The 220558-nt window shown below is 39.0% G+C and overlaps 1 protein-coding gene and 2 long non-coding RNA genes across 9 annotated transcripts; 1 reads left to right on the top strand and 2 right to left on the bottom strand.

Moving 5' to 3' along the window:
- Positions 1 to 6696: 6696 nt before the first annotated feature.
- Positions 6697 to 204992, top strand: pde4ba (phosphodiesterase 4B, cAMP-specific a). Of its 5 annotated transcripts, XM_038715354.1 has the most exons (16): positions 6697 to 6991; positions 31377 to 31471; positions 62620 to 62858; positions 141558 to 141752; positions 143026 to 143062; positions 143345 to 143415; positions 145833 to 145885; positions 183012 to 183124; positions 196254 to 196347; positions 199511 to 199788; positions 199901 to 200065; positions 200700 to 200799; positions 200929 to 201083; positions 201190 to 201312; positions 201994 to 202176; positions 202298 to 204992. In XM_038715354.1, exons 2-16 carry the CDS (start codon positions 31430 to 31432, stop codon positions 202745 to 202747), a joined length of 2298 nt encoding a protein of 765 aa, XP_038571282.1. In that variant the 5' UTR covers positions 6697 to 6991; positions 31377 to 31429; the 3' UTR covers positions 202748 to 204992. The 5 variants fall into 5 exon arrangements, with proteins under 5 accessions (XP_038571282.1, XP_038571283.1, XP_038571284.1 ...); XM_038715355.1 differs by lacking the exons at positions 6697 to 6991; positions 31377 to 31471; positions 62620 to 62858 and adding an exon at positions 76550 to 77499; XM_038715356.1 differs by lacking the exons at positions 6697 to 6991; positions 31377 to 31471; positions 62620 to 62858 and adding an exon at positions 126054 to 126715.
- Positions 164793 to 175977, bottom strand: LOC119900423. Of its 2 annotated transcripts, none has more exons than XR_005444052.1 (3): positions 175821 to 175977; positions 170543 to 170747; positions 164793 to 167726 (listed from the first exon to the last, which is right to left on the bottom strand). It is a non-coding gene; the product is annotated as an uncharacterized LOC119900423 (long non-coding RNA). The 2 variants fall into 2 exon arrangements; XR_005444053.1 differs by having other exon boundaries at positions 164793 to 165608.
- On the bottom strand, positions 195151 to 219985 carry LOC119900424. Of its 2 annotated transcripts, none has more exons than XR_005444055.1 (3): positions 219651 to 219985; positions 217386 to 217485; positions 195151 to 195224 (listed from the first exon to the last, which is right to left on the bottom strand). It is a non-coding gene; the product is annotated as an uncharacterized LOC119900424 (long non-coding RNA). The 2 variants fall into 2 exon arrangements; XR_005444054.1 differs by lacking the exon at positions 195151 to 195224 and adding an exon at positions 198898 to 199126 and having other exon boundaries at positions 219651 to 219984.
- Positions 219986 to 220558: the final 573 nt, after the last annotated feature.

Below are 220558 nucleotides of genomic sequence, written 5' to 3'. Positions count from 1 at the left end.
TGCTTCTTAATCATGGTTATGTTACTTAAGTAGTAAATCTCTCTGTCGAAAAATACAACACACACACGCACACGGCCGTGTTCCCATTTTACATCACATCATCACCACACAAGTGCATGCACATACTAGCACCAAGACACACACACACACACACACAGCATAGTAATTTACTAACCTCACTGTAACATGCACACATATCACACATATCATTAATTAAACACAAAAAACACAGGCCTCTTAGGATTTGTGGGTTGCAGGAAACTGGTCGAGTGGGAATAAACAAGAAGCAGTGAGTCCCTGCGTCCAATTAGAAGTACAAAATGCACCATGTCATAGCTTAACCCTCTATTGCAGGTATTGCCATATGGCAACAATTACTTTATCTCCATTTTATTACTAGGAAATGCTTAAAAATCCATTGCATTACTTTTTAATGGTGACAATGGGTCTTTAATTTTGAAACTATTTGACTATTTGATTCACATCAGAAGGAATTCCTGTTTTCCCACCCCTTTTCCCCCGACCTATGACACTGCAGAGGTCGTGATCTGAGGTCAGTTAAAATTGACAAATTTTTCAATATTTAAGAAGAATTCCTTCAGAAAAAAATGGAAGCTATATCTGGGGTAAGTAAATGTTCAATTTTCCTAATTTAAACCAGTTAAGAAATGATGATTTTTTTGTAAAATGCTATAATAAAGTTGTTGCCATATGGCAACTATATGTGAATACTGAGGTGAACTGTGTGCATTCAACCTGCTGGACTGTAACTGAGTTACATATTACCAGGCTACTCTTAGATTATGTTTGCAATTATTTAAATGGGAAAATATTTATTTTATTAATATTTTGACATTTCAGACATTTGTAATTTTGTAATGTAATCTGGATTATTAGTTACAAGTTCATGAAAATTTGTTTTAACAGAGGGAATCACAGTCTGACCTAAATTATATTGGTCCAATATTGTTTAATTTTCTAGTCAATATGCCCTTACAGCTTTGACAATGTATTCTTGTTAGAATATAATATCTTATAGATGATTTACTGATGGTGAAACACATTGATATATTGTTCTTATTGTACAATAATTGTAATTGTAGTTAGTATTCTGTGCTCTTTACCCTGTAAAGTCTGCTTACATTGTTGATTTTATCCATAGAACTTGCAAGCCAACGTTTTTCATTGGGAGAGGGACAGTAAGCTGGTCAGAGTTATCTCCTGCAAAATGCCAAGATGCAAAGGCATTGTGGGGAACATGTGCTCCAAATGTGATATGTTCCCCTGCATTACCCAAGAGCGGAACTACTTAAAAAGAGTGTAATATGAATATGTTGTAAAAACAACAAATGATGATGGCAAAATAGAAAGGTTAACATTGAGTAAAAATTATTTAAGGTAACTAAACGTGGAATAAACTGTTTTTAAATCAAGACAATTATTATGTTACATTGTTATTATTTACATACGTTACAAACTACATGAAAAATGAAAGTAATTTCACAGTATAAACATTTAAGCTGGATTTGTTTAGTCTTGTTTATAATAAAAGTATGTCTTGAAAGAAAAACTTGATTTTATGGCATGTTCCACAATTGCGCATTGTTGCCATATGGCAACCATGTGTGTTTAACATTTTTCATTATTTAAGCCACAAAAACACATTGAAATTTTTCTCTCATCAATATTGAGTCCAGTTCTCTGTCTTGGTGCCCAGTCACAGCATTTCACACAGTGAGAAGAGGAATTATGCCAGTGAAAGAAGATCAGCATGGAAGGATAATAAAAAAATTCATTGTATTACAGTAGAGGTAGTATTTTCATCTCTGTAGCAGAGTCTACATAACCTTGAGATCTGCTTTGCATATTTTGATTTAGAGATATTTATCTTAACTCAAAACAGATATGTCTAAATGTGAGATTGAGTCAATCCACTGAGATGCAGGGGTAGGGACTGCATTGATTTGCATTCAGAAACATCACTGCTGTTTTGTTCCCCTTTCAATTCAACATAATCCTTTTCTTCCTCCTCTGGTTAGCATTGGAATAAATTTGTTTTCATCTAAATCTGTTTTCTCAAAGAGGTGATGTTTACATTCTGTAAACACATCTATTCAGCCTATGACTTTTTGTTCATAGCAGTATGACAGATGAGTATCTTTACAGTGGAGGTGGTGCTGCATATCCCATCAGCATGTACGTTTGTGTGTTTACAGTCCTTGCCTCCACAAAGGGAAGGATAATCATCTGTTCACACTCAGATAGGGGGACCTCTCCCCGTTCCTCTCCTCAATTACCGTGGACTGGGGGGGGACAGACTCAGATTGGCTGTACAATGTCTGTAAAGCCTGAGCCAGCAAGAAGCGAGAAGTCTAAATAGCTTTGTGTGTGCAGCTGTGTGTGGAGATGCAGAAAATGAATGTGTGTTTATGTGTTGTATCTTCTCAAAGACTGGCCAGAGGCTCAAACAGAAAAGAGGAAAGATTGCAATTCCTCTGGGTTTCTGCTTACTAGAATGAGATCCCAAACACACCGTAGGCTTATTGGTTTCGAAAAGACATTTTACATTGGCACACTTCTTTTTTACAATAAGTTGTTTTGCTGCTGTCAGTAGCCAGCTACGCCACTGCTGTCAGCACATCTTAATTTCATAATAAAAATGTCTTATTCTTATCTCTCAATTCTTATAAACATGGATTCTAAAATGGTTTTATGTTTAAAGGAATAGTTCAAAATTTTGGGAATATACTCTTATTCGCTCTGTTACTCTGTTGTTGAGTTAGATGAGAAAATTGATGCCAACTATGTCTGTACATTATATATGAAGCTAGAGCCAGCATGTGATTAGCTTAGCTTGGCATAAAGACTGGAAGTATGGAGAAATAGTTCTCCTGGTTCTGTCCAAAGTTAAAAAATCTGATGTCAAAATGACAAGATGTGTTTTTTCTGGGAATTACATGTCAACACTATTTATTTGCTGCTTAGTAATTACAGAGTACTGACTGAACTAAGAAGTCTACCATTTTTCTGTCTGGGTGGGGTCATTATTTAGACCTTTTACCAATTAGTAGCAAGTGGTGCATGTATCCATCCTGCACATAGGTTGCTAGGAGCAGCTATCTTAATGTCTTTCACGTCAATAGAAAGCGTTGTTTCTTCTATAAATCAACTTCAAACAAACCATATAGCTGTGTCGATCTCATGCTTATCATACCATGTTCATTTAAATTTCTCTCTCGCAATTTTTATGGGTCTTGCACAGGAAGATAACATTCCCATTCCTAATCTTGAGTACAAATCCCTTATTGGCTCAGTTGTTTTTCTCAGCTGGGCAAACAGTTGTCAATGTGCACAATCAGACACACTGAAATCACTGAAAATTCAAGATTTCAGCGGTTGGAAACCAGGCTAGGAAAATGTTCTGTTACTGATAGCAGATCCCTGAAGATGCCAAGACAGTACACAAAGATACTGTTCTTAGGATGTCAAATATTATTTTAATCCAAACAATCCACATTTAATTTACTTATCAGTATGAGGCAGAAGTGGTATACTCACAGCTGTGTGCCTCTTCCTACAAATATAACTCCTGACCGATCAGACCTTCTTGGCGTACTGAACAATACATTAAAGATGTGATGATGATGGTGATGACTCCATCCACCTTCACATCCCAATTTGTTAATGAGCCCTGGAAAGTAGCAACAGCAGTAATGATAGGCAACAGTGCACCATATGCACTGTTACACCTATACATGCGAACGCAGAAAATGGTCCTGTAATTGGCAGCACAATAGAGGAAGGATTTAAAAATGGGTCTCTCCTGCTTGTAACATCTTACCACCTCATCTCCAGCTTTGTGTTGCTGGAATCTGTCCATTCTGTTGGATTGTAATTGCACTCAACTTCAGTGCTTGGATTAAAGTAGAAATTCATTGCATGACTAAAACTCTTCAGTCAGAAATAGAATTTAAGAGTAATTGAGACTTTTCTCCCAAGAGAAGCCACAGCATCATTCATTTCAGCAAATCCCCCCAATATGACAAATGTTCACATTTCAAGTGATAAAGCCCTCTAGTGACCATATGAATCATGACTTGCTTGTCAGGAGCAAAGTAGGATGTGCCTCACGGCCGTACTTAAATACAGGAGGCTGCTGTTTGTTCCCCGTTTCCTACCGTCAAATGTTCTCTTTTAACAATGACCTTAAACAAGTGGTTATTATTGTAACCACAATAATTAAATACCTGTAACCTTAACAAAGCAGTAATTTTAACCCAAACCATGATCTTGTCACATCATTAAACTGAGTTTTTTTTCCAAAAGTGATTAGTAAAGGTTTTGGAGACACTGACAAGTGATGTTGTCCTGTTGATAGTAGCGTCAGATCAGAAAACACAGACTTGTGTCTTTCAGGAGGGCGTGGTCAAATAAATGTATTATATTGTACATACATATTGTTTCTTTTGGAGGACTTGTTGGAGAAATTTGTACTCACTGTCTCAATTATTTTTGCTTGTGGCAGAACAGAGCTTCCACAAAGATTCAGGTTTTCTTTAATAGGGTTTCAGGATACCACCATATCCAACATACATGCTTCAATCCTATTTAGATTATTTTAGTATTTTATTTTTATCCAGCTATTTTTTGACACTAGATTACAGTGCTAGCATGGAAGAGCTTCCCTGCAGCCTCTCTGGTTAATGTAGGTCAGTAAATGTGAGCTCCAGAGGATTATATGAGATAAATGTCACAAACTATATGTATTGGACAGCAAACATTATTTTTCAGCATTAAATTATGGTGCGTTTTTACTATTTCCGTCCCTGCAGAAGTCCCTGTCAGAAAGTCTACAGAGACTCTCAAAGAGCTTAATGAATGTGAAGAGGCTGGAAACAGCATGTATGTAATCACATACAACATGACCTGGTGACACACACGCACACGCGCACACGTGCGCACGCACGCATGCACGCACGCATAATGCAGACACACAATTCAGTCACAAATTTATTGCAGAGACCTTCTGGAACATCAGACTGTGACAGAGTGTAATTAATAAAATATGAACTCGCAAGAGAGTAATATTGCCTTTTTTCCACATTATTCTCCCTCTTGTTGACTGGAACATCACAGTCTTAAACCACAGATTATTTACTGCAACATGGGAATCTCTTCAGAAGCAATCTCTAAAAAAAGGAGGCAGATGTAAAATTTCCTTGCACTATATATATTATAATATTAGCCCAGTTTTCCACCACAACATTAACTAAATCTCCAGGGACAAAGTAGAGCAATGTCTGAGAGGATGTACTTCAGTAAATCTTTCACTTTCATCTCTTTGTGTTCACTGCGGAGAAGTGGACGTGTTTAGCCTTGCTTAGCACAAAGAATAAATTCAAATAGAAACGGCTGATCCATGTAAAGTGTAAATGGCATCTAAGAGTAAGCTGGGTTTTGTTTCCACAGTTTCCACTAAACAGGTAAAGCATTGCCAGAAACAAAGGCAAACCTTATAGCAGTCACTGGGCTCAACAGCTCACATTTCAGTGTTGTTTTTCTACCACTGGGGGCACCTAAATCAGAAATCCTACATATAATGGCTTTGTATGTAAAAGTGTATTTCTACACCACACACATAATCACAGCTGTGTGTAGTGCTTGTGACCACTTGTGACCACAAGTACAACTGACATGTAAACCTCAGTCTGTCCTCTTCCAGGTCTCTACGGTGGAGAGGAGGTTGTGTGGCTTCTGGCTCAGGTCAGGAGTTGCTCAGTAGTCTCCTGATTTTCCATGCTGTCATTTTATAATTCTTGCATGTCTGTCCGTCTGTCCTGGGATAGGGATCCCTCCCCTGTTGCTCTTCCTGTGGTTTCTTCCATTTTTTTTTAAATATCTGAAATGAGAATTGATTGGGTGTCATATACTACACAGATTTGGGCAAATTTAGTGATTTGTGACATTGATCTACGTAAATAAAACTGACTTGACATTTAGTCACCACTAACTGGCAGAACAAATCTATAACAAAGCTATGTTTTACTTGTCTCTTTTTCTAGGCTAAACATTCTTATAGACATGCTGGGCCATTGGCTGAGCTTATCGAATTTATATTCATCTGGTAAAAAGAAAATTAAATAAATATATAAAAATCCAAAAAACGTTGGGTCCTTCCTTTAAAATATGGCAAGGCTTTATTTTTACATTTATTTAGCTAAAACCCAGCTTTCTTGTCCCCTGTACAATTGTATAAATGTTAGTATCACATTTAAACAATATTGTTATTAACATTTTAATAATTAATTAAAGATTACTAAGGTTAATATAGGCCTACCTAATATTTGTAGTTCACAGTTTGTCCAAACCAATGTTGCTCTTAATTATAATGATTTGAAGAAGAAGATTAAATGTTTGTTCATGGTCTCATTGAGGCTTTATTCTGCTGATAGCTGTGACCAGTGCTTTGATCGTCTCTCTCTCTTTCTCTCTCTGCCTCTCAATTGGTCCACACACGGAGCAACCTGATCTCACAGAAATAGGGACGGAGGAGGAGGAGGGGGGAACGCCGAGTTTTAGATGCGTTTGTTACACGAAAGCCTTCGACCCCTCTAAACACAAGCACGTCGGTCTTGGAAGGAAGTGTGTGAATGATAAAACGGAATGCAACTGGAACAAACAAGAATCGGTTTAATTAACAAGCGAGTTTTGTTCAGTTCTTTTTTAATCTCGGGAAAAAGTGGACAAGCAGAAAGCCATTATCATGTGAATACAAAAACAACTGAAGATACTGGATCACCCGGATCGTTGGGGGCAGCTGTGGAGTAAACATATCCCAACAAAGGATGGCGAGAATACACGCTGTTACGGAATAAAATACATTTTTTTGGAGTGGATGACATTCTTTCTCTCCCGTCCGAAAACAAACGCGTGAAAGGCGTCGGGATTCCCTTTGTCCACACGTGTGGATGAGCTGTGGAGAAGACACAAGGTAATCGAAGCTTCTGATGTTAGATTGTCGAATTAGATCTACTTTTTAATTTTCTTATCTGCTATAGGAGCTTGAGTTTTGATCCTAAACGCTACTGAAAATAGGATTTTTGAGATTTTCTGTGGACAAAAAAGGCTGCTGTCATTGCATACACCGACAAGTTCAGCCTAACCCTAGCCTTTTAACCCCATGGTGTTTCCCCCTTTCTTTTAGTAACATTGGCAGACTGAGTCCACTGAACCCTTGAACCCTAAACCTCAGTAGACTATATCATGTTCATATTTCTCCTATTCATACAGGCAAATGTAGTGCATTTTAGTCTTCACCTAAAGATATTCTTCCTACACTTAAATATCACCTTTAAGGTATTGTAAATCTACATTTTATCATTTAGTGTCATTAGTTTACCTGCCATTTTTCACTGGGTATGTTATGTAGCATGTTACCTTTTAATTGGTGCTAGTATATGCTTATTTGCTAGGCTCTAAGAAATAACAGTACACCTGCCAGTCAACATAACATTTTCTTCAGTAGTATTATTAGTGTCATCCACAAGTGCCTCAATACCTTGCAGGAAAGTGCTCATTAGTCCCAATAGGAGAAACCCATTATGTGGATGCTGCCTGAACCGCTTTAAAAAAGTCCAGTATGTAGTGATTATATGAAAGAAGTGCATCTATCAGAACCCTAGCTTCAATTTCTTGCTGTCCAGTATTAACCAGTGAAACCTGGAATGATTGAACTGAATTCTCCATTTGTACAAGAGGATTCAATTCCTATTTGCTCAAATTTAGAGAGCTGTCAAGACGTCTGCCTGTCACTGAGCTTGTATTGTACATGTATTGCGATCATAAACTGAAATAGAGACTTGGGACAATGGGGAATTCCTCCCATGTCGGACAGGCAGTGTGGGGACTCCCAGTAGTGAGAGATCTGAAGCAGCAGGGTGTCCTGCTTTTTGAAGGAAACTGTGAATAAACAAATAAATCAGTCTGCTGATGGGCTACCTGGCAGGTGTATTTTCTTTATCCAGCAGCTCTCTCTGTTTTTGTCATTTCTCTCTCTTTCTCAAATCACCCTTTATATTTCTCACATACCTGATCTGATTCTGCACCTTAAAGATGCCCTGATACTCTCTCCATGCTTCTGTGCTCACCTTCATTCATGCCTTTGACTCCTCTACCTTTAAAATCCTACAGCTTTGCTCACATGCATTCCACATCTTCAGTATTTGCCTCTGTCTTTGTCTCGCTGTCATTCTCTCACTGGATGGACTATGTGGCATTATTCCTCCGTATCAGCTGATCCATATAAAAATCAGGGTCTATTGATCTGTTGCCTTACACTCCATGTGTAAATGTGGAAACCCATTGATCCGTGAGCAGAGCACTTAGTGGAGAGGCACCAGTATCTTGTCCTGCAACACGTGAGCAGTTACATCTAATTCTGGCTGTCAAGATTGACTTGTGTTATTTACAAACATTTAATTGGTGTCATTATGGACCTGAAATTGGTTACACCGACCCTCATTGAGATTATCATTGAGCACTCTATAATGTGGGCACTCTGATTGCATTAAAAAGTGTGTGTGGCATTGATGTGGGTTACATAGCGGGGCATGCACATTAATCCTTTATATATTCATCACAGTAATTGTACATTCAGTAATTTAACAATCTGCATGCATGCCAATCAATGAGCCTGATTATAATCATGTACTGCACCTCCACCCAGTAAGTGGGTACATTGTATGATCACAAAACATCATTGCTAAACTATTCTGTAAAAATCAGAAAAAATTAAAGCCTTTCAGACATTGATGTAAAACTGATGTGCCTCCCTTCAGCTGCCATTTTGAGATGTTTTATTTATTGATTGATTATTTTAAAATAAAAAGGGACCCGTCCCCTCACCTTTTTATATTTTTAATATGTGGATGGTGAGTGAGACAACGTGGTAGAGGTGCAACACAGGAGAAATAGCTCCAGCAGGATTTCGTACAGTAACTCCAGATGTAACTGATGAGGTCTGGGCACTGCAAGCCAATTCCTACAGGAACTAGCTGACCCATTCCTTGTGTCATGAATCACCTTTAATACAACGGATGGACAGCAACAGCACTCAGTAAATAGCCTCACAAAGTCAGACTACAGCTTTAGAGCTCACTTTTTCTTATTAGATTTAAGTCTGAAGAACATCCACTGAGAAGCACTTTGACTTGTCTGATCCATGTCAGAACAATTATTGAGTGTTCGTGTGACTCCAGGCATCTTGAAACTCAAACCTTGTGAATTGCTATTTCAAAAACTATAGGTGTTGTTTTTGCAACTGCAAAGAGCAAACAATAGATAGATGACAGGAAAGAAGGGGAGAGAGATTGAGGAAGGACATCCAGCAAATGTCCCTGGCTGGATGAGATTCGGGGGCTTTGCGGTTCATGGTCGACACCTCTTAAGTCAGCAGGGTGCCCTGCATGGCGTTTTTATAGCCACCAATGTGTTCATTATTAAAATTCAAGGGTTGTAAATCAAATTTGATGTTTCTAAACAACTGGTTTGTTTTTCAAGGTTGAAAACCATAACCAAAGAGCATTGATGGCTCAGTGAAAGTTCAGTTTATCCTGTCAGCCGTAGCAAGAATTTATCTTAATGATTTAGATCTTTAGAAAATGATGATCAGATAATGAAAGAAGTGAAAATGTGGGCTGCCTTTGCAAGGTTACAAATGATTAGTGACATAAGATTTTGCATGGCGACTTCTTATACAGGGAAGATTTGCCAGGTATATTGTGTGCTTTTTGGCATCACCGGACATCACACTCTTTCATCTATATACTTTCACACCTGGGAGCTGCACAGTGTTGTGACATTGTACCCAAGGAAGATTTGCTGACTGCCTCTGGTCTTTATCAACAACACCCTGCTTCACAGCTGCACATTTTCACACCTCCATGGTGTATATGTATGCTGTTGGCCAAACAGAAGCTGGAGTTTCCAGGAGCAATACTTATACCTCATTGGTTGTTGTTAAATTAAAGGAGGAAGATGTGTTTACATACATTTTAATTCAGTCACTTCCAACCACCACTCCTGTCATACATGATATATTCATCTCTGTACACAACACAGTTTTTGCAGCCCCTACCTCCAGTCCCTGCCTTTCACTCAGCCAATCCCGTCATCCAGTCATTTTAATTGCAACTGTAGGTAAAAAAGGATTAGTTGAAGCCAATGAATGCGTTATTTAAAAGCCATTTATGCTAGGGTTTTTTAAAGATATTTGTCCTGGCTTTTTGTGGAAGTTGGTTAAGTACTCTTGGCAGTTACCCCAGACATAAGATGCATCTGCTAAATATCCCTCATACACAGAGCTTGTTGAAAAATCTAATAAAAACAAGCAAACGTGGGGCATGCCAACAACCAGTTATCCCTCTTTTGGGGAATTTACAAGGTTAAGGTATTATACTTGTTTAAGTGTCCTCAGATCTGCGTGGGTTTGTGTTTGTAAACATAATATACTCGCTGCTGGGGTACATCTGTGTGTGTAGTGTCAAAGCTATGCAAAGTTATATACATGAGGCCCCAGAATAGAGTGTTTCCTCTTGTGTGTTCTGCATTAATAATCCTCTGCATACATTGTGTACTGCTTTATCCATTCTCATGATGTGTGTGCTGAATAGTCCTGACGTACTGTTAGTTCACCAGCAGCAGGTTAATGAATGAACCTTATTAAATATCCCATAGTATGCTTATTTTCAGGTTCATACTTTCTTTTTTGGTGTCTACTAGAAAATGTTTACATGCTTATATGTTCAAAAAACACTATTTTTCTCATACTGTCCATTGCTTCAACTCCTCTCTTTAGCCTCTGAACACGCCATTTTAGCTCCTGTCTCTTAACATCCTTCTTCTTAAAAGCCCACTTTCTTCTGATTGGCCAGCACTAAAATGAAGTGTGGAGATACGTCTGGCTTTGCTTGGAACAGCCACTATGGTGCTTCCTATGTGAATAAACCACTAGAGGCTACTGAGAACTACACATGGCCCCTTTTTAAGGGTTGTCACCACAAGTTCCTGCTTGCCTTACTTATCACATTGAACCTTTAGGAAAGGTCAATTCGCCATTAAACAGCCACATAGTTGAATGTTAAAGTTAAAGAAAACATTGGAAGCTAGCTAGTTAGCTAGTAGGTGGCCATTCGCTAGCTATGTTGGAGGACTCTCTGGGGTTTGACTTTGCTGGATAGTAGTAGGCAGGAAAGTACTTTCATTTGATCACGCTTTTGCTTAACTAAATATTTCTAGCACAATTTATGCTGACTGAAGTCAATACAACCCAGGAGAGTTAAAAGCAATGTGAATCTAGCTAAAAAATGGTCTAAAGGGAATCTTAGTAAAACTGGGTATAAGATTGAAATCATAATGAAATTGATAAAATGATAAGAAATTATATCAGCGGGAGTTCATTCTGGCAAAGCTCTGCCACGGATGTTATGTTTCACTCATTAGGTTGTCTATTTGTCAGTCAGAAGTATGTCTAAAACACATTAAATGGATTTCCCATAAAAATATTAAGGAAAATGTAAAAGAACAGCTTGTTATATTGAATAAAATTGACAAATACTCTAAGCTAGCCAACGAACGGGTGGTTCAAACTGGTTTGTCTGCGGCCTTATGCATATTTATTATTTTATTGTTGTTAACAGTTTTTTTGTACAAATAATGTGAACATGACTGAGGGATGCATTCCACTTTCACACTTTGGTCTAAGAAGATGCCATCCCCACATGTTCCCTGTCATTACACTACACCACAAATTGTAGTTTCAGTTCAATTTAAGTTTAGTTTAACAACAGACCTCCTCTTCTTGTAGCATCCATTTGTAACTCTCCAGATCCATCCAGCCATCATTGTGTCATCTTCACTAGGCATTTTTAAATGGGCTTTCACTTGTCTGGTCGATAGAGACATGGCAGGATAATGCCTATAGGCCAAATGGAATTGATATATAATGGTGGATAAGCAGGATGAGCAGAGACAGCTGTGTGTGCACATGCATTAGTCTGAGACAAAATTTGAGAAAAAAATAGAGTAAGATTTTGTAATGCATCTATCATTACAAAAGTGACAGTCAGAGCACATTTCAAAATAATTGGGTTTTTGTTTTCAAGTACAGAACGGATAGAAGTATTCCCTTTCATCATTAACCTGTCAATACCTTAACATCTGTACAACTTTATTCTTTGTGATCCAGCTGAAATTACATTCTGTAGACGAATTGTATCAAAACACATCTTAACATTGTGCATATGATTGGAGTCGGATGTAAGGGATGATATTCTTTTCATAATCCTTGATCCATTCTTAATCTTTATAGGTGTGCTGCCTGCGTGTGTAGGGTTATGAAATTGCAGTGCACATGTTCCAAGACGTTATGCTTCAGGGGCAACCAAGGTTTTATTGAGTCTATCAAGCTCTCAACTCTTTCAAAGGCTTGATTGTAGAGCCCGACCGATGTATCGTTTTGCAGATATTATCGGCTGATATAAGCTACTTGCAGATATATCTGCATTGGCGTTTATAACAGCAAATATATGACTATTAAAAAAGAAACAGAGTCGGATCTTCACCTTCACTCATGTCATGCGTGTTGCATAGTTTGCCCACCAGAGGGCGTGCTGCTGCTCCTCTGTTAACAACACTGCTGAACCACAGAACAAAACATCAGCTGACCGCAGTCCACTGGAGCAAGGGAGAGTAGCTCCTGGTAGTTCTCACACTCAGTGTTGCCAGTCAGTTAGTCATTTATCACGTCAATTACATGACTTAAATAATAGTAAAATAGCTATCATCACTTCACCTCTTAACATACCATCCCGTTTTTCACTTCCCTTTTGGCTCACAGCAGTGTGTTTAATGTTATGGTGGTTACACTGCTGACAAACTCCACAGATTCTCGATTGGATTCAGGTCTGGACTTTGACTTGGCCATTCCAACACCTGGATATGTTTATTTGTGAACCATTCCGGTGTAGATTTTGCTTTATGTTTTGGATCATTGTCTTGTTGGAAGACAAATCTCCGTCCCAGTCTCAGTGTCTTTTGCAGACTCCATCAGGTTTTCTTCCAGAATGGTCCTGTATTTGGCTCCATCCATCTTCCCATCAATTTTAACCATCTTCCCTGTCCCTGCTGAAGAAAAGCAGGCCCAAACCATGATGCTGCCACCACCATGTTTAAAAGTGGGGATGGTGTGTTCAGGGTGATGAGCTGTGTTGCTTTTACGCCAAACATAACGTTTTGCATTGTTGCCAAAAAGTTTGATTTTGGTTTCATCTGACCAGAGCACCTTCTTCCACATGTTTGGTGTGTCTCCCAGGTGGCTTGTGGCAAACTTTAAACAAGACTTTTTATGGATATCTTTAAGAAATGGCTTTCTTCTTGCCACTCTTCCATAAAGGCCAGATTTGTGCAGTATACGACTGATTGTTGTCCTATGGACAGAGTCTCCCACCTCAGCTGTAGATCTCTGCAGTTCATCCAGAGTGATCATGGGCCTCTTGGCTGCATCTCTGATCAGTCTTCTCCTTGTATGAGCTGAAAGTTTAGAGGGACGGCCGGGTCTTCGTAGATTTGCAGTGGTCTGATACTCCTTCCATTTCAATATTATCACTTGCACAGTGCTCCTTGGGATGTTTAAAGCTTGGGAAATCTTTTTGTATCCATATCCGGCTTTAAACTTCTCCACAACAGTATCTTGGACCTGCCTGGTGTGTTCCTTGTTCTTCATGATGCTCTCTGCGCTTTAAACGGACCTCTGAGACTATCACAGAGCAGGTTTCATTTATACGGAGACTTGATTTCACACAGGTGGATTCTATTTATCATCATTAGTCATTTAGGTCAACATTGGATCATTCAGAGATCCTCACTGAACTTCTGGAGAGAGTTTGCTGCACTGAAAGTAAAGGGGCTGAATAATTTTGCACGCCCAATTTTTCAGTTTTTTATTTGTTAAAAAGGTTTGAAATATACAATAAATTTCGTTCCACTTCATAGTTTTATATCTTTGTGTTTGAAGCCTGAAATGTGGCAAAAGGTCGAAAAGTTCAAGGGGGCCGAATACTTTCGCAAGGCACTGTATGTTTATCGTTTCATCAGCGTTCAGTGCTCCTCCACTGATAAACATGGCATTAGCTTTGTGGCTAATTTAGTAACGGGCAGCGTTAGCTGCTGTAACGTTACGTGATTTTAGAAAATATTTAGAAGTGATGAACTAGGGACAAAGGTGGACTGTTCGCTAGAACTGATACACTGTTTCAAAAATAAATGTACAACCACGTTAGTCAGCAGTGTAGCTTTAAACACTACCATAACATTAAACTGCTGCCAGCTGGGAGGAAGCTGGGAGAGTGCAGTGAAAAACAGGAGGGTTAGCAAGTCATGAATGTTTTCATTAGAGAAGAAGTGATTGTGGCTGTTTTTATTATAATTATTTAATCGTGTAATTAACATGACAACAGACTGACTCACCGCTAACACAGCCCTCTGCGTGTTTCTACATGCTACAGGCTGGCAACGGTAGACTGCAGTCAGATTTTTTTTCTGTGGTTTTTGTGGTGAGGCAGTGTAGTTACAGCTGCAACGCGCCCTGTGGTGGGCAAACTATGCAACTCCCATGACATGACTGAAGTATCTGAATCTATTCTGTTTCTTTTTTAATAGTCATATATCTGCTGTTATAAACGGCTGATGCAGATTAACTGCAATTAGCTCATATCGGCCGGCCGATAAATCAGTCGGGCTCTACTTTTTATACTGCATGATGTCATGGTATCAACATAACAAATATTAGGGATAATCTTTGTTTATGTTATGCATTTCATAAAATAAGGAGGAAAAAAAATATCGGCCAATATAAGGGCATATCGGATTTTAAAATATCAAAATCGGCATTGGACTTAAAAATCCTATATCGGTCGAACTCTACTTGATTTTAAGTGACCAATCAACGACAGGTGTTTAAATTCTGCATTTGAACTGGTCCTAGCCTTGCCTCAACACCAAAGTACTTGTTCACTTAAGAAAACATTCTGTAGCATATTTTGATGTTTCACACCACATAAATACACTATGTCACAATCACCCATTGATGGTGAACTACTCATCAATAACAGAAATCTGGACTGTGCTGGATCTCAATTCATGCTGTAAACTTTCTTTAACCAGTAGAGAATATGATGTGGCTACCTAAAGCACCAGTGTTGGACAGGTCACTTCCAAAATGTAATACATTATAGATTACTAGTTACTGTCATTTGAGAGTAATTAGTTATATTACAATATTAATGTCTCTGAATTGTGATGCTTTACTTTCAATGTTATTTAATGGGCACATTATTCAGATAGTAAGAAGTGCCTGCATAGGTCGTATGATAAGTCTAGTGATGTACAGATCGCAGTTATATCCGTGGATAGGGTGGGTCTTTGTAAAAAAAATAAACAGTCTGATTAATAGCGGGTGGGTTGCAGAAAGGAGAAACAAGATGAATCGTCTCCCCGTTAACAAAGACGCAGACGAAGGTACAGCAGCATAACTTCATTGATTATTTAGATCTCACGACACTCTGACAGGATTGGTCAGGATGCACTGACAGCAGCCTCTCTAATCATGAAAGTAAATCATTAAAGAAAACACATATAGAATTCTATTTATGAATGACTGATGATCCATATTGTCAATATTTCAGAGCCCCCCCCCCCCCCCCCCCAAATTTCAGGAAATTCCTTTTTTTTTTATGGTGTTGCAATGTTTCTCGGTGCTGGTGAATTATTAAAATAAACAAAACACCAATTAATGTATGCAAGTTAAAATGCGTTGGAACACAGGTTACAGAGATTTTAATGGGTATAATATTACCAAAATTTTATTAGTAATGCGTTTATATAACTGCATCACAGCAAAAAGCAATACATTACTGCAATTACACTACTTTTGTAACGCATTACTCCCAACACTGGAAGCAGGCCATGCTAACCTCCAAAACCCTGATTTCATGACCAAAACATGAAGAAAATACAGAGAGCTGTAAGTATTTTGGGAAATGTGTCTTATTTTGACCCATTTAAAAGGCTGCAGCTGTTAGGTGCCTGCTTTATTGTACTATTCAAATGCTGCTTACTAGTACTAATGTTAATTTATAGTAGGTCACAAACTGTGGATTTAATTTTCTCCCACTCACTTTCTCTGTCATTCTTATGAATATTATAAACCATGAATAATCTCAGTTATTAATTTAATCAGTGAATAAATAAAATGACGTCCTCTCCCTCCTCTCACTCCGACTCTGAAAGAGTGTTACCCTCACAAAGCTTTGAGCTGACAGAGATGAATAGAAAGAAGAGATGAGCTAGATAATTGAGAGTGATTAACACGACAAGCAGTCAGCTCATGTCTTCATGTTCAAGAGAAGTGAGAGCTAAAGCTGAAAAGCTAAAAGTATGAACCAACATAGTGAACTAATATGTTTCCAGGTGTGTTCGTCTGACTTTCACAGCACGAAACTCACAAAACGTTGTCATATTCTGCTTAAAATATATCAGTTGTGACCAATATTAAGTGACATTATTATGCTAACTTATTATTTAGGCTTTTCATATCATAGTAGTACCGACAATAAAAATAAAATCAACAATAGTATTAATGAATTAATAAACAACAATATAAATAATATAACCTAATAATTTTATTTAGCCTACATATAGTCTAACTAAATAACTTATATATATTATATATATTACTTAAATAAGAAAAAATTAAGAACTATTAGCGATTACAAGATATTTAGTAAAATAGGTTTAATCTGCAAGTATCTTCATGTCAACACTTAAACAATATTATGAATCCCTTGGCCGCAGCCAATGTTTAGGTCTTGAGAATAGCTCAGTGCTATAAGTGTCTGATCTTATGTATGTTCTCTATTGAGACACGGGTTTGACTCCCATGAGTTCTCTATTTATCTTTGTTATAAAGGCAACGAAAACTCTCAGGGATTTATTCATTACAGTACTTTCATGGGTTGTATGCTGTCCCTTCTTATATTTATCTTTGTAATGAAGACTAGAGAACCCCCATCTTCCTCAGAGGCCTGGAAATTTACACATTAAGGTAATATTAAAAGTCTTGACTTTACATCCGTTTTGTCCTTTAACCTTTGTACTGGCTGACTAATATTACATTACGTTATTGTGAACAGATGGGTAATCTGTGAGAAAAACACCTGTTGTTCATAGATGGTCTATAGGCTACTTAGTACTGAAATAATGCAACCCTACCCTGACCCAACAAATACATTTAAAAGTACTTTTACAACTACATTTAAAAATATCTTCACCTTTAAATATGTTATATGTTATCGGGTTCAATCCCCCACTGTGACCCATCCACCAATGTGTCCCTGAGCAAGACACTTAACCCCTAGTTGCTCCAGAGGCGTGCGACCTCTGACATGCATAGCAATTTTAAGTTGCTTTGGATAAAAGCGTCAGCTAAATGAATAAATGTAACATTCCCTGCTTGCACACATTACATTCACCTCCTAACACTGCATTTTCTATCTGTGACATAGTCACCGTGAACTAAGCTTCTAACCACAGGTCTGGAGCTGCATAGTTCGAACTATGCAACTTAACGACAGTTGGTGTGTATGTTCGTCGGAACTATGGTTTTGGGGAACACCTGCTTAACGATGGTTCGTACCATGTAAGTTACCAACTTAGCTCCATAGTTCGAACTAGGGTTTTGGGAAACAGTTGCGTTGCAACTGCATAGTTCCAACCAAGGAAGAAGCTATCGTTAGCAACCATGCTTTTGGGAAAAGCACCCCAGATCGTTCACATCAAATATAAGGACTGCTGTCTTATTAAAATGTAGTTTTACCATATTATAAAGTGTCTTAGCAATAAAGCACATAAATAAAAACTAAAGACAACAGAACAAACGGATTTCTTTCCCTATTTTATTTATAGTATGACCTCTATTTTTATCTACCCTCCTAACATCTCTGTAGGAGGTTTGGGTTGTTACATTTTCTATGTATACAAGGTGCACCGGCACTGTGTTTAATACAAATACAAATAAAGTATAATCTAATGTAGAATGAATACAATCTAAGGTACTAAATGTCTTTCTGGCTTGCCACCTTTTGCCCCTTTCTTGTTTACTGTTAACTTTTTATATATTAGCAGGGAGATCAATAATTGGTACTTTTTAATTATTGTATGCTGGATCCAAAAACAAATATTTCTAGTTGTATAAATGTGTGCTGCTATGCAGGCATTTTCTCATAAATGTTTTTGTAGAAGCAGTGGGGATTTCTGGTACAACTTCTCCTCCAAGGTGCATTAAGAGGTCATCTGATTTATAGTCAGACCCAAATAAAGTTGCTGTAGACACTACAAGTGTTAATGGAGTTTTGACTTCTTTGAAGTTTTTACCTGATATTTTGACCTGGTAATGGTGCTAGAGGAAAAGTCAGGGGCTCACTGGCATGGTTAGTTACCACACCTAAATGGAACGGATTCATACTTAAAGTTATTAATTATAGCTGTGGTTTTCCTGCTTTGAAATTTCAAATTGTTTATCATGTTTGTGCCAAAAAGGTCCTCACTGCATGTAGGCAGGAGGAGTTCAATTGACCCGATAGTCAATCAATATTCCCCTCTTACTTTATGTAAAACTATGGTAATAAATACTTGCAACTGATTCAATACCTGCAGTTTAGAACTCTTCCAGACTGATGCAGTGATCTGGGAAAAACTCATGTTTGTCATTGATTTGAATAGGTTAACATGTTGAAGGCCGGCCTGACTCTGCTTTCCTTTGGTATGAGAGGGTGAGGTCATCACTAACTATTAATAAAAGGATGACTGTTATTGTAGGGTTTAGGGCTGAAACGATTCATCGATAAAATCGATTCATAAAATGCTTCGAGACAAATTCTTTGCATCGATGCTTCGTTTAATCCATGTAACTTTACAGCAGAGTGTTTTGCAGGGACATTTATTACTGTCGCACAGCACATTTACGCTGTGAACACAACGTGATTATGATGGAGTTGTTTGCAAAGTGGGGGAAGAGAGAGAAAACAGCGAGAGAGAAAACAGCGAGAGACAAAAAAGAAAGTGTCCAAAGTATGGGATTATTTCAAGCTAAAGAAAACAACGACTCTGTAATGTTACCGTCCGTCCACTGTAAAACTATACTTTTGTCGCCTCAGTAACCGCACGACGGCAGCTGATCAGAAAGCCCCGGTGTTCTGCCAGCGGACCACAGACAAGGTATTAGCATTTAACTGAAATCATGACTGATTGATGAGTTGAAGCCTAGCCAAAGTAAGCCGCAGTTCTCAGCTGAAAATGTACACAGGTGTGTTTGTTGTTCTCCTTTTTGGGCCGTGGGTTGTAACCTCACAGTCAGGAGTTAACAGGGTATCGGGGAGCTGCACCTTTTAACTCCCCTCCAGCTCTCTCTGTAGCTCAGACAATCCCTGCTACCTGCGTGTACTAATCCATCCTTTCAACCATATTCTTTGTCTTTATAATTGCCATCTTTATAATAACAAACAACGGCTGTTTGGTGTGCAGGATCGCTCATTTCCCATTTCACGTGTGTTTTCTTGATAAAAGTGGTTTGGAAACCAGCATCGGGTGACGGAGCCGTTGTCAGCTCCCTGTCACCGATCAGTCAAGTAGTGTGAACACCACAACGACTTTTGCCGCCAAGCAAAAGTACTTCTTAAACGACGCATCGATGAATCGTTGAAATAATCTATAGAAGCTTCGAATACTAAAATCATCGTTAGCTACAGCCCTAGTAGGGTTAGGGTACATTTGAACAATGTCCATTTTACCATGAATGTATCTTGCAGGTTTTTGCATGTTTTATATGGACCTGTGTTATGGAATAATAATAATTGAATAGTTCTTCATAAAGATACCAAATTTAAAAAAAACTTCACTATGTTACATCCAGTGTAAACATAGCAACTTTCAGTTCCCCTACACTGAAAGATAACAATTCTCTCACAAATCTTTTGTAGTTTTGTGGGTGAACAGTGAAGTTGGTCTCATGTACATAATCCCATGTCAAATACAGTAGATTGTGTGTGAAAATGGTATACAGTATTACTTATCAGCTGGAATGATGCGTGTGGAAAGAAAAGTGGGGCAGTGGAAGTACAAACATTATGCATTGCTGTATCAAAAGTCGTTACTTGTGTGTATTTCATTGGGGTTTCTGTTACGTAATTCTAATCAAACAATCAAACTATATTTGTAGAGCACCTGTCATTTATGTTAGTGCAGGTCAAGGTGCTTTACAGATGACTGAGAAACTGGTAAAATATTAATGCTCACAAAAAGTAAAAAAAATGTGCCAAAAAATACAATTGTGAATATAATTAAAATTTAGTAAAAGCAATAACATACAGTGAAAACAATTAAAAGATGAAATGCAATAAAAGAAACATAATGGTAAAACATCTTAAGCAAAAACTTTGCCCAGTTAAAAGATACTTTTTAAATTTTATTTCCTGAATGCCTAATTCAAATCCATAAACACAAATGTGAAAAAATGGAATCTTGAAATGATGCGTTTAAGATTGTGTTGATGTGGTAATATTGCACTTTAATGATGAGAGCCACAGAGAGAGAATTTGTCAGGGATGTGTCTACCTTCTCCCAACACACACACATTACTATCTGTTTGCTTCTATGTTTGTGAGAATAAATACCCTTTCTCTCTCTCCCTTCACCTCCATTGTTCCTCTTATTTATTTATTTATTTTTTTTAAATGAACACAGTATAAAGTCCCTACTCAGAGTGTTCATGCTCTCCAGTGCATACTCAACAGGAGTGCAGCCCTCACTCTCCCCCTTCATTAAAATGACACCGCTTGAGGGAGTGAATAGAAGAGAGACACTAATCAAGTTTTTTTTATTGTCTCTACAAGAAAGAAGCACTTACTTTTTCATTAGCTGATTTCCCTAAGAAGTAGGGATTCATAGGCAGATGAGTGAAACGTGTGTGTGTGTGTGTGTGTGTGCGCGTGTGTGACAACATGCATAACATGCACATCAGGGTGTGAAAAGGGAGAAGAGAGCGACTGAAAGAGAAACACAGAGGGGAAAAAAGAGACTTTGCTCATTAGGAGCTCCCTGAGCACCAGTTTTCTGTCTCACACTGATGATCTCTGTGAGGAGGAAAAAGAACTCCCCAGGCAGAGTGGATTGGAGCCAGTGGATAAACTAGTGATCATTGGTGTAGATGGAAAGTTTCTCAACAGCTGGTTCAGGACCTAGAATTAACATGAAGGGAATTTTAAAAATGGGACTTGTGAAGTGAAGTCACCAGCTATGTTGCTGGAGCCTTCAGAGTTTTGTAGTATTACAGAAGAGGCTGGAATTAATAATGTGCACTTAATAATGTGAAGATTAGTCCTGTGTTACATGGGCTTGGGAAACCTGGGTTTGGGAAAAAAAAGGTGGAAAACCACAGTTGTAGAAAACATGGTAGAAATAAATCTATTTCCACTGCTCTGACCTCTCGCTCTGTGATTTTTCTCCTCTACACCATTCTTATGTGGGAGGCTTTCAGAGGCTGTAGGCTGCAGAATGATGTGATAGTTTCACCGCTCCACCATGAAGCATCTTCAGTTTGTCATGAACTCTTACAAGAGGAGAAAAAAAAATCTTTGCTTTTGTATGGGTGAAGAATTTGGAATAAAAAGTTTGAGGGACCTATATAATACTCTAGATAGACTATCAGAGCACCAAAACACCCACAAATCTTCCACATGAAACGACAAATGTAATTTGTGCCTTACAAAACTGTTGAAAAAGTTTCATGATGGGATAATGCAATGGTTACAGTTTGGTTAGTTAGGTTTATGCACAAAAACTATATTTAACACTCAACAACTGAACACTACTTTACTAAATTACTAAACAACACCATTTTAACTATATTGCTAATGTTGCTAGTAGAAGAATGCTACATTTCGGAGACTCAAACCGTTTTAGGAACAATGCTGATATTTCACACATTTACAATAACATCACCTGACTTTCTTGCTGCCGTCATAATTAATATTGCTGCTAGAGGGATTTGTCACTTGAACACTGACATATGTTGTTGTGGGGCACTTGCTGAAACAACTTTCTATCATTTGGGGGGACAGCTCCATAGGACAGACAATTAATGGGTGAAATTGAGGTTGGTGATTGGAAGCATTTTCCTTTTTTATGAATGAATCCAGTGTAAACACAAAGTCTCATGTAGTAACAGATGTGTTGTCTGTTATCATCAGCTTCAGCCCTCAAAACAGAAACCAATTAATGCTCAAAGTCACCTTAATATCATCTTAATAGGATATATTCAATTGTATTGCTACACTATGTGGGCAAGTTTGTGATTTTGAGATATTGTGCCACTTTTTTCCTTTCCTTTATTGTGTTATATGCTTATAATAGGTTTACAAAGTGAAAAAGCCCTAAGTGGAAGTCCACCCCAAGCAGAGTTACCGTCTCCCACAGAAAACACTGTTCCTGAACTGCTTGAAAACAGCTCGATTGTAGTCCAGCCTGTATTTCCATCAACTATCTGCGTGATAATGCTCGCTGAACGGCTAGTATGGCACTCCCTCAAAAACACTGGTGGAGAAACACAGTGAGCTGCAGCACACACAGGGACCAGACGTCAGTCCACTGCCTCCCCTTATCCTCACCCTCCCAGTCAATAGACATAAAGTTTTTACCGTGATGTAGAGACAGTGAACAGTTAAAACGTTAAGCATGAAAGTAAAAAATAAAAATAAAATTTGTTACAAATGAATAACTTACCAGCTCTTGCGCCAGTTTAGGTTGTGAAGCTGGTTTGGGAACATGTACAGCTGAATCGAAGCCCTGGGGTGAGTTCAGCGCAGACAAAATGTAGCAAAACGGCTTGTGTACACTTATTGTGTACACTTGCTGTGTACACAAGCGTACTGCATTTTCCTGACTTTGTAACACTGTTGTGTTTACAAACTTTGGATAACACCTGTGACGCGCACGTCAAACAGGAAAACATACCTCGAAGCCCGTTGCAGAACGTTGCGGAATGTTACACAATGTTGCAAGCAAACATGTTGTTCAATCCGAAAACATTGCAAACCGGTGCAAAACGTTTTGAGATTGAACCAGCTTGTCAAGACCTGCTCTACTCTGCTTCTGAGTAGCTAGTAGTCCTTAACTAGGTACTGCACATGCGCAACTCCAAACAAAGATCAAAGTGAAGTGAGATGCTTCACTTGGTAGCTTCAAGCGGAGCACACACAACACACAGGGTGAAAAGAGGTGCTGCAGCAATGTGCAGTATGACAAAAAAATTTGTTTTTTGAAAATTAAATCATGTAAACATATTCATGTACAACGCCCTAAATAAAATTATGAACATAATATGACCACTTTAATGCCACTAATTGCAAAGGATGCTTCTCCATCCCACTTTGTAATACCTAAGATGATTCTTGTGTACCCATTTGTATTCATCAAAGTTAGGCAGCCCATCATCTGTCATTTTTTAAAAACCCTTTAAGGCTCCCCTCAGGCAGTGCTGCGTTTACACCCTGGTGGACCAAAGTGGTTGCATGACTGTGTTTGCAGTGTCACAAAGCAGACAGTGTTCCTTGATTCCTTGTTCAGAAATAAAATGCAAAAGGTTAAAAGATACAAAATAGATCAAATTTGTCCCCTACACCAGAGAAAATACAAAATTCCTGTCAAATGTGTATGTGTATTATGTAAGTAGTCTACAGGAAGTGGATTTTAACACAGGGTTTACCACTTTCATGTTATCCCTGGAAGCTTTTTAAAGCCCCTTTGTTTGGGCATCCGTTTGCTTTAAACTGGATTAGTGGATCATCTGGGGGAACCAGTAGTGGCTAAATAGGATTCAAATCATAAAACAATTTTCAGACTACATTTATTTAAATGGTTTTTCCTTCAATTTTGGATAAAAGAAAAGAAAATTGCTTTTCTGCGTTCAGTAAATTGTCATAATCAATTCTATTCTCATACACCAAAAAGGATTATTTTGTTCTATTGTGGGACTGCAATTATATACAACTGTTTTACTGAACCCGTAGTTGAACTTTCTGAAAACTGTTGGTTCCAGCAATAGTGATGAACAGAGATCGTGTTGGGTCACTGATTCTGTGGACAGAGATATTCAAGCAAACCAGCAACCTCTCAAAAATAAATAACAGGAGTTTTAACATTCCTTTATACAGTATGTGAAATAGTTCTATGATACTAAGGTCTGAGAGAAAGTTAAGCATAAAAATGCAATCAAAATATTGTAATATATGAGAAGCCGCCTAGGCCAAAATTGAATACTTCATCTGCACATACACGCTTGCACATACATACATACTGTCATGCACATACATACATATTGTCATGCACATACATACTCGCTTGCACATACTGTACATACATACTGTCATTTATATATATGTATGTATACGCAAGGTGAGTATTTATGTATGGGCAAGGTTAGTATGTATGTATGTATGTGCAAGTTAAAGTATGAATATAAATTTGAAAGATGGGAAGTTGGGGTCTGTAGTACAGTGGCTAATGGTCTTGCCTTTTGCATGGGAGACTGGGGATCGATTCCCACTCACTGAATCTGTCATTGCAGCAGGTCTGGGGATTATGGGCATATAACATTTTTTTTTATTTTTTTGGGGGGGGGGTAAAACTGACAGCGAAATCACTAAATGTACACGGAAAAGGTTGGATGAGAAGTAGGTGATTATTCATTATCTATTATTTATCAGTGTTGATCAGTGTCTTTATATTTTCAGATGAATGTTACCTAAGCTGTACCCTTAAATGGAGACCTAACGAAATTAACAAGGATAATAGTAGATATTATCCCTGCAAAAAATGTAAAGTAATTGGTCATGCCTGGGATTTCAACTGGGAACCTAGCATGAAAATCTATTTTTCTGCCACTGCACCACTCAACCACAGAAGTATACATAGTTAATTCACCAATAGTAAACCTTCACTTGTTTCGCTTTCAACGCATTACATTGGCATTTACTGATTTAGCTGAAGCTTTTATTTGATCAGCTCCCTGTCTATGATTGGCAGATTCTCCTCCCTCACTGCAGTGGACTGTCACATGAGTTAATGTTGCTCTTTCTAGAACAGAAAATGCAGTATTTCCCACTTCTCAGGGTTAACAAACTCAGCAGCAGCTCCTGTGGAGCTGAGAGGCCGACAGACAGCGTGACCTGTTAATGTTGTTACACACAAAGTACAATGTTGTAGTTTTACTTTGCTTCATTTTCATCCAACAATTTGTTAGCTGGTTAAACACAGGAACACAGTAGCTTTAACTAAATCTGTACATCAGTATTATTAGCAAGTAACTCACATCACTTTTGTGAAAACATACCCTGAACCCTACCGAGATGATGAAATACTACCAAGCAGATCTGTATCAGTTTGAGATTGTCCTCCAGTTAGCAGTAGTAGGCTACTGCTGAAATACATGTGAGGCTTGATGAGGAAATACATGATAAGGCTTCATAACTATACTAACAGATGGAAATAGATTGTTATTCTTGCAGTAAATGTACCAATACTGCACATAAATAATGTGCAGAAAATATTCATATTCTTCATGCTAGACAAAATCATTCTTACTCTGAGAATCTAGACTGAGCCTAAAAAGATGTTAGGATTTCTACAACTGAACTGAATTATTAAACAAGTAGAGGGTGAAAAAATCAATTGTCTCTTACACATTTTGAATGACAAATTTTTCCAGCAGGTATTTAATAAATAAATATATATGTATGTGTTTTCACTGGTGGCTACACGGGTTTCTATTGTTTGCCATCTCCTCTTCCTTGTCTCTTTCAGTGGTGTAAAATAACATGTCCTCAATATAAAATGTATCCAATGCTGTAAATGATTTTTTTGCACTAAACTCTGAACTTTGTATTTGTATTAATGGTCAGGTATTATGAAAACTTATGAAGCTTGCATGTAAAGGGTTCATTTTTACACACATGCATCCACAAACAAAAGACCACAGTATGATGTTAAAAAACATGATGAGGTAAAATGTCAAGATGCAAAGCAGTCTGGATATTTTCAGCAGAACCAGTCCTGGCTTTGGATGACAGAAAGCAACTGTGTGCTGTGTATTATGTATGGAAACGATTGCAAAAAATCTAATAAAAATAAATATTGGATTGGACACCTTAATGGGGTGGGGCATAAAATGTGACCAAGAAATCCCTATTTTTCATCATATTACAATTTTATATTTTTACACACAACATTTTAGATTTGTTGTTGAATGCCTTTAACGTACTGGCATGATACAAGAGCTTGACAGATCATACCCAATGAATGAATGAATGCAGACGGTCGGAATGCTACTGCTGTGTTCCTGTTTGATTCATTTGATTTCCCTTCATTTGCACCTTAGATTTTCACTGGGACATTAATTATCTTTCAGCAGTGCCTCTGAGTCTTTCCCCCTGCGTCATCGCATTATACAGCCCCTTTCTCATGCTTTTAACCCCTGAAGTTAAACTAACAACAGTGCAAAAGATAGAACAGACCAAAACAACTGACAGGAAGACAGTTTCAGAGGCAGCCAGGTGTGCTGATCAGTTCAGTTTATCTTTCTCTGTCAGGTGTCCTACTTTGGCAGGACAGGTGGGCAGAGATCGCTTGTTATCTCTGAGGCTGATACACAACATGATGCGCTCTTAAAGCCACCCTCCAATGACGTTACATGTAAACCCCTCTGTGTGTGTGGGATGTACAAGATGAGATGTGACAGGACACCACGTCACATTTTGTCATGACGCCCACCTGAAATTGTCTCCCTGTGAAAAATTAAATACCCGTGAAAAACAGTCTGGGGAATTAGGTGAGTTTCTGTATGTGATCCATGTAAATGTCTGTACTTGCCTTTCTAGTCTTCCGATCACTCAATGTGCTTTACACATTCAACGCATTCGTACGCTGATGGCAGAGGCTGCCATGCAAGGTGCCAACTGCTCATAACAAAATAACTAACATTCAGCAATTTGGAGTTCACTATCTCGCCCAAGGACACTTGAAGCCAGGGATCGAACCTTCTGTTTAGTTAACGACCGGCTCTACCTCCTGAGCCACAGCCACACATTTGCCTTATAGTACAGCACCACTTAAGTAAAAATAAATAAACTGTTACTGTCCTCTAGTTTGCACAGTGAGATACTTCACTCAGTAGCTGCTATATTAAGTACACCAGCCAGTAAACAGCCTGCTCTTCCAAACAGGGTATGATGTTAGGCTGCACCACACATACAGACAGGGTCAAAAGGTTCAGTCAACTCTTGAATCTGCTATAAACAATAAACATAGAAAGTGACAGTTCTGTGGACAAAAACAGGTGACTCTCAGTAAAGGGAAAACAAAGTAAAACTTGTTCATCCAACTGCTTTTTCTGCTGTATCTGCATTTCCTTAATTGTTCACCTTTATTTAGTTTTGACAAAGCAGTACCATATTACTGTGCAATGCAATGAATGCAAAACATTTCAAAACTAAAACAATGATTTATCCATCCATCCATCATCAACCGCTTATTCTGTGTACAGGGTCACGAAGGGCTGGAGCCAATCCCAGCTGACATTGGGCGAAAGGTGGGCTACACCCTGGACAGGTCGCCAGTCCATCGCAGGGCACAATGATTCATATGAGAAAGAAATTCAATAAACACAGCAAGCCAGTGTAAAACATGACATTAAATAACACAGTGGTGTAAGTTACTTTGCAGTTTCTGCATTACAATTATCCTTCAAATTCTTTAAAGTGTGGGTTTGTCGCCAGGCGAAAGACAACAAAGATGTAACTTTTACAAAAGTGGCTGCTGAATTCACAGTGAAAGAAGTGTCCTACTGTTGAAATTTTCTTTGAAAAGTTTGTGATGTTGTGTTCAATGTTGCCACCTCTGCCACATCACTCATTTTAGAAAAGCAGAGGACACTTCTACTCAACTACAATTGTTCATTCTGAATACTGGTGCGCATGTGATGAACAAGTTACTGCCAAACCATAACAACAGATGCTTAAGAGAGATTTTTTTCAGTTGTTTTCATGCAGACAGCATGTATGTCTTTGCTTGCTTCATTGAAGGCTAAAGACTTTTCTGATGTTTATGTGTGATTGAATTCTGTCTTGACACCTGTCGGGCCCTAATGCTGTTAATTAGGCAGAAGTAACACTGATTAGGATACACCAAAACACAGCATACACGACAAACGCACCCACCTCCACACCATGATACCATTGTGCTTCATCCCCTGAGGTTACAGTGATAATCTGTGTTCATAAACTGTCTTCTATGTCTGTGCTGCCAAGCACAATTTTTGGATCTGCTCTGAAACGCAAATTTCCTCTGTACCCACTAATTATCTGCTAATGGTGATAACTGATCATCATCTCCTAATTTGTGCTATTCACCTTAATGAGCTCAAGAATTGTCTAACAAAATATTATAAAAAAATATTTTCCACCAGAAAATCTTTCTTTTTTCATTCAAGAGGCATACTGTATTTTCTAGTAGAGTTGTTTCTCTCTCGCTCTTGTGATGGTGATGTTTTTATGTAATAGTGGTGTCTCATCTTGTCTTCAAGGTTGTACTGTCTGTTCAAGCAGAAAGATGTCCATCTGCTTCCAGGGCATGAACTGTCCTTTACCATTTGATTTCTTATCATGTAACAGGATACGTACAGTATGTCATCTCGAAATGGCAACATTACTTTCACTAGCAAGGACCACGCCACAGCAAGTGTGATTTGGAGGTACATGCAAATATGGAATGCATGGATTGTGGAGGATGGATTGATGCATGTAGAGGGGAAGGGGGATGGTGGAAGAAGGATGTCGTATGGCTGGTCAGAGAGGGTGTACAGAAGACCGAGCAGAGAGACTCAGTGTATGGGGGTTCCGTCTCGGAAGTGTTTTCGCCCGAGACCCCCCAGACGGTACCTAGATGAGAGATGAGAGAGCTGTGCCCTGATTGAATAGGAGGGGATGAGGGGATGAAGGGAGCAGGGATGGGGGATGATAGGATGGAGGGATGAGGGATGAGGGATGAAGGGATGAGAGGAGCAGGGAAGAGGGGATGAAGGCATAAGGAAAGACAGGATGAGTGGATGTGTGTAGGGATGAATGGATGAAGGGAAGCGAAAGGGGGGGGTCGAGCGATCTGAAACAAGCGTGCTGTTAAGCGTGTGCTGTTGAGCGTAGATCATTGTCTGATTTGCGTCAAGCAATCTGAACAAGTGGGGCAGGCTGAGTGGAGCGATATACAGTCATGGCCAAAAGTGTTGGCACCCCTGAAATTTTTCCAGAAAATCAAGTATTTTTCACAGAAAAGTATTGCATTAACACATGTTTTGCTATACACTTGTTTATTCCCCTTGTGTGTATTGGAACCAAACAAAAAAAAGAAGGCAAAAAAGCACATTGGACATAATTGCACACAAAACTCCAAATATGTGCTGGCACCCTTAACTTAATATTTGGTTGCACACCCTTTGGAAAAAATAACTGAAATCAATCGCTTCCTATAACCATCAATAAGCTTCTTAGACCTCTCATCCAGAAAATCATAGCTACGCATTATGATCCGCATGGTGTCATTGTGCTCATTAGAAAGATGGCAAAACACAGCTGTAACCATGGCAATGGCTTCAGTGTGCTCTTAATACTGATGAACGCGGTAGCGAAGATTGCCTAGTAAGATACCCCTTACATCGAGGAATGGGGTTAGACCACAAACTAGCGGTTTGGTGGTTTGTGTGAACGGGGTGGTCTGGGATGGAGTGAATGCACGGCCTGAACATAGGCAGATTATGTTACCATTGGACAGCCAGACTAGCTGTTAAACCAACTGCTACTCCAGCTATGTATTTACCATACAGACATGAGTGATAGTGATATTTTCACTAAACTCTCAGCAACAAAGTGATAAAAAGTGACGCATATTTCCCCAAAATATTGAACTATTCTTTAAAAACACCTCACCCAGTCTTCCTAGCAGTTTCTTCTTTTCCCTTCATGCTCTCCCAATGTATTACTTTTTGCCACAGCTGATGCTGATCCCCCCCCATGTTGAAGAAAAAAACACACCATCCTGGGTCACAGGAGAAACATTTGAGTTCTTTAGGCCTTTTAATGACTGTCTGGATTGGCTCATTAGAGAGAGGCTCAATGGCTGTGGAGTCTATCTTGTCTTCTGGTTTTGAGTGACTAGTGTGGGGGAGATTTAAGTGTGCTGAACCATTAACGCTGATTCTGGTTTCATTAACTTGCTTTTCAAGAGAGAAAAACTCATAAAGATTAGCGAGATTGGAAAGAATATCGAAAGCATCAGATGAAGTGTCCATCCGTCCGTCTGTCTGTCCATTCATCTTAGAAAATACTTGGTACACACATGAAAAACTGTGGAAAAATGTAGTAAATATATTAATATTGATCAGGTCAAAGAAGCATTCAAATACACACACACACACACACACACACACACACACACACACACACACACACACACGTTTTCCATATGCTGCCATGCGTGAAGCACTTTGTGACCTGGGTTTCATATATACCTAGATTTTGTATCTGTTCTTAACCACTGCTTACACACTGTTAGTGCAGATGTAATTACTCTCAAACCACCAACGTAGCATCTCCAATCAAACTCTGATAATTGTGGTATTGGTATTCTTTCTACACAAACCATCTCTTGCTGATAGTGGGGAGCAAAGGGAAATTAAACAAAGAAATCTACAAGGGAACAATCAGGTTGCCCAGATAGCTAGCCAGTATCTTTGTGGGGCCTTTAAGACTATCTTGCACATTATTACATAGCGGTGTATCTTGGGGGATTTCTATGTGCCTAAGTGTTATCCCTATGATGTGTCACTTACAAAATGCTCCTCAATGGACCAATACTGAAGTCAAGGCTGTTTTGTTTTTGACTGCTTTGCTCTACTCACAAAATGAAAATGAAAAATGCTCTTTCATAAATTCAGTATTGATGCACAGGGAGCTAACTGTGTGTACATTAGTGAACACATGTTTTTGCATTACTTTGTATTGACCAAAAATGGTGGAAATGGTTGCAGAAATACCCCAAACGGGAATAAAACTTGGATGGGGAAATACTTTAGGTTTATTAGGATTAGGTTTAAGATTTTTTTCAAACACAAAACACGCACAAACCCCTCATAAAATATTTATTTGTATATTTGTGTTTTCCAGGTGTGCATGTAAAGCTGCCGTGGTTGGACAACAAGGGGGGTACTCAAGGAAAGATGAGGAAAAGCAGAAGCGTTCTCACAGTGTCTCCCAACAATGTAAGTCATCATGTCCTCAATATAGCTCAGCAGTTACATAACAGGCTGTAAATACACATTTTGACAACACGTGTCATCCCTGGAGATGGGTTTGATTGTACTCTGTTGAAAATACTGATCTTGTTGTACAGAAGGAGCCCTCATTAGTGCTCCGGGTAGAGCACTAACGAAACACATTTTCACAAAACAATCCTGAATTTATTAATGGAGACAAAAAGGAGACATAAACACAGATTAGCAGACTGACTGAGAGAGACAGGGATAGCTTTTATTTTGGAAGCTTTTGTAAAAATGTGGATCATGAACAATTAGGAGGAAGGCAGGCTATGTCATGTAGTTTCTGGTGTAAGCTGTGTGGCAGAACAGAAGAAAGTGGAGAGATGAGCAGTTCTTTACATGATATAGTATGGTATACTTTCTTCTTGATGCTCTCAGTCCTTCCTCGTTTTATGTGTCTCCTTGTGTTTTGACAGCTCTTGTCTGTGATTTGCTTGGCTCTCTCCGCCTTCGTCATATCTCCCTTGCACGTTTCTCTTTTGTTATCTTTATAGCTCCCATCTTGTGCTTTGTTCTCCTCTTGTTTCCATCTCTGATCTTTCTCTCTTCTCCTTTTATTCTGACTCACAGGTCTTTAAACATGTGATGTGATGTTTAAATCCCACAGGTACTGATGTTTGCACATGTTTGTAGCCTTTTGCACCTCATCACAACACATCCTGCACCTCTTAATTTTATTTTTACTGATACCAAATTACAGTAAGTGTCTGCATGTGGACAGCTTACCATTTCACCAAAATATGATATTCACCCCCCCTACTGACACTCCCCCCTTGCAAATAATATATATTTCTCTGCACATGTAAATTTTTCATTTCATATCATGCACAAACCTGGCATATTGCATACATTTGTTGTTAATTGTTAATCTTTGTTGTATATTTTTACATTGTCAATTTCTGCGCTACACAAACCCAGAATAATGCATATGTTCTGCAAATAGTTGTATATTCTGCAAATAGTTGTATTATTTTTCTCTATTCTCTTTAATAATCTTATATAACTTGCATTGTTTATTCCATATTTATATATGTATGTTTGTCTACATTTAGCACCTTATCACCAAAACAAATTCCTCGTATTGATTCTTATGATTCTGATGTGTCTAATCTGCATAGCTAAATATGTTTTAGTGAAAACAGAATTCTTTTTTAATCACAACAATGTTCTTAGTAAATGTAAAGTATATGAAAAGAAGTGATTGTGTCTGCACAATCTACGCATAAAGTGAACTTTTCATTTATTTTCCTAAGAATATTTTCCCTGATATTCCTTATAACAGTATTAGGGACCTGTTTATAGGTCTCGGAGTATTGCTGCATATGTGAAATTGTTTTAAAAAGCCTTTCGTGGCTGCAGAGGGAGCTTTGCAAAATCTGAAATTTTGCCTCAAGCGATGTCACTGGCCCACCAAAATTGGTCGTACACCATCCTTGCACATATAATATGTTTACTTACTGTAATATCCCCCCAAACCAGCTGAGGGGTATGTGCCGTGGATAAGTGTACCAGTGCAAGTGAATCAGTGTACTCATTAGCACTCATTTACTGACTCCATGGTGATCAGGGGTGGCTATGGAGGACACAACTCTGGACACAACATTGGAGTTATGAGAACAAGACAAGAATATATTTTAATACTATTTAGAAAAACATATTTATTCATGAAATATATGATAGTGGGATGTGGGGGTTTCTCCCCCAGAAGATTTTGAACATGAATGCTCTTTCATTTTCTGCAATTCCAATTTATGGAGGAAATGTCTTTATTTATATTGATGGAAACAAGTGAGAGGTGGCAAGTGAGAATTCAGAATATAAAAATATATTAGAATTTAATGCAGTAATCAGTAGCTTTGTATTTTTAGCTTTTAGCTACTCTTTTTGGACAACGCAGATGTTTCTTCTATATTTACATTGCATTGCAGGTTTTCCTATTGTGCAAATAAACCTTTCTCAAAGCATTTTCATTGGTTAATTAACATTTCTTGGTGCAAGTTTTTTTAGAACATTTTTAACAAATGCTAGGGCATTTGCCCGGTATCCACCCCTGGCTACAGCGACTAGGAATATGGCAGAGCCTTTGGTGGAAAAACCTAAAAAGTGTCTTTCTGATGCTTCAGATGAAAATGAAAGTGGGTATTCAGAGGAAGGATTACAAAGAAAGTGATTGGTGACAAGGACAAACATGACTGGTGTAGGTTTTCGTCATTGGAGAGCGCAAAGAAAAAGAAAGGACTAAGGGCAGACCCGGATGTCGCATCTTAGGCAGGTTGGTATTTTTTAAATATTTGGAGTAGACTACGTAGCTGTTACATTTACCTAAATAATGGATCATTTTCTTGGACGTGTGGACATTTCTCTGTAACACGAACCAAGGGCAAGCTCAGCTGCATCAGGAGCATGCATCGACAGTGTTTGTGTAATTACTGTTACTGCTTGACAAAAGTCTCGCACTGCACATTAAACACACCCGGAACAGCGTCTGAAATGTTGTCAATAATGTTGCGTTGTGGGTAATGTCTGCGCCTGGTTCCCTGGTTGTGCTCCATCAATTTTGATACTTTGCTTTTTCACAACTGTCCACTGTGAGTCTGACAATGTTATGCAATGTAATGCTAATTTGGTGCAGTACTTACTATATTAAGGTATTAAAGTTTACACAACCAAAAGCATTTTATTTAGGTTAGGAGAAAATGTGGGTCACTGCAGCTACAGTATTATGTTAAGGCTACTAAATTACTTTGTAAAGCTAAAGTAGAGATTGTGTTCATGGTTGAATACGGAAAAAGTAAATCATGATGTGATGTATAAGGTCACACAACGACTGAAGACTCCAGTGTTTTAGTCAATTGCTTTTAACAGCCATCTACCTCCCTGGACACCACTCCACACTCCATCTGTATCGAAACTTGCTTGCTTGCTTTTCCAAATTAATTTGCATTCATTTGTGGGGCATGGGGTTGTGACAGCTAATGTGTATGGCACCTGTACATTTACACAGTACATCTGTGTGGACAGGATAATGCAGGTGCACTTCACTGGCTGTGGGTGTTTAGTACCTTTTCTCAAATAATCCATAGTTGAAGGTGTGGGTGTGCATTAATCAGCCAGTCTCGCACTTTCTCTCTCCATGTAAGTTTGAACATTGTGTGCTTTTTCTTTCTCTCACTTAATTACCAGACCTCTGTCTCCACTCCATGTCTTTTTCACTTTTTTCTTCTGCTTTCTTTACCCTCTAACCTTGACTTTTATCTCTTATCTCTTTCCTTGAGGACATGCACATGTTAAACTTTCAGCATTATTCAGTGAAAATACATCCAGTAAAATTACTCAGTAATGTGTTTTTCAACGTGTGTGTGCATTTGGGTGGGTGTGGGGGTGTGTGTGGGTGGGTGGGTGGGTTGATGAGGATGATAATAATAATCATTATAATGATACAATATTAATGATAATGATGGTAATGCTAACAGTTATTGTAACAAATGGTGGAGGAATGTGAGAATAGAGGACACAGGAATCAGTAGTAATATGAATCAAGTATCTGCTCTCTGCTTTGGCAAGGGCAGAAGCAGAAAAGTAGTTTAGTGCAGGTGTGCTGTATACCTGTCAGACAGTTCATATGATGGCACACCTGGTATTGGCTTATTCTTACCAGCTCCAGGAGGCACTGCTCTTGGTTTCAGGCTATACTTGTACCTTCCTGTGGAGAGGGGTAAGAGGAAAGGGAAGTTCTATTTCAAGGACGTTTTTGAGCACATGCTTTTAGAGGCTTTTAAACTGTACATTTAATGGTACAGCGCGACACTGAGGCATGAATATTTCTGCTCTAGATTAAGACTTGTAGGGTGTCTTTAAAATATAGTATAATTAGGTTTTCCATGTATATATTTTGGGAAATATTCTTATTTGCCTTCTTTCTGAATGTTTGATGAGAAGATTAAACTCTTGCGTTAAATACAGTGTTGACTAACTTATCTTATTATATATTATTATAGCATTATGACTGATAGCAAGAGGAAACTGCTAGCATGGCACTGTTCAAACTTTAAAAGAATTGTATGCCAACACCTCAACAGCTGACTAACTAACATGTATCTTGTTTGTTTCATATATACATCAAATGTTGGCCAAAGCCAAAGACAAAACAGTCCATTTTCATAAACTACTAATGAAATGTAAAACTGTACTGAGGTGCTGGCTAATGGCTCTGAAGAGAGAGAGCCCTCCGATGGGCGCTCCAGGATTTGCAGTGAACATTTTCTGGAGGAGGATTACATTGAGGAGAAGATCTTTGAGTTTGGTAAACTAGTTGTTCGCCGGACCAACAGACTAAAGCCTGAAGTTGTTCCGTCTGTTTTCAATTTCACTGCCTATAATGTATGCTCTACTGACCGGCCAACATTCTCTGACAACAGCGGGACAGAGGCATCAGTCCGCCGTAGGGAAAGGGTGCTAAAACGCGCCAGCCAGGCAGGGAAGAGACAGGTAGGGCATTCAGCGACCCACAGAAGTCAGCATCAAAGATGCCCATACCAAATTTTAAAAAACAATATTCACCAACATCTATTATAAGAACATAGGTGAACATCACTATGAGCAGTCCAAACAGCTGCGCTCATAAACACCTCTCAACCCGACACACATTCCCTAGCCTAAATCTTTCCATAGCATCTCTGCAGCATAGGATTTATCTGTATCAATAACACAGCCAAAATCCCTCAGAAATTAAAAATGAACAACCATTAAAAACACCTGGGCCTGGGCATTTACCTAAAACTCACGTCATGATTTGATTCACTAGCCACTGGTCAACACAGTTGATACAAACCTTGAAGTAATATTTCTTATCGTGACTCCCAACTTTTCCATAGTAGTCAGGCTCACGCTTCACTCCAGACTCCAAACGTTAGGATAACTTTTTGAGGATTTTCTAAATTCAGTTGTCTTCCTCACCATCGCCATGTTTCTTCTTCTTGCAATAAAGTTTTTTTAGCATGTGGGATAGCTGGCTTTCGCTTCATGTGGCCCAACTACCAAAAAGACATTACACATGTCTAGTGGCAAGAAATATCGTAGCAATCACGAAATAACATTAAAACAATAATTTTACTTTTGGAACATTATCTTGGCTAATCTCCGCTGTTCCAGCTCATTCGTGTGTATGTGCATATATATATATATACCAGCGAACAACTAGGTGCATTCCCACCGAAAGCGAATCCAGCGTTTTGGGCGGCTTGATTACGTACAAAGTCAATGCAAAGACGCAAATTCGCTCTGGGTGGCACAAATGAGGCGTTTGTCGCGCAATTCGCTGGTTCATGCGAGTTGAAATTTTTCAACTTGGGTGAGAAATTTGCTTGACGCGATGTTGCGAAAGCCTATCAGCGGTTAGATTGTCCAAACATCACCGGAGGCTTCGGAGCATTGTTTGGAGAGTTGTTTGGAGAGGACCAGGCGAGCGGTGTAATGACAATCCACTGGCCGACGGGGAGCTGCTAAAGAATGGGGAAGTGGACAGGGAGTAGCGCTGCAGCTTTCGGACAAATAAACACCCGTAGTGGGTCTGGATTCTGCTCTGACAACTACGCCATTTACAAGCAGGAGGAGGTCAGAGTTAACTGGTTTTATTAAATTAGCTTTTTACTTTAGTTTTTGGAATTACAACTTGATTTATCTTTACTCGCGCTTCTCGGCAGCTAGCTTCCGGTCACATCCGGTTCCACTGTTGTTGTTAGCGTCGGATGGTACCAGAGTTCTGCTGGACTACTACTTCATTTTTATATAAAAACCAGAAAACGCTGGACATTACTTGGAGAAAAGAAAGCGAGGAAGTTTAACTACCTGGTGAGTTTAGAAAATGTGTGTCTAACTTTATTCCAGCTGTCGTTGTACTTTACTGTGAACAGGTTAGCATAGCATAGCCCTGATCCAAACTCCATTCAGAAAACACGTATTTTAAAAGTTGTCGTCCTGCTGACTTGCTGACAGACCTGACAAAGTATGAATTCATATGTCTAACGAAACGGCATAATAATGTAGTTATTTCAGCATCAGTTTGATCCGTTTATTGCAATTAAATCACAGCAAAGGGTTACTTTTGGTTCATATAGCTGTAGTATTCGCAGGCTGTGTGTATTCGCTTAAAATGCGCGTGAACACTCAAAATGTCCAGCGAGTAAAGCAAGGCGAATATTGAATTCGCTTTCGGTGTGAATGCAGCTTAACGTTAGGTACAGTCATTGTTAGCTAACAGCTGTAAGCATGAACTAGCTAATGCTAACTTAGTGTTTAGCTAGTGACGTTTATTAGTTCCGGCCGAAAACAGACATCTAAAATTCTATGTTAACAAACTGCACACGGAAACATTGTTTGTGATGTCTGCCATCATATTCCTGTCTCTCGTCAACACCATGTAGCATGTATTGTGTTGTACTGCATACGGTTAACCTTATCGGTCCATTCAGCGGCGGTTAAAGCTAGCTTGACTTACCAGCTGTTCATGGGACGCTCTAGTGTCTCCGCTCTGACATCCTTCAGGGAAAGCATTGCCACCTCCAACACGTCCACCTCCCGGCACAGCATGGTAAATGTGTGCGCCATGGTGATGCAGGATTGACCACGCATTACATGGTCAAGATCAGCCTCTTGACAATAGATGGACTGTGACACGGTGGGCATTGCAGTACAACAGCCACACTGACACCAGGTAGCGTTGCCAACCCGCTCTTCGCCCCAAACCACCACCGGCTGTTCGACCTGCCGACGTGCCACTACTCGGTTCCCATGTCGTATCGGCTCAAATGCATAAGCAATGGGACACATGGACTCAACAGGTCTTTCAAGTTCATCTTCCTCCATTTCAAATCAAGTGCACATTCAGTCCGGTCCAGGAAAGCTTCAGTCTCTTCACTCACCAACGGAACCAACCAACCCCGTTATGAGGCTGTGACGTCACTCCAAAATTGCGACTCGCTAGCTAGATAGCTAGGTAGAAATTCCGAAAATAATTTTGTCAGATCTGTGGTTTTAACAACTTTTTAAAAAAAGATTTTACGCAAGGTGATTTTTCTATATGTAGTAATATATGTAGCTACCACCAGCGCCAAAACATGGGCTGTAACCTTTTAATATTGATGTTTTCATGAATGCAAGACTAGTTTAACTATTGTTAAACTATTGCTTGTGTATTAGGAATAATTTGTTATAAAATTTATCAGACTAATACTACATATAATAAAATCACATTCTTCATTCATCATCAGTTTCCTATGTTAATTGTAAATAGTGTGATCTAAACTGAATATACACTGCAATTTCACGTTTGGGAGTATTTTCACTTTTCAGCTTATACTAGACTGATGTTCTTTAGCAAGAGTTCAACTTTAATGTTTCATGTTTTATCTGAGGTATACGATTAGCTTTTCAGTAAGTAGTAAAGACATAGAGTGCTAAAACATATATATATATATAGCACCTGACGTCTGCGTCAAGCTGATGACAAATGGGCTACTGGAACAAGACATTCATGGACTAGAGCAGAAAATATGTATGAGAGAGGCCAAGATCAAGGCAACACAAAGAGAGGTTAGTCAGCTCTCAGAGCTACAGAAAGGTACAAAGAAGGGGCTACCTAAGAAATACAACAAGCTGTCAATACGTGAGGCTCTGGAGACTGCCAAACAAAGACTTACCGCTCTGGCTACCCACCTTGAGAGATACAAATGAGAAGCAGAAGCCAGGAGAATAAACCGGATGTTCTCCACCGAACCATCCAAAGTGTACCCTCAGTGGCAGGGTAATAGCACAAGATCAGATCCACCCAGGGCTGAGACTGAACAGTACTGAAAGAACATATGGGAGAAAAAGGCATCCCACAACACCAATGCTCAGTGGCTAGTGGATCTAAGAACAGATCACAGCAATCTGGATTGACTACAAGAAAGCCTACAACTCAATGCCACATACATGGATACTGGAATGCTTGGAAATGTACAAGATCAACAGGACACTAATAGCCTTCATCAAGAACTCAATGGGGCTGTGGAAATCAAGTCTGGAAGCAAACTCAAAGATATTCAAGACAGCTACAATACCTTGGGGTGCCGCAAGCGAAGAGAAACCATGAGGAGGCAGCAAGGAAGTCTACAGCCGCTACAGCCCAGTACCTACAGAGAGTAAGGCAGGTCCCAAAAAGTCAGCTGAATGGGGAAAAACAAGATCCGAACCATCAATACATACGCCCTGCCAGTCAACAGATACCCCGCTGGTATAATAAACTGGCCAAAGGAGGAGATGGAGGCTACTGACATCAAGACAAGGACTACAGACAGACATTTTTATACTCTCTTTTTCAGAGCACCTAACTTTTTAATATGTATTGGTGTATAAAGACAGTTTAAAGAAATATGACTGTTTTAGAAGCAACTTCCCTACCCTGCCTTTAATGTGGTGGATCAATGAATGTGTGTGTGTGTGTGTGTGTGTGTGCGCACACGCAGTAGAAGCAGCAGTTCCTGGATGCTTATTTGACAATGGTTTTGGAAGAAAAGTGTGCTTGAGATGTTGTGGACCACTTTTTGTGTCCTCACTGTTCATAATATTCTGTAATGAATGAGTGTTGGTGACAGAACTGCACATGTGCCTATGTTCATTGTTATTACTGATATTAAACCTCAGCTTTCCATTATTGTTAATAATAGTTACAACTTACACTCTTAAATGTGCATTGAAAATTGACTCCTAACTGGAGCTGCACAATAAGAAAACATGCAATGCAATGTTAAAATAGAAAAACAGATCTGCATTATCCCAAAAAATTACATAAGCTAAAAAACAATTTGGCCCTGCAATGGACTGGCGACCTGGGCAGGGTGTACCCCGCCTTTTGCCCGATGTCAGCTGGGATTGGCTCCAGCCCCCCGCGATCCTGTACGCAGGATAAGCGGTTGACAATGGATGGATGGGATGGATGGAAAAAAACTATTTACTGATTACTGCATTATATTCAATTATATTTTTATATTCTGAATTGTCACTTGCCACCTGAATTTTGTGTTCCCCTTTAAATAAATAAAGACATTTCCACCATAAATTGGTGCAGAACATGTCTCCAGAATGCAGGAAATTAAGTGTTTAATGCTCAAAATCTTCAAATCCCAGACCCCCCAATTGCATATTTTCATCAATGAATATTTATTTAAAAGCTTTAGAAGCTTGAGAAATACCAAGGGCTGAAAGAGGAGCTAGAAAAGATGTGGAAAGTAAGAGCAACAGTGCTGCCAGTGGTTATCGGAGCACTGGGGGCTGGGACCCCCAAACTGGGAGAGTGGCTACAGCAGATTCCAGGTAAAACATCAGGGCCTATATTCATAAAAAATCTTAATGCAAAGAGTAGCTCCTAGTGACAAAATTCTAAGAAAATTCTTAGAAATGTGGGCGTTTACTCTTAAAATTAAAGAAAAAATCCTAGTAAAGAAAAAAGTAATTCAGAAAGCATCTTAACCCTTAAAAGAGGTCTTAAGGTCAAAATTGTTAGGAACACGTACGAGGACTTTTAAGAGGCTTTAGAGGAAGAAATGGCAGAAAGACGAAGATGGAGAAGAAATGTCTTGCAGACAATGGATGAGTTAATCAGACGCTATAGATTAGATCGTGCAGGGATAATGTTTGTGACTGATCTCATTAGAGACGCGCTAACATCTCAGCGCAGGAATGCCATAGCGCCAGAAATGAAAGTAATCACTACATTACGATGTTTTGCAGCTGGGAAAATGCAACAATGCAGCAGTGATGATTTAGGTCTGTCACAACCTTCTGTAAGCAGAGTGATCACACAAACAATTACAGCACTTTCAGAACCTCTAATTGTGTCGCAGTTAATTTCGTTTCCACTGGACATTCCCACCTTGCAGGCTCAAAAAGCTGCATTTATGAATATAGCAGGCTTCCCTGGCACGGGGAATGAACCGTTAATAGGTTGTGCTATACGCTCCCACGTCTGCTTCTTGCCCCGTGCTGTGACACCCGGCCCGAATTTTCCTTTTTGAATGGCCTTGTGTTCATCCACTAACTGGGCTAACAGTAAACACTGTTCCTCTATCCAGTTGGGCTTTCTCGCCCTTCTTGGTTTTGATTCCATGTTTGATACATTAAAACCAACATTCAAACCACCACTTAAATAGACATGCCAGCAATCAGTGTAATTGGAAAGAGTGGAATAATTTTTATCATTCTATGCCAATCAAATACCTTATAGGAAATTAACAGCATAGTAAATAAAAAACAGGATCTGTATACATGTAAATACTATTTGTATAGCGCCTCTCTAGTCTTTTCAACCACTCAAAGCGCTTTTACACTACATCTGCATTCACCCGTCAAACACATTCATACACTGAGCCTAAACAGAAACTAACATTCACACACATTCATACACTGGCAGAACAGGCGCCGGGGATTGAACTGCCGACCTTCCGATTAATGGCTAACCCGCTCTATCTCCTAAGCCACAGCCGCCCGGAATATATACACATATATAGTGTGTGTGTGTGTGTGTGTGTAATTTACAAAGTGAAGGCTTAGAATAGAACCTATACTTAAAATCACTCTTTTTCCTTCTTGGACAACCAACCATTCACAGTCATACATAGCAACGGGGTCAACCCCGCCTCCTCACTAAGATGAAAGCTTTTGTCTTTTCCTTGCTCAGAGTTGCTCTCAGATCAGTACCTGATCGCTTTTAAGCTAAGACTCCTATGTAAAAGTTTTTAAGCTAAATTAAGAGTTTTCTGAGAGGATTCTTAGAATCTTTATGAATACAGGCCCAGAGGTTTTTGTCCAGAAGATTGCAGTCCTAGGAACAGCTAGGATAATGTTCAGAACCCTCAAACTCCCAGGCCTCTGGTAGAGGACCTGAGCTTGAGGATGACACATACCACCGCAAGGGGTGAGAGGGGTATTTAAAAAAAAATTTTTTTAATAGAAATTATTACAATGTGAACCATAAACCATATATTTTTTGAAATGGCCCTATAACTGTAAACATGGACAATATTTAAAACTCAAAGTAAACAGAAGGAGAGATCTTTCCATGTCAGTCCATGCTAACAGCACAATGACAAGGCTTCCCAGGTCACTGCATCTGATCCACCATGTGACTTTGGGAGAAAATGTGTAATAAATTCTTCAGGTGATGAAAAATATAAAGTAAATAAAATAGATTATTGTGGAGAAGTAAATTTTCTAACGTAATATAATTCAAAAAGTGAATTTTTTATATATTCTAGATTCATCACACAAAGTGCAGCATTTCAAGCCCTTTTGTTGTTTTCATCTTGATTACGGTTTACAGCTCATGGAAATAAAAACTGAAGTATCTCAAAATGTATAAAAATTTTAGAATAGCCTAAATACATTTCTGTATTATAAATAATTCAGAAATGTCAACTGGAGAAGAGCTCTCTAATCAGCTAATTAACTCAAAACACCTGCCTCAATGTTTTAATGTTGACAGCACTATTATGTCACATACGTGGGAGAATATGGAACAAAGGAGCCAGTCTTTAAATCTAGTAAGGTTACGTACAGTTTAAGCTTTGACTAGCAGAAAATGGAGGCATCAGATCCTTAACAATAATCTCACACAGCCCTCCCGACAGCAGCAATGTTACTCAGAATAGCGGTGTGGGGAATTAATTAACGTGATAGCAGCCATGGCTAACGTTTTACAAGATTTATAGCGTCCATCATGTAACTAAGGACTAGCTTATTACGTTTATTAAAAGTAACGTCAGCTTATAATCAGGTGACATCCAAATAAACGACTCGTAACTACCGTTATGTAAAAGGGTTAATTGATTTGCTTCAAATTGTTTGTTTGAGATGTAAACGTTAACGTAATTAGTAACTGATTCATAGTTAACTGTCAACGTTGGTCTCAACAAAATCTAACGTTAGTGTTGCAAAATAACGTTACCACATTTATATATTAAAAAGCGTTCAAAACCTTGTAAAATATAATGTCAATACCAGATATGTGAGTTATTTGAATATTTTCCGGTGTCTTACCTTGACTGTGAGCTTGTAACGACCCTAAACTGGTAACAACACGGTGGCAGGTTCCAACCTCCACCTTACAGCACCGGGGATTTAAAAGCTACCTCTGCTAATGCAGAGTAGCTAGGTACAGGTACATCTACGGCTTTTCCACAATGGAAAACCAAAACAAGGCGAGTACACAATAACCGTGTTTCCATCAACGTTTTTTAATGCGCATTTTGAAGTATCGCATTAGAAAAGGTTGATGGAAACGGCAAAAATTTCGCAAAAACGTTTTTACGTTCGAGGTGGGAGATGGAAATACTTTTTCCTAATAAGTTCTGACGTAACGAACTTGTAACTCACGTTTGGTCAGCTGATTCTGCTGTCGGCGTCTTGCCCGGTTGGTAACACATTTGTGCTGAGAAAAGAGGTGGATGCAAATCTTGGCAGGTAACCTTCATCATCTGTTCTGCCGAATTATGCATTCACCTCTTAAAGGTCCTTTTCATATACTTTGCTCTGCACACTGATCAAACGGGGTTATCAATGCATCTTTTTGCTGAATCTCAATTAATGCAAGGCTACTTCTACTGAGTGTAATAAAATTTTAATGACTCTAAACGTTCATAGGATAGGCTATATACTTTAATCATTTATCCCCATTGATGAACCCCACAAAGGATATTATAGCGTTTAAAAGCATTATTTAGAGATGCATGCAATTCTCGGGAGGCATGCAAAACTCACATAACACCGGATATAACACCCATAACGTGCGGAGACATGGCTGGTAAGAGTTTGCCCGCTTGAAACACATTTCTGAGGACCTCTCTCCATTTTTCTAAGATCAATGGCCATCAGGTTGATGCCACTTGTTTTGTTTCTGGTTTGAAACCCATATGTCTTGTTTATTACAGCCATGTGTAACGTCAACTACTGACGTAACGACGCTTGCCGTAGCCTTGTTTATTCGCTCCAAACCAGCTGATGGAAACACACATATTTCGCAATTTCTTTTTTCCGACATTTCAAAAGATATCGCATGACAATTGGATGGAAACATGGCTTATGACACACAATGTTGGATTTGTGCATTTTATATCAAATAATTTGGAGACTCAAAATTCCTTCTCTCTCTCTCTGAGAGAAAGATATCAACTCTCAACAGACGGCTGAAGAGACCCCAAAGGAAGAGGTGAAAAGTTTACTTTCCCTAAGTGCTGTTTGTGGGTAGTTCAATCGTAAAACTTCTGCCACCTCTGATGCCGCAGCCAGATAACGCTTGGTGCCTGACTGTTAAAATGACAAAGAAATACTAACCAGAGATTACAAACAGCCTATCAAAACTCTTTTGGAAAGAGGGCAGGAAACCCTAAACTGACCCCCCCCACACACACACATAACCATGGCAACTGACCTCCCTCTATGTTTAATTACCTCACATCAAAGGATATTCTCCTCTTCACACCCAGTTGTAAATTCGTGAGGAACTCCAGGACACCCGAAAGACTGCCCTGAACTCTTTGTGTAAACAAAGAGTACTGTCTCCTCAAAACTCAAAGCTTTACCTTGTTTAATTAAATAATCTTTTAGTTACTTGACTAGGTCTCTCCACTCCATTTGAGTAGTTAGTAGTTACCATGTTGGTGTTATTTGTTGTTGAAAAGAATCTAAATAAGTTAATTTTGCAGTGTTTTAATTTTCAGCAAGGATACCTGACCTTTATTCATTTCATGTTGTAATCAATGCTTTGTTCCCAACACTTTCTGACACTTCATTTAGAAAGGATATGATAAAGAAGTGTCATCCTATACTCGATTAATTTTCCAGCTTGAATTTAAGGTTAAATGACTAAATTCCCCAGCTCCTGAGCAGAAGGTTGTTTTAGGATTAATCAAAGCTATCGTCACGTAACCCGAGCTCCCCCAAGTGGACAAAATAAGTATTACATGCCATCGTCTGAAATGCCGTTTAATGTATAAATGTCACTCTGTATTTATCTTGCCCATAATCTGATGCCATTTGTGTATCTTGCTTATATTCTCCAAGAACGTGTAAAAGCCAATATATCTAGAAAGCTAGTTAAGTTCCTCTCATCTGATGTGATTCTGAAATGCTAACCTTAAGGTTGAACTACTGACAATTGTTTTAGTTTTTATCAAATGCTTAAAAGTAAGAACGGTATACCCGTTTGGCAATTAAGGTTTGATTGTGGGAAGACATTTGATTACAATATGCGCAAATAGATTTTTGATTAGACATATTAAAAGTTAAAGAAAAGACGGTCTCTCAGGAAACTGGAAACAAGCCCTACCCTCAGGGAAACAAAGGACTGCCCTCTGGGAACCACGCCCCTACCCACAAACACAGCGACACACGCTCGCTCGCTCTCTTGTTCCTGTTCTCTCCAACTGCACTTTGGCACGCGCCCCGTCTCCCGGCAACGCCCTTTAGTTATACCCGGCGCAGCGAAGGCCCTTTGTTCGATTTTTCCCTCATTTCCAGCAACTTTACTTGCTTTTTATTTTATTTTCTTTTGTTTGTTAAAAGTTATCAGACCGTTACAAAATTTTAATTCAAGAACGACCAAGGTCTTTTTAAGCTTTATTCGTCGAGCCAACTTACACTGACCCCCGACGCCCGGGCCAACCCCGCGGGCCCGCCAGCAGTAACAGAGGACGACCAAAGCTCTGACCCGAGCAAGGATTTGAAAAGGCCCCCCACTGCAAGTTTCTTCAATAAGATGACAAAAGACGGACTTCCGGAGCAATTCCCTGGCAGAGAAAGTGACGGCTTTAAGCTGTTCTAACCGAGAACGCACGGAAGCGCGAGGCCGTCTACCAGCAACCCGGCTGGGAGAAGCGACAAGCAGTAAGACCAAAAACAGTGATGTCCAATAGTCTGTTAATCCATTATCTTTAGTCCTTAACTCATAGCTTGCGTTCATTAGCTGCCCGTGTGAGTCAAATTCTCCCACAATATTACTCCACATTCTCATTGTTTATATCTTTGATGTATATTTAACTGCATTTTTATATCACCTTAGTTAGTTAATAAATTTCACTGTAACCAAAGGAATTGTGTGTGTGTTGCCTAACTCCAAGTTCCTGTGATGAGAATTTACCCCTTCGATATGAGACTGACTGATTGATTTAAGATTATTGAGCGATTGTTAACTAACTGATCACTAGTGAATAATTGTATAATCATTAACCATACCCAGGGAATCCCGAGACCCTGGACGAACGGCATCTCGGGTGGTGCCCCGTGAGAGATTTATGAATTAATATTCTCTGAATATTAAAATTCATAATTTTTTATTAATTCTAATAAGTTTATTAAAACATAAGTAGACATGCTACAATGTTATGCTAATTATAGGAGCACCAGATAAGAAAATGCTTATTTTGAAAAGGCAATAACAAACTTGTCGTTGTTTGTTTGAGGGACTTTTTATTTTATCTGTTATCTCCTCACATTCATGTGTTTTTTCCTCCCTTCTGACTCTTAATCTCTCTTGCTGCTGCTCCCTGTCAGTTTCTCACAATCCTTTTTCGCTTCCATCTCTTGTCTGTCATTCTTTTGCTCTCTCTTACTCGCTCCCTCTGGCAGTTGAGCTTGTATTTATAGGGAGCGTGGATCAAACTGAACAGCTGTTCATTCTCCAATTAGAGAGTTTGGAAGCTGAGGGTTGAATCTTAGCCAGTGAAGGCAACAGTTCAATACTTTCTCTCTCCCTTCTTTCCATCCTCTCTGCTCTGTCCTGTTCTCTTTATTTTAATGACATCTATCTCACCTCCCTCCACTGTTTCTATATCGGCCTGACAAACACTGTAATTTTCGCCCTCTTTTGTGTGTGGTCTGGAGAAGTGATTCTGGATACCACAGTAGTGGTATACCAAGTCTTCTCTACTGTGGCATCATGGGAATATACAAACTGTGACCTCTTACACTTTGCCTGTCAGTCTATCGAGTGCCATTGTTTTAAGCTCACGCCTTGTCATTCTCTGAATATCCTCCTATTATGTAGTCAGTGTGATGCTTTATGTTCCCTGCTCTCGAAATAAAATAAATTATAACCCACAGTTTGTGTCAGTCTTTAACACAATAGGTTGTACATTACATTTGTGTCTCACAGTGGATTCAAACCTGGGTCTCTCACACCAAAGGTATGTGTCTTATCCACTGCTCCATCACCACCCCACTAGATGGGTTAGTAGGGTTGTTCTTCCCTTTTGTGTTATCAGCGATGAAAACATTTGATAGATGGAAATTGAGCTTTCAGAAATTCATACCCAAAAAGCAAGTTTCTCATAAACTTGGAAACAATTCGAAATAGAAACTTGTTTTTAATACCCAACACTATAACAGAACATATTATGTGTAATTTTGACGTTCAGTTACTATTTGTTAAACATTTGCCATTGTTGTATTGGTTTTAAATGGATTTTTTGCCTGTGATTTTTATTGTCTATTAATCACAGATTATTTTCTCAACAATTAATAATTTGTTTTTCTAGACTGCCTGTCTAAAAATAAAGACAATTGCATTAAGTATCATAGAGGATTAAAAAACACACAAAAAGCAAAGATTCACATTTGAGAAGCTGTAACTGGTCTTTCTTTGGCATATTTGCTCAAAAAATTACTTAACGTCATGATAATAATGAATCATCAAAATTGTTGCTTACTAAGATTGTGATGATTGACAAACCAATGAATCCACTGATTGTTTGAGCTCCACAGCAGCTTATATGTGTAACTGGATTTTAGTAGTTAAGATATGTTAGAGGGAGAAAAGTGGAAAATGTTGCCAGTCTGGATCTCAATCTGGTTCTCATCCTTTGTTAATCTCAACTGACGACACTGTCTCTCCAATAAACTGTACATGTATACTAAATAAATGAAGCAGAAATCTCTTGAAAGTGGCCTTCAGCGAATTTCTCAGCTAAATTTATTACACGTCACACTTTGTTATAGAGAGGGAAGGTTTTATTTTATCTCTTGTCTCAGACACGAGGATTGGGCTTTTTTGCAGCAATAAAGAAAAGATGATGATAAAAGAAAGGAAGGAGAGATAATTCAAACAGTTTTATTAATATCCTGTTCCTCTGTCAACCTCAGGAGAATATTTCATCACTTTTAGCAGCCTGTAAGTCGAAGTGATTGGAGTTATTAGTCCTAAAATGGCCTTTTATTTAAAGGCGTCAACCCTATCTCTGTTGTTGCATGAAAATTTTGTAAAGCATTTCTCGAATCCAAAGTTTTATTATATTGTTAGGTTGTTTTTTTTGTTTTTTTTGAAGCTTCTGAATAATTTAAAACACTTTGTTCAAGCCATTAACAAAAACTCTAATACATGAAGGGACAGTCACCCATCTGAACATTTGATTTAAATCAGACTCTTTCATGACAACAGTGCTTGTGCTCCCTCCCTCCAGCTTATCCATCTTCAACCTATCAGCAAGCATACACTGATATTGGGAGCCCAAATACATATCAACCACCTAACTATTCAAACAACCTTTTAGTTGCATCCTGTGTGTATTTACAAGCAAGCTCATATGTGCATGTGTCCTTGTGGCGCATGCATAGGTGGGTGTTTCGGTTTATGTGTGTGTAGAAAATGCGCAGTATGTACTGTATATGATGCATGTTTGCATGTGCATAGTGCTGGAAGCTATGCTCAGCTGCAGATGTCTTTTTTCATACAATACCAATCAGTCTATTTCACTTGCTCTACGATTGCTCCCCTCACTTCTCTCTTTTCTTGACGCTTTCCTCTCACTTACTTTCCTCTCACTTACTTTCCTCTCTGTCAGACCTTTTCCTCTCCCACTCTATACATCCCCCTCTATAACTGATGGAAAGCAGGTGTTGTTTTCTTGGCTCATCTCTTCATTTCCTCCCTGTTGTTTTGTTGCCTTGGTGTCTAAGTGGTGAGAGTGCAGAGGGATTTGGGTGTTGGTGGGGGTGGGTGAGAAATGGGAATAATGCATATCAGGATGCCATGCGATGCATTATGCTAACAGAGAAAATTCACAAATAATACAAATAGGTGGTTTAAGAAAGCAATTATTTGAAAAACAGATAGTTTAAATGGTATTTCAGCTCAGAGGGAGTGAGAAATGTAAAACTAAGTTTCTCTAAGCTTAACTTTTACTAATCCCAAATTAATCAAAATATTTAAGTTTTTTTTTTAAGGGGTTTTTGAAAAAGTCTTTGCTAACAAATCTCTATGTAGCCTAACTTAGTTATTTAACTTTGTCATTGACATACTATATCTGGACACCTGATTTTCATTAGTTTTTTCATTAGTCTACAAAACCTGTAAAATAGAATTTTATTCTGTCTGTGGTATAAATGCAGGAAGTCACAATATTGTCTGTACCAACTGACAGATATGGTGGTCATGCTCATTCATTTGACTAACAAACTGTTTTTAATTGGTGGTAGTTTTTTGCCTTGCCCAGGCAGTGCTTTTGATAAATGTTCTCAGTGGTGGGTAACTGGGTGCTGATGATCTGTTGAGCAGTTTTCACTACCAGCTGGAGTGCTTTGTGGTCTCATGCAGAGCAGTTACCATACACACTGAGATGGTGGAGGAGAAGAGGTTGTCTAACTTAACAGACTGGAGTATGTAAGTCAGAAAGTCTAGAGTCCAGTTGCATAGGGGTGCACATCACAATGTTAAAACCAAAGTCAGTGAAGAGCATCCTGACGTGTGAATTGACTGTCTAAATGGGTTAAGGCAGAGTGGAGTGTTGTAGAGATGGCATCCTCTGTTGTGGCTATGGGCAAACTGGTGTGGGTCCATGTAGCAGCATGATCTGAGGTTTGAAAGAACCAATATTCCTTATAACGTTTGGCACTGATGGAGGTGAGTGCGACAAGACGGAAATCATTAAGAGCTGAAGCAGTAGAGTGCTTCTGTACTGGCACAATGGTGGTGGTCTTGAACTAGTGGGGATACCTGCCTGGCCTAGACAGATTGAAAATTTCTGTAAAGGCCTTGGCCGGGTGCTTTGCACAGGCTCTAACCACCCTGCCAGGTATTCCAGCAGGGCCAGTTGCTTTCCAAGCATTTACCTTGCTCAAAGTAGAGTAAAAATCTGAGGTGGAGAGTGTGAGAGGCAACTCACCAGATCAACTTTGGTGACCACCTTGTATCCTCTGTCAAAGCAAGCATAGAAATGGTTGAGCTTATCAGGAAGGGAGGCACAGTGCTGGGTAGTTTGAAGTCTGTGACGGTCTGAATGCCTTGCCACATTCCGGGTGTCCAACGAGTTGAAGTGCTCTTGAATCCTGTTTGTTTATGTGTTGAACCTGGCAGATTCCCTTCCCCAGGTTGGCCCTGACTAAGCTGTAAGCATCACGGTCTCCAGTCCTGAAGGCTGCATCTCTGGCTTCGAGCCAGAGGCGAACCTCTCTGTTCATCCAGAGCTTCTGGTTGGGGAAGATTACTTTTTTTTCTTGTGGTCACTCCGTCCAAACACCTGTAGGCTATGTGTCTGCTCAACACATTCTCAGTCCAAAGTCATCCCATGTCACTTTTTATCTCACTGGATAAACCTTAGCATCATTTCTGGACTTGTAGGACTCCGCAGTCAAGTTAACAACAATGAATATGCTACTTCTTAAGTTGGCGAAAATACATTAATCCATTAGCCCTCCCCAATCACCTCCCTAGCGGACATTAGCGGTCTGTATGTAATGGTTCTCCCTGTTGTTGTACTCCTGACTCTGGCGACCTTGGGTACAGGAGGTGGGTGCCCTAACGAGGAGGCTAAATCACATGGGCACTAGCATCTGGAGCCAGTGCATCTCTTAAGGTGTCGGGGAGTGAGGTTTACATACTGCACAGCCATCTGGCTTCCGTTACAATTATACTACGTCACCTGACATTGACCTGACGTCGCATTGAATGCTAGCGGTGAAGAATAACGCTAAAGAAATACCCGGTGCGCTAAAAAGTGACACCAAGGGGTCTTGAACAAGCAACCATATGTGATGACTTGGGATTGAGAATTAGTTGGTCTTCTCTGGTGACTTTCTTTGTCAGCAGCATGTTTTATAAAAGTTGCCCAAAAAACACAACTAGATTATCAAAACCCCTGCTAATATGATTGCAACTGGTATAACCCAGGAAAGTTTCCACTTCCAAGAAGTTCTGATACTTTTTATGTTATGAGGATGTTCATCTATGCATTCTAAAGTGACCCACATTTTCTGATTTAGTATTTGTAGTACTTTTTCAAGTTTATGCATGCAGACTACTGGTTTATGGTTAGAGAAAAGCCATCTTAATGGTAAAAGGAAAACAGTACTGTTTATAGTAGACTGGACACAAATCCTAGTCTCCTGTGCTCCTTTCTGCTTTGTTTCTTCTAGTAATCATAGGCAACTGTAACGTGTATTGTTTGTTTTTCTGTAGGGGATAGTCATAAATCACATGACAATGCTGTCGTTTTTCTGGTGTATCTCTAAAGGCTGTGAAAGATGTGTATTGTATGGTCTGGGTATAAATGTAGCCTTGACAAGGCTGCAAAGGTAGTTTTGTCTCTATGTTAATCTCTTCCAGCAGCTGAGGCCTTGTGACCTGGCCGCTGTTTTGGTGTGTGTGCATGAAGTGGTTAGGGGGGTGAATAGACATTGTTCTCATTTGTATGATATGTATGTGTGTGAGACTAATGAATATGTCACAGTCTCAATGGTGCCAGGAAGACAAAAAGGCCATGGGGGTAGTGCTGCTAATAGGATAATGGACTTCTGCACCTGACCCATCCTGCTCCTGCCTCATAGATAAACAAACACACACACACACACACACACACACACACACACACACACACACAGACACACACACACACACACACATCACAGCTGTTGAAGGTCATCTAAGGATGGCAGGTAGAGTATGTGGGAGGAATGAGTGAAGTCCTTGCAGCAGTCCTACCTGTTTTTACTTTGCAAAATGGCTAAAAACTGTCAGATTCCTACTGTCTCCTGTGTATCATTTAGGTAAGATTTTAAGAAGAAGAATGGTGATAGTTTAGCCTGAAGTATTTGTCTACTGGTGGACAAAATATTGAAAACACATTATAATTTAATGTTATCCAGAACAGCTTAAAAATTATCATTGACCAGTTACATGAACACCCATCAGACGGTATCAACCAAAACTGAACAATAGAAGCTTATTTCAGTTTTTTTTTATTTAGATTCCAGTATTTTTATTTGGCTCAATACTGCCAAATTACTTTAAGTCTTGTCAAATCTGGAAACGGTTGCACCACATGTTTGGATTTCAAACTTAGCCTAGTGAGGGATTGTACCTAACGAGGTGTGACGTGGGGTCAGCTGCAGGGTCATCATGTTTTACTGCTTTACATCTCCGTTGCAGTAGTGACAAGGACATGTCCCTACTACACCCTGCAGCTGCCCTCCTTGTTTGATGGACCAAATTGCTGTCCTTCATTCTCAGCCAGAAACTGCTCTTCTGTGCTTTCCCGGCGAGGTCTTTGATAGCTCTAGGGAGTTTCCCCTGTTACACCAACATCCCAATGCTGTAATGAAAGTCTGTACTAAGTGGCAATTGAAGCATGAATACATTTAAATGGGTTAGGTGAAAATGAGTTGTTGGTAAATATTAACATCCACATTACTGCCAATTATAGTATGTCTAACTAAGCCAACTCACACTGCTAAGACATTAAAAGGCTGTTTAATAACAAGGATTTTAAATTAAATCTCACATAAGTAACACACAAAATATTTGTTTGTGTATACATAATACCAGTTGGCAATTTAAGTTACTGGTTACTTACAGCTAATGTCTGTACAGCTGGTACATTGGCTGTGAGTGAATCAACACAAATGGTCTGGCAAAAATTCGCTTTGGTTTCTATCTAAACCTACAGTGACTTGTTTTTTTTTTTTACAGAATTGACTGTTTTTGATTGGACAGCACTACAGATGTTTACTAGCAACCACATTTAGTAAATCACTTGTTTGAAGACAGCTAGTAGTTTATTTAATAGGAAATTTTGAATTGATTTATGAATAGCTGGTGCAACACAATCTAGTATAAGAGAAAAACTATAGGAGTAAAATAAATAAATAGGCAAACGACTCACGTTGTAGTCACATCTCTGGATTTACCAACTGTATGCATTACTCTCTATTAAGTGATTAAAAACCTGGCCCACAGCTTTATGACTGTTTGATGTGTCAGACAGTTAAATTAGTTCAACTCACACAGTTGTTTCTTCCCTCAAAATTTTGTGAAAGAAAGTGAGGAAAAGAGGATTACCTTATGTAAAGGAAAAGGGAAGTGACTCACATTTTAAAAAGTTGGCTAGTTTAGCTTTTTTGCACTCATGATTCATGTGTTATAGAGCTGGTAAGTGTGGTTACTTCTACAATGGTCATAGATTAACTATGCAGTGTTGGTACATGTATCCTGAGCAACTCACAGAGTTACCATGGCTCAGGTATTGGCAGGCATCCAGCATGATGCAGTCAGTCCCGTCTGTATTTCTCTTTAGTATGATTGCTACAATAAGGGCATTATCTGATCTGAGATTGCCACTATTAAGCTCCATCAGTGGTTTTATATGCTTGTCCTTCACTCTGCTCTGGTAGTTCTCTGCGTCAGATGTTATTTTTCTCTTTGCTAGCCTTCTCTCATCTAATATTGCTTCCTTCTTTTATCTTCTCTGTTCTGCACTGCAGTTCTTACCACTCCTATATCTCACTTTGTCCTTGCCTTTATACCACACTATCTCCTCTCTTAACTGTCATAGAAAAATGTTGTCTCTTCCTCCTTACTCATGACTCTCCATCTCTCAAGGCAAATAGCTCTTAACAGCATTGGAAAGCAATACTTTCTTTGTTTCCTCTGTCTTGTTCTTTTTTTATACCTACAGGGGGCACTGTAACAGAGCATTTTTTTAATTTTAGAAATCACTTTTTACTGCTCCCACGACCCTGTACGCAGGATAAGCGGTTGACGATGGATGGATGGATGGATGGACTTTTTACTGCTTTGCATTTCATTACATAATGCTTCTGCCTTTTGATAGTTGCCATGTATTTATTTTCTTCTAAGCAGCAGTTGCCAAGCTGATTTGTCTCTCAACTGTGTTTTCTCAACAAGGGCTTCCTCACCTTTTAAGACAAGGACTGAATCACAATGATGGATTGTTTTAATGAAAGTATTACATTTATTAAGAACTAGATTCTTCTTTAAATACAAAGCAAGGAATGACACTACTTCACAGGTCCACTATTTATTAAACATCAGAATATATTTCTAGATTTCCTAGATGTCATGTTTAAAGTTTATAGAAAAGTAAAGGTACAGTATAAAGTGCCAAGTATTAGTATAGTATTAGTTTTACTGTTTGTTGAGTAATCTAATTATGTGTTCTCCAGGTTTATGCTAATAGTTTGTGCAGGTACTGGATTGAGGTACTGAGGAAGTAGAGCAATTTAATTAAGGATTAGTATTAATTTCCCTTTATATGTAGTTATGCAGTATGTTGTTCTCTCTGAGCCACTGTACTTTGACATTAATCATAATACTTTTACGTTACATTTTTTATATCCTTTTATTGAACTTGAGTTTTTAACTTAAGTTTTATGTGGGTTAAGGATTTTAGTCATCCGACATGGATTTTAAGCTAGATGACCGCAAAAACACTATCAACACTACTGATCACAACAAAGCTCCGGCGACTAACGTTATACTAGCTGAGATAACTCTGCCCCATGAGGACTGCACACTCCTTAAGAAAGCGAACAATAAGATTGCTGACTTTATGGAAGACATCCGACGACTTTCAGAGGAACTCAAAGAGAAAGATTCCCTGCTGACTGGCTTTATGGATGTGGCTTCAGTACAAGCAAAACAGATTGTTTCTCTTAGCGCAACCGCTAACATCCAGGACACCGTGTTTTGGGACTCCTCTACCCTTCCAAGGCAGCAAGAGAGGCTCGGATGGGATTGCCTCTCCTCCGCACATCGGCCTCTCCAACCGCTATGCGGCCCTGTCTAACGACACTCCAGTCCATCCAGCAGATACACCTGCGGCTTCAAGTCTCCCTGATACGGATCACTTTCGGCGGATACCGCCTGCTGACACTGTTGCATCTCCTCCAACGGCTGCATCTCCTGCACTGGCGGCAAACGGTGATTGGCTGGGCTGCCGGTCTGCCGCTGGGCATGATCGGCGGCCATCATTCCGGTCAAAAACCTCCGTTTCCCAACCGTTTCCTAAAGGAGGCTGTGTCCGGAGGCCGTCTCTACCCTGAACCGTCGGGTAGCCCTTCTCTCAGGTCTGTTACTGCTACTCCAACACAACACTCGGCACCTCACACACTCGATCCTCAGTCCGCATGCAGTGTTGAAGAAGATTCTGCTCAGTCCTGTTCTAGAATCCCACAACCGGCATCTCCTCATCCCCTTTTCTCCCCAACCACACTAATAATTGGTGACTCCATAACCAGAAACATCCTTCTTTAACGCTACCACTCACTGCTTCCCCGGTGCCACCACGGCTGACATTTTTTAAAAACTCCAGGACCTAATGCCATCGCTCCCGTCCTCCATCACAAGAGTGATAGTCCATGTGGGAACAAATGACACAGCTCTTCAGCAGTCTGAGCTGACAAAATCAGATTTTAACCGTCTTTTTAACTTTTTAAAGCGGTGTGGAAAGTCCGTTCTCTTTTTAAGACAGGACTTCACCCAAACAAACGGGGCTCTGAAATGTTAGCTGCTCACATACAGCATGTGGTGCAGTCCTCCACACATGACTTACGTGAATGACTAATCATTCATGCAGCACACCTGGACCACCTGTCACTGAACAGATCTCTGTCTCACTGCCACTAAGAACTGTCTCCACCTGCTGGCATGTAAAGCCGTCTGCTCCCAGCGCTGTTCCAAAGACTTCTATTCCTGACATCAGAATCAGTTTTATTGCCAGGTATGTGTACACATACGAGGAATTTGACTCAGGATTGTACATTGCTCACGATGTGCTTACTCATACAAAAATACAATAACACATTAATAAAATAATAATAAAATAAAATCAGACACAAACTACAGAATAGAGAACACTAATATACACACTATGAACAAAACAATATAGACATATCATCACGCATAGACCAGTAAACTGAAATGTGCACATCCCACACAGAAATCATAGTAATCTTATAAGGATTAGGACAACTGCACCAACTCCAGCACAAATCCATTTAAAATGGCTCTTCAATGTGAGATCACTGTCAAGTAAGACTTTTATCTTAAATGATTTTATCTTGTCTGCAAATCTAGTTTTTACGTGAATAATGGTTGCAACGGAATGACTTTAGCCAGCTAGCTGAACTGTGTCCGCTTCAATATGATTGTTTTAGTCAACCGAGGGTCAGTGGTCGTGGTGGTGGGCTAGTGAGCGTGTATAGGAAAAATTTTAAATGTCGTCAAGTACGCTGTGATGAATTTAACTCCTTTGAAGTTCTCACTCTTAAACTTGGAGGGCTGCAACCTATCATATTTGTTATAATTTATGGCCCCCCAAAACCGCCTGGAGGATTTTTATCAGAACTTCCTGAATTTTTATCTACTCTGGTTTTAAATTATGACAGAATTGTTCTTTGTGGTGATTTTAATATTCATGTTGATGACCCCACCAATGTTAATGCAACTGACTTTTTAAATATGGCCACTTCTTCAAACAACATGTCAAAGGGCAAACACATAACCGTGGTCATACACTGGACTTGGTTTTTACCCTGGGTGTCAGCATTTCCTCTGTGGAATTAGTGGACATGACCATATCTGACCACAGATGTATTGTTTTTAGCTGCGATTCGCCTGTTACTCATGCCGCCTCACCAAGCTCCGTGTGTTGTCGCATCTTTAATGAACAAAGGGTTTCAAAGTTTTGCACATTCTTTCAGAGCCAAAGCCAACATCTGTCCGATTCCAACACCAATAATCTGGTTGATCAATTCAATCATCTCTGCTTGTCGTCACTAAATATTACTGCTCCTCTAAAGGTTAGGTCTACGTCTAAAGCTAGTAAGCAACCCTGGATAAATGACAGCATTCGCAGCCTAAAAAGGGAATGCAGGAAAGTGCAGATGGAAAAAATCCAGTCTCCAAGTCCATTACCTCAGTCTGAAGGATTTATTAATTAACTACAATAACATGGTTAAGGATGTGAGAACACACTATTTTTCTCATTACTACACATAAACACAATCCCAGGTTTCTGTTTAAGACTGTGGATCAGCTGGTAAACCCAACCCCTCCTTGTGCCTCAGCTGGAAGTAATGATGACTGTGAATTGTTTTTATCTTATTTTACCAATAAGGTGGTGTCAATCAGAGCCTCTATTACCCCCACTGCCTCTTACTCAGAGGTCCCTCACCAGCAACAAGAAAGTTTTGACCAGTTCTATCTCACACAGGCTACTGGACTCTATGTGTACTACCTCCTCCAAATACACGCATGCACTTGCCCACTGAAATTTTATCGTACACGTAGCCGAGCAATAGGAAGTCGCTACCGATAACCTTCGTTCTATCTCTCACAGGCTCCGCTCCCTACTGGACTCTATGGATATAGTGGGTGGAGCCCGATCACTGTCCGCCCTAGCCGCGACAAGCCAAAGTCTACCACACCAACCCGGTCGGCCACAGGCCGGCCAAACCCCCACCACCACATCACCTAGTGACAGAATGGTGGAACACTCCTGAGAAAGTTGCTGGACCGATAGGGGCTTGGCCTGACCATTAACACCTGCATAGAGTCCAGTACTGTGCTTATAGAACTAGGGTTACCATATCGTAACCTTCGTTTTATCCCATCCGCCTTTCTGAGCTTTTAAAACAGTAACACAAATGAGAGTGTCCTCCAGCCCACTTGATGTAATACATACAAAGTTTTTACTGAAAGTAATAGATTCTGTTGGGCCCCATTTGATCTCTGTTTTCAACAGCTCCCTATCTACTGGTTGTGTCCCTGATTATTTTAAAATGGCTTGCATGAACCCACTTTTAAAGAAACCTGGTTTAGATCCCTCCCTCCCCCAATATTTTATACCAATTTCAAAACTGCCTTTTATTGCAAAGATTTTAGAAAGAATTGTGTCCAAACAACTGCTCACTGTACTGGAAAATAACAAATTATTTGAAAAGTTTCAATCCGGTTTCAGAAAGTACCACAGCACAGAGACTGCCCTGCTTAAAGTCACCAATGACCTTTTAATGTCTGCTGATGATGGCATGTGCTCAGTCCTGGTACTCCTGACACCATTGATCACAACATCATGTTAGACAGACTGAGGCACTGGGTGGGGATCTCTGGTACTGCCCTAGAATGATTTTCATCCTACCTGTCAAATAGGAAGTTTTGCGTGACTGTAAACAACTATGTCTCTTCGTTCTGTCCAGTTAAATATGATGTGCCTCAGGGCTCGGTCTTAGGACCCATTTTGTTTTCCTTGTATCTGCTTCCCCTTGGACATATTATCCATAAACATGGTATTTCTTTTCATATTTATGCTGATGACACACAAATGTACTTGCCCGTCAGATCCACAGAGCCTGGAATGCTGAGTTCCTTTAACAACTGCCTTTGTGAAGTAAAAACATTTTTATTTTATTTTATATATTCCTTTTACAGCAATATGCACAACAGGCCAACTTATTAACACCAATTGTACATTAAAATGACCTGCGAAAGCTTGCATGTACAGTATTTACAGACTGCCATGATTGATTGATTATCAATGATAAGGATGACTTTATTATAGGATATTAAAACAGTAAACATACACAGTGAAAACAGTCAAAGACATAGTCCACACATTGCAGACACCCAATTCCAGTGTCATACCAGATTGGCAGAAAAAAGCTAATAATAGACAGTACACAGCACTGAACTACAGTGCTTATACAAGGGTTAGTGCAAAGACGTGATACAAGAAACTAAAGTGATAAGACACTTGACAAGCAATAAGTATAATGGTTTCAGGGTACCTGACTTAAGTGCTGAACAACAGCACTCACAGAAAAAACGCTAAATACAGAAACACAGAGGAGCTGTTGCACTGGGAAATACAATAAATGAAGTATTTTATCCAGAACAACTGAAAAACATCTGTATTAACATTCTTCAAGCATAAATCGTAATCTGAATGTCTGGAGGCTGGAAGCCAACATTGAGTATGCTGAGTTTTTCAATAACATAGATGGCTCTTCTGTATCTGATACCACCAATGGTGAATTAATGAATATGTTTGCTTCTGGGAAGCTCCAAGGGAAAAATAAGTCACCTCCCACTGCTACTAAAAGCAAGCTACACTTGACAATGGGATTGACATGACAGTAACCCATACTGTAAAAAGTCAGAATGAAATGAGGTTGTGATGCTTCCATCATGATAGCTGGCATGTTCCTCAGCACTGCTCTATTGAATATAGTTTATTTCTGTTTACCATTTTTATATTTGCTTTTATAATTATGTTGTCTGCTATTTAGCAGAAGGGAGTTAAAAACTCAATTTCGCTCTACAACCTGTTGTATTGTGACAAATAAATCTACCTTGTAAGTTGTATTTAGTTTGAATCAGAATCCGCTTTCTTGCCAAGTAGGTTTACACATATAAAGAATTCTCTTTGGTGTTTTAGTGCTTAACAATAAACATAGCAGGTAAAACAATAGAAAGACCGATAAAGAAAGTAGTACTCAGGCAAAGAAGGCTAAGTAACCATAAATATAAAATTGACAATAAGATATGAAAAGAATAATAATACAATATGGCGGTTGTATAAATTACAGTTAGTGCAGCAATGTGCAAAGTACTTGCATAGGTTTAATGTGCAAAAAATTAACAATTAACTAGGAGAGATTTGGGGGGTTAGGGGGTATAAGAGTCAATGTCAGTGCATTGATAATGCACAGAAGGCGGGTGAGGGCAAATTGCCAAGGGGAGCTGTTAAGAGTGGGAGGCTTTGTTTACTGGAAGGAGTACTTACTACTGGAGAAGGTATTGAGCTAAAAAAAAAAAAAAAAGAATCAGTGCAAATTATTTGGTTGTTTTTCTCAGCACTACTACCAACTCTGACTAGACTTGTACAATGCAGAACCAGGATTAAAAACACTCCTACCTACAGAGTCGGACGTGAGAGTTCTTTACTGTATGAAGCTTCTTCCCAAAGTTCTTCTTTGAGAGAGAATGGCTTCACTGTAACCGGGCTGCAGGGGTCTTTCTCTGTGGTGTTTGCATGTTCTCCCTGTACCTGTGTGGGTTTCTTCCAGGTGCTCCAGTTTCCTCCCACAGTTGAAAGACATGAAGATTAGGTGTGAATGTGGGCGTAATGGGTTGTCTGTCTTGATCTGTCAGCCCTGACTGACCTGTTTTGATTCTACCGCCCACTCCCCCCAACCCTCAAGGATAAGCAAATATAGATCAAATAATATGCAGATTATTTTATTGATAAATTTTTTTGTATATATAGTCAAATATATATATATATATATATATATATATATATATATATATATATATATATATATATATATATATATATATATATATATATATATATATATATATATATATATATATAGTCACTAATCACATCACAGTTAAAAAAGCCTTCTACATTTGTCCAACCAATAATCCAAAACCCAAAGATATTACTTACTTACTTTGACATAAAACAAAGAAAAGCAGCGTATCCTCACAAAAAAAGTAGTATTAGTAGTAAAACATTTGGCATTTTCACTTAAATTACTGTTAACCCATCTTAAAAATAGTTGCACATTTTCTGTCAGTTCATATTGGTTCATCAAGTAGTAATTTCTCCAAATTCCAAATACTGTAAAAAGATGAATGACCTATCTATGCTATTTAAAAATACTTTATATCAGTTTAAACACGAGAAACAAACACAATAACACAGTTTTTTTGTTTATGATACAGTATAATTTGGTGTTACCAATCTGCTGCATGTTACAGGTACAGGTGAATGCTGTGCATGCCTGTTTGTTGCAAAGCACACGATAAGGTGCTGCCAGGTGCCTATTTAGCTGCAGCTATTTTAGTTTCTGATTCCACCTGCATAAAACCTGAGCTTCCTGAAATAAATAACAAGCACAGCCTGTATTTGACGGGGCAGGTTATGAGTGGTTTATGGGTAGCCTTGAATAACCATGGAAAAAAGGGAAATGCATTGATTGTAAAAGAGTAATTTGTGGAGAGAATTTCTACTTTTGTTTGAAAGTGTATGGAGATGGTATTTTTAGTCCTCGTCACACTGAGAATGACTTCTAGAGGTGTCTCTGAGATGCTCAGTAAATATGGCCCAGGTGCACAGCTGAGGGATACACATGGTTATTTATGTGCTGCAATCAGTGTGCTACAGACAGCACACGCTAACAAGACAAATTAAGCCACTAAATGAGGCGGAAGGAAAGAGTGGAGGCTTCGGAGGAGGCATAAGTGAAGAGATGATGAAAGAAAAAAATCCTAGAATCATGTGGCATTCATGTTATACTGCACGGTAAACGGCTCAGGGGATTTAAGTAGATCTTGTTTTAATATTTATTTAAGTCATCATAATATTTAAGGTCTGGTGTCATTCATCCCTGTGGGTGTTCAAAGTTTTGTTAGTAATGTTCTCTTTTCATTTTTTAATTAACTCAACTTAAGGATGCAAATTTGGGTTTTATTGGATTTTATCCCCCTCCTGTATGAGGTAATCTGAGACAGTAGGATGGTAGTAGGTGTAATAGATCACCAAAGAATGGATGAAGTGCTTTACTAATGTAACTCCATCTTTAGTCAGAAACAAACCTGTGGCGCCCCTTAGTGGGCAAACAGTTAACACATATGTAGTTAAACACAGGGCTATGCTCAGGATTTTATCTTATTTTATCTTTCTCCATTTGAATCCAAATGAATATCAAAACAGTGTTCTTTAATTTCATGTACTTCCTCTTTCATTTCTTTCTCTTCTCAGGACAGCAAAGAGCCTCCAGATTGTTGCCTCAGTGAGTCTTTCACGTCCCCGTCCTGCACACTGGGGGTCGACCTGCGACGTGGCAGACGGCGTTTCTCGGGAACCCTGCAGCTACCCCCGTTGTCATGGCGTCAGGGGGACAGGTCACGGACACCCGATGATGAAATCATGGCCAGGCCAACGTCTTTGCCCTTTGGAGCCCCTCCCAGGATAGACATCACGCCAGTTGATCCTGAATGGTGAGTGAACAGTAAAATAGAAGGCAAAGAAATCAATAGAACACAAACTTGCTCAGTGGCAGTAGTTCAAGCCTATTGTTTATGACACCTTTAACAATCAAACTAAACATGATGCTGCTTTTCTTAGTTCCTGAGAAGTTGACACTGGTTGTTTTCATCCCACAACAGTACCCCAATACAGTACACACGCTCACTTTATTAGTAGAGGGGCCAGTAGAGTACGAGCAGGCATAACTGACTATGTGGTTAGTATTTGTGTAACTGGATAAGGATGTGCTTTAGCTTATAATGAACACACATGAATGACTGAAGGTAGGTTTTTGTCCCAGAGTGTCCCGCAGTGTTTTGTAGTGGGAGATTGGCCAACTTACCTAAAACAAAGACCACCTCAGCTTATGTTATCAAAAATTAATATAGTTTTATCACTTAAAACATTAAACTACAGAGAAAAAGAGCACAATTACTGTATTTAAAAATAGACTGCAAAACAAACATAGCTCAAGCAGGAGGCTATAGGACTTGGTTGTCCCCCTGAATAAGTGTCTTGAGGAGATATGCTGATGACTGGTAATTAACTGATGACTGGTGTAACAGACAGATAAAGAAATACAATATATATTTTACACTCACACACACAAGCACAAACACACGTGTGAGAGGAATTCTGGGAGCCCATGGAGGAATGTTTAACACTGGCCTCAAAGAGGTTCTGGCAACTATCAGACAGTTCAGAAATGGGAGGGAGGGCGACTGTGACTGTAAGCGTGCACGGGGCATGAGAGGGCTTTATAAACATGCTGATATTAATCATTTATCATACATTTAAAGGTAGTTGGATGGCACTCAGAGGTTAATAAGTGCAGTTTGAACAGCTAATTATTGGAGACAAAGTTATGCTATTGCAAACCACAGGTTCCTCGAGTCATACTGAGCAAAGACTTTGCTTCAGAAGTCTTGTTAGAATACCTCTCTGAATCTGTGACTGATCTGTCATGTTGCATTTAGCCTGTTGAAGATGATACTGCCTTGTTTCATTATTTATGCACCTTGCTTTCAGACACATTTGTAAATGCATACACACACACACACACTCCCCCACAGCAACAGGTCAATGTGCAGTTACACATACACAAAACAGCAAGTGGCTAGTTCTTGGCGGACAGCCAGTTGTCCAGTCGTGTCAAATTCAGATACGCTTTTCCTTAACTACCTAATCAGTCCTGATTGGTCTTGTGGTCGAGTATGGGGGGGGGGATCCAGTTAAGAAACACTTTAATAGGAGTTGCCAAGTGTTTCATTCCTTTTAGTTAGATGAATAAGGGTTGCTGTACCCAGGACAGAAACTTCTATATCTCTTCCCAGAAGGCAGCAGGGTGAACAGGCTATGGCTGGGTGGGTACTGTCCTTTAGTATCTTTTGGGCTCTCCGTAGGCACCTCACCTCACCGATATCACTGATGCTCGGGAGATGGGTACCAATAATCTTCTGAGACTGCAGAGCCATCTGGTCCTGGGCTGCGCATATCCCATGCCAGTTTGTGATTTTTCCAGTCAGGATGCTTTCTATTGCCCCTCAGTAAAAGCTGACAAGAACCAGGTGTGAGAATTTGGCCTTCTTAAGCTTCCACAAGAAATACAGTCCTTTCTGAGATTTCTTCACCAGCGTGGAGATGTGAGACAACCATGTCAGGTTCTCTGAGCAGTAGGTTGTTCTCTGAGCACCACTCTACAAGATTATGAATTTCCTCCTGATATGAAGTCTCGTCATTGTTTTAAATCCAGCCGATGATGGTGGTGTCATCCGCAAACTTCACAACAGAGTTCTCTCCATGTCAGGGGATTCAGTCGTGGTTGTACAGCGTGAACAAGAGGGGGTTGAGCACACAGCCCTGGGGGGCTCCGGTGTTGAGCGCTAGAGTGGAGGAGGTGTGTCCACCAATCCAAACTGACTGGGGTCTGTTTGTGAGGAAGACCAATATCCAGTTGAAGACTGTTGTATTTAAACCCAGAGAGCTGAGTTTGCTGATCAGTTTCAGGGGGAGATTGTGTTGAATGCAGAGCTGAAATTCACAAACAGCCTTCTGATGCAGGTGTTGTTTTTCTCAAGGTGTGTGAGGGCTGAGTGGAGGGCAGTGGAGATGGTATCCTCTGTGGGTCTGTTGGTTCTGAAAGCAAACTGGTGAGGGTCCAGGCTGGCTGGGATGTTGCTCTTTATGTGCTGAAAAGACAGTTTCTCAAAGCACTTCATCAGAATGGGGTTAAGTGCCACAGGGCGGTAGTCGTTCAGACTAGACACTGCAGACTTTTTAGGTACAGAAATGATGGTTGCTGTCTTGAAACAGGTGGGATCCCTCTCCTGGGACAGTGAGATGTTGAAAATGTCAGCAATAACATCAACTAGCTGATTGGCACAGGCTTTCAGTACACAGCCAGGAATGTTATCAGGCCTGGCTGATGTACTCATGTACTCACTCACACTCAGCATGACTCTCCTCACATCTGCTGTGGATACTGACAATGGCCAGTCATCTGGAGGTGGAGTAGACTTTGCAGCTGACTCCTTGTTGAGGAGATCAAAGCGAGCATAAAAGGTGTTAAGTTCATCTGGTAATGTGGCCTCACACATGATGAGGGAGCTCCTGCTTTTTTAGCCTGTGATGTTTTTGATGGCCTGCCACATATCTTTGGTGTTGTTGGTGTTGAGGTCTCTCTCCAGTCTCTGCTGATGTCTCCGCTTTGCCTCCTTGACGCCAGCTTTTAGTCTTGCTCTGGCAGTGCTATAAGCTTCTTTATCACCCAACCGAAAAGCAGCTTTTTTACCTCTGGATAGAACCCTCTGCTCTCCATTCATCCAGGCTTCTGGGTGGCATCCTCTCTGAACATACTCCAATCCATGCTCCCAAAACAGGTACACAAGTAATGCCTACTTTGTCTTGCCGTGACAAATTGCCTTGTGTAATTTAACCAAGAGTGATGTTCCCATCTCAGATATTTTTATTTGAATATTTTTAAAGTCTTATTTAAGTTGTAATTGTTTTGGCTTTCAAAAGTCAGAAAATTCCCATAGCTTAAGGTGGTGTATTCAAATAGCTTGTTTTATTGAACCAACAGTCCCAAACCCAAAGATATTTCTATACTATCATAAATGTCAACAAAATTTTTTAAATGATCAATCAATTAATTGTTGCAGCTCTAGGCAATATCACTTGGAAGTTGGCAAACTGGGAAAAATTAAATGTGATGTTCTTCTGCGAATCACATTAAAATCCTGATCTTAGTGCTTGTAAAGAAGTCATTGAATGAATTGTTGAAGAGCTGTAATTTCTATTTCTACCAGAGGAGTGCAGTGTGGAAATGGTTGACTGAATGGCTGAACACACACACACCCACACCCAGACACACCTACACACACACACTCACACATACACACTTGTGACAGATTAAAGGAGGAAGCTGAATAAATGAGAAAAGAAAAATTAATGCAGATGCTTCCACACAGAATGAATAGCATGCATAATATTTAATGCTGTCACCAGATCTCAACGCATTTAAAATGTGGGAGATTTGGAAGCTGTGTTAGACAGCACTGTCCACCACCATCATCAAAACTTGGAGGATCTATGCCAAGGATCACTAAAGCCTTTCTGGCGGCTTGTGGTGGCCCAAGACCTTAACAAGACACCTTTTCTTTAATTTGTAACAATCTGAACAGGATGTATTTTTTATTTTTATAAAATCTGAAATTCTATTTCTTCCATTTCTTTTTGTTAACAGTGAGTTTATTGGTGACTGTGCAGTCCGCTGTGGAAAGCGCAGACTTTATAACAGGTGAGGTATGTGTCAGCCGTCTGTAACCCTGGTGGTAGAGGCAGACATGTTTCCCCCGTGTGCTTTTCCCTGTTGGTCCTCATCTCTTTTACAAAGCTTTCACACTATGTCTCCTTCAGGCATCACTGCAGCTAAACGTCAGGGTCAGCAGAACCATCCTGAAGGTCCTCAAGTCTGATTACTCCCTACCCCAGTGAAGCATTCAGCTGGTGTGTGTGTGTGTGTGTGTGTGTGTGTGTGTGCGTGTGTGTCTGTGTGTGTGAATAATATATACAGTATTTCTATATCTGTCTGTTACATCAGTCATCAGATAAATACCAGTCATCAGCATATCTCCTCTTCCCCTCTCAGCCCCTACTACTTGTACTAATTTAAGTGCCTTCAACAATGTTTGGAAGTAGGAGGACAGAGCAAGAAGTTATTTTGGGATTCCATTATTTTTATGCTGATGTACACAATTGTTTCAGAGCTCAGAGTGACTCATAGATTGATTGTTGAAATTGTTTGTGTGGCTGGATGTGCTTGTGCCACTGCCCGAGAGAAGCCAGTGTTAGTGTGGTGGTGATTGTGGTGTACACTGTAAATGACCAAAAGTCGGCTCTTTATCAAAGTGTATTTTGTACTTGTATAGAACAGAGACATGCTAAATGAAAGCCAGTGGATGCATTTACAGTACAGGAACATTAGTAATAAGACCTTAACCTGATGTCTCTTCTGCAATTACCTTAAACACTTCTTCTAGATTGTCCTAATCAGGTGAATAGAGGCTATCACAACCAATAAAAACAAACATATCTGTTAGTTCCTTAAATCATATTCGGGTTGTGACATGCCACGCTGAGCATGCTTTTGACTGTACACTTGTTTGAACATTAGAAACTAGCTAGTAATCTAGTATTTGTTAGTTAAGACAAACAAAACAAACTACTCTTCTGTGTTCATGCCACTGTGAAACTTTTCAAAATAATATGCAGATGAAATTCTTCAACTGAAACTGTCAAGTTTTGTTGTGCTTTGTGCTAGTTTAAACATGGTCTACCGGCTGAGCAGCTGTAGATAAGAGCAGACTTCAGTAAAGCGATGGGCGATGATTAGCTGGATGGATGGCTGCATCAGGGAACAATTTAAAAACTTTGACAGCAGTGCAGTCCAGTCACTTCTATGTAGGACAGGACACATTCGCTACGAAGTTACAAACTTACCTGAATCTTTCGCTTCACACAGAGTTCAAATTTGACACAAGAAACGGCAATGTTCCCCAGCCTGTTTGAGTGAGGGGTTGGGATTGACCTGTCATTCAGGAAACAATGTTTGTTTATATTCTTAAAAACTGCAACGAGAAATAATACAAGCAGCAGAGAAGGATGCTTGTCTGTAGCGTAGGGTGACCAGACGTCCCCATTTTCTGGGGACAGTCCCCGGTTTTGGTGGCCTGTCCCCGTCTGGAGCTGTCCCCGGAAACGTCCTCGTTTTTAACTGTGTGTTATTCATAGACTGTATAAGGTGTTAACAGACCTGAAATCAGATTTTACGTGGCCAGAAAGACTGGACAGCAGAGCATACAGGTGTTATACCGTCCGAATCTGGATCAAACAATCATAACTTGTAAATAAAGATCACTTCATGTCTGTGGTCATTGCAAAGATATGTCTTTGTGATAGGCCTACTTTTAGCATTTCTTTTAACAGAATAATCACAACTGTGGCCAATAAGTGTTTGCAGTTTATTGTAACCAAGCATGACATTTACGTGATTATAGGCAATAACTGAAGCCTGTTGTTTCCGATAGATTGTGTTTGGCAGGCCTATGTCTAATATCCTTGTTCATATTTGGAAAACGAATGTAGCTTATAATTAACATGACTTACTGCTGAGTTATATATAAAATAAAGACAAGATCTCTTTTGCAATTATCCTTATGACTCTACATTATTTAACTTGCTGTGTACCAACCAACCCAGTCCTATTTACCTGTTAAAATACCTTTTAAATGGCCAATACAGTCTATGTACACCAATGTCAGTCAGATTGTTAAAAAAGCTCACCAGCGATTCTTCTTTTTAAGACAACTGAGGAAATTTAAAGTGTCCCAGGCGGGTATGCTCCACTTCTACAGAGCAATGATAGTATACTTATTTTCTTCATCACTGTATGGTGGGGTAACTGCTCATCATTGCTGATGATAAATCGGCACTGAATAGGGTAGTTAGGACAGCGTCAAGAATAATTGGGCTGGACCTCCCTAAGATCTGTGACATCTTCCGTTTACTTAAAACTGGACTGAAAATACTTAAAGATTCTTTGCACCCTGCTAATTCTCTTTTTACCCTTCTACCATCAGGCAGAAGGCTAAGAAGCATCAGAAGCACCCGTTTTTCAAATAGCACTTACCTGCAGGCTGTGAGGTCCCTCAATTCACACCAACAATCCTTATCTGCTCTGCCTATACAACTACGTCCTTCTCCTCAGTGTCACTAAATGTATTAGCACTATACTATAGTATTTGTCATATTTACTCATTAGTATTTGTTTTGTTTTTATGCTATATGTTATGTATGATGATGTGTTGTTATTTTTGTCCAATATTGTCTTGTACAGTCCAGAATGAGCCAAATCACTAAAATGAATTCCAGGCAACTTGCGTCGTTTTGGCAAATAAAGACTTGAACTTGAACTTGAATGTAATGCTTTTACTTGCCAGAAAGTAATTGCAGCCTCTACTTATTGACTGAAAGGTAGTTTCTGCCTCAGTATGACGTGATTTAATTCAGAAGAGTTATATTTGACAGATTATAAAACCAAAATTGTCCCCCTTTTTATTTCACAATAACATATTTTTTAATGACATACTGACCACCAAACCAAAAATGTCCCCGGTTTTCGTTTCATAAATCTGGTCACCTTACTGTAGTGAGTGCAGGAGTGCAAGTTTTTGATAAGAAGCTGCTAGCAATGCTAGCTCCCGCAGTTTGTGTTTACAACTCTACCCATGCTATTTCCTATCTCCCATGCTTTTGGCCACAATACATAAATAAATGTTGCCAGGCTAATATTGGTCTGACTACAGCTTTTGCCTTTTTTCTCTAGTATTCACAAATGCCAAAAAAAAACAAACAGTAGTTGAGCCAGTGGCAGTGTTTACACAAGAGAAAAGGGCATTACACAAATATTCTTTATTCTGCCTGTACCCAGCTCAAAGAATATTGTGTTCTGTAAGCCTAATAACACGTTCTATAATTTTGTAAAGTAACTTTGATATGATCTGCAAAAATCCCCAAGAGGGAGATGTACAATTCACTAAAAGATATTATATATAGGTGTTTTATTAAAACGGTTAGCTGTAGTTTCACTGTAGTTTTATTGTAGATCGGTGATATTTCAGACATGTATGACAAAGGCATGATTGTAATGTCTGGTAGTGATACTAATTTTTATGTCCAGTACATCGAATACTAAAAATGAGCACAGGTCTTCCCAGAATGCTTGAGCTTGTAAACATTCATATATATTAAGTCCAAACCAGAGCTCTCTGTGATGTATACTTATATAATATGTCATTCCTCTATGAATGACATTTACCATTTTAGATCCCTCTCCTAACATGATTTGAAACTGTATTTGAATGTGTTCTTCACCCTGGGTCAGGACGACACCGGTTAGATTATGGCTTGTCTGCACTCTGTGTACTTTCTTTGTGTGGCGTGTTGTTGAGCACTGGCCTCTCTGCTGGTGTTCCAGACGGCTTTTGTGCGGGTGTGAGTAATCCACACTGCCAGTGAGCAGAAATTGGATCTTACATTTTTCATTTTAGCACGCACAGAGACCAAGGCAAACAGATTACACACAATGATGTGAAATTCCAGCTACTCAGTTCCAACCATACAATAGGTTAAAAAGTTTTTCATACTTAGTTGTTTTGCAACTTTGAATATTGATTCATTAAATGTTTTGGACACAGGTCAACAGAGAAAAACTTTCATTTCAAAGCAAGCAAGGGATTATGTCAACAAGTATATGGAGCTGAACAAAGGCTTATAGTGGAGGTTTAATTTGTGTATGCTGCTCCAATTGAGTAAGGTTTTGTATAGTTTTTAGTAACTGTATCTGAGAACATTTTAAATTATCTAAATCTTTTTTGTTGAATAGGTGGAGCTCTTGGTGCAACACCACCTCTTAATCTACGGGAAGGGGAAGTGCTGCTCACCTAAACTCAACGAAAAAAGAATCGACATGGATTTAATATTTCAACATCATTTTGCATGATTATACAGCTTAGCTAGTGGGACATTGGATGGTCAAATATGATCCCGTTTTATGCTAAATCCTTTGAATGAGTACTCGTATCCTCCACAGTTTCATCAGCTTTGGGAGAGTTTTGGTTCAGTGTCCGAGGAAAAATAATCTATCACTTTTACCTCGACTACTCTCCTGGTTGTCAGTTTGTCTCGCATGGCAATCCTCTCATGTGTGAGTGTGAATTAAACCAGAGACTCAGAGTAGTTTAGAGTAGTCTATTAGGCTGTGTGTTTACAGGGGCATTCTTTTAATGAGATAACTGTCTTCATGCTACAGGATAGTCAAACATCCCAGGAAGAAATCTATAGTTGACATTACTCGTTGTCTGTTCTCTAGTATTGTACGCAGAAGAAATATTAACAAGGTCACCTTCAAATCATAATGCCCTTTGGCCTCTTCTCCAGCTGTTTCAGATTATTTCACAGGCTTCCTGTATCCCTTTTGCTCTTGTTCCCTGCTATCTTTTTACTCATATGTTTCACTGTTTATTTTTTCATTTGAGCTTTTATCCTTTGTTTTGTTTTATATTTGCATTAATTGCATGGATATAATTCATATGGATAAATAATTCACACCCTCTTTTATACCCTTTTCATCTGTTGGTGGTAATATAGCAGCTTGTGTTTGAGTCTCTCTTTTTCGGGATTTGAACCCTTGTGAACGAGTACAGCTCTGTTAATATGGGCCACAATGCAGTATTGTTTTTCACGTATCTGAGAGAGACGGAGTGTGAAAAAGGGAGATTGTTTTAATGTAACCAGAGATGCTACACTAAGGGCTCTCATCTCAAGACCTAAATCTCTCACACGCACTCCCCATCATCTCCATCTGAACCACACGCTTATGATAAACACACAGAGACATGCAAGATCCTCGTCACACACAAACACACACACACACACACTGGTCCTAAGGATGTTCTGTTCACCCTGCTCAGGGTTTCACTGTGGGAGACCAAAGGCTAAGTCAACATGGGGCTGGCTGAAGCGTCGTTCTTGCATGTTGTGACATTATTGAACGTGACAGGTGGGGCTTGGATGGGCAGGGATGCTTATACAAATCTTCCCAATATTTGTTCAGCAAGGTAGGGAAATAATATCCAGAAATTGTCAGCATATTGATTTATAAGCTCTGTCATCTGCTTCCTCTTACAACTACATTGGTTCAAATTAGAACATAGCATAAAAAGTATCCAAATGGGAATAATCGTATCGCAAAACCCAGTTAGTACCAGAACTATGCTTGTATCTGTATGAAGCTATAACCAGAGTCACCAAATATCTTAACAACTATTCGATGAATTGCCATGAAAATTTAAACATATATTTGTGGTTCCCAGAGGACTGATTCACCCATAAGGTTGATGTAGTAGTGTTGGTTTTAGTTGTCCCCCCTTAGGATGAATTGTGATCCCTTAACTTTTTATGTAGTGCCACCATTTGGACAAAATTTCATTTCGTCCAATACTTACGTGTATGACTAAATAAAATGTTAGCATGCCAACACACTAAACTAAGATGTAAACATGGTAAATATTATACCTGCTAAATGTTGACATAAATGTTAGCATTTAGCTCAAGTCTTAGTCTTGTTTATGATAAATGACAAACGATAAATCAATAATCCAATCCATTGTTGTCAATTACTTTTCTGCTATTTGAATAATTGATTTATTGACTACTAATTTCAGCACTTAAGGTGATGGCCGATGGCAGCTGTGTGAAATAATGCAGTATTTTTCAGTCAGTCTGCACTCCCAGAGGTACCAATATGTAGGTCCATGGTGCATTGCTTTCATTTGAGCCCTCAAGGATGTGAAAAAATGTAGAATAAAATGACCCACTCACTCTCTAATTCAATCTCTTGATCTTTCATCTCTTTTAAAATGACTTGCTGGCATTGTTTTTTTGGCCTTCTCATTTGTGCTTTGTCATTCAACTTTTGTCATCTCCCTTTTTAATGCAAAAATTGCACTGATGTGCAAGAACCAGGTATAAGATTTTGTGTACAGATGTTTGGTTAAATTTTTTCTATCTTTAATATTGAGTCTTCCGCAGCAGCCCTGGTTTGAAGAAGAAATGGCAAGCAGATGGAGAAGCTGTGAGACTTTTCCAATTCTATGAAGTGCTATAAAAATATCAACTATTGGGTGTATTGCCATACATTTTGTAAAGACATTCATTTTCCCCAGAGGATGAATCCTACGTACCTTCGATTTTTCCGGTAGTGGTACCAGCAGGTTGACATTTTTGTCTTTTAGTAAAATGTCTTAAACTTTGGGATAAATTTTTAATTTGGATGAATTTTTAATTTGTCCAATAGTATAAGCAAATCTTGCAAAACTATCATATATCATATATCTATCATACTGACCAGCAAATAACGAAGCTTAGCCATATAACCACTAAGCAAAAGCAAAAATAATTTAAATTGTATCACACACATTTAAACACAGAATTAAATTTTTTAACTAAAGTATATTAGACCATACTGGTCTGTTTACAGGTGTCTGTGAATGCCGGCCTGTTACCCACAATGAGAAAGAATGGTGGCCTACTTTAATCCATTCTTTAACAAAGGGCAGAGGGTCCCACTTGTCTGGAAGAGGTCTGTTGAGGTCCACAAAAAACAGAAAAAGCAGATAAAGTTCATTCCTGGCCTGTCTGTGTGTTGTTGCATACTAAAAGTCCTAAGTCACATTTAGCAGAGGTGGGGAGAATGGTGTTGCTCGCTATCAGAAGTCTCAATGTTTTTCCTCCTTGTAGCTTCCAATCTCTGTATCCACTGATTACTTCCATGGACGCGAATCCCTTTAGTTTTGCCAGATCTCCTGATTTCCTTCTTTCCGAAGAGAATGAAGCTGTCTCTCTGTTTTTGCCAGAGGTTTAATAAAAGCCAACAACTCAATGTCAGGAATCATTAAGTCAGATTATAAATGAGCGCCTGATAGAACTGCAACCTGTCTGTTTTTCCTGGGGTGACTGTATGATCAACACTTTAAACTGGCCCGTGGTAATACCTCGCTCAACCTTGTCTGCTTGACTCTTTCATTTCTCTCATAACATCAATCATCAGCTGGATGTGACAGCCTACATCAACAAGAGGTGTGTCACATTTCTGTAATTTCGGGGAAAGATCGCCAAGTTCTTGTAACACATGCTTCATACATGCTAAATCAGTGAAGAACAAGGAGCAAGATGTTTTAGGAGACCCATATATTTAGTCCTCTCCACTTTTGGGTCCAATGATGCATCATCACTTGCATTGTTGAAGTTGCTTGCTTCCAACTTACAGTGAAAACCTGTCTAATTTTCAGAATCTGTGTATTCAGTTCTGCAGCTGTGTCCCGTAACTCTCTTTTATTTACTTGTACCACCATTTACATAGGCTGGTGGTACAATGAATGCAATTTGGAGAGGAAAAATTATAAATGATTGCATCCTTTCACTTCTTTCAAAGAATTGTGCACTGGCAACTCCAGGGGACGAGCAAGGCAGTGAACTGACTAGACTTGAGGAAACTCCCATTCAGTCCATTCACTGTCCCCGTCTGGACAGTTGCTCCATCTGTGGTAATGCTGATAACATTTTTACCCCCAAAATTATCCTGCATCTCAGCGCCCTGAAGGCTCCCTTTCAGGCTCAGCATCTGTTCCCCTGTCCAGTTCAACTAAGTAAAAAAACACATTGTCTATATCTCCGGGGCTATAGACTGCACATCTTACATAAACAATCACTTTTGTCTTAAGTGGTGCGTAATGCGAGCATCAAGTAATTTAACATTGGACACAAATGCTGCGTTTTTATTTTTTTTGGCTATATTCTCTATTATCACAGCACAGGAATGGTCGTTTGGTGCACCATTCGATTTATTTTATGAGGAAGCTTGTTTTTGTGTGAGCCAACCGTTTAACCTGACAATAAATGAACTGATCGTTTCCTGCTTCAGGCTAGTTTTCATTCCTACTATCTTGTTTCTTTTCTTTTCGTTTCTGCGATTTCAGTTGCTCTCTTATGAGGGAAGCTACTGTGGTGCTTGTACACTGCTACTCACTATCCCATTTATCCATTCCTTTGCCAAATGCACACCTTTCACTGTGTCAACAAGCCACAATTTCTTCTAGTTTCACAAAAAACTGCTTGTATGCAACTTAACCTTGAAACAGCAACTCTGGTGCCCCAAGGGGAAAATGCAGGACAGAAAAAAGACTAGAGACCTGAGTTTCACTTTTATTTATTTGTATTTTCAATTCTTATGTAATTGGTTCATGTCTCTGTGCCCTGCGATGGACTGGTGAACTGTCCAGGGTGTACCCTGCCTCTCGCCTGATGCCAGCTGGGACTGGCTCCAGCCCCCCAGCAATCCTATAAACAGGATAAGCGGTTGATGATGGATGGATGTAATTTATTGTATGCTTAGAAGTTATATAATATAAAAGTTAATTATTTATAAAATTATATATTATATTACTTTAACCTTTTTGCTGGAGAAAAGTTTATTATTTGTACTGGTATATAAAATAGAGTGTCAGACTATTGTTGATTTTTAAACCACCAATAAATAATACACACTCTGACTTGCTGTGCTCCTTTGACATCTCGTTTTACTACAAGTGTTTTCTTATTATATATACAAGCTTGGGAAGACTATTTTAAAAGGGATTATTGGCAAGCATTTAGTATGAAAGCGCTGCATTCTTGCACTGGCTCAGAATCATCAGTGACTCACAACCAAAACAAATCAGTCCACAGAGCAGACGAGCAAGGGCTCACATTTCCAAAACTCGTCATGCTGCCCCCCCCCCCCCCCTCCCCCCCATCGTCTGTCTCTCTACCTTCAGGACATTGCCCCTCATTTTTCTCTCTTCTTTTCATCACTCAGAGTAGCCCTTTGTGTGTGTATCTGGAACGACTGTATCTATGAATTCTTTCTTTTTCTCTTCCTACTGTGACAATCTCATGATTGTAATGTGTCCATTCAGACAGAATTGTGGATGGGTAAAAGTGTGTGTGTGAGACAGAGAGAGATAAATTGTTAAATAGTTTGTGATGGAATATACTTTGTGTGGTAAGGTAATATGTGGTTGCCTTACTGCAGAATGACTTTTGTGTACAGACATAAATGAATGCTTTAGAGTGTTTATTTGAATCAGTTGACCTTTGAGCAGTGTGTATGTTTTTCTTCAATGACGCCTATTAAACTGTTTCCTTTCATCCCCATTCCAAATTTCCATTTCTTTCTTGGCCTCCACTCTCCATCTGCCTGCCTCACTAAAGGTCACAACATCATCAGCAACATTACCACAAATCCTGGCTAAACAAAAAATAAATAATAAATCTGACAACCTGTTACTGTGCCTGCCTGCTTGTCGTCACAACAACCACCAGCCAATCCTTAACAGGGGAGGAGTGGCTTACACTCTCTGCGTGCCTGCTCTCAGCTCCTTGTGTATATTCTGAATGAAACCGCAAGTGCAGCATTTGCCTGTGCTGTCCTTCGCTCACTGCTCTGACAGTGCGAGTGAAGGGAAATCTGACTTAAGGCTCGGCATAGTGGGAGTCACTCTGTGCCACACCGGGAGTGCCTTTTGGAGACGTGGGGGTTGTTTGCAGAGAGAGGAGGTCAGTCAAGCAGTGGTTGATGGAGGGAGAGCAAGACAAGAGGAGGCAGAGAGCAGTTTTCATCCCTTCTGAATCTTTTATAATAGAGAGCTTCCAACATCAAGCTGCCTGCAAGGACTGAGAGAAAGAGTTGGTACTGAGGTGTGCATTTAGCATGCACCAACAGTGACACAGGGACAGAGAGGAAAGAAGGGAGCGTGATTGAGCACTGGGGTGTGCACTGTACAGACAGCAAACCCAGGAGGGAGATGGCAGAGAACCAGTGTTGAGAAGAGGAATTCTTCTCTCCTGGAACGAGCTGTATGTGGCCCTGCTGTGTGTAAAGCTCCTCTAAAGCACGGTGCATGAGCCAAAGGAAAGAGAGAGGGAGTGGGCTCGACTGGCTGGCTAATCCCTAAACGCGTGAAAAACGTGGAAAGGGGGGAAAGGATCGAAAGCACAGAGGCAACACAAACAACAAAAAGGTATGTGTGAGCTGGCCTTTCCCTGGGTGAATGTTTGTGTCTGAGGTCCCTTTCAACACCTCAACCCAGTGTAAACTTCTGTGTCTGGATAAGACAAGAGGAGGGCAAAAGCAACTGTACATGACGAGCTGATGTGACTGAATTTGGACAGAAAGGGGCAGAATTTGTAATAGGAAGGAAAGTCTGCCACACAGGACTCTACCCAGCTTGCAAGGATGTCATCCAACGAGCTGAGCGTTGAGATGGACTCCTGCATCCGTACATTCAAGGAGCACATGCACCTGGAACTGGAGCCTCCCAAAATCCCAGGTGTAGGGAAGAGGGGCGCCACGTCCCCCAAACTGTCCCCCAGAAGCTCCCCGCGCCTCTTCCGCAAGCTGATGGTCAACAAGAGCATCCGGCAGAGGCGACGCTTCACTGTAGCCCATACCTGGTAAGACCTGTGGCCGGGTAGAGGGGTGTCATAAGGAGGGGAAGCAGGGGAAAAACAAGGTTGAGACATACAGAAAAGGGAGGTGGGAGTTAGTGGAAGAAAACATGCAGGGGTCCAAGAATGTGACTTCGAGTAAGGTGAGATAAGATGGAGAGAGGAAGGATGTGGATGGGAAGAGGAAACCAAAGAGACTTAAAGGGGGTTGAATTGGTGGGGTATTGGTAGAGAGGGGGAGATTAAGAGAGATGGCAAGTAAGAGTGGGTGGTTAAGAAAATGACAGCAAGGAGACGAAGGAATAGGGGTGAGAGCTGAGAGGAATCGTAAGAAGAGAAGTAGAGGGGTTAAACAGACAAGGGGGGAAAAGAGGAGATGCGGAGAAGAAAATATTTCAGAAGGTGAGAAAATGCAGGTAAACGAGAGCTGGTAAAAAAAAAAAGCTGTATCCCCCTTAAAAAAGAAATTTATTTGTGAAAAGAGTATTGACACAATGATTCAGGTAAAAATATATGATGGGGCTGTTTTCAGGTGATTTGTCACTGGGTTATAGGATTACATAATGGAATAAAATCACATTCAGCAGACTCCCCTGTCCTCCATTTTGATGTTGTTCATCTCTGCCCTGTACCTAGGTAGGTGTGTGTGTGTGCAGATCAGTCCTTGTTTTGGATGGCTGCAGTGATGTAGAGGGAGTGTTAGGTGCATTATGCAACCTGGTGATACTTAACCTTTTTGGTTCACAACCCCAATGAACAAATGAATGTCTACATAACCCAACACAAGCTCAACACAAAATGCCAAATACTTTGCAAGACAACACAATATGCAATCTGGCTCCGTTCGCATTTTGTTGTGTTATTCACGTTGATGTTATTTCTCTTGGTACATTTCCTAGGAGGCCAGAAGCTGCAAGTCTGACTTTCTCAATTTAAAAAGATCATAGGGTCAAGTAAATGATAAATTCACATATTTACTTTATATAATCCTCATCTTATTATTTGCATCATTCTGCACCCAATCCCCCACCCTCTTCATTTTGCAGCAGTTAGGAACTATAGTAGATGAGAAGGGAGGGCTTATGTTATGCAATGTATGGATTAGAGGCGAGGAAAAGAACTGCTGTGATTTAAATACAAAGTCTCAAGGTGACTAAAAGGTCCCTTTAAAAAACAGCAGTTGTAGTGAATTTGCTCAAATTAGGCAGGGGCAGACGGAGGTGCTTTGCTTAGATTATTTAATGAGGTTTATGAAGGTGAAAACCGCTTTCTCCAAAATAGGGAATTAGTGTTCACCCATAAACACATACTACACATCTCTGAAATATGTTACATGTATCAAATTTGTGGTAACATGACAAAGCGGGCTTGTCTCTGCTTGCATGGGGTGGGTCGAAAAAAATCAGTCTCTGTTGGGGGATAGGCAGGTAAAGGAAAGTCCAGATATGAATCTGCTCTGCTATGTTGTTTCTACATGCTGTGTTGGTACGATGGAAAATGGATAATATGTGCCTATGTGATGTGTTCTCTGTGTGTATGTGTGTCACGTTGGTGCAGTCATAATTGTGTTTGTTTTTTGACACTATATATATTTTTTGATGCACATATTACATTTGTAAATGTAAAGGATGTTTATTCTCTTTTTTTATCCTTGTCTGTCAGGGTCTCTCCTCCCATCACAGCAGTAGTCATGACGGGAACCCATGTCTGTTTATCTCTGGTCTCTCTCATTGTATAGCTTATTTCTGAGCAGAGAGAGAGAGATTTGTGGGGGTTGGGTGGGTACAGGGTAGAAATACATGGAGGGGGAAAATGAAAATGGCTTAATTTTAAAATCATTAAAGATGTCAGTAGCATCCCTTGCCTTGTTTGTTCTCATAAGTCCACACTATGGGCTCTAACAGCCATTAACCACCAGTCCAGCCATCTTTATGGTAAAGTGTCCTTGAGTGAGACACTGAGGTCTACTTGATCACTCATTGAAATGCTCTACTAGTGACAGGTACAAAGCTAAAAATGGAAATGGGTAAAAGAGCAGAATAGATGTAGCGAGAAAGAGGCCAAAGGGGAACATCAGCAGAAAGGGAGGCATGGCAATCAGGACAGCTGGTAGCAAGTTAAGGAGATAATGGCACTTGCCAACCAATACCAGGTGTTTTAACTTATTTTTCATGCTTGTGTTTTATCAGGCATACTGTTCTTGTTAAGTTATAGTTAAATAATATAAATCAGGATTACAAGATTAATCACTGCACTCTTTGCTTTATCCATGTCAATAAGTACACGGTGTACAGCGTGACCCCAAAATTTGCCTTAAATAAAATCACCTTTCCTGGAAAACCTTCAGGGTATTACTGTCCATGTACTTTTTCTGGCCTAAATGTCTCCCACCTGGGCCAGAACTTGGGAAAGTTGTAAAAGAAAGAAAAGATGACGGATTATTAATATTTGTTGACATTTCTACTGGTGGTCCTAAATGTAGCACTGCATTAATTATCACTGATTATCATTCGATTTTTTTCAAACAAATGGAGGCAAACAAAAACTGTTCTTAAACAACATAATTGTTATAAAAGATATATAAAATAAATGACAACTCCCACCCTTTACGCAGTGATTTTCAGCTTCTTCCCTCTGTACAGAGGTTTTTAGTTCCAAGGTGAGGAACAAAGCAGTACAAAAATGGCTTTGTTTCTGCTACTACTGAGTTGAATAATGGGTGGTGATGGAGCAGTGGATAAGACTATGCCTTTTGTGTGACAGACCCGGATTCAATCCCCTTCTGTGACCCATCCGCCAATGTGTACCTGAGCAAGATTTAACCCCTAGTTGCTCCAGAGGCGCGTAACCTCTGACATGTATAGCAGTTGTAAGTCGCTTTGGATAAAAGCGTCAGCTAAATGAATAAATGTAATGAATAAGCTGTAGCGAGATTTGCACATACATGGCATACTTTCGTTTTAAACCTGTGTTTATTTTTATTTTATTTGAGTGAAGTTTTCAATACATTTTTATTTTAACTTTTTTTTATATTTGTCTCTATCTCTTTTATGTCTTAATTGGTAGAACCTTGAGTACCACTATCAGTCTCTAGAATGCTTTTTGTGTCATTTGGTTTAATCACATACATACAGAGAAATGTCACAGATATATTATCTGATTCATTATCTGACCTCAAACCTTAAATATTTTCACTTCCCAAGTGCGTCTCACACAAACACTATTCAATATTATTAGGATAATCTAGCCAGAAAGACTTGCGCACCACCTCTTTCTACACATTCATTAGTCTCTCTCTCTCTCTCTTATTTTCTCTTTCTGTTCAAAACCTGGACATTGTTTTCATGTAGTACTCTCTGGAGTTTAAAATGAAACTCTGTTGCCAATATTGAATCTAAAAGATGCAACAAGTTTTCCAAACTCTTGTGTGATAAATTATAAATTCCATCCTTGCTAGCATTATTTGGCCCTGCTGTGGACTAGTGTCTAGTGAACTCCTGACCTACTGGCACTCATACAATGACTCTTCTGTTGAGCTGTTGCCTTGTCTCTTTCTGTCTCTGTCTTTTACACTCTCTTTGTCTGTGTGTGTGTGTGTGTTTTTACAAAGTTTTACTCTTTCTGTCTGCTTCTTTCTTTGTATGACTTTCTCACTGTCTGTCTTTTTTCCCTGTCTGTCTTTGTTTCTTTTGTAGGCATCCCTCTCCCTCTCTATCAGTGTCTCTCTCATTAGTCATTCATTAGTGAATAACAGCAGCAGCAGGGAGGAGGGCAGAGGACAGGAGGAAGGACTGATACTGACTGATTTCTGAGGTTTTTATTCTTTCTAAACGTCACTCAGTATTTTGATGTCAAGAATATGATTTATTTTGTCATTTTAGATTTGTTTCCAGTGAGATAATGAATTTATATAGCGACTTTGCTGTTTTAAACGTTACTGTTGCTGCTTATAATCCTGTTCTGAATATAAAGATAACCAGGCACCTAATATGCTACTTCACTATTTGTTTATATATGCAAGTCATATCATCATCTCGTTCATCTCTCATCATCTCGTTATCGCACATTGCAGATTTTCCTTATATCATGCAGGCCTATTTCTCATATGTCTTTCTCTTTTTTACACTCCAAAGCAACACATAAGTAAATGTTTGATGGCCAGCTGAGGTGGATGACCTATCGGTTTTCCATTCCCGCAAAAAACACATTAAGGAGAGGGAGACACTGGAGGGAAGTAAGAAACTGCCATGTGAATAGGGAGAAATACCCCCTCAGCAAACATTTTGATGTTGAATAAATCTAAATAATAATAATAAATGTATTGCATGTAACTGCTAAACATTACCTAACACCTAACTAAAGATCATCACACCTACATATCTGTGTAATGTCAAACACTTTAAGGTTAACTTAGGACTTAACCTGGATCCTTTCCCCCATGCTTTTGTGTCTATGTGACTAATGGTGACTTTGACTGGTGAGTTTTTTCAAATTGGTCCAGTATTGAGCAATCATGCTGCAGTCAGCAGCAGTGGGCTACAACTTAATCCTTGCAGGAAATTGTGTACCGTCAAAGTATGTCCACTAAAGTGCTTGTTTTTGCCACTGGCACATTCAGATTGTTATGTGTCTGACAACATAATGGAATGGATCCTAAAAGAGATACCCATTTTAAAAAAAGAGTTAAGAGCCTTTTTGTTTAACCAGCAATTGTTGCTATATTACTCTGTTTAAAGCCACCAGACTCTACTGACAAAAACATTTTACCTCTCTGATCTATATCTGCTCCACTGGTTAGTTTATTTGTGTTATTTTGTAACTTTGGTGTTTTTAATCCTTTAAAACACACAAAAACCTGGCAAAATATGGTCCAGGTTAAACAAAAGTTACCCTTTAAGGCTGTTTTTATCTACAGCAATAGAAAAGAGTGCTCAGTTAGATTACATTGAACTCCTCCCGTCTGTTGACGTCCGTCAGATGCTTTCTGCAGGACGAAGATACCGGGGAAGACTAGAGGGACTCGCCTATGTGACTCACCCAAAATCCTTTTTATATGGACGTCAGTGAACACTTGACGTGATTATTGTCACTGTTACAGCCACGATGCTTGTGCCAACTGCTTAGCTGAGTAAGAGACAGGGACACAGACAGAGAAACAAAGGAAAGATCATTTCATCACAGAGCAATTAGCTTAAACATCCATGAAATGTACACACACACACACACACACACTATAGAAATGTATTTTTTAGTTGTAGTGACATAGCTACTAGCTAAACCTTTCAGCACATATAGAGAACAGGCTGGCTAATGTTTGCAAGCTACCTAGATATGTTAACTAGCTGAAGTCATCTTTGTGAGTTGGAGCGACCGCAAAGTCTTCGCATCCAGAAGAGACAACCACAAAACAGCCATTTACAAGAGAAACATCAGTCCTTTTTGAGTCACTGATAAATTTGGTCATGTGGGTGGTGACTCAGAGGTCTGGAACCAGGCTACCTCCTCCTTTCTCTATCTCCTCCTCCTCCTCCTCTTCGTTCTCTTGCACTGCATGACCCGCTTCTGTTCCCTCCATCTCTCTGTCCTGTTTCCCTGTACTGAATCAGCCAAGCAGAAAGTTAACTATTACGGATGGGTGAAGGCGTAGGATTCCTTAGTGTCATGTATGTGTGTGCATGCTTCTGTACGCGTTAACATGTCTGTATGTGATTATCTTGGCTGGGATTGGGATTTGATGAATCAAAAGTTATAGGTGATATGTTTCACACCATTTTACAGGTTGATGGTGCATAACACACATGGCTTTTTGAATCTTTTATGTTGCTTATCTTGATTTCATAATTTCTCAGTAATTACATTACTTGTCCTGGCTGTAGGTTTATATCTACATCAACTCTTAACAAAGCAAGAGAGGGGATTTATGAATTCCACATTAATAGCCAGTGAGATATTAAAAGAAAACAGTCCATGATGTTGACACGATGTGTTAGCAACTCAACTACTTAATTTGCTTAAACAGCCTTTAAGTTTTCATGCATGCAGTGGTAAGGGTTGATGGGAAGGCAAGTGCTTGTTCCTCTGGGATGTCCTAGTTGTGCCTTTAAGCTACTGTAAAGAACACACTGTACCATGTACTTAGACTACTTTAATTTTAACTGATGAGGTTTGCTTTGATGCTTGTTACCCCACCATTGACCCTTTTGTGCTTTGCTGTGTATGGTCTACTAAAGCAGGAATGCAGTTCTACCCTAGTGTGTATTGGTCCCACAGGTATAAAATACTTGTATTTACCTTTGTTCACTAGTAAAGTCTAAAGCATGAATACAGTGTGGCTACTAGGTTAAAATCAATCTGTTTCTTTCATGAGATGCTTAAAGACTCAAGTCCAAATTGATACCTTTGACCTACTGTTGCTACAGCAATGCATTGCATGCATGTTTTTGTTGTTCAGCTGTGGGGAAACACATCAAAACCATAAGAGACTAAACTCAGGAATAGTAATTGCACTGCATGATGAAAAAGTTGTCAGGTTTCAGAATCAGAATCCAAAAACAGACCAGATAGACTATGAAAGAAGGTTATTTATTTGCAACAATGGATTAAATGAGGCAGAGTAATCGAGCTGAGGTTTGGTTTCGAGTCCTGGGTCCAAAGTATGCTGATGCAGTGTGGCAGACAGGAGAACAAGGCTGGTGTTTCAGGGATTGGTCTGGTGGGTTGCACGCAGGCAGAATGACCTAGGTGATCCAGTGTTTGGCACGAGAGGTATAGTAGTGAGTTCCTGAAGACAGGGAAAATCCTGTTAGTGATTTAGGCAGGTTAGCAGACAGAATACTAGAACAAGCAAGGTTTTTAACCACTGGCAAACTAGTAACCTGGTGTGCAGGCATACTATCAAAGACACAACAATCCAGCAGGGACTGGAAGGCCGGTCTGTTCTTAAGTAGGCAGGGGTAACTGGAGTGATGAGAAACAGGCGCGCGAGTGGTGATTGCTGGCAAGTGAGTGAAAGTGCCAACCCAGGGAAGACGGAAGACACTCCCACCATCTCCATGCTGACCAGGAGAGAGAACAATACAGACAGATAAAACCAACAACATACCAAGCACACAGCATTCATCCAAAAGGTCAAAATAAATCAAAACACACTTACTTTCATACCAGATGTCACTAGGCAGGTGTCACGGCGGGGGCTGTGACAAAAGTAATTCTCTGTAAGTTCTCTGAAAAGGTTACTTTTTGAAGGGTGGGTAACGATACAGCAGCAATTTGCATGAGCATAAGGTTTTCTTGTCCCTCCATAAAATATCTCAGGAGTTCTTAAGCGGAATTTAGAATAATCAGATTAAAACATTTTGTCAACAGAAACAGGATTATTATGGTGACAAGTACATTTGTACAAAGGCTTAAACAAACTATTGATTTTGTAACTGTATTGACTGACTTTGTCTGGAGATTACTGACTCATACCCACATATGATTAAATGAATGAAAATATTCAATTACTTCCTACAAAAACAATGAAAACATATGTTGTACTATGCAACCATTTTACATTACAGGGAGTCATTTTATTAATTGTTGATATTTAGTATTGATTATAGCATCTTTAAGGACACAGAGAATAAGCAACACACAAAACTAATGAAAACATACTATACTGCAGAGTTTAGAGTTGGATCAGCGGTACTATAATGAGCTTTTCACGTTACAGGATGTAATTTGATTCATTGCTAATCCAAATGTTGAATACCATGTGATGAACCATTAAGGTTCCTATACAGTAAGGTACACAGATATACAAATATTACATGTGTTTGATGTTTCAAAATCAGGCATTTAAGCTTGTTATGTTGTGAAATCATAGATTGCCTCTGATTTCACAACAAGTGACTAGTGTATTGCAATTTGACAGGGTTTTTTGTCAGCATTTGTTGCTGTTGTAGTGCTGCAGAAAACATGTGGCCTTTAGCACTAGCATTCAGGAAACATTGGAAAACCCATTTATCTTCATTATATTCCATGCTCATCCCCTTTCCTCCTACTCCTCCTCTTCTGTCTAAAACCCCCATCTCTCTTGCCATCTTGCCTCAATGATAATGTGACATTTGTAATGAAATTTGGGATGCTGCAAAAGACGTGTCTCTGTTTTTTGGCCTTATTTGAAAACAACTGACATTCTGTATATTATAATTGAGCTCAAAGCATTGCCGTTGCATTGGAAAATGTTAGAACCACAGTGCTGGCAATTGATTTTTGTCAGTCTTTTTTCTCTCCTTTGTTAGGGCACTAAAAAAAAATTAGGCTAGATAGGCAGGTTTCTGTTTCATAGACACACAACATTATCTGTTAGATTGAGGGGAGAGGAATAGAGAAGCTGCAGGAGAGCATGAGAGACGAAAAAAGAAGAAGAACAATCAGTCACCATTTCAGTTCAAAGGTAGAAAATGGGTTTATGTACTGTGTGAAAAGACCATGTATAGATTCATACTGTGCTTCCTTAGGCAGGTCCAATTTTATCATTAACATATTGCTCACTGTGTGATTGAGCAAGCATATGTGTGTTTGCAACATGCACATACTTCTTGGTCTGCATGCATAGGTCCGTTCTTGTTAGAGGGTATACAGCTGTGTCATTAATGTATTACTTATGATGGTATGTGACTGTGCCTTTGTGTATCTATCTGTGTGTGTGTGTGTGTGTGTGTGAAGTACCAGCTGTAAACTCTATTCAGCCTATTCAGAAGAGTTCAAGCATTCATTAATAACAAGAGCTTTAAGCACCATTTGTATGAGCTGAAGTAAGCAGAATGCAACAGTACATTTCCTCTCTGCCTTTTGCCCTCTGTCTGCTCTGGGAAGGAAGTAGCAATTATTCTCCACTTGATTGCTGTCTGTCACACTGACTGAGGAACTGTGGCAGCATCCTATCTTTTTTTTCAGCTGGAAACAATGTGCAGCAATGCAGAAGCGAGGCAGAGCTGCATTGTGCTTTATCTTATCGAATGGGCACAGACTAGAAGCATGGGAAAACTAAAGTTATTGTAGCTGAAGTTATTCAGAAGTTTTTTTCAGCTGAGCATGAATTAACAAAGAAAGAACATTTGTCATTGATAACCCATTAGGTTGTTCATTTTGTCAACAAAACAGATGCATGCAATTCAAAAACTTGTCACTTTCAACCTGGTGAAACAGTTTAAAATTATTTGACAGCAGCACAACTTAACTAAATACTGTATATGTTTAGCTAGTACATCAAATGTGTTTTTAAATTTTCATTTGTCTTTCATTTTGATTCTGGCACACATCTGTCTTCAAGCACTGAGAAGCTCTGAGAAGTGAAATGTGTCCTATTTAATAAGAATGTGAACAATTTGAATTTATTAATCAATTTGTATTACCAACGTGTGAATGGATAATATTTAAAAAATTAGACCTTTCCCGACTTTCTCAGTTGCCAATAACAGCCTGTGGACTGGTAAAGGGACGTTTTTCTCCAAAATCCAAAGGATGTGACGCTCCTGAATGAATTCTGTTCTACTCTCCTATAACGTTAACAGTGTGCATCACTAGCTAATGTTAGCTTACAAATTAAAGTGATAGTAAGCGATTCTGCAGAAAGATTGTAAATATTTGAAATTGCCCGCCAAACAAATACACCCCTCTCTTCAGAGCTTGACCCCCCAAATTCAATTCTATCTTCCAAGAGAGCACTGGATCTGTATGTATCTGTTGGGTTGTACTGTCCCCGCTCTCTATGACGGCCGGTGTTTCACTTCACCCTTACAACGTGGCCGTTGAGATCAGGTATAAACATTTTTGATTTCTCACGTATAGCTGGTCAACACATCGTACAAACTAGCTCTGTTGAAGCATAACCTGACCCTCAGGTGCACTTAGCTAAAACTGATGCAGTCTAATACAACAGTCCTGCAGTAAATCCTATTTACATGAAGCTTATAATGTTTGCTGAATGGGTTTGAGAGAGGTATTGATTCAACAGTATTATCATTTTGGAGGCTGTGGACTGTGGTGCTGTTAAATTATATTGTCTTATACTGAGAGGAGTTTGTATAATTAGTCTACCCTCATTGAGGCTGAAATCTTACATTCCAAATGGTTGATCCCTGAGTGGTTTTGTCTTCGTCTTCAAAAATCATCTTCTTCCTCACTTTCATTTGCGTTAACAAAAATCGGTTTGTACCTTTTACTCACCAAAACATTACCCCGTGTGTCTCTGGCAACCAGCTACTGCATGGCTAGTCTGTTTGTTCATAGAAAATTAAATGATGCCTCGGAACTCCAGCCATGTGAAAATGAGTCTGTGTTTACCTAACGGCTGAACAGCACATAAAGTAGCTTGATGAATGACCAGGAAAGAAAATTCCTCTTAGAAATGTCAATATTGTTTGAAAACCTAAAGATGAAAGATGTCACAGTAAAAGACATTTCTTGGTGAAATTACTCATAACACTGTTAGTAATGTGATTTCAACGTGAGATTAATTGTTAGGATTTCCACTAAGTTATTCATACCCACAGGGGAACTGTCTGACTGACTGACTGTCTCCAAGACACCCAGTCTGAATCACAGTCTTCTGGTACAATAAGATTTGCTGTGCTGCTATCTGATAAGCAAGATTCTGGCAACACATTCACACATTGTCACATTTCATTGTCATCATCGTTGTCGTCACCTTGCTATTTGTTGTCAATTGCTGTTCTTTGTGTACACCAGTGCAGAGTGAGTGCAGAAATGTGTGTATATGTTTTAGAGTCTGTGACTTGGTGCATGTACAGCATGTCCATCTGTGTCTTTGATTTCTGTGTGTGTGTGTGTGCGCGCGCACATGCATGTCCTGTCTCCTTGACTCATTATCACCACAGGCCTATGGGGAAACCACCACCCACGCGCTTTCTGATATGCAGTGTGAGATCCAGAGTGTATGTGTGTCTGTGTATGCATGCACTGATGTGAATAAAATTGGACTTGTAGAGAGGCTGAATGGTTTAGTGTTAGTTTTTACTCAGGGATAAAAGGATTTGTGTGCATTGTTTGTGTGTGTGTGACAGAGAGAGAGAGAGAGAGAGAGTGTAAACCAGGGATATTACATGGAGGAAAAAGAAGAAATAATTATATACTAGTTTGTTCAGTATTCTTTTTAAATGAAATGGTTAGATTGTTTTTACCAATTTCCAATCATTCTCACTCACTTACTTAATCACTTTATTAAGTCAGTCTGTAGAGACTTGGCTTGGGAACCAGAGGGTTACTGGTTTGAGTCCAGCATGTACCACTGCTAAAGGTGCCCCTGAGCAAGGCCCTGAACCCCTAACTGCTCCTCAGGCGCTGTACAGCGGCTGCCCACTACTCCTAATTAGGATTGGTTAAATGAAGAGAACTAATTTTGCATGTGTTGTACAGTGTAAAATTGTATGTTGACAATAAAAGATTATTATTATTATTGTTATCATTATTATTATCATCATCATCATCATCATTATTACTATTATTATTATTATTATTATAATGTTGCATGTTTCTACCACCAGCAGTTTCAGTTGAACATTTTGCTGCTTGTAGAAACCTTGACACAGTTCTATAGGAGTGTAACTGACATTTTTTCAGATCTTTCTACTACTATTTTTATTATTGCTGGCAAATCTTAGCAGAATTTTGTGATGTCAAGTTAAGTAAAATATAAGCTAACTTGTTTTCTAGAAAAGTGCAATACTCCGTGGAGTGTAGCAGTTTTTGCAGCACTGAGTGAATTTGTTGTTTGTGCTCATTTTATTGCCATTCTTAATACCCCTATGCCTTCAGCCTGTTTTTGTGCAGCCTATGCTATGAAGCGATTTTCATCTAAACTCCCCCAGTAGGGTTTTAAACTATTTTTAGGAAATAGTTTTAGAGCACACGTTATTACATTAAAAGTTTTTTTTTTCTTTGTCCTGCGCAATTTCTTTGCTGTTTGCAACAATTCAGTATTGTCAGATGACCATAAACAGTACATTTTGGAGTATTTGCTTAGCAGCTGTCTGCCCATCCAAATGGTTGCCCAGTGTGCCTGTGTGTGTGTGTGTGTGTGTGTGTGTGTGTGTGTGTGTGTTTATGTTTGTACAATAAGTAATGTTTCCATTGTTTGTTTATGAGCAATGTCTTAAACTTTGGAGTCAAACAATGCCAACAATCATTTTGTTCCTGACTGAATCCTTTTTCTGCATGTTTATGTTAAATAATAGAGACCTGAGGGTCACTGAGTGCCATGTGGCCAGTGTTTATCCATGCTGGGATGTTGGCGAAGGTGAAGTACTGGCACCATATTCACATCCAAAAGTCACCCTCCCTCCCTCTCTCTCTGTCTCTCTCCTGTCTCCATGTGCAGACAGTTCAGCCCAGTGACTGAGTGGATACCCGTGGTGTTCATTTTGTGAGATCACCCTTGGCTACTCAAATTTGCAAGTGTCCCACTTTCCATTCATGCTTTCTAGGATTTGTGTCCCTACAGGCAACTGTTTGTTTGTTTGTTCTGATAGTCCTGTTTCAGGCAGGGATAAAGGCTGTGAAATTGTACCCCCTCTGAATATGGATCTGATGAAGAGCTTTGTGTGTCTTCTCACAGCCTCCAAAGGCCAAATTCTTAGATATTAACAGGCTGTTATTGAGTTTGTGCGTTTACAAGAGTTTACCACGAGTCCAGATCATGTAATTTTAGTCAAATATTTTAATTACACAATGTTATTTTAAACTTAGGTGCTCAAAAAGGTTAAAAGGAACATGAACACACCTCTGTTCTATCTAAGCTCTGTAACTGCCTATATATTTTTTATTTCATGCCTTTTTCCACCTGTCTTCTCCCCTCTCTCCCTCTCTCCATCATGTCTGTCCCATGATTAAGACTCAGTTTGCCTTCAGTCCATTTCTGTTCATTATCCCTGCTCTCCAGCAGTGTTTGTTTAGTTAGTGTCACATTGATTTATATACACACAAACTGTGAGACCTTTTCATATACTCGTCAGACTTCCTTAATGAGCTTAGTGCACCAAACCCAGAATGTGAATGGCTAGAATAGGTATTTCTATTCAAACCAATGCCACTGGCACCCTTTAGATGGCCCCTTTCGGCCCTTACAGATGTTTTGCTGCATATAGTAAGATAATAGTCAAAGAACAACCATATATTGATATGCTGCACCACCATTACCCTCTATGGTAAAAGGATTGATTCTATTTTTGTATAATTGTTTTGTTACCCTTTTAAAGCCGTTTCTCTGAGGTTCTTTTCAATCACAATAAACGCTGCAATGGACTGCAGGATTTCAAATTAACAATAATTTTTACACTTTATATGATAAATCTAAATAATATACTTCCATGGCAATATTTACAGTTTGTCTTTGATGTAACTTAATCCATAATGATCCCATTCAGGTTTTGAAATGGGTCATTTATCATTCAGCTACCATGTTTCTAGACTACAAAAGGAAATTTGGCAGGCTCCCTGGACAGTATCTGAGTTACTAATAATGACAGTATGATGCAGGGCAGCAATTCACACATTTACAGATCTAGTTAATCAGAAATACAACCAAGGGGTGTTTTCTCTGGGTCCTTTTTTCATTCACCACTATTACTTAACTACAACTAATTGAATCATAGAAAAAGATTTTTAAAAAAACACAATTAATAAGGCACAGCAGGTGGCCAATGTAATGATTGAATTCAATGTATTGACAAAATCTACATTAATCAATGATTTAGTGACTACAGTTATAGTAACTGATTACAGTTCAAATACTTTGACACTCAAACTCTGTGATGGCTTTATCAACGCAGCCAATGCTGCTATCACAGCTATTATTTATAATTTACAACACAAAACTGGACCAGTGACCCACCTTATTCCCAGCCATCTATTAGGGAGTGAGGCGAGTTATCACTCACAGAGGTTCTGTGAACTAAGTGGACTTACCGAGGCCACCTCATAACAGCCTATAAGGGGCCCATCTGTCTACTGTAGTTCTCTACTTGATGGAAACATCATAACTCAGTGGCATGTGGGAGACACTTCATATAGGAAAACATTCCAGGGGGCGATGGAAACACACACAGAGATATGCAGTCATACATGCAGATAAACATGCTCACATAGAGGTATACTGTACACAAAGACAAACACATACACATAAATACACATCAAAAGCCTATAAGTTTACGTAAGGGTTGAAAATATATAGATTTGGAAAATATATTTGCAACTTCACCGAGAAGTTAATGAGGAACCACATTCCAGTGGAGTAGCTGGTGTTATAAAGATTTATTTAACATAAAGTTGCGTTGATGTGAAATGCCATAGCTTAAACTTCATCATAGTCATCACTGACATGGCACTCTGTTGGCCTGGTCTGGTCGTAAATTTGGAATGACTCTTTGAAGGTAATTAGGCTTGCCCAAATGTACCTAACATTAGTCTTGGTCTCTGGAAGGCTTTAGTAGATTTCATATGGAGAGGAGCCCATAAGTCTGCAGACCTTCAAAGGCAACACCTTTGTTAGCTCAGTATTTCGAAAGAGCCAACCTGAATTGGGCTAATGTCTAATTTCAGTCAGTTCGTCTCCTCCAGCAGCATGTTAGCTGTGGTGCGATGTCACGAAGTACATTTACTCTTTACACATTGATGCAATCTAATATTGTCATACATGGTAATATATCAGTTGCAGCTGACATTTCTCTGCAGCACAAACTTGTTTTTGACACTTTAGGTACATTCTGTTATACTACTTCTTTCATGATGCATGATTACCTCACAGTTGCAGTGGATGCAGCCATTGAGCCTCATGTAAGAACATTTTTGTATTCTTATGTTAACTTTCTCTTGTTTTTGTACGGTGGGCTCATACAAACGTGCCACATCAGATTCAGCAAACACTCCTGACTTCCAATCACTGTATAAATGACCTGTGTAAACAAGATGAATGCCTCCTGTGCATAATTGAGCACACAATCATGAGAATTGTGAATTAGCATAATTAACACGCCAGTAATACCAAATAAGAGTCCTCCTTTCAGAGATCCATTAAGGAAAGTCTTTTTTTTAATTGTTTTGCAGTTTGAGATGTTCATATTGATATTGTAGTGTTATACAGTAGCATCAATAGCCATTTAAATGAATGATGATATTGTAAGCCTATATGAATACATTTAGAATTATACATAAATTGGATTGGGGTCAATCATGAAATTGTACAATTTTATTATGGGCCTATAATAAGATATATAGCAGGGAAATTTGCCACTGCCTCATAAACACAAACTGTATTGTTCCTGAAATTTTATCAAATGTTGAATTATATATACAGATACTAAATAATCATTGATGTAACATGCTCTGTAGATCAGAAATTTACTTTTTCAAAAGTGACAATGAGGTCCTAGTTGTGTCATGGTGTATTTTCTGCTTTATTAGAGTCTCAAAACCCAGGGTTTGATACAAATATTAGAGCTCTCTTGTCTCTGTGCAACTGCTTATGTACTGTATTTCTCTCCTTGTTCAGGTCCCCATTAGCTCATCGACTGCGAATCTTCCAGGAGTACTCCTAATCTTTTTGTTTCCGCTCTCATATATGTAACCTTTTTATTATTCCAGGAGGCACCGAGCTCTGAGCCAATGAGCCTGGCATTTGAAGGTCAATCGTACAGAACCACAGACAAGCCATGAACCACTGTTCAGACTAAGGGGTGTATGTGTGTATCTCACATACACAGATAATAAACACATTAAAGTGTGTTTCAGTCAAGCATGGAATCAGACGCCAATATGAAAACAAAGGAAGCTTGCTGTCCATATTGTTCACTTTTAAACTTCTTTCTTAAGATCATTTTGTGTTGTGTTGTGATCTTCAGCCTCAGACATTATAGGACCCCATTGTAATTCACTCCCTTGTGCTCAGCAAGTTACAAGTTGTACTCTCATCAGTTGCAGCAAGCCACAGTTTAGAAATAAGAAATATTGTTTTGGAGAAAAACAACTTGTATTTGTATAGACTCACAGAACCTATGAAATGTCTAAGTGAACACTATGTAAAAGAGCATGTTTTTATCATTTTCAAATGAAACACACAGCCTGAGCTCCAGAAAAGTTCAATTTTAAAGGCAAAAATACATTGGTATGTATTTTACAATTTCAAAGACAACAAACAAAACAAACAGAATACAGTAACACCAGTATTTTAGTCTTTCATCTGTAACCTTGTGTGTGAATATTTTGTTACCATGTAAGGCAAAATACAGAAGCTTTGTGTTGTGTATACTGTGTATTCTGCTGCCAGACACCATGCAAAGCCCTCAAATTCCTAAATCTGTCGCTCAGTGTCGTCTCAAAGTTGGTGACAAAGTGGCAAAACAACAGATCAATAGATTAGGGGAGAAAGAGCATTGAAGCATGCCATGTTTTTGCTTCACAAAGTACAGCATTGTCACTTTCTCTCTTTCGCCATCTAACATCCCTTAATTTTTCATCAGTGCCTCAGACCGTTAAGAAGTTTCTCGACTGAACTCATTGGCAGTGAAAAACTGACAGCCATAACGAAGTTGTGGCATGTCCTGCTAGATGTGTGGGTGTGTGTACCCGTAAATCAAAGATGATAATGTCAAAAGCTGTCAGTTTCATTAATAATCTGCTTTCACTCAGCCACAAGCTGAGCTATGACTTTAGATTGTGCAGACTCCTGCTGCTAGAGTTCTGATGAATAAAGAAATGCACAGCACAGGATCACACAGCAACATTTTGACTCTCTAAATTGTCTGTTACCTCAAGACTTCATTTTGGTTTTGGTTTTGGTTTTTTGATTACTTTTTTGGTTCAGCTGGATCTAGCTGCTAGTGTAACCCATTGCAGCCTGTGTGGTCATCCTCACACTGAGTCCTTTGTTTTTTTAATGTCTCATTTAAAGACCAGAAGTGGTTGAGACTATATTGTTTGACTTTATTTTTTTACTCATTTTTATGAGAGGTTTAGCTTGGCGAAAACCTGACTGAAACCTGTGTTAAAACGGGGGCTTTTAAAGGCAGAGACTGTGGGCCTCCCCTCAGACAAAGCTTGGGAAAAGGTGCCCCACCCAATTTTCTGGCTTAGTTTTGCTCAATTTCTGCGATGCCTATGGGATCATGATTATGTTATCGGATCCCATAGACATTCAACATTTGGGCCAAGATAGCCTAATATTGCTGTTTGTTTGCATCTATTAGTTTCTGACTCTGATAAAGTGGGAAAAACAGTTTCCCAACTCTCTTTAACCAAATCACACACATTTAGGCTATTGTATGTGATCTCCTTTGATAACTAACATAATAACTAATGTAATATTGTTTCACTTCCATTCACTGAGTTTCCCCTGAAACAGTTTTGGAGCCCCCTGGGGAGGTCCACCACTCACAAACCTCTGTATTTAAGGAATAGTTCCACATTTTGGGTTCACTTTCTTGGATGGATGGATAGATGAATAGATAGATGGGTGGATAGATAGAACAGTGTTAGTGGTAATTGTTTTGATACAGTTGTATTTTTTCACAACTTGCTTTTAATGTGCCACTTTATGCATGTGTGTATCCTTATGTGATTATGCCTGTGTTTTTGTCTACTCAGACAGTTATCCAGACCATTTTGGTATGTGCCCATGTGTTTACTCTGCCTCAACTGACTGGGATAATTAAATCCTTGATTTCTTCTTTTCCTTTCCTTTCTTCATTTTCCACATGACACTCCTCCTCCGCTCCTGTCTGTTCTTGTTATGCACATTGCTCCCTTTTCTTCTCACCCCGGTATTTTCCCGCGGTCGACTCCACTCTTATTCCTCTGCTGTTCATGTGTCACATGCAGCAGAGTGGATTTTGCATTGTAGTCATCACTAATTCAAAGCAACCATGGGCTGTTACTTTCCTCTCTGATGCATGATGCATCCATTATTCACACGTCTTCAAAGATATTTGTAATTGCTGGCACAAACACACGACACGAATCACAAACCCATCCCGAAAACTTTATTTTTCTAAAAATGGCTTAGATTTTAGGTAGTCATGTTTTTTTTACTTTCTGGATCTATAAAGGTGCCTTGAATCCTTAATTTTATGCAAAAGCATAAACATCTCTAAAATTAGAGTTTTATATGATAGCAGTGAGGTGTAAAACAAACACATGCACAAATGCATAAAAGACAACTCTTTCCTTTTTTAAAGAAAAACAAGACAGATTAAATAAAGGGATTTGAGGGGAAAACTCTTCTCTCGTCTTCCACTTGGCTCTTCCACTTTGCTCAAACTACTAGAGAGTTTAGGAAACTGATTGCTACTCTCAAACACATTACCTGCAGCTACTTTGCGGTGGAGCTAAAAGGATATTTCATTTAGTCTCCCTCAATTCTTTTCCATTTATACCTCCGGCCCTCTCAGCAACAATGGGCTTGCTTCAGTATGCCGCACCACATGTGCTCAAGTGGTCCCATCAACTTCATGTCGTGCATGCTGCCTAATAAAAGTTGTCGTAATTCAAATGAATTGAGGGATATAAAATTTAGTATGGCCGGAGGGACTTGGTGTTGCCGACTTATGTATTTTCTGCTCCTCCACTTCCTGCTTGTCTGTAACACAGTTAGACAGGGATAAATTAATTTCAGAAAAAAATACCAATAATTGTATATTGATTGATATAACTTTTTTATTGTGATATAACTGCAAATCATGCTTAGCTTAAAGGGTTAGGGTTGGCACTTGCTTTTCTCTCTGTGTTTCTGCTGTCTTTGGTGGTTGACAGTAGAGACAGAAAGGAAAGATGGGAGGGAGGCGTAACATGTGACAAAGGTTGCATGCCAGATTGGCGGGTACACAGAATGTGCCTGAGTCATCTGAGCCGCCACAACACCATCAATCCCCATGGCTTATAGCACTTGCTCCAGCTCCAAGAGGAATTATTCAGATAATTCTGCAGAATAGATGCACAATTGTGCTGTCTCCTTTATTGTGTATAGTTTGACTTTCCCTCTCTTTTTCTTAAGGAAGTTACTGCTATAGTCACGATGAAAAATGCATTAAATTGCTTATTGTTTTCACTACAACTGCTTTGCTGCTGTTTATATGAGGAATTGAATTAATGGTTCACAGATAATTACAGGCTGCTATAGAGTATTTTCATATTTCATATTCTGTATGAATGACAGTGTATAGTCCCTCAATGTCATCACCTCTATATCTTTGTCCACAAAGCTGAAGTACATTTTCATCATCTGTAAACTTAGTCAGCAAGTTGATCCAGCAAAAGTAAAACAGTAATCAAGAGTGTATGTATTTGTAAACAAAAAAACTGTAAATATCACATACTCTTATGTGTTATTGAATATTTAAATAATTAATAATAAATTATAAATAATGAATATTTAAATAATAATTGTATTGGTACCAGAAATAAATATTCTGTGGTCAAGTTATATGTTTCTAAAGTGTTGCTCTTGTCCTGAATCATTGCACCACTTGAAGACCACCCTGATTGCCTTTTCTTTAGTTTTGCACATTTTCTAAAATTAAGACATGATTGCTCTCACTGAGGAACTGGGCCTGTAATTTGTTTTGCAAATTACCAAATGCTACTAGTGAGGAGTGTCTACTTGAACTCATATTCTCCATCATTCCATTCTCCAGAAAAGACTACTGGGCTACAAAAGACAAGGGTGTGTTTTTAATAGACTTTTTCTTTGATTATAGTAATTCTACTGTGGGGAATCTTGAATTATTAAAAAACGTCTTTATGTCTCTTAATAGTCAACTCTTCCAAAAGTGATATGTGACATTTTGTTGCACTATAACACTGCTTGTTGGTGATGGCGCATAGATAAGATGCTTGCCTTTGGTGGGGGAGACCTGGGTTCGATTCCCACTGTGAGACAGCCACCGTTGTAATTGTAAGTCGCTTTGGATAAAAGCATCAGCTAAATGTAATCAACAGTCCAGTTATTGGCCCAGTCCAGTTATTGGTACATTCTTTTCTACATGAGCAGTATCAGACAATGTCAGCTCGTGGGAAGTTTAGAAGATTAAGTACATGAATATATAGATCAGATGGATGTCAGGTCAAACTAATTTAACCTGTTTGTAGAAACTTGTAAAAAAACAACAAACATGTAAGTTAAACAAGGTTGTATGGAGGACACTGCAGACTTAGTGTCTATTGCTTTAAAGAAGGTGTTAATGAGTTTGCAGGATGGCACTGGAAAGCAAGGCAAACAGAGTGGTGGTAACTAGTTAGAAAGGCAAACTAAGCAAGCACAGAATGAAAAATGGAACCTATGCTCGCCATACATTCAAATACTAGGCCGTGTGTGTGTGTGGTGTAGTAGTAGTAGTAGTAGTAGTAGTAGAGCATTATTAATGTGGATCATTAAGAAAATATCCCAACTGACGTGCAAAATAAAGTATATAATAATCCCTCCTTGACAGGTTTGACGATGATGTTGATGGGATTTTCTTTTTTTTTTTTTTCTTTTGCATTTTCATCATGGTATTAGACACCTAGATCCAAGATGAAACAGCATTTAATAAACGGATTAAATAGAGAAGCTCACAAACATAATTTTCTTTCAAATTCAAAGTTCTAACATTGTGTCCATTGGTAATTATAGAATTGTACAGTTTCTCAGTCTCATAATTACTGGTATTACCCCTCAACCCTGCAACTTATCATTTGCATCTTTTATTGTTTTGCTTTTGATGTGGTGCTTAAATTAAGCCTTTACATCACCCACTGTATGGTTGTCAACATGACAGCAGTGGGCTTTTAAAAGTAATCTGAACTTTTGAACAATTTCAATATATGATTTTCCATTTTCCATCCATGAAAATACTTTCCTTCTTTTTCTACTTTTTGGAGGGAGGGACATTTGCATAGCAAAAGTTTCCTTTTACTTTTTGTACCTGGATCCTTGAGGGGCATTCATAGCAGAATTAAGCAGCAAAAGAAACTTGTTTCACCTCTTCAGTATTGACAAATCAAGATAAATGACAGGGGGTCCGTCCCGTCCCAATACCCACACTAGTGGTATTTGCGAGTAGTCAAGTTTAACTACTTGTCTGACATATTTCCAGTAATTGCCACAGTGCTCAAGTGCCCATTAAGACTGCAAGTGTGTAGAAGTTCATCATTATCAAGCATCAAGTGTGGGTTAAGTGGACTGTGTGTAGACTTGGGACACACTTGCCTATCACCTGCTACAAGGTGAGTGTGCTCAAGCCCACAAGTGTGGGTATTGAGACAGGCTAAGAGAATGAACTGGAAGTAAGCCAGCAGTGCTATGAAATTACTGGGATGGAGACTTGATTTCCAGATTGATGTCACTGCTTTCACTCACGCTAATAGATTTCTGCTACATTATAGATGGTTAAGCCTTAGAGTAATTCTGTTCTGACTTATGTAATGCTGTCAGTTGAACATAAGAATATAATCTGACCATAAATTGAGAGAAATTCATCAAATACTGTAAGTCACTGAAAATTGAATAGTAATTGCTGTATAAAATTTGTGTACAGTCTAATTAATTCATGAAACTCAATTTGTAACTCGGAGTAATGCTCAACAATGAATAATGAAATTACAGTGAGTTTTACACAATTTTTGGATGTCAGTTATGGGTGTTACTTCCCTGCTTTTGCTGTATAGGTGTGCAGATTTGGGACTATTGAGGATAACTTGGCTTTAAGGTTGAATGTTCAGTTTTTTAGCCATAAATATAGTGCTCACATCCTAATTAAACAACACTGACTCCAATAACAGAGAAAATGAATACCCATAAACTAGAAATACACATGTTTAAACTGTAGTTAATAATAAACTGTTAAAGGGCATTGAAACTAGGTTTAAAATTAAATGTACATCTTCCTTACAAATGTCTGGTTGTACCATATATATATATATATATATATATATATATATATATATATATATATATATATCCACCATGGAAAGAAATTGAGATAATGTGTGACAGGTGGTATTAGCCCGACATTGCGTTCAATAATACAATACAAACGCATTTTGTTTTCTTTTTCAGTTCACTGACTATCTTTTCCTTTGCTCATTCCTTCTTTCTCTCTGCAAATTTAAATATAAAATGTCTCCTATCCCCAAAATAAACTTCAAACTACAGTAATCATAAATGCATAATGTTGTGTGTCAACTTTCTGTAGGCTGACGCTTTGTCATGCACTGTGTAAAACTTTAAAATAGCCATATGCTTTCTATCCAGTTAAAGATGCAGTTAATGTTGTCATGCTTTTTTCAAATTCATTGACATTTGTCATCATTCAACTCAACTCAAGTACTGAAATGAGTTTAAAGTGCATGCATATTTTTATATAAACAACTTACTTGTGTGCTTGATTGTATAAGCCTAATACATGCAAATAGCACAGCTGGCAGCTGTTGCTAAAAGACTAGCGTCCTGTTTACATAATGAATGGAAATCATACAGTCCACTGTTTTACCAGAAACCTGGCTACAGCAAAGATTAGATGGATATGTATTGTGTGAAAGCTGCTTGCTATTGCTACCGTCATATTACCTGCATAAATCTGCGTTGGATGTACAGCGGCACCGATTAGATTAAAACCTGCACACAGACACATTCAAGTATAGCTATTCATCTATGACAACCAACTTCCTTCCCCTCCTCTCTTTGCCTGTCTGGCCCAGTTCTTTTGGGGTTATTTGGGCTAGTTTCAAGTAGGCTATACTGTGTAGAAAGGTCCACAAGAACACTCCCTGTCTCTCTCTCCCCATCTCTCTATTTGCGAGGGTAGGTTTTTTTTTGTAATGTTGAGTGAATTTCCATTCACTATCAGCAGTGACGCAGGATGTTAGTGGGATTTGGTTGATGCAAAGTTGTGGTGGTGTAGTGTGTACCTTCTGTTACAGTAAATAAACACATGTACATGCACACTTTGTCTTATTGTTTATCTTGGCTCTCTGAGGTATCTGCAAGTACAAATACAATCTGTGTCCATAATGTTCTATAATTGCTTGTCAGCACTGCTTAATTTGTAAATTATTATGTGCTGGAGCGTGTGAAATGTGATGCCCGCCGAAAATAATTAATTAATAATTTATGATCAAATAATGAATTATTTAAAACGCACGGCATACCTGCACTTTGCTTATGTGCATCGGTCTGAAAGCTGAATTGTTACCTACTCCAATACTCACAATATTAAACGGATTTGTTTTTGGCCAGACGGGACTGGTTTACCAGAAATAGTCTTTTTGATTAAATAATGATTTTAATACAGAATTCAATTTTATTGTTTATTGATTTTCAGCAGGAACATATCATAAAGACATGAGCTTATCAGGTTAAAGTTCTACAAATTATGTTAACCAAATTAATGAATCACAAAGCTGTAATTAAAACCAAATGCTTTCGTTCATGTATAAGCTGGCTGTGGCTCAGGATGTAGTCCAAGTGTCCTTGGCCAACACACTGAACCCCAAATTGCTCCAGATGGTAAGCACCCTGCTTGGTAGCTTGCTGCCATTGGTGTGTGACTGTGTACATGAATTGGCGAATAAATGGCAGAAACTCAAAAAAATCCATATAAATATTTTGATAATGACTTTTCCCAGCCCTAACAAATAATATTAACACAATTGCATAAACCTTAAAAAATGTTAGTGTACAAATGTCCACTTTTGGTTAAGAAATGACTTACAGGCTCATGTAACATTATAAAACAAAGAACCCCATCAGTTCAGTGAAGGAAAAAGATTTAAAATTAAGACAAAAAAGCACTATTCAGGTATTAGAATCAGTATCAGGAGATATGTGTACCCAGTATTTGCCAGCATATTAAAACACATACTGTCTACTGTGTGTGTGGGTGTGTTTGTGTGAAGGGCAAATGAGGCATAAGATTTAACATGGTGGGTCCTGTATGGTCTTATATGGAAACTTGGTTTTGACACATAGGGCCTGTAGGCTTTTCAAACACTTAACACTCTGTGTCCCCCGGGGATTGGGGTAGGTCATTTTCCGTAACAAAAATGTAAAATATTTTGTGAGAAACCATTTTGTCAAACACAAACACACGGACGGAATAATCACTGAACAGCATCATTGTGTATGTCGGCTCTGTGAGTGTTTTTGTGTTTGTCTAAGGGGCCAGATGTGGATGCATTTGCGCTTGTGTGTGTGGCCTGTACGATGGTGAAATAGCGAGGGTGGAACCATCTATTTTTTAAATTCTGTCCATGGAGACAGCTACTACTTGGTCTCCATGGTAATGAAAGAAGCAGGAACCGTGGGGTTGAGCGTGGGTGTGTGTATGTGGGGTGATGGGGTTGAGATGGATGGGGGTTAGTGGGTGATTTGTTGTGGTAACAGGTTGTCAGGTATAGTGTCTCCTGGCTTCTTGTAAAAAAATCAGTAGCCCTTAAATATCTTTGGTGTTTGTTTTGACTTGTATAATTATTTGGTAAAATTGTAAGTACCACAAAGAAGAAATTTAAATTTCATTTATATTTCTGTGTCAGTGCCCCTCAATTTGATTGATGTAATATCTGTGATGACGCTAACAAATGTTTGCAATATTGCGTCATTTCAAATGGCAACACAGTACTATTTAGAATCACTGCTAATTTTAGCAAGGTAGGCTAACTAGCTTGATGGGTTGTCCCAAATGTTCAGTATAGTGAAGGGACAGATGTCTTTATTAATTTATCAGGCAGTGTTACTATTTTTGGTTTACAAAGTTATTTTGTCATTCAGTAGCACAAGATGTTTATCTTTTAGTTCACTGGTTTGTATGTGGAAGTATGAAGGCATTCCAGAATAAGTAAATAAGCATTAATTACACAAATTAACAACAAACATACTGGTCAGCCACACTGTCAAGCAAGAAGAAAATTTATTTATTAACTTGCTGATAATAATCCAGGAAGCAGAACTGAAAATTAATTGGACGTAATTCAAACACAGGCTCTTTTCTTCACAAAGCTGCATGCAAGCACACACACACACACACACACACACACACACACACACACACACACACACACACACACACACACACACACACACAACACAAACATAATTTCCTGCTGCTCCTTCTGATTTTTTTATCATTAGAGGAAATTGAATTATTTCTTGTCAGTTTGGCCCATGTTCCTCCTGTCCAAACAAAAGGGCCCTAGTTACTGTTTCCAAAGCAACAAAGTGAATGACTGGACATCATAATGGGCCATGTTAAGTCAAATCTTAAACTAGATTCAGGGAATTATTTACTGTTTTGCTCATATACTGTATACCAAGTGCACCTGGATAAATGATGGTTTTAAAGGTTTTACATAAGAAAAGCCTAATGAATGAATGTAATAAATATTTACATTTACTTTAATGTCAATGTACGTAAGTACAATTCTGGGGTACCTTAATTCAGTATTTCCATTTTATGCTGCTTCATATTTCTACTCCACTACATTTCAGAAGGAAACACTGTTTATTTTACAGCTGTAGTTGCTAGTTACTTTGCAGATCATTATTGTTAAAACAAAACATATGATCAGTTTCTTATTCTGATAATACTGTCTGTATGTGTGTTAATGTGTCAATTCACAATTCTTCCACCACTGGAGAAGACACTAATTACTCATAGTCATTGCTTGAGTTGTTTTCTAATATATCTGTTGTTTTAACTCCCATTCTTTTCACACTTGAGCCATGGAGCCATTTGTTTTTGGCTTGTGAGTTAGTGCTTAGGAAACGCACAAAAACAAACTTTTCTTTAGTTGAAAGTTTCCAGTCAATTACCTTATAATAAGTAGAGTATTCCTCATTTTGTTGGAGCACCTTCCTCCCTCTATTAACCCCTTGGGAGTCCCAGACTCCACTTTTACAACAACTGGCCTAGAAAAGTCACACAACGCTCAAAATAAATTATAATACTGCAGGTCTTGGCCACCTCACAATCTGGGCTGCCTGTGTATACATGTGTAGTAATCAATGTGTGCCTCTGTGTGTTTATTAGTACCCCTGCAGTGTGTTTAAGGTTGACCTGTCTGCCAGCACCTTGTGTCAAGTGTATGTGGCCTAAAAAGCCTCCCTGTGGCTACATGCTGCTCTGCCTGTTGGCAGCCAGTGTGAGGCACCGGGTGCCGAGCCCCTGCCAACACTCGCCATCTGCCAACATCCTTGCAGTGCTCCTTGTGAGGAGTACAGGCGGAGAGTGTCGAGCAAAAAAACCTGCTTTGGAACATGGTAGCATGCACACCAGTCACACATGGACACACAGTAATTCCCATGAACACATTCATCTTATTGACTCTTCTCACACCTTGTGTTCATCAACATGCAGCAACTGTTGAGGGTGATAAAACTGGAGAGGACACAGATGATAAATGCCAGTGACTGTGAACAGCCGTAATAGGTCTAATGATGGTAGTAGGTATTTGAGGTCACTGAAGTCATGGTAGTGAGGATTATAACAGCCAACCACAGCAGGAATTGGAGTAGTCACAGTGAAAACGACTGAAATCAAACTCACTTTTTCATGTTCAAGTTCAAACCCAACTTGTGGCACATGTAGCCCACACGAGGACAGCAGAAGACAAACACTGATCAGCAACTTAGAACCTCAAAAGAATCAATTTGAGGCACAGAAAATAAATTTAGCACAGTGGCTGATGAAGAAACAAATACTTCCTCTCATCTGCTATGAATAGCTGGAAATGTTTGTGGCTTTGTAGCTCTTAGGGTAAATCATCCTGACATGCGGAGAAAGCAATCCACTTCCTGCCACCAGGGAGACAAAAAGGGATGAGCTTTTAATTACAGACTTGTTTACTGTTGTCATTTTATCACCTAAATATGTCCCAGAGGGGTTATCTGTGTCTCTCTATCTAAGTTCATCTGTCATCACAGACCACTCGACCAGATTGGATGCTGCATTTGGGGCAGCAGTAGCAGACATTAGTATATCCACTTGCCTCCGGCTTCTGTTTTTCAGTCTAGGTTGGTGCAGAAAACAATGCTGCTTAAAAAAAGTGAGAAATCTGTAATTGGATCTGGTAAGCAGTGAAGATGGCAGACCGTAAGACCGCTTGTGCTGGTGCCCATATTCCTCACCAGCGGGAACGTTTCAAGACCAAGTTTTTGTCAAGTCTGATTTACATTTGCACCGAGATGCCTGCCAGCCACCTGCAGTGGCAATGACTCATGCAATGAATTCTTGATATGACAGTCATGTCATATGAAGACATGGCTGGTTATGCTGCTTATAAATATGTTTCTAAATGAATCCATGCTACCTTAGTTCTAGATTACTACATCTTTGGTCTTATTTCATAGTAGTGGCTGTCATTTATTTTGGTTTTGATCACACTGTACTCACCAAAATAATTGCTGAGACCTGGGAGCAGAGCAATATCACTAGAATGGCGCCTGATAGGAAAGAAAAAAAAAAGGTCAGACGGCAACAGCTCGCTGAAAGCACCTTAGAGTAAGGAGAAGGGCATTGTGATAAAGACATTCCTAATATGCCTTTGTTGTTCTTATTGCACTCAAACCATTATTACTGACGGTAACTAAGGCCAAAACTATGAAAATGAGACTGAGTTGTAAAGATTATACAGTATGCACAAGAACAGGACACTGGCTAGCGGTGTACTGTTTAATGTACTTTTCTATCATAATATTTTTCTCCTCATCCAAATCTACTGCATTCTTCTCTTTCTGTCAGTTTTTGCTTTGCTATAACATAGAATTCACAACAAATAATTGACATACACATTTAGTTTCCTTTATTTTAGCCCGGTGATATTTCCTAACAGGCTAATAGCACCGATTTACTCCAGTTTTCCTCAACAAGCCACCTTCCTGATATTATGGTGGTTATTACATTTGTTGCTGTTAAATTCAGTGGAGTGTTGCTAGACCTGGCCTTTTTTGCCGTGTAAAAGCCAAGCTTTCAGAGGTCCACATTTAGATAATCCAATCAAACAACCCGGCTGCAGATGAAGGCCATTTTCAACCTACCATCCTTATTCCCTTTACTCTCTAAAGTGGAGATGGTTAGAGGCAGTGAGACACAGTGCCACTGCCAGATGGATAAGTTGTGTTCAGCTTACCAAACTTGGTACAATATAGTCACGTCACATCTTTTTTTATGTATTCATTATTTTCACCTCCTCTTGAAAATCTTGACACACAGTGGGAGCAATTTAAACACAAAACAAGACATTTGTAGAGATTTGAAAGATGTTTCAGAGTGATAAAACATGTTCTTGGTCCCTGCTGATCTGCATTATAAGCACTCCTGCAATTTTAGTTTCTGGTTGTGACTCTTTCCTCTGCTTAAGTGGCACAAACGAAGCGTGAAGAGGACTTGATTTGTAATGTTTAGGCATAGTAGGTAGTGCCACTGGTGTTTTGTGGTTATTAATGAGGAGTGTTGATTGTCGTACACACCACAAGTCCCATGGCAGGACTTTGGCTTTTTTTTTGGTCGTTAATCAAGCGCTACTTTATCTCTGTGGCTCATTAAAGCTCTGAGGCTACAGAGAAAGGAGCACTTGCACAGTAACAGCCATTTAAATTGCCTTTTCTGTGATGGAGTCTGCTGCATCATGGCAAAAAACGTGTCTGTGAATTACACAGTCTACTCCACTGCACTATGGATTTTAAGAGAGAGCAAGTGCATAAATTCAACCTCGTTATGCAGCTGTTGTATGTGCGGTCTTAGGTACTGTACAGTTACTGAGTGTGGCTGTGTGTGTAGGATAATTCATTAGTGCCCATGGCATCATCAAATGAAGAGAGAATATCACAAGTTATTGTGTCTGTTATGCATCAAAGCGTATCTATAAGCATGTGGATATTTTGTGTTATAAGTAGATTATGAGTGATAGGGATCTTTCAACTACAGTCCATGTGCTTTGAAAAAAATCAGAATCATCATTCCCACTGGGCCAGCATTTGAAAAACTGGAACATTTGTTTTGAATAAAACTGAAAGCTTTTGGATGTGAATTTGTACAAGAGGCAGTTAGGCTTACTATTAATATTTCGTTATTGATGATTAAGACACTTTATCAAATTAAAACCCTTCCAAGTTTGTGTACAAGCTTAGAAATCTGCCCCACTCAGCTCTGCGACATGCTGAAGCAGTGTTGCATTAGCATGTGCCTGCAACTGTATCAATTTTGGCTTGTTGGCCAGCGGTGTCGGTGCCAGCCTCACAGCAGCAGTAGTGACTGTGACTGTGCTTGTTTGATAATTTATCAGAGCCTGTGCTGTGAAATGAATGCAGGGCAGACAAGAGGTGGCTCAGCTCAGCGGTCCCTCTGCAGTGAGTGACTCAGCTGGACTAGCTTTAAGAAAGGTGCATTGTTCTTTTTTTCCACTTCTTTTTGATCTCTTCCTTTCAGTTTATTCTGAATCCCTTTTACTTTCTCTCCTTGTCCTTTGCTTCCTTTTTTATCTGCGGACTATCACATCTCCCTGCATTCATTCTCTCCTCTTTTCTTTCCATTCTTTTCATCTCTCTGTGTCCCTCCCATCCCCTTCCTCTTTCTCTCTTTTCTACATCCCTTCAGACCACTGAATCCTTGCCATGTAGGGCTTAAGACGTTTGACAGAAGGCTGTAGGGATGCTGTTACAAAATATACAGACTTAGAGAGTGCAGCAAAGGATTGAAACAATCTTTACCTACATAGAGCCGCTCCACCACTGGGCTCATTGGACTCTTCTTCTCTCCCAGCATCCCCCTGTCTTAAGGATGACTAGGTGTGTATGCCGATTTTCCATGTGGTTGGGACTCCTGTGATGTGCTGCACTGTGAGCAAACCATGATCAGGACCAATGATTCAAGCGAGTGATTTTTACAGAACAGAATGGCAAAACACCTTCCTTAATCACATTTTGAGGCTTCTGCAGCCCTACTGGTTAGAGGTAACCACTGTGTCTTTAGCACTCAACTTTTTCACCTTTATTGGCACCTTTGCTCATTCTTTCTGAAGTGTGCAGTCACTGAAAAGTTGCACAAACAACAAGTACTCTCCCCTATTAAATAATACAGCAGGAGAAATCCTGGAGGGTAAGTTGAGATGGACAGATTAGATGATTGAGTGACAGCCATGGGGAGAGCCATGAGAAATGAAGAGATGGAGGATGAGCAGAGCAGAGAAGGGGTGAAAGAAGAGAAAGAGGCCTGTTCTCCTGTATGCAGATGCTGCTGAAAGACTGGCCTTTCTTTGTCATTTGTAAACCACTATGACGTGGGTTACCCTCTAGTCTGCTACCATGTGGCTCTCTGTCAATGCTTCTCAGGCGTCCGATTGTGAAATAGAGGCCACTATTTTTGTTTGTATGTGGATGTGTTTGATAGAGAGTGTGTGTGTGTGTGTGTGTGTTTGTGTGTAGTAGTAGAGAGGTTGGAATCTGATTCCAAGACTCAGGTTGCAGACAGTACGGTTTGTGTGTGCACTTGCAGTGAATGTGAGAATGTGATTCTACCTTCATACATTTAAGACTCTGTAAGTATACAAAGAGGACCCCCCACTTCTCCTACAGGAAGTACACACACATATTTCCCTTTTTAAACTGGTGTCACCAGTGACATCACTGTTACATGACATGGGGAGCCTGGCTTGGAACTTACCCACATCTTCTAATTGGATCCTCAGGTTAATGTATGCTCTTGTTTTTTTTGCATTACTCTTATTGTTCAAACACAACAACACCGTGGTGTGCACAAACACTTCCTTCCCGGCCTTTGTTGAGGTAGGAGAACAGCCTGGGCTGACGGAATGACCTGCCTAATCAGAACCAGAGTGGTAATTGATTTTAATGTATGTATGTCAACACAGTGTTGAAACATTAGGTAGTTTGTAAGTACACCTCCTATCTTCTTATGATTTCTAGATGTATCACGATTCTCTCTTGATGTCGTAAAGCAGAAAAGTCAAGCACTCACACTGCGTACATGCGACCACACTCGCATTAAAGCATGTGGTCAAAGTGCTTAAACCTTGCAACAATTACCAGTACCTGCTCAACTCGACTCGGTTTGGTCGTGCTACGTTTTCCATTGCAGATAGTACCCAGAGATAGTACCCCTCAGTATAGCTGGTCGTCATAGCAACGCCACACACAACTGCCGCGATGTAATTTTCAATGCGACACACACACAGCTTTCTCGAGTTAAGTTAAAACGTTTAACATTCCTCAGAATATAAAGACAGATAGGCGGCATGAAAACCTTACAGCAGTGTTTGTCGCTGCCGTTGTTGCTGCAGCGGTCTTTGTGACAGTGGGACCAGAGGGCTCTGTGAGCGGGCGGCAGGCCGGCCTCGCAAGCTCCTCCCGTGTGTTGGCGCAGGCTTCCCCTGCCGCCACTTGCGGAGCTCCACAACTCCAAAAACTTTCAGGCACATTTTTGTTCCGCCATCACTTTTCGTAAAACTTTCAATAATCGAAATCTACATAGTTGATTTCTCACCTCAAATCTTCTCAGAAGTGGATTTAGTGATGAAATAACGTATGAAAATTGATGACACAGTGACAAGTGACGATTCTCTCGGACCAATCGGTAGTCTTCGGTGTTTTCACGTCACATTTTAGTATCACCTCAGCTCGCTTGGAACATCGACGGAGGTGATACGAAAAAAAGTACCTGGACGCAGGTACAGGTACAACTTTTCCACAATAGAAAACCTAAAAAAAGGTGAGTTGAGTCGAGCTGGTACCATGTAGTGGAAAAGGGGCGTCACATGTCCATGTTAAGTGAGCGCAAGCTGCAGGTCAGGAGTTATCATCAGGTCAGAGTCTTATGATCGAGCATTATTTATTTTTTTATTTTTCTTATTTATCTTTGAGCCACCGTTGAATGTTTCCATTTTTCAAAATAGAAAAAAAATATTTTCTGCATTTACACCCTTAATACAAGTTGTTTAACTAAACCAAAAGATAAAAATGTTATTTTTATTATGGAGTGTTATAAAAATGCTCCAAAAATATGTTTTAAAAAGTATAAAGTAGTCACACAGTGAGAAAAAATAATATATAGAAATAAAGGAATTTGATGCATCGAGATGTGATTTTGATGCATCAAGATGCATTGATAATTCAAATTCAGTCCGCTCATCATAACCCTCTGAATCGGAATTGAATCGAATAGTGAGGTGCCTAGAGATCTCCACCCTTTGTTTCACATGAGGTGTGGGACATGAAATCCGAGGAGTCTGTGTTCAAGGCCTCTTCTGAGGATGTGACTGCTGAGAGTTGTGGCCTGAAGATTGTTCGTGCCTGTTGTGGTGGCAACCTGACTGAGGGAGGAGACATTCAGAAGACTCAGGGGAGGCCTTGCCCAATTCTCTAATGGAAGTCCCTGAGGTAGTCCAAAAGACCTGCAGTAGCAGGGTACCATAAGTGGAAGAGATTTACCTTGAAGGGCTGATTATATAGATACTGATTGCTATGGTTCAGAAATTGTAGCACACTGAAACAGGCTTGAGGCTGAAGTCTGTGGTGTCTTTATTTTCTCTTTGCTAATAAAATAAGAAATAAAGTCATGATTATGTGAAAATAGCCAAATTTGAAGTATACTTGCCATATTGTCTCAAATCATTGCTGTGCCCTCAATTCAGACAGAATAAACAACGTCTCAAAGAAGGAACTCAGGAGAAGGAAGCAAAATCCCAAGTGGCCCATTTAGTTGTTATCTGTGAAACTCAGACAAGACAAAAATAGGCTAGGAGCCCTGGTTGGAAGTCATCACATGATACAGTGTTCATCTCAGAGATAAAGATAGACACAGGTAAAGAGCAGTGCTTCACGCAAAAACAAATGCATAAATTGATACTAGAGATATAATGATAGAAAAGGAGTTAATATCATTGTATAATAACTTGGAGGATATAAAACATGAGTGAAACTAGGGATAAACAACATTGGTCTGAAGGGCAAAAGATGGAATCTGAGAGATCAGCCCAATAAAAATGAACATAAAACATCAACAGAAGAGTATTGTATTTCTTGTTTAGAACTATAGGCGACAACATTAAACAGCATTTGAATTGGGAAGGAATGATAGTACAGATTTTGTTTTGGTGTTCAGGCTAAAGGTTTTGTGTTGCTCCCTGCTAAGCATAATTTAAAGCCAGCAAAAGTGAGAGCAGAGTGAGATCAATGCAGCCCCCTGTGGGGAACCATGAAGACTAAGCCCACAGATCGATACTGGGGTGGTGATGGGCCGTGATACACATTAGCAGCACCAGCAGTGGTGGTGTGGCAGCAAGCTGAGCAGTACCTTTTTTTTTTTTTGTGTTTGACCTGACAGCAGTAATATGAAGGGAGTCTCATATTATACATAATATCTTAACTAGGAAAGCAGCTATTTTCCACATTAATATGTACTGCTGGTATGTAAATGCACTCACTTGATTTGCTCTGTGATTAAGGATGTGAATAATTTTCTGGCCTGACTAGCATGTTAAATATACAGTAAAATCAGAGACCAAATATGTTCATTCAGTAGATCACTATTAGACTACCATCTAATAGTGACCTAAAGTCCTGCCCTCCATCACATTATATGCTGCCGAGTGGAGAATTCCTGTCTCTTTAAAATGCTGAAACACTTTCTGGTTTTCTTTACATAAATTATTCTAAGCTAACGGGTATCTACTAATGCACTACTAATATAATTTAAATAAAAACATTGTAGAATAAAGGCTAGTGTTACTAAAGCAACTCCAAACCCTAACCATAAGTATAGGGTGGGAATTTATGCCTTTCAAAGTTTATTTGCAAGGAACCACGTGTAATAAACATCAGCGATGTAACTAATAGTTCATTTTCATCCCCATTTTCACTCCCTTGGTATGTGAACAAAAATGCAGACAGCATACACATCACATATGTACATACAGGATGAATATGGTATTTACAGAACAGTTGTGGTTGCTTAATTAGTTAATGGTTCATGAGATTAAAATTGATGATTGCATTCTTGATTTTCCTTTATCCACCTTTTTAGCATCATAGAAAACAAATTTAAAATCTGCTGAAGTTTTGACGAGACGGGAGGGAGTTAGATTTTAGGGACGCAAGCTGTGGGTGATTTTATAAACTAACCTTACATCACACAAAAATACGGTATGAAATTTTTCAGACTTAACAGATAAAATTTGGTGTTAGTGTTGATATTTTTTATCCAAAATCTTCAGAGATTTCTTATAGATGGAGTGAATGATGGAGTGGGCTTCAAGGTGGGTCACCCTGGCCTGGGACCAGCTTGTCATGCAATAGGCCAGGTGGGAAAAGATCATGCAATGTAGGAAAATTTGGGCAGCTTGTCTAAAGTTTGAAATGCCAAAGTGTTAGGCTTCTTTTTGATGTGTTTGTGATTGGGATTATCAATTTGTTTGTTTTCAAAAAGTCCAACCCATACATATTTATTGTATTAGAGCAACTAAACTAATGCTGGCAAATTGTGGTGACATCAGCTACAAGAGGATTGATGGTCATATTTGAGCTAGGAATGATCTTCTCCTTTTCTTTTCTTGTTGTTACCAGCTTTCACCTGCTTTGTTCTCCACTCAGCCAATTAGTTGTTCATGCTAATGATCATTTCCACAGCTCTCTCCCATCTAATCCCTTATCACAACACTCTGCCTGGTTTGTCTTCTATATCACATGGCCAGCTAACATGGACTTCTAAAATATAAGTAATCCATCTGTTTTTTTTATACCTAGTCTAAGAATATCCAATACACTGTTAACCTTTGGTACACTTTCCTTCATTGTTTTGCATGATACATATTTAGACATACAGTTTATTGTGTGTATATATACAGTAAATTCAGAGATGTGAGACTCCTACTTCTATTTCCCATAAATGTTGCAGGGCAGATTTAGGCACCAAGATGGCCCAAGTGTCTGAATTTTGTTGAAGTGTATATGAATTTGGATTGTTATTGTAGAGTCCTATATACCCACATACAGTTAATTAAAGCTAAATCAAATTAATAAAAAAATTATGTATCTTTCGTCAGCTGTAGTAATCGAAAAATATTATTATAAAATTATCATGGCTTTAAAGCAGGACATGTAATCATGTAAAATGCTATCAAGTAATTGCTTCAAGTGTATTATGAATCCTTGGGCTTACTATAAGGTCACAGCTCATTGGTGGAATCAGGCTTACGAATGTGGTTGCCATGGAAATGTCCCTTACCTCAGTGCTTTTGTCTGTGTTTTTTTCCTCTGTCTCATGTTGTGAGAAGAATTTCCCAGCTGAGGGGTATTTTAAGTCTGTGTGGGTTTTTGTCTGTATACTGTATGGTTGTAGAATATTCAGGCTGAGTAATATTTTCTGTCATTGCCTGTCTTTGGTTCGGGATGAGTCGGCGCCAGGCTTCAAGTGTGTGTGTGTGTGTGTGTGTGTGTGACTGCATGTGTGCCTGTGAGTTAGCTGAACTTTATATCACACTCCCATCTGTGAGTTTTTTCCCTAATAAGCAGGAAGCCCAGTTCTTAGCTACAAAGAGAGGAAGAGAAATAAACTTGGTTTATAATTTGGGGTATCTAGAGGCTGGGTTTTTCGTAATATAAGATGTGGCCTGTAATCTGTGAATTACAAATCAAAGGACAATTTGATAAACTGGAATGTAACTATTTACCGTATCAGAAGAAATTAGTGTAGAGGTTCGACTATAAATGATTTTAGAAGACCGATAGGTCTGTGATAATGTTCTAGCCTAAAACCTTGCCATAAAACTTATTAACTTAAATTCAATCTTTATTTGTAGAGCACTTTTCAAAAACAAGTTACAAAGTGCTTTAACAAGTGTAAAGACAATAATACCCAAGAGACAATAATACAAAAACAATACAAGATAAAAGCAAGAAAACATTGAAAAGACTGAAATACAGATAAATATAAAATTAGAAAAATAAAAGGGATAAAATAAAATCAAATAAGATCGGGAAAGGCTCTCCTATAAAAGTATGTTTTAAGAAGGGACTTAAAAGAGTTCACTGACTCAGCCGACCTGATTTCCTCGGGCAGGCTGTTCCAGAGCCTCGGGGCCCTGACAGCAAACGCTCTGTCCCCTTTAGTTTTCAGTCGAGACTCTGGAACAGACAACAGACCTCTGCTCGAGGATCTCAAGGTACGTTCTGGTGTGTATGGGACTAAAATCAATATCATTGATCAATAGAATTTTAAAGTCAATTCTAAAACATACTGGGAGCCAGTGTAATGAAGCTAAAACAGGAGTAATGTGGTCATATTTCTTTGTTCTGGTTACAAGCCTGGCAGCTGAGTTCTGGACAGTCTGGAGTTGATCAATAGATTTTTGGGTTAAACAGGTGAAAAGGCTGTTGCAATAATCCAGGCGTGATGAGATGAAGTTCGTGTAAAATGGTCTCGGTGTCCTTAAAAGTTAACATATGCACTGGTATGCAACTACACATGTAAATGCCCTAGTGTAGAGGCTATGTAGACAGCTGTTTTAATTAAAATTGAAGCATAGATGTTGTATCAGAAACGTGAGTTGGAAAATTTGGCTGAAATGCCTTCTATGTAGACAAGCTGCTACATGGTTGAATTTCTTCACCAGCCTTGTGTTTACTTGAGCTTTCTGCTCTTTATTGATGGGCAGGAAGCAGCATACAGCCAGTCTGAGTTTGTTTGCTAGAAACAGCTGGCTGCAATTTTATGTTGGAAGTTTATGTTACAGTGCAGGCTGGAAAACCAAAGCAATAACTTTAAAGATAAAAGCTGCTCAGAGCCCAGTGTTAGATGTTGATTCCCAGTGGATTTGGCAGTACCAGCAACCTGTTTACCTTACAAGAAGTTTGATGTTCTTATGAAAAATGTTGCCATTTGGAGCTTTAAATTAGTGTTTAAGCCTCCCGTAGATGGCGGATTTTGAAGATCTTTCTACAAGATTAAACATTTGTTTTCCTAGTTCAGCTCATTTTTCACAAAATAATCCATAAAGAGTATAAGGTGTCAGGTGTGAGGAGCCATTTCTCACTTTTCGTGTTTCTCTCTTTCCCACGTTTTTAGTTTGTTGTGGTTTTGTGATGCTGCTGCAGTCAGCTCATAAGTTATTGGCAAAATGTAAATAAATTGAATGTAATACAAATCAAACTACAAACTGAATGCCATTATCATTTATTTGAACTGAAATAAATGAGGAGGTAACTGCTCACTCTCAAATAATACAACAAACTTCAGTCCAAACACTTGACTGACAGTTGACCATTAAATTACTCATTTGACATAGAGGTAGGGATATTAATGCCAGAGTGTACCTTTATTGTTAAAAACTACCTCTGTATTACTGCGTTATTATCTAAAAAGAGAAAACTTTAAGTTTGTGCAATATAAATTCTGCTGCGATGGACTGGCGACCTGTCCAGGGTGTACCCCGCCTTTCGCCCAATGTAAGCTAGCATTGGCTCCAGCCCTCTCCTGTACGCAGGATAAGCGGTTGACGATGGATGAATGGACAATATTAATTCTGCTTCATCCATCGGTCAGTTTATTAAAAAATAAATCCTGTTCTGTCTGTTGAAATTCTTTCTAGAATTATTTCCTGAGACCACCCTGCATGCAAAGAAAAAGTACCAGGTTTCAAATCAAACAAAGTCAGACCACGCAGAGCCACGAGTCAAGTGCTTTCGAACCTAGTTGTTGCTAGGCAGTTCCACATGCTGTTTTAAGGAGGCACTTTGAATGGACTAGCAAAGTGGACACCAGTGTAAAAACAAATGTTGTACTCAGCTGCAGTTGTGTGTTTGCTGAATGCTATTTGATACACGCAGTCTCAAGTGTCCATCTCCACATCAGCCAGTGCTGGTTTATTGATACATGCAGTTCTCGATGTGTGTGTGTGTTTCTTTTAAAAGCGGGTATTGTGTGTCTCGATGTGAGCTAAAGACGTAGCTGTAATCCCTATCATCTTGTACTGTGTGCCACTGCTCTGTGTAATTAGACCCCGTATAGGTACAATCAGCACATACAGTGAGACAGACATGGCTGTTGTGACACAGAGAGTGCTATGAAGGAAGTGGTCGGGTAACACGAGAAGGGAAACCAACGAGAATGTGATTCTTCTTGCATGTTGTTGCCAAAGGGTTTGATTACGTTGCCACTGGGCTGTTTGAGTGGAAAGACCACAACTGATGTAAAAAGCATTAAAATGTAAAGTAAAATGTAGCTGATCAGCGGCTGTTCAGTTTACAGTAGACCAAGGTGAGATTGTTACTATAGGTGAAGGCCTATACAGTTGCAGGCATTAAAAAATTTATGATGTATTCTGGCTATTTCACAGAAACAGATAAGAAATGTCTTAAAGCATCTTCTCACAACATCAAGGCTTAACTATGCTATCAACTCACCATCTTGTGGTTTTAATTGTTCTAGAGAAGTGGGATGAAGGAGGCCTACCAGTATTTACAGATTGTTTTGTATTTACAAATGATCACTATTAGCTGAATTAAAAAATCATTTTTATATTATACATCAAAAAAGTTCAATTGGAATAATTTGATGGACAGTTGCCAAGAAAGCCAGATTGTTTAGCAGTTGTTGTCTCAGCCCATGCAAATATATACCTTGGTTACTCTGGGCTGGGGGATCAAAGATCATCCATGAAATGTGACCTGTACGTGGTCCAGCAGACCTGAACTGAGGCAGAGACTAGAAAGAGGAACAGCGTCAATTTCAGCAGCACAGGGACAGGCAGACACGTGAAACATGGCTTTGGACGCTCAGAGGAAAACTGGCAAGGAACAGATGCAGTGATCAACACGGAGTCGGAGGATTAGTATTAGTATTTTTTTCATGAAGGAAATACATATTATTTTTTATTCTAGTTTTCTGATTGTAGTTTGTCTGTTTTCGATTTTTCAATGCCGGCCTTTAATTGTGAAAACTTTAAAAGGTTTTAGCAGTGCTGCCAATATTCTGCTCTTTCCTGAATGACAGAATTGCTTTTTAATTGGCTGGGACTCACTTTTTGTGTCATCCTATTTCCTGAAAACTACAGACTTGCAGTACCTGAATGAACATGGAAGGTGATTTTCTGTGGCCAATCTGAGCTATCATCTGCTGCTTTATTGACGTATGCGGAGATTATCATGAATTTCTGAAACTGTCCTGAGGCGATCCACAGTGGGACTCTGGGATGCAACACATCTTAAGAACATTGGTTCAATAACACCAGTTTTACACTTTCATCATCTATGAATCAAATCAAGTAAGTTATTGAGTTGAGACTTGCAGAGAACAATAAGCAAATAAGAAACAAATTGACTCTTACCAAGACGATGACAACAACGTCATCCATTCTGGAACTTCCCATCAGCCCTTTCTGCTTCCGTCGTCACTCCTGGGTTTGGTATGTGAAAAAAAAGGAATAATGGGGCCCCATCTTTGTTAGGCCTACTGTTGCCTCTCAAAGTGTGGGTTTGATTGTGGGTGAGCCTGGATGTGTTAGTTTCATTTTCTGGCAATTTACGAGGTTACTATTGCAACCCTGTCTCCTAGAAATTATAAGATATGATTAAATTGTTTTGCCGGTTATGTTGTGGTGGCAAGTGTAATCGCTGCCTGGATTATGTTCAGAGGAAATGTTTTTCTTACTGAATGAAGTGCTGTATTTATGTACTGCACCAGAGTTATGGGAAGGCAGTCAGGGTGTTGGGCTTGCAAAGCACAGGACTTTAGGACACACAAGAGCTATTTGCTTAAGTTTAGGGAAATATAGTGTTTTTGTTTAAATGCTAATAGAAAATGTTGTTTCTCGTGCTCTAAGTCACTGTAGACTTATTCTGTATTAAAGCAAGACAATGATCCTTCCCCAACCATAACCAAGTGTTGTGAGTGCCAAAATCCAACTACAAAAGACCACAAAAATGCAGTAGTCACTACAAGCGGATATTGTTGCAAGATTTGAAATTTTTGCAGACAGCTAATTAAATATGTTGTCAGTGATCTAACTTGCCAGATACTTACATTAACAACATTTCCTCATTATGTTAATAGAAAACATAATCATAAACTGTTTCCTTCAAAACAAATTTGCTGTTGCAGATTAGTTGTATGAAAATGTAATTTGTATTTAGCCTGTGTTGTTGTATGTGAGCATAATTGTTGCATGAGGACACAGTGTGTCATTCTTATTAGACTAAGCCCTTTGTAGTGGGAGCTCAGTGGTGTACTTTGTGTAGATTGCTGCTGAAAATTGCTGATAACACTTTTAGCTGCAAGAAAATCACCTCAATGCATAGGAGGAAGGTTGTGGAGTGAAAATGGCTTTTTATTTTTCTCTCTCTTTACTTTCCCTAAAAAGAGTCTCTTTTCTTCCATCTCGGCTGCTACACAGACACTTCCACCCATGTCAACTCACTAATGTACATGTGTACTTTAATCACACCAATTTCTCTGCATAATTGGGTTTACAGTGCCAAATGGGGATCAAAACAATCACCTTTGTCTGAATAAACTGTAAACTCTAGATTTAGGATAGACTGAACACTATGGTAAGTGGGTTTCTTCTCAAGTTTTCTAAGTGATATTACAGGGTTTCATCGACAAAAAATACATTTCCTCTAAGGGGATTTCAGTGGCACTCGATCTAATTTCATCCTATAATGTAAAAGCTCATCCAGCAGAATTAACATGTTTTTGATGATTATTCTAAACCTAGCCTAAAGCAGGATTATAAGTGTTAGAACTGCAAAGTCACTGATCAGCAGCTAATCTGATCACTAGTGTTTCACACACACTGCATTGATGAAGAATTGTAGTATTACTTGAAACTGTGTTTGTTCAAAAATCAATTCCAAGCTTTAGTTTATGTGCTTGTTCAAAAAAGAACCTCTCATGCATGTTCAGAACAGCTCAAGTGTGTGCAGAGCTGACGGTTTAGTGATTTGGTGAACATTCCCTCATTCACTCTCCTCGATCTATGAACCTGAAGTGAATCATTGTTTTGAACCACTTTGCGGATTGCACTCCTACTGGATCCTGTAGCCTGACAGTTGGAGATGGAGCAGATAAAAAAGGTGCTACGTTTAGAAGTAGGAAGGAAAGAGCCTGCTAGAGAAACCTTGGCACATGCGGGCCTTGTTATCTGACTCCCTGTTCTTATGCCGGGATCAAGCCCTCTAACCCTAACCACCATCCACCATGTTCTTAGCCTTAAATATCCTCGCCACAACACACATACACATACACGTCACGGATAGGACTCTCTGGAAAAACTTTGTGAAAACATATAGCACCATGCACAAGTACACACACACACTCCCAGATGACAGACTATAATGTAATGTTTGTTGTGTCGTTGAAAAACAATAGTGACATATGTTCTGGATTTCCTTTATAATATATACGTAGTTGCTCTAAATAATTGAGTTTGATCATTGAGTGAGTGAGGCAGACTCCTTTTGTGTGAGTGAATGTTTTTATTTTGCCAGGACCAGCTGCCACATTTACAGACAAAAAATGTCACTGTAGGACATAATCAGCCAGATAACAAAACAATGTCACCATCAGTGTTGGGAAAGTTACTTGAAAAATGTAATAAATGATTCATTACTCATTACTCACTGAAACTGTAATTATCTTACTCAAGAGCAAAAGTAAGTAGTTACATTAATTATTACCAATGATGGAATGTAACTAAGTACATTTAGTCAAGTGCTGTACATAACTACAAATTTGTGGTACTTATACTTTACTTGTGTATTTACATTTAATGCAGCTTTATACTACTGCTCCACTACACCTAGGAGGCAAATGTACTTTCTACTCCACTGCACTTGTCCGACAGCTTTAGTTACTAGTTACTTTTCAGATTACACATTTTCATACCCTTGATGAGATGATGTTTCAGTTAAACTGCAGGATTAGGTGTTTCTTTTTTGGTTTAAACATATTCTTGTAGTTCTTAAGCTAAATAAACTCTTTAAACCCCTCTTGGATTAACTATAAAATGTATCATCACAAAGCTGAAAACAGGGCTGTTTTTCTGAACTCAGGAAGAGTTGCCTTTTTAGTGGTTCTCAAACGACAGCGACGCTACAAACATATGATGATCTTACAGAATACATTGCTGTAGATTAAACTACCCAACAGTATTAAAATGAGCACAACCATAAACATTTACATCAGTAAAATGCAACATACACAGTAATGCAGCAGTAAGTCATCCAGAAACATTATAGTAAATATAACAACAGGGACCATTTTCTGCCTAATGAGTACTTTTACTTTTGATACTTTAAGTACATTTAGCTAATAATACATACTTTTACTTAAGTAAGGTTTTGAATGCATGACTTTTATAGTGAGTGTATATATATATATAGTGAGAGTATTTTCAAACTGTGTATATTGATACTACTTTAAAACATTCAAAGCCTCCACTCTCTCACATCACATATTCTGTATTTAATACATGTAGAAACAGCCTTCATTTTGTAGGTATTTACAGACCATCTACAGCTAGCTTAACGTTAGTGGCGTTTACATCAGAGCTCTTATAGTTAAGCTGTACTGTAGATCCGCCTTTATGAGCTCTTGTTTGATGGCTTTCGCTGCTAATACATGTTTCGTAGTGGTGTTGCGCTCTGCACTGCTTAAAATTCACAAATGTTTTTCGGAGTATGCCCCCTGGTTATCACAGCGTGACTGGTGCTGACGTCAGATACGGTATGGTGTTGGCACTGAGAGGAGCGCTGCTCTGTGATCAGGGGATTAGGTTAATCACAGGGGGACTGACTGCAGTGCCCTCTTTTTCAGAGAGGGGGATTAGATTTATACAGAGAGAGAGAGAGAGAGAGGGAAAGCTATGTTGTGGTAAGACCAGCAAGACAGATACCCACTGATCTAGAATTCACCCTCTCTCTGAAAATCAAATATTTTTTGACCCCAACTCTTCCCTTTTTGTACATTCCCCCTTCTATCTACCCCATCAGTCAATCCCGTCTTCTCTTCTCTTCTCTTCTCTTCTCTTTGAACGGAGGCCACTGGAAGCTATGAGGAATGGTATGACGAATTCAGACTGTGCAATGTAAACCATGGAGCAGTAAAAGGGTTGACCTTGGCAATAACAACAATACACCTGCACTTAAACATATCACAGTAATTTTATTACTGGGCTGAAATCACTGTCAGCAACACTATGAAAGTGATTGAAGAGTTTTCCCAGGGCCCTCCTCAACTTCACTGCACTCCGCTACCAAGTGTCACTCCACATAAAGTCGCACTCACTTCTGTAGTGCACTCTCCTTAGTAAGTGGAAGGTTATATAAATAAACGTTGAAACTGAGGGATGCCGTGCCACTCTTACCTGATAGATTCTTCATATATGTTTACAATCGATTTACAAATGTCGGTCCTGGGAGAAGGATCCCTCCTCTATTGCTCTTCCCGAGGTTTCTTCTATTTTATGCTGTTTTGGTGTGTCAAAACAGTGTTAAAATTGTGTGTGGGTATATGTGGAAAATACAACAAATGTTTCTGCACATGCAAGAATGATAATAGACAAAGACCCAAAAAGGAGCTTGTATTATTTAGAATTGTTTTCCTCTATTGTCCTTCAGATATGTGCCTGTTTAGAAATAGCAGAGGGTTATATATTCAACTTTTGTTACCCACTAATTGATCTGGAGTAGACCTTCACCTCTCAGCCTGGATCCTGGACTACATCATCAGTAGACCACAGTTCGTGAGGATTAAGGTCAGTCTGACACAGTGGTCTAGCATGGGGGTGCCACAGGGAATCTTATTTTGGATTGATTTCCATTTGATGAACATTTCTCATGAATGTGCTAAAGCGGTGGATAGGATTTAGGTTGGAGTGAAATTTGGGCGAAAGTTGAAATATATAGATGTACACAGTCAAAGGCAACTATTTGGTTTTCAAAATGTCTCACCACTCTCTAAGATATATCATCAGTTGTACACAGTGCCTTTGCGTGGTGGACATTCACACATTCACATGTGTTTTGATAGTCGCTGAGGTCAAGCAGGAGTTGTCAAGAATAGGGATGTACAGATCCAGCTTTTTTCCCCGGATACTCTCCTGATTCTGATGCTTAAACTCAGGGTATCTTCTAATGGGAGTACCAAGCTGATATCCGGTATATACTGATAAAAAAGGCACGATCATGCACCATTGCTGTGGGACTTAAATTTGAGCTGTGAAATCACATTTAATATCAACATTGGTGAAGAAGCTGTATATTGTATGTATGTATGTATAGCTGTTTATTGTGGATCTGTGACATCTGGCAGATACCTGATCCATTTAGTCAACATCTAAACTCATAGCCAGAGGATCAGATCGTGCATTTGTATTGGAAATCTTGGAATCGGAAGATAATAATCAGTCACATTAGAGATCAGGCTGGTTAGAATACCTTTTCTCTATGGCATCATAGTTCTGCTTCATAGGAGATCAGAGTCCTGTCTTTTTCATTTTTTCAAATCCTTCTGCTTTGTACTCTCTTTCGCCCTTTTTTAGAATTTATATTTAAATAGCTTTCAGGGATCATGCCTGTTGTTTGATCCTGATTTAATGTGATTATGTGTGTGTTTGTATGAGAGGCAGCTTTCGTGTCAAAGGTGCCTGTCAGGTTCTGTCAAACACATCTGAGATTCTATTTGCAGTCTGTCTTTTTGGTACACCGAGACAAAAGACATTTTGCTAAAGTTTGTCTTTTTTTCAGTCGCCTTATCTGCTGTATGATATCGATTTGATTCACAAGGACAAGCCAGGAGCCAGTGGCAATTTGACAGGCTACTTTTAAGCCATCAAATGGATGCCTGATCGATGTTTAATTATGGTTCTCTGCTTCCATTTGAAACCCTGTTAAAGCTGCAGATAAAACAATGTTAAAAGCGTTGTTCTACAAGTACAAACTTGCTTTGTGTTTGTGCTTGGGCTCAAATTACAGACATACATTATCTCCTCAAACAATGTATTACAATAGGATAAATTATAATAATTGGGTGAAAAATAGGGTTGCTGTGTAATTAGGGTTTACACAGATGTATTGAGTTCCCCATCATCTACACAGCTATCATCCTAATTCACAATAGGGATAGGAAGCTGTCAGGCTTTCATCACAATAACTTAATGGCTGCTTTACAATTTCCCACAACCACTACCACTGTCATTGTGATCCAACATGAAATAATATTTGAAGGAACTATGTTCACATCCTGTGTAATGCCAGCTCTGAGTGCTTTCTGTAGGTCATGGCTCATCTGGTGGCACATCTTGCATGCCACATCCTGTAAACGTGAGTTCCATGGTGTTAATTTAAGGCTATGTTATACAGTTACATACTGCCATCTTGTGGATACATGCCAGAAAAACAACTTTTCTTTTTCTGTGGAATGAAATTGTGCCCTCTGATGTTCATAGAGGGGTCCTACCTCATTATTCTGAAACATGAGAGTTGAAACAATCTAGGGTTTTACCCATCAACACAGGTAGCAGAGCATATGAGGGCCAAAAATTCCAGATTGATTTCATGCTGCGTTATACTTTAGTTCGTACAGGTGACCTACCTAAGACTGAATTGTAAGTAACAGATTTTAAAATAACACCTGTTTTGTACTATAATTAGAAATGGCACTACATGCAGTAGTATTTGCCAAGGTTTTGTTATATTATAATGTTCCCCGTCATCCTACTGTTTATTTTACATCTGATTAATTAACAGATGAAAACACAGTAGCACAAATCCTGATTAACATGATTAGTCATTTACACCACTATTTATTTAAGATTCCTTATACATGATATGTGATATATGTTTATTTAAGGGCCTGTGTCCACCATAGACTGTATATAAGGACCCGTGTCCACCAAAGCTTTTTTTGGCAGCTGAAAACGCCTAGCCGGGAACGCTCTGGCCTTTGCTCTACATGAAGAGAAGAGTTAACCTTTCCTGCTCGGCTCCCAGACCGTAGTCGGGAAGCACAGGGGAGACATTTCCTCCAGCTAACCCCCTTCACTCGCTCGGCAGCAGTTGGTAAGCACCACACAGAAGCTCCGCTTGGATCTTGAGAAGCTGCAGTCTTTATTTGTTGACCACCGTAACCTACACTGTACATTTATGGCTACACAGGGTTTATTTCTGACCCGTTTATCTTAGCTCCGCTCTTCTTCGGCTCACTCGCTTCCACACCCCCGCGCTGTCTCACTGTCAACACACACACCGGCTACGCTTACACATGCGCACTCAACCCTCCCTTAAAGGGCTACGCTACTCTTATAACTGAAGGCTGAAACATGAGCGCAAACTCTCCGTACGTGGGTTCATGAGATTTTGCGGGCGAGGACACACCTCAGCGAGGTGCGGTGTTTTTCCCGCCCCTCCTGCACTGTGATTGGACGGCTGGGTAAAAAGTGACAGTGACGAGCGCAGTGTTTTTCCCAAAGTTGAACATTTTCCATCTGTCGGCGACCGGAAAAAAACGCTGCTGGCGTTTTTACCAGCTTGGAAAAAGGTAGAGCTCCCATTGCAATGAATTGAAAAAAGACACTGGCGTCAGAAAAAACAGCTTTGGTGGACAGGGGCCCTAACAGTTTTTGGGTCTATTGTAATATAGATCAAGTCAAATCAAAAGTCTCTATTTTTAGCATGATTTGACTGTGATGCAGGGTGACGCCACTAAATTATGTAAGGCTATATACACAGATTGAACAGAGAGGGAATTTTCTGTGAAAATTACATTTTCAGGCTAATTTAGATGGTTTTATTGAAACTGCAAACAACCCTTGTATATTTTATTGAAATTATTCAAATTTGGTTGGTCTGGTTGCACAATGTTTAAAAATCCAAATAACATAAGGAAAGAAGATTCTCTGTACATTTCAGCAGCACTTGCTACATAGCCTATCCCAGCTCTCTTTGTCTCCTTAAACACTTACATTTACAGCCATGGCCAGTTGTAAGGCTGTGTTTTCAGAATCTGCACCAGTTACCACTGGTGTGCCATAGTACCTTTTCTATATCTTCTTCTATGGTTAGCCCTCAGGTGGTCATTAAGGAGGAATGTCATTGTCATTGTCGCACAGGATACATACAGCCCTGTAGCTACCACATCTTCCGCCTCTCCCATTTCTCATATTTGTGTGTATTGTGAAGCAGTGGGGCGAGCTGCAGTGTGGGAACATAGTAGTGATTCAGTTTTGGCCTCTCTGAACCTACTCCTCCCATTTTTAAGTTTAAGTGCTTGTGTTATGTGTCATCTCTCTCAGTCGTTTCCAAATACATTACAAGGAAGTGTACTTTCATTAGAAACTCCTTTAGTTGTCAATCAGGAAGGATTTCCTGTGGAGCTTCATGACTACTGTTTCAAGAAGTCATGAGTAAAAATTAGAGTTACTCATACAACTAATGTCATATTTTCTACCTAACTCTTTCTTTTTCTTCATTGTTTTCCCAAATTGATCACTTTGCTCAAAAACTCCTGAAACTTTGCACACATGCATGGGCATGGCAAAATGGCTTCCAAACAAATAAGCATAACAAAACAGTTTTCATCAAATGATGTTGCCGCGACGAAGCATTACTTGCCATGAAACAAGAAGTTGTTGCATTCTATGTATGTATTTCTAATGACTGTATCTTTCCCCGTGTTGTATGTTTCTGCAGCTCAGCTGTACTGTATGTGCTGCTATTTCTCACAAATCTGTCATTACAGTAAGATAATATATGAGAGCTTTGGTATCAGTATACTGTACTGTACTGTACTGTACAGTGTCATCCGGCACCGAGGCCCCCTGTGAGAGTGCCAGATGCCACCTCTTTTCCACACAGACAGACACTGACTGTTAAGGTAGACCGTGTTGCCAGAATAACAGTGACTTTAAGTACAATTTTTCTTTTTGAGTAAATGGGTTTCTAATCCAGTGTAAACAGCATAAACAATTTTTGTGTCTTTTAAATTTTACTTTTTACTTAACAAGTCAAAAAACAGATAGATAATAGTTCTCATAAACAAATGTTTACATGAAAATGAATAAATCACTGGAAAAAAATGACAGTAAATGTTATATATGTTATATAATATAATGATATAATATATAATATAATGATGATAATATCATGTTTTTATATATATATATATAGTACACATCAGACAACAGCACCCAGTAACGACATACATTGACAGACAACTGTAGCATCTCAGGCCAGTTCAGCAAGGTCTATTACACGGTCTTTGCTTCTGTATTTGGCTTTTGAGTAGCTGTGCGTGTGGCTGGTTTGCTGTTTTCCACAGATATGGTGTTGATTAAAGCTAACAAGGCTATGAGTGACACATGAATTATGACTCCACTCCGGCAACTCCACTCCAGAGCTTGGATGTTCCTCCTTACTCTGCTGGGCCGCTCTGAAGGGAACAGAGCCCCCCCCCACACACACACACACAAAAATCATGGGGAGGAAGTATAGCCTGTGACGAAGAGAAGAGTCCGCAAACAGAGCACAGAGAGTGTGTGGACAGTGTCAGAGTGTGAACAAGGGCTTAAAGAGTTCCGTGATGTGACGCTGCTTATGTTACTGGTTTGTGTGACGTGTGTGGAGAAGGTGTTTGGATACCTGTTTGCTGCTTTTCTTTGTGCCGACGAGAGGATGGCTGATAATCAGTAACTTTTTAAACAGAGGATTTATAGGTAACAGGCATGTAAATGTGTGACTGTGTAGCCTAAATAAATTATGCATTGCTATTAATATGAGGTGAATGTACGTGTGTGAGGGTGCTTATTTTGTAATAACTGATAGATACATTTGATTTCATTGATAGATAGATACATTTCATTTTCAAGTGGCTAGTTTGTGTGATAAGTGTGTGATCTCAGTATAGTGCCAGTGCTGACTTGTCAAATGTTTGTATGATGGTGTGTGTGTGACACTCATATGCTTGATCTATGCGTGTCAAGTGCTGCACTTGGGTGTGTTCTTGTTGATCTATTTGTGTGTTTGTGGTTACGTATGTGACAGTATGTGCCGGGTAGCGTATGCATGAGTGCATGTGTGTGTCGGGGCAATGTACCGGCGTTCACCCTGTGCCAGAGGAAGAGTTCATTTTGACTTCAGTGAGGAAGTCATCAGGAAACTCCATGCCACCAACCATTGCCACCCTCACAGGTTAGGACTCTCAGCTAACCACACACACAGACATTACATGCTGTCTCACACTCAAACAGAAATATTCCTTTGCTATGGATTTTGTCGTTGCTGTGTTTTATATGGTGTTGCATTGTTAGATCTGTAAACTGTTTCTTGATTGTAAAGAAACTCTTTTCTCATTTGTCAGAGTCCCTTAACTCTGCCCTTTGTCAGTATATGTGTAGTCTTACTTCCTATTTCCCATACATTAAGCAATCCTCTCATGTGTTCTTATCATTATAGTAATCCTTAGCTGGAATGTGGTTTCATGCACTGTCACATGTTTTGGTGAGAAAATTCATCTGAAGTAGATTTTATGGTTTTGCTGTGCAACAGTTTTTGCGGAGGGATGTTTTGAATAGGTTGCGTGCTGCGTTACTGTGGTTAAAAGAGTCAAGTAGTTTGCCATGCAAATAATTCTGGAAGCGTTGAGATGAATTTGTTTATTATCACTACTTTATTTAGTGTGAACATAGCCTGGTCTTTGAGACACACTGACAGCCAAATGACCCGAAGGATGAATCTAAATAAAAAAAAAAGTCATGACATTGAAGGATCTCCTATCGTCTCAGCCTTTAGCTCTGGTAAATTTGGCTTTGTTGCCAAGCAGGATACCTTGTCTGACTATATTAGTTGATAGAAACAAAACAATGGTCTCCGACTTGGGGCTCAGGGGGCTCAGGATAAATCTGAGGAGTGAATTAACAAGAAAGCAAGAAAAAACATTTCTGCTACATGAAATTATGTTTATTCTTTTTTAGGTTCCCCAAATCTTGTGAAACACTTTTTGAAGTTTTACATTAAATTGAAACCATGGGAAGGAACATCACTGTTAAACTGAACTCAGACATAGAGTACGCAACCTGTGACAAGGGGTCTTGAGTAGGCATGGCTTGACTATAAAGGGTCACAAGCCAAAAAGGTTGGGAACAGGTGCGCTGAGAAAGATTGGGAGTTTTGGTAGACTGGATGGGGTGCCCTGACACTAATGTTGTATCTGAGATAACAATGTGATGAAACTGGTCTGGATCTGCAGCTGAAAATCCAGGATGCTGCATAGTAGTATTATTTAAAAGTTCACATGACATACTCTGACATGACATAAACAGGTTAAATTTGAAAACTTGAAAGAATCACTACTCTAGGAAAATCACTTATTTCTCTTGAAAGCCACCATCAGATGTCTGATATAGTTTTCTACATAAATAATCCTGAATTCATGATCTATTTGCCATCATTTGAACCCTTACTGGAAAACTAACTGCTGCACTCATAAAGGACTTTTATGCTTGAGGACGACAAACCACCACCAGCTATTTGTTTTGCTCTTCAAGTAGGACACACACACTGAGGTGAGTTATTTGTCATATCTCACCTGCTTAATCTCACAGTTCATTTTCCTTGCATCAGTTGTGATAAAACAGTATGTCTATAAACACTGTGACACACATTCTTCCTTGATAGGTTGATTGTAATAAAGGGTAGCTACAATAGTATGAAAAAGCTAGTCAACACTGACGCTTACATTGATTGCAGACTTTTTTTTAAAATGTTTGAATCAGGAAATAAATAAACCACTGTGAAAACTAGGCTGGGTCTCACCCCAAGAGGACTCTGGGTATTCTGGCTCAGCTGGAGACCCATCAGGCTGCTGGCTTGGACTGTTTAGGGGACGTCATACAATGAAATAGAGCAGAGCAAGGAAAATGATAAAACGAACAGAACAAAATTGAGTTAAAAACAGAATAATTTCAGCTAGTTAAAATATGTGAGTTTACTGAGCAATTCTGGTGTCATGTGATCTGTCATTTACTGATAGTTTATTTCTTGAAACTTTTAAAATAAAGTAGCTCCGATGGAATAAAAAAAAAAAATCTAATTTGTAATTATGGAAGTGTGTAGACATTGAGCTCTGGAGACGTCGTGTATCCACCTCTGATTGGGTGGGTTCCACCTCCTGTGACCTAGGGTTTCCTGTGGAAAGTACTGGACTATACTGAAGAAAGCAGAAGTACACAGATGGTGTACTGTACAGTGCTGCTATTTTGAATCATTAGACAGGTAGACGAGGCCTGCATGAGTGCTGGGGAATAATTACTCCATGACCGCTTCCTCACACTGGTGTGTGTGTTGTAAATGTGTATGCTTTTGTTTGTACATAGCCTGCAACATATTTAGACATATGCAGCTGCCTTCTACCCTCTATGACATGTGGATGTGCATGAATTAGCCTATATTCAGTATATGTGCCATATATGCTTCCAAGGGAGTGTTTCTCACATATCCAGATAGGACAGATAATCTCCTGGAGAGATGGGTTTAACCAAGTATTTGGACAGTGACCTGGATTTTTATGGTATAATAACAAAGATCACAGCTCCTTTCATTTGTACAGATTGTTTTCCTGGGTGCTGGGTCCATTTTAATATTAATCTGAAACATATTCTTATGCTTAAAACCAAAACTGCTCCATTTGTGGAAACACAGGTTGAGACACAGAGTACAAATAAACAAAAATCACTCACAGATGTTCATTTATTTAGGGCAAAGAAGAAGAGCAGCGTTGCCTGTAACGTGATTGTAATTAATCACAACAAAACAATGGTTTAAGTAGAGTTTTTGAGTCACAGCTGTTTGCAAAATAACCCTAAACTGCCTCAAATTACTGTCCATATCTGTTTTGATAATGCAAGAATGTTAATCCAACACTATATATAATTAAACTAAACAAAACTGACCTTGCCTTACCTTTTAAGACCAGATTGTTTTTTTTACTGTGTTGACCCATTTTCCTTTCCAGGACAGGACTTTGAATAACGGTGTTTCGTTCTTGCTTGCCCAAGGGTGGGGTGCAGCACTGTGTTGTAGTTTGTGGTTCGGCAGTACTTTATTTGCAGTGCACTTCGCTTATAAGTGTAACACGTTGTTGGATGGATAATGTGGCAGGGACTCGTACGTCTGCCGTGGTTATGTGGTCGGGCCTTTTGATTTCTGAGTGACTGGCCAGAGATTAAATTTGCAGCTGTGGCTTTGAATTGGTTTTGATCATGATGATGGTGATTATTACAATTGAGATAATGATGAGGAGGCTAACAAGTGATAATACCATTGGATGGGAGCATCACAAGGACTTTGGGACTGATGATGGGGAGCAGGATGGTGAGGGTTAAGATGATGGTGAAGCGTGCAGTTATCTACAGTGGTGGAAGTATTCAGATCCTTTACGTAAGTACAAGGGATTTTAAATTAATTTAAAAATACTCCATTACGTGTGAAAGAATGGCATTGAAACCGATACTTAAGTACAGAAGTATAAGCAGCAAAATGTACTTTAAGCATCAAAAGACTGATTTAATATTATTCATTACATTAGATAATTACAACTAATGCTGATGCATAAATTGGTAAGGAGCATTTTGAGCTATTTTATATTTAGTATTTTATATGAAGATAGCTAGTTTAGTAGAATAGTTCCCAACCTAGGGGTTTACCTCTTTTCACCTGGAACAATCAAACCATCTGATGAGATTTTGAGGGGAAAGTCGCACTTTTCCGTAACTGAACAACTCATAGACATCTGAAACATGACAAGGGGCCCCATGTACACACTGACTTTTTATCAGGGATCACAAGCCAAAAGGTTTGGAAATCATTATTTAAAACTTGAATAAAGGGTTGTATTTTATAAGCGTATCACATATTTTTCTATGTAAATTCTTAATCTAAAAGTAACCGAAAACTCCAGCTGTCAGATAAATGTAGTGTAATGAGTAAAAAGTACAATATTTCCCTATGAAATGTAGTGGAGAAGGATGAGTAGAAGTGTAAAATGGCATAAAATTTAAATACTCAAGTAAAGTAAAGTACCTCAAAACTGCAGTACAAAAGTACAGTGTATATAATTACTTTCCAGTGGTTATCTGTCGCTCTTCCTAAAATAATTTGCTTTAATGAATAGAAAATTAGAAGTTAATTATAAGTAATTATAAGGAGTTGTAGTTCCAGCACAGTTCAATGAGGGCAACAGAGAGAAACCAGGGACTGTGACCGCGAGTAGCCTGACTCTGTGCAGACCAGGGAATGTAATGGAAAAGAGATGCCACACTGCAATTTGCCAGCCCAGGAATGCTTTTTTCTTCAAAGCAAAGTTTCTCTGTCTTCTTCCTAGTTTTCACTCTGCCTTTCCTGTCTGTCAACGTTCACTCATAGTCTCTTTGTCTTTATTTCAGTTCTTTTCTGTTAGTTCAAATAAGTGTCACCCTCTGCTATTCATAACCTTTACTTTACACACACCCACTCACTTTGTACTATCCCTGTGGTGACATCTTATTGACACAATGCATTCACTAGCCCCTTACCCTAACCTTAACCATCACAACTACATGCCAAACCTTAACCCAGCCTTAACCTAATTGTAACCTGAACCCTAAAACCAAGTTTATTCCCTCAAAAAGCACCTCTACCCGCGGGGACCTCAGTTTTTGTCCCCACAGTGACACGAGTGACCATGGTGCATTCAGGTTGTGTTTCTTGAAATCATGTGAGGCTGGGTATTTAGACTGTAAATGATTTCTAAACAACACGATCCGCGAGATGACTTTGTTCCTAAATGTGCATGTATAATGACTTGGCACATGTCCTGATTACGTTAGTGGCCTAATTTCTATTAATAAGTGCTGTATCTAGTTGAATTCCTGAGTTTTCTTCTGTTTTAGGTGGCAGATTACAAAAGGCTAAAAGACATATCTGATTCTCAGCGTGTTTTTAGCTTCTTCTTTTTCTTTTCTTTTTTTTATAAATTAAAGGTTAGAGCCATCCATGGTTAATGGGCATAATTCTGGAGATTTATATTTTCATTAGTATAATTTGCAGGGCAGGAGGATAAATTCCTCCTTAAAATTGTTACAGTTTATGCAATTTCACAATACATCTTGCCAATCTGGGGCAATGGGAAACAAAATTCATTATGGGGCAGAGCCATCAAAGTTTTATATAGAATGAGTGTTGTTTTTAGTTGCATTTCAAGCTGTGTGTTGTTACGGCGTTGCTATGGGGCCTTCTCAGAAATGTAACTACACATCAAAGCTACAGAGATACCACATAGGGACAACAAGAACTGTGATTGGTCACCTTGGGCTTCCTGTGTTTTGTCCCACAAGTTTCTGATGCTGGTAGAGATTGCTGATATTGAAGACAATGTTAAGGAAGTTGAAGAAAGACCAAGTAATCTGCAGCTTGTCAGTAACACACACATCTAGCAAAGACATCTCCAATGCAAACCTTCTGCTCAGTGTGAATGAATGAATGTGAACAATATTTACACAGTGACTGCACGGAAGTAGTTACCTGGATCTAACTCCAGTTCTATGACTACATGCATCACTTAGTACCACCATCAATTAATATCACAAAGTGAATGAATGGATGTAAACACTGTTACTAGAATATAGTAATTAGAGCATGATACGCCCTGATCATGTACAATACAACCCACCTGTGCTGTGGTGGTACTATCAATGGGTGAAATCCAATAAACTATACATCAAAACCTACCCCCCTTACTGTGGTATGGTGGGACTCCTCTTAACCCCCTGCATCAAGCAGAAATCCAGCTTTAGGGATTCTATACATGGATATACTGTTGATGAAAATCTAAAGTTGAGGCAAGTAAAAGCACATTTCTGGAGTTGACTATTTCGTACTGACTTGATCAACCTTCCAAATGGTTGGTGTTTAGATGGTGTGCAAACTGAGTTTTAGTTCTGATGCACTATCTTCTTCTATTTGCATAGTTTGAAATGAAATTTGTCCTTGGTTGTTAAAGTTGATCCCTTTGCTCCAGTAGAGTTTTAAAAGTTCATGTGTTGAGAAATGTGCATGTTTAGACTAGCTTGGGTAATTAACCTATTTTTAGATATTTCTGCTGCAGATTCATGTAAGGAAATCTTACTGCAGTCTTTTGGAGCATTAAAAGCTATTTTTGCATTGTCCAATGGGATCATTCAACCAGCTCGTCATCCTTGTGGGGCATTTCAGAGCTCTGGCACATTTCACCGAGCCGTCTGGTTAGACAGAAAGGTCTTTTTATCCACTGCTTTTCAGAAGCATCTCTCCTTGTCTTTTTCAGTTCCAAACATTTGCAAAACATTTTGAAAAGTTCTATTAGTGATGTAGTGGAACAGATGGTTTTTAGCTATTATTTTTCAAGCCACAAGATTAGTAGAATTTCTCCCTTAAAGACAGAACAAAATCCAATTCAATGTGTGTTGAAGAAATAATATTTAAACCTTGGCTAACACTTGGACAAACAGGAGGTGTTACCATGGCACCTCTGTTTGCACAACCAGACAGACAAATGGTCACTGGTTTCCCCTCACCATAACGCAGGAAGGAAGAGATTAATTCAAACTATAAGAATGCTCTCTTTCTCTCCCTGTCTGTGACACTCTGAGGCTTTCTCTTTTCGAAAGAACGGGGATCTGTTTCTACTTTGAAGCCTGGGGCCAAATTTGAGATGTAGTCTCTTTTTTTTGTATTTTGCTTACTCAGGTGAGCAGTGAGGGGTTTTTCAACAGTTAAAAGAAAAGAAATCTCAGTAAACACTGCTTTTGCGGGTCAGAAGACATCGTTGTGTCATTTAATTTTAGTTTAAATGTCTAAATAGGCCAATATTAGTGGTTACATCTTCTTAAATGTGAGAATTTGATGTCATACATGATAGTAAACCGAATAGCTTTGATATAGATTTGTGGTCTGTTGGTCAGATGAAACATTATATTTGAAGAAGCCAAAGACAACAACTTGTGCTGTGGGAAATTATACAGGGTGAACAAAAACAAATAATGGAGAAAACAATCGGCAGATTAATCTAAATTAAAAAATAATCATTAGTTGCAGCACGAATATTGTCATATTTCAGATTAGATTATGCCCATACATCAGAATCCATCTAGAAACTATATCACACCCTGTGGGGTACAGTATTACAATCAATCCCCACACACCTACAGTACACATGAATCAACACACAGGGCACTAAGTTGTCCCACTCTACTAGTAAATAAGACTCAAGCTACTGGCCAGTGACTACTGTAAACAGCATAATTTCTTAGACATGGGAAGTGAAGTCATTTCCCCGAGGAATGACTTCAGGCCTTTGCTTGGAAAACTTTCTGTTACAGAATTTTAAATAAAAACTCTTTATAAAATTAGAATACAATTAGGGGCCTTTTATTCAAGGGCCGATTATTGCAAAAGAATATATATAGATAGATAGATAGAGATATATACACAAAAAAGCTTATTAGATGACAACCAATTATTTATTAACCATTTATACAGCCATTGGTTAGAAATAAAACTATTCATAAAGGGGTGCATTAGAAAATGGCACCTAAATTAAAAATGTAGGTAAGGCGTTTTTTTACAGGTCAATTTCTTATTAATTTCCTTGAAAGTTTCCTAGAAATAACTAATTATATGTAAAATAGACACACTGTTCATTTGGTTAGTTATTATGAAATTTTTGGCGGAAAACTAAAGTAAAGCTTTGCCAAAATGCTTTATCTAGACTCTGTGCAGACAGTCACTTAGCCCCAAATTAGGCTGCTAACTTGCTAGACTTGTTCTTGTTCATACCGTACTATTTTTATTGATATGCATGAGCAATAAAAACTGTCATGGCTCTCGGTTGAGCTTGGCTTGGCTTCTGTGGAAACAAGTTACCAAACGCTGCTTACGTATTACATCACATGTCTTCCTATCTGATATTGTCATGAATTTCATGTATTTGACACCAAGTCTATCACCCTTTGGGCAAGTTTATCACTCAGTCAGTCTGCTCATCAGTCAGACAGATGCAGCTGGATGGGAAAGGAATGTCATGTCATCATAGCAAAGCACTGTAGGGTCAGAAGGAGTACTTCCTGACTGCTTTAGTGAAACAAAACACCAAAAACATAACTCACCCTTTACAACACTGTAATGATTATGATTATAAAATATGTCCATTCCCAACGAATTCCCAGGAATCAGTGTCCTCTGTAGGTCTTTGGAAGGTTACAGATGCCATGCCATCATGTAAAAACAAATAAACACATCTCTACATCATGAAATCTGTAATCTGTGTAATTTTCAACCCACATTCTCACAATGTCAGATTCCTTAAAGTCATGCTAGTTAGGCTGGCTATTTTCCTACTACCTCGGAAGCTCATAATTGCAATAACGCATTTGGCATCTGGTTGTCTTGATCTCTCAGCAGTTATAATATACAGTCCTTGTTCTCGTCTTGTCTCTGAACAGAAGGCATGCTTCTGGTTGACAGAGCAAGAACTTGAATTTAGCATTTTTACATGTGTATATGTTTTATACAGAGTAGATATGCAATATATAAGTGCTGATGTTCAGTACATGCACTTCAAAGAGAAAGCATGGGAGACTGGAATGAGTGAGAATGGATTCCCAGACAACTGCACTAATCCACTAAACCACCAGGACACCACATTTCATAGAAAAGGTCTTTGTTCCCAAGGTCTGTTTTTGTGTTGTTTTTCAAAGGCTAAATTTTTGGATATCCCTTCTTTGACCCATTAAGTAGAGCAAGGAAAGATAAATGTGCTTATTTTTTGCCTTTCAATTATAACTGGATGCCATTATAGAGAAGTTAGATGATCCTGTTTGTAACAGTTTGTAACTGTAGTTTAACATACAGTATGTAACAAAATGAACAAAACTCAGAGATCTACTTAGTATGTTTTTGTAGCTTTCAGCCACATCCCATAGTCTTCATTTTGCAAATATAGCTGTAGAAAGAGATGCAGATCACATTTCAGAAAGGTTAGTAAGTGGACTTTTGATTTACATACTTTGTAATATATTCTATTTCCAAAGGTCAAGAAGTCCAAATAGTTAAACATATTTAGCTATTTTCTCCATGGTCTAAAGGGACTTAGTAGTCAGGGGGGTGCAGTCAATGCTACCTGGGGACCAAACCAAACAGAAGAGTCAAGAGAGTCTGTCTGTGTTTTAACATTAATATCCTCAAATGTTGGTGCAGTTAAGAGACAATGGCTTTGTAGTCTGAATGTAAATTGATGCATCTGTTTCTGAGATTTCTTGTTTGAAGTTGCAGTATTAGAACAAATTTTATTCGCTTGCTGGTATATATATTTACAAGAGCAATAAGACTATATTTCTGTATACCATACCATACCATACTATAATATAGTAAAGTGGCTTCCAAACAGTTTTGAACCACATCACCCATAGTGATTTTCTTTTTCGTGGCATCTCCTCCCCCACTGCAGCATAACTGCATATTTAACAGAGGGTTTACAGTGATTTAGATGTTTTTTCTTCCATTTTGTTCTTAAGTTGTTTAGTATTTAATGAAACATTATTAAAAATGTTCAGGGATAAGAAGTAAATATAAAACCCAGTATGGTGTGGCAACCACTTAGGGAACCACTGCTATATACATTATACTTGCTATTTGTACTGAATCAATTAGTCAGTCAACAGATAGACTTTTATTTATCATTTAGTCATTTATCAAGCAAAATTTTTAAAATAATAAAAATGTGTAACTATTGACCGTTAATGGTGTACTAAGTGGTAACTAAACAATGGGCTAAACTAACTGACCGCCTATTAAGCGATTCTAACTCTAATGTCCTTGTTAAGTGACCATTGTAGTGACTTGTACTGTTGTCCTATTACAAAAAACAGTGGCTATTCTTATTCTTTTTCATGGACATGTCATTATGTGTTATTACTCACATAACACAATAGTCCTCAGCCCTCTCTGTGAAGAGGGGAGGGCAGTGATGGTAATCCACTTTGGCTTCTCATAACAGCATAAAGCACCATCCTAACACCTGTACCCTGGCTGTTACCCTCTCATATGACAAAGATGACTGTAAAGACTCACTCGTGAGGATGTGACTCACCTCATGGTCTGCCTGGAGCTGATGTGTTTGTTTAGCTGTACACATCAGTAACATGGAGCATATTACAACGCTCCAGCTTCCTGAAGTCTTCTAGCTAAAAACATAGCATTTGCAGTTGTGGAAAGTTACTCCAAGACTTTACTTAAGTATTATTTTGAGTATTTTGGTTTTCTGCTACTTTTGCTTCACTACATTTTAGAGTGAAATATTGTACTTCCTACTCCACTACATTTATTTGACAGCTGGAGTCACTGGTACATTACAGATTCAAATTTTACAATTTTAAAATATGATGCCTTACTATCAGGTTAGCTGTTGAACTACATATGAAGTAGTTGTAGAAGTCATTTACTTCCCCATTAATGTGTCAATAGCAATAATCCATTAATATAATAATATATCAGTCACAGGGGTAATTTTTCAGTATAATCAGTACTTTTTTTTGATACTTTAAGTACATTCTGCAGTTAATAGATCTTTTACTGAAGTTAGGTTGTAGGACTTAAGTAAAGGAATACTCCTTCCACCCCTGTTAATTTATGTATCCATCATAACTTGTCTCTTGCCTCTACATAGGGTCAAAGGATCTAAATTCTTGACAGCAGCCATGACCAAAAAAACAGACTATAGGTCTTTGCTGTCTTCATAGAAAGCTTTTTTGGATCTTGGAGCCATTTATGGCCATGTGAAAATGCTGTCCTTTTTGAATTTCCTTGGTACTGTATATCATCTTCATCTAAAATGCAATATAAATTGAAAAACGTTGGACAGTTGTGGGATGCGTGTGTTATTATTTAGTCTATTGTGCGCGAATGACTAGACCCGCCTACACTGGCCCCAGAATGGAGTCATCTCTACACGTGATCAAAACACACAAAGCAGAAGATTGACCTGAGGGTAGAGCAGTCAAGCATTCAATGCATGGTGCATTGTGCAGGCATGCATATATAAGGCGCACATGCACACTTTTCATTTACCTTTGAACTTTTGTGTTTATTCCTTCTATTTTTTTCTTTTTTTTCAGTACTTCAGTGCTTCTTTGTACAATGGCATATTAGGGTCTTTGTAGGTAAAAAAAAAAAAAAAAAAAGAATTACAGAGGCTCTGTAATCCAAAGTGAACAGTGCACTGATCATAGTGCTGTGTCAAAATTCACAAAAAAAGCTTCTGAATTCCTCTTTCTGAGGCATCAATAGCATGAAGCTTAAAACACATGGTAATCCTTAGCTTCCAATCCGTAGCTTTATTATGTTCTGCATGTCACTGAATACCTGTATTTGTGCAGATATTTAGCATATTAACCACATTTCTGTATTTGAAAGCTCCCCTCCTTTTTTACTTTTCTTGGGTACCTCTCTCCTCTGGGAGAATCCTCATGTTTTCAGAGTAGAGACTTCTGTGTGTTTCAAGGTCTGAAAGAAAGGCTGAAAACTAAAGCTGGTTGGTGCTTCTCGACTTATTATTGTATTAGCCTCCAACATTGTCTAATAGAAGCCAAATCTGTGCACATTTTCTATAAGCATCTTAAAACTACTATAACTTGTTTTCTTTTGTGTCAATCTTGGTCTATTTGACTTTAGATTTTATTTATTTATTTTATTAATTTATCTTAGCACACTTTTAGCCATTCTGTTTTATTTATTATCTTGTCTATCTTGTTTACTACTGGTGTTTCTCCCTTCTGTAAAGTAATTTGGATCTACTGTTTTAAAAAATGCTGTAAATCTAAAGTTTTCTTACACTGCGTCAACCTGTGTGTGTTTTATTTGTATTACAAATTGAGCCTTTAGCTCTGATGTCATAAATGTTGACCCAGATTCCCAGAATCATTTGTGTAAAAAAAGACAGGCCTTTCACTCACTTTCCCACTTTCCCTGGGGTAAAAAAGCATTTGAATTCCCACCCATCTTCTCCCATATGTCCTACAAATTGTTCAGTGGTTGGTATTAACGAGTTGGCAAAAAGGACTTTAATAAAGCACACCATCCATGTGCACTGAAAAATCAAATGTACAGTACATTAAGCAGTAAGTCAGTTAATTTTCAAACAAAAGCCCAAGTGTAGGGGTGCAGAAGCAGCCAGTTCATGAGATCCTTTACATCTACACATTGTCTGGTACGTTTTTGGTTGGAAAATCTTGTTGCATAGATGAACTGATGCGTTTTCCATTCCAGATTTCATTATAATAAACAGAAGATGGGCTGGGTAGGAGCGGTCATAAAAGAAAAATAAGCATAATAAAACACTCAGCTGTTATGTGTATATGTTTTCCTCAGACACTGGAAATTTTGTTGGAAAAACATCAGAAATAAATCATCCAGTATTTTCAGTAATTATGTTTTTTGTCTTGTTTAGGAGAAATGTGTAATATTGAAATACTATGCTTTGAATAGTCATTGAGACAATTTAATTGGAGTTTTCAAGTTGCATACAGGACCACAAGCTGCTAGCTAAAATCCCCCCCCCCCCAAGCAGATGAAAGCAAAATAAAGCAACATTAAGCAAAACAACTTCTTTAGTATAACCAGCACCCTTTCTGCTGAAGGCTGAACAAATTAATAAAGTGATCTAATGCTGGAAACATGTTACATGTATGGTTTGTTTAAAAGTGATATCTAGGAAGATGCACCACAGTCATACAGCCTCTTCCTTTTCCTTTGATGTCTTCATTAGATCCACCTCATCCTTCCCCCATTCCTCCACTTTCTCCTCCCCGCGAATACAGTCATGTCACTCTGCCCTTTCTTGCCTGGTCATGTCAAGTCTATTCATGTACAGTATGTGGGTATGTGTGTCTTGTACATAATTATGTGTGTGAGTGTGTGACTGCATCTTATCTCTTAAGGGGATGTTGATGTACGTGAAAGAATTGCTCTTCCCCTTTCCCCTGCTCAGTCATTAAAACCTAATCCAGTCCACACAGTGCCTGATAATAAAAACAAAACGTTATCAGAAAAAGAGAGTCGGAAAGACTTAATGTTGTTTATATGATTCTGTTGAAGTTCAGAAGAGGAGTGTTTAATGGCAAAAAGCTTTTGATGAAATTACAGGAAAATCAACAGCACTTACTGTAGATTGGTTTAAAATAATATAAAATCATAGAGAAGTTTGAAAAATAAGAAGATAAACTTTGGCCTCACACAATGGTTTCCAACAATCAGTATATAAAATATAAACAAGTCAATATGTATATATAAGTAAAAAAACAAAACAAAATAGGCATCACACAGTAAAAGCTTTTTTGTAAAAATGTGTCTTAAGAATAGACCGATTTATAGTTTTGCAGATATTATCGGCCAACTTGCAGATATATCTGCATCGGCTTTTATAACAGCCAATATATGACTATTTAAAAAGAGAAACAGAGTCGGATCCTTACCTCATGTCATGAGTGTTGCATAGTTTGCCCACCAGAGGGCACGCTGCATCAGCTGACTACCGGAGCTCAGAGCTGGTGTTCTGCCGGTGTGAACCTCCTGGTAGCTCAGTGTTCCTTAAATAATAATAAAAATGGCCCTCATCAATTTTCCTCGTCGGAGGCTCAGCAGTGTGTTTTATGTTCCGGTAACCTTGTGTTGGAGGCTACAATGACAGACATGAATGTAGATTTATTTCTGAAACAGTTTGGCAGTTCTAGCGACCGGTCCTCTCATTTCTCTCTAATTTATTATTTCTAAATATTTTCTAACATCACGAACAGCAGAAAATGCTGCCTGTTGCTAAATACGCCACAAAGTTAATGCCGTATTTATCATTGAAGGAGGCTAATATTAATGAGCAATTAAACTGTAGTGTCTCTAGTTACAGTCAGTGTGTCAGAAATGATTAAACCAGGGGGGGACTTGTGAATAAACGTGAGCTGAACAAGTATCTAACACACAGTTGCAGGTCCTGTAGACAGTCATGTAGCATTAGATTAATTCAAGAGCAGCGTTTCCTCTGCATCACTGTATCATAGAGCCAGAAGGTGGTAAGGAAATCATTCTGCAGCAGATAAACTAGATTTAGAAAGTAGTCATCGTGGCATATTATATGTAAGGTAATAACTACTGCATGAAAAAAAAAAAATATATATATCTAAAATTATTTGTCTATGTAGCCCTGTTTATTATTATTATGATAGCAATGACATGAGAGATGATATATGGTATTATTATTTTTAGTTGTAGCACTACATTGTTTTTTTTTATGGCTTATGTTTCGCTGGCCCCCACAATACATACACTATTTAATTTAATGTCTGTTAGCAGTGGTCCTTTATAATTTATAATAAATCAGATATTTTTAAAATGTTTTCTGTAGTTTTATACATTTGACTCTTATTTATCAAAACTTTAATATATTTTGTTGTACTTCTGTTCAAAGTACTATTTCTAGCAATAACAAAGTTTATTTTTAAACTGCATTGCGTCATGGTATCTTGATGAGGTCTCAACATAACAAATGTTAGGGATAATCTTTGTTTCTGTTATGCGTTTCTTAAAATAAGGGGGGGAAAGAATATCGGCCAATATATCGGCTATCGGATTTTAAAATTCTCAAATACCGAAATCGGTATCGGACTTAAAAATCCCATATCGGTCAGACTCTAATTAAGAAGTGAGATAAAACAGGGAACAGACTCTGCAAGCCTAATCTCCTCTGGTCAGTTGTTCCAGAACGTTATGAAGTTATATCCTCTACGTCAGCGGTGAGTCCATAACAGATTAACACCACCAAGAAACCTACTGTAGGGCACCTTGAATCTTAAAACCAGCTCCAGCATTCTTCTATCTGGAAACATTTTTTGGGTTTAATACTCTGCGCTTCATATTACTGAAAGAAAAGCTGCAATGAAAAATTAATGTCTTCTGTGTGTCTGTCTGTTTTCAGTTTCGATGTGGAGAATGGCCCGTCTGCTAGCTGCAGTCCTCTGGACCCCCAGACCTCCCCCGGCTCTGGTCTGGTCCTCCACACCAACTTCCCCGGTCATAACCAGCGTCGAGAGTCCTTTCTCTATCGCTCTGACAGCGACTATGATCTGTCGCCCAAATCCATGTCACGAAACTCCTCCATCGCCTCTGAACTGTAAATATAAAACACATGAAAATGCACGTGAACACATAGCACAAGTACTGTTTATACATGCCAGAGAGAGATATATACAGTAAAAGGTGGCAAGCAGAAAGCACATTACTATATACATAATAGACACAATTAAATCAATCTAGCAAATAACAAATTAGGGTTAAATTCATTATTGTGCTCTCCATAATGGTAGTTTAACAAAAAAAAAACACATTGTATTGTTAATACACTAATCCTAAAAATTTTACTTAAGTGAAGATGCTCTAGTATTTTCAATATCAATATCTATTATAACATTTTGAATTTATGCAAAATTACAATTATATATATCAAAATGATATTTATTATCAAAATTTAGCCATTTCCACTGTTTTCAGTTAAAGTTTGCTTGGAATCATTAATTTTAAACTCACAAACATGATGTGATCACATAGTACACGCAATGCAAATAGGCTTTAAGGATATGTTTTAAGTATTTCTAATATATAATTAATGTATTTTATTGTGTTTTATGTTGGAATCACTGTGTTTTGTTTCACATGGCTTAAAGACGAATCTTCTCTGGTGACAATAAAGTTAAAATTGAAAAGTTGCAATGAGTTATAGTGAATTATCATCTGCCCTAATTAAGATTAATTCAAGTTGAATACATTTTAGGTTAAAGGAGTATTTTCATTAGAATTCATAGATTTTTACGCATGTCTTGTCTTTTAATGCTCTGACTGCAGCCACAGTTCCCGTGCTGTTTTATCATTTTATCACTAGATGTACAGTAGGCTTCAGTCTTGCCTCACTTGCTCCTGTACTACTGCTCTGCCCCCCAGTGGAAGACCTGATGACAGGCACTCTATTATGGCGGGTGGGTGTAAGGAGTCCACAGATGTTATATAACATGACCATTGAAGAGTAATTCAGTATTTTGCCCTGTTTCAGCTTACAAAAATAGGTGAGAGTTAAGTGCCTTATAAGGTAACATCCCACCAGAACAGAAGGCTCCTGTTTTTGACCCATGACGACCCCCCCATATTCCTCTCCCTCTCTGGGCTCTATCTTTCTCAGTTAATTATAGTAAAGGGGCCTGCTTGCACATGGTAGTAATTGTTTATTTAGTACTAAAGATTTAGTTTCTTTCTTAACATCTTTGCTTTCAAACATGACCACACTGGAAGGAAGCACTTAGCATATGAGCTTTATGCAACAGCAAAACCTGATATCTGGTGTGTATTTGAGGATGTTTCTTAACACCATTCTCTTTTTGTTTGTGCGTTTCCAGACATGGTGATGACCTGATCGTAACGCCTTTTGCTCAGGTAAATGTCTTACTGTCTGTAACCCAAAATTAGTCTGATATTACCACTAATTCTTATTATGCAGTGGGAAATATAGTTACTAACAATGATTAAACAAATGTAAGCGTGTCACTGTCCAAAGTGCAGAATTCAAACAAGAACGTAATGTGTAAATGTATAATTTTAGCTCTATATGATTATAGATGTATTGCACTCTGTGCTACATCCAAGCAGAAACAGTTAAGTTAGTTAAATAGCTATGATACAACTGAATCCTAATGATTATCTCCTCTGCTTTTCTAGGTTTTGGCAAGCCTTCGAAGTGTAAGGAATAATTTCACTGTACTGACCAATGTCCAGTGCGCCTCCAGCAAGTAAGTGGCTAGAGTCGAGACCAGCAGTCAAACTATTTTTTTTAGACTCTAAAATCAAACAAACCAGCTGATAATGAAACAATTAATCAAGTTAAAGTTCACTTAGACAGTTTTGGGATAAATTTTTAGATTACATTGTGGCTGAGTGCAAAATGCATTTGAAAGTGACTCTATAACAGTATAAATATTATGCAGCAAATTGTTTGGAAGTGAAACTACATCAAATGCATTCGCTTCTCCAAAATAATGTAGCCTCTGTTAAAAGCACAAAAAAAGTCACAGGCAAAGATGGTTGCTCGTTTAGTCAGCATGTGCAGTTCCAAAATCTACCACAAGGTGGCCATATTGTACTTTAAATAGACTGAGGCGTGACGTTGACACCGCAGCGAAAGTAATCCTGCCAACAAACACAGCACATGCCTTGTAATAACTCACAGAAATAGACAGAGACAGATGGAATGCCTCAATTGTATGCATTTAAAGTATTTGTTGTCCCCATGGCATTTATTCTGCACTGCTTCAGTGGCCAGCTTATCATGTGTGTCTCGGATAAAATAACATAATCTCTACTTTCTCAAACCAGTGCACTTCTGTTACTATATCTATTTTCCATGCTGTGTGTTAAGAAATTTGAGATAAATCACTTTTATAAACCACTAACACATTTGTTAGTGGTTTGTAAAGTGAAAGCTATTTCCAAATTATAAGTAAGAGTTATTTTATACCAGTACAGTCTACAATTATTTTAAACAGTCCAAGTCCATGAGTCTAATCTAAGACTGCAACTAATGATGATCATTACAATTAGTCAGCTGATTATTTTCTCAATTAATCTATTTATCATTTGGTCACAAAATAATGAAAAATGCGTGTTACAATTTTCTAAATTTTAGCTGTAGTCTAATAAAAGCAACACAGTTCTTTAAAGCTGCAGCAGCAGTCACCTTCAGCATCACACTTTCTAATGTAGGCAAGTCTGCAGATACACAGGAAATCTTTATGTAGGGCACCTTTCCCTCTACGCTGTGTATCGGTTTCTAAAAGCGCTAAGAGCACTCATCTCTTCCGCAGGCTGTATTAACACTTTTTAACACAGCTTCCAGTATTGAATACCTGAAACCTGTCAGTACACAAGTACACATACATGGACCAACATGCTAATGCACACATATCCACACACAAGATCAGTACTACTAGGAAATGTATCTCAACTGCCCACTCTCCAGCTGTCACTCTCTCGCTCACACACACACAAATACGCACAGTCTTTTTCCCTTCAAGATGCCACCTTTTCACGTCAGTTATTCTGACAAGTCACTTGTCTTGTACACTCACATTTGGGTTTTGACCATTTACTATGATTACACACATTTTGGTTTGGCGGTGTGGCTTTGCTCATGCGATGCTGTACACAGACTGTGCCTGAGCTCAAAAACCCAAACATTAGCTGATATGAACATATCTCTGAAGATATAACATTCACATACAATTGTTAATGCTGAACGAGGTGCAGCAAGTTACACTGCTTTCTGCAGAGAGCTCAGTGTCTCAGTATGCAGATAGCGGGAAGAAATGTTTATACGGACTGCCTACAGTAGTGTTATTGATAGGACATGGATGATGATGATGGTATGTGGAATGCTATATGAAACAACATATGTACCTAAACTACCATAAGGCTCCATTACAATAAAAATACCATAAAAACAAAACTAGTAAATATCTGATCTCACTTCAGGAGCTGTTTCAACTTGACTGAAGTGATCCCATTCATGATCCATTTTATGCTCTGTGGGTGGGGGGTACCCCATGTTAATTCCCGGAACAGACAAAGAAGTCTGTCATACTTAAAGAGTCAGTTAAAAGAATAGTTTGACTTTGTGGGAAATATGCTTTCTTGCCTAGAGTTAGATGAGAAGATGTCTTATGTTTGTCTGTTCAATAGCTATAGCCAGCAGCCGGTTAGCTTAGCAGCTAGCCCTGCTCTGTTCCCCAACCAGCACCACTAAAGCTCACTATTTACCACATTATATCTTGTTTATTTAATCCATATAGAAAAAATATTTGTGGGTGCAGTGGTTTCAATTGCCTGTTTTCAGTCTTTTTGAAAAGCTAGGCTAACTTGCTGCTGGCTACTAGCTTCATATTTATCGTACAGACATGAAGTGGTATCAATCCTGTCATTTAATTCTTGCCAAGAAACCAAATATCCATATCATATTTCACAACATGTTGAACTATTCCAGTAACTTAAATGAATTACCTTAAAATCTCTTACCTTAGTGTGAGAAAATGTTATTCATTGTTTGGGTGTACCAATCCTTTAAAGACTAAGATTAAATACAACCTGTATGTATGGTGTTTTTTTATTATTAACTTAACATCTTTCTTTTTCTGTCTGGCTTTACTTCTTGCAGGAGGTCTCCTGCAGCAACAACTCAGCCTCCAATCACCAGAGTTTGTCTCCCAGGTAAGAGGCTTAGAGGAATGTCCTGCTATGTGTCTGACTTCTGTAAAGCTGCGTGAAGAACATGTCGTTTTTACTGGTTTATCTGGCTCGATCTTTCTCCTGCCACCATTTTTCTATATTCTCATTATTCTCTCCTACTCCCTCCCTGCCTTTCCTTCGTCTCGTCCTTTGCTCATGAACTGGCGTACGTGACAACTTTCACTTTTTTCGCCATCTGTCTCCAGGTTCAACTTTGTAGTCCAGACTATTTTGTCATCAAGCTCATTAACCTTGTTCAAACACTTTCACACTCCATTTGCTACACACTCGGATTCGCAACACACACGCGCACACACACACACACACACACTCACACACACACACACACAAATACATAAATACACAAATACACGTTAAATAAATGTTTTTTTATACACACATCTGGAAGTTATATGTATCTGAAAGTGTTTAGAGGTTGTTTTTGCGTATCCTGACTTTCAGTTTTAAAAGATCGCAGTGAGGACATTTCTGCATCGTGAGGACTGTTTTAAGACCTGGTATTGGTTAATGTTAGGGTTAGACATTTAGTTGTGATGACGTTTCCAAAAACATAAGATTTCAGAAAATAACGAAACTTAGAGCAGCTATAATCAGTATTTGATCTAAATGAAATGACGATGTGAAAACAATGTGACAATGTGAGGGATGTCACTTCAATCAACTTACCGAGAATTATAACCTGCATCTGCAGCTCCCCTTGGCTTTTGCGAGTTTCAGCTCATTGTTTAGCTGTACAACTTCACTTTTTTGGTTTACTGTCAGCGTCATGTTTGACCGCAGCAAGCAGCTGTTTTCAGCAAAAAAAAAAGAAAGAAAAAAACCACTGCACACTACAAATTTAGCACCAACCAGCAGACAGAAACAGTTAGCATCTAGCTGGTGAACACAGTGTAGCATTTAGCACCTAAAGAGGCAGATATTTCAAGAGTTTGTAGACACCCAAAAACAGAGCTAGAAGGAGCTGGATATTGGACTTATAGTCACCAGGTGGCCAAAAACACTTCAGATGAAAGATAATGTTGCATTGTAACTGCTGTGTTTGCTAATGTTTATTTATTTTTTATTTTTTAATTTCATTAGACAGATTTTTTTGTGCAGGTGAAAAATATAACGGACAGGTCTTTGTCATATATTTGTGAAAAATATACTGTTGATTTAAAGTCATACTCTCCTCAGAATCTGTTTTTTGAAGTATCCAACACTCGCATCCTGGAAGATTGAAAGGTAGCTGTTAAAAATGTGTTTTATCCTCTCTCACCTATAGTACATCAGTGACTGTGGTCATTTTGAGTTATGTCAGGTATATTGTAATCCAATGGTAACACATTTTTAATGGCATTAAAAACTAAAAGTAAAATTTCGCAAATCACTCCTTCATAATACCTTTCTCTGCTTTCCATTCCAAGGCTCAGTGTGTCCCAAACACTCAAAAATATATCTTGTTATTACAGAACCACAATGTTTTGAGTAAGACATGAAAAAAATTAAATACAAAATACTACATACATGCACACTGTGTAGTATGTTTATGCAGAGCTTTTGCATATGACCATTAAAAGGTGTATGATGTGCGTTATGCAAAAAAAAAAAAATCATTTTATTATATATTTAATCTGAGAGGCATTGATAAAAATATTTTTAGTTCTTTTGATAAAACAATAAAGTATCAAACGTTTAACCTCAAATCTATAGGCAGATGTTCCCACACTCTAGGCACTAACCGTGACATGTGTTGTTGTGTAAGGAGAGACAGAGATGAGCAACAACAAAACTGAGAACAGAGAGCGCAGTTAACCATCAAATAATCAACATATTTTACATGAAACCAACTTGGGTCAGAGATGACATCAAAGTAGAACTTGTTAAAATGAAGCCTCAGTCAGTTTCACAAAAATAACAATATTTTCTTTTATATTTTTACACACATGCAAGCTTTCCAGACCAAATTCTTGTTTTATACATTTTTATTGGTTTCAAGGTGTTATTAATGAAAGGCATGAGTTCATGTTGTTGAAAAGGAAGCCAAATGTTATTTTCTAGTCTATGTTTGTACTGTATGCATGTGTAAAACGTGTAAAACGTTGACGTGTGTATAATGGAGAATGTGATGGTATTTAAAGTTTGCGATTTTGCAAATGTGGATTGGTAAGGTGTATGATTCGATGAGTGGTTATCATGGCATATATGCATCATTGTGAGTAATGAGTGTGTGTGTGCTGTGGGGAGGTGTTCCTGTGGTTCTGATTGACGTCAGCATGCCTGTATGTGGCTTCTGTTGACTTCCTGTCAAAGCAGATGGACTGAATTTTCACTTCCTTCTTCACAACCGCAGCTCATCAGGTGCTCTGAGTTTGTGTGTGTGTGTGTGTGTGTGTGTGTTTATAGAGTTTGGGAAAATGTGTAAGAGTTTATAGCTGGTAAACAAGCTCCATAACGTGCATTATGACCTTTCAGTGTAAGGGCAAACAAGGTCGTCACTGAATTATGCATTACAATCAACTTTTTTTTGCAACCTAAGTTCACCAAATGTAAGTACGATTGACTGCAGGGAATCTGCAAGTAAACAGTCCTATATGCAGTACATTTATTTGGTTTTCTTCTTTCTTCTTATACATTTTTTTTTATCATAGCAGCATGCCAGAACCTGGCACACATGAAATATGTTCAATAGCTCATTAAAGGATGAGGCTGTCATTTTATCTTTTTGTTATTATCAACAAATCTCGTGAAAAAAAACAAAACCAACAAGAAATGTGTTCTTAAAGTATTGTCTGCCACAACCCCAACCTGATAGATCTTATTTCTCGCTGTTGTCCACAAAACCTTGAAAGAGCCATACTGTTACATTTGGACAATATGTTGCTTCATTACTATAAATGCAATTGGTGTAGTTCACTGTATGTCAACATGAGCTGAAGAGTTTTTTCAGAAGACACTTGTCCAATGTCCAAAAAATAATTAGTAGTTTTGTATTTTTCTCAAAGTTTGTTGTTTTTAATCTCACATTTTTTCTTAGTATATTTTCTTTTCTATTTTTGTATTGATATTGTATTACAAAGTTTGGTTACTATAATATTATTGTTAAACAACACATGCCTTGTACTTGTTACTAATCTTAAATGGAAATTTGTCTAATCTAGAGTTCAAATAATTAATTGATTAGTCAACAGGAAAATCATTTTTATTTTGTTAATTGATTAATCGTTAAAGTATTTTTATTTCTAGCAAAAAAATGCCAAACATTCATTGGTTCCAGCTTCAATTATTTGTAATATGTTATATTAAATCAGAATATCTATTGGTTTTTGACTGTTTGTGACTGCTATTTTTCACTATTTTCTATATATTATTATATAGGTATATATATATATAGGTATATTTTCACTATTATCAGATTTTATGGCTAACACAAGTAAATGTTAGTCGTATCCCGAATTGAATTATATTTGTTATGTATATATGTACAGCGTAGTTACATATCCCTACCCTATGTATGTAATATTTTTGGATAACATCAGAGTTTTATGGTACAAAGGCACATGACATATCATACTGTAGCCACACAAGGATACATTAATTGCTCTTTAGGGGATTTGTTGATATTAATGAAAATATAAGGTTACACCAGTGTTGTCCATTAAAACACACCAGTACCATTGTTCTGTACTCATAACCCTAACATTTAAATTTAATTTAAGTATTTACTTACATGGTAAATTTTATATAATGATGTAGGGATTCACTGCTAAAGGCTTCACATAGAATGCTTGTAATTTGTTTGTGTACAGTCAGCACCTGCCCACTACAAAATCTCCCCACAATGCTCGTGGCCCCACTGTTTTCCTATGATCTCAGGCCACATCCGTACTGCAGACCACCTTCTATTCACTATACCTGCCTCTTTCTCTCCCACCCCACACCCCCTTTCTGATTTTCAGCCTCTGTTCAGTTTTCTTTTCATCCTCTTGAGTTTTTATTTTTTCCTTTCCTCATTCATCTGTTTGTCTCTTTATCGTCATCGCATGACGGGGTGGGCAGGAAGTGTGAGGCAGGAAGAGAAGATCAGATTGTTCCTGTTTTGCTGTCTCTAAACTGTTGTAACTTGACGGAAGCCAGGAGGAACTGTGTGTAGATGAAGTGTGTGTTTGTAAGTGTGTGTGTGTTGGTGTGCATGGATGTCTGTGTCAGCCCACAAGAGAAAAATAGGATGCAGAGAGACAAAGGCCTATTGTCTGTGCTCACACACTGCACAAACATGACCATGCTGACACAATGATATGATACGTAAATACCTACTGTGTTACTTCACAATCACTCTGCATTGCACACAGTTTAACCTGTTTCACCTTCTCTCAGGACACACAATTAATTCTTCTAATTCTGTATACAGACATATAATATATAATAATCTGATATATTGAACACAATGTTTTATAATGATTATAATACATGATATTTAATAAAATGAATTTTTTGGTGTTGTAGCAGTTCTTTTGTCTCTCATTATATGAATGTACATGCTTATAGCTGCTTAGATGGGGAAATTTCAGTTCTTAGAGGTCAATGTTGGCTTCACTGTTGCATCTTCGTAGCCTGTTAAGATACGTAACACTGTTCAAAGTTAGACTCAGCTAGGGATGTCTGTAGCATGCGAGTGTATACACCACCATGTATTTGACGGGTTATTAGCTGACTGAGGTTTTGTCCCACAGTATATTTGGCTCGTGCAAAAATGTGATGTAGGTTGTAGGTTTAGAGCTCCATTAGCCAAAATGAGACATAAAAACACTTTTACTCATGATTGAACTTATTTTAAAATAATTTTTGAGTTGTTTAAACTTGTATCCCCCCCTATTTTCTATTTACATGATATTTTCATGTGCTTTGAGTTTTTATCATGTGTTTTTGTGCAGCTGCACAACCTATTACCCTTTGGGGACAAATAAAGTAATTGATTCATTGAAGTGAATGATCAATTTGGCAGAAGTGGCATAGCATAGGAAGCACCAAAATATGTCAGTGTGTGATATTCAGTTTTAGCTTTCAAACCAGAGTTTAAATAGGAAAAGTATGTATCGCATGAACAACAACAGAAATCACAAACAGGCTCTTTGTAACAATAGGGTTTAGTAACAACAGATTCTCCCAAATATCTAGAAGATATGGCTTGGAGAGGAATTTGTAATGACAACCATCTGGGAGATGAGTCTCATGTTTAGTTCGTACAGCGAATAATGGGGAAAGGTACTATTTAAAACAACCATCTATGTTGTATGTAAATTAGGTGCCTTCTCTAAAAATCGTCTGTTGTTCAAACAAGTCATGTTGCTCTTCATTCCTGTAGGGTGCCATTGTTTTGTCAGTATTGTATTTGTTGTTGGTTCTCTTTACCATTTCCTTAACATTTTGAAAAAACATTTAGAAAAATGGGTAGAGAAACTGTATCAAAGCTCTGGAATGCCACTAACTCAACAGGGTTGCTTGTGTTTTAATTGAACATGTGTGTTTAGGGCATGTTATGCAACCTGAACAACCTGTACCAGTGTATCAGGTCCCATAACCATATTTTATTCAGTGGTGATTGCAATTAAAAACCGTGGTAATCTTCTTAATTACTTGTTGCTAGCACCTTGTGTTGGTAAAGCACAGAGAACACACTGTAATGTTGTCTAAGATAGGTTATTCCCAGTGTTAGTATCATGCTTCATTTCTGACCAGTGCTCTTCTCACCACACAGTCACCTAGGTTTACCGGGTAGGAACACTTTTCTCACAGGATAAACATGGATGGCACAGATAATATAGATCAGATAAGGCTATGATTTACACATGATTTGTGCCGTAGGTCAGTCAATTAATATAACTATTATTATATTATGCAAGTACAGAATACAATCTAATTTTATAACTTTAAATAGATTTGTACATATAGCTTATTATATAATGTAACTTTTAACTTATATTGACTACAAATCACAGTTTTTAGACATGTGTCATTATACATGTTTCAGATTTTTTTACCTTTTTGGTCCTCAGATTTCGGTGTCTTTCAACACCAACACTCATTATTGAACCTTATAATGAAAACTGTAATGGAGTCTCATTGTTTTTACAGAACCGGTATCACGTCACAATCACAAACAGGTTAGTGAGGTCTCCTCACACATGTGCAGAATATTTCCACATAATAGAGATCCACTGACTCAAAGCAGCTGTTTTGTGTCATGGTGTCATAACAGAGCCAGGAAATATTATGTCCCCTATCTACGGCATTTAGCTGTGAGAATCTCACGAAGGTAAGACCTGACTTCCTGGTGAAGTCGACCTCTGTGATGAAATGCTGTCATACAGGAAAAAGGTGAGGCAAAGGGCTCTTGAACTCTCCTGACCTTAGTCACATATACGCACTGTGTGTGTGCGTATGTGTTTGGCTGAGGGAAGTGTGGAAGGTGTCAATGAGTTGGCTTTTTAAATCCCATTGTGCCTTTCCATTGTGAAGGTATTTTTTTATGAACGAGCAGGCCCCCATGACATTTTCCCAAAAAGAACCCCTACATGTTATTTCAAAGCTAGGAGCTGGTGTTTGGTTAACACTAAATAATATGTATGAGTTAACTGTATATGGTTTGAATATTTGGACAGTGTGGAACTGTTATGCAATAGGGTAAAGAAAACACTGCACATACATTTGCTGTATATGTACACACACTGTAGGCACAAGGCTAATGTGATAGACAGTATGGTCTTATCAACGGCTCTGTTTATGTCTTAGTCTGACCAGGACATTCTTACTGAATTAGCTTCTAAATTTGGTAATCAATGCTTTGGAAGTTCTTTGTCTGTACGAGAGGAGCATCATTGATTTAGAGTTACATTTGAGAAAATATATTGTGCATCCTACTGGTTTTTAGCTGTGCAAGCAGCAGGGCTCTACAGATGGCAATGTAGGTTTGTTGGTCTGTCCACCACCTTTGCCTATAATTAAATATCTATCTATCTATAACAATTGGATGGATTGCCACGAAATGTTTGACAAAAATTCATCATCCCAGAGGACAAATCCACCTTCTTTGGTGATCCCCTGACTTTTCTTCTAGCACCACCAAAGTTGGCATCTATCCTGTAAACTAGCACCTTGATGGATTAACACAGACATTCATGGTTCCCAGAAGATGGGTGTGATGGCCGGTTCTCAGTCATCCAGGTCATAGTTATCCAAAAATGTTAAAGTCAAGAAGTACTGTATAGTCAACCAAGTCAGTTGCCCTTGACTTTAACCTTTTTTGGATTCCCAAAAGATGAATCCCAGTGACTTTTATCCAAGGCAATCCTCCACTAATCAACTAATCTTGTGAGCTCTGGTTTTAGTGATCTTTAAAGAACCAGATCAGAAAATAAAACATAAACAGCTTAACTTTTCATGAGCTGCAAACCCAGTCTGATGAATCTTAAAACCTTTACCCTCAACTTTTAAGGTATAAGAATTTGTCATCCTCCATTGCCCTTTCTTAGTTGCATAACATCAACTAAAAATCCACAATTTCTGTTTGTTGTTCTGAGCTGAAGTTAAGAACAAGAAAAATAATCTTTCCTGCATAATTTCATCAAGTCACGGAAACACATATAAGATGTGTTTTATATAAGCTTCTCTCTGTGCCAGCAGGGCTTTACAGAGCAGAGCAAAGGGCAACAAATGAAGAGTACCTCATCAATCTCTTTATGAATGTTATTTAATACAGTTCTTATACAACCCTGCTCTCTCTGCAGCATACAGTGCGTGCAGGAATGCACTGTGGAGGTCACGGAGAGGAGGACAGGAGAGACAGAACAGGAGGAGAGATAAAAGGAGAAGATGAGGAGTGATGAGGTGAGAGGGCGGGAGAGATAAGGGTTGTCTTGTGAAGGGAGGAAGAATAAGCAAGAAGGTGCCAGAGAAGATATGATGCAGGGAAAACAGGAAAGAGAGCTGGAGATGAGAAGCTGGAGGATCTTAAACAAAAAACAAACTGAGAAATAACACAAATTCTCGCTATGATTCAGAGCTTGTTACTCCACACACGTGTTGTTAGTATTTACAGTGTGGCTCAAGTTTATGTTTAATTTGGCTGACATGCATGTAAATATCCAGCTAACCAGACAGACGAAGGATCAAATAAATAGGGCTGCAATAGACTTTTTAGCAATGAAACAACTAATGAAACCAAAGCTAGCTGCCAAAAGTTCCAACCACCATTTTGAAGATTGTTACCAATATGGATGGCCAACCAAATTCAAGACCAGATAAATAATGTGCTTGTTTCAGCCACGAACCTGAGTTTCTTCTAAACCTATGTTAACTAGGGCTGGGCACATTAACGCGTTATTATCGCATTAACGCATTAATTAATTAATGCTGACAATTAGGCCTATATTATTGCACGTTAACGCAGTTTTTATTTTATTATCATTAGTTTGAAAGTCCCTTGCTCACTGGCTCTGAATACACATACATACAAACCATGGGTCACAGGAGGGGCGGGATGTTGATCAGCCTGCGAATCCCCCACCCAAACAAGGAGTGGAGGGAGGCTTCTGCAGACTACGCTGTCATCTTTTTTCCATATTTTTCCACCCATGATCCGTTATCACGGCAGCAAGTGAGCCGCTTGCTTGTTAACAACCTGTTCCAGCTCCTCCCCTCTGGTAGGCACTACAGAGCACTGTACGCCAAAACCAACAGACACAGAAGCAGTTTCTTCCCACAAGCCATCACTCTGATGAACAGCTGATTTCTGACACTGTCAGGAACAATTCCTGTGCAATAACCCAGTAACTCTACCTCTAATCAGCCACCTGTTTACTGGCTACCACTTGTTATTTATTTATTCACCATTCTCTATTTCAGTGCTGTTCATACTATGTCATTGTATACACTGTATACCAATACACCTACCTCAGGTCATAAGGTCATAGGTCTTGTTTATTTTTTCCAGCATCCTTTGCACTATCACACTGTGTACATTTGTACATGTATGCATGTATGTGTATGTGTACCTGTATATCATATCCACCTTCTACATGTACATAATGAGAATAATAATTTACTCATACATCCTACAGCTTTGGTTTAATATTTGATTTGATTACATTAATGTTTAAGTTGAGATTTACAAGAAATATTTTATCACTACTGTGTAAAGGGAATACTGCTGGTAAAGTGTTTGCAAACCACGTTATTACACTTTTGTGTATATAACAGTACATTTAAATTAAAATTGCGCAATACACTACTTTAGAATTCATTATTAAATTTTACACGTAACAATGCAATTAATCGCAAGAAAATCATGCGATTAATCGTAATTAAAAATTTTAATCGTTGCCCATCAATAATGTTAATGCATCAATTTTTGTTTTATTTTTTTTATTTTTTGGCTAAAAAACACATAAGTAACAGTAACAGAGAACAACCTAGCATTTCAGACTGTATATGTTTTTCCTACTGAAGGTGTGTGCTTGCCAACATAAAGACTGACATAAATTGGAAGAATTTCTGAATTCAAAGAATTTTGATCTCTATGCTTTATTTTGGGGAAATACTGTTGATATGGAGGCAGATTAGCCCTAGAGATGTTAATGGTTTACTGTGAAATAAACCAAAGTAAACTGTTGACTGTTAATTAGTAGACACATACTATAAAATGTACAAATACAGAAAAAGATATAATTAAAAAACAAAACACATCAAAAACTGGCCTATCTGATTTTTTCTGCAGAAAGGGAAGCTCAGGTCTTACACAATTAAACATGGCAAATATAGGGGTTTTACAGAATGCAAATGTATTGACTAGCTTCTGCTACAACATGTACTATACTTAAATATTATAATTTTTATAAAAACTTAAATAAAAAAATAAAAAATAATAAGAGAGGGGTTCCCTGCTCACATGGTAGAGCGCATACCACGTATCAAGGCTGAGTTTGAGACCAGATGAGATGGTGCTGTGGCTTACATCTCGAGCCAGAAGTGCGTCTGACATGGTAACAGTTTGGTTGTGCTTCTGTTTCCTGAAAGAACAGCAAATATACATTTTACTAATCCCACTACATAAAACCACTGCATTAACCAAATCAATGGGTGATTGTTACACAGAGAGTCTTAGGTTTCAGTTAGTTAGTCAATTAGTACTACACTCTAATGATCCACTTCCCTGAGGGACTACATGCTGTCAGTGTATTTTGTTGTTGGTAAAAACAACCTCATTTGGCAATTATGACTATATGCTGCAGGAAATTTGAACATCCCTTCAGAGACTGCATTATTTAGCTATGCTTTTCTACATACTCTACACACACAGACACAGCCACACACACAGATGCTATGTGTATGCAAGCATTTATTTACCAGGATCTCATAATAGGTTGCCATGTGACACTCCCAGCTAAAGCCAGAGGCTTCAGTAGCAATAACTCCTTCACAGCGGTGCACCTGTCTGGGGCTTCTCACTGGCACAGCCCGCCGACTCCAAATAGAGACGAATATCTGCCAGTGTCACCAACACGTTCATCTCACTATGTCCATTGATTGATTTGTTGTTCAAGGGCAATGCATGTTAAAAACCAACTTTGGGTCAGCACTACCACTGCGTATAATCAGGGCCTGTGTTGAGTCTTCAAATGTAATGTAGATGCCTTAAACTTCAGCTTACTTAAACCTTATTTCCAAGAGAAAATATCTGACATTAGGTGTGTTGTTTATTTGTGAAATATGGCATTGCTGGAATTTGCTTCTATCACCCATCAGCCAAAAGTACCAGGATGGGAAAAATCACTGTGGAAGTTGGCCATGGAGCTGCCATCTGGAAGCTGTTTACCATATAAATGTTCTAGGAAAAGAGTGATGGGAATTTACTAATGCTTTCATTTGAACTCTGGAATCACGCGTCAGAAACAACATCTGCATTCCCTTTGGGTCAACCAACCATCTTTGGTTGGTGAGGTAATACTGGACCATGACCAGCCTTGTGGTCTTGATATGGCATTGGTTCAATAAGGGATATCATGGCAAGGCTAGCATGTCTAAATGTCACAGAGACTGTATCTGCCAACCTATCATTCTGTCTTTCGCCTCACACTTTGCTGTGCACGTACACAAAATGCCAACATGAGCAGTTGCCATGGCAGCGACTCCCTCTTTTTCCTCCAACCCTTGATCTATTCTGGTCAAAGCAATGCTCTACCTTTATAACCCCCCATCTCTCTTTCTCTTTCTTTCCTCACTTCTCTGTTTTCCCCACAGGTACAAGTATTAAGAAATACAGTCTTGCCCCTTTTTCAATCTATGCTGGTAGCAAATAGGTCTCAGTATTTCTGTCCGTGGGTGTTTTGTGTTACCTGCCTTCTTAACTACTTCCCGCTCCTGGCTACTTTAACGGCCTCAGTGGGGTTCCCAGAGCAGTCTAGCTACTGTGCAGACAGCCAGACGTAAAAGTACTGCAACCTCATCCTGGTCACATATGACAGATTTTAGGCCATAATGTGATTGAAGTCCATTAAATAGAGACAAAAACTGTCACTGTAGGTTTGAACCATTTCTAAACCCCACTCAAACTGCTTCAGGTACAGTATCTAGCCAGAGAGTCCTGTCACTGGGCAGGGTAAGGAGGTGAAACCTTGAATGGTGGTGATGAAGGTTTGGGTGTCTCTGACTGGAACTTTCTACACAGCTAACAGGAAAGGCTATTATGTCTGTAGAATAATTTTCCCCTCTGATTTACTGCAACTGCTCTCTGCAAGGTAAACAAGCAGAGTGTAGATGTGTGTATGTGTGCCAGGCCGTGTGTTTTGTTATTCCATGCCTGACTGGCTATGTGAAAGGTCTTCATGGTAGAGCCCTATGGAGACAGCATGTGTCTGATTGTGTGTGGGTGTTGACATCAGATAGAGATAAATTTTACTCCTTTTTCTTACCTGGCATCTCAGTGGGGTTTTGTGTTTTCTTTTCCACTTCCTGGTAGGAAATATGGAATAAAATACTTCCCAACATTACCATCAACAGTAGTGTGTTGCACAGCCTGTGGGCCTTGAGAAAATTGTGTGAGCTGTCCTATATACAGTAGATGACAAGTACATTTGTTTATTAGAAACTAAGATGACTGGATATTGGCACATTGCTTACATGTCCTGGCAGTAGTGGCACATCTCTAGCAGCAGGTAACGCCTGCTCTCTGACAAAAGCTTCAGCCTAGCTTTTGTATAACCATATTCAGTTTGCAGCCGCTGCTACTCATTTACTAATGATAGAGCAACCTTTTCTAATTATTGCACACTGGGGTTGGAATCATATTATTTTGGATATCCTCTGTTTTACCACTCTAGTTGACCCCATTCAATCCTGTGTGGATGATTTTAGTTTTTACCAGTGTAAGGGACTGTACAAAAATACCAGGGTGGGGCGGTGGGCTAAATCATATATTTAACTTTATAAAAAAGCAAAACCCTCCTCAGTGTTATTAATATTGTGTTTGAACCCTGCCCTTTACTTCAACATGACCCCACCCCCCAATATGTCAAAACACACAGTATTGAGTTGGTACAACTTGTTTCATTGTTTGTCAAGATCAGAGCATTTTTTAGGTACATCTTGCTAAAACTAATGCAGCCTAATACAACAGTTCTGTAATAAATTCTACCTACATGCTGGTTCTAATGTTCAGTTTTTGTTGAAACTCTTTTTAAAGATGCGTTTATAAAACTTTATGGTCATTTTGGAGGCTGTAGTTTGTGTTGATGTTGAGTTGTAATTGTGTTATACAGAGAGGTGTTTCTGTATGTAGCCTACCCACATTGATATAAATGGGTTGGACAAAACAATAGAATCACCTGTCCATATAACACAGTACAATCCAACAAGTTAATGTGATTTATATGAGTAGGGCAGGACAATGGCATGTTTATATGACATGCTTTTCACCCTAAACCTCCATTAGTGTAGTGCTGACACTCTATGACGTCCCGGTAGTGACTGAGAGGCAGGATGAGAACTTCTTACAGAGGACAGATTTGTGTCCAGAAATGCGTCAAACTTGGCTTGGCAGATGCATTCTGGATATGTTTGTGTGTGTGTGTGTGGGTGTGTGTGTGTGTGTGTGTGTGAGCAGATGTGTACAGATGACATAACAGAACTTGTGAATGTATGTAAAACAAGGGTATGTGCATTATCTGACTGTGTATAGACCAAGTGTGTATGTGTGTTTGATTATCACACAGACACCTTTCAGTCCATGGAAGGAAGTCCACATTGGGCAGGATTGTGACACTAATGAGGAAACAGGCCACTGGGACAACAGTGACTTTCTACCACACAAACAAACACAAACACACAAACACACACACACACACACACACACACACACACACACAGTTGTATAGACAAAGCCACTCCTCCAGGTGTTTAGACACCCCCTGCAGGCTCTTTTTCTACTACAGTTCATCCGTCTTTCTCTGGGGACAAATGAGTTGACAGGGAGACAAAGAGCAGACAGGGCCTGACCTGCGTCACAACTGACCTTGCTGCCTGATTTCACAGCATGAGTGCCAGTGTGCAATGAAACCAACCATATCTCACCCAGCTATTAGATTATTTTTGATTAAAATAACATTTTAAGGCTAGGAGTAAATGTGAATATTCTTAATGAATCATGAAATTCTTAATTATAGTGTGTCCGCATAATACCCAATGTCTATTTAATAACAATTTTAGATTTGCTTTATGACCAAATACCTAGCAAACTAATGACATTCCCATCAGCCTCAGCCATACTGTAAGTAAATTGCTAATTAGCTGATGTTAGCATGCTAATATGTTAAACAAAGATGGTAAACTTTATACCTGCTAAACTTTAGCATGTTAGAATTGTCACTGTGAGCATGTTAGCTACTGTTGATGCTTAAAGCACCAAGCATCACAGAGCTCGTAGTGTGGCTGCAGAGTCTTGTTAATGGGAAGTTTCAGTGTGTATGTATAATATGTTTTTACTTCCTTAAATTAACTGGCAGAGGTGTTTTTTCAGGGATCTCTCCCTTCAACAACTGTCTTGGTGAAATGTATTTAACTTAATTTTAGACCTACTGGGAAATTCAATGATGTAGTATTTTGGTTTCACTTCCCTTTTGCATAAAGCTACCTTTTTTAATGTTATGAGGTTTTGTTGTTGCTCTGATGTTTACATATTTTCTGGTTAATTAGTTGACTTTACATCCTTTTAAGGTGTAGATAGTCCAGTACAGAGGCTGCCCAGGGGGAGATCAGAACAGTTTCAGGGGAGGCTCAGTGAATGGAAGTATAAACATTAGTTATTACAGTAGTTATCAAAATTAGATCACATATAATAGCCTACGTGTGTGATTTGGTTGAAGAGAGTTCAGAGATAAAGTAATTTTGGTACTTTGTTTCCCACTTAGTCAGAAACTAATGCATGCCTTAGGACAGAAATTATGCCAAACAGCAATATGGTGCTATTTTGGCCTTTTCCTAAGCTTCATATAACTCCATTGTTAACAGAACAACATACATGGCAGGTAGGATTATAAACATTCAGATGATTGTGATGATAATACTCTATTGTCAGCTCAAGTCTGAAATTGTTCTTGCACAGCCGCTCTATTTGCAACATCACAGAAAAGACAAAAATTAAGGCAAGAAACAAAGAGACATTAACATTTGATCTGGGATTAAGATGAGACAACAGTGCAATTACAAGGAACGAGTAAACAGAACATAGTGTACTTGAGCAGTCAGGTTTCTCTCTTATGGCTTATTGTCAGTCAGACGTACAGTTCAAATCAGCACATAGAGTACAATACAAAATGCGCATGATGTTGACCTAGCACACACCAACTTGACTTTTTCATACCTGTGTAAACACTTCATAGCCACAGTTTAAACAGCTGAAGCGCTAAGTGGTGTATCTTGTGTTGGGTTACGCAAGGTGTAGTCCTGGTCACATGGAAACTGCTTTTGTACAGTGTACTGACATAGAGATCAATGTAGAGAGAAGACTCTGTTCTTGGCGATTATAGATAAGACTGTTTACCTTCAGTCTCTCACTCAGAGAAATACAGACCTCCAGTGTTTGCTATACACTGGAATGTGTATATTGTACCCATGAACCAATTCTTAATGTTTGGCATCTATCTATGTCTGTAGCACACTAATGCTTTTCTCAACAGAGCTCCACTAAGCTGCTTGCTATTGTCTGTCTCTTTTCTGTTTATGGTGTCCTGCGTGTGTGTGCACGTCACGATAGAGTGTCAGTACAAGGTGACATAATGGCATAATGAGACCTGATCAAACAAAAGTTTGTAGTTTTCATTTCTCCCTCCCTGATTGAAGGTGCAAAATCGCACCCATATGCACTTAAGAGCACATAAACTGAGAGGGTTAATTTGACAAATAAGATTATGGCCATGCTCTGGTTTGATCATGACCATGTTTTCCCTTTTTAATTCAGCATCAAACTTTTTTGTTGATTGTGTATTGATGACACTATCAGACTAGTACTAGTACTAAGATTTATTTTTAAAAGTATACGCCCGTTTGCATACAACACTGAGAAGTTACATTGGGAAAAAATAACAGCAGCAAAGAACAGCTATTAGTCGAGTGGTGAGATTGTTTCGCCAAAGAATGAACATTCAATGTCATCTTTAAAGCCAACACAGATAAGAGGAAGGTCGTGTGAAGCTACAGAACAGCTGCATGGACATGGTGGCGAGATTGTTTTGCCAGCAGCCACATGTCTTTTGAGAATCAATGACCCAGTTTCTCTGGAAAATCTATTATTCTGAATAAAAATTTTCAGTGGAACTATTTTCTTCTTCTGAAGTAGTTCCTAAGCAAACAGTTGACAGCATGTTCGGTGGAATATCCAAGGTAACCTGGACATAGTTTCTGGAAAGAAAGGTTTCCCTTGAACTATTTTAATGAAAATGTTGTCAGCACCACAAATGAAAATGTCATAATCTCAGATGGATACCTCAAAACCCGGCCAAGTTAAATGGCTTGCAGTCAATACAAGAAAGTGAGTTTGTGTTTTGGGTGAACCAACCTTTTAATTTGTAAGCGGCATGTAATCATATATTTTCAGTGTATAATTTCTTAAGTATGGCAGCAAAACAAAAACAAAAATGACATGATTTCACTGTCTGTTGAACAATGCATCTCATTTAGGAAGGGGACAATATCAAGCTCATTATCAGAACCCTGCTGTTTCAGAAGTGCTTGACATCGAGTCATGTGTTATCCTCTTCAGCCCTCCACTGACTGCATCCTTGCTATAATGTGTGTGTTTTGTGTGGTCCCCTCACAGATTAGCGTTTTGATTCAGGACAAAGATCCACTCATAGAACTGTCCTGAGATAACTCTTCTGAGTACTGTGGCACAGTGCTGAGGACACAGAGCAGGACTAATGGGACTGCAGCAGATTGGACGCCACTTTGTGTAGCGTACGGTGAACAGTCCATTTTTTGGCTCTGGAATGCCTCTATTACTTGTTGGTCCACAGCCTTCCCTGCACATTATTTACATTAACCGCAGCCAACCACTTAGGGAAATCCGGACAATTCTATAATCCATGCTTCATATCATCCATGTTTGAGCTAAGCTTAGAGGCTGCTTCTGTTTTATGTGTGAGTAAATCAAAAATGACTTCTGCTGAAACATCTGCTGAAAATGGCTTTTCAGCAGATGTTTGGAACACAGTAACATATGCCAAAAAACTGGAAAATATCAACAAATTTAACATATTCACTGCTCTCCATTTATAACAGAGATTCATTTTAGACTTAAGACTTATAATGATTAAGGTCAAGAAAATTTAGGATGACGTCAGTTGTATTGATATTTTTTGGGGGGGGGGGGGGGGGGGGGGGGGGGGGGTTCTGAGTTTTCTTTAGTATTTAAAGATTTGGAAGGTCAAAAGGATACTTAATTCTACCCACCACTTCACCTTGAGATTAGTGCATGAAGCTGTCATGCCAAACTGGGATGTGGTACACGCCCAGACAGTACGACCCACTGACATACGTCATTTGTATTATCACTAACTCAAGATTTCCATTAAACAGAATTGAAATGAAATGTTTGTCATGACATCCTCTTCTTCTTTGTCGGGATAGTCAGACCACATTCATTTATCCCTAAACCCTCTTTCTGTCATGATTCAATACTACCTCATTTTGGGAAGGCCAGAGCTGCAGCATGGTAGATTTACTCTTGATTAATTGTTTAGGTGTGAACATTTATTCCTCAGAGGAGCCATCTACTTTGCCCCACAAGGAGCTCTAGATGAAGTATTTTCCACAGTTACTAAACATTGGTATCGGGGAACCCCGATTGTTTAAAAAAACAAAACAAAAATGCTTGTCATTTCTATAAATGCCAAAAACGACCTATATTTATCTGACATGCATTTAATGTGTAAATTATGCAAAGGCAGAAGTACTCTAGTGTGAGAGGGGGTTGTTGTTGATGGTAAAGCCTGGGACTTTGACAAAAGAGACCACTGTTGGCATCCTATTTCCTACCAATAACCAACATTGTTTTTTTTACCATGACCACAATAATTTCCTAAACTCAACCAAGTACTTTTTGTAGTTAAGCCTAATCAAATATTAACTGTAGCAGTGGTCGATCTGACAGTTTTAACAGTTTTAAGCCACTGTCAGTCATTTTTAATGGTTTTGGGAGGCACCATTTACTGTTGTGTAGTTTAGAGGACTTGCTGTTTGTCACAGATGTCCTGACTAGTAAAAGTTATACCCAGTGGACTGAGGCACATGCCTAAGAAAGAAAAAGAGATGACGAGACAGTTGGTTTCTTTCCCTTAATTTCCATCCATTGTAATCCTTTCAGGCAGCCACACTGCCCATGCAAACATTATTAACATCAAATCCTCTATGTGTCACACATAGATAAATACCCGGGAAACATGGACAGAGTTCTGAAGAAGAGCGGGAACCACTGCCCAGTATTAAACCACAAAAGCCATCAAACTGACCTCTCTCTCTCTACTTTGACTAGTCCCTGCCAATAACACTGACTCGCTACTTTGAAATGTAATGTGTATACAAGCCTGGCTACTGTGACAAATGCACGTCCCTCTGGATGTTCACATCCACAAGTGTGTGTGTGTGTGTGTGTGTGTGTGTGTGTGTGTGTGTGTGTGTGTGTGTGTGTGTGTGTGTGTGTGTGTATACTGAATCCTTGTTTGCCTAAACGCTACCTTGCATCATCCATTAAAGCTGGGAGTCTACCTGTGTCTGTAAGGGAGAGCCTTCAGTGTGTGTGTGTGTGTGTGTGTGTGTGTGTGTGTGTGTGTGTGTGTGTGTGTGTGTACCCTGTGTGATAGATGTGGGTAGCTGTATGTTTGCTCTCACAGAGGAGGTGAGGAATATCACGGCCCTCTTCCAAACCGCCTGCTCTCCCGCTCTGCTCAGATCTGTTTATATGATCTGACTCTTGGAGACAAGGTGACGTCATCAATAATATTTTCTACCGGTCCTTCTGTATCATACAGGTTACAGTAAGCATTTGTCTGTGAATGCGTAACAGTGTAAGCTCACCGCAATATCAGTCCTCTTACTCACAACATAGCCCATATCACCAGTCTGTCAGTAGAGATTTTCAAAAGCTTGTTTTTACTTGTTGTGGAGACCAGGCTGTAGGGAAACTAAGGGGTTCTGTTCCACATGAAAAACACTTGGGCTGAGGGGGGTTCTGGTCACGGCTCTAGACTTTGTCAGCTTGACTCGTTCACATATGCTGTTAATTGCATCCCACTGTCTGTGTCTGCTTTTCCCTCTCTTGTGTACATGAAGACACAGAAACTTGTTTTCAGACTTTTTAATTATGGCCAGAAGTCAGTGCATTAACCAAAGGTGAAGACAGTGCAGAGAATCATCTGACTGTAAATTATTAAAGATCTTTATGAAAGATTGCATCTGCTGATCAGGTGTTTTGCATTGTACCAGAACATCTGTGATATCCATTGAAGGTGTGTTGATACTCACAGGATTTGTGTGAAGGAAATTTAGTTTTTAAGGGAGTCAGCTAAAGTCAACTAAATGAATTAAAATGTTTTGCCCCTGTTAGAGGTGAGGATGTTGATATCAAGATACACCCAGGATGTTTGAGAACCTACATTAAAGGCTTTCAGTAGATAGACACACAGTCTACAGACAAAAAGTGATACTAGGGATAACAGGATCACCAGTAGATTGCCTCCACATTATTGGATGCCATGAAATTCAATACAGATATTCATTGTCAACCACTAACTTTGCCCATCTACGCACAAGGCATAGCAAATTTCCAGACACAATGGAATGGCACTCCTAGAAAGAAAGTCTCAGACCTGTTTGGCAGATGTAAAATGTATATTCTAATTTAAGTAAAATAATTTCCATATGTTTCATTTCAGGACAATTTGTTTGAGTTAACATGCATCTCATTTATTAATTACAAACAAAGTAATTAACATTTATTATAATTTCTTTATTTTCTGTTATTCTGACAGCTCAGCCCTGATATACACCTGAAAGAGTTACACAACTGCCTTCAAAATGATGCACTCTTCTGTCCTTTGCTCCTTTCCAGGAATTTTTTTTGTCTTTTCTTTGTAGTTGGTGATTGATGAGTTGGCGGCTGCTCAGACCCTCAGAGAGAGATAGAGATGTGGAGAGGGAGAGAAAGGTAGGGAGGGATGTGTAAGTCTATTTCAACACTGGAAATGTGTTGCATAAGAGCTTAGCTCATTACTACATTGTAATGGAAAGACACGCTTAAACAGTATGTCAATGCCACTCCTTTACTCTCTTTGTCCTTTGGACCTCTCTGTTATTCTTGCTCTTATTGGTGCTGTTATTGCATTGATTTTGATATTTGCATATGATTATTTGTTGTCACTAAGCTGAAGGTGAATAAGCATAAGATATGTGACCAAATTGGAGAGTGCGAGTGTAACAGAAAAGACTGAGTAAGGAGGTAGTTGGGGTGGATGGAGGGCCAGAAACCGGACTTTCAACCAGGTGACTGGTGTTCGTTTCCCTTGTTAAACAAAAAGTCAAAATTAATTAGCATGCAACGTTGCTTAACTTGCGTGTTAACTGATGTATGTAGTTATTGTAACCCAAACCATGATTTTTTCCTAGACCTAACCAAGCACATTTGGTGTCTAAACCTAACCAATTTACAAATTTTCTCTACTTTTCACAACTTTAACAATGTGCTGTTTCAAAATGGCGATGTTTCGCAGCGTTAACATTTTATTTTGAAAGTCTAACCAGACATTGCATATTTATTGTTGCTAATTTCACTGGATGTTGCATAATTATTGTTGTAAAGTGTTGCTAACTTGAACGCAGAGCCTTAAATGTCGAAAAATGACGCTAAAGGAGTACAAAGGGCATTAAAAGCAACACCAGTGGTCTTGACCAAGTGTGGCAAGTTGGGAGTGAGAATGTGTTGCTTATGTTTAATTGCCATACATTTAAACTATATAAATATGTGCCTATGTCTCCTTGTGCATTTATGCCATGACATAACTTGATGTTAAATGAGCTTGACATCTGGATTGGGTTACACCAGCTTTTCGTAAATCCATCACTAATTTTGTGTGTTAGGCCTTTCATAAGTTATACTTCTAGCTAGTTTCATTTAGTGATTTTCTTAGTCTGGTTGCACGAATAAAAGTTAAGCAATGTCTTAGTTAAGACTTTAGTAAAGTGTAAAAAGGAAATATCTTTTGCATGATCCAATCAAAAGCAATTAACAATGTTAAAATAAAATTGCTGTAGCATTGCTTGGAACTTACAAAAACACAATACAAAAAATATATTAAACTTAATCACCTTTTGTTTCATGCATATCTGCACACAAGATATAATTCAGAGTTAGTGACTTTTATGAAGTTTAGAATGACAGGGAAATATCAGATTATGCAACATTTGGTTATTTACTATAACACTTGGTAATTGTTTTCTAATGTTTGTAAGTTAATTAAGATCTGGGAACATGTAACATCACAAGAAACATGAGCAGTCAGACAATAGGTTTTAAACAACCCACTGAGTGAGTCAAACTTATTTTGAAAACAAAGACTGAATTGTAAAATGATGACCTAAATTGACCATATTGAACATATTACAAACATCCATCACAGTTTATAGACCAGCTTCTTGGCTCAAATTTCACCTAGCGTACTTTTTTTGTACGCAATTTTGTACAGTGAGGGATTATTACTGACATTACTAGTGTGCTTATGTTCAGTTTTACCTCAGAAAGGTTTTTTAGATAAACCGAATAAGCTGTTGGCTTGTTTACAACCTTTTTCCTGTTTTCTGTCCGCTTATGTTTGTTGCCTTGTTGTCATGGGCTTTCTTATATCTATGTCATGATGTTAGAAGATCTTACAAATTACTTTGGTGAGTACAATGTCATAACCAACTTTTAATACGCTGAAAATGTCCATAAAAACACACATTCTCTCCACACGTGGGCCTATGTTGGGCATGTTGTTGCAAAAAGGATTTTGTCTGCATATGTGTCAACAGCCGTGTCGTCTCAAATAAGATATAGAAAGGTGCCAGCTGATTGCCATGCCTTGTGCAGCATTAGGTCACATGTCTCCCTGCCCTCAAATTCTCGAGTGTCAGTCAGGTGTCCTATGAGGGTTAAAGAGGGTTGGTGGTTTCCATACAGAATGACTGACATCTTGAGGGTTTCAGAATAGCTGGCATAGCCATCCAATTTTCTCGGGTCTCACTGTATAACAAGAAGGAATATATTTCCAAAAAGTTACCATCACAAGTAATCTCTTGGTGTTACTCTATCTACAAAGACCTTTCACAGGCATAACCTTCTGTTGTGGTAGTGTTGAGTTTGTGTTTTAATTGAAAGAAATCCCAATTTTAAAACATGGCCAGAAATGATCGGCCTGATCCCAGTGTCATAAAGAAGCTGCAGTGCCAAGAATTTAACCCTACTCTAAGCTCTCTATACCCGTTGGCACAGACTCCCAGCCAGAGCTAAGTTTTAGGAAAAGACCCACTTACTTGTGTGGAGGTGTGTGTGTGTGTGTGTGTGTGTGTGTGTGTGTGTGTGTGTGTGTGTGTGTGTGTGTGTGTGTGTGTGTGTGTGTGTGTATCCTTGTATATGTCAAGGCTTGAAGAAAACGCTGATTTAGTCATTACAATGTTATTTCCACTTTAAATGTGATTCTGCTTATTGATTTGGATCACTTCTCTACTAAGACAGAGTGAAACATAAATAATCATTCCAAATCAGATTAAATCAGATCATTCTTTTGGTCAATAGAGCTCACTTGAAATGAGATAACATTGTTTCCCAAAATTGTCTTGGCCCTGAAATGGCAGGTCTGTTGTATTTTCTTTGTAAACAAACATTCCGACAGTATCCCTGTGTCCTCTCAGTGCGATTGGTTGACTAAGCTCAAGGCCAACAAGAACCGTAAAGAGCAAAAATGTCAGTTCAGGTCAAGACTTTTATGAAAACCAGATCATCGATGATTAAAATCACCTTCCTGCCTTTGTATCTGCCAAGCAAGCCAACAAATAAGCTTCATGTCAGAGGAAAACTGCTGCAATCGTACACTACATGAAAAAAAAAATGCGTAATAGAGAACTTTTAGATTATTAAAGTAATATTATAGATGTAATAGATGTATCATGATCTTAATGGTGTCTTTGTGATTTTGGGTAGTTGAGCTGATTTGTCCTTTTTGTTGTTAGTTTATTAGAAATGCTTTATCGTGTTTGATGCAATAGCTACTACCTTGCCAAATGACCAACGAAACCTTTTTTGGTACTGTTAAATTTTTCTCACTCATAAAACAAATTTTGCACAATATGATTTCAACAATTAATTTGAAATAGTTGCCCATTCATTTAATGTCCACTAATTAATAATTCAGCACAAAGAGTGGTCTATCTGCAGTCATCCTCAGCTCCATACAAGGAGGTCATCCTCACTTATCCCACAATGTAAGTCATGATGTTGTTCAAACTCAGGAAAACCATCCTTTGACATCCGCTATCAAGAGCAAACAGTGTGAGTTAAGAGTTTTCAAGGGGCCCCAAATTGCCCAATTTTGCCTCAGAATAGCCATACATTTTTTATCACATATGTTACGTACATACGTTCGTTAGTTTTGTTAGTTAGTAAATATTGACCCTGTGTTTCTCAGAAAAGGAACTACATTTGTTTTTGTCCTACCAAATATGTGTGTGGCTGCAGTGGTATACATTATTTTCTCGATTACCTGATTAATCGTATTAATAATACTTTACTACTACTCTACAAAATTAAGTCTCACAACTATCACAAACCACTGTTGTCCAACCAACAGTCCAAAACACAAAAAAATTAATAAATTCAATGTCAAAAAAGAGAAAACTTAAACAGTTAATCAGTTATCAAAGTAGTTGCTGGTTAATTACTTTTCAGTTACTATTAGATTAATCAACTAATGTGTTAATGTGTTATTTTAAGCAAATCTGAAAAAAAAAATTTAGACTATTGTGCCACCAACACACACAACACAACACTTAACACAAAAGCAGTCTCACTTCCCTCTTTCAGTAAAAGAGAATAGCTCTTTATAGAAAGTGGATTAATTGATGTCATTTTGGTGTTCTTCCTTTTTCGTCAATAAAAACTATAAGAACACTTCTTGCTAATGGAACTTCTTTTCCCTCAAATCAGGTAAATTTGATTGTCCTGGATGCTGTTACTTGGGTCTGCACCCATTTAATATTTCACTCTCTGTAAGTAAATATACAACGAATTTCCAAAGACTTGTCAATCTGTCACTTTGCCTTTATGACAACTAGGCCAACAAATGAATACCATGTGTTTTTTTTGCTCTTTCAGCCTGACACGACTCCACTCCAGTTGTTGTTTATGTTATTTTGTTTTACTGGAGTCAAATTCCATGTCGGGTTTTAGCTGTGGCCTGCCACAGAGAGAGCAGGTTCAGAAAGCTGGAAGCATGCACTCTGCAAGTATTTGAATTATGCCATTGACGTCAGCACAGTCATAAAGTAGACGGCTGCCCTTCCCCTGAAGTATTCCCTTGCCAGCAGGCTTGTTCAGCTCAACGCAGATGGATTCAAACACTCTGTGTTTCACAGACTGGCTCTTTTGTTTGGGTATATGAGAAGCCCCCCCCCCCCCCCCCCCAAAAATACCCCACTTTAACTTAAATCCTCTGGATTATTATCAACAAAGAAACACAACATTCAAATCATGGTTTGGTTATCGTTACTGTGTGGTAATGCTGATTTTTTTTGGCAGATGTAGGATCCAGATACCTCTGGGTTTTTTTAAACCACTGTTAGGCCATGAATGCCATATGCCTATTTAGTTGTTACTTGAGGGAACTCATATTTAATCTTGATTCAATCAGGAAGTTTCATTTAGCCAATATGGACAAACACAATCAATCATGCTTTGCATGCTCACCAGTGCCAATAGTCTTTATTGGCTCAATTTGATTGTGTTATGTGGTCTGGGATACACACACACACATGTACACAGAAATACTGACATAGCATGCTTACCCATCAGAAGGAGGCATGCTGTTAGAGGTCATTTGAGGTTTGTCTCAGCTGGTCTTCATATGTTACTGGAGAGACACTGATCCTTCGTTGCACGCAAACCCCTTCGTCATAGAACCCCTCTGGTGCCTTTCCTCACTCCGCTCATCAAGTCTGCTTTGTCCCGACCTCGACCAGCCAGGCTTGGCTCAGTTTCCAGGCCTGCACACTAAATTCAGTCAAAATAATGTTAATAAGACAGTCATGTTTTTCTTGACAACGGTTCAACAACAGCTGGAAAAGTGTTGAGACCAAAATGATTTCTCATGATTGCTTGGCCTCGATGAAAATGTTATTCAGATATCAAAGCCAAGAAACAGAAGAAGCATGACACATGAACTGAGCCCGTCTAGTTGCATATCAGCCCACTGAGGTTGTTTACTTCCTCATTACTGGAAATAAAACCTGTAAAAGTGATCTGAGCCCTCGTTTAGAAGGATCATATAAGCTACTGCATCCATTTTTTCAACATGTAAAATAACTGATCACACCTCTAGAAAAAGTTGGGTAGGATAACTAACTACCTGATTTGTCTCATTTATACCTATAACGGGGTCATTCAAATTTAATAAAGGCCAGTTTTATACTCTAATTATATTTCTTTCACATTATACAAAAGGATGACATCTCTCAATCCATAAGGGACTCCTGGTTTACATCTTCTTGGACAAAACTGTGTGTCTGAGGTGCTGATCCTCGTCTCCCCTGCTTTTTGACCTTTCTTGTGACATGTGTAGGACATTAGAGTAAAGCACTGTTTCTCATTGTACCATATGAGGTAACATATTCCATCTAGTCATCCAATACTCAAAACAGCTAAAATTACATATCTCCAGCTGACTTTCTGTTGTAAGCTAAGACCTCATCTTCTGAAGGAGCATATCAAGTCATCTCATCACTACAGAATCATATCCCATTTATTCCCTTTAAATATCCCGTACCCCTTTCTCTCTCCTCCAGCTGCATGCTGGCCCATTCTGAATATGCTAAAGTTTTCCTGATGATTTTAGAAATCTGTGCTCACCTCTGACATCAGATCTCCCCCCACACAACAGTAAATTTCTATAATCGCAACTCTGGACTCTCTTTGAAACCCAAAAGAAAAAAAGCAGCATCAACAGCAACAGAAGTTTGGCTAACTGGGTTCATGGCTCCTCTGATCCATGCTAATCAACCCGAGGGGCAAATGCCAGTCAGCGTGACAATGAGGCCCATTCAATGTGGGAGTTCACCTGAGGTAACACAGACAAAGCCTGGTCTGTGGCTGTGTTTTGTGTATGTGTTTGTGCATGTACACATGTTTGAGCGCATAGAAGCTGAAAGACGCTGTGGTGAGAAGGAGCGAAAGGGGGAAAAAGAACATGTGAGAGTTTATGAGGAGCAGGAGTCAAAACAGATTGAGAGAGTGAGAGAGAGTGCAGCTCAAGGACAGGACGGTGTTATACTCAATGGTCGTCAGAGCAGAGTTGCTGAAAGGACAGACAAACAGTCTCTTTGACGTCTGTCTGTTTTATCAGGGAGAGTGAGAGAGTTGACTAGAAACCAAACATTGAAGATTATTACACCAGAACATGACGTCCAGTCAGATAGCAGTGAATACTCTATTTAAGACTGAGGCAGACACCTTGTACTTCAGTGAACCTTCAAGCTCTGTGATGTCAGACTGTCTCTCTCACATTATGCTCCTCAAGTTCACCTCCCACATGTGTAAACCACTCCCTGTGTGTGAATAAATAGTATGTGTGCAAGAAGTATCCACAGTCCAATGTGAAAGGCATGACTTTTGGATAAGTCCACCCCCCCAGCCATTTCAAACGGGATAAGCTGATCGTAGTTCAAATTTGACACAATAGCCCTCTGTGTGGCTCAGTTGGAACTGAAGCCCAATTTAGCGTGGATTGATATCAGGAATACCCATTGTGCATATCAGTGATTTTAATCATTACAGATTACATTTTAACCATTGTCGGCCCTTTGTGCTCATTTAATTAGTCGGTGGACACTAAGTTAACCTGCAACCGTTTTGGTAATCATTGTATTGTTCAGATCATATTGTTCACGGAAAAATGCCAATAATTCATTGGTTCTACTTTTGCAATTTTCTGTGTTTTTTATGTAAACTGAATATCTTTGGGTTTTGGACTGTAGGTTGGACAAAACCTCACCTTCGGCTTTACTAAATGTCTGTCTTGATGGGACTTAAATCAGAAGAAGCCCAACCAGTATGCCAAAACACAATTGGGACTCAAATTAATACCGTGAGAGAACAATCACACCATATACACTCCAGGCAGGATTAAAATCACTGATGAGCACATAGGTAATCCTTTTCGAATGGGGCTTAAGGGTCACATTTAAACTTTTTGTGGGCTCACATCCTCATGAACTCCTGTAATATCTCACCAAGAACACATCTCTCACAACCCGAGAACTTTCTGTTTTCTTACTCCACCTGGATGTAGACAGTTTGATTGACATGGCAGAACCTTTTTCACTGTTATTACAAGGATTTTGCAATCGATCTGGTCTCACTGTCCACCCTTTGGGAATTCTTGAGTGCTGCCTGGATTTATAGCTTTCTGTGTTGTTTTCCACAGAGTTCTATAGTACAACAGGAATGTGTATGTTATAGGTGGGACTGTGAAAACTGTGTATAAGGAGAGTGGGGGAAAAGACCAAGCAATTACCATATCGGGGTCTAACAGACACAGAAGCACACACATGCATGGCATTGTCACATGTGACCCATTCAGATTTTCTTTTTGTTGGATGTTTTGTGGTCAGAAATTAAGAGAGAGAACCAAAATTCAGTCTGGAAGTCATGAATGTGAATCTGCTTGATTGTTATTGTAGCCTAGCAAAAATTCCTTCATAAAAAAGCAATTTTTGACTTAAATTCTTCTCCATTTTACAATCTCATTTTAAAATGTATTTAACCTTAATTTACATTAATTTACATTTTGGGAAAATACATTTATTCACGTCTCTTGTTAGATGAACATTGATACCGCTCAAAGATTTTTCCAAAGCCTACTAATTAAACAACATGTTAATCTGTACACAAACAGAAATGTTAAGTTGTCTTCTTTTTGTGTATGGATTAAACAAATACATGTTAATTAGTGAACTTTATAGGTGCTGGTACTGTAAGCTAGCTTTTCCACTCGCTAAGCTAAGCGAAACTAAGCAACACTTAGTTCTAGTTCATACTTAATGCACAGACATAAGAGTGAATGGGCGTGTTTCCCAAAATGTCAAACAGATTCCCTTAACCAGATAAGTCCTTATAGAGAACAGGCCAAGATGGCATTATAAATTTTTTTTAAACAAAACAACAGAAACTTACCACAGAAAAAGGTCAAAAAAAGAACAGAATAGAGACAAATGTTATTTACTGTAGAAGTCCTGCTTTCATTTATTTTTCTTTCAAATATATAAAGGTGAAGCCGGGACACAAAAGAGACAAATATGACTACATGTACTTATAGCAGTCGTGCTTTAGCCTAATCATCACATTACAACACATCAGAATTTGTAATCAGTGTCCAAAATGTGTCACTGTGCTGCAGGGTCACCACATGAAAAAGGCACCAGTATGCATCCCAGAGTGATAACTACACCCATTAAGTGTCCATTGAAGCTTTGCTGCAAATTCAGTGGTGAGGCATGTGCAAATCCTCCATTGCAACAGAATGTCCAGTCATTATTTCTCTCCCTTCTGTTTATAATTCACAACCACAGTGTAACAAAATCCTGATACTATCTATTGAAACATTATTTGTATTCCGACTCCCTGTAAATCAGATAAATGAACTCTAATGAAACATAGACTCATGATGTAATTTTGCCACTTCTCAGAACCCAGCTCAGTGCTTCAATCATCAAATGTTTCAGGGCCACATAACATGCTAAAACCACAATCTCCCCCACCACCCTGCTTTCCTCTTTTCACAATACTTGTCAATGATGGATTTTGCAATGCTGCACATGTTAAGTCATAGTCCAGCAGAGTAGTGCTACACCAGCTCTCTGCCTCACCATACCATCTCTGGTACATCTCTTAACAGCCCCCACCCCCTCCTCTCCCGAAAGGGTTTCAGATCAACTGGTTCTCTGTTTCTTGTAAAGTGAGAGATGCCACTAAAGAATGGCCCCCCCTCCCTCTGTCTCTCTCATTCAGGAACCTGGCACTGCTGCCAATGGACCTACGAAACAAAGTTTAGTTTCTCTTTCTGCATGTTGATATGTTTACACCGATTCACTGCAAATGTGTCACCCTTCAAAACCTAGATGATTACGTGATGAATTCTTGGTCAATAAACTAAAAGCAGGAATTAGTATGAGTTTGTTCCTTGCTGACCTGTTATCCAGTGTGTTTATCAATGAGTGTGTGTGTTTGTGCATGGGTCAGTGCCTGTAGGTAATCTCTGTTGATGATTTAACCTCCACAGCGTCATATAGATTTTGGCTGCTGATAATGTGCGGCATCTAGCATCACATCACCGGCAGGAAACTGACTGTATCCCCATGAGAGGATGACAGATGCAGCGCTCTCTCTCTCTCTCTCACTCACTCTCACACAATGCGTACTACATATACAGCATATGGCATATGTTGCTATAAGATTATTTAAGGACAAGAGTCCCCAGGGGATGTCAGACCAGAGGAGTTGAAGCTGTGTGTGTGTGTGTGTGTGTGTGTGTGTGTGTGTGTACCTGTAGAAGAAGTCTCTCATAAAGCTCTATGGCCAGAAATTTACAGATTTTTGAGAGACAAACCACCATTAAAATCTGGCCATTTAAAAAAAGCCATTAAGCATATTAGGGGGAATATATTGAATAAAACAAAAAATATTCCCTGAAAGAAAACAAATATTGAAGGATTTTGAAATATTTAGTAATGAACCATTCCACACAATAGCTATTCTTACTGGGAATTAACAACTGAAGTACGTAACTAACACAAAAAATATGTGCTACCTAGGCAATCACAAGAAAAACACTCAGTGAATCATGGAAGAAAACAATAAGAGGAACAGCTGTAGAAAACTGCTATTTGCTTCTTGCTTTGGATTTCATTATGTGTGTGTATTGTAGATTATTCCTGTTTTTTTTGTCCAACCCTGTCTCGTCTTACTCCTGTATATTAAGCTATATTCATAGAAAATACCCATACATTTAAAAAATGTTATTACAGAAGGTTTTCAGGTGACAAGTTTGCGTAGACAGTATGTTTGTTTTACCTCTTGTTGATCATGCTGGTTCTGTTGACTTTGTGTAGGAAATTCTGGATCTTACCGAACTGAATAAAACTGAACATTGAATCTAGAGAGAGAGAGAGAGCAAAGATCCTATTTCTCCTAACCCTCCCTGCCTCTGCAGCCTATTGGCCCTGCCTCCCTTGGCTGGAAAGTACACATTTGTATGTTTGTGTGAGTGCAGTAATGTGACATTTAAGTTGTTGTGTATATACAGTACACAGGTGTGTAGGGGTGTGTGTGTGTGTGTGTGTGTTTTTGACTGGATTGTACATGTGTATCTGTGTGTTTTCCTGTCTGCCCCTGTGGGACAGACACTGTAGGTCTGAGCGCTGATCAGAAAGGTCCTTCTGTCGGGGTGGAGGCGGTGGAAATCCCCTATTACATAGTGGTGTTAGTGTTAGAGTGTGTGTGTGTGTGTGTGTGTGTGTGTGTGTGTGTGTGTGTGTGTGTGTGTGTGTGTGTGTGTTAATAGACATTTGGCTTTTGAATGCTGTTTCCCCTGGTCCATCTGAGGCCACGAGAGTGCACAGAGTAGACTGCTGTAACTAAAGTAATTGCTGGCATATAGCTAACATGCATGCATCTTCTAAAACAAGTGAGAATTGGCATGTATTTGTTGTAACAATTTGGGAATTAGTATCCATCATACCTAAATACATATTTTCTTTTGTATGTATGAATGTATACTGTAATTCAGTTACAAGTAAAGGTTAACATATTCATGTCTTGCATTCATTTCAGTTGACTCTGATTTGTCTTTTAGCTGCAGAATTAAAACAGTGACTTGGTTTACTTGATGGTCATTTACATCCCATTTTCCTATGAAGTGGAATAGTATTGAGAAATAACAGAGTCAATGTCCAATGCCTCAATGCTTTGCACATAAATCTTTGTTTTTTTATTTGACTGGTGGTAAACTGGGGTAAAGACTGGTATTGACCTGCTTGCCAGTAGGGCAAGGATCAAATCTGTTATACAAGCGTCATAGTTAAGTGGCTCTGGAAACTTCCTAGAGAATGGATTTAGTATGTGGGGACCCACAATAACTTAGCCTCATGAGTTTGAGGTCCTGTCCCACTAAACCAGATTTTAAGGCTATGTACACATTTTTGTGTATTTTGAAATCAAAGTCATGAACGTAGTTAAGAGCTAAAGCAATCAATCTAGCAATTACATTTTACCCCAGATGCAGCCTCACTACAAAACACAAACACACTTCAGTATGTTCAGTTCAATCAGTATGTGAGCACCTTTTATTGATCACATCAGCATTCATCTGCCCTGCACTGTAACCCAATCCAGTGTTGTAAAAATATTACAATGTCATCTTTGAGAAGTCATATTCTTCTGTCAGCTTGGTTTGGCAAATGCTTCTAAATACCACAGTGCCCATCAGGCTTAGTAGTTGTTGTTATGGCCTATCACCTATACAGGTGCTGGTCATATAATTAGAATATCATCAAAAAGTTGATTTATTTCAGTAATTCCATTCAAAAATTGAAACTTGGATATTATATTCATTCATTACACACAGACTGATATATTTCAAATGTTTATTTCATTTAATTGTGATGATTAAAACTGACAACTAATGAAAATCCCAAATTCAGTATCTCAGAAAATTTTAATATTACTTAAGACCAATTCAAAAAAAGGATTGGCCAAATGAAAAGTATGAGCATGTACAGCACTCAATACTTAGTTGGGGCTCCTTTTGCCTGAATTACTGCAGCAATGCGGCGTGGCATGGAGCCGATCAGTCTGTGGCACTGCTCAGGTGTTATGAGAGCCCAGGTTGCTCTGATAGTGGCCTTCAGCTCTTCAGCATTGTTGGGTCTGGCGTATCGCATCTTCCTCTTCACAATACCCCATAGATTTTCTATACGGTTAAGGTCAGGCGAGTTTGCTGGCCAATTAAGAACAGGGATACCATGGTCCTTAAACCAGGTACTGGTAGCTTTGGCACTGTATGCAGGTGCCAAGTCCTGTTGGAAAATGAAATCTGCATCTCCATAAAGTTGGTCAGCAGCAGGAAGCATGAAGTGCTCTAAAACTTCCTGGTAGATGGCTGCGTTGACCTTGGACCTCAGAAAACACAGTGGACTAACACCAGCAGATGACTTGGCACCCCAAACCATCACTGACTGTGGAAACTTTACACTGGACTTCAAGCAACGTGGATTCTGTGCCTCTCCTCTCTTCCTCCAGACTCTGGGACCTTGATTTCCAAAGGAAATGCAAAATTTACTTTCATCAGAGAACATAACTTTGGACCACTCAGCAGCAGTCCAGTCCTTTTTGTCTTTAGCCCAGGTGAGACGCTTCTGACACTGTGTCTTGTTCAAGAGTGGCTTGACACAAGGAATGCCACAGCTGAAACCCATGTCTTGCATATGTCTGTGCGTGGTGGTTTTTTGAAGCACTCCAGCTGCAGTCCACTCTTTGTGAATCTCCCCCACATTTTTGAATGGGTTTTGTTTCACAATCCTCTCCAGGGTGCGGTTATCCCTATTGCTTGTACACTTTTTTCTACCACATCTTTTCCTTCCCTTCGCCTCTCTATTAATGTGCTTGGACACAGAGCTCTGTGAACAGCCAGCCTCTTTAGCAATGACCTTTTGTGTCTTGCCCTCCTTGTGCAAGGTGTCAATGGTCGTCTTTTGGACAGCTGTCAAGTCAGTAGTCTTCCCCATGATTGTGTAGCCTACAGAACTAGACTGAGAGACAATTTAAAGGCCTTTGCAGGTGTTTTGAGCTAATTAGCTGATTAGGGTGTGACACCAGGTGTCTTCAATATTGAACCTTTTCACAGTATTCAAATTTTCTGAGATACTGATTTTGGGTTTTTCATTAGTTGTCAGTTATAATCATCAAAATTAAAAGGAATGAACACTTGATATATATCAGTCTGTGTGGAATGAATGTATACATTATACAAGTTTCACTTTTTGAATGGAATTACTGAAATAAATCAACTTTTTGATGATATTCTAATTATATGACCAGCACCTGTATATCAGTGGAATGGTGTGAAACCATTGGCAGGACAGTGCATCACATTACATGCTTGTATTTGTGTGAGACAAACAAAACAGGGACACAGTCATAAAAAAACAAGCTCCACAGTGTTAATGTACAAGAGGTCAAAAACTACATTATCTGTTGCAAAAGGGATCAAAAACACTGTGCCGTTATTGTTGAATTCATATACAACACTGACCCAGTTAACTGATTAAAACTGCTGAATGGATTAGCTTTTCATAAGCAGTGCAGAATTTTAAAGCTGGGGTAGGCAATTTATTTCAGAAATCTTTTTGTTATATTTTTTGAAATCCTTACTGTAATCAATAAATAAAATTCTCTGACACAAAAATGAAAAAAAACAACAACTTAAATCTGTCTCTTGCATAGACTGTATATATACACTCACTGGCCACTTAATTAGGTACACGTTGATAGTACCGGGTGGACCCCCTTTTCCCTTCAGAACTGCCTTAATTCTTCATGGCATACTTTCAACAAGGTCAGAGACTTTGGTTCATATTGACATAATAGCATCACACAGTTGGTGCAGATTTGTCGGATGCACATCCATTATGCGAATCTCCGTTCCACCACATCCCAAAGCTCTGTTGGATTGAGATCTGGTGACTGTGGAGGCCATTGCAGTACAATGAACTCATTGTCATATTCAAGAACCAGTTTGAGATGATTTTAACTTTGTGACATGGTGCATTATCCTGTTGCCATCAGAAGATGGGTACACTGTGGTCATAAAGGGATGGACATGGTGAGCAACAATACACAGGAAGGCTGTCGTATTGAAACGATGTTGGTATTAAGGGGCACAAAGTGTTCCAAGAAAATATCATGCTTTCTTGTTGTTTACGCCAAATACTACCATCTGAATGTCGCAGCAGTAATCAAGAAGCAGCTAGATTGCTTTGATAGCAGAAAAATAAAAAATAAATAAATTGATAACAGCTGGTGCTGAAATAGATCTTAGTCATGACAGCTACAGTTACTCACACAATCACTTCTTCTTAAGTGAGTCTTAAGAGTTCTGAAGAACATATAAAAGAGTCTCCGGCCTGCTTGACACACCTCTGAAAAAGTCGTGAGTAAACGTGTAATCAGTTCAATTCAATTTGTTTAACAAGGGAGAAAAATATATCTGCAGTTAGCTGGAATCGATTTTATAACCTACTTACCGGGAGCCCCGCAGAGTACCGACTGAGCTAAACGTGCACATGATTTGAAATAATTTGACTTTCAATGGCCCGCCATATGACGGATTGAAAAAAATTTGGCCCGATGCCAGACTTATTTGCCAATCGCTGCCTTGGAGTATCTTTTAGTACAGCCAGCACTGAAAACACCCAAAAACAAGTTCATGGCTAGTTAAATTTACACTGTTTTTACCACAATTTTATCCTAATTGGGATTATCATTTGCTAAATGCACAGCATGCTGTATTAAAGAAGACTTGAAACTATAGATTGAGACCATAAACACATTAGGAAGTGTTTACTGAAGTAATAAATCAAGTGAGAAGTAGTATTTTCTTCTTATAAGCTTTGTGATTTTATGTTTCTATTTACACAGTCATTTACACCTTTCACTTTTTGTCAAAAAACCTGATATTTTTTTGAGCATTTATGAAAAAATGTTTTGATTCTTGATCGGTGGACCCTTAGCCTAACGGAATATAAATAATTAAGGAATGAACACATATTCAGACTTTGTGACTGCTTCAAAAGGGAGGGAGTGACCACATTCTTTTGTCTGTTGTTTACCATGCCAGTACATTATTATACTTTGCTCTTGGCTTTTGTAAAATGAACTGAACGATTGAATTGTAGAGAATCTAATGATGTGTAGCATGCCCCTATTGACAAAAGTTTAAATATATTACATTTATTATATTATATTTGTATGTGTGTTCTAAGCTGCCTTAATCAGAGCTTGGCCTTTTATTGAAGTTTATGGTACAGTCTATGTCCTGGATACTGAATTACTTTTTATCATTACTGCACAGGATAAAAATATGGTTGTTTCATAATCCCTTTTTAATTTTAAAGGAGGTCAACATTAAGTCTATAAAACATACATTACCTAAGATCACCTATGTTACTTTCTGTCTAAGCAGGGTTTAAAAGTTCAAATGAGAAAACTGAAAAAAAAAAACACCTCAAAAGTGTTGGGAATACGGGAAAGAAACATCTCAAATGAGTGCAAGTCATTTTCAGATCAGATGCTTGTGGAGTTAACTAAACAAACACACACACACACACACACACACACACACACACACACACACACACACACACCCTCTTTCTCTCATTCACCTCACCAGAGTGAGGGAAGGCTCTGGGCAGATTGCCAGGTGCCTCTCATGTTTGGGAGAGCAAACAGGCTCATGTCTTTGATGGTAAGAAGATCAGAGCAGGGGACACATTCTACGTGGCCACGCTAAGGTCTCCACAGTGCACACCCTGCTGCCATGTTGTGCTTTGCAGCTAGGAGACCCGGAGTATACACAATGCACAGGCAGCAGACGTACGTGTTGGGGTGTGTGTGTGTGTCAGTATAGCCTAATCAGGAACCTCATCACACACCCTCTCTGCTTTCCAATATTGCAAGGATCATGAAAGAATATTTCAGTACATTCAACACACTCCCTCTCTTCTTTTTCTATGTATCTGGTCGTACGCAATCTACTAGTGTAAATAATAAGTCCCTCACTAAATTGATAATCATACTGACCGTAACTGGTCAGTATGAATTTCCCCCTGGCTTAAATACATAGTAGCATGACATGCCAAACAGTGTGTCAAACTCCTATAATTTAATTTAATAGCGTTATGTTTAAATTTTATTTTTATGTTTTACTTTTGCTGCACTACAATCATATTATGCTGCATTTTTTGCATGAAAAGTGCAACACGACATTTGAAGACATCAAATTTTTTCACAATTTTCTGACCTTTTTGACTAAAAGATGAATCTAATGAAAAAAAATTGGCTGATTAATTGATTATGAAAATAATCAGTAGTTGCAGCCCGATAACTAAATTCAATAACCATAAAACTTGTTTTGTAATAATACACACAACAAAAATCATTTCAGTGGAATAGTCAGTTAAAAATCAGTTGCCAAATGCTTTACAAAGTCAGACAATGAACCAATACAATAAATTACATAAGGCATTATCACACAATAGCATACACACCCTGACTGTTGCCAAACCTTTTGGAAATATTATTCAGTTCTGATAAAATTAATATCCAAGCCAGTTCTTGTAATTTTATGTCTGGGCTACATTTGTGTATGCCCTGTGGTTGTGTACTACATACACACTGCAAAACAATAACCACACGGGTCTTTAGAGCAGCTGTTATCTTCTTTTTTTTTTGCAGAAGACCAAAATGACACATTGTCAACTCTGTGTAGACTCATTAAAACATCCTGCATATTGTCATGTGGGACCCCATCAGAGATAGCAAGGCCCATTACCAAGTTTGTTTCTCAGCTATTGGCCAAAAAAAACATTCTATCAGATGTGCTTACCGTACACTGAACTTACACAAACAAGCAACACTGATTAAGTATGTGTGTATTAGAAAATGAATAGTTAACAGAAAAGTTTGGTTTTGGCATGACAAAAGCTTATGTGTGTGTATGTGCAGATTTAGAGTGTCTGTTTGCTTCCTGTGAGGTGGGGTAAAGTGCGTCTGTGTGGGGTATCTGGTTTCCTGCTCTAGGGGTTGACTTTATGTAAATGAGTTGAGGGCCTCAGATTGTGTGTGTGTGTGTGTGTGTGTGTGAGTGTGTTTGTGTGTTTGTGGTGGTAGCGTCACACACATATGCACAGAGAGAAAAGTTGAGTGTGTGAGAGCGAGCTCAGGTCCTACTGTAGGTTTTACTCCGCTCTACTCTGCTGGCAACTGCGAGTCCCACCAACTCGCCACAGCTACACCTCCTCATGATGAAGGAGCACTGCAGCCAGGTGCCACCTATAGCCATTTCACCTCCTCAACAACAGCAGCAACAGACGACCCGAGCGGGGCCTGTTGCTGGATGTTGCCTGGGAGTGGCTGGGCAGTGCTCCGGCTCCATGTGCACCGTCTGTTCTGACTGTGTGTCTTTGTGTGCCGGCTGCTTGTTGACAGATGAGGCGTACCAGAAGCTGGCCATGGAGACGATGGAGGAGTTGGACTGGTGTCTGGACCAGCTGGAGACCATCCAGACCTACCGATCTGTCAGTGACATGGCCTCCAACAAGGTAGGAGGAGAGGCTGCATCTTTTTCTATTAGCATTTTTTCATGCTGTGTAATCATTAGTGGAGAAAATGTTCAAGGGCAGAAGACTAAAGTTGTCTCTACTGTTTCAATCAAAGAAACCTTTATTGAACAATATTCTATTTATTGCCAATATTTAATCAGAAAAGGCTCTGCTCTTTCGGGGAGCTTTCAAATCTGAGCAGCAAGGGACTCTGCAAGGAGCACTAATCCTTCATATAGCCTGAATATATCATGACCTTCGCAAAGTCAAAGTATCAAAACTCTGAACATGTACAGTAAGGAAGAGGCTGGTTTGGTAGAGGAGGCTGCAGCGGTTAAGCAGTGTTGTCACAAGTCCGCCTGTGTGAATATGACTGGATGTTACTTATCAGCTGATTTTCTGCCTAAACCTTATTATTCTCTTTGTGCAGAAATAGTCTTAAAAAGAGAGGTGTTGCTTTTTGTGTCTTGGCCTGCTGTGGCCCCCTTTTTCATCTTTCCTGTCGAACAACTTTTCACTGTCCACTGGTTATTCTGTTTCTTCTGCGTCATTGATGGTGTGTGATGTGCACCAAGGTTCAGTTCCTGGTTCTTTTTTTAAGCAACTCCTTAACCATATTACTTACTTGATATGATACACATCAATATTTGTCATGGTTTTAAGGTTTAATACATATTACTGTTTTATTTCACTTGATTCTGCTGTCTGTGTACGGTAACTCCGTGTCTGATCATGTTCACATGTTCAAGTGGCAGCTGTAGGGTTGCAGTGGCCAGTCAACCCTGTGCTGCATGATAAGTCCTGTCATTACTGAAATTACACCCATTTCTATCGAATATCATTCACTATGATGCAGACTATATTATAGGAACAAACGTCCTGATGGTGGCACTGAAACAGCTATCTGAACTTTCAGAAATTGTCAAAAATCAGCTTTGGATGCTGTGAAACTGCCAAAAGTGGATTGGTGTCTCTTGTGGGGGTTTTTTGTTTTGCCCTCTTTCAGTCATTCCCATCAAGCAACTTTTCACTGTCCACTGGTTATTCGGTTTCTTCTGTGTCACTGATTGTGTGTGTTGTGCATCCAAGTTTAGTTCCTGCTTCTTTTTATAAGAACTAGGAACTTGACAGAGCATGACAGATAATGGTACCAAGCAATATTTAACCTATCTTTTAGATCTCTTGATTTTTTTTAAACTTACTCTAGGTACTGATTCCTGAAGTTTATATATAAGAGTGAATGTGTTGCTCATCCAACGTAAGAACCCAAAAGTAAGTCTCTTCCTGGTTATCTTTTGTTTCTGGCTGTGTGGCCCAATAAACATTATTAACGCACAAATGCCCGTCTGCTTGGCCCCTATCGGTCCACAGACTTTACATTGAGATGATGTCATGCACATCGAAATAGTGTTTCCTGGCTCTGGGAAAGTTTAAATAAAGTTCAAATATGAATTATTCTTGGTTTAAAAAGTCCGAATACAAAGAGTAATTATAGCTTGCTGTTTGGGTTTTTTGCCAGCAGTTTTTATTGTAGTATCACAGTTGGCCACTGGGGCAAATACAATCATGCACTAAAACCATGGATATATTAAGCAGTCCCTCCAGGATTTCACGGGCCTTCTTAGTGATTGTTGCGGCCTAAAAGGACAGATTTTGCAGCAGAAAAAATACAGATGAAAGTTTCAATTTGGATTTGTTGAAATTGCATTAATTGTTGTGATCGCAACATCTCAAAATCCTGGAGGGATTGATTAAGAGACCTGGATAAAGTGCCAACCTTGCTTCAAATTTATCCCAGTGGCCGCTCGTGGTACTGCTACAAAAAATCCAAAAAGCAGTTTCCCCATTAACAGTCATTAAAGCGGCTATATGTAATTTTTCTATGAAATCACTTCTTTATAAATCAATTTTTTAACTGCCTTGTTGTCAATGGGCTGTAGCCTCACTCACAGAAATAATGCACACGCCTGTGCAAAAAGAGTCATTAATTCGTTGGCTAACGCAACCCATATTACTATTCTGTGTACCACCGTTAATATGTCAAAGTGTTGATTTACCCTGCAAGAAAGGATGTAACGGTACAAAGCAAATGTGTAGTGGTTTGTTTTACTAGCCTATACTGATGCTAGCAGGGCAGTCAGCTATGTTACATTTTACTTCGGACCTGCCACTGTATGTTTCCTAACTTTCAATTTAGATTTTTTGTTGTTTTACCGATACTCAGGTATACAGCTTCTCCACCTCTCATTCAACTAACATGACCTACATAATATACAATACTGCAACAAAATGGCACCGGAACAACACTCAGAGGAAGGCCCATCCACTACAGTATTGTAACTTATTGTCTAACTGTTATATAGTGTGGCAACAATCTCATTTATAATCACTCTAGCTCACTAACTGTTTTCTTATCATCCAATACATTTAGCTGTGCTCACATTGCTGAGCTTCCGGTGAAAGATACACAGGTAGTAACGTTAGTGAAAAGCAGAAAGGCAAGCTAACGCCGATTGTAACACGTCGGCTAAATGCAGTAAATGTAACATTATCATGTAACAAGCATGGATTAATTCAACCTCAAGATGACAAAAATATTACTGTAACGTTGTAGTGGGAGTTTACCTGAGTTTCCGTCTGTCTATAGCTGCTGACACACTGCCTTTATTCTGGGAGTTTTGTACCAATATGTCAGTTCGCTGTGCTCTATGAAAGGTACGGAGCCGATGTTGATCTGCCTCTGAGCCGGGTATGTTGAAGTAACAGAGCCTGAACATGTCTGGAGAAAAGCCACAGTTGGCATGCCGGTGTTTCCGCATTTATTGCGAGATCTCTGCATGAAAGCGGTTGTGTTTCGGATTATGCTCGCTCATGAGAAGTCTATGGCTCAAGCACATGTACAAGCACACGCCGGGTTGCAATCCCGCACCGCTAGTGCCCACTGAAAACTACATATTGCCCCTTTAAAAGAGACGTCTGTAAAACTGTTGAAATGATACCTTCAATTGTAAACAATGTCAATTATAAAATTCTATTATGAATGTTTAATCCATGAAAGTTGTAGTTTTGTAAAACTTTCCGAGAGCATAGAAAAGCAATTTTCATTGAAATGACTGAGCGCCAGATAGAGTTCAGCTATTTTGTTGACGCAAAACTTTCAATACTGAACACTTGTTTATATGCTTTGTTTGTGGCAGTGAAATGCTCTTTCATAGGCTGAGTAGCGGCTGCGCAAGAGCCTGAAAACAGTTTGTCAAGTGAGCCAAGAGGATAAGCTTGTCATTTCTCATAAAACTGGACAACAGGATGTAAGGGATCCCGCAGTGGGTCAAACACAATAAACTAGAGAGGAAGAGAGAGAACATTTGTGTGTGTGAGGGATCCATGCAGACTCCTGCGCAGAGTGACTCTCTCTTCCTGTCTCCTTCCTGATCCCCTGCTCTCTCCAGACGACAATAGACATCCCATCATACTCGTTTGGATGGTTAGTGGTGGTGTTTATTTATCCCAATGCTGTCGTCATCTGGACACACTAAAGCTGATGGTACACGGGGCAACTTTTTGAGCAATGTTGCTGGGCAGTCTTGCTAGTGGCTATGCTTTGAACAGATAGGAGTGGTGCGGGGTGGGTGGCGGAATGGTGGGTGAAGGGGATTACGGTAGTAATCTTTTACTCATTATCACTGATGGCAACGTTGCCCTGCACGATTGCTCTAAAAGTTGCTCTGTGTATCATCAGCTTAACAGTGTGTCTAACAGTCAGCTGGACTGGTTTCAGTTAAGACACATGAGGATGACTGAATCACAGAATAAATACTGCTAACCATTTAAATAAACAGACATTTAGACATGGATATAAGGCAACAGGGTGACAGAGTAGACAAAATACTTAGTATGTCTATTACAGCAGAAAGAGGCACTCAATATGCCTAAATGTGGTAATGCTGCTGGTTTATAGCAACCCTCATTGTGGAATTGCGGGATGAAATAGTCTTATCTCACTCACTGTAATTTTAGCACTTTTGCAATCACAGTAAAAATGGCAGGATTGAGCCAGAGATTATCTGCAAGTGATTGATTTCAGGAGCCTTCCCAATTTGGGAAATTCCAAAATATCCCAGCTAAGAGATTTTGAAGAGACAGTTCTATACTATGCTATTCCAGAAAATACTGTATTAGACTTAACCCTAACCCTGCCAAGACAGTCAGACTGGAACACAATGTAACAACATAAAAAATCGAGTGTATATTTTAATTTAAGTTAGAAGAACTTCTTAAAATGTGAACCTTTAAGAATTATGTAACTTCAGATTTGTTTCTTTAAAAACTGAGCCGGTAATAAAGAGTACTGGACATAAAGGATTTCCAGTGGAGCACACCAGGTGGCACAATGTGCTTATTGTGTATTATGACCCTCTATCATTGACATAACTTTGGTGGGTAGGTGAATGTGTCCTGACACGTAACCATCTGTGAATGAGATACTGATAAGGATCCTCCATCAAACAGGTCTATCTTGTACGCATGAACTCTTTCTGTGTACATGTGTTTGAGTGCGTTATGTGGCTGTGTGTTCATATTAACAATGGGTTAATCCTAATGATATTGAGCCTATTTTACACCTGGCCTTGTTTTTACAGTAAACTAAAACATTACACAACTGCTGCCTCTTTGTCATGTGGGGCATTACACTCGACCTGGTTTTATTAACAAGAACATGCCAATCAGCTAATGTGACCCCGACTACCTGTTGTATTTAGGATGGAAAAACTGTTATTCAAGCTGCGGCAGAGTATGAAACATGAGTACGGGAGAGGCGAAATTTGATAAGCTGCTGCTCTACCTCCAAGGTGAAGTGCAGGGGGCCGCTGCTGAGGACTCACAGTAGGTGACTGCCCTCGTTATGTATGGCTGACGTAGACAGGTCAAGGCCTGTTGTGAGTCTGAATATTCTTCTGTATCAAGGCTGCAGACCTTCTGTTATTTGAAAATAGGACTGAAATCATACGTTGAGTAATTCATTAATCAATTGACAGAAACATTTTGGTGACCCATTACTTGTCATTTATCAAGCAAAAATAACAAATGGTTACTGCTTCCAGTTTCTCAAATGTGAAGATTTTATCATGTTTTATATCATTGCATATCGTATATATCTTTGAGTTTTGATGGCTTGATAGATAAAACAAGCAAGCTGAAGACATTTCAGCTCTATAAACAGTGTTTTATATTTTTAGGATTTGGACTGTCAGCTGGACAAAACAAGACACGGCAACTAATGATTATTTTCATTATTGATTAATCTGCTGGTTGTTTTCTTGATCTTTGGTTTGATCTATAAAACATCAGAAAAATTCCCTTCATTATATTTTTTTGTCCCACAAACAGTCCAAAACCTCTTCAAAATATTGGACTTTTTTTCACTTATGTTTGTGTTCCCCTTGACTTTACTGACTTGTTCAAGGGGGTAATACAAATTTTCTTTGCACAGAAATGTTGTATCTGTGCAGTTAGTCACTAGAGAGGTGTTTTCACTTGCCTCTACTGAAGGGGAGACGTTTGTACACTTCCCTAAAATCTGAGATTCAAACATTCCCCTGGCTAGCTAGATTTGGTAGGTAACAAAGTTGAAAGCTAACTGCTGTCTAGCAAATGTCACCAGCAAAGAAACCTAAAACCTCCAGTGCAAAGCGAGAGTTTGCACAAGCGTAGTGAAAGTTTTGACAGCAAACATGGTAGAGTGTGCAGTTTTTGGCAGCAAACATGGTAGAGTGTGCAGTTTTTGGATTATTACTACGAAATAACTAACATCACAGCAGGTACTATTTTTTGTTTCACAACCACTAATTCACACTTACTAGGTTAAATATTGCTTGGTACCATTCTGGTACATCTGCTGGTGCAAAATAAGACTCCTCATCCGAGTCTGCGTGAAACTGAGGCTGAAAAATGTAGGCCATAGCTGAATCCCTCCAATGCTTAATGCTAGCCACCTTGTTGCAGTTGCAGCTCTAAAAAAGGTTTAAAGACATTCCCAAATTCCCCAAAGTTGGCATTTTTCAGTTTGTCATTTTATAGCCAAAACTTAGAATCGATAAATCAAGAAAATAATAAGATTAAAAAAGCGGATTAAAACAATGTTAAAATAACTGTTAGTTAGTTACAGCTGTGTTTGAAACCTGTTGGTTTAGCACAGTTGCTGATGGGCCTTTGCTCGATACTACAGATGTTGTGTTAACAAAACAGTTATCAAACACAAAACTCATATGCCTGCTTGAGGCTGCAGAGTCCTCTTCACCTTGAGAGAGAAACAGTTTGTACTTTTACACCTTTTTGTAAACTCAAGGACTCTTGAAACATAAACTACTCCTCTGCTTTTGGCCATTAAACTTTAAACTGAATAGATTTTATCTGCTAGGGGAAAAAAACTACGCCTGATTAAGTTTCGCTGTAGTTGAAGTTCAAGGAAATCCATGGTGTTCATCAAAACAGGAAGAGTTTTAGTCATTCGAATGATTTGTTTGATATTGACAGTGTAAACCTCAGAGCTGCGAATGCTGGGCTGGCTGCAGGAGTAGTGAACAGCAAGCAAGAAGAACAACAAGAGGCTAGAGGCGGGACTACCCCCATAAGGGAGTGTGTATGAGGGAGAGGTCTCTCTCTCCTGCACACACACACACACACACACACACACACACACGCAAAGTCATTGCTCCACATACACAGGGTGTGAGGTAAAGCCTAGTCAGACATCGCAGCCCAAAGTGAGTCACTAGTGCTGTGGCGTTTCCCAGCGTCAGAGAGCCAAGGCTTGATTCTTTTACTCATGCTGTAGTCAGACTGAGACAGCCACTTTAACGGACGGCAGCCCCGCTCTGCTCTGCACTCTACACACAGCACCATGGGAGCCTGCTGCTTTGACAAGAAAGAGAGGAAAATAGGGAAGCTAAATGGTTGGAGAAAGGTGAGTTTTCTTGGGATTTATTTGTTATTCAATTCAAAGAGTTTGCATTTGTGGTATCTTAATGGACTGTGGGATTCTTTGTGTGGCTAAAATTTTGTGGTTTGCTTAAGATGGTGTGAATTTCAATTGCTGTAGTTAGTCTTTTGAAACACAAAGTTTCAATGGATCTTGTCCTTTGGTATTGTTTAAAGTTGTTATCTTCAGAGGACTTTAAACATATTTCCTTGTTCGAATGCTGTATGCGTGCTTTAGAGTTTTCTTCCTTTTTAAAGCATATGTTTAGTTACTGTAGATGTACAGTACTGGAGTGTATGTTTAATGTTGAAAGCTATATGCTTTTTTATTAGTTACTTTTGTATTTATTGTTTTATTATTATATATTTATGCACATATTTTCAGAGGTTTATGCAAGAGGCAGTGTTGCATTTATTGTTTTTGAGAACCCTTCTGCTGTGCATTCTTCCATACGATGCTGAATTTAGATGTGTTGAAACTAAAAACACAAATTCACAAATTTGTATTAACACTCCTTTCTTCACTATTTGACCTGGTGATCAAAGTTCAGTTCAGTGCTGGTCATAGATAGCATTTCTATCTCTGGATTTTTAGGGTGTCCGTCGGCTCAGTTACAACTTGAGTTTGTGGCATTAGTTAACTTTTATCCCAGTGTGTCGAGAGTGAAGGACGATGTGGGAATACTAAAGACTGTTAAATGCAGACTCCGTTTTGTTCCTCTCAAGTTTTTAGGTAAACTATAGGTGATAGTAATCTGTACTTAATTTAACACCTTTCTCTAGTCTGTAGAAGATTTTACTGTTGTTAAAACATAGGGAAGGGATTGAGTTAATCAAAATTAATGTGGATTTTAGTCACCTGAGGCCCAGGCAGGTGATAAGTGGTAGGGATGCACCGAATGTTCGGCCACCGAAATTAATCGGCAAAAAAAGCACTTTCTGTGTTCAGCCTAATAAGTCAAAAGACCAATTAAATTTTACTGAACAATTATGTTGACATGTCGGCAGTGTGGAAGAATGTTAAAGTGTCACAGAAAGACGCAAAAATTGCTGTTTGCAGACACTGTTCTGCTGAATTGTCTCCTAGCACATCTACTCCATCTGTGGCTGACTTCTTAGAAAAGGCAACAAAAGCACATGTGTTAAAAGTTAATGAACACATGTCATTTACATTACCAGACCCTCTTGGGCCTCGGTCCCACCCACACTAGTCTCTCCAAATCCTGTGGGAAACACTTAAGTAAAACGCACATGTTGACTATTTAATTTATGCAATGGTTAAAAAAAAGGCAAAATAAATGGAAAAAATGTGAATGTACTTGTTCGTTGTTCAGTATTCGGCAAATTTTTTCATTATATTCGGTTTCAGCTTCGGCCAAGAATTTTCATTTCAGTGCATCCCTAATAAGTGGTGTTTCTAAGCATAGTACAAAAAGTCATCTGAGGAGAAAGAGAGAGCTAGTGGCAGTGTGGTTAAATGCTGCTCAGTGGTTGGTTTGTTCAGGGTAGAGGGTAAAGTAATCCCCCCCCCCCCAAAGTTAGGGGTTTACATGCCATTACTTTTGTCAACATTATAAAGTGTTGCTTTCTATAGAGTTTCAGCATTCATCGAGTGGAGTGTTGTCTTGTTTCTTGGGCTTTTAAAATCAAGTCTTGGTGTAATATTGCCCCTGTGGTATTTTACATGGGGGTGCTTTCTGCTTTCAAAGCAACCAAAACTCAAGTGAGCACAGCTTTGCAGCCTGTTAACATCTGACTCTGCTGAGACCTTGAACAGCCGGGAGTGATGGGAATGAATCACTCAATTGAGAAATTGCTTGCTTACTTTTAACTCTCCCTCCATTTCTGACGCTTGTTCTTAAAGCTGACCGTTCTTTTTAAAATACATCTTACTGCATAGATTCAGAGACACACGAATACACTCTCTCTCTCTCATTCAGACACACATTAGCATGAGTGAGTGAGTCAGAGGAAGTGAGAGGCTGCCAGGCCGTCTCTGAGTTGTCTGTAGCTTCACCCAACATACGCATGGTTCATACGTATGAAGGTTCCCTGATCTTTACGGAGTTGTCACTCAGAGTCTTTGCCATAGCGCCGATGATACCGCCCTGCGTCATGTTTTTGCTAAAACAAGGGGGAGATAAACCGCAAACACTGCAGGTTTGCTGCTGAAGAAAAAAGTCACTGCACAAACCGCTATGTTGCATGCAGTAAATACGAGATTAAATTGATAAACTGATTTAAATCTGAAAATTAAGATAGTAAAGAAGAAACATATGAATTATTATTTACTTTTATTTAAGCTTCTAAGAGTAGCTAAATGAAACACAATGGTCAGGTTAAAAAGTGTGACCTCACAGTGTAACTGCTTTGCTTTTCAAAACTTTTACACCCTCATCATTGTAAATTTAGATTACATGAAAGGCTTTCTAACCATTGTTTTCATGTTTTTATATTAAAAAAGAGGATTTAAACAGATTTATCCGTAAGTCAAGTTGTACATTTGTCACTGCAGGGTTAAGGGGTCAATGCTCTTTAACATTGAGCAGGATGCTCTACAACAGACTGAGCATAGGGCACCCACTAGTGGCTCAAAGGCACAACTTCATTCTGAACCACCTCAGATGAAAATAGCTGATGATTTAAGGCAAAAACATTTAGACATGAAAGACTACTGAGCGGATTCAAGCTTTACTTGACAATTGTAGCAATTTTAAGCATTCACAACAGCGGCAATTAAAAAAGAATGTACCATAGAAGGTTAAAATTCATCATATTTTTTGACAGAGAAAAAGAGATTAGGAAAGATGCTTGAGGATGGGAAGGAGTGAATGAGTAAAATAACAAAATAAGGATATGCAGTATGTGAGAAAGAGATACCTACAGGGCTCTAAGACGCTAATCTTCCTCTAGTGTCATGGTGTCAGTAGGGGGTAAAGAGGCTTCCCTTCTGCCCCTGAATGAACAATAAAATCAAATACACACTGGCAATAACACACTCATTCAGAAACATATGGGTATGAGTGTGTAAAACATGCATGTGACATGTCAGCATCAGAATCTGCTTAACTGCAGTTAATAGCATTTGTAGGTTGCTGTGTGTGCGCGCCCTGAGGCTTTTTTTTCAGCCTCTGGAGAAGCATAGCTCTTCAACACATTGCAGAGAAATCCCCCGCCGTTTCTGGTTTCTTTATATATTATGCAGTGAGCTATTATATAAAGAGCTGCCTCTCTTATTTATTTATTTATTTTCCGCTTTTCTTGCGTCCTACCTCCCTGCTTCTGGTTCTTTCCCTCAGTGGGAGGATAATCCGGAATCCTCTCGGGGAAGCTTTGATCTCGCCCTCATCTTTCCGAACTCATACATATACAACACAGACACGCGCACACAGGACTGAAAGGTTCTCTGGGAACTTCTTTTTACAGTTTGCCATGGATTGGCTTTGAAGTGACAAGAACTATGGATATTTTCTCATTAGCGAAACATTGCAGTCATCCTCCTCAAGGGTCCTACAAAAGTCGTGACTACATTGATAAAAGCCCAAACAGACCTCGAAATTGGCCAGTGGTACTGATGCAACGGTATGTTCCAGTCAGGTGGGCCTAGCCATGTACACTGCAGCAGTATCAACACTTGCTCCAAGAACAGCCCATTGATTCTGTCAGCAAGGCAGACAGACAGAGAGATTGATGACTGTGTTGGCAAGTCGCAGCCGGGAGAGAAATTGACATGTAAGTGGTGGAGAGTGAGGGAGGGACGGAGCAGAGGGAGGGGCGATTTTCAGTCTGTGGATGCGAGCAGAGGCGATGTGTGTGGTGTGTCCTCGTGACAGCTCAGCAGCTACACCACATGTGTGCCTGGGAAGGAAAGGGGGAAGCCTCTCCTCTCTTCTCTTTTCAAAACAACCTCACACTGGCTGCCTGATGCTGTTGCTATGGCGTTGGGGTGTTCTGGTAATTGGCATAGACACACTCTCCAGCAGAGAGAGAAAACCGTGGGCGGATGTCACCTAAATTGGGGAAGGATGCAATTATCTTCCATCTCTTCTTCCTTGTCTTTTTGTCCCCCCCTTCTCTGGTCGTCTTCCCCACTCTCTTTGTTATCTGGTGGTTGTTAAAAATAGCATTCCACAGACACCCTGACAGCATCTAATATTACTGGGATTGGGATGCGGATAATGAACAGGCTTATGAGTTCCCCACAATGGCCGTCGCAGTCAGGGATGTCAGGAAACAACAGACGACTCAGGACTGGGTGAGGAGAGGATGATAATAGAGATAATGCCGATAAAAATACAGTCGCTGTGCTCTCACATTCCTCAAAACGTGCCCCATCCCCTTTCTCAACCTTATTGTTTTACTGTGGAGGGAAGGCATAGCTCTACGGCTCAATGACATTCCTTCACAATGGCTGACTTCGTAAAAAAATGGCTTTTAGAGGGAATTACAGGGGCTGGGAATTAAAGAGGATGGGATTTATCTGCAGCAGTTGCACGAAGAGAAGAGCAGAAAAGTTATTTTGGAAATCCAAGTCAAGATATTATGTCAATCACTCAAACATCCCTTCAGAACTTCATCTATACACCAATGCCAAGCCGTAATTAGGGCTCCCCCCTTCTCCCCACTTTCTGTCAAATCATGTGTTCTGAATAGAGCGTGTTGCTGGGGCTGGCAGACTACAGCAGGGGGAAAAGAAGAGGGAGGGAGGGAACAAAAAAAAGAGAAACATGGGGAGTAAGAGAGAGAGACAGAGAAGCAGGGTAGGAGGGGGAGCGATAGCTACAGCAGTGAGAGCAGCGAAGCAAGACAAATCCAGTGGAGGAACCCCCCCTCCAGTCAGATGAACATCACTGTCTCACTCCCTCCTCCTCCTTCTGTCTCCATTGCTTTTTCCCCCCCTCCTCCATTATTCATCAGTGCGCTGAGAGTCCCTAGCTCACGGCTCCAGCTGCTGCTGCTCCTGCCGATCTACCGAGTCTGCTGGATCTCCTCCTCATCGAGCCTGGCTACAGTGCTTACTTTTTCCTACGTCCATCTATCCATCCCCAAGCATGGAGACTCAGAGCTGGCCCTTTTCTGCTGCTAAGAGGGAGAGTGAGCCGTCATTGAGCTGCTCTCTTAGCTGCTGAGAAGAGAAACATAAGAGAAGAGAAGAGGGGATTTTTTGTCCTTTTTGGCACTGAAAGAATCCTGTTTGTCTGCCTCTATTTTTTTCTATTGGATTACAGTTCTGGCTTTGTGTAGGAACGAGAAAACGGGGTCCAAAATGCCTGAAGCCAATTACCTGCTGTCGGTGTCTTGGGGTTACATTAAGGTGTGTGGCGCTTATCTACGTAGCTTGTCGGGATAATACACTCATTTCATTGTACCTCCCTGTGCTGTGTTACTGTTGCATTAAGGACCACTTCTAAAGAAATTAAGAATTTGATTACATCTATTGTTTGTGTAGAGCTTTTCAGAATGCTGTGTTAGCGTAATTGCACCAAATTATATTTCCATCATGGTGAGGAGGGGAGGAGGTCTGGCAGAATGGTGTTTTGTGGCTCAGGCTCCATCTTGAGCCCTCTGCAGAGCTGTGTGTCTGTTTGTGTATGTATTAATGTGTATGTTTGTGCACGCGCATGCATCAGTCTGTCATAAACAGCTGCTACTGCAGTGCCTGGATTCCCGTGTACTATTAAATGCATCTATCTTCCTCAACTATTGCATCCATTTACAACTGTTCATAATAAAATAAAATACATGGAAAATCACCAAAATGTTGAAAGGAAGAGGAATATAGGGAGCAGTGTGAAGATTTTCCTCTTGACATCATTGAAATTCTTGCATACTGACGCAAATAAAACAGCTAGATAGGCCTCAAAAATGTGATTCAGTGTAATAAAACTGTTGGCTTTGCAGGAGGTGAATTTAGGGACATTAAAAGGAGATGGCTTCCACACTGGTAACACAAATAATGATCTGCACCTAATTAATCGCAGGGAAAATGGAGGGGAAAATAAGATGTGTCCCTCCACTGATTTTACGCTGTAATTAAATATTCTTGAGCTGTAACACTGCTGTATTTTCCATGGAATCTTGTACCATAATTCTCCTCAGTGGAAACTGACAATTTTTTCTCTCTCTCCCCATCTCTTCCTCTCTCTTGCAGTTTAAAAGAATGTTGAATCGGGAGTTGACGCACCTATCTGAGATGAGTCGGTCTGGGAATCAGGTTTCCGAATTCATCTCTAACACCTTCCTAGGTAAAAGAAAGTCTTGTGTACATGCACTCAAAAGCACATCAACAAATTCACCAATATGGTCTTTATAGCCATTACTACGGACATTTATTATGACTCCCATATGCTTAGCAAAAATACATACAAAATTATACAATAATTTATTAAAAATTAAGTATCCACAAATGAATGGTTCAGACAGATCCTCACTTATCTGTTTTGCGGCATTGTTTTTATGGAGATCATGTTCAGTTTTTTACATGATCTTAAGCTGTGCAAGTTGCCCTGGCAGGCTTTTCTGTGGGGGCGTACCATAGAACACTGCGCCATCATTGAGCTTCACATGTTTATGGCATGGCCATTAAAATAGGGAAAATGAAGGTATTTAAGGTGGCTGGCTGCTGTAAAAGTGCCATTTGACTGACAAGGGAGCTTATTAGCCTAAATCGGAGTATGTGAATTGGAACTGGATGCTGTCAGTGTGGGCTGCACATTTGAAATATGAGAATGGATGGCGATAGCTAAAAATATATGTATTTATATTGTCTTTAGAAACAGTGCTTCCGGTAGTGTTTCCACCCACACGTACACAATGTTTCATGACCCTGGTACTAAACCACAATATAATTTCACTGTAGGGAAAAAATAACCTCAAACAGCACAAGTGAGACAATCAATTATTTTGGTAAATGTGAGATTTCCACAGAAGTGAGAAAACAGCTGAGGACTAGACAAGTGAGATAAAAGTAAGATTATTTATAGACATTGTGCTTCCAATCGACTGGCTTCCTGATCTGGTTTAGTGTTGCTGATGGATCCCTTACCGCCAGATCATAGAGTGAGAGAGGAGGGGAGACAGAAAATAAGCAAAGGGGGGAGGAAGGGATGACTGAAGAAAACAGGTACCGAGGAACCCCCTTTGCTGGCAGTGAGATGAGCTCGGCAGATAGGGTGACTCATCACCGTCTTAATGCATCTTCTTGTCAGCAGGGACACCTTGTTGCCCCCCCCCCCCTCTCTTGCTTCCCCGGGAATCCAGACAGAGATGACTATCGCTGTGATAAAGAAATCAGGATTACCCTGCTGGCGGTAGAAAAAAACCCCAAACAGGTTAACATTAATGAAGAGTAGGGGGGGAAATGGCTGAAGCAGCACAGCTGGCCTGGTTTGGCCTCAGCTGACCAGTAGGACTGTTTAATCCTTCCATTCATTAAGATTAGTATCACATCAGTAATTCATTTATTGCTTTATTATTTTTATAAAAGCATCTATTCAGGCTCAGAGAAATTATATTTTCCTGCCATATGCCTGGTTCTGCAGAGGTCATTCTTAGATCCACGTCAAATCCCCATCAGTTTATTGTAGACATCTGGTTTTAAATTTTTTTTCAGCTGGTGAGGCAGACTTTTGTAAAACAGTGTTTGTGGAGCCTGGATAAATCCTTAGATAAATAAAAATTCTATAGTTTCTCTTCGAAGATAATTTTAGATCAACTTTCCATTAGGGACTGTTGGCCAACAGCATGCTGGGCATACACGTGCACCTTCCCCCGCCACAACTGTCCTCGTATCATAATTCTGTCATAATTCCCTTTGATCGGCCAGCAGCGGAACACACCTAGTTTAGGGAATATGCTGAGGAAGAAAATGTCCCAAAAAGCCACCCCACCACATCCCCACTGCATCTGCGTCTCACAGGAGAGCACATAGGAGGATGAAAAAGAATCAGATGAAATCGACATAAATGGGAGGTGACAAGGGAGCCGGAAGGAGAAGGGAAAAAGGAGAGAAAGAACTGAGCAAAATACAACAGATTTGTGTTTTGTTTTTGTAAATCAGTGTCTAAAATGAGACACAGGAAGAGATAAGACGAGCTAAATGTGAAGGAGAGAGTTAATAACAGAGGGAGGTTCGAAAAAAAAAACACATGAGAGGGACTATCCATGTGACTGGCTGACACATTGCAGGCCAAACTGTGACAGGGAGACTTAATCTGGTTGAATATGGAAACGAGGATCGTCATAACTCTGGTATATCAAGTCGACTGTGGAGCAGAGTGCATGGCATTTACTGTATATTGGCACTTACTGTAGAAATGGATGATAAGAATGACACTGCAAACTTGTCTGTCTCACAATCTGATTTCTCTCTCTCTCTATCTCACACACACGTACAGGCCTCACACACACAACCACCACACTACAGAGGTGATAATGATGGCTTGTAATAAATTAGAGGGCAATATATTGCTCTTCCCCTTGTTTCCCACACAGCACATGTCTGAGAGCGCTTAATTGACCATTCTCAATTACCACTGGAGGACTGATGAGAGAGTGAGAGAGAGAGAAAAGCAGAGAAAACAGTGCAAGAGAGAGGGAGAGCATGAGAGTGAAAGTGATTATTTGAATTACAGCTGGTAATTGAATAACCCTCCACAGGGGAAGGCTGATAGGCCAGCGATGAGCTGAGCCGAGGCTTGATAGATGAGTGCGCAGCTCACATACATGCCAATAGCCAGTCCCTGCAGGATTTCCTTCAGTTCTTCTTTGATTATAGTAAACACAATGGCCTTGTTGGTTATTACAAGAAACAGCATGTTTTCTGGGTTTATTTTGGGATAAAGGAGTATTAATTATAATTGTTTTTCCAAAGGAATATTTTATGAAAGCCTTGCAAGTTTTCCCACTCTATACTAAGTGATTTGATAAAGCTGTGAAAGATGCGGCAGCTTATTGAATGGCCCACTGCACGGAGCTTCTTTAACTGTGTAGAGGCCCCAGCTCTCAGTCTGTCAATGGACTGACCTGTAAGAGTGAAAAGAACAGGAGATGAGATGTGAACCACCTGCTGACAGACGGGGGGAAAAAGTGCTGCGAAGGAGGGAGAAGGACGGGGATGAATGAACAGTAGGAGCTCAGAGAGCAACTGCAGGTGGAGGACAGGGAGCAATGAATGAACAACTGAATGAAGGGACAGATGATAAATTAATCAATAAATCCCTCATTAACTAATGAGCTGCAGGTGCTTCTATAGTGCACCTGGGTCCTCAGGCAGCCTACGCATTGAAGTAGTTTTTTATATTGAGAAGTAGATTACACACGCAGGTTAAAAAGGAATTTTAACCATTTCTTCTTTACAATGTCCACACTTTTCTAAAAGCAACAAATCTTCATTTCCCCTTCCCTTAGACAAACAGAATGAGGTGGAGATCCCGTCGCCAACATCAAAGACGCGCACGAAGCAGCAGAGGCAGCAGCTGATGACACAGATCAGTGGGGTCAAGAAGGTCTCTCATGGGCCCTCGCTCTCCAGCAGCAGCATCTCGCGCTTTGGCGTCAAGACCGATAAGGAGGAGCTGCTGTCCAAGGAGCTGGAGGATCTCAACAAGTGGGGTCTGAACATCTTCACTGTTTCTGAGTACTCTCACAACCGACCTCTTACCTGCATCATGTACGCCATCTTCCAGGTATGCGCCCTCAATTACGTAATTGCTGCCTTTCATTACGTTTTGTGTATGATTACTACTTAAATCATCTACGCTTAAATATTCTAAATATATTATGATGATGTATTTCTAGGAGCGAGACCTGTTGAAGACGTTTAAGATCCCCATGGATACGTTCGTGGCCTACATGATGACATTGGAAGATCATTACCATTCAGATGTGGCCTATCACAACAGCCTGCATGCTGCTGACGTGGCCCAATCCACCCACATCCTCCTCTCCACTCCAGCCCTGGATGTAAGTTATGATATGACGTGTTAGTATTGTAGTCTCAGCTGTACTCAGTTTTTAGTACCTCAGATCAGGGTCTTGTTACATTATGTAATTGATGTACATCTTTCGACTCTAGAGGTTGAAACATTTCCCTACTCTGACAGAAATGAGGGAAAACTAAATTAGAGGAGTGAGCTCTTACATCACTGCCACTTTCCTGGATCTCCCCACTGACTTTGAAGAGCTCAACATACTTCCATTGAATCAGCTTTCCCCGAACATCTCTGCTTGCACCTGTTTACTCAGAGAACTTCCCCTCTTTCTTCCTCTCTTTCCTCCCAACACTGGTCCCTCCATAACTTCTTTGTTAGATTTTTTACAGCATATATTTTCTCTCTGCTCTCCGTAAATTGGGGTAGCTGCTGCAATACAGTCAGGTCAGAACGTCCCGGTCTTTAGATCATGATTTACTATTCTCGGTTCTCTATCTTCCATCTGTCAAAGCCAGCAGATATATTTTTTTACTCTCTCACAGTGGTGCCACCTGCATTCTGTTATCTGCCCCTCACACAATTTTCTGGGAATCAATAGTTAGTGTGTTATTTTTATATTCTAAAAATAGTTTAATGTTCTTTTTCCCTCCCTCTCTCTTTCACAGGCGGTCTTCACAGATCTTGAGATCCTAGCAGCCATCTTTGCTGCAGCTATCCATGATGTTGACCATCCTGGAGTATCAAACCAATTCCTAATCAATACCAGTAAGTCCAAATATATTCAACATGGAACAGTTAATTTTCTACATATATACATTGGTGCTTTCAACAGACAAACAGAAGTAGTCACAACAAAGACTAAAATATTAAAATCTCTTTTTAATGCCTTTCCAGACTCTGAGCTGGCATTGATGTACAACGATGAGTCAGTGCTGGAGAACCATCACTTGGCTGTTGGATTCAAGCTACTGCAGGAGGACAACTGTGATATCTTTCAGAACCTCACTAAGAAGCAGCGACAGTCCCTGCGCAAGATGGTCATCGACATGGTAAGATATGCTGATTCATAGTCTTTTCTTTTTCGCTGTCATCTCAGTTCATTTTTAACCTGTCCATATAATCCTGATGTCTTTTCTTCTTCTCTCTTTTATTCAGGTTTTGGCCACAGACATGTCCAAACACATGAGTTTACTGGCTGATCTGAAGACTATGGTGGAGACTAAGAAGGTGACGAGCTCTGGAGTGCTGCTGCTGGACAATTACACCGACAGAATACAGGTAGGTTCTGTTTTTTGCAAAAACAATTTTTTAACTTCAATAAAAAAGTAATATTTACAAAACACTTACATTATATGGACTGTGAGTTTGTGACCTACTTTAAGCCCTCATCCCTCTGTTTTACATGCTTTTAATAGCTCTAATCAATAACCAGTGATGGCAGAGGTTACTTAGCCAATGACCATTCCTCCTTCACAGCTGACCTCTGTCACTCCTTTTCTTTTCTCTTCTCTTTACCTTTAAGTGTTCCCTCCACACTTTCCCTCTAATGGGCTTTCTAGGATTTCTTCTTTATTAGACTATTGTGTGGACTGACCTCCTTTCATAAAGCAAATTATATAATTAGCCTTAAATGGCTGTTCTACAATAATTTGATTTCTCTTAAATGTAATCTTTCAAAATAATCTACCACACTTGGCTGTATTGTTTTATGGATATTGGAATTTACACTGGAGAGGCTCATTGTTTTCAGGTTTACAAATTAAATTTTAAAGAAGCTGATTAAACAGATTTTCACCCGAATATCTAAATATTTCCAAAATGTGGTGCATTTTCTGCTGAATGAAACTAAAGCATATTTACAATATAATTTTTTTAAGTATAACTTAAAAAAAACAAAACAAGTTTTGTACTTTGTTATCCAATTTTGAATCTACTAAATTGTAATTCTCTATTATTTAGGTGCTACGTAACATGGTGCACTGTGCTGACCTAAGTAATCCCACCAAGTCCCTGGAGCTGTATCGTCAGTGGACTGATCGGATAATGGAGGAGTTCTTCCACCAGGGAGACAGAGAAAGGGAGAGAGGAATGGAGATCAGCCCCATGTGTGACAAACATACAGCCTCAGTGGAGAAGAGCCAGGTAGGAAATCAAGCACACAGGAGCTCCATTATGTACATAGATGTATAAATTCACATAATGTTCATCAAAGCGCTCAAAGAATCTCAATTCCATTCTAATGTGTCTCCTTACTTATTTCTAGGTGGGTTTCATCGACTATATCGTGCACCCTCTGTGGGAGACATGGGCCGATCTGGTCCACCCTGACGCCCAGGATATTCTGGACACGCTGGAGGACAACAGGAACTGGTACCAGAGCATGATCCCCCAGAGTCCCTCCCCGCCCTTCTACGACCAGGGCACGCACGGACACAGTGGAGGCACTGGGGGACAGGGAGGCGGGGAGAAATTTCAGTTTGAGCTGACCTTGGAGGAGGAGGACTTGGATGGAATAGAGAAAGATGGCGAAGAGGAGGAGGATGAGGAGGAAGAAGAAGAGGAAGACTTAGAAGAGGAGGAGGATAGCCTTGGAGATTCTCGTTCTCCTCCCCTGGACTATTCGGACGGTCAGGATCACGAGGAGGGCAGCATGATGGAGCCCACGTCGGCAATAGAGATTGTGACACACGAGGCGTCACCCACAGACACATAGGGCTTCCATCATCAGGCTCACATGGTGATTTGAAAGTTTTTCGAAAACGAGGGGCGATCCTCTTGCAGCTGTGCTTTTTAGTAAGCCTGCAGAAGCAAGGGCTTAGTTTCGTCCCGCACAGGGGCGTCTTGCACTTGGGTGTTTGAAGCCAGTCAGGGGCGGACAGTTTCAGTGATGCGGCTTCAGAGTTCTCAGGAAATAATTACTGCGAACATTTTAGTCTTGATGGACATGCGAAACTGATGGTGGAAATTGAAGGATTTTGGCCAGTTTGGGAAATGGTTACTTTTCTTTTCTGGACTGGCATTAAATGGACATTGACACTACTGAGAGAAGTTTTGTACCTTAAGACTTTTTTACAGATATGATATGATCTAGAAGTAGCATAGAGTAAGACCTACTGATGGAGACACATTTGTATAGCAAGAGAAAGTGTTTACTTTTTTCCTGTACCATTTGTCAAAGGACTTTTGTGTGCCTTTTTTACTATTGTCTTTATAATAGTTTTTTATTTATTGAACACTCTAGTATGTCTGTGAATTTTTTTTTTTTTTTATCTGAAAGAGCAAAATCTTTTTTGTATGTTAAAAAGAGAACAGTCTTCCATGTATTGGGCAATAGAGAAATCCAAACAAACGTCGACAAACAACTCTTGGACAAACTCATCTGAATAGGGAAACATTAACAACCACATTATACGCACACTTAGTTACATTTGTTTTTCAATCTGAGCACAATGTTTTTCTTTATGAGTGGAATTCAAATGCTTATGTGTTCACTCATGCTTCATGTTACATGTTTAGTTTGTTAGTCTTTATATCAGATGTCAGTCACAGTCATACTGAAATACATCACCTATTTTCATACTCCATCTCTTCAAACATCATCTTTTCTCTTCTTCCTTGTAACAGTCTGCAGACCATTAGGGGCTTCCTACCTTTTCACACCAAAACTTGACTTTTAATGCAAAATGCTCAGTGAGGATATGGAATCCTACACTTAAAACTATATGTTCAGGTATTCCAGCTAAATTTTCAGTTAAATTATTGGGACGTTTGACTTATACGATTTTGTTGTTTCATTTTTGCATCTAATTGTTGCCGTGTTGGTGTGAAATAGAGGTTAGTCCAGTTCAAACAATAATAAGATAAAATCAGCAGAAATACAAGTCTGAAAAACAAACAGCTCATTGACAACAAGCTGCTTAGATCTATGATAAAAGAAAGAAACAAAGTCTGCCAAGGACGAAATGCACAACAGTGGTGAATCTATTTTTAGCCCACAGGTATGCTGCAGTCTTAATAATCCTGTTAGTTGGAACCGGTCCTGACCCCAGACCCGTCTGATGTAACGCTCCCCTGCCCCTCTGCAATCAGGCCCAGACCTGATGATGAAAGGTGCTCTTACAGCTACCTGTCTGAAAGGCGCTCTCATAGCCTCACCAAAGCCTATTCCCGTGGTTTACAAACCCCTCTGGGACCCAAAGACACGACCCCAAAACAATCAGGCCAGCTATTTCTTCCTCACGATAAAAATCCCTCAAGTGTAGCGTCTGCTCATTGACGTCAATAGAATTTTTTCCCTTACCCATTCACTGTGTGAAATTTCCAGGACAGTTGGGTTATTAGTATTTGGCACAGATAAAACAAAAAAGATTTAAAAAAAGAAGGAATTATTAGTTGCTCTAGTTTTAAACCCCCCCCCTCAAAAAAAAACAAAGCAAAAAAACCCACATTTTTGTCTCTTTACTATTTCTTGGGGAATATGGTTTGAAAATGGTTTGCAGACTCACCTTTTCTGCTCCCATGGCTTCCACAACAAAATTTTCTTGATGTTCTAGTTGCATCTATAATCACATCTCTCAATTTTCATATTGGTTTACTGATATGCTCAAAAGGTACTTCATCTAAATTCACTCCGGCATCCTTAAGTGGCAATCGTATGTGTGCAGTATGTATGGAAGGTCATGTATGTGTGCGTGTTTGGATGTGTTGACTTTGTCATCAGGCCTTACCCCCATCACTCCAAACCTTTGTCTCTACTGTTTGTTGCTAGGAGCTCAAGTTGGTCCTTTTTGCTGTTTATAACAGTGTGTATTTATTCTATACTTTATGCTTGTAAATAAGAAATACTGGTTCAGTGTAAAATCTATTTTAATTTATATGCACTTGCATTACCTGGAAGTGGTGGTGTCTAATGTGTAGAAGACTCTGGATTAGAGTCTTTTTATATATGTACTATATATTGTTTTATATATATATATATATATATATATATATATATATATATATATATATATATATATATATATATATATATATATATATATATATATTCGCACAATGTTTTGAGGCCCAGAGACATGTTGTTGTCAGATTGAGAACCTTGGAACTCCAAAGTAGCATTTTTATATATATATATATATATATATATATATAAAAAATGCATGAATATTAAACCAAAAATGTTCTCACTTTGGTGTCACTTTCAAATCTTAATTTAGTTAACTAAACTTAGTTTAGTCTCTCAGCTAAATTTCAGCTTAGTTACATTTCTTAAATAGCCCAAATTTTACAGAGGACTTTGCATGTTCTCATTTTATTTCTTACATATTTGTTTTGATGGAAAACAATTTTGGTCCAACTGAGTATTTGAAGCTACAGGGTTTTTATCTGACAGCAGCAATTTGGTAACCCAAAGGCGACATAGTGGACATCTTAAACTGCATAGGCTTGGATATAGGATACATACAAGCTAGCTAAGGAACACAGAAGCTCAGTCAATGCTTGGTATCAAAGTACACAAATAGCTTATTTTCTCTTAGCAGCTTGTCACTACCGAAGCTTCTCCACCCAGCATTTGAATGCAGATTGCTGATATATAAGGCCAGATACAGGTTAGACTGACAAACACAAAGCGATTGTCTCCTTTTACACTTAACGCACTTCATGTAAAAGTAGATAACACAGGGACTGTATTGGTAGCATGCTACAATATGCCCAGCACTGACGTGAATAGTTCTGAATTAACAACAAAACATGATCTTATGTAACTGATTGTGCTAATGTGTGACCTCTTTCTGACCAAACCTGTTAGCAGTTTTGAAATTCAAATTTGTCAGTATTAACATGTTTATCTATGTTATAGCTTTTTTGGTCCTAGTTGTGTCCAAATGGTTAGCCAGATTTAGCACTATCTGCATGAGAGATGGGTTTTTATTTTATTTTAAATGTCAATATGTTCAAGTCCGCCAGTTGTTACAGGTGGGTTATTAAATGTTTCACACAATGTATGGTATTATATTGTATATTGTGTCCAAGAATAAAACTGAAATACTTTTTTCTATTAAGTGATTAAAAGCAAAGCATGAATATATTCCTAATGTTTCTGCTGTTTTTTTCTCCTCATAGCCTCGTCTTACCTCTGAGTGTGAACAGTCATGCTTCTGGTGGATTCCCACACGTTTGTCATGTTTCATTAGGCTGTGTTCCAATTCAGAACTGTGCTGTGCACCTGGGTCCTGCACTGAAAAAAGGGCCTCTAGTATGTAAAACAGTATCAACTAGAAGAATGCACTCAGTAGAGTGCAGATCTCCGCCAGGTATGTCTGGGGGCATGTGGGTGGGGAGCAGGGAGTGCAGGGGAGACTGTGTAGTGTGTATGCATGAGAGTAGAAGAATGGAGGGCAGTATAGTCTCAGATTTCTTGAAGATGCATATATACAGATGAAATAGTATTTATAACAGAGCATCATGGGTTCGCCTAACCGTACAGCTAAACTTCATTAGGAAACAATAAACAGAACAATAAGTCCAAACTTATTAATTCAAACATTATCATTTATTTAGAACTAAATAAAACCCATCCCAAACAAAGAAGAGTTAAATCTCACTCGTGTCCCTACTGGCTTCTTTACAGTCAAGATGGCAACGAAGATAACAGGGATTTGTTCATCTCGTATCGTGCCTCACTTTAGTAACATAGCGGGTATGGAATAAATTGACATTAATTATTTGTCTGTCCACTATTTCTTTTAATTTATCAATTATTGCCTATAAAATGTCAGAAAAGTAAAAAGAAAATGCCCATCACAAGCTCCCAGAGCCCAAGATCACATTTACCAGTTGCTTGTTTTGTCCAACAAAAAGCCAAATATGTTCAATTTGCAATAATATAAAACAGCAACATGTTAAATAAATCTGTTGATCGATCATTGAAAAAATTGCCTAATGTTTCAGGACTACATAGATGTGTCTTACAGTTTTACAGTGGTGCTCTAAGAATAGAATATGACAGGAGTACTTAACAGGATATTGTACAGGAATACTATATCACAGCCTGACATATTTATTCAATTGTGGCTCTGTTTAAGCTCCCAAAGTTAGTCGGCCACAATCTAAAAAAATAATAATAATGATAAAGCCACTTAAGGTCAGCAAACCCTGGCCTGTCCTGTGAGAAAAAAAAATAACTCATCAACTGTTCAAACAGGGGTGCAACACACAATTCTGCTCTATGGGCCTCTCCCCACATCCACAGCTATTAATTCTAGTATCTCACCTCAAACCTCAAGGACAGTGCTGGAAAGTGAAGTAGAATTAATATAAAATAGTGTGTATTAGTATATTTGTACTATGTTACTCTTCATTCTCTTTGATGTCACTGTGTTTGCTGCATCATCACAGAGGTTCAGCTCTAATATGCTGAGATGGGAACACAATGTGACACAGACTCAGCACCACGGCCCACACACAATCTGACAGGACTGTTCTGATGTGACACAAAGCCGACACACACACCAGATGCCTTGCATGGCCTCTTCCCAACATATACGGTAGATGATCATGTCATCTCTTCATTGATAATTTCAATCATGGTATTAATACCAAACAGTAATAATTTTTACACTGATATTAACATAATTTTATGTATCAAATAAGAAGTATGCTATTTGGTTGTAGGGGTATTTTTCTCTATCTTTTATGTATTTTAAAGACCATCATGATAAAGACTACTCGAACGGTGAGCAAATTAAAAACAAAAACAAAAAGCAAGACACATACTTTAAAATTGATGACCGTAGCAATATCTTGCATGGGGTTAACACTGTCAGTCTCTGCATGTTTTAGTTAGGTTTTTTTGTTTTGTTAAATTGGATAGAAGTTTGACCATGAGCCAAGGAGGAACAATTTAAGAGTGGTGCAAATAGCGCCACCATGTGGCCATTTATAAAGCACTTCACATTTTGGCTCATAACTCATGAACCGTAAAGTTTAGACACCAAATTTCCCCTGCATTTCTTGGTTCCCGACAAATCCTGTAGGGTCTAAACAGATTGCCTAACATTTCTAATTACATGCAAATGTTTTTCATTCTACACAACATACATCAATTCGCCAGAGAAAGGGATATTTATTAGTTTTTTTGTTATTCCCAAAAATCCTTTCTTGTGGTCTGTCATCAACTGCCATTTCTCTTGAATAAACAACTATAAGCAAATTTTAATAACAGGTGCACATATCAATCCCGCACGTTCTTGCTAAATTTGATGGCATTTCACCTATAGGTGGTGCAACAGCAGCATTCATTAAATTGACATAATTTTATGCAAATAAATTTGTACAAAGCCCTAATAGCCCTAAAAGGATTTAGGTATCCTCCAAAATGCCAACCATCTGCCAACCTGCCTGATTATCTATCTCTATGTTCATTTTGATTCTATTTCAGATCCAGATTAGATATTGTGATTTTTTTTAATTTAAATTACAAATTCAGCCAGGGGATTGAGCAACTTCAGTAAAAGGGATTGCTTTCTAGTTTTAACATCAGCTATCAACTCGACTACCTTTCTTTTGCAGTGCCTCCTGTTGTGACGCCCCACTAATATTAACTGGAAAGGATGCAGATGCTGATAAGTTGTTTTATTGCTACATTATTAAATTGGTTTATTAAACATGTGGGACTTTACACACAGCCAAGGTAAGAGGGCAAAAATGCTTGATTAAGCAATATTTCCAGGAACATTCTGTTAGCCCGTCATTTTCCATAAATGACTAGTTTGACTGGAGGGCTTATACACTCAAACATCCCATGGAACACAACATTTTGCTATTAGTAATTGCCAACTTCCGTTCTTAAAAGCATAATGAGGCTGGTTTTGCAAAGTGATCGCAGGTGTTACAATCTTACATTATTTCTTCAGGCTTTTTAGTAAATGAGTTCAGAGTTGCATTTTTAAAACTAGACATAAGTATTTAAAAACAAATTACTATATTAGGATATTCTAAACATATTTTATGTTAGGTTCTGTTTCCAGAATATTTAGTGGCTATGTTTAAACTTCAGACTGAGAAGGAATTATTCAAACCTGAAAAAAACAAAAAACAAAACAAAAATAAAACTTAATGACATGGGTAAGAGGCTCATGTAATCTTTTGACCATTGAGTGTGTTTTGGAGTCAGTATGTAATAATTTCCATCCACAACCCTTCACATCTAATTTCATTCACTGTGACCCACGATAAGAGCTCTGAGGCTCTGAGGAGAATCATAAGTAAAGGATATCACCAGCGTTTGTCATAATCTCCCTCTTTGAGCTCCTCTCATTTGCTATTTTCATCTTTTAGCTTATATAGTTGAATTATCATACACATGCCTCCTCTCCTTGAGTATTTTCCAATCTCCTCTTTATCCTCCACCTCCACGTCCTACTCTACCATATCCCACTGTGGAAGTCTGTCCTCCTCTTGCCTCTGACATATCCTAGTAAAACCACAGGATGTGATTTGATGAAACTACTTGCGTACATATGACGAAAGAAAGATGGAAGGAAGAGACACAGGGAGACCGGCATATGGGAGAGGTGGTCTCTCCTGTCACTACTTTACAAAGTCATGGAGGTCCAGGGGGATGGCTGGGTTATCCAATGAAGCTAAAAACAGAGCAAAGCATTTCCCACCAGTCGAGGAAAATGACACCACAACTTCTCCCCTGTGTAGCATAAAATAGATGTGGTATTTTCAGCCAAGAAAAGGAAATTGTTAGCTTGGGGGATAATAGAGAATTTGCCATTGGATCACCTACATGTGACTGAATGAGAAAGGCATTCAGAGAAAAGAGAAAGAGAAACAGAAGGAGAGTGTGGCTATGTACACTTCATGAATCTCTCATCTTAAATGATATCTGAAATATCTCTCTTTTCAAGTGTTATTCTTTTGACAGTAGTGCAATGATCAACCTTAGTTTACATAGTTTTAAGATATAGCTATGCATTGCTTGTAAATTCCTGAAAAAGTAAGTATTATCACAGTTTGGGGGGGGTGTTAAATAAAAAAAAAAAAAAAAAGGTAAATGGGTATTGAAAGCTGAATAAGGAAATAAATGACTTGTTCAGATGTCCAGTCATAAAATACCTCCAAAAGCAAATTTTCCCCTTTCCCTCAATATTAAGTTTTAAACTGACTCCAAAACACACTCGATGGTCAATGAACTCCTCCTGCTTCCTGTTAGTTTACATGTCACCAAGCAACAGTGAACACAACAGCTGTGTGTGCATCGCATAAAAACAAAAAAAAATATTTTTGGCGGTTCTGCCCAATGTCTGAGATTTAACACTTGAAAATCTTCAATCCAATTCCCGATATCAGATGCAAACTTGGGTGTCAACATAAATATTATTTATTAGCTACATAAGGGTCTGTGAGTCAATTAAACTATGCTTGTTATAGTATTTTAGAGCGGCTGTAGAAAGGCAGCTCATCATAACATAAAGGTCTGGCAGTAAACACCGCATGTATGTAAGATAATTCACATGATATATAAGAGTACAGAGTATGAGAACATTTAATTTCCCAGCCTTTAATGTTAGTCCAAATTAAAGTCTTGTTAGGGACTTATTTCTGAAATCATAAACAGGTGGGCCAGAGGTACCTGTTTATCTGGGGTCAGTGACTGTCTACATCAAGAGCAACCCACTGCGGTCTGCATGCAGGATTGTAATGTTTTATGAATTCACATCTTGCATTGATTTTGTAACTGGGCACAGAGTGGCTAAATTAAGGAATATGAATGAGAGATCGCACATACAGGGTGCATTTAGTACCCAATCTGTTCGGTGTTGGCTAAAAACAGCTTACATTTATTATGACCGCAAAGGGTTAAATATCTTTCAATGCAAATGATGTGGCTCTTGCTTTTGCGTCATTGTGGTTTTACAGCTGGCTGTAGGGCCAGCTGGGTCAAATACTGCTGCTGTTGTTGCTCTCAGAGGAATACACTGTTAAAAATGACATGCTTGGCAATTTATTTTAATTAGCTTGAAGACTTACCGAGCATTCTTACAGGATTGCAGATCATAAAAAGAAAAAACATTTTTTTTTAAACAAAATTATTTTTTACTCTTTTTGCTCTGGATTATGATGATTGTGTCATTAAGCCAGTTTGACTGCGTTGCCATTAAACAAGAAACGCGGTGTGATAAAAACAGTAAAAACAAACAGTGGTTTCCAGGGAAAAGGCAACATGGTGCCCCTGAAAGGTAAGTGAAGCAAGTAAATCAGTCTTATGATGGATAAATGTGGCTATTTATATCCCCCGAGTCAATTAAAGGAGAGATGACAAAGAGGCTGAGGGTGCAAAGAAACACCTCTGAAAGCCCGCCTAAAGATCCTCTTTGTGCTTGCAAAAGTGATGAAACAACAGGTGGACACAGCTGGCAGCAAGCCACCACTCTAGGTTGTAACCAGAGCACTGGCAATAGCCATGTTTCCATCAACATTTTTTTATGCACATTTTGAAGTATCGCATTAGAAAAGGTTGATAAGCCAAAAGCGTACTTTTGAAATGCTGCAAAAAAGTTTTAAAAAAGACACTGCAAAATATGTGCTTTTCCATCAGTTGGTTTGGAGCGAATAAACAAGACTACGGCAAGCATCATTTATGTTAGCAGTTGACGTTACACATGGCTGTAATAAACAAGACGTATGGGTTTCAAACCAGAAACAAAACCAGTTTCTTGAACCTGGTGGCAAGTCATCTTAGAATAATGGAGAGAGGTCATCAGAAATGTGTTTCAACCGGGCAAACTGCTACCAGCCATGTCTCCGACGTTAAGGGAATATTGGCAGTTATGCCGAGTTTTGCATGCCTTCCGAGAATTGCATGCACCTCCAAATAATGCATTTAAACTCTAAAATATCCTTTGTGGGGTTCACCAATGGGGATAAATGATTCCAAGTATATAGCCTATTCTATGAACGTTTAGAGTTGTTAATATTTTATTACACTCAGTAGAAGTAGCATTAATTTAGATTCAGCAAAAATATGCGGGGATAAGCCCGTTTGATCAGTGTGCAGAGCAAAGTATCTGAAAAGGACCGTTAAGAGGTGAATGCATAATTCAGCAGAACAGATGATGATGGATACCTGCCGAGATTTGCATCCACCTCTTTTCTCAGCACAAATGAGCGTTACCAGCCGCGAGGTGCATGAAATTCTCGCCAGGTATGCAGAACTTGCACAACCGGGCAAGACGCCGACAGCAGAAACAGCTGACCATTCGTGAGTTACAATTTCGCTACGTCTGAACTTATTCGGGTGTTTCCATCCAGTGTTTCCATCTCCCATTTAGCGCATTATCTCTTTTTCGACAAAGGCAAAAACCACCTCAAGCGAGTGAAAAAACATTTTTGCGAAATTAAGGATTTTTTCCAAATTTTGCCGTTTCCATCAACCTTTTCTAATGCGATACTTCAAAATGCGCATTAAAAAAGTTGATGGAAACACGGCTATTGAAACAGCAAATTTCGGGGGAAAAAAAATCCTTTATTTCGCTAAAATGTTTTTATATTCGCTGGAGGCCTCCTGTCACTCACAGTGCTTTCTTCTCATCTCATTCGCTCCGTTTGAATCGTGTCTTTAACCCTGACAGAGTTCCTGCCCTACTGTGCTATGATTGGTTAGTACTCACAAGCAGTCAGTTGTGATTGGATGCTGGCAAAGGATACAAACAAGTCCATATAAAAGTGACGGTACAGAGTGGTGCTAAAGAGCAAAGCACCTGCAGGACCGACACACCATACTCTATAAAGAACCTGGAGAGGTTGGAGACATCTCTCTTTCAACATTACTAAAGTATTAAACAAGATGGCCAAGTAAACTGTTGTTGAGAAGATAGTTGTCCTGTTGTTTGCCTAATAGACATTTATAATTCTCAAAACTATGCTAATCCCCCTCAGAGCTATCAGACCTGAGGAATCTCAGACAGCAGAGTTTCAGTTGATAGAAATACTTTGTCTAAGGTCAGAAGTAAATTAACTTATGCTATTCTGCTTAACACACAGTACTATTAACTTTATTGACTAAGATAAGTTGATAAGATAATTCAGTAATTTTATCAATGTTGTGTCAATTTTCCCCCGTGTTATTGCAAATGGTATCTAACATTGATATTTTTCAAGGTATTGTATCGAAGTTAGAAATTCCAGTATCGTGACAACACTAGGCCCCAGCCTGGTAGGAGCAGTGGGGTGGTGGAGGTTGGGGTTGAGAGCTCCACAACCACCATCTTGTTCCGGGGAAACATGCTCTACCTTTCTGGAAACCGTCTGGCGTAGCAACACAGAGTTGTCACTTTACTCAACCCCTAAATTTACTGTGGCACAGGGGTATACTAATAAAAGTCAAGTACTAGAAATCCCAAAACTACCAATTTAGCTCTAATCAACTAAACCTCTGGGAACAGCAACAAAGACAGAAGATTGATAAGATTTATATAATAACGCGGTATGATCGCCTTTTTACATCAATGAAGTAATTTGGTGCCATATTGTAGAATAAGAGTGTCTGTATCTGTTACCTCACTGCATAGCGAGCCGCTAACAGCAGCTTTATGGTCTGAGCAAACTAGCTGCTGCATGCTAGTCAACAACATTGCCAAGCAAACTGTAGTTTGACTGTGTCTTTTTCAGACGTAGCTATATCATTACCTTCAGGGCATGTCTATCAAGTCAATTTACATACCGCAGCAACACACGCACACAAACACGCGTGCGCGTCAGTGTGGAGCAAAATGGCTGTCCACCACTAACCACTGCGCTGTAGTAATGTTAAAACTAGGGATGAAATGATGATTACCGGTTTAACGGTAAACCATGGTAAAATTCCAGACGGTTATTATTACCATATACATTTTATATCCATGATAACCAGGTACGGTTAACCGCGCTATTATAATCTCATGGCAAACACTGTCCAGCGTCTCCCAGAACCAGGCGCGCATGCGCAGAATGCAACATGGGTTTGTTTGGGACAAGGCAGAAGACAACACTGCGGAGATTTTTCAGTCACTCTGAAGTCCGGTCTTATGCCGAATTCTGCTTGCCTGGCGAGAATTGCATGCACCTCGCGGGTGATAACGGTCATTTATGCTGAGAAAAAAGGTGGATGCAAATCTCGGCAGGTAACCTACAAAATTTGATCTGCCGAATTATGCGTCAATCTCTTTAGGTCCTTTTCAGACACTTTGCTGTGCTCATTGATCAAACGGTGTTATCACCACATATATTTACTGAATGTCAAGGAATGGTACTTCTACTAAGTGTATTAAAATATTAAAGACTCTAAACGTTCATAAAATATATACTTCGAATCATTTAACACCATTGATGGATCCCACAAAGAATATTATAGCGTTTAAAAGCAGTGTTTGGAGGGGCATGCAATTCTCGGCAGGCAGGCAAAACTCGGCATAACACCTGTCGTATTTTAGTTTTTATGAGCGTGCTGAGGGAAACTTGATTGAAGAAAATAACCTGATAACGCAGGGTGAGTTAACTTTTAGCTTTGGTTTGTCTCTCTGACTTGCTAACAGCGTGAAACTCTCAGTGTTGCTGCTCTTGTAAAAACGCTACACGTTGTTCTGTTTCTGTGTGCGTCGTGTGTCGGCAGAGTCTATTCATCCACTGCACGTGATAACACGTTACGCAGTTTTGTCAACCAACCAGCGTATCTAGAAACGCTACAGACTCCTCTGTATTTATGTCAGTTTATGGGTTCATTTGCAGTTACTATCACTGTCTTCTAAAGACTTATTTGTTTTCATGTAAATGTCCACGGGGTCATTGTATTACTTATATAATATAAAATCTTGATAATGCACACTTAGATGATTTTCATATGTTTACAAAAGGTATTTGCTGTTATTTAATTTTTTATGCAAACAAAATGGCAACTGTATTTGTAGTTTTCAATATAAAACTTGTTGAAATGGTTTCAGTGTGTGTATCAGTACATTTTAATATTTTTTGGCACATTTTTACAATACTGTGATAATACTGCCCTTTTATGCTTTCATAAATTCATGACTGTAACCAGCTTCAACACAGTCATCTAGAGAATTGAAAGGCGGTGATGTGACCAAGCAGCAACCTCTGTGGCAGAAAAATTAAGCCAATGTCGAAGTGCCAAAAACTGCAGTTCATTGAATGGCCACTTGAGCCGGGCTCCAAAAATGAGTCAATCTCGATAGACTCCCATGTTAAAATGCCTATCTTTACAGCAGAAATAAACTGTTTACAGCCTGGTAAAATATGTTTTTGGTCTCTATAGATAATTTGTGTGTGGGTTGAATTTTTATAAAACTCGCCTGTTTTAATTATATTAAGGCTTAAAGTAAAGACAAATTACAGCTGGGGTAGGGTTAGGGTTAGACTTACTTTTTAAAAATCCCTAACCTAAGTCTCTTGCTAGTTCTCCAACGTTACCTACCCCGGTTTTAAGGATGTCTGAGTGACAGGTGGGTGGCCTCTCAGGTGGCTAGCCGCTAGGTGGTTAGCCAACCAGGCTTCATTCAGCCTGCCTCAGCGTCACCTCTTTTCATATTTTTGGATTAGCCAGAGTCAGGCACCGCCAAGATTGCCATGGCTGGAGCTGCTGAGCATTGAGATTCGCAACGGCTCTTTAGAAACCTGTGTGACGATACAGACACTACGTCCATGTTTTATACAGTCTATGAGTGTGACCTGCAGGCCCTGGACTAGTCCACTGAATAGAACTGCCTGTCTATTAAAACTCTCCCTTTGAATTGCTGACATGAACACACATAAACAACAGTGAGTGGTTATCTCAACTGTTCACTCTCAATAGAAAAAGGAGGTGACGAAAAAAAACTCCTGACTGAGAGCTAGAATGAGGAATGTGTGTTTTTCCATAGCGTGACCAATTTCACAGTCATTTATTTTCTCTGGGTCTTCCACAGCTGTGTCACTGAGCCCTTTGGTTATACTACTCTAAACTTTATAAATCATTTGTTGCTCTCACGCACCCTTCCCAAATCATAGAGGTCTGCAGCACATGGGAACAGTTTTTTTTGGCTTGCTTGAGAGCTTGCAATGACACATGTGCGTGTCTTTCACTTATTGCTCTCCTGTAATCTCCTGTACTTCAGAGCATTTATAGTTAATGACACAGACACAGGTCAGCTACAACCAGCTTGAATCTGGGTGATCTTGTTTAAGAACACATTCTGACCACTAGATAACCCCACCATCAAAAAATATATTTTTAATTCAAAACTACTACATCCCATAAAAAAAATAAAACAAACTAGGAAAATAAATAATATGTGTAGTAAATAAATGTGAGAAACTTGAGAACAGGAAATGCAACAGAGGAGTGAGACCTCTTCCAGGACAGACAAACATGCAATAGGTGTGCACAGAGTACAAAGCACACAGAACAGCAAAATCCAATATAGAGACAACTAATTCTAATGTACAACAATAAACACCACAGCATCAGAGCTACAAGTATCAGATGAACAGAATAACTACTAAATTTCAATATACAACCTTCAGTATACCTACAAATCTCCCAAAGTCAACCGAGGACTTCATGCTAAGACGAAATGTAGCAAACGTTCCAAGACAAGTGCAGTGTTAAAAGTGAGCAGAGTGAACAATCTCCATTAGTCTCGACTATGGTTTCGACTTAAGAAATATTGTTGTGGAATCCTCAATTGTTGTGGGTATGTATGCCTTTTGTGAAGCACTTTGAACGTTGTTTTAAAAGTGCTCTATAAGTTTATTTTTATCATTATTATTATTATTATTGCATGCCTTACAGCGTTTCACTTGCTCAACTTACTTAAGTCATGAAAATATAGGTACCAAAGCATGATGAATACATGGTTGCTGGCCCGAAATAGCTCTAATTTAAAAAATCTAATCTAAGCTATCCTCACACATTCACACGTGCTATAAACAATATGGCTAGCAATGAAGATGTAGAATGAACTCTTGGGTGGTACTGTTGATGGTTTCTGAGAAGCAAGACAACAAAATCCAATCTGGCTTAAGTTGGGTTGGTTATACCCCAGGGCCTGGTTCCTCACCTCTAAAGCACAACCTGTGTTAATTTCAATTGTCTACTTCTTTTCTCAATTTCAGCATTGAGCTATGCTTCCTTTCTCCCATTAACTATCGTTCCTGTCCCATTTCCTCTGCTGGCTAGTGAGATAGCTCTGATTTGATCAGACAGGTTGAACTGAGCATGTGCAGTGGCCTGATCTAGCTTCAATGACAAGAGGAGGAGAAAGGGCAGGAGAGAAGAAGAGAGGAAAGAGCTAATGTTTCCAACAAACCTGAGAAAACTTTGTGGTTGGTCAATCCTCACAGGACAGGAGCCTCTTGGCCACAGGGAGTGATGCATTTCACGTATCCAGCAGTGGCATCATCAGAGGTCTGAGTGAAATAAAGCAAAGAAGGACTTCAACTCAAAACTAAAAAGTATATGGATCACACTGTTTGACTGGCAAGTAGTCAGTAGCAGATGCAGGGCAGAAACAGCAGTAACTGCCCAGCAACCAAAGATTTCACCAAAACACTAAAAAAAAATAAAATAAAATTATTAGAACAGAAAATTATAAAATTAGCACTGTCGCCTCACAGCAAGAAGGTTGTGGGTTCAAACCCCAGATTGATTAGGGTGTGTGTATGCAAGTGTGTAAGTGAATAAATACTTATGCACAGAGAATATAAGAGAGAGGGAGACAGCCAGTCAGACGGGAGACACATTGAATTTGGTATTGACAGGGTTTTTCTCTCACATTTTATCACAGGGACGACCAAGTCCTCGCTGGTTGCCATGGCAACTGTGGTAGACTTGAATACCAAGGCACATTCTCTAGACTTTTCTCTCTGGGATAACATCTCTACAGTTACCTTCAGGCAATGTCTCGTACAGCAGGTACAGACACAGACAGATTTATGCTGCTAAAGATCATGCTACAAGTATGGATTACAACTGAACATATATATTTAAATACACTACTACTGCAGTCCAGGGGCCAAGTTTCAGATGGCAATGGCTTGGGCTGGGCAATAAAACGATGATAATCATCGTGATATAAGTTTCCTCAACAACAATATAACAAATGCTCAATAAAGGTTTGATTTAATTCATTTGAATCATGAAAAAGTTAGCAGTTAATTTTTCTATTAAGATATTTATTTTTTGAGAAAAAGGGAATGAAAGAGATTTTACTTAATTTTACTCATGCATAATGCATAATTGTTTTGGATGTTCTACCTCAGATTTGTGAAATGATTCAGTGTTTGGCATCAAATGTTTTTCATGTTCTGACAATAAAGACTAGTTTAAAACCAGAATTAACCATCTGTTTTTTTTTTCCTCAACTTTCACTCAGGAGCAAAAAATCAGTCTTTAAACTTGTAAGAAATAATGATTTGACATTTATCAGGCTCATTATCGATATCAAATGTTCTTTGGTATATATACACAATCCAAAAATATCATGTATTGTTAGAGCTGAGAGTTGATCAACATAAATATTACTAATGCAGCTATTTTGATGGTGGTTAAGGGTGAAAATGTGTTATTTTCTTGTCTTCTATAATAATAAATAGCATTTCTTTGGGGACAGGACTTTAAAGCAATTTAAAGACTTCTTATGATGGGCAAGTGTTTACAAGTGTTAACATAATGAGCAAATTCAATGCTGTATTACAGATAATGGTCAGATCCCATTTTCACAAGATGTATATTTCTGATAAATATAGCAAATTAGTAAAAATCAAAATGTGCACTTTATATGTTCTTGATTGATGAATGGGATTTCTAAAAGCATTTTGTCAGGGAAAAAATCGTTAAGACCTGTGCCAATTGTCCCAGCTGGTCCTCTCTCCCTCTGAGCGCGCGCGCGCGCGCGCACACACACACACACACACAGACAGACAGACAGACAGACACACTCTCTCTCTAGGCGTAGTCAACATGCATGCCTACCAACCAAAACAGTAACCTGTGGTCGGATATGAACCATTCATAACATACTGTATAGGCCTACATTCTTTGTAAAACAAACCTTTCTGCAAACTTGTAAAAGAAGAGGATCATCACGTGGATCTGGTACAGTTTGCATGGTCTCCGGCCAAATGTGGTCTCATACGCTGTTACAAACATTTGGAAAAATCAAAGGCTGATGAACAGGGACAGCAGTCCCTGTTATGCAATAGTATTGGACTGCAAGTCAAAATATTGTGGTTTGCTGGAGGAAATTACTTTCCTGGCCTGTTTGGATGAATAATTAACCAAGGAGTTGGGTGAGGGGCTGGTCAAGTATGAATCAGCCATAGACGATATAAGAAGTCCAATTAGATAAAAAGGATTTACAGTTACACGTGGGCATTTTACGGAGAGCACCCTTCTTGGGTATAACCATAGACTGTATATAAAAACGTTACATGCTAATGTCGCTTGTTGTATTGCATGTAAGTTAGCTAGAGACTGTCTGGCACCACTTTGTTCTTCACAGTTTACAAAATTAGTTAATCGTTTTACGTTTTAGATGTTGACAAATAGCTTAACTTTCGCTTCTGTTTCTTACCGTTATTAAGAAGATATTTCCAGATTCCTGCTGACAGACTTTAGTCCAGTTGGTAACAAAAATATTCCATATACTAACTGCGGGTTAAAGAAAATTCAAAACAAGTTTAATTCCCAACTCTTTTCAGACGATTAAGTTAACGGCCAAACTGCTATGCCTGAAGTAACACACCTCCTTGCGCCATTTGTCATAGAGTTCTAGAAATACGGGAACATTGACCTGATAATAAAACGTTAAATTGTGTTTACGTATGATCCATGATACATGCTGAGCAAGGAGACTAGTGCTATGTCACTTCCGGCGACCATATTTCATTCATTGGCTCAGCAAAGCAGTTGCAAGTTTGGAAAGGGTGAGTTTTTTTCGTAATTCTGTAAAGGTAGAATATCTTTCTTTTCACCTAAACAGAAAATACTTAAAAGACGTTTGTCCAAATAACAATAAGTGTTTATGTATTATTATTGTATTATGTATTTATCTTTGAGAAAAACATAGGCTAACCAATCTAAATGTAAACAACAATTTAACTGATAAGCTAATTTAAATGTAAAAACGATGGTTAGTTATATGGTCCTACTATTTAATTTGACCACATTGTATTTCAACTGCACTACAGTGCTTTGCCTCAAATTTAGTTGAAGGAAAAACTCTTTATTTGCTAAGATAAGAGGAAGATGTAATGCTACAGTTAGCTAGCTAACTTATATATAGTAAAATGTTGCCAGCTACAAATACAGTCACGTTAGCAATCCACTATGGCTAAACATATGTGGTAGGATGCTAATCATTTGACATGACCCAGCACTGTGGATACACTAATGCCCTTCACTCAGGCCAGGTCCAGGCACAAAACCTTTACTGTGACTCTACTTAGGAAAGTAGTAGTTTGGTTGCAAATAGAGATTGAG

This window comes from Micropterus salmoides, unplaced genomic scaffold (assembly GCF_014851395.1).
Source record: "Micropterus salmoides isolate LMB-PRFRI ecotype aquatic unplaced genomic scaffold, ASM1485139v1 Ms_hic_scaffold_13, whole genome shotgun sequence".
NCBI classification, from domain to species: Eukaryota; Metazoa; Chordata; class Actinopteri; order Centrarchiformes; family Centrarchidae; genus Micropterus; species Micropterus salmoides.
Note: the sequence above shows the minus strand (reverse complement) of the source record. Positions and strands in the feature narration are given on the sequence as shown.

What these genes read in the sequence shown, in the direction of transcription:
- pde4ba (XM_038715354.1), top strand. Translation starts at nt 31,430, where the DNA reads ATGAGGAAAAGCAGAAGCGTTCTCACAGTGTCTCCCAACAAT. An exon ending in ACGCCAGTTGATCCTGAATG is followed by an intron (nt 62,859 to 141,557) that starts GTGAGTGAACAG and finishes GTCTGTTTTCAG; the next exon opens with TTTCGATGTGGAGAATGGCC. An exon ending in GTCCAGTGCGCCTCCAGCAA is followed by an intron (nt 143,416 to 145,832) that starts GTAAGTGGCTAG and finishes TACTTCTTGCAG; the next exon opens with GAGGTCTCCTGCAGCAACAA.